Genomic DNA, 288,358 nt, shown 5'->3' with positions numbered 1-288,358 from the left:
AGCTTTTTAATGGTTACTGCGAAGTAACGGGGTTGTGCAGAAAGGATCAAGTAACTTGTCAGAATTTTCTGTGGGATGTTGTACGGAAGAACTTGTACAAGTACAGACATCCATTCATCCATCCAATTCAATAAATAATAAAAGCCTCTGCGTTTTAACTCACTAGCCGCATCCATCCAGATCTTACAATGGTTCTACCATAAACAAAGGCCCTCATACAGACCCAAATATCACTTACCATATAAGCTATCCATCCCCCTTGAGCAAGAATAACACAGGCTAGACTAGAACTTTCCATTCAACCCACACATGATGACTTGTTAAGGAAGTGGCTGCCTCCAAACACCATGTCTGCTATTCAACAGGTTAATCACTGATACTGGAAACACGTCTGGTTTAATTATGGAGACACAGTGTAGTGCTGTGAGGGGGAAAAGCATCAGATGTTCATTAACTATGCTATAAATAACAGAAAAGCATCATTTTTTTAAAGCAAAGACTTTTGAAAGCTCGTGACACTGAAGACTGGAGTAATGGCTGCTGAAAATTCAGCTTTGCCATCACAGGAATCAGATACATTTCAAAATTAGAGTTATTTAAAATTGTATTAAAAGAGTTCACTTCCAGAACAGAAATTTATAGATATAATACTCACCCCTTGTCATCCAAGATGTTCGTATCTTTCTTTCTTCAGTCGTAAAGAAATTATGTTTATTGAGGAAAACATTCCAGAATTTTTCCACATATAGTGGACTTCTATGGAGTTTTAACTTCCAAAATGCAGTTTAAATGCAGCTTTGAAGGGCTCTAAATGTTTCCAGCTGAGGAAACTCCTATCTCACCTTCTCCTCCAACTTCAAAATCATCCTACAACACTGTTTTACCTTTTTTTGTAAAGGGCATTTGATCTTCTTAGCATTTTCACTTTGTAAACTCTGGGTCGATACTTCTGCAGCAATGTAGGACCATTTTGAAGTTGGAGAAGAAAATTAGATTAGTTTTCCGACATACCCTGGGTCAATACCCGTCATACGTCTTCCTTGGCTGGGATTGTTTAGAGCCCTTTGAAGCTGCATTGAAAGTGCATTTTGGAAGTTCAAACTCACAGGCACCATAGAAGTCCACTATATGGAGAAAATTCTGGAACGTTTTCCTCAAGAAACATAATTTCTTTATGACTGAAGAAAGAAAGACACAAACATACTGGATGACAAGGGGGTGAGTAAATTACCTGTAAATTTTTGTTCTGGAAGTGGACTTCTCTTTTAACATTTCACAATAGCACTGTTTTTCTTTCAGAGACCTCTTACAAAATTAAATCCCAAACCTTTAAACTGTAGTACAAAAACTCATATCAAGAAATTTAAATGACGTAATTTACTGCACAACTGGAAACCCTGTTGGAGAAACTATCAGCAAATGTATTGAAACCACCCATTTAGTGTCAGATTGTTGAGACTAAACTGTGCTTTGTATGAATCCCTTTCAGTCAGTGCAGTCCTTCTCTTTCCTGTTTGTAATAGACTACAAATTGTCCTCATAAGTTAATCTATCATGGCCCATTAAGGGGAACCCACTGAGAACCAAAGCCACACTCTAAATCAAACATGCAACATTTGATTTACAGGAGTCTCAGTGCATCATATCACACAAACACCTTCTCTGAAAAGAAAACACACGCTGGTCATATTTGACCACACTGCGTTCCTCTCCACTTAGCTGCTTCAGCAAAAGTAATGTCAAGAAAAACAGATGAGGAACAGAGTGAGCAATGATAATAAGAGACGGATATTTCTGCGAGAACTTTTGCTAGGCACAGATTTGAGTCTTTCCTTTCTACTTATCCAATGATGCAAAATGTTGCAAGTGTTCAGGTTTTTTTCTTTTTGAAAAAGTTACACTTCATGCAAGTTTTATTGCTTACTAAACGGAAATTTTCCAGAAATTGTTATCATGAATCTGTGTGTAAAAAAATAGTGTGATTCAGAGCAATCTGAAATAAATCCCCTCTTAATCAGCCGATCTGGAGCCTTCAGGGGCCTCTGAAGTTCAAAAAGCCGCTCACCAGTTTATACTGCAAGTGCTCTGTCAACAAGCAAATTTACAAGCACCTGGGTGAGATGAAAAAATTAAAAACAAGTAAATAAAACTGAACAGCGTAGTAAAAAACCAAGGAACATATTGCACACGTTTAGAGGGTATATTAAACACCATTAGTTACTGAGAAATACACGCTGCAGACACGCAACGTTTATACACTGATGCTATAAAAGACGACTTTGGGAAAGGATAGCACGCTTTTATTCAGATATACGCCCCATGTGAATCTTACTGCCCAATTACTAGAAGCTTTTGTTCTGTTTTACTAAGTGTCTCTCCTGCACAAACTCTGAGTGAAGTGGAATTTTATATATTTTCTTTTATTCTCTGGCTGTAATGCTGTAAAGACTTTTAGCTTTATTCTACATAAAAGATACATATATTGTTTACAAACGTATAACTATCTATCTATACACTAAAAAACGCTGGGTAATTTTTTTTTTTAACCCAAATGCTGGGTTCAACTTGTTGGGTCATTTTATTGGGTTATTTTTAATATTTTATATCTAGATGCTGGGTAGTTTTTCTGTAACTAAGCTGCTGAGTCATTTTTAACACTCGGTTATTTTTTCTACCCAACCACAGGGTTGAGCCACTGAGCAGTTCTCAGCACCACCAATTTGCACTTCTTCACGAAACAAAGGTCTGTATACATTTTATTTCATTTATAAAGTCTTTACTGTGCTGTAAATTGCATTATTTTACACAACGCAACATAACGACAAGATGTCAGCTGCGTCAGCAGCGGCTGTTTGGAATGGAAACACCTTTTGCCTTGCATAAAATAAATTGATTTTATTCGTTATTGTACTGAGTTTACTCTTAAAATATGTTTTCTAATGTCAGTACTATTTGTTTAGGGGCAGTTGTTGGAGTCACTCATGGCATCTTTCAGCTAAGCATGAGAATTAGCACCATTTTGGTAAAAAGCGATTACAGAGAATGTTTGAATACCACAATTAAAATTCTACTTTTAAAATGTTACATTTTTTATGTATAAAATGTTTGTTAAATGAGTTTAAATGTATGTAACACTGTAAACTATGTTGTTTTCACCCAGACAAAGTAAATTTGTCTTTTTGAACATGTATTTTGAACATGTGTTCATGCTTAATAATTAATGTTCATCTTTTGATTATTGCTGTTGCCTCTAGTAATTCTGTGTGTTTTTATAAAAGTCAAAATAACCCAGCATGTGTTCTCTCCAATATTTACCCAGCGCTGGGTTGCCAAATAACCCAAGTTGGGTTGTTTTTAACACAGCATTTTTTAGAGTGTATGCACTACTGTCAAAAAATAGTAATGGAGTGAAATGGAATGGGATGGAATAGTAAAATGCAGTAAGGGCTGCTGAAAATTCAGCCTTATCATCACAGAAATATATATTTTTTTAATACATTATAGATAAACAGTATTTCAAATTGTAATAAATGCAGTCTTGGTGAGCATAAAAGATTTTTTCAAAAACATTAACAAATCTTACCAACCCTTAACTTAACTACCAACGGTAGTGTGTGTGTGTATATATATATATATATATATATATATATATATATATATATATATATATATATATATATATATATATATGTGCACATTTTTTTTTCTAATGAATGTTCATTCCTTACCATGTCTCAGACAGTTGAGCCATATGGAATATGAATCATTGGTTGGGGAGAAGGACCAGGTATTGATTTTGGCATAGTACCGCTCATGACTGATACCTGGGCCTGAGGAACTGACAAATGCAAACATGCCAGTACAGCAGGAGCTGGTTCAGTGCATAGTAATGCTACAAACTTGTTCACCATTTAATTACTACTTTTTTGAGAGACACACAAATTTTGTTGTCCTCTCATTCTTTGAGCTGCTAAATCTAAAAAGCACTGTTCATTTGACCATTTCTGAACTTTACTAGGAAGGGCAGAACATTCAGTACAAATTCATGTCAGCTTTCAGGAAAAAAAAAAAAAAAAAAAAAGAAGACCTGTGATCCGGTCCTGAAATCTAATAGTCCAGAATTCAGAATAATAACAATGTTATGTGGGACTGAATTTAAGATCTAAAAATAAGTGGGTGATCATTGCAAGCATCACCAGATGTTACCAAACAACTTTTAGAGGCTGATTACTTGACATGAGATGTACATGGTTAATATTCCAATTATATGACTAAAACACCAAAGTAATGTTGTTACTTTGAAGCTGTTTTGCCATCAATAAGTTATTGGTTATGTTAAATCATTTTATCTGTGGTCTCTCTTTCTTTCCACGCTTTGAACCAAATGGGCTTAAAGCTTTTTCTGTCTCTTTTATATTATCAAAGCCAATGTTTGATTTATGAACTTTTCTCATAACAGCGGGGTAGTGGTTGGTGGTTAATTTAAAGTAAGGTAGAGATACATTACTGTTTAAAACTTCTTATCCTTTCCAGTTTTTTGAAATCCTGTCCAACAGAGAGCTACTCTGGACTCCCTGGAACTGAAAGACATTTTGTTCCTTGCAAAAGCCGAGGTATGAATTGTGTGCAAGCTCTCATGCTTTATTTCTTTATCTCCTAGGAATATTCCCTCATAAAACAGTTTCATGTCAGATCACACACTGAGATGATGTTGGTTATCTGACCTTTGTATTGAACAATGCAGGGCATGCCAAAAGAAACCAGACAAAATATTCCTGCATGTTGCTGAACATCAAAAGAGGTCACAACCTTTTTGTCCACCGACTTCTGATTTGATCTTCTTTCCTGTCAGGTCTGACCTATTTCAATGGGTTCAGTATGTTCCTATTGACAGTAAAAGATAACATCAGTGTTATGACAAAATACAGGTAAATAAGTTATGCTAAGTGGAGTGTGGAGAACACTACAGTACAAGCCAGAGCAAATGCAGAACTGTACAGAATTGTGAAGAAATTACTGGTTATATTTAGGTTATATTCATTTTAAAACACTGAACACTGAGCCACGCTTAAAAAAAAAAAAAAAAAAAAAAAAGAAAGTGGTCAATTTTACTGTGAAACAATTTTCACTCAGAAATTCCTAGCAAATTTCACATACAATCACAAAGAAATGACAAGTAACACGTTGAATAAAACATGAAACAGTATTTTCTTGTAAACATACTGCGATAATCTTTTATCTTTTACTGCGAAAAACTTTTTTTTTTTTTACAGTGCATTACTATTGTGATTTGACCAAGGCACTTAACCCCAGGTTATTTCAGGAGGACTGAACCTGTAATGAGTATGTTTCAGGACACTATGGATAAAAGTGCTAAATAACATACTACAAAATTAGTATGTACGTCAGAGCTAGTCTTTATAAAGACTACATATAGCACTCTAAAAATAGCACTCCAGATCTGTGGACGACAATTTCCTGATCCCATTCCTCTGTCCTCTCCTACTGCTGTTATAATAAAATGACCAAAATATGACATTTGTAAGTAAATCTCGCTTACTATGGATAAAAGTCTCTCCTACTGCTTTCCTGCCTTAGCTTGAACTGCCCTGTCACAATAAAAAGCAAATGGCCAAAATTATGACATTGAAAAAAAAAAGTATGCACTTTGTCCTTAATTGTCTAAATACAACCATAAAATTCAAAGTGAACATTTAAATATCTGGGTTCCCTCTCTTTTTTAGTAATTATTTTCCAGAACTTCCAGGACTTTTTCCAGGACATTTTTAATTTAATTACAGTGGGAATGATCACATCCTAAAGTAATGTGTTTCTCTCTCAGAAGACAATATACACTTTATGGCCATGAGCTCTTAAAGGGGTCATCGGATGCCCATCAAGTTGATATGATTCTGTAGGGTCTTAGTCCCCGTGGCACAGCTGACACAAAATAGCATACGCCATTTGCGTTCAGGGGGATACGCTCCAAAATGGCACTACGCTGAGACAAATTGTTGAATAAACTCGTTATTTTTGTTTTCTTTGCGTATAAAAAGTATTCTCGTAGCTTCGTAAAATTACGCTTAAACGCCTTAAGTCACTTGGATTATTTTTCCGATCTCCTTGCTACGTTTCTGGACGTATGCTACTGGTTGGTTATGTTAATTACATTGCTGTCTGTGGGAGGGTCAGAGAGCTGTCAGAATGCATCAAAAATATCTTAATTTGTGTTCTGAAAACAAAGCTTTTACGGGTTTGGAACGACATGGGGATAAGTGAATAATAACAAAATTTTCATTTTGGGGTGGAGTAAACCTTTAATGCTAATAACATTAAATAAAATAATGCTTTAAGACATTAGCACGTATCCTTCAAATATCCCCTCTCGAGAATCAAAAATCTTGTCGAACAAGATTCGGCATGGATCTTACACGTCCCAATGTGAACGCAGACAAATTGGGGCCACCCCGATTAGTATCAAGCTTGTTTCAGGATTTTAAATCGGGATGATGACAGCTATATGATTACATCAGTACTTTCACAACAGCCAATGCGTGGCCACAAAGCAGCTGCTGTACAGGTGCGTTGGACAGTAGAGGAAACTGCTTCTTGAGTTTTTGTAGTAACATTGTCTGTACAATGTGTTGAAAACGTACCACAACCGTAAGAAGAAAGAGAAGCTCTGGGGTGAAATCGCCTCAGATTTGAACATATTGGGGGAGTGTAGAAAGCTGCTAGCACGCTAGCTAACATATGTAAACATTTGTTGCTGAAATGCCGCTCCGGCATAATAATCCTAATAATATCTTGTAGTGTGTGATGAGCCATGATTTTCAAATCTTGTAGTGTGTGCATGTTTAAGATTTGAGGGAAGATAATCTGCTAAGATTGTTCTTATGTGTGCGCTGCAACCAGATTTCATAATCGATTAGGTTTTTTAAGGGGTCATCGGATGCTAAGTTCACTTTTACATGTTGAAGATTAATGTGTGTTGGCTGTGTATGTACAAATCTACCCTATAATGATAAAAATCCATACAGTGGTTTTTAATTAATCTGTAAAAATAACATCCCCTTTTTCAAGAAGAATATCTCAGATTGAGCGATTGAGGTGTTGTGTTGTTGGATCTAATAATAAACGTAGTGGTTGTCATTTACTCCCGACATCTGAGCCGCTGAAGATGCAGTAGATTACGTTTGTTTGTGAATGGAATACGCCTCCCGATCTACATATGTCCGACTATGTTTGCGCGAATCATTCATGATCCAGCTTCACTTACAGCAGAAGTGAACATAAGGGGTTTTTAATGAATCTTTGCGATCGTCTTTCCTAATAATGTGCTAGTTAGCAAGTTTAGCAGCTAAACGCGGCTAAAGTAAACAGGATCGTCTCTCCACAGAGAGAAGAGAGGGGCGGAGCGAGCAGAGCTCATTTGCATTTAAAGCAGCCTCGACCAGAATGAGATGATTTTTGCAGAGCTGATTTTGGCAAGGTAAAAAGGGTGTTGTTTTACACAACCATTGAGAATTTTTAACCAAAGTATATTATAGACTTTTCATTAAAACCCTGAAGAATCATATCAAAATGGGCATCCGATGACCCCGAAAACTCCTGTAATGTCAGCCTGGCTTAAGTATTGTATTTCAAATAAGTATTTTCATTTGAAAGTGAGTGGATTCTGGGTTAAATGCCTTTGTTTAGCCACAGAGTATATGCATTAGAATTCAGCAGAAACTTTTGACGCTGTTCAAAGAGCACTTCAGTACTGAACTGAGACTGTACCTGGTACTACTGTTCCAGCATTGGAGCAAGTCTGGTCTTGTTGCGTTTTTAAAAATTTTTTTATACAGAACTAATAGCTACGTTTGACAATCAAAGTTATTATTACTGTTAACAAAGTTGCTTACCAGTCTGCCATAAACGTTCAAGTAGTTAAAGGAACAGTTCACTCAAAAATGAAAACTCTGTCATGAATTACTCACCGTCATGTCGTTCCAAATCCGTAAGACCTTAGTTAATTTTTAGAACACTAATTAAGATATTTTTGATTAAATCTTGAGAGCTTTCTGACCCTGCATAGACAGCAACACAACTACCACGTTCAAGGCCCAGAAAGGAAGGACATAGTTAACATAGTCCATGTGACATCAGTGGTTCAACCGTAATTTTATGAAGTTATGAGAATACTTTTTGCACACAAAGAATAAACACTGCATTTATGGCTGGTTGACCAGTCCATTTCTAAAAGTCAGCAACCCTGAACATGTTTTCCAGTACTAACATTAATTGTTACGGCCAGTGGTAAACGGTTCTTGGCTAAAGTAAAAACACAATTACATTTTTTAAAATTATTTTCCAGGACAACAAGAAGATTTCCCAGGAGATGTTACATTTTCTCTCATTTCCAGGGCTGGAAAAATAATGATCAATTTCCAGGTTTTCCAGGATGCGTGGGAACAAAGCATGATTGAAGCAGTCAAGTGGAGCCACTTGACATGACATTTGTAAAGTAAATCTAGCATATTTTTTTAGTGAAGAATTTGCACTATGAATAAAAAAGCTAAATAACATACTACAAAATTAGTATGCATGTCAGAGCTGTAATCTATACTGTATGTTCTTTCATTACCTAAAAACAACCACAAAAATGTAATCTTGAATTCACTGTTCATTTCGTGAACAGTGGAGTCACTTGACATGGTATTTTTCACTGTATCAAGCGCATTATTTTTCGAGTTTTAGAATGTTAAAGCGTCTCTCGCTCTTTATTTTTCTGTATGGAGGAGCGTGGTATGCGTCACCCTCGGGCTGAACTCTTCGTCAGCAGCACAGTAAGTCAGGTGTCGGGTTTAGCCCCAGGTCAGCTGCGCCTGGGAGCAATCTGCCTCTCCACGGGGGCTTGCTCTCCTGAGAGAACACCATCCTTATGTATTCAGAGATCATGTGTGAGAGCGAGCGAGGGAGAGGGAAAAGGGAAAGCAGGAGAACGAGAGCTAATATATGAAAGAGAAAAATCATGTGTGTGTGTTTTCGCCCCCCTCTCCTTTACAGACAGCTCCCAACCCCTGGTAACCCAGGCATGACTCAACTGCCATCTGGTATCCAGATGCAGGCCTACAGACTCGTTCCTTCTGGTTCCTTCTTTCGCTTACCAGCTCCCTCTCCTATACGAGTGTCAGTTTCTGCATGTGTGAGTTAATATCCCCGAGTGTTAATGTCTGCTTACATGTGTTACTCTTCCCTCTCCGATGAACTGTGACCTCTGACATGATGACCCCTGTTCCACTCTTCCCTGCTGATAGAGAAAACAGCAGGGTTGCGACCGGCACATCCCTGACCCCTTCTGTTTGTCCAGCCTCCTCTGCGTAGGTCAAGGGTTGCTGGAGTTCAAGTTCATTAAGTGATACTTTTCTCCACTTCACTCTCCAAAAGCAAAACAAGAACAGCCCACAATGATCTCGCAGAATTGCGGTCACTGTTTTGACCTTGTAGTCATGGTCATGTTTGAAACAACAAACTATAAAAAAATTATTTAACTGGCCTGAGAATGAGACCAGGTCTCTTGCGGAATGGTGCTTGGGTGATGTGGGTTTATCGATAATGGAATCTGACAAAGTCTCAGTTATCTCTGCGTGTTGCCTTCCGAAACTGCCGAGGTTCAGCGGATGTACAATTACCCCTAGCTAACTTATAATTGGCTCATTTTCCAGCAAGTACGGGCAGAATCGCACTAGTTCGTTCATGATTGAGCGGATGGGTGAGATTGAAATCATTTTTATCTGTTCACCTGTACTGAAAAGTTGTGAAAGATTTGGAGTGAAAAATAAAACATGCAATTGTGAAGTGAAGTTGGAAAACAAGTAATAAAGGTACACTGTGAGGCACAAAGAAACAATTCTGAGAAATAGGCCTAGAAAAGGGGAAAAAGTTGCAATTGTCAAAATGAAAAGTCCACAATTGTGAGACATAATGCAGCAATATATATATATATATATATATATATACACATACATATACATACATATACATACATACACACACACACACACACACACACACACATTATATAAAATAAATTGTTTAGAGAAGTCTTTGATTATTAAAAGTTAATGAAACCTTTAAAATGGAATCCAAGAAACTAATGAAAAACAGAATTTGGTAAAAAAAAAAAAAAAAAATAAAATAAAACTGAATTTGAGAAAGAAAAAAAAACGTATTGCATAGGGCCTTAAAAAGGTAATTTTGGTTTAACTTTTAATAAACTGGTGTAAAATTGTGTAGGTTTGATGTTTTCAATTAATTGGACACGCTTTGATTCATACAATTTAATTTACCCACTAAAACAGAATCTAAAAAAATTTAAATGGGAAAAAATGAAATTCAGAAAAATTAAAACGAATGAATTTGAATTTTGAATGAATTTGGACAAAAAAATAAAACAAAATTCATAACCTTACACAAATGTATAAATATACTTGTGTGATTTCAGGTCACAGTTGTGAGATATAAATTTTACAAGAAATAAAGTTTCACTTATGAGGAAGTTGTGAGATATAGTCACAATAGTGAGAAATAATATTTACTATGATAAAAATTATTCAAAAAAAGATACAAAATCGCAAATATAAGAAAATTATATTGTAAAGGGTGCATTTTGTGAACATCTTAATAATGGGAAATATATAATATTATACAAAAATACAGTGGGTACGGAAAGTATTCAGACCCCCTTAAATTTTTCACTCTTTGTTATATTGCAGCCATTTGCTAAAATCATTTAAGTTCATTTTTTTTCCTCATTAATGTACACTGTACACACAGCACCCCATATTGACAGAAAAACACAGAATTATTGACATTTTTGCAGATTTATTAAAAAAGAAAAACTGAAATATCACATGGTCCTAAGTATTCAGACCCTTTGCTCAGTATTTAGTAGAAGCACCCTTTTGATCTAATACAGCCATGAGTCTTTTTGGGAAAGATGCAACAAGTTTTTCACACCCGGATTTGGGAATCCTCTGCCATTCCTCCTTGCAGATCCTCTCCAGTTCTGTCAGGTTGGATGGTAAACGTTGGTGGACAGCCATTTTTATGTCTCTCCAGAGATGCTCAATTGGGTTTAAGTCAGGGCTCTGGCTGGGCCATTCAAGAACAGTCACGGAGTTGTTGTGAAGCCACTCCTTCGTTATTTTAGCTGTGTGCTTAGGGTCATTGTCTTGTTGGAAGGTAAACCTTCGGCCCAGTCTGAGGTCCTGAGCACTCTGGAGAAGGTTTTCGTCCAGGATATCCCTGTACTTGGCCGCATTCATCTTTCCCTCGATTGCAACCAGTTGTCCTGTCCCTGCAGCTGAAAAACACCCCCACAGCATGATGCTGCCACCACCATGCTTCACTGTTGGGACTGTATTGGACAGGTGCCTGGTTTTCTCCACACATACCGCTTAGAATTAAGGCCAAAAAGTTCTATCTTTTTCTCATCAGACCAGAGAATCTTATTTCTCACCATCTTGGAGTCCTTCAGGTGTTTTTTAGCAAACTCCATGCGGGCTTTCATGTGTCTTGCACTGAGGAGAGGATCTGTTGGGCCACTCTGCCATAAAGCCCCGACTGGTGGAGGGCTGCAGTGATGGTTGACTTTCTACAACTTTCTCCCATCTCCCGACTGCATCTCTGGAGCTCAGCCACAGTGATCTTTGGGTTCTTCTTTACCTCTCTCACCAAGGCTCTTCTCCCCTGATAGCTCAGTTTGGCCGGACGGCCAGTTCTAGGAAGGGTTCTGGTCGTCCCAAACGTCTTCCATTCAAGGATTATGGAGGCCACTGTGCTCTTAGGAACCTTAAGTGCAGCAGAAATTTTTTTGTAACCTTGGCCAGATCTGTGCCTTGCCACAGTTCTGTCTGTGAGCTCTTCAGGCAGTTTTTTTGACCTTATGATTCTCATTTTGCACTGTGAGCTGTAAGGTCTTATATAGACAGGTGTGTGGCTTTCCTAATCAAGTCCAATCAGTATAATCAAACACAGCTGGACTCAAATGAAGGTGTAGAACCATCTCAAGGATGATCAGAAGAAATGGACAGCACCTGAGTTAAATATATGAGTGTCACAGCAAAGGGCCTGAATACTTAGGATCATGTGATATTTCAGTTTTTCTTTTTTAATAAATCTGCAAAAATGTGTGTGTACATTAATGAGGGAAAAAAATGAACTTAAATGATTTTAGCAAATGGCTGCAATATAACAAAGAGTGAAAAATTTAAGGGGGTCTGAATACTTTCTGTACCCACTGTATAGTTGTTTGAAGATCATAATTTAAAAAAAAAAAGTTGCTTTTGTGTGATATTTTACAGATTTTTTTTTTTACTCTTAGAAGGAAACTGCCACTTACCCTGAAGCAACCGATCCCTCTTCATAATCTACAACATATATCTGACTGACAATTATCCAACACAAATCAGTTTCTGATTTAAAGGGAAATAATACCACATTATACGCTATCTATGTTCAGCAATAAAGATATATTTCTTTAGAAAGACTTCTGTGCTTATCAGTAGCACATGGCTCTCATCCAAACTCAGTTCTATAGAAGTCAAGCCACAAAATAACATTCTTCCCAGTACGTTGCCAATGTGCACTGCAGATGAGCTGTGTAAGAGCGGGAAACTACCCGACTGTCCTTTCTCTGACGCGGTGTTTTTACTCATGTTTTTAGCGTATCACTAAACTGGTACTCATTAGAAATCCCCTTTCCAACAGTGACAGAAAGATCCTGTGGGGTTTCCCCTTCCGTGGAGGTCAGATTGACCAAATGTCAATCTGATGCTGGTCAGGATGTTTTTCAGATGTTAGACCAACCATCTCAATGATCTAATTTTTAGTGACAGAATGACAGAAATGGAGATCGTTAATGCGGCTATGATCCACTTTTCTGGTAACTCGTCACAGGTTATGACGACACGCATACTACTCAAAAGCAGAGACCGGTCAGGTCTAGGGTTAATAGAGTATTATAAAAGTATAAGAGAGGAGATATTTTTAATGAAGTCGCTAATACATGAAGATATCCCTCCCCTGTCACACACAGCTTAGCAGAGCTGTGAGAGAAACCATCAACATTTCAAGATGCATAGCTGTTCAACAGCACGAACAAAGGAGAGGTTCTTTCAACAAACATAACCCTACAAATGCAACACACATGGAGATGTGAGAAGCAGAGCCAAGGACATATCTGTGATTCTACTCATCCTTCTCAGAGTTCACATGAAGGTTAGCACTCTCTACACTACAATCTCTCACTCTCTCTTTCTCCTATCCCAGTAAGCAGAAGCATCTGAATGATTTGAAATCAAATCCTCATGAATTTCGCTGGATGTCAGTCAGGGTTCATGTTCATTCCCACAACTCTGATGCAACTGTGATTAACAAACAACTTTTATGACAATCCGTTATGGTACTACCAAGTAAGAAATCTCAAGATCTGTTGACAATATGAAAGCGTATGACTGCCTCCTGTGACACATAACCAACACGATGACTGAGCACTGACTAAACAACCCCGGAAACCACAACATGGAATGAAGTTACTCTAACAAAGAAACTGAATCATTCCAAACCAAACTAATTAAATGATCACAGTCTATGGATACAAAAACATGACGTCCGCTCACTGCTTTGCATCGCTAACATTCTCTGGACAAGCAATGTGATATAAACGGTGAAATACCCAACTGTTGTTACTGAATAACAAAAATCTGAGTACCAATCATCCAATCATATTAGTGGACCACAACTATCTGTTACAAAAATATGATTATATAATCCTACAGGAAAACATAAGGGGATAGTTCACCCAAAAATGAAAACTCACTTCATGTCATTCCAAACCCGTAAGACTTTAATTCATCTTTGGAACACAAATTAAGATATTTTTGATGAAATCTGAGAGCTTTCTGACCCTGCATAGATGCAACTACCACATTCAAGGTAAGGACATTGTTAAAATAGTCCATGTCATGTCAGTGGTTTAACCGTTATATTATGAAGCCACAAGAATACTTTCTGTGTTCAAAGCAAACAAAAATAACTTTAGTCAAGAATTTCTTCTCTTCCATGTCAGTCTTTGATGCACGTTCACAACAGTACCACGGTGCACACGTGTGGCGCTGATGAAGCAGGAGCCGTCGCTCTCTTGTGAACGAGTGTCGTTGACTGTCACAGAAGAGAAGAAACTGTTGAATAAGGTTGTTATTTTTGTTTTCTTTGCACACAAAGGCTACATTCACACTCAGTTTTTAGGATTGACAACCGCATTTACTTACAGGTGTGAGTCTCGAAATGTCCTGTTCACACAGCAGCTTACAGTTGCTTTTCGAATACTGTCTGTATGAACGTGCAACGAGTAACCACAGAAACAGTGACCAAGTAATATGTAATATCAACGATGGCCACGTCCGTAAAAATGAAAGTGTTACCACGACAAGAGTCCAACCGAGCCGCAAGTTCATCCATCAAATCATCATTAACCGACATCAGCTTTTAAATTTGAGTGGAGAACGGAGCATTTGAGCCACATGCAGAACACAAAACTGACGGGAAGGAGCGATTCCGGTGGAGACTGCATATAAAACTTTCAGACGCACACAGCTCATTTCTCCGTCACTGTAAGTTACCAAAAACACAAATTAAAGCACACAGAATACGGTAGATGCGCGTTTGTGAGGCACAGCGGCTCTTTCGCACTGAATGACGTGATGGACAACTAGTTGTCCAGTCCTGTTCCGTTCACACAGTGCATGTGTTCCAAGAATGCGGTTCTGAGTCCTGAAAATTTACTGGTGTGAGGTCAGAATATGGTTGTCACACCTGTAAATAACTATACTGTGTGTGAACGTAACTGTATTAGGCTTGTGCCGGTATTCGGTAATGCGATAAATCGCGGTAATGAATATGCACGATATTGTTATCGCGGGCACTTCAAAATACCGTGAAAAATAATAGATCCGAATTTATATTTTTAGAACGCGCATTAGCTTATTTTCCATCAACCGCTTGAAGAAACACTGCGTATATGCTGCGCAGAACTGATGCGCACTCTGATGTAAACAATCCCCACATGTAGAAGCACTGTGTGCACGCAGTGCGCGCCGCCGCTGCCACCGCACTCTAATCCTCACACGAAGAAGAAGCATGGCGGAAGGAGGAACGCTGCCGACAATTTATCCCCCTTCAAAAAGGGTAAAGTCAGAGGTTTGGAAATATTTTGGGTTCCAAAAAAATGCAGAGGGATTGCTGATCGAAGACGGTTTCCCTTTGTGTAAAACATGTGGACGGAAAGTGGCTGCTAAACACGGGAACACGTCTAACATGTTCGCTCATATTCGCGACAACCATCCACTGCAATTCAGGGAGATAAAGGTAAGACACTTCATTTCTCATGCTGAATACCACATAAAACAACTATTTGAAAGACAGGATGGCAAAATTACGTTAACTTATTTCCATTTGCTGCATGTTGCTTGCTTCCATGTAACGTTAGTTTAAGAGTTAGCATGAACTCCACTTGCTACACTTAAGTTTGCGTCTCGTATTTTAACAACAAAATACAATACTCAGCTAAAAGTAAGTTCTGTAATTAATAATGGAAGTTAGGCAGAATAATTTGATTTTAAGTTAAAAAAGGAATGCAACACAATCATACATTTTCACACAGTGCGAGTAAACTTGATGTTTACATGTTTACAAGAGAGTACAAGTAAAGTGCAAAACTTAAGCTCATCATCGTGTGTTTTCTATTACTAAAATATAGTATGAAATGACAGATGCATTTAGTTGAAAGTTGGAACTTGGGTTATTTTTAATCTAAAAACAAAAAAAAAACGAAAATTTACTTTGCTTGTATTCTCTGTCTGAACAGCATCTTTTATTTAAATTATCAGAGGTATGAAGTAATATTTTTCATTCCTATTTTACAGAGTGGCCATGCATCTAGCAGTGCTGGTTCATCTTCAGCTGAAGCCATCGTTCAGCCAACAGTTCAAGAGGCATTCCAGCGTCAGGCTTCATATGGACCTTCATCTCATCGGGCCAAGGAAATCAATCATGCCATAGCATACTGTATTGCTAAAGACATGATCCCCATTTACACAGTAGCAAAACCAGGATTTCTGAAACTGATGAAGACAACAGTTCCACTTTACAAAGTTCCCTCACAGAAGTTTTTCTCTAAGACAGAATTACCCAAAATGTATAACAGTCTAAAAGAGGATGTTGGCAAGCGTATAGCCCAGGGAAAATGGTATGCAGCAACTACTGACCTATGGACCAGCAGTGGAGGAAGTGGTCATCCATACATCAGCTTCACCATCCACTACCTCACAGATTGGAAACTTCAATCAAACTGCCTGGAAACACACAGTTTTTCCAGAAGACCACACTGCTGACAATATCAGTGAATTTTTTGATAACATGTTGCAGGAGTGGGGCATCAACAAAGAGTTTTTTGTCAGTATTACAACTGATAATGCTACAAACATGAAAAAGGCATTTGAGACGAGTGACACCACCACCTTTCCCGGCCAGTGGTTTGGGTGTTTTGGCCACAACTTGAATCTGGCCATTTCTAAAGCTCTGAAAATCCAGAGGGTGGACACAGCTGTCCGAAGCTGTCGACATTTGGTGCAGGGATTTTCAAGAAGCTGGAAGAGAAGAAGAGAGCTCAGAAATAAACAAGAGGCCTTAAATGTCCCTCAGAGGTCACTCATCCATGACGTAGTCACTAGATGGGGATCGACACAGAAAATGCTGCAGAGGTTTATTGAACAACAGCAGGCAGTCTGTGCTGTACTGGCAACGGAGAGAGGCGCATGGCATTTGATGCCAAAGGATGCAGATATTGCAGTCATTGAACAAGTCTTGCAAATCCTTCAACCACTCAGTGCTTTTACTGATGCTTTGGCTTCAGAGAGCAGAGTAAGTCTGTCAGCCCTGAGGCCGGTGCTAAGTCACATCATCTCAGACATTCTTGAGGTAAAAAATGAAGACAGTGCCCTCACCATAGACCTGAAGAGGGTAATGAAGTCAGATCTTGAATCCAGGTACAGTGTTGATGCAAAGAAGGTGATGGACTTGACAAGCTTCGTTGATCCCCGGTTTAAAGGAAGCTTTTCTGATGACCTTGATGCCACGGTCAACTGCTGTATTGAGGAAGCCTCAAAACTGGCAGAGATGACAACACTGAGTGAGGGAGCTGCCCAGACAGAGCAAAGCAGCTGAGTGTCTATTTACACTAAGTGCAAATAGCTCACCTTGTTGGCAGAGGCTGACTCCACCCACCAACGTGTAATTGGGATAGTCAACATTACAAAAGACAGCTGTCAGTCATCAGCTTCAATGGCGCAGAGGATGGCGTGTTGTACTCTTTTCGACGCGATCGACACAGTTTCGAATCCGCCTTCTGGTGAGCTTTTTTTTTTTAAATCTCTCATCATATCGGAAAGGCATTTATTTTCAATAAAAATGAAGGAAATAATCGAAAAGTTGAAAATAACATCCATTTAATAACAGGGCTGGGGTCAATTCAGGAATGAACTCAACAATTCCAATTCAAAGAAGGAAATGGAATTGGAATTGGAATTCAACAACAATTACAGGAAACAGAGTTGGAATTGAATTGGAATTACAGGAAGTGGAATTCAATTCAGGGAAATTCCACTGAATTCCGTTTATTGCTGTTTCTGAGCATTTATTTGTGATTGCATTTAGAGACATACATTTGAACTTTATTTATGATGCTTTACAAATACCAAGTAATGTATGAAATAGAGTTGATCAAATGCAAGAAAATAAAAATGAGAACTGTGCATTATGAATTAATAATTAAATGACAGTGGTGATAAGTTTCTGGATGTACTATACATTCAATATCACAACTCACAAAAAAAAAAAAAGAATCATGTTCATTCATGTATTTCATTCACTTTTCATTGCATCGAATTATCATCATTTCCTGAAATTTGGTATCACTAAGATTGCACAAACAGTACTCACCTGTAGATGACGTTTAAAATTTGATGTAGCTCGGATGGATCCATGAACAGTTATACCACAATGATTGCAGATTGCTTTATGGTTACCTAAAGTTGTACGAGTCGGTTCACCAAAATGATCCATTATACTGGTCTTCCCAGACATTCCAGATTTCTCAGCCATTGTCAGTTTAATAGGTTAATCCAAATCTATGTGTTAATTTTGCAGTCCAGGGTTCATACACAAATCAGATTGTCAAAACAGTCCAAGATCATACACAAACAGCTATCCAAATACGATCAAATTCTTTTTACTCAGACTAACAGGAAAATCTCCAAACTTACACCCTCAAAATGGGCCCTCACTGGCTTATATTTATACTCCCAGGTTATGAACCTTCACCTTGCATGGAATTTTGGAAAAATGTAGCTTAGGAAAATCTTGTTAGGGACACGCAGTGTGACACATGCAAAAAAGAATCATATTTAATATTTTACCTCTTTAAATATGACTACAATTTGTGAAATGATCATGCTTAACATACTAAACATACAGTACTTTGTATTTCTTTTATATGTTTGTTGTTTATGTGATTTACAATATTTAATGTACTATAAACTATTAAGCAAATCAAGTCAAATTATTTTATTTAGCAACTCAAGTGGAATTTAGTGGAATTTATTTGATTTCAATTCTGTTTCCTGACATTCCAATTCAATTTCAATTCCATTTCCTGTCAGCTGCATGCAGTTCCAATTCCAATTCCATTCCAGGAAGTGAACTGGAATTTACCATTCATTCTCAATTCAATTCATGAATGGCCCCAACCCTTTAACTTAATAAACTGAATTAAAGCTATAATTTACACTCAATACGTAATTACTGCATACTGTTTTAATGTACTACAATAGTGAGGTGCAGATAATTGCATCTATTTGCAATAAGTATTATAAATAGCAGAAAATCCTACTATTTTAACAGTGTAAATAGCCTCTATTAGTTAATGTAGTAACTGCCATGAACAAACAATAGACAACACATTTATTACACAATTTATTAAATTTTGTTAAATGTTAGCTAAAGGTCCACTAACCAATTTTTAGTGTCGGACCAGGTCTCAAAACACACTTGTAGCCAATAAGCAGTAAGGGGCATGTCTTGTAATGACAGAGAGAAAAAGAGTGCTCAATTTAAGTGCGCAGGACGGATATTAGCAGATCGACTATAGACAGAGAGAATTGGAAGGTAAAGGGGAAAATTTCACAGAAATAAAACATTAAAAAGAAGGCTTACGATCAGGCAAGAGGTAGGACCCACGTAAACATCGAAACAGCTTTCCAGCGGTGGAGAGAACTCAAGGAGCGGAAAGGGCTCGAATCGGACCCATGGTTGCATTGTTTCTTTTTGATACGTGAGTAACGTTGATTTTGCATTGTTTCACACAACTTATCTGTGTTGGCTTTTGTTTGAATATGCTTATGTGTCATCTTCGCTTGTTTCCGCGATCGTTGTTATGCCAGGGTTCTGTACGTACGTGTGGGGCAGAGATATCAAAATAGGGGCGAGGTCCTGTTGGGGTATGGACGTGTTTGTTTTGGTGCTTTCAAATATCAGCATCGTTTGGCAAAAATTGCTTAGTGCACCTTTAATAAAAATACAGTCATTCAATGTTTGTTCATGATAGTTCACAGTGCATTACCTAATGTTAACAAACACAACTTGTGATTTTAATAATGAAATGAAATGAACATTAACTAACATTAATAAACGCTGTATTGCTCATTCTTAGTTCATGTTAACTAAAGTAGTTAACTAATGTTAACTAATGAACCTAACTGTAAAGTGTTACCAAATGCTGAATATATCACAGGGAGACAAAACTGAAGTTTGAAAGGCATGTAACAATTTCAGTGGCCAATACAGCACTGGCCTGAAAGTGCAAGTGGCCCAAAATTCTCTCTTACCGGCCCAGAGGTAAGCTTTGTAGTAAATGTACTGACACCATTACAAATAGTGAATTCCATTAGTTGGGAAAATACTCCAAATAGAACATGAAAAATCAAATGGGGTGCCTGGTATGTTGTAATCTAATGATATAGTTTATAAAATATTTCATACAATTATAAATAGTGAAGCACACAAAGAATTATTAGGTAACTTCTGATGGGGAACCCATTTTTTACAGATGACTGATCTGCAAATGGTTTTCAGGTCGTAAACATTTCATTTGAGATTCATCCAATAGTTTGTACCCTGTAGCTTTCATCTGTGTTTCAACTAATGTCCCAGTTGTTCAATTCATCATGTAGTGTGGAATCTGAACACACACAAGTACAAAGACACACAGGGACTTAGATTGTCCTTCATCTTCATTTGTGATGTGTAAAGCCTGTCCCATGCCTGGATTAGGATGGGAACACCAGGTCTATCCCAGTAAGCTCTCTGTAAATTCAGGAGAGTTGCACTAGCACACTTTTGATGCACTGGGCCAGCTCTCAGGTCTGGGGAATCCATAACTATCACAGATGATGACAAAAGCCAGCTAGGTCATCCAAAGGCGAAGCCTCAGCCTACATTCTGAGCTGTAAATCCAGCTCACAAAGACTTTTTTTTTTTTTTTTTTTTTTTAAATAGAAGAAGAAAACACTCTAAATCTGTTTCCTCTTTATGTATGTGTTAATATTTAGCACAGTGCTCAATAATGAACGTTCCGTTCCTCTGTTTTTATGTGACCCTCTTTCCTTGCCTATTTGTCCATTTGGAAACACAATGGCAAACAAGAAATACACAGCAAATGTCAGATTGTTAAGTCAGTCTTTCTAGTTTAATTAAGATCACAGATAGCCCAGCTGTTCGACTGTAATCTACTTTATTTGTACACATATGCAACTCATTATAAAGTTCAAAAGATATGATCTTGGATTGATAATCAGAAACAGACTGAAGTGAGGTTTTGATAATGAGTAATGTGTAGTAGTACCTTACAGGATGGACATGAATGAAGTCAGCTTACAGGAAAGGGGTGAAATACGGTGCGAGTGAAACAGACACGGAATGATTCAATCTATTTAAAAAAAAAAAAAACTTTCTTAAAGAGCAAGTCTTGTAATTTAAGAACATATCCATGACAGATATGGATAGATAGATAGATAGATAGATAGATAGATAACTATAACAGGACCTATGGTTTATAGTGATTCAACTAAACCAGTTTAATTCAGCTTTATACTATAATTAAATTTGTCAAACTATAACAATCCAGTTCAAACACATATTATAACACAGATAGTTTGCGTTCAAAACTGTTGTAAATGACTCTACAAACATACACCTTTGTTTACCACAACTGCTTCTGAGGAACTACATTGTTTGGCGGAAGAATAATGTGTTTAATATCATTACACATTATTTGCTTTGTTTTATTTTGTGAAACCTTACTACGTATATGGAATAACCATTTAATAAAAGCAAAAAGCCCTGAGAAGCTGTGATTTACAGTGAATTTTTAACGCTTGGCGTCATGCCTTTTAACTCTCCTTATCGGTTATAAATTCACTGTAAACAACTGCTTCTTAGAGCTTATTGCTTTATTTTAACACATCAAATTTGTAACTGTAACTTTACAACTTTTTAAAGTGTTTTTATTATTGGACAGGTTACTTGTTACGGTCAAAATAAATGCAAAGTCTTATATTTTGCATATTATATTTGTCACTGTGGTTGCGCTTATAAGGTTGAATCAGCATCACATAATTGTGAAATTCTGTTTGTCCTGATCCACCACAATGCATGTAAAAACAATGACATGGCAATTGTTCATCATTTTCATCCTAATTTGAATTTGAGCTCTTTTCCAGCATACCAAAAGAATCTGGATATGCTGCCAAGAAATATAATCTATAGAGAAGTAAATAACTAGTGTAACCTGGTTCTGCAGGTCAAGTTCTACAGCGCCAGCGTCTCATTCTGACAGTCAAACCAATACACTCTCCAACTGGGCATCACAGTGAGTTGTAAGTTGTCTGACTTCATACATCAGCACCACATTGTCAGCCCTGACCCCAGTTTTAACACACTAGCACCTTTATGTGAAGGGAAAACAGACCAAGGGCCAGATTCCCAACCAGACTACCATGACAAGTATCACATGAACCCCACCCATAATGAACAGGCAGTTTCCGTTTTACAATATTTTCTCAGCAAACCCATCAACACCCATCTGTGGAGACTATACCCACCCATTTCCAACCTGGTTTCGAACACCATTGGCGCACTAGTGGTTGGAAGTCGTGGTAGGGGCACCGACTCTCTAACATCTGCTGTGTCTTAACAGCTTGGGAACAATGTATACGGGGGATGCCGTATAACTTCTAAAGGCCGCCCAAACTGTTTTCCAAAGGACCTGCGGACACATATAAAATCTGTATACAAGGTGCCAGCAATGCTGACCAATGACCTCAGTGGAATGTGGATGTACATGTATGTTCTGATTCCCTACAGATTCAACAACCACGCCATGTGTTGTGTTAAAAACAGATCCCACAAACACTCCAAGAGATCATTACTACACCCTAAAGCGCTCCAGACTCTTCAACATTCAAATCTCACAGGGAAATAAAGTGGTAAATGAATAATTCCGGGAGTTCAAACAGTATAGCCTGGTGCTAGCAGCTCGACAGTCACGGATTAATTCCCAGGAAAAAAATGGACTGATACAAAAAAAAAAAAAAAAAAAACAATATAAATAAGTTAATAGTGCATCAGCTGGATTTTTACTTGATACCTAAGGCAGAAATGCTCTTTGAAGGCTCACGTGCCATGATTTACACTGCCACCAACTTGGATCAAGGCATTTTCTGATCTATTGTTTTGGACCTTCTTCTCTGAGCAACATCCAAATCTAGTCCCTCAATATAAGGCAAGAAAGAATGCAATAGCGGTGCAATTTATTTCTCCAAGGAGACATGCCTATTCCAATAACTTTCATTTTCCTACTGATGAAACCATTTTGGCTTTGCTTCATCTATTTACCCCGTGTAAAAGCCACAATCATAACCGCACGTGTCAGCGTACATGGTGCTCGGAAAGTCAGACAATTTTTAGATGCAGGAAGAAACTTTCTAGCCCTCAGCCTTACATATTTCACTCTCCGTGACTTCTATCAAATTTATGTTTGGCACAACAGAAAAAAGAAACATGTTTTCTTTGATCAAGACCCAACTTTTCTTTTCAAAGGCAACGTGTCTATTCTATAGCACTCAACCAGAGGTAAAAAGGGCACATGTATGGTTTGCAGATAATTCCAAGACCACATTTACAAGAAAGCAACAGGAGGGGTTTGTCTCAGCGTGATCTCATTCGATTTCGTAGCTGTCTGTAAATATACATGTAAGCTTATGTGTGTTAAGACATTGCATGTTATCATCTGGCTGGAACTGATTAAAAAAGTTGAATATTCAGACACTATGCCATAGTGAAACTTATCTTTTACCGGTAAATAAAGACATTTTTGGAAGGCCAATAAGCTCCATGAATGATTTCCATGAGTTCAGTATTCACAGGATTCATAAAAATGTGAATACACTGATATTGTGTCTTTCAATGTCAAAAATGTATATGTGGTATAACCACACTTCATGGTAAAATAGTTAAGAATGCGGTCACACTTTATTTTAAGGAACAATTCTCACTATTAACTACGACTTTGCCTCAATAAACTCCAGATTTGCTTTGTATTAATTAGTAAGGTAGTTGTTAAGTTTAGATATGGGGTAGGATTAAGAGATCTAAAATATGGTCATGTGGAATAACCCTTTAATATATGCTCTATAAGTACTAATACACAGCCAATATGCTAGTAATATGGATGCTAATAACCAACTTGGTCCTTTGTACACTTCATTTTACCACAGATTCGTTTACAATTACCCATAGTGTCAGCGACACAACGCCCGTTCCCTTGTCAGGGAACCGAGGTTACGTCAGTAACCAGAGCGACAGAATTCGCCACGCCTATTCAAAAAGAGCGTTCTGCTGAGGAGGTTTAAAAGCAGGGCAGAAAATAGTCTACTACTTCTAAATTATTATATTTTTGATGTAAATACCTTGATAACAATATAAATGGAGCTCAGAGGACACTACAAAAAGAAAGGCAGTTCATGACCCCATTAACTCAACTATTGCTTAAAAATTACTATAATAAACTATAAACTACTAAATTCTGATTTTGGGTTCATTTTAAGCCAGCCATACAGTAATTTTTAAACACAGTTGAGTTAAAACTACCCAGAAGGTTGACCCAACCACTGGGTCAAAACAACCCAGTCACTGGGTTGTATTTAAGTCATGAATTGAAAATTTACGTATTTTCTAAATGTATGTTATTGTGCACAATTCATCCCTGCATGCATTTAGTTTTCTAAAAATCAGCATCATTTATATAATCAATGTCAATTCTGTAATTTTTTGCTATTCAAAACAAGTCAAAGATAAATTATAAAGAGTATTTTTGGTATTGATCATTATTATGAGTTACTGTCCATAAAGAATATCATTTCTTTTTATTCACTGTTGATTTATGCTCTCTAAACCAGGCATCCATCAAACAATAGTATCAATGAAACTCTTACCATAGCTCATCACCCCTCTCATTCACATCAGCATTCTTGCAGCTGTACAAAACTCCACTCTGCCCCTCTGCCGACACCATGACCCGTGGGTAACATTCACACTGTTTTCTGCAAAAACACAAGGAAATGGCGATGCATAAAATTACTTGGCATGCCATCTCGACAACTCATACGCTCCTTCCTTCACTCACTCACTCACCCACTCAGTCTCTCTCTCAGCCCTTTCCTTCTCTGCGTTTTTGTTATTTCATCCCTTTTTCAAAACGGTGGCTAAGTAAACATGTCAGCGCCTCCGGGGGCTCATTTGGAGAGAGCCACCCGTTATGCCCTGTTCCTCTCGCCCACCGGCTGTTGATGGAGCAAGACAGAGGGACCGGGTCCTCCATACCAGGGGCTCCTGAGCTCGGGTGATAGAAGGTGTTGGGGGAGGGTGTTCGGTCGAGTGTTTTCACTGTAACCTTTCTTTAATTTGAGCAAACGTGTTTCGCTGTGGGAGGAATGTTCTCACGGCTCAAAGTACGGTAATCAGTGTCTAACTAATTCCGGTTTAGAGGAATACCTCACTCGAATTAAAATTCTGGCATTGTTTACTCACCTTCAGGTTGTTCCAAAGCTATAGGACCTTTTTTCTTCTGAGGAACATTAATGATGATATTCGGAAGAATTTTTAAACTGTTTTTCAGACAGGTTTGGAATGGCATTGGGGTGAGTAAAGGATGACAGAATTTTCATTTTCGAGCAAACTATCCCTTCAAGCACACAAAACAGCAGGACTTTTTGTGTTGACTCAAATCAATACGGCACCACTAAGGCAATGAAAAGGTCAAAAAAGGCTCTGAATTTTTTAATGTGCATTTTTTCTTCTCCCTGGTTTCTTCATAAAATAGTTTTGTCTGAGTTCTTTTATCTGAGGCAGGAAAAAGTGCCATTTATATGTTTTCCATGCCTCATTTATTCGCCTCTCTCGAAACCTTAAACTTTTTAACGAATGCTGCCATAAATGTAGTATAGCAGGGCTTCTCCTCTGATCCTCCACGGTTGGAGCCGTGCCCCGCTATTGTACTGCGACTCAACTTGAGCGTAGCAGTTCAACCATAATAACAGACTGGCCTCGGTTTCAACCCTGAGCCTCGAAGAGCGAAGTCTGCATATCTGCTCTACAGCTCCAGTGGAATTGTTTGCACAGTCCCAAAGCTCTGATTGGAAAATCAATAGATGGATTTGGGATGGCCAGGCTCCTCGGCAGCTTTAGCGTCTTTCTCCGTTTCTTGTGATCTGTGGATCTTTGAAGATCACACATCTGTCTATTGCTATCTCACTCCGATTCTAGTAGTATTGCTACATGCTTCAAACATGTATGCATCTAAATCATAGCTATTTTGAAGTGGTTTTCTATCCACCTTATACTTTAATGCCTAAGTAAGCCTATGGGCGAGACTTCGGTTCATTAGCCGCCATAGGGAAATAACGAGAAGAATAACAACGTTCAGTAAACGGCAAAACTATGTGCATTTCAAACTAATGTGTTCATAATTAAGACAATTTGCAATACCAAGCAGCAAAACGAGCGGTTTTGTACAGCTAAAAATAGCTGGACACGGATAAGACTGGAAGCCAGCAATTTTTCCCGGGAAAAATAACGTGGATAAATTAGGGGTCTTCAACAGGCAGCCTGTGCATAAACAAGACTAAACCAAACAGGGCAACCTGTTTAATTTCCTGCACATTAGGATCCAGTCCATTCAGGCAACAAACATCTCATGAGATCCTCACTCTCCTCATCTCTAGTGTGTGATTTTTCTTTCATTCATCATTTGTTTTTTACGCTTCCTGTCTCATGACATGCCCGACTTTATCATTCTGAAGGGATTAGCCAGCGATCTGATGGACGACTGGTTGACCTCGCAGTGGGGAAGAGGAGAAGAGAGGAAGTGAGTCCAGTTAGGAGGGCAGCGCTACCCCGCCGAGTTCAGGTTCAATCCTGTTACCCTTACTGCCTCTGTCACAACCCATTTCTCTCTCTTTTTCCTCTCATTTTTCACTCCACTCACTCTGAAACACAAAAATGCTGCTTTTAAGAATCATTAAGGCACCCAAAAGATGGAAAGACTGGAAAATAAAGGAAAGCGAGAATTTAGCAGAATGGAAACGGAATAAAAAGTTTATGGAGGTTTTCTCAGTGATGTGATACGTTGTTGTTAACCTTGTCAAACCAAAAAATGGGAGATGTTTATGTCTTTTTGCAACATTTTGATGTGAATGAAAACACTGGATAATTGCATGAATTGCATAAGCCACTCAGTGTTAATCTCATCAACAGAAAAAAGGTCATTACATAAGTGTTTTTTATGCCATCAACGATACAGAAGTTGAAAAATGCACATTAACCTTACTTAACATAACACTGCAAGCTATTAACAATGTACTTACAATGTTTTTGATTAAAGGAGAAGTTCACTTCTAAAACAAAAATTTACAGATGATTTACACACCCCCTTGTCATCCGAGATGTTCATGCATTTCTCTTCAGTCATAAAGAAATTATGATTTTTGAGGAAAACATTTCAGGATTTTTGAACTTCTAAAATGCAGTTTAAATGCACCTTCAGAATACACAGAGCTCACACAGAGCTAGACAAGATGAACATTTGAGGTTAAAAAGTATACAAAATGTAAATAAGACCTTGTTTTTCAGCTGGGATCGTTTAGAGCCCTTTGAAGCCGCATTTAAACTACATTTTGGAAGTTCAAACTCGCGGGCACTATAGAAGTCCACTATATGGAGAGAAATCCTAAAATGTTTTCCTCAAAAAACATAATTTCTTTATGACTGAAGAAAGAAAGACATGAACATCTTGGAAGACAAGGGGGTGAGTAAATTATCTGTACATTTTTGTTCTGGAACGAACTTCTCCTTTAAGAAAAATCTAGAAAAAACAATCCACTTGAGCACAGTGTTTTCAACAAACCCTACATACGAGATTAATCAGATACATACACAACATAAATGTGACCCTGGACCACAAAACCAGTCTTATGTAGCATGGGTTTATTTGTAGCAATAGCCAAAACTACATTGCATGAGTCAAAATATTTCTTTTATGCCAAAAATCATTAGTAAAAAACACTTATTTTGATTTTTTTGCACCCTCAGATTTCAGATTTTCAAATAGTTTAATCTTGGCCAAATACTGTCATATCCTAACAAACCATACATCAATGGAAAGCTTATTTATTCAGCTTTCATGTGATATATAAATCTTTATTTCAAAAAATTATGACTGTTTTGTGGTCCATGGCCACATATGTAATGCTACAACTTACATCTGCACAAAATTATGCAAATGCATTTGTTGTTACTGATAACAATGAAAAGTGTTCTAGTTAATTATAGGAAGCTGAAACAAAATTTAATATTAGATGAAAAATGTTGCCTTAACTAAAATAAACTTATTTGAAGTAGTAAATTAAATTACTAAACCTAAAACTGTAAAAAAAAAAAAAAAAAAAAAAAAAAAAAAAAGGTGCATAACAAAATTACTAAACTTAAAATGATTAAATGACTACAATATACAAATAAAAGCTAAATATTAATATACTATATGTAATATACAAAATACTATAACAGCACAATAGCACATTATCATAGTAATATTTTTTACTTCAGAATGTTAAGTCACATTGCGAATATGCTCTTTTCATAAAAATATACTAAAACAGACATTATATAACAAAAGAAACAAAATTACAAAATGTAAAAAAATACATTTATTGTTTTTGTTGATTAAAATGTCATTTTAGTCCAAGTAAAATTGACTAAAATGAATGAATATGACCAAATATTTACTAAATCTAAAGGGTATTTTTGCAATATAGGTTACACGGTCATGAAAGCCTGCAAAAACGAGCACTGATTTCACTTGCCAATACCTGTGAAATTAAATCAGCAGTTAGGACTGGGTAAATGGATGGAATGAAAGGATGAATCCAGATGTTTAATTGGTCAGTTGAAACAGCAGGTCCCCTGTAGGACCCAAGGGTTTGGCAACTATTCAGAGCTACAGATGGACAGCTAATTACACTTTCTAGAATAACTGTGGCCTCAGTGTAAGAACTCAGGTGGGATAACACTCAATTCCCAAAAAGACTTGTAATGAGCTTTCAACCTAGACAGAACCAAGTTCAACTGCCTTGATTTATTTTTGAATTGAATCTACAAGAGGGAGAAATTAGAAACATGAGCGTAAAAACATCTTGCCGACTGCTCCCGGAGGTGGATGAAGGACAAAGAACATTCATTTTTATGTTGTTGCGACATGTCAACCACAACAGGCTCCAAAGTGCTATTTTGAAAAGCCTCACTCAGGAGCTGGAGGGAAATACGAGGATTCCCGAAGGTGACGGGTCTTTTGTTAAGAATCTCTCTCTCTATTACACGGGCCGAGAAAAATCGTGAGGAACGCTTGGATTACAGGACGGGATCGGTTCAGTTCCCAGACCACTCAAGAGGTCAAGCTCAAAGCCAGTGGGTGAGTTCATGGAGAGGTTGTCCATTTAAATGAAGGGATGAGAGATTATTATCTGACCTTTGTTTTTACTTAAATTAGCACTACTGTCTTCTCACTTCTTTTTTTTTTGACTTCTCACTATTCAGTCATGTTCGCACACATGTTTCTATCAGGCCGTGCAGCCCATCATGTGTACCTGAGGGGGTAACAGATTTCCCGCATGCAACCTTATCGGACAGTCGTGCTATTCAGTCAGCGCATCCTCTGGCCTCATCCCAAAGAAAGAGAGGGGAAAGAAAGGACGGTTTGACATTCCTCTCTTCATCTCCTTTTTGTCTCTGGTCCTCCTTTTCAAAAAAAGAGACTATTTTTGTCTGGGATTCCCTCCAAAACGTACTCAGAGTCAGGTCTCTGGATAGCAAACTAGAGATGGGGCTTGAGGTGGGGAAAGAAGATGAGGGAAAGATGGGGTCAGGTGATTCCACATTCTGAATTAAGACTTCACAAGGCTGTTACACATAAAAGGGAAAGAAATTTCACCATTTATCACATTTCAACAGAACTGGTCATGCTTGCTTTTCTGTTTAATTAGGCCTTGACACTTACTTTGATAGAGACATTAGAGAGGAGAAAAGTGAAGAGGATTAATATCAAGATATGACGCAGACTGAATTCAAATTTGCATCGTGTCTAAAGTATGTGGGAAAACACTAGGCCATGGTTCACCAGAATGATTCCTTCTGTATTTGTCAGCTCATTGAGCATCAGGTCAAGCAGGCGTACAAATCCGCTCACAGACTCTGAAATAAGCCCCAAACACTTTCAGAAAAGAAAATTTAAATTTGTTTTTCAGCCTAGGCAAAAAAAAAAAGAAAAGTGTCAAGCCCCTAATCAAGGGTAAATAAAAAAATATTGCACACACGCTATTAATACAGTTCAGGTCAAAAGTTTACATACACCTTGCAGAATCTGCAAAATGTTAATTATTTTACCAAAATAAGAGGGATCATACAAAATGTGTGTTATTTTTTATTTAGTACTGACCTGAATGAGACATTTCAAATAAAAGACATTTACATATAGTCCACAAGAGAAAATATTCATTGATTTTATAAAAATGATTTAAGAGTTTACATACACTTGATTCTTAATAATGTGTTGTTAGCTGAATGATCCACAGTTGTGCTTTTTTGTTTAATTAGTGATAGTTGTTCATGAGTACCTTGTTTGTCCTGCCTGCTGTTTTTCAGAAAAATCCTTCAGGTCCCACACATTCTTTGGTTTTTCAGCATTTTTGTGTATTTGAACCCTTTCCAACAATGACTGTATGATTTTGAGATCCATCTTTTCACTCTGAGGACAACTGAGGCATTCATATGCAACTATTACAGAAGGTTCAAACACTCACTGATGCTCCAGAAGGAAAAAACGATGCATGAAGAGCCGGGGGTGAAAACTTTTGAACAGATTGAAGGTGTGTACATTTTTCTTATTTTACCGAAATATCAGATATTTTTTTCCATTTAGTCATTCCCTTCAGAAGTTACAGAAGATACTTACATGTCTCCCAGAAGACAAACTAAGTCAAATTTACAATGATCTTCAAAATCAAAGAGTTTTCACCCCCTGGCACTTAATACATCATTTTTCTTCCTGAAGCATGAGAGTCCCTCAGTTGTCCTCAGTGTGAAAAGATGGATCTCAAAATCATACAGTTATTGTTGGAAAGGGTTCAAATACACAAAAATGCTGAAAAAAAAATAATTTTTTGGACCTGAAGAAATTTTCTGAAAAACAGCAGGCAGTTTAACTGTTCAGGATAAACAAGCGACTGTCACGATCACTAAAAAAAAAAAAGCTGTGGATCATTCAGGTAACAACACAGTATTAGGAATCAAGCATATGTAAACTTTTGAACGGAGTCATTTTTATAAATTCAACTATTATTTTCTCTTGTGGACTATATGTAATCGCCTTTTATGTGAAATATCTTATTCAGGTCAGTACTAAAAAAATGATCCCTCTTATTTTGGTAAAGTAATTAACATTTTTGCAGATTCTGCAAGGTGTATATTTTTGATCTCAACTGAGAGAGCAAGAGAGAAGTTAATTTAATATTTTTTACTTCATATAAGTCCCCTATGCTCACCAAGCCTGCATTTCTTTGATTCAAAATACAGTAAAAACATAAATATTGTAAAAATTGAAAATAACTGTTTTCTTTTTCAGTACATTTTATTCTTGAGATGGCGAAGCTGAATTTTCATTATATTTCATTTCATTTCATTACTCGAGTCTTCAGTGTCACATCATCCTTCAGAAACCATTCTAAAATGATGATTTGGTGTATACTGGAGTAACATTTCCTATTAAAAATATTCAAAACAATTGTGCTGCTCAATATTTTTTATTCAAAAATAACAAAATATATATGAAATAGAAATCTTCTTTGATCACTTTTGATAAATGTAATGCTTCCATTCTAAACGTATTAATTTCTTTCAGCCAGACTACTCACAATGTGTGTAATAAACCTCAACAAATAGCTGCACAAAAATTACCTCTAAATTCCTGTAAAAAAGTTGACCCTCTGAAAAATTAGAGAATAATTCTTGTCATTTCTTTTGGTCTGGTAAATTTTTTTCGCTTTAAACGTACAGCACTGTGATACAGGGACATACAGGGGTTACAGAGTTTTTGGCATTGATGCTTTCTGGTATCACTTCTCTTGGGTCTCTCTTTGTGTGGTCAGGTTTGAATGCATCAACCTTTCAGTGAACCTACAGAGTCGCACCTCAGTTTCCCATGTTCAGCAGAGTGTATCACTCCCCCCCCACACACACACACACACACACACACACACACACACACTCTATCTCTATCTCTTATCCTTCTGATACGTGTATGTGTGTGCGCCTTTCTCTAATGTGAGGCAAAAGTAAGAGGTATGTCACCAGCGAGAATCCGATAGAGCCGCACAAAAGGAAAATTGAGGGACAGATAGAAGACAGGAGAGAGATACAGGGCGTGGAGTCAGGGGAGAGGCACAGAAAAGAAAGTGAGGCCTCAAAAGCACGAGGGTCAGAAAGATAGACAGAAAGAAAGAGAGGAGAGATGAATGAACAGTAGAAAGGCGTCTGGGGTCTCAACGGCCTTGAGTAGCTCTCTGTCTCCGAGCCCAATTAAGGGCACAAAGATAAACCGGTGCTTCTTTTGTAGAAAAAGAGGGAGGGCAAAAGAAGGGGGAGAGAAGAAGAAGAGGAAGGATCTTTTTACAGTCTGGAGACAGTTTTTATCTGCTAACTACCCCACTTTCTAAAACAGCCCCATTTGCTGTTGGCCTCTCCTTCCATTCAGCGTCTTTCTCTCTCTTTCACTTTTTGGGCCAGAGTGTTTGTCTCCGCATGCCCGCTGTCCTCTCGCTGGCTCTGGTTACTCTTTAAAGGGCAGTGGGAGAGAAAGGAAGAACACGGGAGCAAGGGCTTAGAGGATAATACAACCACTTAAACCCCGTGAATGAAAGAGAGAGATGTGCACAGGAGACAAAATGACCTCTGACCTGGTCCTCCCTGCTTCTTTCACTCGCTTCTTCCACAATCAACCTTGTCTTTTGAACCGTGCGATCACATTTTGCCCAAACAAACTATTCAGTGAGATTCATTCTGAAGTTTATCATCTTTTATATCTAAATCTTCAAGCGTTTCATACATCTATGAACCAAAAACAGCTTAAAATGAAAAACACCACCATCAAACCTCTCCTCTATGGTGTGACGAACGAGCTGATAATAATATGAGGAAAAAGGCCTACTAAGCAATGTTCCTAATGGAGGAATTACATCTATATTTATGAAAACAATGGACATGACAGAAGCACAAAAGACTACATTAGCGCCATCTCATGGTAATGAGGGGAACAAAGGTGTACTGCAGGAAATCCAGCAGGGTGGAGAGAAGGCGTCCTGGGAGACCAATTAATAAGAAACAGAACTTGCGGTTAATTAAGGATTTACTTAAGAATTTCCTTAAGGAAATCAGTCCGAAAGTGTGTAGATTCTATTTGATTTCAAAAACGAGTATGAAATTTGTATTATTTTATGTAATCGTTAAGAGCAACTAGGTATAAGCTTAAAAAGAAAATACTGTTTTTATCTGAAATACAACTCTATAAATAATAGGTTTTCTGCTTTCGAAACTATTTACAGGCTCAGTATAATGGCAGTTACACTCATTTATCATACTTGAGCAAATACAGTCAGTGGTTAAATTGAGGTTTATGTTTATATCCATGCTTTAGTGGGTATAATTTGTACTGTTTTAGAGGTGCATGTGTGTTGAAGAAAGTGTGGCGCCTTGTAAAGCCTAATGAAAGTCAATTAAAACATTCAGTTTGATTACATCTTAGCTGTAAAGTTTATGGGGTGGCCACTGGACAAGCTAGCTAAGTACTATAACACACCAGAGAATGGCACTAAAATATAACAGCACTGCAAACACAGTAACAGATGACATTGCATTTTTGCGTAGATAATATTTACGTAAAAACAGCCTACAGTTCATATATAAAATACTGTACATTAAGCACTTTAGGTAAGCACTTTACCAGTTAGATTACTCTGTACTAACAATTTCTTAATATATGGTAAAGTTTGCATTTACCTAAAAAGTTAAAGCTCAAAACCGTATTGTTGCCCCTTTCACACTATATTTTGGTACATGAAGATTTTAACAAAATATATTAAAAATATATATATTTTTAAGATGTGCTGTTTACAACTTTATTTATTTGCAGTAACACTTTATTTTGATTCATTTAAAGGGATAGTTCACCAAAAAAATGAAAATTCTGTCATTAATTACTCACCCTCATGTCGTTCCAAATATGTAAGACCTACGTTCATCTTAAGATATCTACGTTCAAAAAATGATATTTTTGACCCTGCATAGACAGCAATGCAACTGACATGTTCAGTACCAAAAAAGGTAGCAAGAACATCAATAAAATAGTCCATGTGACATCAGTGGTTAAACCGTAATCTTATGAAGCTACAAGAATACTTTTTGTGTGAAAAAAACAAAAAACAAAAATAACCATTTTATGGCAGAATGGTGGTGGAGACTGACATGTATAAGAAGAAATTGTTGAATAAAGTGATTATTTTTCTCTCTTTGCACACAAAAAGTCTTTTCGTAGCTTCGTAACATTACAGTTGAACAACTGATGTCACATGGACTATTTTAATGATGTTCTTACTCCTTTTCTCAAATATGTTTCAAAACCTGTCCTTGTTGCATGCAATGTCCCATGCCGCTAGCACAGAGCTCTCATTCTAGAAGATACAAAGCCTTAGCCAACTGGTGGTGAGATGCAATATGAAAGCATATGAAAGGTTACGGCACCCATCCACACATGGTCTGGTGTGACTTGTTAAATGTCCTGTGGAGTGAGCCTCTAGCTTATTTGTTTACAAGATGAGTTCAGTCAAAGCTACAGAGTACATGTTCAGGAGGGTGGCGTTCTTTGTAGTCGCCCAACATGAAATTAAAACAACATCATGTTCTTACCACACAAGAATTTTTATGCTCACCCATAAAAGGGGTCAATAAAAGAGACGCCTAATGATTCCTGCACACAAAAACACACAAACCTGCTCACGTATACACCAAAAGCCAGTGTATCTGTAGACATTCACATAAACAAATACATACTAGTTACATAATGATTAATCTCAACTCTTGAGCAATACTTAGGATGAAACAAAGGGGATGGTTAAGGTGTTAATCTTCAATTGTAACTGCTCAGATGAAGGACTGAAGGTACATTAGAGGTATAAAGGGGCTCTAATGATGTGTGTGCGCATATGTGTATTAATAAAGCTGAATAAAGTGACTCATTACTCCTTGGTACACTTGCTTGTTCGTTAATTCGTTCATACCTTCCTTCATTTGGTCGTTCACACATTGGTTCCAGGTGTGAGAGGCAGGGCAGAATGTGGGTTAAGGTATGAGAATGTACTTAGTCAAGAATGTGTCTGCATATGTGTACATGTGTGAGGAGGCAAATAAATACCATACACTGCGGGGGCCGGTTTTTGTGGGTACCAGGGTGTTTTTTAGCCTAAGAAAAGGCGTCTGTACTCAGCTTAATTGCCCCTCACGCCCTGAGGGATCCCGGTATCCAATGTGGACATAGTTTGGGGGTCTGCAGGGGGGTGTACAGTGTGGAGACACAGAGGGCGGTACTTCCGTTGGCCCCTGTGGTCCACCGAAGGGGGATCAGTGTGGGATGTCTGCTCAAGCATTGGGCCCCTGCTTCTGAACACCCCGCTGCTACACAGCCTAAGGGTTCAGCGACACCTGGCTAGTGAAAAGAAATATACGGTTAGACACGCTAGAGATCGGCTATAGATGCAGTTCAGACTGACTCGGGTACTTTGTTTCCTACCATGTTCTCCCACACCACACCTCATAAAATATATCAACAGTGATTAAACAAGGATGGGAATCATAAGGAATTTAATGATCAATTATGGTTCTGATCAGTCTTAAAGGGATAGCTCACCCAGAAATGAAAATTCGGTCATTAATTACTCACCCTCATGTCGTTCCAAACCCGTAAGACCTTCGTTCATCTTCGGAACACAAATTAAGATATTTTTTATGAAATCGAGAGCTTTTTGACCCTGCATAGACGCAACACAACTACCACATTCAAGGCCCAGAAAGGCTGTAAGCACATCGTTAAAATAGTCCATTTGACATCAGTGGTTCAACCATAATTTTATGAAGCTATGAGAATACTTTTTGTGCACAAAGAAAACAAAAGTAACAACTTTATTCAACAATTTCACAGAAACCGATGTATACCGCAGATGCGCTGAGCCTTGAAGACTGACATGGAAGAGAAGAAATTGTTAAATAAAGTTATTACTTTTGTTTAATAAAAAAAATATTCTTCGAGAAGATGAACAAAGGGCTTACGGGTTTGGAACAACATGAGGGTGAGTAATTAATGACAGAATTTTAATTTTTGGGTGAACTTACCATTTAAAATATAATTTTTTTTTTTTAAATTCCATTGGCAAGAGACTAGATCATTTATTAACTATTAGAATTAAAACAATTCTACCAAAGTGGAAAGACTTCTTAATGACTTTCCACTATCTTTTTATAGGCAGTATAAATGCAATACAATAACTGGCCTAAACAAACATACAATTGTGGTAATATGGCCTTGATTCACTAAAAAGCTCATAAGAGTCATTCATTCAGCAATCAGACCACACTTCTCGTGTGATTTTGATTCACTAAAAAGAACTAACTCAGGCAACAAAGGCCTTGTCCCAAATGGCAGACTCCTTGGGCACTTGTGGTCTTACAATGGCTGCCACATGGGTGTTAAATCCATGAGACTGTAGGGTGTTCCATTCGACAATTTAGCTTTCAGAATCCGCACCTCTGCTGAGCTCGAACGGAGGTGGGCTCCACAGCGGACTTCCACCTGACAAGTGGCATTACCTCACAAAAGTGTGGACTTAGAGGAAGATTGAGTCATTGGTTGCAGAGTATGAGTTTGATTCACTAAAAAAAACTTGTTCATAAGAGTCATTTGTTTGGTAACTTAACTACACTGGTCAAACTATATGTTTCTGACTCATTAAAAAGAAGCGGTCTGGTTATTCATTTGGGAATCAGATTACATTTGTTTCACTGTTTGTTTTGCTTTGCAGATTAAAAGAGAAGTTCACTTCTAGAACAAACATTTACAGATAATTTACTCACCCCCTTGTCATCCAAGATGTTCATATCTTTCTTTCTTCATTCATAAAGAAATTATGTTTTTTGAAGAACAAATTTTAGGAATGTTCTCCATATAGTGGTGCCCGTGAGTTTGTACTTCCAAAATGCAGCTTCAATGCAGCTTCAAAGGGCTCTAAACGATCCCAGCCAAGGAAGAAGGGTCTTATCTAGCAAAACGTTCGATTGAATTTAAAAAAAAAAAAACAACAAAAAAAAACTTGCACAGAGTTCAGGCAGAGCTAGACAAGATGAGCATTTGAGGTTAGAAAGCATACAAATTGAAATTTTTTTTTTTTGAAAATAACCAGTTCGTTTCGCTAAATTAGACCCTTCTTCTTTGGCTGGGCAAAGAGCCCTTTAAAGCTGCATTAAAACTGCATTTTGGATGTTCAAACTCACAGGCATCATAGAAAACCACTATATGGAGAAAAATCCTAAAATGTTTACCTGAACTGAAGAAAGACATTAAGAAAGAAAGACATGAACATCTTGGATGACAAGAGGTGAGTAAATTATCTGTACATTTTTGTTCTGGACTTCTCCTTTAAGTAGCAGCATTGTGGTTCTACTGAATATCAGTGTAAGAAACACATTTTTTAGTATGGCAAAATCCAGATTAGCAGAAGAAGAACTCAGGTGTGAGAACTGTTACAGAACGCCTTTCAGTTCAGCTATTTTAAAAATAAGGAGCTGATTCTGAATTCCTTTCTAGAGTGTCAAAATAAAGCAAAATCGACATTGTCAGACCTATACAAAGGACAGAACTGGCAGTGCATGTAAACCTCTACTCATGAGAAACATTAGGAACTATATGGGTTTTTCTCTCCCTTTTTATCAGTGCACAGCACACACCACGAGATCCCACACCCCTGCTTCTGCGCTCTGGATCTCAAACTTTTTCCAGCGCCGGTGGCTTAACATCCCCGGCAGCGATCGTCTCCATGGCACCATCTGAATGTTCCCTTTGTTCAAAAATCCCAGTTCCATTTACTTACAGTACACACAGACAGAGACACGCACATTCACATACAGACACACAAGAAAAATTTGAATTATGACTTTATGTCGAGGCTTAACCTGACATGGAGGAAATTAGACCTAGAGCATGAAAACATCATACTTCTTCAAGAAAAAGCCAAAGATGTTTAGGAAAACCGACCATGCACAAAAAAATAAAGTGGAGCTATGATATTTTCTCTGGCTCGGTTGGTGGAAATGCATTATGCTGAATGTGTATGATGCAGACAACAACTAGAGAGCTATTTGTCCTCAGGGAGCTTCTTACTGTAGGAGTCTGACATTCGTGCTTGGATCTGCTGCTGTTCATGGTGTGCCCACAGGTTCCTCGAGTAGTTAATGCCTGCATTTAACACAGGTGAATGTTGTAGTCAAACCCAGTGACACACAGTTCATAAAATGTATTCGCAGATAAATGATCAATATGCTTTTAACAGCACATATGTCATTGTCTGTTCTTTTTGGATGCGCTTTGAATGATGTTTCCAGGGATGCAGTCATATTCAAATTCTGGCCAATACCTATAAGACATTTTTTTTTTTGAATTCTAAATTATTTTGTCTAAATAAATTAAAAATAAAACACCAAGGGCCAAATTTACTAACAGTATGCGCCAGCACAAACCGTTTTTTGATGTTAAAAACTACTGTCAGGATTTACTAAAGACATACAGTGAAAAATTAGCAATGAAAGGGCATGGACAGTTATTTTTGTGGCTGACCTTGTTGCATATGAATTTATGGGAGTCCCTTCACATGCAAAATTTATGAGTAGATAAAAATAGGAGAAATGACCGTGCACAACACCTAATATCAACTAATACAATACTGATCAATTAACGATTCAAGACATCTGCAAAGATTTGAGGCTGCACTGATGTTGAACAGTTCTCCAATTTATGATAAGCATGATCAAAGTTGCTGCTTTGCATGGGCGACAGCCTTTTTCAAGACATTCCCACACAGAATATGAATCAATAATTGTTATTTATGTGATTTTTTTCATCAGATCTCCTAACTATTAATTTCCCAAAAGGTAGAAATAGATATTGGAATCGAGATGTTCTGCCATGAAAGCCAAGACAGGTCATTCATCTGACTGACTTAATTCATCATATCTAATTACGCGTTGCCACGACAACCTAATGGAAACAGCCAACTGGATGTACCTGGCTGCTGGATACAGTACACAGACCCTGATGATATTAATCAATGCGAAGAGAGGTATGACTGTCTCCTGGCACACGGAGGGAGAAATCACACTGCGTGCTGGTTTTATAAAAACATACTAGAGACCATCTTTTGAAAAATGATGTGCGTGCACGTCACTGTGTGTGTTCATGTGCGGTGAAATCATTTTATGAGAGAGGTGAGACACAGTGCAAAGGCATAACAGTCATTTTTAGAATAAGAAAGAGTGATAGGAAAAAACTGGCCAGACGTCGTTCTTTATGAACCAAGTACTGCTGGATCCACTCCGTTTTCTTACGTAGTCAACCTGTGATCATTTTAGCTCGGCAACAGGAAAAGATCTGAGCGTCGGCAATTTTCTGTAGTGAATTTTAGATGTAAATAGGTCTCAGCCGTTACCTCAAGTTCAATGGTCTGGATTTTAGTCGTTTTCGCACGTGAACGGCTCTGCCAAAGAGAGGGAGAGCATATGAAAATTACAGCTAAATCTTATTTCCAGGCCTGCCGTTATGTTACGCTTGGGGGGGGATTTCAAAAGAACAAATCTAACTTTCTTTATTTTTTGGACTGTGATGGTTGCGATTTACAACAAGGCAACTCCCAGTTTGTTTTCTATGTTGTTGTATTGGTTACTGGCAATGGTGAGTCAATGGGATTGAATAAAAGGACCACTTGTGAGTCTGTACAAAGAGTGTTGCTATTCAAGCTTAATTTATAGCTCCAGACCTCTAGTGTTGTCAGACAATCAGCACATTGGATATGTGTACATTTTGGTGATCTCTGTAAGATAAATTAATGCCAGTCTGTGGGGACTAAGATTAGCAAGTTTATTTCTGAATATTAAATTGTGCTGAAACACAGGCCATCATGTATTTGCAAGTTAAACTGTTTGAAAATGCAAGTCACTTCAGGTCAAAAACATCAATTACATCAATTACACCAGCCCACAACAGTAATGGTGGCTCCTTATGTAATATGTTATTGCCTTCGTTGCCAGATTAGGGTTGCCAAGTGCTGCCAGGTCTTTTCTTCAAAAATGATCTTTCATCTCTTGGGACAGCTTGGTTGGAGAAAGGTTACGTAAATAGGTTAAGTATGAATAAAATTAAGCATTAGCTTCAACAAGGCCTCTTTCAACGGTGTCAAGATTTTTTTGGAACCGACCGGGAAAAAAGTCAACAGCCTTGAGTAACATGGCAGCTCTAGGCTACACAGCAGAGAGTCCGGGCCTAGTATCCACTGGGTCAAGGTAATCACAAGCACATATGATTTTGATCTGAATTTGGCAAAAATTATGACATAAAGGGATAAGAGAAAAAGCTATTTTCTCTTGACTCAAGATGAATTCAAGGAAGCTGGCTGTCATGGTAACCGCAAGCAACAAACATGAACGCTCTACAGCTCCTAGATCTGTTATCCGTAGTGTTTCACAGTATTATACATTGTTTTATTTTCCAAATTCTGAGAGGAACAACCTCAATACAGACTTTATTTGACTTCCAATGTACTAAAGGTCCTAGTTACAGAGGGTGAGAGAAACAGATGAAACATGCATGAAATGTGTTTGAGAAAATAAACACTGACATTCAGCTATTCCCAAACTGACTCCTACATAGACAACACTTACAAAAAAAAAAAGGAGGTCACACCGAGAGGGAGGAAAATACATATATTGAAATACATATCAAATGAGTGTGATAAGTAAAACCATTTTTTAGTCTTTATATTGACTTCCTTGAAATGATATTGAAATATAAAATCTTTTCTTCCCGTTGCACAACATAATACCAATGCTTTACCACTTAAATAACCACCTCATTTTATTTAAAGGCACAGTTCACCCAAAAATGAAAAATCTGTCATTAATTACTCACCCTCATGTCTTTCCAAACCTCTAAGATCTTCGCTCATCTTCGTAACACAAATTAACATATTTTGGATGGAATCCAAGAGCTTTCAGACCCTGCATAGACAGAAACGCAACTACCACGTTCAAAGCCCAGAAAGGAAGTAAGGACATCATTAAAATAGTCCATGTGACATCAGTGGTTCAACCTTAATTTTATGAAGTTACGAGAATACTTTTTGTATGCAAAGAAAACAAAAATAATGACTTAATGCAGCAATTTCTTCTCTTCCGTGTTGGTCTTCGTTGTGCTTGTGGCGGTGCTGATGCACTAAGAGACCACTCTCGTGAACGCACAGCTGAGACTGACACGGAAGAGAAGAAATAGTTGAATAAAGTTGTTATTTTTGTTTTCTTTGCATTGAAGGTATTCTCGTAGCTTCATAAACTTAAGGCTGAACTGCTGGTGTCACATGGACTATTTTAACAATGTCCTTACTACCTTTCTGGGCCTTGAACGTGTCAGTTGCACTGCTGTCTAGGAAGGGTCAGAAAGCTCTCGGATTTCATCAAAAATATCTTAATTTGTGTTACGAAGATGAACTAAGATCAAAAATTAGATCAAAAATCTAATTTTTGGGTGAACTATCCCTTTTTAGTTTTTGCGTTTACATTATTTAAATAATACTGTGCCATACATAATATTATTTTAGTTGTCAGAAATATGTGTTTGGCAAAAAATCTTATTGAGACTTAATTTATTATTATTTTAAATGAGCAAAACCCTTTTCAAAAACATATTGATGAGTTGTCATGCAAGATCAGTTTTTAATTAAGTATTTTACCTGTTTTTTTTTACCAGTTTTAACAGTTCAAAAGTCATGCAACGTTTCATCCATAATTAGCATAACAACTGAGAGTCAACTGATGCAGGCTTGACTGACGTGACCTGCCAGAATTAACGCTACGCTTGATTGTTAATGAAATGTTCAAATCAAAATTAACATAAGATTTGCATAGTCAATTGCACAAATGAAGCTGATTGAAAAGACATTAAAAATATTGTTTATATTGTTTGCTCAATATATCAAAATATTGTTACTGTTTACTCAATATATTGTTAATTAGTCTATGTACACATGCAGACTGATGTCTTTGTTGACTGCATGCCATGAGCACTGAACAGCCCTAATAAACAATAAGCTAACATGGCTGCGACGAATCCAATGTAGCCTTACAACTGCTCAACCCGAAATACAACCAAACCACCGCACGCTGTGTTCCATGGCGTCGCACGTTCATAAACGCTTTGCGCAGCGGGGTTCACGATCGCATGTTTTCAGTGCTGATCTCATGCAGGCTGTCTGGCGGAGACGGGCAGCGTTCTCTGGGCTGTAATGTTTCAGTCTGACCAGAAACTATGTGGGAGCGGGAGCACTCGCCGCGGTTTCACTGCCATGGCACTCTACCACAAACCACTGGGCGGCTGCCCAGGGCACTAGAGCCAGAGCGCTGGCAGAGGCTTTCCCCTGTGGAGCACCTCCGTGTCATGCACGCAGGCCCACGGAAGTCCTTATGCCATTGGTGGAGCTCTGCCTCAAGCATACCACTTCAAAAACAGACCGAACAGCAGAAGGACAACCCCCTGGTAAAAAAAGGACAAAAGGACAACCTCTATGTTTTCGTGCAGGTCATTTTATTCTCCCCAATGTCTTCCCCCACTTATTCCCTGCATATCATTCCCCTCTGAGAGCTGAAGAGATTTTCCATGGCATTTGAACTGGAAAGAGTGGCCTCAGCCAATCCATCAAAAAAATGTGGTCGAATACTGAATTTGCCTACTGGGAAAAGAAGGCAGTCTGATAATTTAAATGTGTTCTAGCCGTCATATATTTATTTACCTATGCATTCAGTAAAGAGATTATAAAGAACATGGACCCGCTCTGATGTTTGTTCATGTTTCCATGGAGAATGCATAATAACCAGTAGGGTATAATGTTCAGAATCTGTTTTACTTCTCTAAACTCAGTGGTTGACTGTCTATTTATTTCCCTGTCCTGAATACTTTGACACTAGTATATATCAAAGCCTCTTTTTTGGACTTTAAATAAACTTTGGTCCATGTTGTGAAACCTCAATATGTGTCTATGTGGTAAGAGACACAAACGAGTTGAATGATGAAAAGATGGTGAATCTGAGTTAATTTATTAGAAAAATACATAAATCAATATGTAAATCACACTACAAAATGAATACTTTTAGTCAGCAAAGACACATTAAACTGACCAATAGTAATCAAAAGTGACTACAAAGACATTCATAATGTTACAGAATAAATATCCATTTTTATAAGTGTATAAAAAAATGAAAAGTCTGTCATTAATTACTCACCCTCATGTCGTTCCAAACCGTAAGATTGTCATTTATTTTTGGAAAGCATGTGTTATGGTAGTCTCATAAACACAGCTGAGACTGACACAAAAGAGAAGAGATTGTTGAATAAAGTCTTTGTGCACAAAAAGTATTGAAAAGTTGAACCACTGATGTCATATGGACTGTCCGCTTGTTAAGTGGTGATATTTCCGGATGCAAGCCTCAACTTGCTTTACTTGAGAATGCTATCTCAGCAGCCGTTTATGGGCACTGTTTATTCATATTAAACATTTAAGCTAAACGTTTTCAAACTTACGATAGTGTTGCACAATTAATCGAAGGCGATTGTCATGCACATTTTTTCAGTGAAGCCGGTTGTGTGATCAGTAGTAGCTGCTTTCAGATGGAGCAGCATTTAGTACACAGAGCCATAGTTCACTGAAAAGCTACGCTACATCGCGTCCGTGAACCGTGCTTCACTGAAAGATACGCATGACAATAGCAGCTTTTGATTAATCGCGATTGTGATTTTATTTCGATTTATCATGCAGCCCTAATTTACGGTGTACACTACAGTTTCTGTGCTCACAGCGTTCGAAACACAAATAATTTTTATATTTATATTATATTGTCTGGCTATCTGGGATTTCGGTATAGAGTTAAAGGTTAGGATTATAATTTTTTTGGTAGTATTATATCACATTGTGAGTGTATATTAGCACCTTTTGTTGTTTTCTTGTGGTATCTGAGTGTTTGGACGTCAGACTTAACAAGCGGATTTTAACAATGTCCTCACAAGCATGTCCTACCTTTCTAGGCCTTGAACGTAGTAGTTGCATTGCTGTCTATGGAATTTGAAACAACATTAGGGAAAGTAATTAATGACAGAATTTTAATTTTTTGGGTGAACTATCCCTTTAAGTACAAAAATGTAGTCAAAAGGATCCTCTAAATAAAATGTTTTAAAGCATTTACGGAAATTAATGATTTAATAAGATTACGTCAAGTCTTCATCAGGCATTTACATCATCAGGCTTTTATAAAGGCCTAGACAGAGAATAGTGGAGAATAGCCTGGAAAGTGTGACAGACGAGAGAATGAGAGACAGAGAACAACTAGAGGTAAATATAGGACATTAATGTAATAATTACACTGCAGCCAGAGCCTAATTCGATACAGTTGAGTTAATCAATATGGGTTTTGTTTTTTAAAGTCAAAGACATAAAATCTAGCATGTGCTTTTAGCTACTGGGTTCACGAGCTGCCAAGTGCATGTAACCACTTCTGGAAGGAGAACAGGGGCCTTCCCTCAACTCCACAGAGAGACAGCCTCTGATGCAATGTGGAGTCCTTAATACGACAAACCCACACAACCACTCAAACGACGGTAAACAAAACTTTGGTGACTGGTAATTTGATGGTGAGCGCAATCTTCCAAGATAGGCCCAGAGGATTCTGTCATGTATTTGGTTTGTTTTCATTTAGGGCAAACGGCAAGAAAGCAGGCAGAATGCTTAGCCCAGAAATGTAAAATTGGTTCTTCACATCACACTGGATGGAAATATTGCACTAACCAACACCGTGTCAGTTTGGGAGCGATGACGATCAAGGGAAGGCGGGTGGATGAAACTGAGCCGTGACGTAGTTTGAGGTGTTTGCGTTTTAGCTTGCTCTCGCTTTGATGGTTTTCACAGCGAAGCTGTGGCTTCGAGTTTCAGCATTATATAACAGCCGGTCAGTTTTCTGTGGGTCCTCATCTGTCTGTTGAGGAGTACAATGACATCACAGGCCGTTTCAGGGTCAGTAGAGCAAAGTTACACAGACAGCTTTCACTGTAGAGATGTTACTGGTGCACACATTATCCTGCTGTCTTTTGCAATTCAATCCTACTTATAAATAGAACATGCTTTATTTGAAACATTATGATAAATGTTGATGCATAAATGCATGTTTTTTTCAGAATAAACCCTCTTCAGAAGGCAACAAATTCTTTGGAGCATTTCACCACATTGTTTTGACTCAACCAAGGAACGTCTTTGTCGTTTCGTTTTGTTGTCAAGTGATGTGGCTGCTTGGGTTACTGTTTATTTTAACATAATTACAAGTAAAGAGGGCAGCGGGTGAAATGATGGAGAGACAGAAAGAAAGACAAAGAGAGAGAGGCTAGAGGCAGTATAAGTAAAAAGAATTGAGGAATATCACATTTCCAGCTTGCAACAATCCATGGAACACACATATTTTGCAAAAGCACAAAGACGTTGTTGACTGAAAGGGACGTTATGTGCCAAGCTACAATAAACACTATTCATCTTGGATCTTGAGCACTCAGACTTCTAACTCATGAATCCTTCTCATTTCCACAGACTATTCCAGATCTGTGTGGAAGTAAGAAAGAGATGAACATATTAAGAAATATTCAGTAGAATCCAAAAGACCACTATTGAAAACACTTCTATGTTGCCTTTGTTAGATTTAATGCCGTTTTATATTATCAGCATAACAATTTGAGTAAAAAGTGCCTTAGTATTTAGTACGTCTCCTAGCTGTCTGTACAAAGGAGTTCATGTGATAAGTGACGCATTTATTTGATTAGTGACCTAAAATAGTGCAGAATATTATATATTTCTTTTTCATTTTACAGCATAAATCTCTGTTTTAAGTATTTCCAGGTTTAAATTAGATTAGGAAGGCCAGCTTTTCAAAGTGGTCTCACGCTTCTGGATCTGTACTTCACAGTTTCAAAACAGCGATTGCGGACGTTCATTGTTTATGTCTTTGGGTAGGGATAAGCGGTCGCTCTTTTCCTCGGCCTCAGACAGGCTCTCTGCAGGGTGTCACCGAGTCAGGGGAAGCCTCTGGAAACTCGCCTCAGCTCACTGATCATTCCTGACGGCTTTTTGGAAACAATGTGGAGAAACACGCTACCCATGGCACATACTGTATGTACTCAGACATCTAAAAGGTCCACATGTTCTTTCAACTCTTTTCACTTTTTTCTTTTATATACTTCACAGAGATGTCTTTCTTCCTCTTCGAGGAGTCATGTTCGAAAGCAAATGGCACCAGTCAAAATCCTACAACATTTCAGTGAAAGCCTCAAGTGAAACAGACAAGTTGACTCATAAAAGAATCACAAGAAATATACGCTGAAGGTCGAAAGAGTTCAGAATGGTAATCTGTACTCCATGGCATAAACGCCTGAAACAAAGACTCTTTGAGTGGTATTTTATGTTATGTGCATTGGCAGCACCAAATATGATGGTTTATGGCACAGATTACTAAAGTCAGAAGATCTAAACTTCTTTTATTGAAAGAACACTTCAAAGTGATGCTTTCACATTACCAGTGCATTACGTACAGGATCTCTCCCTTTTTCGGAGGAAGCGCATAGTCCATTTGCACTAGGGCTGGGTTTTGAAACAAATTTCAAGATTCGATTTGATTTAGATTATTTTGGATATACATCAGGTACAGCACATGCCAAATATTCTCAAGAAAAAAAAAATACATGAAAGCCAGTTGATACTACATTTGTATACAATGTACGTTAAATGGTAAATGTGACGTTACATGACATTGTTTACAAGCTGTTATATTGACTTTTTTTTCTGCAGTTGAAACATGGTTTGAGCAATTACATGAGACAGGATAAGGATTTTGGTAAGTTGTATTTTTTTCTTTTAACAACAACCTTTGAACGTTTATTCATGTTTATTTTGTGCTGAAGCTGGAAATAAAGCGCAGGACATGATCAGTTCACATGCCCTTTGCACTCCCACTTCTCTTGAGGCTTAGTTTCATATGAAAAGCAACAAAGCAAAAAGCTTTTTGCAGTTTATTGGATAGGAGGTGAGCTACAATGTTCCATTCAATAACTGAAAACAGGCTAGACTAATCGATTCTTGGGATTAATAATCAATACCATTTAGTAAAAAAATGAGAATTGAATAAAATCTAAGTTGCATGCCTCAAAATCTGAAGGACTTCACAGAAGGATCTGTAAAAGTATTACTGGTTATAAATTTTCCTTCTCTGAAATAATCATCATTGCCTTTTGTGCTACTGTTACTGGCCCAAGGTTTGAGAGAACTGGGTGGCCAGGTTTATAAATTATTATTTATTATAAACTATTATTATTAATGATATTTTTAAAAATTTATAACCATTAATATTTAACCAATTGAATTCATGTAAATTCATGTTCAGTGTCATCATCAGTTGTGGATGGATGAAACACAGCAAGCATCATCCTTCTATAAACAGAAAGATTTTGTCTGACACTGAGCTCATAAGGCCAGGGAGAATTCTTTGGAGCTTATTACAGAAGCTTGTGTTTTTGGACACAGTTTTCTTGGAGACTGTCATCTCATGCAGCCTCGTCTCAACCACTGTTCTGCCCTTCCAAGGCCTCCAATACACTGGTCAAGCTCCAGGCTCAATATTTTCTCTCATATCAGTCTGAATCGGGACGCATGTCCGCCAGGCTTCTGTCTAACAGAAGAAAGATGACGTGGGTTTGAAGTCAAACACACCTCACTGTCCAAAGCACATATTCAGGAGGCTTTAGCGGCCCATGCAGTGTGAACTCAAGGGTAATGGCCGTCACCAGGGTAATGGACATTCACGGCGGTTGAGAGCTCTGATCCGGGAACTATGTGGCGAAACAAAGAGGAAACAGAGGATTGTAATCTGGAGAAACCCATGCGGAGAATATTTTGGAAACTGCTATGACATCCTAGAACTCCACTTCCAGAACAAAAATTTACAGATAATGTACTCACCCCCTTGTAATCCAAGACAGAGTAAGACAAGACAAGTGTTTGAGATTAAAAAGTATATAAATTGTATTATTTTTATGAAAATAACCGATCGTTTCGCTAGATAAAACTCTTCTTCCTCGGCTGGGATCATTTACAACCACATTTGGATCATTTGAAGCCGCATTTAAACTGCATTTTGGAAGTTCAAACTCGGGGCACCATAGAAGTCCACTATATGGAAAAAATGCTGAAATGTTTTCCTCAAAAAACAATTTCTTTACGACTGAAGAAAGAAAGACATGAACATCTTGGATGACAAGGGGGTGAGTACATTATCTGTAAATCTTTGTTCTGGAAGTGGACTTCTCCTTTAAGGCAGCAGTTCCCAAGAAATATTACATTGAATTTTGTTGCCTCTACTTGGGTAAATATGCTAATAATGCCATCAAGTATGGGTGGCCAAAATGAGGAATGTGACCTACCAGTGTCTTCCAGTTATACATAACTAATAGCGATGTCACAATACTCAATATAATATTGAACCGTTCGGTACGACCTCCACGGCTCAATACGCGCTTGTGAATTGCAGTTTTTCGGTTTTGCATTTAAATAACTTCCTTGTTTTATTTCTCTCGGAATTTGCTGTATGTGTGCCCGCGATTTCACATGCTGAAATGAGGAAACGCTTCCCCGCTTATATTTGAAAAAGCAACACGCAGAGCATCTTACATTATAATGACATGCAATGATAAACCCTTCTAAACCTGTTGACCAACAAGAGTTATAAAAACAAAAGTTATAAAAAACACTGTTTAATAACTTGTTTTTAATTCTCAGCATCAGTCGAGTGTTTGAAATAACTTCCTTATGTAATCTGATTATGAATTCTTATCACAGAATGAGGCATACGATAAATTCTATACTCATATTCTATGTATGTCGATTAGCAACGGCTTATGAAAATACACGAGATGCCTTGAAGAACACAGATAAACCATATGTTATTGCAGACAAGTGTTTATTGTCCTTACATTTTATTTCAAATGTTTAACGTTATATCTTTTTATCCAGTCATAGACTCACAGCAATAGCGATGCCTTTATCCACATTAGAGAAGCTGGAACAGAACGTAATCAGTGCTACTTCTTTGACGCATATGTGAATTTACTGCACGAGGGCCCCTCTAGCGTCCAGTATGAATGAAACCCATTCTATTTTGCATAAAAATCGAAAAAATAAAACCTCTCAAAAGAACAAATAAGCAGACATATACTAAACCACGCTTTTTTTCCAATGCACAGAGGTTTATGGGAGTATTTTGTTAATTTGTTGCAAAAAAACACACACACAAAAAAAAAAAACACATTGAAGTGGCAAGATATCAGAACCGAACCAAACCGAAAACCGAGGCTAAAAACTGAGGTACGTATTGAACTGTGGACTAACTGTATTGTTGCATCCCTAATAACTAACTAAACAAACAAAAGCTAAAAACTGATTTAAAAACTGAATAGAACTACATACACTACCGTTCAAAAGTTTGGGGTCAGTACATTTTTATTGTTTCTTTCTTTTTTTTTTTTTTTTTTTTTTAAGAAATTAATACTTTTATTCACCAAGGATGTATTAAGTTAATAATTAAAAGTTTATTAAAAGTTAATAATAAATAATTTACATTGTTATAAAATATTTATATTTTGAATAAACACTGTACTTTTTAAACTTGTTATTCATGAAAGAATCCTGGGAAAAAAAAAAAAAAAAAAAATCACAGGTTCCAAAAAATATTTGGCAGCACAACTGTTGATATTATCCAACATTGATCATTCTAATAATAAATCTGCATATTAGAATGATTTCTGAAGGATCATGTGACACTTAAGACTGGAGTAACAGCTGATAAAAATTCAGCTTTTCATCACAGGAATAAATTCTATTTTAAAGTATGTTAAAATAAAAAACATTATTTTATATTGTAAAAACATTTTGCAATATTACTGTTTTTTTTTCTATATTTTTAATCAAATAAATGCAGCCTTGATGAGCATAAGAGACTTCTTTAAAGACTATTACAAGTCTTACTGACCCCAAACTTTTGAACGGTAGTGTACATAATTTATAACTTCATATATATTCACATATACATACACACACAATTATATCAATATTAACGTAGCAATTTACATATATAAACAAACACCATATTCAACCCCCATTTGCAAATAATGCCATCTGCATATACCTCAGCTGCCCATACTTAAATACTAACTTTGTCTGCACAATTGTAACTTGATACAACATGTAACAACACTCCTAACTTTCAGTGGTTTTGCAAACATGATTGCTGACACATCTCTGGCCTAGCAGTGTAAAACTGTGGTAACTCTCAAGGCCACTCATTTCTGCATGGACCTAATACGCCACTCCTGAGACAGCTATAAGAAACTCACTGGCAGTAAGTGTGTCCCAGAAGGCCACTGAAAGCCTTGACTCTTCCACTCCCACCTCTCTTTTCCTCTCTTCCATCTCTTTCCTCCCCCTAGTCATTTTTAACAGGTCTGTAAAACTTCCTTGCAAGGGTGTGAGGTCGGTTTACTGGTCTCCTCATCAGAGTCATGAGTGTTTATTTAGGCACTGGTCACTTGAACTTACGTTTGTTACACTGAGGATATCTCTAGTGTTCGCACCTTCATTAAACTATGACAATAATACAATACATTACGGTATAAATGCAACATAATGAATTTTCAGACACCCTGCATGTGCCCTACATCCAGCATTTCATATCACCAAGGCAAATGAAAGCATCAAGCAAACTGTAAAATGTCAGAAGATGGAACTATTTACAAAATATTCAGTTTTTCAAATGACTCAGCTTGGCAGGTTAACATAGGCTTTACAGCATATTATATTATTTCATCTATAAACAAGCTAATTAAAAAAAGCAGCCAGGAATGTGGCTTACTCATTCTACCCGTGTTCTGTCCTCCACGGCTTTCCACTGATCAGGTCAAACTTGCATTTAGACACTAGCACTCTTTCACTGCAGTCAAATTAAAGTGAGCCACCAAGGACAAAATAGCACAAACATCTGTGTGGATCAGTTCATCTAAATTGTATTTAATCTACAAAGTTGCATTGGGACAATTAAGAGTTTATCCAAAACAGAGAAAGAAATATGATAGAATAAATGATTTTTCAGACCATCAGTGTATGTGTTTTTGTCTAAATGGGTTGCGTTAGCGCCTGTCAGAATTACTTAGCAACACAGACCGGCTGCTGTTGGGCCCAGCTTCTGGTTTGGACTGGTTAGGAACCGAGGGCGGATACTCAACCCGGTCAGTGGTTTCATGCAGCCTGCGGTCAGTCTTCAGTCCAATGTACTGTAGGCTGCAGTGACACACACTGCGAGAGTGTGTGTGTGTGTGTAATCCACAGAGGTCCCTGACCACCCAAGCACATCCATTCTCAAATGAGCTGAAAAATGTGTTATTGTCTGTCAAAAATGATACACGTTTGACAGATTCAAGGTTAAGGGAGGGTGAAAGCTTTAGCACGCAAGCTCCTGGAAGTGCAGTGGCTATTTCCTGTAACAGTGTAATACTTTCTCAATTCTCATGACCAAATCCGAAGAGAGACGAGCCAGGTTTAATCAGTTTAAAATGTACCTAAAATATGTAATATAAACCAATTAACAAATAAATAAAATAATTGGTAGTACTTACAGTCAAAACAGTAATTTTGTGAAATATTATTACAATTATTACAAATAACTTTAAAGGGGTGCTATTATGCCTTTTCACTTTTTGAATTTTAGTCAGTGTGTGGTGTGTATCTTTGGGCATAAAAAATATATACAAAGTTACAAATTTCAAAGTCCACTCATTAAATACCGGCTAAGGGAATTTGAACTGTTGGGGGGGTAGTGGGGGGAATTAGCCTAACTTTAGCAATGCAACACAGAGAGCCGCTTAATGCACTACTTAATGCATTATTTTAAAATAACAAATGGAATCTTATTGTAAAGTGTTAATTTTTTTATACACTCAAAAAAAAATTTCTTTAAAAAAAATTAAATTAAAATTTTTAAATTGCTTTTTAATAAATGTTCACCTTTTGATTATTGCTGACACCTCTAGTAAGAGTGTGTCTGATTTTTAATTTACAACCAATATTGGGTTCATTTTAAGCCAGCCATATAGTAATTATTAAACAATAGTTGAGTTAAAAGAAACTACCCAGAAAGTTGGGTTAAACATTTAACCAAACTGCTGGGTCAAAACAACCCAATCGCTGGATTTGTCCATATTTCACCCAGAGCTGGGTTGTACTTAACCCAGCATTTTTAGAGTGCATCTAGTGTACATGTTCTGTTACTCATTTCAATAAGTTTAAAATAAAAAGAGGCAGTAAAGTTTCAATTTGATTGATACAGAACATATGGATGGGTGCTAAAAAAAGAGGTAGAAAAGAAAAGAAAGTGGTGCACTAGCATCTTGTGTTGTCACTAATTCTCTCCTTTGCACAGAAAGTAAATGCTACTAAAGTATTTACTGTACACTGTAGGGATGTGCGATATATATCCTCTGCGATAATAGCGTAATTGTTGTTTTAACAATGTTCACTTTGACATTATCGAGTAATTTGCAAAAAACATTCAAAACACCTACAGAGTGCAGTGCAGTCTAGACTAGTGCGCATACGCATTAACAGTGCATTCTTTCACTGAATGATTAAGTCTATTAAAATACATTTAAAATGATCACAAATTTAAGACATGGAGACAGAAAATGTATGTATTTATTCCACTTCATATAGTTAATCATTATCACACGAAGAGTGCTGTTTTCTTCTCCAAAAATCAGCATGATTACAAACTAGAGCCCGACCGATTTATCGGCAGGCCGATATTATCGGCCGATATTAGGCATTTTCCAAACTATCGGTATCGGTATTTATAATGGCCGATAAATGAATATTTCAAAAATAAAATAAAAACGGACGAAACACCCTTCAACCATGTCATGAGTGTTGGCTTTGTATAGTTTGTCCACCAGAGGGCACTCTACACCGTCCCTGTTGGCAACACTCGTGTATAACGCGCCACACATCCTGCAACCTGCTGATCCAGCCAGAGTCGGGCAGAGAGAACCAGTTATCCGCGAGTGAGATCATCGGTGAAGTGTGTTCATGGTGAGTTGGTCACGAGACATACATTGCTTGAATAACAATTAAAAGAACATCCCCATCAGTTCTCTTAACTCAAATAAGCATGACAAAATTCGTGACTATCATGTCCAGTTTTGCTGCTGTTAAATAAGCCGAGAGTGAAGCGGAATTAGCTAGTAATTACGTTACGTTGTTACAGTGTAGTTGACTGACTGTCCTTTTAACTTTTGACAATGAGACTGAAGTATTTCTTTAATAGCGTGACAGTTATAGCAATGAGACGTATCATCTCTTTGGCCTGTTATACTGAAAATGTATGTTTTACAATTTGCAGTATGACGTTATCCATTGCTAAATTATGGCTCATCATAGACTAGCTAACCACAAAGCTAGCTAATGCCACTATCAGTGGAAGACCGCTAACGTTAACATTAATGAGCTTGGAAACCACAACGAACTTATTCTGCCTAAATAAAGTAATGATTACTGTATTTATAACTAGCATATCTTATAGTCCCTGCATTGTAAAATGTAAGTTAGACTTGCGAGGAGTGAACATTTAGACATAGAGAAAAAGTATCAAACGTAGCTTGTGCATAAAAGTTAGCTTTTCTTTTACATGTGTGTGAAATCCAATGACGCCAAGTGTGCGTTGCAGACTGTCGTTCAGCCGCAGCATTAACGAGTCACATAATGGATTTAGATCGCTAAATAGTAGGTTTTAGAAGGCAGGCAGCAACTGATGATTGAAAATGGTTTGATGTAGCTTGGTGGAAAGAATTTAAAAAGTGCAGGTAAAGGGATAAGCAAGCTGACATTGTAATTATAAGGTAGCTTATAACCCAGCTAACAATTTATGGTTCCCAGAACGTTCTGGGAACGTTAGTTTTTGGTTCCCGAACGTTCCCTGAAGGTTAGTTTTTGGTTCCCATGGAAAGCTTGCTTAACGTTCTGGGAACGTTAGTTTTTGGTTACACCAAACGTTCCCTAAAACATTCAGTGTTAGTGGGGAAGGCAATGTAGGGACTAATTATTACACACACACACACAAACATTTAGGAGTGACCTTTATCGTGTTTAATGATAATATAAATGATGATGATAGTAATAAATAAGTTTGTATTTTTATACATTTTATTTATCAGAACTTTAATATATTTTGATGTTCCTCTGTTCTGTTGTGACAATAAAAGAAACAAGTTTCTTTTTAAAATGCATTATCATATTATGTTAGTTAGAACTCATAAATAACTACAAATAACTAATGTTAGGGAAATCTGTTAATGTTTTGTTGCATGTTTCCTAAATTTAAAAACAAAACAAAAAAAAAAAAAAAAAAAAAAAAAAAAAAAAAAAAAATCGGCCGATATATCAGAATATTGGATTTTAAAACCAATAAATATTTGTATCGATATCGGCCTTCAAAATCCTTTATTGGTCGGGCTCTATTACAAACGTAATATTGATTTTTTTTACAACAGCTTAATAGACAAGAATTAAGAGACTTACATTTAGACACCATATTGCATGTCTTTGCTCTATTTCACCAGCGAAAATCATTCCAAAGCCACAGCACTGCTTTGCGTCTCTGAGCAACATGACGGTGTTTCGTTCCTGAACGATTCAACCATTTAAATGATTCCGTTCAATTGCAATGACTCACTTATTACCTGTGACTTCCTGCCACCTACTGGTGGTTTTAATCCCACATTTAAAGTATCTTTTTATTATTTAAATAATTTCAAATATCAGTATTTAACGTTTTATGTTTAAAATATCAAAACATTTTTTATGCATTTTTAACTGCAGTTTACATGCATTCATAACCTGCATTAAAGAGTGTGTTAATGCATCTAAATGCCACTTCAGATGCAGCTTCTGTGTTTCCTCTGCACTGCAAAGACGAATTTTGTTGATACTGATTTCATCTGCTTGGTAACAGCCCCAATGTAAGAATCTGACTCGAAAGATAATGCACACTTTAAGAAAAAAAAATTAATGTATCACTTTTTTTAAAGGTTAAAATGCCCATAAAAGGTAAAAATCTAAAAATTTAACCTTATTAGAAAAGATTCATTTCTATCAGTGTGAACTGACGCCACACAGAATATGAAGAATATCAAAAAATTTAAGAGTCAGCTGTCCACGGTAGTCCTTAAGATACCAGCACAATAACACACCCAGCAAAATATCGTCTAATTATCGTTATCGATAAAATCCCAGAAAATATCGAGATACCACACACCCCTAGTACACAGCCCTTCTGTTTCAATCCCAGAGATGACTTCAGTTCAAATTCAAAACTGATTTATTGTACTTCTTTGAAACGTACTCAATTACAGTTAATGGGAATTTAAAATGTCTTGGGAATGGGTTTGGGAATGCCTGAATAATTATATCAATTCTACTACAGTCAGGGGACAGAAGAAAAACAGGATGAAAGAACATCACGTAATCAATAGTAGCAAAAAAGCACATACCAGTGGTGAGGAAAAGGAAAGGGATATCTTTAAACATATGTCACTCTGCCCCGGACATGTGGGAGACACGAAACTTCCCACCACTGTAAAACGAGGGTCATTTTCTGTAAAATCTACGCCGGGATTAGTCAGTCTAAGAGTGCATGTTTTTGGAAGGAACACTCGGCCTTGAGGTCAGGGACCTTTTGCCCACACAACACAGTTTCATCCTGTACACAGGCTCAAAATCCCTCTGTATATTTTTCTCAGACATTTACGACCGCAGTTAACATTGCATGCAGTGAACGCTTACAAATGCCGCATTGCTTCCCATAACACCAAAGTTTATGGGCCCGGTCTATGAAAAATACACTAAACATTGGCTCTGATGGTAAAAAGTCACTTCCTATAGAGACAGCATGCTGCCCTGCAGCCTGGCACACGGATCAGAGGTCAGCTGCTCTAACCGGGATTATACAACACGATTGGTTAGACTTACCGGAGCAGTTGTTAAAAATTAACCAATTACTCCGACCCCAAAATCACGGCTGCGGGCTTCCATAAATATGACCTCCTCACCTCTCCAAACAAGCTGTTTCATCCCCTCCCTCATCTCGCTCTCGTTTTTTTCTAATGAGAACAGGGTGAAAAGTGCAAAAACGTACCACAACAGAGCTATAGCAAGTATTTACTGTGAGAACACAAGCCATTATTTTAGAGCACAGAGGCCTGTGAAATTCTGCCAGAGGACGGTGGCGATGTGTATATGCGTTTGTGTATGCGAGCGTGAGGGGGGTTGCAGATTTACAGCTCGAGTCAAACGGCCCCAGTCTCTCATTAGTCCTTATACACACAGAGAGAGAGCGTTCCTCCCCTGTGATAGTTTTAACAGACCCCGGCTGTATGAGCCTCGTGAGGGACACCCGTGGGTCAAAGGCCAAACAAATTTTCTGTCAGATTTACAGGCAGAGCAAGGTTGGTGGCAGTGCAGTAAAAATGTTCAGCACAAGTTCAGCAGAGCAACCCGACCGTGCAGCCTGCAGAGGCCGAAGGGACCGGGACAAAGGGTTTAAACTCCAAATAGATCCGCAGCGGCATTTACCATATGGATTTACTGTCGAAACGGCTATAAAGGATGTTCGGAGAGTACAACGAACATGTTGGGTTTTATAAGCACGGGTGTTCTGTACGTTAACATCATGATTATGAGTTGGTGTCTACATTAATGAGCGTCTGGTGACCTGCCTTTGACCACAGTGGACCTCTGATTTAGACACGGCCTATTGCTGACCCAGACACACACACACTCATGCACACACACAGATCTGTTAATGGAGTGCTGATGAGGACATGGGTATAGTGTTAACCTATCGCTGACCCTCACCAGATTTCTCTCATGGGAAAGAGTAAGACACATGGATACTCACACATATACAGAGAGAGAGACTTTTACAGCTGTTTTAGTGAAGACCTCTGAATAGTTTTCATACTCAGATCAACCAAAACCTAACCCTCACAGAAACCTTTTGACATTATAAAAGGGACAGTTCACCCAAAAATGAACATTCTGTCATTTACTCACCCACATATCATTCCAAACTGTTTATTTCCTCTGTGAAACACACACAAAAAGATATTTTAAAATATGTTGGGGTCCAAACAACACTGGCTGACCACTGACTTTCATTGAACGGACAAAAATTTTATGTTCCACAGAAGAAAAAAAAAAGTCTGTTTTGGAACGACACAAGAGTAAAATCCGACATTCCCGTCCGAAATTTTTGCATGTTAAAAAATAAACACAACCTCACGTTGTGTCGAACACGTTTACACACTGCTTCCAAAACTTTCGTCCATCATAAAAAAATTCAGATTAGGTTTGACTTTCTGCGTTTTCACATCCATAGCAAGCATTTTGATAGGAAAGGATGACGAAAACTCGGTGGGACTGTTCGACTCATAGCGCCAAAAGTCTGAGAGAAATTTAAAAGAAAAAAAACAGCCATTGGGGGGAAAAAAAACACATTTTTCAACGATTGCACGTTGTGCGTTTTCGCACACATGCACGATATTCGTATCATACGATAGAACTCCTCATTCCGGACAGCTTTGTCTCTAGAAACACTGCTGTCAATCAAATAGTTTGTTAAATGACTGAGAAGATGTAAAAAACCTGCTCAATCTGGAAAATAAAAAAAACACTGCAGTACAATTATAATTATCCAATATTTATTAAAAAAGTGTTGAAATTTACCCTTTGAGAAGCTATAACGAAGACATTTAGAAAAGGGGCTGTCAGATCGGACCACAGCTGGTGCTATAACAGTCATAAGCATTAAAAAAAATAATATTTCTATGGTAAATAACCTGTATTTGTCAAAAATGCTTTAAGTCATCAGTTTAGGTGGTTACAGGCTTGCTACAAAATGTCTTTTTTCATATGTGCTTAAATGCCTTAAAGCGCTTAAACCCTGGTCATCGCTGCTTGCAGCTATATTTCACATTTTTATTATTAAATTACCAATTTGAATAGAAAAATATCTATTGTCTTTATATCCATTAAGAAAAACCTGACCAATAATAACTCTGTCCCCGTATTAACAAGCTGTAATGCTTCCTTGGACAATCTATTTAACATCCTCAAAAAATACAAAAGAAAAAAAAGCTTTTGAATGCTGCCTTGGACAATCTATTTAACATCCTCTCAATAAAATACAAAAAAGAGAGTTCAATTATATCAATATTTCACCCATTATTTCAAAAGTACTGTATGCCTTAAAAAGGCCAATTTAGGCCATAAATCCCCTCTTGTTTTTCCATTTCCTGACAACAAAAACCTCTATGGTCACAAATAGTAAAGTTTGGTTTTGTACAGAAATATTTCCTTTGTTTAATGATTAAGATTGATGATGCATTGGAGATACAAAGGCTTGCAATGAACAGGAAAGCCTTTTAAGAGTAAAGCACCCAACCATCTTGGGCTAGAGTGTACATCAAAATTTCTAAATGTTTGTGCATCTGTTTATTTGCATATGTGAGCATATCAAATAATGGATGTGTGGTGAGAATCCTTTCTCTTTTTTATTGTCTTGTAGTTAAGCTCCCACCACCGTTATGCTGACTGATCTGGCCAAAGTAAAGACGGGAAACACATTTCCATTGACGTCAAAATGCGAATCCTTCCCACAAACTGTGGTTTTGTTGTGGGATTCTCAGAGACCACCATTATTAGAGGTTTCAGAAGGGTGATACATAGAAAATAAATATATAAATAATCAATCCTGCATCCAACAGCCACAACAAAAGGCTTCCATTAGAAATAGAACAAAATGATGAAGGAAAACAATGACGCCAAAGTCGTTTTTAATTAACGGTAAGAGCAGGAAGAGTTCACACGGGATGCTGAGGTCCCAAAGGACAAATGGGTGAAGCATGCTGCGCTCATCAAATACCAATAAGGGAAGGAACTTCAAATCAATATGGTATGTTAACTAGACGAGCTGAGCAGTACAAGCCAATCTGCTGTTTTGGCTCAGACCTTCGTCTTGAACAAAGTAAAAAAACATGTTAAATCACTTCCAACAACCAGTCCCAAGTTCTTTTTTTTTTTTTTTTGAGCATGGTCTATGCTGAGATTTGTGTGCGGTCTACAGACATCCACAGGGACTGTAATCACACTGTCTCCAATTGACAGACTGGCTGATAAGGAGTATTACAAAAAATACAATCTTTTTATGTCAACTGTCAAGTCCTGTGCGAGAAGGCTAATAAGAAAAGATTGACCTCTGCGCTGCTCTGCAATCCCGCGTCCTCTCCTCAAATGCCTATATCTGACGCTCACACCTGGGCAAATCATCTTTGCATCACTCATCATCTTGGCATATTTCTAACCACCTGCTGAGTCTGATCAAGACAGCTCATCACAAGGGGGTTCATTACAACCAAACTATTTCAAGTCAGATACTCCTCTTTGATCACTGGATTTTTTTGTCTTATGTCAGCACTCCAGAGATGGTGAAAGGTACATGCGAGGGGCCGTTATGAGTGTTTTGTAGGTGAGCAGGTGGAGTTGGAGCTACCACACCACACACATACTGTACCGTACACTTGCACATGGTAAAACCCCTAAAATCCTACTCCACTTACACCCTGTCAGCCTACTTCCATCCCAAAGGCCCATAAGGTCTGGATCCAGCGGATAAACTCAACAGGGTGGAGTGTTGTTTTGGATCCCAACTGATATTCAATGTATAGACTTTTTTTTTAAGAAAAGTCTCTTCTGCTCACCAAGGCTGCTCAGAAATACAGGAAAAACAGTAATATTGTGAAATATTACAATTTAAATTCATTACATTGCTCATTTGACATTTTTCCTATTTTTTGAAAATGGAATTTATTCCTGTGATGACAAAGCTGCCATTACTCCATTCTTCAGTGTCACATGATAATTCAGAAATGATTCTAATGTGCTGAAACATTTATCAATAGACTGCATAACATTTTTGTGAAAACTGTGATACCTTTTTTTTATGACTCTTTGATGACAGACAACACAACCCCATTTATGTGAAACTGATTTTTTATAAAATTATAAATGTCTTTAATGCATCCTTGCTGAACAAAACGATTAACTTCTTTAAAAAGAAAAATTCCTACTGATCCCAAACGTTAGAATAGTAATGTAACTGACATTTAAAAAAAAAAAAAAAAGTAGGAAGGGAGATCCTGTATGTACTTAATTTATAAATTAAAATCTGCCCAAGTTTTGTCTCTGGTAAACTGGATTTTTGGTAGGGGTGTGCAATATTTATCGCCTACGATAATATCAAGATTGTTTTTTTAATAATATGTGAGCTGACATTATCGAATGTGTCACTCAGTTTGCAAAATCTGGATTGCCTCCAAAAGCCTTTAATGCATGATAAAGCTGATGACCCAATAATTCAAATTATGAAAGCAAAAAATATCCCTGTATGGGTTTTTGTTTTTACTATTTATATAGTTAATATAATAATAGGTAATATCATACAAGCAATAGCCATTTTTCTAAATATTAGAATGTGAGTGCGATCACAAATGTGATATTAATATTGAGTTTCATTTCAGACAAAAATTGTCAGTTTGTCAGTTTAGCCAATGGAAATAATTCTAATAATTCTGAATGAATCTGTTTTTGAGTCAATGATCCATTAAAAAAAGAGAGTCACTTCCTTCATTTCTAAATAAATCAGCCGTTTTGAATTAATCGTTTCAATAATTGATTCAATGAATCACTCTTTAAGACAGGGACTTGCTGCCACCTACTGGCAGTTTTAGTGTCATATTTATCCATGACAGGCCTAAACCTCCCAGGTTTTATTTTTTAATTATCACTATTGAGAGAAAAAACACCCAAATAAATATAAAGTAAATTTAAAGTTCATAAATATCCAGATATAATTTTTTTATCAATATTGAACACCCCTAATTTGTGGACATGAAGTTAATTCTTTACTAATCTCTTTCCATCCTCCGTAATTATGGTTCAAGCTGATCTGTGGTTAAATGTCTGCTACAGATTTCTATTTGAAGAAAAATGGTGAAATAGGGTCAGCAGATGTGGTTTCTCAAATCAGCTGGGAAACATAATGTTCCACTGAATTTTAGATGCTGAACACAAAATTTCTCCTGCTGTTCATGGTATTTTGAGAACTAGGTAATTACAACAAATTGTAAACAAACACGCTGTAACCTGCAACAAGCAAGCCACATTATTTCAAAACTCAATTTTATCATAAAAACCAAGCACAAGCAGTCCATACTAGATAGCATGGGGCTGATGTGTTTTATGAAAATGTATTTTACTTTAAACACATTTCAGAGGGTTAGAAGAAAGGGAGAGATAGTACTTAATAATAAAACACAAGAAAAATTTCTGCAGGGTTCAATGAAACAGCTAGATAGATAGTTCACATAGGAGATAATATCAGAAAGAATAAATGAGACCAAATTCCAGCATCGCAGTGGGTCATCAGTAAATTTTTCAAGAATATTAGTGAACATAGACAATTGTGTACAATGTACTATTGAAGCCCGTTATAATGGTTAGCTTACTGTACATAACCTAAGAGTTAAATCACAGAAAATGTAAAGAACTTTCCTTTAAACATCACAGATCTAGATAAGACTTCCATTTGCTTTACTTCCCATTTTATTTTCAGTCTGATACAAGCTTTAACACACATAACCGAGATTATTACCGTGGCTATCAGTTAATGATCTTAATCTAATTTAACACAGAGAATCAAGCACTGAGGATTTACAATCCCTGTTCTGAGTGAAGCAAGGAGTGGAAGAAGACGAGTGAAGTAAACAAATGGAATGTTTTCATTATACGGCTCTGATTGGGTCGGTAATGAAACCACAACACAATATTATGGCTGGCAGCAGGTCAAAGCGCTGATGACCTAATCTTCGAGAGCTCTGACTTATTTACTTTCCTCCTCCTGTTTCAGGATTGAGGGAGATGGAAATGAGGAGAGCAATGGCGCGGCAGCCACCGGTGCTGCGGAAGCCCACCCTTTAGCTAAGGCCACAGACGGCATGTTTCAACAATATACAGTTATCCGGTCAAATGATGTCCACGAGTCCACAAACGCTGGAAAATTTCATTCAAATGCAGCTTTCTGACATTTCATTCGCTAACAGCTCTTCCTAAAGGATTCCTCATCAAAACACACTCGGGCCTCTTGATGAAGGATTGCAGCGTCACAGTTGACTTGAAGAGAACATCAGACTTGTGGTCCTGGTTCTTCTCAGCGACCACTCCACAGAACAAATCAGAGATCAGAGAGGAAGGAAATGAGTTTAAAAGGCAGATTCAAAAAGAGGACGGGTTCAGAAATAGCCAGGGGAGTCTGATGGAAAAATCAACAGAAGTGGTCTACCAGAACTCATCTACAATTAGTGCTTGAACAAAGGTGAGAGAGGGTTGAGAAATTCTGGAAAAAGGAACCTTGGTTCAGATAACAAAATGGTATTTAAAACAGTTATACACTGAAAAACTGGTGTATGATTTACTCCATTTAACGTTCGATCGGAACCGCTAGTAAATTGTGGACCACTGGTGCTCAGGCCCCAATTAAATATATTAATTTAACATTTTAAATACATTTTTTTTTTAAAAAATGTAATTGTCAAATATCATATTGTTAATGTGTACAGAATTTTCCTGCATTTGAAGAAAAAGTAAAAAAAGTAAAAAAAAAAAAAAATCTTATAAACCAGTTATTTTTAATAAATGTGTCAAATTTCAAAAGATACATTTTCATAACAGTTTTTTTTTTTTTTTTTTTTGATGTATACAATTAATTACAGCATTTTATAATAAATTAATAAAGGTATTCCTTCATTCACATTTTTACAGAAATATAGATAAACAACTTTTCAGTAAGCCATGAAGGATATGAAGAGATAGCGCAATGAGGGCAGACACTGGACAGTACCACAACCCAAATGTAAACCAGTTCTCTATCTTCAGGGGATGAAGGTTCCTTGCTGGAGCCTTTCTCCCTCCCTCTCTCTCTCTCTCTCTCTCTCTCTCTCTCTCTCTCTCTCTCTCTCTTTCTGCGTCCTCTCTTCCTGCAGGGTTCTGGAAAGTTCAGGTTTAATGCTTCATTGACTGCAGATGTTGCAACCATTGCGAAATCTGGAGTCTCCTTTCTCTCAACGCCAGCTCATCTCCATTCTTAGTCTGGTTTGGTCTCCTCTCAAAGCTCCTCTGAAGGCTGATTGAGCTCAGCCGCTCAAATCGATTCTCAGCTCGTAGGATATGTTGTTGTGGTAATGATGAAACAGCATGTTTGCTGTTTCAAGTCTTCACTAGCTAATGTGATTCTGGTAAATGAAGCCACAGGCCTAATTAGGTTCCTTAGTCTGTATAGGGTCATCTTGAAGTAATTTGTGGACATTTTGAGGAAAATGTATTTAAAAAAAAGAGGGAAAAAAGGAAGGGTTGAACAAAGCGATGCTAATGCTTATTAAAAGAACGTTTGAGTTAAAAGGGCAGTTCACCCAAAAATGACATTTCTGTCATTAATTACGTGTCGTTCCAAACCCGTAAGACCTTCGTTCATCTTCGGAACACGAATTAGGATATTTTTCTGATGAAATCTGAGAGTTTTCTGACCCTGCATAGACAGCAATGTAATCCCCACATTCAAGGGCCAAAAAGTTAGTAAGAAAAAAATGATAAAACAGTGGCATGGAGGTGGGGAATGACACAGAAGAGTAGAATTGTTGCATAAGGTAATTATTTTTATTTTCTTTGCACACAACATGTGTTCTCACAGCTTCGTAACATTACAGTTGAACCACTGATGTCACATCGACTATTTTATTGATGTTCTTAATAATTTTGCAGGGCCTTTAACATGGTAGTACCATTGCTGTCTATGTAGGGTCTGAAAACTCTCGGATTTCACCAAAAATACCTTAATTTGTGTTCTGAAGACAAACAAAGATCTTACGGTTTGGAACGACATGAGGATGAGGGGAGCTATCCCTGTAACTTGATTTAAAAATAATGGATAAGCAATTGGATAATTATTCGAATACATTTTTTTTAAATTGGTTTTGAATCAATTTAATTAAAGGTAACTTTGAATTTTACAAAGAATAAATCCACACAACTATATAGTGTATAAGTAATCAACGACTCAAATCTTTTCAATCTGTTCACCAAAGAGATTGATTTAACTGAGTGAGCTGTTCAATCACCTGAATCATTCAACATTTCACCTATTTCTTGCAAATCATTAAGTCATTCATGACTGAAGTATTATCATCCTTGTTAAAAAGTGCATGTCTACAAATCTACTAAGAATGAGCAGGTTCAGAAACAAGCTGCCTCAGTATTTTATGTATGTGCATTTCGAAATATCACATCAAAAACAAGTGACAGAAACACTTTTCAGAAAAAAATCCCTTAATTTGCAAAAAAGTTCTTACGTTCACTTGAGGTGGTTTTTGACTTGTTGCAAAAAGGGGTTCATGCTAATAACAGGAGATGGAAACACATTTCCTGAATAAATTCCTCCATGTGCATCAAAAAAGTCATGTGACTTTGGAATGGGGTGACATAACCTCACTTAGAAGTAGACCGATCTTGTTGTACAGCATCTGAAATGTTGTTATGGTCATTTTTAAATGCCAGAGCAAAGATTGTCATCAAAGTATTTCTGTATAATTGCCTCCCAGAACCCTATTACACGACTGCTTTCCCAAACAGCAGGCATCCACCTCCACTCACTCGGAGTAATTTATATGAAAAATATTATATTCAGTAGCTTTTCCTACTCTTTTTAGTGATATATATTGCCAGTTTATCAGGGAGTGATAATTTTGTTCTCTTTGACTCGTTGGATGGAATCTGTGCTTATTTGCAAATGTTTTATGCGATATTCGAAATTTTGCACGTAGGTTAAATTTGTACCTTTGGATGGAAACCCAGCTACTGACATGTTCCATAAATGCCGTAAAGTGCACATGAAATCAGTTGCTGGTCTATTATAAAGTTTAGTGCCACATATTTGACCACTGAATTCCGTGACTGACCAATCGGAATCAACTCCTCCAGAGAGCCATGTAATTACAATATTTATTGTAAAGAAGACTTGACTTATGATGACATCCATCTGGTTCATGACTCCTTAGCAGTTTGTGTGAGAGTCACGGAGAAAAAGCCATACCTCAAACCTCTCTGTGCTCACTTAAATGATTCGATAAACTTTCTTTGACTCAATCTGGACTTGATCTAATCTCACTTTCAACCCTCAACAGCTTTTGTAAATTCCGCAGTACCCCCTTCATCGATGCCACCCTGCACTGAATCCGTTCACTGGCAAAATGCCTCTCTCCTCTCTCTCTCCTTTCTTCTCGGCTCCCTTGGCCTTCTGGTTGTTGTTTTGAACTCAACGGGGAATGCCTAGAAAAAATGTTTTTTTACTGCAGAACATGCCTTGAGCACATTGTTAGCGAGCAAGATTTAAAGGACCCTTTTAATCAAACCCAGATAGCGGTTCACGGCAGGGTCAGCGGCCCGTCTCTGCAGGGCACCCAGCACTAAACCACGCCTACACGTCTCTCAGAATACAAAAATCTGTCCTTCGGTTGGACATCCAGGTGCGAGGATGAGATTTTAGGTCGTAAAAGCTGTCGTGCTCCTCCCCGCCCAACAGTCCTATGAACTGAACACAAACCCTGAAATTATATAGCTCCACTAAATACTGCCTACTGGCGTAGTATTTTATCAGATGCATTTTACTAACCATATTAACAAGAGGTGAATAAAAAGGAAGAACGATAAAAAAACAGAAAAAAAAGTGCTGACGGGCTCCAGCCACTAATGAAGGTACGATTTGTTCTGGACTGTTTGTGGGAATTTTGAGGGTGTCAAGAAGTTAACATCCAGATGGACTGCAACTACAGTACAAGTAATAAGTAATAATTAATTGTTATTTTTTTTGTCCGTGCATTAGATACATATTGTAAATAACCCACATTAACACATTTCAAATTACTTAATAGTATTTAGTAACTAGATTGAGGGTAAGTGTCTGCTAAATGAACAAACTGAGGAGCACAAGTAACATCAATAGGTATTATAATAGATAAACAGCTCCATAAATATACTGGGTCCCAAGTGAGTGAATAAATAACTGCAAATGTTCTCCTAGTGTCACATTCCTCACCTCCAGCCCCTCCTGAGTGAAGGCGTGAGATACAGAGCCCATGTACCAATAAAGAGTAAATGAGATCAAGCCCCTCAAGCTGGCCACTTTTCCTGACTGACCTATGTGAGAACCAGATGCCTGGAAAGCCCTCAAATCGAGATGATCATTCAGAGCACAACTTTTGAACTGCTGGGTTGTGACCCAAAAACACGTCACAGGTCTGTTCTGATAGGGTTGTGCAAAAAATAATGAATAAATAATGCTAAATGCAATGAATAAAATCCACACGTATTAAGGTAGCAAAATAAATATGCTTATCAACTTCTAAAAGGGAGGAAAAAATCTTCATATCAGTCAATATACTGATTTATGATTTATAGTCATATATGTAGACAGCACTCCATTGTACTTGAAATAGTACTGTAGTATTATCTTGCTACATATAAAACATACACAGCACAAGAGTGAGTTCTAGTAACCTAAAATTGCCCTCTTGATTACCATCCTGATCCATAACATATGGCACACCTTGAGTAGGGTAAAACTAGTAGACTGAAGATGTCTGAGAGGTACAAAAAATAAAAAAGAACAAGAAATGGAAAAACATTGAAACAAAGTTCTCTTTCTAAATCTGCTGCATTCAATCGAGAACAGGCGCCTGTGTCTCAGGTATCTTGGACAGTACAGTGGAAATTGAATACCTTGCTGTACTATAGTATGAACATGAATAAGAGATGTGGGTTTGAGGGCTGCATGTGCAGCTAGAGTGATGACAGGTGGAACAGAAAAGAGGCATATGGATCCACATAGGAAAGCCTGCAAACCTCTCAACACAGAGAGAAAATCCAGCAGGGTAACTTTCCTTGAACTTAAGAGGAAAACAGATTCAACAACATTTCCAAATGCTAATAAATATCCTCTAATAAAACAGGTCTAGACTGAGGAGCCATCATTGAGGGACGTAAAACTGGCACAATATTATGTAAAATACAGACACAACAATTATAAATTTCGCAGAATATGTTTATACCATTAGATCGAATTCTATGTATGATTTACGATTGCTATCAGCACACACAGCACATCCTTCAGTCTCCGATATATCTAACACACAGATGTGAGGGTGCGCAATGTCGCATTTTGCCAGTCAGTTGTGGGCCGACAAATTTTAATATAAACAAAGTCCAAAACAATCCAAACCCATCTTACCGCACGCGCAACAACAGCAGGTTTCTGATAAACGCTTAAATCACCCATTATAAACAAATTAAACAGCTTGCTAAAAATGTAGTCGTAGTCGTAAATAAACCAATAAACCGCATAACCTACCTCTAAAACCGTTGAAGTCTCCATATTCGAACATATTCGGTCCTCCATTACTTCCTTTCGGTTGTTTGTTTTCATGTTAGGTCCTTCTCTACGTCCAGCCTAACTAAAATGGCCTCGTTTGTGAGTAATTTCACATTTCGGGCACAAACAATTTCTTAAAGGTGCACCAGAATTAGAGAACATGATGTAACGAACCTGCACGATACACCAGTAGGTGGCGGCAAGTGAACGTATTTCAGTTTTATGAATGAATCATTGATAGAACCCGTTAATGAGTCATTCACTCAAACGATTCTTTAAAAACAGAATCGTTTACGACTGAAACGAGTGAATGAAAACGATTCGTTGATTCTTTCTGATTCGTTACAAACAAAATACCGCGCAAACTCAGTGAGTTCTAGTCTCTCGTGAATGTTGAAATTATAATCACTCAAAATGTCAAATAAATCGTATTTAATATACACCTTGATTATAATGGGAGCGTATTTGCGAGAGTGTCGAACTCAGTCAGCGAGCGCTGAAACCGCTAGCATTTCGAATTATGTGGAATGGATTTCTTCCGGGTTACTTTAAGGTAGGTTTTCCTTCAGAGTGGGGCCTGTTTTTTAAAGGAGTAGTTCACTTCCAGAACAAAAATGTACTGATAATTTACTCACCCCCTTGTCATCCAAGATGTTCATGTCTTTCTTTTTTTCAATCAAAAAGAAATGATGTTTTTTGAGGAAAACATTTCAGGAATGTTGTCCATATAGTGGACACCTCCTGTTCAAGACAGTTAGGGTAGGTCAAAAAAACTCCCATGTCATTTTCTCCTCCAACTTCAAAATCGTCCTACATCACTGCAGAAGCACCGACCCAGTGTTTACAAAGTGAATGTACAAAGAAAGTTAAATGCCTTTTACGAAAAAAAAAAAAAAAAAAGGTAAAACAGCAATGTAGGACGATTTTGAAGTTGGAGGAGAAAATGACATGAGAGTTTTTGAACATAATCTAACTGTTTTGAACCGGAGGTGCACAGAGAATGCATGCACATCGCAGAGCTAGACAAGACAAGCATTTGAGGTTAAGAAGTATATAAGATGTGAAACTTTTTTAGAAAATCGTTTTGCTAAATAAGACCCTTCTTCCTCAGCTGGGATCGTTTACAAGCCCTTTTAAGCTGCATTTGAACTCCATTTTGGAAGTTCCAACTCGCAGGTACCATGGAAGTCCACTATATGGAGAACATTCCTGAAATATTTTCCTCAAAAATCTATTTCTTTATGACTGAAGAAAGAAAGACACGAACATCTTGGATGACAATGGGTTGGGTAAATTATCTGTAAATTTTTGTTCTGGATGTGAACTTCTCCTTTAAGCACTGATTTTCATTGGGCAAACGTACATGAAATATCATAAAACAGTATGGCTGCGTGCCTGTGTCTGAAATCCTCTACTAGTATTTTTTAATAAGTAATTATTCCAGGACCGCAAAAAATAGAGTATAAAATGTAGCATATATAACATTCTCTATAGCATGGATGTAATCTGGACATACAGCATTTGCCATGTTGTCATTCTCACATGACCTACCAGGGTCAGTTGCGTTGCATCACTTCCATTCATAAATCCTCTCTAATGGCCTCATGGGATAGTGAAGTGTCCATCACTTCAGAATTAGATGGACTGTCTAATTTGAAAATAGTTGATGGCATAAGTTTAACAAGCCTGAGAATGTGGACGTGCTGACACTTGTATCCCTTTGTAAAATGGAGCGCTTTTTCCTCTCAGACAGCCATAATCACTTCATTAGAGCTCCAAACATTTTCCTTGTCTGTAAAAACATGCATTTAGCTAAAAGAACATCACATTGCTTTAAATAGATTGTAAACCTTTCAGAGAGATACAGTACTGAACAGTACCAGTGCCTTACCTGGTGAACTAAAGTTTGCAGTGATGTCCATCTTATGTGAATTTTTCATTTATGAGTTTTTCCAAGCGCAGAAGGAGTTGAAGGGGAGGACACATTTAGCCCATAGGGTAAAGGATGGGGACAAAATCCAAATCACCAGACCAAATGGGTTCAACCACTGGGATGCACAACGTCTCGGAACATTTAAAGAAGCAAGAAATCAAACAAAGCCACATCTGACTGGGAGAAGGCTTTTACAGGGCCCTCAGGAGGAGTTTGAATCCACACAACAGTGTGGTCTGGAAGAGTGACCATCCGAGAGAAGAATTCTGTCATTGGTGGAGAGAGAACCGAGAATGTGAAAGAAAAGGAAAAGCCATAAATCATCCTTACAGGGACAGCCTTTGTGGTTCAAACCTGATGGGAGACTGTAATTTATCAAAGATTTTATAGCAGAATGATGGACCTGTGGTGGGCTGAAGAGTTTTAATGACTGATTTTACTTTATACATTATAGGTGTGGTTTCAACCTGCAAAGATGAAGACAATTGAGTGAAATAAATGGAAGCCATTGTAGACCTACAAAAGTCTTGGCATTATATCTGTTGAGGATGTCGGATTAGTTATAAATACAGACTTCAATCTCTGCGTGTCAGCAGAGAAACCATAATAAATGTCAGCTGAGGGTCAACCACTGTATTATTTATCACATGAAGCCATCATTGTTACTGTCCTTGTTTACACTCTAAAAAATGCTGGGTTAAATACAACCCAGTGCTGGGTAAAACATGTACAAACCCAGCAACTGGGTTGTTTTGGTTTTAAATGTTTAACCCAACATTCTGGGTAGTTTTATTTAATTTAACTATTCAACTAAAATTACTATATGGCTCGTTTAAAATGAACCCAAAATAGGTTGTAAATTAAAAATCGGACACATAATTACTAGAGGCATCAGCAATAATCAAAAAGTAGGCCTAAACATTTATTAATAAGCAGTTTAAAAATGTTTATTATTTAATTATTGTTTATTCCACTTATTAATAAATGTTAATTTATTGAAAATAATAATATATGTTAATTTCCAACCTTATTATTTAATTATTTATTTATAACTTATTAAGTTATAAGCAATAGTTGGAACCAAAAGAAAAACTGCCTAGAAATCTGGGTCAAAACAACCCAGTCACTTGTTTGTGGATATTTCATCCAGTTTTTAACCCAAAACTAACCCTAATTTTTTTTTTTCAGAATGTATCATCTGACTGAAAGATGATGAACAGAAAGAGAGAGATGATGACCATATACATATATGCACTGTTGCGCTGAGTACATAATTGAAAATAAAAATAAAAAATGAATTTATTGACCGTTTTCTTCAAAACCTGTCCAACTTTCTGAATTGAGTCATCTGAACAAACAATTTTACTGAATAATATTTTGCAATTCCCAGCTTGAAATAATTATGTGGTAACTATTTTACTGTTTTACATTGTACTGCCTCTGTTGTTGATTATGCTTTACTTGGTTCAGAGGTAATATTTGTATTGAATTAAAATGAGTTGATCTCATCATTTTTGAGATTTAAGGTATATAATATGTTATTATAATTCTTATTAAATTTACATCTTATTATAATTCTGTTTACCTGTTAGAGTAATATGTTTTCCTTTAGCTTTGTCATTTTCTTTTGTTTTACAATGCCCACAGCTTTGAAAATCATACACAATGATGAAAAATGGCTAAATATTAAGCAATCTTTAAATGCCTTGACAAGATCTTTTAAGTTCATTAGATAAACAAAAGTTTTCAGCTGTTAACTTTTAAGCATACCTGGGCATCACGATTATTGAAGATGACAAGTGAAAGAAAATAGAGGGAGAAACACTGAGAGAATGAAATATAAAAACGTAAAAAAAAGAAGGGATTAAGGGGGAAAAAAATAGAAAAAAAGAACTTAAAGTTCAAGTCTTGCGCAGACAGAGAGGCGGTCAACCACTTGCAGAGATGGTAGATTTTTCCGTTCTAATTTGTCTGTGAGAATGACAGCTAATAACTTTTGAACTGAAGCTGTGTGCATTCACTTATATACACAGACACAGGGCCAGTTTGTTAAAAAAGACTCGTCTCTAATGGAACTGGCTGATGCGTGGTCATAACCTGCTCCAGCTCTTGTGTTTTTCCTCTCTGCAATTATCATCCTCAATTCAAATCCACTCTCCCTCTCTCTCTTCTTCTGCTTCTTTACGGGCCAGTGCCGCAGCAGCCGCAACAGTCCATGTCTGGTTACCATATGGAACAGTGACCTGGGGTAATATTATAGTTCAGCCAAATACAGATCGCTTCTCAAACTGTGTTAAATATCCCCTCGTATTCCTTTAGCCAAGCGCTGTGGCTGATATTGTTGTAAATCTTCCTAAATGACAGATATTGTTCCTGAATCTTCATTTTATTTTATCTGGGAATCAAAAGTACGATGAGGAGACACTTGGGTCACCTTTCGTTACTTGCTTTGAATATGGCATGTGATCAGAGTTGATTAAATGCCTAATATCTTGCACCTAAAAATATTCTGTGACACGCAAAGGTAGAAGCTTTTACATAGTCATGACTAGCCATTCCTAAAAAGAAGGCATGGCTTCTATAGGAATACAATTCATTAATTATTTTCAAGTTTCCGTTAAAAAAAAAAAAAAAAAAAAAAAAAAAAAAAAAGGAAAGATCAACTTTTCCTCTTCTGTGAATAAAAAGAATTACAGACCTGTTTTACAAATGACGTGGAAATAAAACATCAAACAGTTAAGAGGTAGTTTGGAAACAGCATGACTTCATGGGTGTGTAGGTACTGTCCTGGGTCCACTAACTTCACCAAGAATGGCATGGCCTATAGAGAAAGACATAAAGAAGGAACGGAACTGAGTGTAATGTAGACCTTGTCTAGGGAGGAGGTGAATTGCGCACGACTGTATGGAGCATTGTGACTGGCTTTTATAAGAATATATTGAAGTCTTACTGACTGGCTTGAGATGAATAATGACACTGTTGTCTTTGGATTTGTTATATATTTAATGAAGTTTGCATCACTGATTTTTTTTTTACTTCCCTGATTAATAGTGTAAAGCCGCTTTGAAACAATCTGTATTGTATAAAGCGCTCTATAAAATGATAGAAACTTGACTTGACATGACTTTTAGTTTGACAGAAGGCTGAAGGAAGGAAAGACACCGGGCGCATTTGTGGAAAAATGACTGTCCGTTGATTAGAACCAGTTTTGAACATGCTTCTGCAGCCACCTTACAAGAACAACATGAGTTCAAAAAAAGAACAGAATACCAAGCAAAATGTCTATGGGGGGAAAATCATTACCGTAACGGTGCGGCTTTAGCTGGAGGAGGCTATATGGGGTCAGTACGTGGGCGATGAGTGTAGTTACAAATCGAAAGGGACAGGCACAAAATAGAGTGACTATTATAACAATTATATTATTTATTGCACATAAGGGTTCTAAGGCTTTATTTATACTGCCGGGAAAATATTTTTTCTTGAATCTGTTTTTTGTTTAATTTATACATGGCCAGATTTTCTGTTTTTCCTGTACAGAGTTATTTTCTTGTTCAAGTTATTTTAGCATCACTGAGTTAATATTATAGTTTTTAGCATTATTTTCAGTTAGTTTTTATTTTTATATTTGCATGTTCATTTTAGTCAAGTTTTTTTTTTTCCAGTTTTAGTTGTTTGAGTACATGAAGTTAAACTAAATGAAAATGAGAAATGCTGCCTTATTTTAGTTTAGTTTAGTTTAGCTTAGTTAACATTTCATTTCATGTGCCAACATACAGTGCCTATGTGCTCTGGGTGTCCCGAGTTCGAATCCCAGCTTGTGGACCTTTCCTGATCCTGGCCCAGAAAGCTGGTGTTGTTCTATCAGCAGCTGTTAATGTCCTCAACACTAATTCTGTGTTTTGTGACAGCAGTATACACATTTGACTACAATCGTGACAGACAACGATGCAGATGTACTGTATGTTGCTGCTCTCACAGTCTTTTACACCAAAGGTTTACCCATAAAGACACAAGGAACCATTAACATAAAAAAAACAATGCATGGCAGTGAAGTGGGAAAAAAAAGGTATAGGATGCAGTTTTTTAAAGCTGAACTTATTTTAACTTGATTGCTGCGCTTTTAGAATGCTGTGTCTTGCACAAGACAAAATCAGTGAAACATCTGTCTAGTGCATGTTTACATTAAAATGAATGAAAAAGCAGCACTGTAAAATGAGGAACTTAATACTTACACGATCCATGTGTAATTCTCGCTGTCCTCACAACACCTGAATTAAAAGAGCTTTTAAGAATAACTGAAAAACTACAAAACACATTTTTTGTGGAAATCGTGCGTAAAGCCATTCTGACATAAATTTTCGAATTCATGTAAATGTTCGTATTTTCAAAATGTTAGTTGGTACGAACGAAATACACACCCGCTCCCTACTACGTGTGACACAGAATTTTGATGCACTGCCATAATAATTACAAGTTTATTTGCTCTTGCCCTCTTACCCAGCAGTAAATAGAGGACAGGCGGGACAACTACCAACCAACCATCCTACTTGTACAATGACTGCCTACAACAATGAAGAAGTAAATATTACTGGTTACTGTTTTTTTATATTAAGTAAATTTCTTTAAAATGAGATACTATTAATACGTTGCCATCGTGCATAGCCTATTCCAAATCATAACAACTAAAGCGTCTCAGCTGGAAAAAACGCTGTCACCAAGGCGTTTTCAAGTGCCACCAGCTGGTCATTTTAAGAAGAGCCCCTGACATTTTTTCAACTGTCTAAACAACTCCTTGGTGGACATGTTATTGAATATTTATTGTTAGGCATGTGGCCTATTAGTCTTTTTTTGCATTTATGCAATATACTGGATACAAACCGGAGAAACTAGCATTAACATACACGTTTAACTATCAAATCGGACGTTTACGAAGCATTTGTGAATCCAGAGGAGAGTTTTGGGGAAGGTCTGTTTTACAGTTGTGGCTAGAAGGGATACAGCTATACCGCAAACTAACAATGAAATGTTGTAAATGAGAGGTTGCGGGTTCGAGTCCCAGGTCTGGCAGGAATTGAAGGTGGGGGGGAGTGAATAACCAGCGCTCTCTCCACCCTCAATACCACGACTAAGGTGAGTCCCTTGAGCAAGGCACCGATCCCCCAACTGCTCCCCAGGCGACCCAGCAATAGCAATATGGCTGCCCACTGCTCCGGGTGTGTGTTTACTGTGTGTGTGTGTGTGCATGTTTGTTCACTACTCACTACTGTGTGTGTGCACTTGGATAGGTTAAATGCAGAGCACACGTCTTGGCCACACATCACGTCCTTTCCTTTCCAAAAATAACATTAGATTGATGTGCGCATGCCTAGTAGCTAGAGCTGTATTCCTTCTAGCCTTAACCCTGTTTTACGCGCAAATTACTCAGAATTTACTAATATATTTATGCAAATTTCATGAATGAGGCCCATTGATTTGCCCTGCACTTTCTGAACAAGTGCTATCTGAACTAAATCTACATAAACTATATGTATCTGCTTTAAGATGACCCACCAGTACAAAGAAAAACGTGTAATAAACGGCACGTCATTAATGCACAAGAAAAAAAAGATGACATATGCCAGTAATTATGAGAGCTGTATGTTGGCAATGTATGTCATTAGTCTTGCCTTAATTTTTTCCCCAATTGTTCTTAAGTACAGGCATACAGTCTGCTGGCTGAATAAAGAAAGTCTTGTTCTGCTGAATGTGGGTGGCTAACAGGGACTTCTACACCCTCATTGCCTTCACTTCCCCAGAAAATGTAAAAAACAATATTGGAGACTTGGCAAAATGTGAAAAAAAAGAGAAAACGAGGGAGAAGAATGAAAACAGACACCCAGTCGTATAGCGTCAGAATGACACGTTTCGGGCTCCATACTGAAGCAAAGTAGCCTGTAAAAATGTCAAGTCAGGTTTTCTTCACCTCCTGGTTTTATTTCTGTAGAAAATTTTGGGAGTGTATTGTGATGAATGAAGGAGCAAGTGGCAAGATCTAACATCATGTATAAAGCTGGCAACAAGCAAGCTAATTTTCCACAAATTTTTATCTTCAATTCATGAGAGAGAATTTTTATATATTTGGGGAAAAAATAAATATTCAGTAAAGCAATAAGGCCTGGCTTATTGCTTTCATAAAACAGCATACGTTTAGCCCACCCATTAAGTCAAAATTCACAACAAAATCTGATATTTTAAAACAATTTCTTTGGAGCTGTAATTAGGTCACAGGTTGTCACAGGTTTATGTTTCTGGAGTAACAGAAAAAGAAAAAAAGGGCACTTTCATAAAGTACTTTTCACAGTACCACTGTGAAGATGAAGGGGATGCAGGATAAATGTCTTTGGAAAACACGCGTAGCAAATCAAATAGAGAAAACACTGGAAAAGGCATCAAGGGACAGACTGCACTATAAGTACTAACGTAAACGAGGGTAAATAACAAGACACACCTGAACCAAATGACACGATCAAACAAAAGGAAAAAACTAGGTCATGGAGAGAACATGGGGACAGAAAACACAACAAAACAGGTCCAGAGGTGTGACAGAAGGGCTGATGATTCCAAGGGGCCGACCGACAGTGGAGGAAGTGGAGGAAGGATGAGGAAGATCCAGGAGGGCCAAGGCGGAACAGATGGCTCAGGCGACCAAGGTGGAGGTGGGATTCCCGAAGGCCGCGGTGGAGCCGGAGCAACAGAGGACAGAGGTGGAAAGGTGGAAGGAGGAGCCTGACAGAGCCGGAGGGACAAGGCGCAACCAGAGGAGTGTAGTCCCAAGGTGACGGATGGTTGACAACAGACCAAGGCGGAGCCGGAGGGACAAGGGAGCCCGGCTGAGCCAGTGGACTGTCGGGCCACGGCGGAGGTGAGGGAGCCAGAAGCCATAATGGAGCTGCTGGATCGACAGTGCAAGGTGGAGTCTGGGACTCAGAGGCTGGAGGCAGAGACAGGAGATCCTCCAGCCATGACGCCGATGGATCCCACTGCACAGATGGTGGGATGAGGGTAAGCAGAGGGCCTGCCAGACAACAGTGGAGGAAGAGGCAGAAGCAGGAGGGTGGGTGAGAATTTGTGAGCCTCTGGGATCTCAGAGCTGGCAGACATCTCAGGATAGATAGGAAGTCCCCCAACAGCCTCCAATCAGGACTGACAGGGAACTCGGACGAAGTCGGAAAAAGAGGTGGCAGGTCAGCACATATATCTATTTCGGGATCCCCTTTAACATCCCACAGTCCCAGATCCTTAATAAGCTCACACTCAGTAATGGTGCAGTGGCGGAGCCTCTGTCCGTGCTCTCGCTGTCCACAACCTTCTTCCTCATGGCGAGCACTGTAGCCGGCTCTCGCACTTGGTCTGACATCACTAGCAGCTCCAGCTCTGCGGCGATCCTCAACTTTGTCGCTCCATACGGTGATGGCTCTCGGGCTATTAGTCATCGGTGGGCTTGTGCTTGGGCTCCACACAGCGGGGTGGTGGTGGGCTGGGCTCTGGATCGGGGCCGGACACTCTCCAGACACCAAATAATAGCCTCCCTCCAGCTTAGTCCAGTCGTATCTGGGAGGTCGACCAGGTGGTGGTAATTTGCCCCGATCAAAAATAGTGAGTTCAGTACAGCGTCAAACGCCGTTAAAATGGAGGGGCAGGTCTTTTCGGGCTAGGGAGGTGAACATAGCAGCGAGGGGATCCATGGGGGAAAAAAACTGAAATTAACACTGAAAAAAACGCGGAAACAAAAACGGAGCGGAAACACTCGATTAAGTTTTTTTGTTGGTCCGGTGTTCTTTCACAGTACCACTGTGTCAAGGCAAGAAGAACAAAGACAAAGGAGATGCAGGATAACAGTCTTTAATATTTGAGACAGAGGGTAACACCTTTGCAGGCTGGACACACGTAGCACATCAAATAGAGACAACACTGGACAAAGGAATCAAGGGACAGACTACACTATAAGTACTAAAGTAAACAAGGGTAATTAACAAGACACACCTAAACCAAATGACACGATCAAACAAGAGGGAAAAACTAGTGCTGCGTCCCAGTGTGCCTACTTATACTACACCCTTAAAATATGTACTCTTTTGGTGAAGAAAAAGTACACACATTTGAGTGTGTAGTAGAAAAGTAGGCAAGCTTTGGGACATACTATCACGTCACACAACTGCGTCTTTACCCTTGTCAATCATCTTGTCACAGTTAACATCCTCCACATTTAATTTAATTTAATTTCCTACCGTACTGGAGAGAAAGAAGTAGCACGTTGATCTGCCAGTCACGGGTCTTTCGTGCCGAAAACTCTGCTCATATTTTCTGCATAATGATGCACAGTGCTTGAAGTGGAAAAAAAGAAGTGCCCATACTCCACGCCCCAATTAACACGCTGACTCTTTGACTCTGCGTACTGGCAACATGTCAGAAGTGCCTAAAATACAGAAGTACCGGCCCACTTCACACACTGATAATGCTTTTAAAATTAACAACCAAACGGATGTTTATAAAACTTCACATTGCTGTTGCAGATGAAATATAACACAGATAACATTAAAGAAATATTTTAACAGGTTAAATGTTGATTATTAGTAACTCAAACACTTTTTTCGAAACATCTCTACCTAACCACTGGTCACGTACATCCACCATGTTTGTAGTTTTTTCAACCCGTTTTATTCGTGTTTGTAGTTCTGAACCGAATCCTTTGCAAAGCGCAATGAATTGTGGGCAATATTAGCCGGGGACTTTTGGCATACTCTTTTCGGCATACTATGCTTTGAGACACACTTATTCTTTAGTACTTCTTAAGACAATCTTAAGAACATCTAAGTGTACCCAACTGTGCTATTTTGAGACAACATGTATATGAACAAATATGTGCTATTTAAAAAATAATTAAGTTACCACTTGTAGCACACTTGAACCCATCTTTCATTCACTAGTGGGTTCAAGTGTACTACAAAAGTTAACTAAATACATTTCTTAATACTGAGATAGTATGTTAAAAGCACATTTTAGTTTATATTCATGGTGTCCCAAAATAGCACATTTGAGTACACTTAGATGTTCCCAATTATAATTTTTAGTATAGTATATTATACTGTATATATATATTAGTATCACTTTAATTACGTCATGAAAGTGCACTTTTTTTTTCCCTGGGAATATATAATAGCTGTGAATATGACTCATCCAATCATAATCAATGTCCGTAACTTTATGTTTTATGATTGTTTTTTAATAATCATAAATTATATTCAGTAGTATCTTTTTGACATTTCTGCTTATATAGTTATAAATGCACATAGATTTTCTGCCTATATACGGTATTAAAATTTTTCTTACTGTTTTAAAAAAATAACTTTTCTTCTCAACTTATCTATTCATAGCTTCTTCATATATTGCGTGGGAGGCGAAGGGTTGTGTCTTCTATTGCACTGCTGTTGTTTCTTTGATTTATACTAGTCTTGCATCAGCACAGCTTTTTTGAAATACCACATCGCAATCAATCATATAATCTCAGACACTCTGTGTTAAAACAAAATAAGGCTCCCTATTGGTTATTGTAAAGTTATAAATACAAAGTTTGACTTGATGGCTTGCCATATTAAAATTAAAAAACGGTGAGTATGACGAATGTTCTGCACTTGTTTTGACCTTGAAAATACATGCAATCGGAGGCCCAGGACACAGTTAGGAAAACAACACTTCATTACCCAGACATCCTCAGGGTATCATCATTCACTACACGACCAATCGATCACCTGCTTTTGGCCCGAGTGCCTTCCCCTCTCCACAAACACCCACACACATGCACACCTGTGTGCTGTATGTATGTAAGTGCACTGTACACATAAGCACATACACACACTGGCAGCAGGACTAATCAATTGTTGGGCTTTAGCACATAAAGTCGTCTCCCTGGTTTATACGCACACTACTTACACACACTCAGACACACACACACACCCTGAGTAATATCTCAGCATTAATTTTCCTCCTGAGACACGACCTTTCTAAGTGGAATAGAAAACAAAGGCAGCGCTTATGTGCGCTCTCTTTTCCAAGTTTCACATGTGATTTATTGTGATAACAGCAAAAACGTTCCACTTGGCAGTCTTCGTTTTACATTTTTACAAAGGTGATTTTTTCCCTCCGCTGTTTGTTTTGGTCGTAAGCTAATAGCAGGGCCTCCGACCAGGGTGCTTTGAATTTCCAGCTACTGAGAACATGCATTCAAGTATTTTCCTAGCTACACTGGTTTCTATCAAATAAACGATTATTTTTAATAGCCATTGTATGAATTTAATTATTTTGGGGGGCAAATTTTCGTAATATTTTACTTTTTTGTTTTTTCACCTACTACGCGAAATCAGATACTCTACATCTCAAAGATCAAACAAGAAGATGTTTTCTACTGCCACACATGTTTGATTTGAGGTTAGAACAGAAATAGTTCTGACGCTGAAGATATTTATGTGAAAACCTCTCTATGGCCTGAAATATGAATACTTTATAACTATATAAACCTGGAGTTCAGACAAGCCTGTGGTTTATTTCTACAAATTTACAGCCATGCTAATATTTCATCATTTCTAAGGAGCTAAGGCATTCAGGGAAAGACTGGGAGGTCCTGCAAATATAACTATTCTTAGACAGGAAAGGAATGACAGGAGGGATGAAACTGAGGTTAGGCCTCTGGGATGAAGAGCTGGTGTAATCTAATGCACTTTTTTCACACCTTTTTTAGTTTTCTTTTTCAAATCATAGAAATCAATAGCTGCATATCCACTAAAAAAACTCACAAATGTGAGTTAATATTCAAACAGAATTGATTCAGCTAGCATAAGCAGCTACTGCAAAGGCCCTGGAGCGCTGCTTCTTCCACTCAGTGTGTTCTGGCCAAGCATGAGAGCATTTCAACAGGCCTGATTGAACGGGGATTGGTTTTGAAGATTGGTTTTGTTTATGCTGGCTTTCCATTCATCGTGCTAATGGTCCATAGTGAAATAGCTGAAGAGACGAGGGCATGTTCCAGACATACTGTAAGACTAAAATGAAGAGAAATATGGTCTGAAATAATGATTTTCTAAGCCAAATGCTCTGTTGCCCTGACCTGTGGCATTTCCAAAGACTCTCAGTGATATCTGTCATGTCACTCACTTTTTGTGGTGGTACGTCTTGGTGGTATATTCTTATATGTTATATATTTCACTGAAAAAAAAATAGGTACTCTTTCAACACGTGATTATTGATGATCACAGACATGGAAAACTTTGAAATTAAGCAACAGTTAACCCGAACGTGAAAAGAGACGTCTTGTTTCAAACCTGTGTGACTTTGCTTTTGTGGTTCTGTGGTATAAAAAAAAAACTTAAATGATGTACTGATAGCTCATTTACCCAAAATTATATTAATAGAGCTTTCAGGTTTTAAGAAAGGACCCAAACATACAATAAAAGTACTATTAAAGTGATTCACATGATCTATATTTCTAGTCTTCTGAAATATAAAAACAAGATGTTTTTTATACATTTGAGTTTTTTATGACAAACGAAGCAAAAGTCATTATTCAGCGATGATCAGCCCTTCCGAAGAACCGAATTAGTCTGATTCATGAACAACTCATTTGTATTATAGTTGTGAAAAAATGATTTATTGGTAAAATGTGACTTGAAAGAACAATTTGTTCACAAATCAGACACTGCATACTTTTATAATACTTTTAATGGTGCTTTTTTGTTTACTTGACAGCTCATTTCTCATTCACTTCCATTATATTGAAAACAGCGATAGTTTTTTAAAAAAAACACCTTTGGGATTTACAGAAGAAAGAAAGTCATACATGTTTGGAACGACATGAAGGTGAGACTATTGACAGAAATATTGATCGAATTTTCCTTTTTGGTTGACTATCCCTTTATGCGCTGCATAGTTCTCACGCACAATAAATAATACAAATACTAATGTCAAATAGACCTCTCATTATTTGTAGAATTTATAGCCTAAACCACAAAACAACTGAAAATGTGAGCATGCTACATTTTTTTAAGAAAGACATGGTCCAAATCAAACATACAGTAAAAACTAAAAATATTTCCTTTTTCATTCTTTGTAATGATCATGCTAATCTTTATGTGTCTAGCATATAATGTGAATATTATGACTCGACTGTAAAAAGTCCACACCCAAGTCCAAACTATAGCAGAGCTGTAACAGATTAACTAAGATTTGGCTTAGCACTGAACTCTAATAAATGCCTGCCTTATTAAGAAATTGCTATTTGTGCATGGTTCCAGAAATCCACGAGTACCACCCTGTGAGAGGGCAGTTGCTGGGACTATGAACACAACTGTGAACCTTGACCTTGGCACCCACATTGATTGGTTCTCTGGGTTGATTATTGGGTCTCTGCCAGACTGTAAAGGACCATATTCTGCACATTACCGAGACTTCTAACGTCTTAACCCAGCATGCAATGAAATGTTTTGTGGCCTTTTGGGAACGACTTATGGAAAATCAGAGGAGGCGAGTGGCCATTAGGCCCGCTTTGCAACCAACTGGTGCCAGAATCGCAGCTTTAGAAAGACCAACTCGAAATGAGAAAAAAGGAGCGAGACAGTAAAGAGATTTTGCTGGTGTTCTTGGGAGCTGTTTTCCAACCCCACCGGGACCAAGACTGGGAGCTGATTCTCTCTCTTTCTGGATTCGTTTCTTGGTGAAAAGTTGTCTGTCATTCTACATTTGGCATTAAAGGTTCCCCATCCCTCATGTTTTAACATGCGGTAAAAGAGATGCTGTTGTCATGAAGGATTCTTGCGGATTTTTCCATTTCAAAAGCCCATGGCGTCATCGTAACCACACGGATTCCTGAAAACATAATGTGAACGCTAGCACGCTGTTCGAGTTGGTGGGGTCAACGTTGCTGGAGGATGATGGGCTTTGTTTTAGATTAAATGGGACAAGACAGTGTTGAACAGTGGTTTGAGTCCATAACATCAGCCCCAGGAGAGTTGTGAGTAGGATTGGAAACCGAGAACCGGTTATTCAAAACCGCGGTTCCATTTAAAAAAAAAACAAAACAAAAACACCAGAACTGAATGATTTTCAAGACATTCCAGGCCAATAATAGTTTTCGTGCTTGCGTTCTTTTGCCAGTGTGGATGAAGCACCATATTATAAAACTTAGAAAGATGCATTCTAGAGCAAATAAGAGACGGTTTTTTTAATTAAATGAAAAACATATAGCATTACCAGTGAAGCCAGTTCTTATGGGTTCCAAAGTTGCGAACTTGGAAATATGGCATAAAACATTTGCGAAAAAGCACCGTTTCCATCCAACAAGTCAAAGAGAACAAAATCATCACTTCCTGATAAACTTGCACTAAATATCACTAAGAAAAGCAGAAGCCACTGAATATAATATTTTTCAAATACAATAAATTGACCAAGCAGACGAAACACAATAAATGCGGTCATTGCTTTCGGAGATGTATGCCTGCTGTTTGAGAACGTAGTCGTGTAAGACAGTTCTGGGAGGCAATTATACAGAAATAGGCTTACTTTAATGACAGACTTTGCTCAGCCATTTAAAAATTACCATAGCAACATTTCAGATGCTATGTAGAGATTGGAGATTGTCAAGTTATCCCGTTCCATAGCGCAAAGATACTTTTTTGATGCGCATGGAAGGATATACTCCAAAAAAATGCATTTCCATCTCCCATTAACCCTTTAAAAAAACAAAACACCTCAAAAGCAAGCGTAAAAACTTTTTTTGTGTTTCTGTCACTCGTTCATACTTCAAAATGCTCCTACAGAGTGATGGAAACATATAGCGTGCTTATGAATTAGTTTGAGCAGTTTCTCAGTTGATCCGACTGAATTACTAGACTGTAAGGCCACATTCACACTGTTAGTTTTTGGGATCGACAACCGCATTGACTTAACAGGCGTGAGTCTCGAAATGTCCTGTTCACACAGCAGCTTCCAGTCGCTTTTTCGAATACTGTCTGTATGAACGTGCAACAGGAGTCAAGCCCGTATTCTTTACGAGAATCCATAGCGACAGTGACCAAAACAATATCAAAGAGGGCGACATCCGTAAAACGGAAAGTATTAACACTTTCATTAATGACAGCAGCTTTTACATTTGAGTGGAGAGTGGACCATTTGAGCCATGTGTAGAAAACAAAACTGACGGGAGGGAGCGCCTCCGGTGGAGACTAGATATAAAACTTTCAGATGACACACAGCTCATTTCTCCGTAATCATGAACGCCGTAACCTGCTGCTGTGTGAATGTGGCCCAAGTTATTAATTTTCTCATGCCCAACTCTATGAAACAACATAAAAATACAGGAATTAATAAAATTTTACTTCAAAGTTTTACATTTATCAGGCTATTGGTATGATCACAACATTTGGTGAATTGCACTTTTTTTTAAATAAAACATTCTTCCCCAAAGGTTCATAATGTATAACCAGAATCATTTTTTTAACAAGCAGATTTCCAACTGATACCAAAATTGTCATCACTTACCTGCTTTGATAGACAACAAAAAAACCTTTGTGACTTTTTGATTTTAGATGTGGGATTGTATTTGTATTATGTGCTCATATGGCTAGCATTAAAGAAATGTCTGTAAGGTACAGTTGGCACATAGAATATTGCTACTTAGCTTTTTTATGAGTGTAATTGACAAGAGCAATTACAGGGTGCTTTATAAGGCCTAAGTCTGTAGGGCACAGCTCACACATATAAAAATGACTTTCATTCAATAATTATAATTTGGAAACACTCACTGTAAAACCTTATTAGTGAATGATGGTTTTGCAATAAAAACACAATGGCGCTGTTTTGGAGCACCAGCACTATACGCGTATTCCTTCTGGTTTAGTTTATATACATGGGGTGTTCAACAAAGATGCAAACCAAAGTCAATCTAAAGTGCTTGGCTGATAAACTGCAGTGTGAATTGGTGTTAGCAAGATGCTGAAAAGGTTGCAAAATAAATAAATAAAAAAAGTGATATAAACATCTGGTGCAACATGGAGCAAGAAATACAAGCAAATTAATTTAGACAGTATTGTGCAAGATAATGACGGTGTGTTGAGGGCTGTATAGCTGAAGGGTGGTGCTGTGTCTTCGCTTCTAAACATGCAAACAAGTGTAATCCCATTATGGTTTTAACGGAATTTAATTTGATTCTAAAGACATTGCTTGATTATGAAGAAAAGGGTGACTGAGCGGGCAGCAGAGGTCATTATGATTTTATGGTACTGCATAGAGCTACGATTAGCTGACACTCTCCTTTTGAGCTCGACGCTCATAGAGCTCATACTTTTGATGTTTGAAGCCTGGAAAAAAGCACTCCTGGTTATGATTTAATAACCTCTGACACGTAAGGTGTTAGTCTTTTTCATTATGGAAGCACTGGCTCAAGGCGAATTCCTTTACTCTGGATTCAAAGGCATTCTTTACAGGTCACACACTAACTGTTGTGGAAGAGTGACAGATTTTGCTGCCATTATGGAATCAATACCTCGTTTTTGATCGTTTTCATCTTGAGTAGCATGTCTTGAAAGTCTTCTTTGAAAGTCAGAAAATTTTAACTTTACAAGCTCTACATACCAGGCCCTAATGATTCTGAACAGGGAATAATACCAAAAGATTTTCCCCCTCTAAAATGAGGGGAAATGAAGTAGTGGGCTCACTGGTTGGCAGATGTAGCACACAAATCCTAAATTAATTTATTTTATGAAACATAATAATCACCACTATAAAATCCAGAAATATTGTTTTTGACATTTTTTTCACTGATACCATTCCCCTCGGTTTTATAGAGGTGAATGAAAGGTTGAGGAAATTTGGAGGGAACTGCATTTTGCAGAACTGGAAACAAATGTGAAACAAAAAAAAAAAAGAACATCAAACAGCAACAGGATATTATATCACAAAGTAATGTGAGTTGCCAGTCATTTGATCTATTAAAGTGTTTTGCAATGCTATGATTCATAAAGTTCACAGGTCATCTCTTTTTGGAGGCAGCATGCAAGAAGAAAGAGTCACAGAAACTGTAATAAATTGATTAGAAAAATAAAAAGTGAAATTAACATGACTCACAAACTTTTCCAAGCCACATTTTCAGACTGGACAGCATTCCAGCGGATTCCAGTATTTCTCTGAATGGTAATAAAGATGTTAACCACTTTATTACTTGAAAAAACAGTTCCTTCGCCACACTGTATCATTTTCCTTGTTTTGCATCAGTAAAATGGAATGATTAAAATGTCCTGTCCAGAAATGATTGCAGAAATTGCTAGTAAAACACCACTGATGCCATAGTCTTCTGTCTATGGTTTAAGAAAGCTTCTGAGAAAATTGTTGTGGTGGATTTGGAAGTGTCATGATGATCAAACTTCAGGTCATGCAGAAAGCCAATGGTGTATTGAGTTATCAATATGTACACATATGTTTGCGTTCAACTCATTATTACAAGTGGACATAGTCAAGAACTGAATGCTTCAAGTTCAAGTTCTATTTTTTATCAATAATTTCAGTTCCTCAGTGGTTCTCTTCTAAAGAATAAATATTTGAAAAATGTGAAATTTATGAAAAATGATTATGTAATATTCATAGTAAATCCATTTAAAAGGCCTTTCACTAAATGGCCTTTAGTAGTAGAAAACTCAACAAAGCTACTGTGGAAGATTTTTATTAATCAGAATAGGAACTAATCAAGAATATGTAGCCATATACATAGCTGAAGCTATGTGTTTTATTAACTAAGGCCACAGATTTTAAGGCTGATTTTAAGCCTGATTTGCACCCCTGAACAATTGGGGTGATATGGCCCAATTCGAGGCTTGTCACAGCGTTTTTTTTTTTCCGCATAAAATCCTCTATTGTGTGGTGTCATTACGATTATTTAACCACTCCTGATCAAAACAGAGCATCCCCAAACTCAAATCACAATATTAAACATGTTTTCAAACTCGGGTCTCCAGAGGTGCAGTTGCATTATATGTCAGTGCGCTAACCGCTAGGCTATTAGCACTGACATGACTTTCAAATCTTAACCGATTTTAAAACCATAGGAGACCACAGACATGAAGACAGTTTCAGCCAATTTTCAGCCTTATAATCGTCTGAATGCACACACTAGATAATTCGACCAGACTGTGAGATCACACACTTGTTGATTGTAGGAATGATTTCACAGTAGGCGCATTTCCATTACATATTTGCACAAAACTTTGGCAATATTTTATAAATATCAATACAAAAAATTATTACAAAATAACGGTGTTTCCATTAATTGATGTTATGCGACTAAAACATAATATTTTTCTTCTCGTGATAAGTCATGGCAATGGATTTTGCACTAGCCAGTATATTTAAATGAAGGAAATGTGTGTATCTTGGTAGAAGCAGCACGGAGAGACACTTCTGGGGCGCTTATGAAATGTGCCGTGGCACGGCTGGTATAAACACAAGCATTGACTACAGTGGCTGCAATTAGCTTCGTTGGCCGTTTCGGAGCCATAATGTGCCACAGACATGTGCAGTGTAAATTATCTAAGCATTAATGGCAGGAAAGGCCCTACCATTGCAGTTTTGCAAAATATCCCTTTTTTCGAATTGCCTGAAAAACCACCTCAAGCAAGCGTAAAAACTTTTTGCAATATATGGGTGTTTTTGCAAAAGTGACGTGTTTCCATTAGGCATATTTTAAATTTGCAATTTCAATTTGCGCAATTTGAAAGGTAATGGAAACACACCTAATGACACGTGTTCTCATATATATCAAAATCCATATAAGATGGAAGAATTCTTACGAAAATTAACCATGGTTTTACTAAAAATAAAACCAAAAAAAGGTTACTATAGTTAAACAATGGTAACCACAAATGAACCATGGTCTTGCTACACTAACCATAGTTTAACCATGGTATTTGTAGTAAAACTATGGTTATACAAATGGTAATCAACACACATAATAATAATAAAAGCATGATTAATTTTCATAAGGGAACTGAGCATTCATAATGGGATTTGCATGGAGAGGATAAGAAGTAGATTAAAAGTAGACACTGGAGGTAATTTTTATGATCTGTCTGTGGAAATACAACAATGGCAACAACATACTTAAATGACACTTTCTGCCTCCCAGCTGATCGGAAACCACCAGAATGTGGTGTTTATGAAGGTTTGGTCAGCTGCTCAGATGTTTCTCTAATTAAAATGGAAATCTCTTTAAGTGTAATAAAGGGATTTCAGCTGTAATTGTAAATGAGAACATTGTACACTACTGATGCTAACTGTTATTTAGCGCCCTGTTTTGCTGGAAATAAAAGAATTGTGGGCACATCTGAAGCAAGGGTAAAATAAAGTGGTAAAACCAAATACCACTAGGGACAACAATGCAATTTTCCACAACAAAGGAACACATTGTTCTGGCTGAAAAAGACAACCCAAAGAACTACATGCTCAAAGCTAGGGTTTACTCTCCCACATTAGAACTTCAAAGAAACGGGCATTTTTCACTTCCTGTTAGCTGACCTTTAATGCTTCCTCCTGCTGCAATGACAGGAAAGAGGCCGTCTATGTGGAGTTTGGTTCCCAGGCGTCATAATGTGAGACTGATGCCTTACATCTGAAATACAGCCAGTAACAACCGAGTGGCCGCAAGCCACACACTTGTCTTCCATCACTAAAGGTCCTGTAAGGACTCATCTAAGCTTGTCTTTCCTGTTGTCGCTCAACAACCTCGGCCCGTTTTTCCTTCATAAACTTGTAAGCACAAACGGTTTAATTCAATGTCCTAATAATCAACATCCTTCGCGTTCCTCAGATTGCGCTTTGGTGACTGCAGGCATCATTTCCCAGCTTTTTTCCTCCTCTCCCCCCTTCCTTTCTTCTCATCATGTTCTCTGCCGCTTACTGTCAAGCACTGTGGTAGGTCGAGCTAATAGCCGGTTTTGGAAGTTTTGTGGAGGAGAAATAGGCAGACCTGTAGCGGGAGCTTTTATTGTCATGGTCCAAACTCAAGGATAGGCTCGGAGCCAAACATGTCTGTAAGAGGTACTCAGTAGGGCATTACGTGCGTACCACCCTGCTGCTTGCAGAATGCATGAAGCAGGCAAACAATTATGCACACTGCTCCATAAAAACCACCTCCATTGTAGTTCCCATGTGTGCACAAGGGTGAGAGGGCACCGTAAGGCCACCAGGCCTGTTGGAATAACTTTGAATACAGAATACAATGGCAGTGGCTTTTGCTTTGGATTTGAGTGCCAAATATTAATCAACATGTGAAGATCCAGCCCTGTCTCATTAGTACTTGTAGGTATTGATATTATGTTTTGATAAGTTGAAATGTACAATATGAACCTACTAACAGCATCTATATTTACAAAGTTAAAAGTATGTTCATAAGCACAGAAACGTGAAATATATTTGCACATTATAATATTATACAAATATTTACTATGCATTATACAGATATTTATTGTATAATGATACATACAGGTATTTATTTTGATTAATATGATTAAAAATATAATAATTCAAGTTACAGTATGATACACAGATATTTGTAAGCAAGCGTTTTGTGAATGATTTAATGAACATTGAACATAATTATTCTTATTGAGTAAATACAATCAAATCAAGCAATTAACGGTGTTATTTTAGTGTCATTGAGATGCTATTATAGTTTTTATTAATGCATAGAATGATTTACGTATTCCCTTTTCATATTAAGATTTAGTAATTTAGTTAGTGTAGTTTTTGCTTTTGTTTTGTTTTGTTTTTTAGACATAGTTTTTGTTTATTTCAATTAACATTTTTTTTTTTATTGTTCAGTTTTAATTAACTATAATAACCCTGTCTATTCATTTCCTGAATTTAGTATTATATGAACCTAAAAGAATTTAACATGATAACTAATAAGGTTTGTTTGATATTTTTATATTAAAAAACATGATTTCATTAAAAGTAAATGATTTGAATGTTTCGAAAGAGCATCATTTCACTTTTCAGAGAGTGCAAACATGCTAAATCTCAGGCATTGTCAAAACAAAGGCTAGAGAAACAAAGGTGACTCAACACATCAAAAATCTAGTGATTGCTCTGCTTGTAAAATTATATAGCTTTTTCCATTTCGCAGTTCAAAATTCCACCTTGTTTATTCAGTTGATAATTAAGTGTAAAATGAGATAATACATATGTATATGCTTGCAAAATGCACTTTAAGAGGCCACTTAGCGAGACTATTATGCAGTTAGCTGCCATAAAGGCAGAGAATAAGCATGCAACAAATGCAAATCCAAAGATGGCTAATTATCGAGAACCCACGATATTAATCCATTAATTCTGCCTACATGGATTCGGTGAGATAGCGGCTGGGGGCGATCTTGGCAAGGTCAGACCAGTCAATGCAGATGTGGTTTTATAGGAAAGGCTTTTGATGTTGACTGTCTGGATTTTTCCATGTTCTCACTCAAGAAACATTAAAAATAAGTTCTGTTAAGCCCAGTGATCCTTTTCCATGTGGAGAACAAGTCACGCCTTTGCCTCAAACATAGTAAAACCCATTAAAACTCAAAAACAAAGGACATTTGAAAAGGACTTTCACTCAAAGGCCTATTTTAAACTAGGCCAAGATGTATTTAGTATTGATATCATTGTCAATTTAAGCAATATTTCCTTTGCATCAGGGGCCTAAGTTATAAGAACCCCTCAGCTGGTGACATCTGATATTTCCCCAAAACAAAGGAGAGACCAAAAGTGGTGACAAGGGTCTGGCTCTTGCCTCCCACCCATGCAGAATGTGGACAGCGGTCATGGAGCACAGGAAGTTCAGCAAGGCTGAAATAACACACCCAAACCAAGCCCAACATTCACGTGCCTGTTATCTACACCGAGCGAAGTAAAGAAACGGAGAAAGCGGGAGAAAGGCAACAACAATTAAGGAACACTATAAGACTGTTGTTACAGTCAACGTTTTGCAGACTTCACAAGTTCACACACAGGTTAGCGAACAGAGTGCATTTCATTTCTTAGGCTGTTCAAAAGCTCTTGTACATTTGACATAACTATGATGTCACTTCTTTTACAGAAAGCTGGACACAAATCAGTACCTGAGCAAGACTGAGTTGATTTTGTACATGAAGAAATTTCTGTACAAGCCTTTTTTTCACTCTTATCCACCTTTTTCCTGAACGTGGAAGTCTAGCCCAACTTAAAACGATCTTGCTTTATTTCCAGTCTCTGGTGTTTCTAAAGAGGGTTTGCACTTACGTCACAATTTGGTCAGTTACCCGGATGCGCAGCCATATCGTCCATATTTAGAGGTAAACAACAGCACTAATGGTAAATATACTACTGAATACGTTGTTCTGCTAGTTTATGCTGTCTAAACCACAGAAAAAAACTTGTGGAAGCTGCTAAATCATATAGAGAAGGACTTAGTAAGCAGGAAAGGGTGCAATATTTTGACAAACTAAAGTTAATAAGACACGTACGAGCAGTATTAATAAAGATATTAGCCTAATATTTCACCTACCTGACCGGAAATAAGAACAAACTCGAATGTTGTCAAGATTCTTGCCCTGGATATCCTGGTTCAGTCTGGCCAACCACAAACGCCTCATTTTCTTAAGACAGTTTTTTTGCACTCTTCTTCTTGATTTGTTGTAACTTTTGGCAGTCTATAGTACTCCAAATGTTTTTCCGGGTCTGACTGATTAGTACAGCCCAAAACATGACAATAATTGATTGTAGCAACAATCATCTAAATATGCGAGTTCCGTTCAGTGGCATTGTTTACGTTCTGTCCCGCCAATATGGCAGATTGATGACGGATCTAACTATTAATTATTTTCGGAGCCCATAATTTAACGTTAAATCTATTAAAACATAGCTACCAGCATATGCTGTTTTTTTCACCAGGGAAGATGACATGAAGCGACGTGAGGTTAGCCGCATTGAAAACAGATGAGGGCACATATATACAACTCACGATTGGGGTGAACTTCAAGAAATTTTGTCCACAAAATGATTTTAACTTAAGCGCTGCAAGCAATGCTCATGTTCTTTAGTCATCATTCATGTAAGGCATACATCATTTATGTAGGACAGATTTGCTGCTACGCAAACAAGTGCTTCCCTGGTGAAAAAAACAGCATATGCTGGTAGGTATATTTTGATGCTGGGATGCTGGTTAGGTATGTTTTGATGCTGGTTTAAGCTGGTCCTTAGCTGGTCCTTTGCTGGTTTATGCTGGTCATGTTGCTAGTCAAGGACCAGCATAAACCAGCTAAGGACCAGCATAAACCAGCAAAGGACCAGCTTAAACCAGCATCAAAACATACCTACCAGCATATGCTGGTTTTTTCATCAGGGTTTACAAGAATTCCTTAAGCTTATTGCTGTTACTGTGGCAGCAAACAACAGCACAGCTTAACCCTGCACACGTTTTTTATATTGTGATTAAAAAACTTTCAATTTAATTAATTTAGTCCATTTTTTACCCTGTTTGGTTTTCTATGGAGACTGGAACACGAGAGCATCCAAACGTAAGTTAAAATCCATCATAGCGGCGTTATGGATGCAAACATGGTCACTCCTTACATTTACATGAACTGGTGTCCATGGCCTCATTCGTGTTGGGCTGGAGCAATGCACAGAGGTATAGTGAGGATGTGGTTTCACTTGGTGCCAAATCTATCACTCTGTCATAACTTGCACTGGATACTACGATATGGCCATTTCTGTATTTTGAAACCTTGTTACAATGAGTGAGAGTGTGAGAGACTTCAAAACGGTGTCATACTCACCAGATTTACAACGTTATAACATTTAACATTTCCTCCCTACACCGTTAAGAGTTAACAAGACCCCTGTACTGTAAGAGTATGCTACAGCAGAAGAAAAGTGAGCTCAGAACATTGTATCGGAAATATACTGTATCATATTTTAAATCACTCACTTTCCAGAACAGCTGGTAGAAATGCAAGATTAAGTTGCCCTTGGCTCCATGAAACCCTGGCTAGGCGCTGGAGTGCTTCTAATTTGCTCTCAAGTCAAAAGCCCTGACTAGTCTGTTGTGGTTTGCCTTTAAGAGTTAAATCTGCACATAAGGTGGTCTGTGGATCTGGTGAAAAAATTCAAATGAAAGCAACAGTTCTTTAGAAGAAACTTCAATTACATCCGACTCAAAATGAAAAGATAAATATATACAGAATTGTATATATAGGTATATATTTGACCATAGCATATTACACAGTGAGATACAAATGCAGTCAATTTAACACAGTGAATTCAGCAGAAGCTTTAAGGCAATTAGACGACGTGCATCATTACAGTAAAGAGTGCAAAAACCATTCAGAAGTTCAAAAACAGAAATACCCATTTTGATTGTCAAATTAAGAAACTTGTATATGGATGACAATAGAGTCACAGATACTCAGCATTGGGATTTGTGTTTTGCATAAATCCAGTTATTCAGCTAGATACTGTACAATATTTGGCAAGAGATCGCTTAGGCAAGGCTTTTTGGTTTTTCTCATATTCACTTTCCTTTCATAAATCAGTGATATTGTAGATCCATGCACAGATGTGCAGAAAATAGCAACAATGAAACAAAAACATAATCACTCATATTTTTCTTTCTGTAACAGAGATAGGAATGCATCCTTTTAACTGTCAAATCAGTTACTTTATGCAAACATCAAATCCCTTTTTACTACTTTTGCCCTCATTTTTTAAAACTAAAATGTAAACACTTTTGGATATCCTGCAGATTAGGTCAGATTAACTCAGATCTCTTGACATTTCTTGTTCATAGAGAAGCTCCATCAGATAAATGTATTGTGAGCATACAGAGTGAACAACAGATGATTCCAGTTTCTCTAAATGCGACTCCAGAATAGTTTTCACTCACTGAACTAGGTAAAAGAGGAACTAGGTAATAACCTAGTCATGGACAGAAAACAAGTAATTGTGTATTTTATCATGTAACAGCTCTTTCACAGGCATGTTTAGAAGTCTGGCAAATTCTTCCAGATGCGCCTGTTCATTTTCATACTTTACAAGTCAAATGCAAAAAGGCACAAAGGCACCAGGGCGTAAGTGTAACATTTACACAAATAAACAAGTCTTTTATCTCTCATTCTCATTTCGCAGCCCACATTCCACAGACATACATACATTCACACACATTGCCAACCCACAGTTGACCCCGAATCCATTTAGTGGGGATTTCGCAAAAGCAAAATAACAGAGTGTGATAGTAATCAGAGAGGTGGGCTTGCTGACAGCGGGGGCTCAGCTAATAACCGGCCTGTCTCGGATCTTACAGCCTTACGGTACAAATCAGGGTTTAACCTAAAGAGCCAGTGCTGTTGAAAGGAGAGGAACGAATGGATGGGAGGTGGTGCGACGCGGCTCGGTCTCCCTCTCTCTGCGTGAAGGAAGAAGAAAGAAGCATCTGGCTGTGAAGAAAGAACCCAGTTTTACAGGAGACATGAAAAAGGATTAAACGGGCAGGGAGATGAAAGTGTAAGTGGGAGTTAAAGAGAATACTGAGAGAGTTCAGGACCGGGTCAGATACGGGGCAGCGAGCTCGGCGTGTAATACATGTACAAACACACACAGACGTTATGCAACTTTCATGCATATAGGACTAGAACAGGCTAACGCACACATAAAGACTTCAAATACTCTCAGCCTGTCTTCGGTTTTCTCTTAGCTTGTTAGCTACAAGGACATGTGCACAAGCAACGCAGATGTCTCCAGTAGGATGGACAGAGATGTGTGGATGGAGTTTTGGTGTGGTTGGTCATGGATGTGAGGGTTTATGTCCTTTTTCTCATAAGAGTCTCACTGTGTTCCTTTTCCCACTCCACTGAAGGGTCCAACCATCTTCATAGCAGCATAGTTCTGTAAAAATAAGAATGGTTGAAAACGCTAAATTCTAGCATATTCTATAGCATTTTGTAATCTATTAATATTTGTATCTATCTACAGTGGGTACGGAAAGTATTCAGACCCCCTTAAATTTTTCACTCTTTGTTATATTGCAGCCATTTGCTAAAATCATTTAAGTTCTTTTTTTTTCCTCATTAATGTACACACAGCACCCCATATTGACAGAAAAACCAGAATTGTTGACATTTTTGCAGATTTATTAAAAAAGAAAAACTGAAGTATTCAGACCCTTTGCTATGACACTCATATATTTAACTCAGGTTCTGTCGATTTCTTCTGATCATCCTTGAGATGGTTCTACACCTTCATTTGAGTCCAGCTGTGTTTGATTATACTGACTGGACTTGATTATGAAAGCCACACACCTGTCTATATAAGACCTTACAGCTCACAGTGCATGTCAGAGCAAATGAGAATCATGAGGTCAAAAAAACTGCCTGAAGAGCTCAGAGACAGAATTGTGGCAAGCCACAGATCTGGCCAAGGTTACAAAAAAATTTCTGCTGCACTTAAGGTTCCTAAGAGCACAGTGGCCTCCATAATCCTTAAATGGAAGACATTTGGGACGACCAGAACCCTTCCTAGAGCTGGCTGTCTGGCCAAACTGAGCTATCAGGGGAGAAGAGCCTTGGTGAGAGAGGTAAAGAAGAACCCAAAGATCACTGTGGCTGAGCTCCAGAGATGCAGTCGGGAGATGGGAGAAAGTTGTAGAAAGTCAACCATCACTGCAGCCCTCCACCAGTCGGGGCTTTATGGCAGAGTGGCCCAACAGATCCTCTCCTCAGTGCAAGACACATGAAAGCCTGCATGGAGTTTGCTAAAAAAACACCTGAAGGACTCCAAGATGGTGAGAAATAAGATTCTCTGGTCTGATGAGACCAAGATAGAACTTTTTGGCCTTAATTCTAAGCGGTATGTGTGGAGCAGAGTATGTGAGCGGAGTGGAGCGGGAGCGGAGCGCGGAGTGGAGCGGTGTGATTTTTAATGGAGTGAGGAGCGGAAATTTTACAAGTCGGAGCGTTGTGGTTTTTACTCGCTCCAAGAACGCTCCACTACCGCTCCATCATGAGTACAATTCATGACAACGACCCATAATATAACTGCATATATAGCAAGAATTCAGGTGTTAAACATAGCATATTTAGCTAGCTTGATGGAGATGGATCACTCAAATCAGAAAGAATGTGAAAACTAGGATCACGGCAATGGACATGAGCAGAAAGTTATAGTTTTCAATGAATTAGTTTGTTCTTTCAAGATACTGAATATTTTCAAGTGAAAGCGTGATTTAAACAAGTACAACACTTATTCACATGCAGTCGCTCTCTCAATAATGCATTCAAACAAATGTAAACTTACTGTGGTACTTCATCTGTATATCCAATTTCGAATCAGATTTTTGAATCGTATTGTTATTATTATTATTATTATTATTACTATTATTATTATCACAAACATTTGCACTGCAAAAAGCAGCAATTATACCTTTTAATGCTGACTGACAACCATGTTAGCTTGGCATGAGGAAAAAAGCTTGCGCACTAGTGTTCCAATAAGCCACTTTAAAACTACACTTTCGTTTTATTTCTGTTATTTTCGTCTTTTAATATTCGTTATGAATAGAACTGTGGTATTTCAAACATACTGATATAGTTTAGACGCGGAGCGAAGGCGGAGCGGTGTTTCTGGTATCGGTGAGCGAGGAGCGGAGCGGGAGCGGGAAACTATGAACCCGGAGCGGAGCTGGAGTGGAGTGGTTATAAAATGCACGGAGCGCGGAGGGGAAATTGTTGTCGCTCCACTCCGCTCACATACTCTGGTGTGGAGAAAACCAGGCACTGCTCATCACCTGTCCAATACAGTCCCAAAGGTGAAGCATGGTGGTGGCAGCATCATGCTGTGGGGGTGTTTTTCAGCTGCAGGGACAGGACAACTGGTTGCAATTGAGGGAAAGATGAATGCGGCCAAGTACAGGGATATCCTGCACGAAAACCTTCTCCAGAGTGCTCAGGACCTCAGACTGGGCCGAAGGTTTACCTTCCAACAAGACAATGACCCTAAGCACACAGCTAAAATAATGAAGGAGTGGCTTCACAACAACTCCGTGACACTTCTTGAATGGCCCAGCCAGAGCCCTGACTTAAACCCAATTGAGCATCTCTGGAGAGACCTAAAAATGGCTGTCCACCAACGTTTACCATCCAACCTGACAGAACTGGAGAGGATCTGCAAGAAGGAATGGCAGAGGATCCTCAAATCCAGGTATGAAAAACTTGTTGCATCTTTCCCAAAAAGACTCATGGCTGTATTAGATCAAAAGGGTGCTTCTACTAAATACTGAGCAAAGGGTCTGAATACTTAGGGCCATGTGATATTTTAGTTTTTCTTTTTTAATAAATCTGCAAAAATGTCAACAATTCTGTGTTTTTCTGTCAATATGGGGTGCTGTGTGTACATTAATGAGGAAAAAAATGAACTTAAATGATTTTAGCAAATGGCTGCAATATAACAAAGAGTGAAAAATTTAAGGGGGTCTGAATACTTTCCGTACCCACTGTATATATCCATATCCATATCTTTATATAAAGTAGTCAACATTTGAAGTGGATCAACGAAGTTCATCAAAGTTGTCCTAAGACAAGAACGGGCACTGTTTTGGTTTTAGGACAACTCTGATGAAAGGTTTTGATCCATTTATCTATCTATCTATCTATCTATCTATCTATCTATCTACCTATCTATACACACAACAGTTCTTTCTGGTCCTCGAGTCTGACTGGCCTGAGAGGTGTGTGATATTCTAGCAATAACATAACTGCAACTGTTTCACCGCTTGCGGTATTTCTCATAGCAAGTGTCATGGCGGACTAGAATTTTACAAATATTACTGTTTTTGTGTCATGTAAAGAGTTTTTTAGGCATACATGTAATTTTTTAGACTTCAAATATGTGGTTTGTTAACAAAGATAACGTCTATTTGAAAATTTGCTTCAGTGTTTACGGAGATGTGAGCTCCAGGGCATCAGCGGCTGTTCAGCGCTCATGAACCCGCTGAGAGCAGCCTCACCTCAGCCAGTTCTTTTGGAATTTGCAGATATACAGCCATATCGCTTGCCTACGAGTGTGATATTGCATTTATGCACCAGTTCGACGGCACAAATGTCTACGTACAACACTTTTTCAATCCCAATTCATCACATATTGATGCTTGGTCAGCACCCTATGGCGTCGCATTTTTTGAAAACTTTTCGATGTGCAGGATCCTCAGTTGTTTGCCTTAATGGTTTGCATGCATTTGTAAAAATAGAAATCATTTTATATAACTTAATACTTTCACTGGATCACCTAACCGCACCCCTACCCTAAACCTTCCCACTTCTGAACAATATAAAGCATGTAATAGGCAAATAAAAGTATAGTCACAGGTATTTATTGCACAAACTGACCATAAAAAGCTGTATAAAAGCATTACAAACAAGTCATGTTTCATTCCAGGTCTTCTGAAGCCATATGATATCTTCATGCGAAGAAGAGCGTAAAACGTAAGTTTTTAATCACTGAAAATGATCCCGCTCTGTTAAACATGCTCACATCTCATTCAAAAAGATCATGGTTGCCAGGTTTTCACAACAAAACCTGCCCAATTGCTACTCAAAACTAGCCTAAAAGTAGCCCAATCATTTTCGATAGGGGTCCCCCAGTAAAAATTGTGTTCTATGGAGTAAAATACACGTTTTGTGGTGGGGTTTCTCTGGTAAAATTAGCGGCAACAGTAAGAAAGTAGCCCAATTCAGGACTTGGCAACACTAAAAAAATAAAGATACTCCCAAACATTAGCATGACGCATTCAGTCATGAGACACACAAGAACCAATGGCTTCTTATCGAGCCAATTTTTGCATGCAGTGTCTGAGCTTAACAGTGGATGGAGATAGTGATCGTGTCTATTCCTCTCACAAATCAATTGTTTTGCATCGAAAGACTTGGAATATTACTATTTTTTTTATAAATTATGACTCATGATTATGACTTATGATGACCCTGCACATAGAAAAATTATGCTAAAATGGGGTACTCTGTGCGTCAAAAAGTGACGCTAAAGGGTCCAAACCAACCATCAATATGTGACAAGTTGGGGCCGAGAATGTGTTGGTATGTACATAAAAAACAACAACGAAGAAAACCTTCTTTTGTGCAAACTACTTCCTTCTGTCATGGAATCAGATTCAGAAGTTGACAATTTAACAGCTCAGCCCAAGCCTCCGATACTAATTCGAAAATGTCACTTCCAAACAGAATATCTGGCCCAGGATGAGACCGCTCTCGGTGGGTTCATGATCACTGAATGGCCGTTGACACCCTGGAGCTCACATCTCCGAAAACAATAAAGGCAATTTTAAAGTAGATGTTATCTTTATTAACAAACTACATATTTGAGGTCTAAAAAACTAAACTTTCACCAAAAGTACATTCTGTGACACAAAAACAGTATTATTTATAATACTGTGGTGGATTTAGGCATACACCATGGCACTCGCTGTAAAAAATTATACAAGCGGAGTGATACAAAGAGTAAAACGTTTTGTACAAACTGTGAAGTTTGAAGAGTTCCGATATCACTAGAATTTCACACACCTCTCAGCCAATCAGATTTGAGGACCAGAAAGAACTGTTGTAAACTAAACTAATATAATATAATATAATATAATGAAAACGGTACTATATGCACATATGGTTGGTTTTAATGATCCTGTGTGTTAAACATTTTGAAAATGTTTTTTTGTTGAAAATTTCAACATATGTGTTACACAGAACAGTATGAATTGTCTTCACTGTGCATGACTGTGTGTATGAGTGTGTGCGCATTACTGAATAACACATGCCACATTCCTGAACTACGATCAGAGACACGCATCTTTGATCAAACACTTCATGATCACAGAAACCCCCATTTAAACTTTAATCCTCTTCTTTTATCAACACAATTACTACCATCCACACACATCCACACAGATACTTACAGGGAAGGCGTAGAGAAAGACTCCAAGGAAGAGAATAATGAAAAAGAGTACAAAGAAGCCCAGAATAAGCCACTTAAACCTTCTCCACACAATGAACTTAAACGTCTTATATGGGGATGAGAACCATAAGAATGAGGTCTCAGGACGCCTAGAGAGAGAGAAAGAAAGTATATTAGCAACCTTATATTAAATCCTGTAATTCCCACCTTGAGGTTTTCTGGTAACTTGGTGAAAGGAATGATTGTGATGGGTGTGTTTGACTCACTGTGGCTCATCTAGATGGGGATTCATGTTGGGTTCATCTCTGCCGAGTCCTGCAGGCCTCTCATCCTGCTCCTGCTCAGAGATGATTTCCAGTGACATTTCCACCTTTCCCTGAGTGACAAAGAGCAGCTCAGTTTCCTCTAGCTTAAACAGTAAAGCATGGCACTAGCAAAACCAAAGTCATAGGTTCGATTCTTAGGGAATGCATGAACTGATAAATTGTAAACCTGCAATGCCATGTAAGTCACTTTGGATAAATGATTTGATCCAAAGTGACTTGCAATTACATTTACGCATCTGCCAAATGCATTCCTGTAATTGTAACGTAAAAGAGACATACAGGCTTGTAGTTGGAAAATGCATATTGTAATATTTAAAAATGTGATTAATAATAATTTAATATTATTTCATTTTAATTTTTAATATTAGAAATTTTATATTAAAAAAATACTTAATTATTTAACTTTCATAATATTTAACTAAATATTTAAATAGAAAACTAACCTGAAACTATAAATAAATATTAAAAAAAGACTGAAAATTTCTTCAGTTTTCATATTTTTAACAAATGCAGGAGAGATTGGTTTAATTATTGTGCCATAAATAACTGTCTAAATAGATAAGAGAGGGTTAAAACAATATTATACCAGCCATTTGATTTTAGTTATGAAAGATGTGTGTACGTGTCACCACAGAAAAAATAGAACAATTTGTGATGCTGTTGAAATGAAATCTAGAACTATGCTGAAACCAAACCAAACCAAAACAAACCAAAATCGAATGAAATTAAAAAGTTAACTGAAACCAAAAAAACAAACAAAACACACACATACCCCAAAACAAACTAAAACAATAAAATAAAATAATGAAAATTAAAAATAAAATAAAATAGTGGATTTCTCAACACAACAATAACCCTGGTTTGTGTGTAGCTCTTACTGCAAGTATCTTTTCATTTTCTCTGTCACACACGCAAGGCCACCAGCCTTTCACTGTCTTCTGCTCAAACAAAGACACCAGTTTGTCCTGGGACTGAGAAAACATCTCAAGACCGCACTTCTCTGGAGACTTTGCTGGACTCAGCATATGGTTCAGATCCATCTCCAAAGAGCCTTAAAAAGAGAGAGAAAAACTGAGTAAAACGTTCAACAATCACACAGTGATATACTACAGCACTGAAACACATTAAATATAAGAAAAGAGAATATATGTAAATGTAGATTATCTACGCAAACAAAATAAGAATATAATCACAAGCCAAGTGTCTTGTTTTTCTCAATCATTTCATATAATATCAGTAAAAAAGTCTGTGACCTTCAGATTTTACTGCTGGCAGTCTGTCATTTTCTTTTGGTTTTCCCAATGTGGTCGGATGCTAATTATTTTACAAATGTACATATATCAGTGTATTTTATAGAGGTCTTTAAGGAGTCCGGTCATAACTTATTTCTCTTCCAGTTGTGCTGACATGTTGGAAATTAGGTTCAGCTGATAATAATAACATTAGCAGTAAAGATGTTATAGAGGGCTCATGTGGTCTGAATGATGTATTTGCGTTAAGATTGTTAAGCGCATTTATGCTGACGGTCACGCTACGCAACAGTGCGGTGGGTAACCTCACACAGGTTAAGGAGTTTCAGGTTTTAGTAACCATCTCCCTGTACGCACATATCCGTATAGACCAAGGTACAGGTTAATGACAATAAACCACACACATGCTCCTATCAGTGTGGTCCAGTTCCACAGAACGTTTTTCTTCTGTCATGTCAAGGCTGAGAAATATGCTTGAAAAACAGCTTTGTGGTGCTTCGCAAGGTTAACACGACTGAATTTGCTGAGGGTGGCCAAGCTGTGGAGGAGAGCTGAGGAGTGATCTGGCACGAGGGACGGCTACTGGATTTTGGTCTTACCGAGGAAATCATCAAAGGAGAACTTGTCATTGTCCCAGATCTGGATAGTAAGTTTAGGAGACAGTTTTGTTTCAACTTTATCCAGACTCCAAAAATGCTCCTGCAGAGAAAGAAACATGGTGAGGTTGACAGAGGTACAAAAAGAAGAACTACTTACTAATTTCTCTAGCAAAAAGATTTAAAATGCATTTATTTTATACTAAGTATAGTTCAAGTCTATTAGAAACTGACGTATTGTTTGAGACTTGCTGATATAAAATTGTAGTTACTACTTGTGCACAATGCACATTTCTTAATATTAAGCCTAAAATATGTTTTAATGTCACTATTGATGAGGATTGTATGATCTTTAAATATTATCGGTCTTTAAATGCAAAATATTTAAAGTGTACCTAAAGTATACTTGCAGTAGTTTCACTTCAGCACAATCGAATATAGTTAAGTATATCTTTAGTTGGACTTCAGCACTACTTCCACAAAATTAAAGTGCATTAAGTCCAAAATGAGTTGTTACAATTTAGCAGACTTAGCAGATTATCAGATTAGTTCACTTCCAGAATAAAAATTTCCTGATAATTTACTCTCCCCAATGTCATCCAGGATGTTCATGTCTTTCTTTCTTCAGTCGAAACCACTTCAGTGGGGTTCAACAGTTTGATGCTAATTGCTGTTTTAATGCATCTTCAAAGGGCTCTACATGATCCCAGATGAGGAATAAGGGTGTTATCTAGGTAAATGATCAGTCATTTTCTAAAAAAAAATTAAAAATATATACTTTTTAAACCACAAATGTGCATCTTGCACTAGCTCTGTGATGCGCGTCTGTGACTTCACACATTATGTAATCAGGTCACGTGCAGTTAGTTCTTCATCTGTGTACTCCGGTTCAAAAAGGTATCGTAAGGTTTCTCCTTCAACTTCAAAATCATCTGACATCATCGTTTTAGGTTTTTTTGTAAAGGGTGTCTGACTTTCTTTGCATGTTTGCTTTCTTAAAGGGGCTATCAGATGCCCATTTTTCACAGTTGATATGATTCTTTAGGGTCTTAATGAAAAGTCTATAATATACTTTGGTTAAAAATTCTCAATGGTTGTTTAAAACAACACCCTTTTTACCTTGCCAAAATCAGCTCTGCAAAAATATCGGGAGCCGATAAATATGTAGATCGGGAGCCGCATTCCCTTCACAAACAAACGTAATCTATTGCATCTTCAGCAGTTCAGATGTCGGGAGTAAATGACGACCACTATGTTTATTATTACATCCAGCAACACAATTCTTGTCTAACTTACATCCCTGCTCCGGCATCAAAACATGGGGTTGGACTGTTACAACTGATCGTAGGTAAGACGCAATCAACTATCGTGGGAGCGGCCTCTGTTGGTGTGATGCAACAACGACAGGCATCTGAGAATGGCTCGATTTGAAAAAGGGGATATTATTTTTACAGATTAATTAAAAACCACTGCATGGATTTTTATCATTATAGGGTAGATTTGTACATACACTGCCAACACACATTAATGTACAAACAGCATGTAAAAGTGAACTTAGCATCTGATGACCCTTTTAAACACTGGGTTGGTACTTCTGCCTACTTCACTCATGACCTTTCCAACATGACTACGTAATATTTGAAGTCAAGCTAGTGCAATACTAGCATTTGTGTTTGTTTTATAAAATGCTTGGTTCACTGATTTTCAGCGTTTCGAAAATCGTTTCGCTGGACCCTTAGTCCTCGGCTGGGATCGTGTAGAGCCCTTTGAACCTGCATTGAAACTGCAATTTGGACCTTCAACCCGCTGATCCCCACTGAAGTCCACTATATGGAGAAAAATCTTTGAATGTTTTCCTCAAAAACCTTAATTTGTTTTCAACTGAAGAAAGAAAGACATGGACATCTTGGATGACATGGGAGTGAGTATATTATCAGGACATTTTTATTCTGAAAATAAAAAAAGTGGTAGTCCACTTTATGAGGAATTTTTGGGTGTAATATGTTACAGTTTACGTTATTTTGCTATCCTCACTTATATAACTGAACTATAGTGTCCTGCACCCACTAGTAAATTGTATTGACTGTATACCAATAAAATCAATTAATCACAAATATCAGCCAATAATCAATATATTATGCATTACTAATAAGTGCCTTGCTTGTGAAATTAGACCCAACAACCTATTAGTACCAAGCCCTACAAATGATCTACACCGCTTCTAGGAGAAACAGAGAGGCAGAAATAAACTGACAGACCAAGACAGCGACTGAGAAAGACAGAGTGAGGAGATGATAGCGTGAATGTGCGAAGCAGAATTAGAAAGAGGGTGAGAGACAGAGAGTGAGTGAGAGCCACCGAGAGCGACAGAAACATCCCAGTCAGAAAAGAGTGTCAGCGACTCCCACTACAGCCCCGATTCTGCACCCCACCGCCAGACAGGATTCCATCTGCGTGACAGCATTCCCACCGTACTGTACCCGTGATAGATGCGCGGACAAACACGGCGTGGATAATGAACTCACGCTTCACAGAGCTGCACTGCTGCCGTTCACCGGTAAACAGGCCGCGTCGGTTTGCACTTCCTGCCTGACAACCGCATACAGCTCCATCAAAACAAACACTGCAAACAAGAACTCACTTCTAATTTATCACAGAGGGCCGCGCTTCATGCGAGAGAATCCGTTTCGCTATGTATCGGTTCTATTGTGTGTTGCGTCCAACAAACTTCAGCCAAAGTGGATCTATCTTTTGACAGCTGTTGCGGGCCGCTCTCAGTTTAATGGGTGGAACCGCTATCTTCAATCTTACCATAACTGATCTCTTGCCTGCCAAAACCTCACTTTAAGTGCCTTGTCCATCACAACTGTTTTCGCTGAGATTGCTTGGCTGAAGTCTGGACTGTCTTGCAGTTACAAGATGTTCACGTACCACGTTCGCTAAGTGGAAGCCTGCCAGATGCAGCCTGCAACATATCTGGGTTTGAAACATCGCATTAAAAACCTGCCAACTGCAGTGATATCTTTCATAATGTGGCGTTAGACTAAACCTCTGCAAATCATGCAGGATGACCTGCGGATCACCTATTCAGATTCAATCAAGGCCGGAGATTTTCATTTCAGCAACATAGCTGAAACGCAGCGGGTGGATATACATGTCGACAGGCTTAGCGTCACCAGCTAACCACTAAACAAATCTGGTTTGAGTCTTTCTCAATTGACATATTTCCACTAAACTAATAAATGCAGATTATGTCTCGCCTTCTTATCATCGGTTCGTTTTGAGTTTTCCTTCACGTCTTTCTCAAGTGACATGTTGTTCGTTTCCACTTCATTTACAAATCTCACCTTTTTATCAATGGTGCAGAGCTGTTCTGCAGGTAAATAGTGGAAGGGGAAGAGGAACCGCCAATTAAAGTTGCCTTCACCGCCCAGTGATCGATAATGCACGTCTGTTTTCTGCTTGTTCTCTTCGTGGCCTTGCATCCAGCTAGGATTGAAAAATAACATTCACAATTACCCGACACATCATTTCTAACACATTAGAAGACAATGCTGCTGTAATTGACCTACAGCTTGGGTCTACGGTTGCCTTGCAACTGTGTGTTTGTTGCTACTGATCGATAATTTTTGCAAGCCGTCGTTACTATTGGTCACAGTGGCAACAGACAAGCAACAGCCCCATGACATGGGAAACAAGAACAACTTCATTTAACCAGAGCTCGTACACACAAACCCAACAACCCGTTTATGACACCCAGATGTACCCTTTCACATAAATGTCACTCATCTTCTCCCCAGTAACGCTGACATCATCCAAGATAACATCTCTTGTGTTCCATATTATACAGCGCAGGAAGAACCTATGGGAGCAGAAAACATGGACATGTTATGCTTCTAGATCTGTTTTGTTAACAAATTGACAGATATTAAACCATAGCAGTGGTCTTACTTTTTAGCTTTGCGTGGCGTGATGTTAAACGGAGGTCCTGGTGGGCCTAAAGATTTTGGGAAAATGTCCACCCACATCTGCAACCGCCCCTGGGTTTTGGTAAATAAAACAACTCAGTAAAGAGTGACAGGGCATGTCATGAAAAACATGAGACAAGCGTAGAGAAAGCTGTATGAGATAACGTGGCCCTGCAACAAAAAAAAAAAAGTGACCCTGGACCACAAAACCAGTCATAAGTATTTATGTATATTTGTAGCAATAACCAACATTGTTTTAATACTGACCTGCATAAGATATTTCACATAAAATACGTTTACATATAGTCCATAATAGAAAATAATAGTCGAATGTATAAAAATGACTCGGTTTAAAACTTTACATCCCCTTGATTCTTAATACTGTGTTCTCACCTGAATGATCCACAGCTGTGTTTTTTTTTTGGTTAAGTGATAGTTGTTCAGGAGTACTTTCACCCCCCGGATCTTAATGTGTTGTGTTTCCTTCTAAAGCATCAGTGAGCGTTTGAACCTTCTGTAATAGTTGCATATGAGTTGCTCAGTTGTCCTCGGTGTGGAAAGATGGATCTCAAAATCATACAGTCATTGTTGGGAAGGGTTTCAAATACACAAAAATGCTGGAAACCCAAAGTATTTGTTGGACCTGAAGGATGTTTCTAAAGAACAGCAAGCAGTTTAACTGTTCAGGACAAACAAGGGACTCATGAACAACTATCACTAAACAAAAAAACACAGCTGTGGATCATTCAGGTAACAACACAGTATTAAGAATCAAAGGCCAATCCAATGCGAAATATCTTATTCAGGTCAGTACTAACTAAACAATAATTAACTTTTTAATCATTCTGAAAAGGGGATGTAAACTTTTGACCTCAACTGTACATTATATGAGTCAAAATGATCGATTTTTCTTTTATGCCAAAAATCATTAGGATTTTAAGTAAAGATCATGTTCCATGAAGATATTTAGTATATTTTCTACTGTAAAATATCAAAACTTAATTTTGATTTGTAATATGCATTGCTACAAACTTTTTTTCTCAATATTTTTATATTTTTTTGCACCCTCAGATTCCAGATTTTCAGTAGTTTGATAGTTGCATCTCGGCCAAATACTGTCCTATCCTAACAAACCATACCTCAATGGAAAGCTTATTTATTCAGCTTTCAGATAATGTATAAATCTCAATTTCAAAAAATCTACCCTTATGACTGGTTTTGTGGTCAGGGTCACAAAAAATAAATAAAATAATATAAAATAGTACAAAAAAAAAGTTAAAATAACATAGAATTAGATAAAATGCATAATAATTACATAATCAAAATAAAATAAAAAATAAAACAAACCATTTATATTTTTAATTTAGTATTAGTATTACAATAAAATAAAACAAAATAAACTGTATTACATTTTTAAATTAAAACAGAATAAAAAATATATAGCATTTTTTTTACAATAAGATAAAATTGTATTAAATTTTTTAATTAATATGCAATGAAATATGCAATCCTGCATTAAAAAAAAATCATTTTAATAGTAAATATAAAATATTAAAAAATACATATTTTTTGGGAATAAGAAGTTGAGACTATGTAACCTGTTCTATATCTGGCTGTAGGGGGCTGTAGAGGGGTCGCGTCTCTACATGTTCAGGTATCAGTTCCTGCCTCCTCAACACCAACAGAGCTAGACGCTCCATCACTGGTCCCAGGTGAGGATTAAGAGGTTTCCCTTCATCTGAGGGCCAAATGTGGTCAACAATAAGGTCACTGTAGTTTAAATTCATACTGACACAAAATAGCCAAAATGTTGAGGTACTTCAAACTTCTGTTTTTTTAAGCTTAAAATTGTTTAACAGTTATAAGGAAGGTTCATCATAATGTTATTTTCCGCTAAAAACCGTGAAATGGAACCACTCTGTAACCTCTGATTTGATATGAAGAACATTTGGGCATTAAGTTTTATTAAGTCCTAACCGAGAGCAGAAAAAAGCCAACATTCATGAAGCATTCCACTTAAATAGTCGGAAATGTTTATCTTTCCCCATTCCTCAGATGATGCGTTGATTTCATTGCTGTTGATCTAAGAAGAGAGTTTCCCCTTGTCAAAAAGCAAAAAGAGAGCGAGGGAAGAAAAAAAATAAACGCCCACTGTTGAGTTTATGGATTGAAACTCTGTGTCACATCCCTGAGGGAAACACGGTTGGAGTGGGGAGAAAAGAGGAAAAAGATTGAAGTGGAGGAAGACAATTTCTGCCACGAAGTTGGATGCCCGAAAAGGCCACCTGATAATTGCTTTGACGCGCGGGTTGCCGCAGTTACGTGAGCCAAACAAAGAGATGTAGTATTCCTCCGCGGCGAGACACGGGAGCAGGAGGCTGAGGAGCCCGCCACACTGTTGACCTTGGCTGAACATGCCTGTATGCTAGTTCGCCATAAATCTGAAGCCGACCTCGTCCCAAAGCATCATGGAAGGGAAAACGGCTGGAGAGCTTGGCTTTCCGCAGGCCCTGTGTGACATCTGACTGGATGGAAGACTTAGAGGTCAAACAAGAAGTGCTGGGAGGATCTGATGGAGGTTACACATGAGTAAGATCGACATAATACACACCTAACAGTGAACTAGCATTAGTTAGCATTATCGTCCCAAGGGCACACTTTAAAACAGGAGGGGACGTCAGGTTGCTGTGGCAAGGAGTGATATATTTGCTGTGAATGAATGACTATGTCAGAGGTGCTGTATGTTTACACAGGTCCTTCGTCTTTACAATATCGCACTTGTTTTTCTTCACACAGAGGAACAACTCATTCTTTCCGCTCAAGAACAGCCAAGCGGCCTCCCCGACAGCTCTGTGATCCCACACACACAGATATGATGTATGGCACAAGCCGAGACATATATCGTTATTCTTTTTCTGTCAGTGTTTTCACAGAACCGCAGCCGATCTAATGCTCGACTCGCTTTTTTTAATGACGGAAGATGTGATGGAGTCAGGCTGCTGCTTTGATTAGCTCTTACTCGTGACTAATGCTTTCAGCAGCTCCAAAGAAAAGACTTCCACTTTCTTTTTTCGTCGTCCAGCCTGTAGGTTTGATAGGTCGTGATGCCTGTGTTTATTCGTACGTACGAGCTCACGTACACGCTTCTCCAAGAAGCCGCTCTTGGTAGCGACAATCGCAGAATTAATGATCAAATACCATGAAGGTTAAATCCAGCGGACTAGTTGGGGTGTGTGTTTAGGACACTGACCAAGGTCTGCAACTGTGTACTCCTGTCCTCTGAAGTAGATTCTATCCTGCTTGTAGACGGGAAGTTTGTAGTTTCGCCTCTCGCACAGACGATGAAGTAGCTGGGATGGTTTCAGCTGATCTCTCCATTGGTTAACTCCAGACCTAGAGTCAACAAAAAGAGGGTAACAGGGTGCAACTGAGCAGAATGTGTTATCACAGTTATTGGGACTGCCAACAGTTAATCAAAACTTAGGGGACTGGCAAAACCAGCTAAAACCAGGACTAAAAAGAGCACATAGGCTGTTTTCAGTTGTTTTTAAGCAGGGATCTCTTTCAGGATTTTAACAACACTGGATTTAAGTGAAAAACTGCTTAAAAGGGTTGGTTCACCCACAAATGAAAATTCTGTCATTAATTACTCGCCTTCATGTCGTTCCAAACCCATAAGACCTTCGTTCATCTTCGGAACACAAATTAAAATATTTTCGATGAAATCCGAGAGCTTTTTTACCCTGCATAGACAGCAACACAGCTACCATGTTTAAGGCCCAGAAATAGGGTGGCCACCTGGCAATAGATCTGTTGCGGGACAGCTGATGTGATTTTGAGGGACACGTGTGAGACAGATACATTTACTACTGTTATGCTATGTAAATACTGATTTACATCCATTGTCATATGCGTACTTATTGATGTTTCTGAGCACACACATGTAAGCGAGAGAAAGCACGTTTTGTGAGAAGAGATTTGTGCTTAAGCATTTTGTCATTAAAATAACACCATAGAAACCGCCGCAAACAAACTATTAAATTAAGAAGAAAGTTGTGTCTAAAAGCTGCATCGATTTTTTAACTGGTTAAAAATTAATGGAGAATATCATGTTTTTCCGTGTGCGTGCAACCTTTTCCGTCGGTGGTGCTAGATCACTTGATAAGATCCGCAAATCCTTTGTGCAGAAACTACGCAGCAAAAATAATAAATAAAAAGCTTTCTCAAAAACGGCAAAAGAATGTATGTACATTTTCTTAATATGCCTATTAAAAACCAACAGACTTATGAAAATGCGAGACATTTTCTCAATATGCGACATGCGGGACAAGGGGTGAAAAAGCTGTGCGGTACAACGCAAAGCGGGACGGGTGGTCACCCTACCCAGAAAGGTAGTAAGAACAAACATTAAAATGTCCATGTGACATCAATGGTTCAACCTTAATTTTATGAAGCTAGAATACTTTTTTTTTGCACAAAGAAAACAAAAATAACAACTTTTTCAACAATTTGTCATGGTACTCTTGTGAAAGCACATCCAAAACCGACATGGAAGAGAAAAAACTGTCGCCAACTGTTGCCATTTTTGTTTTCTTTGCGCACAAAAACTATTCTCGAAGCTTTATAACATTACGGTTGAACCACTGATGGGCTATTTTAATGATTTTCTTACTACTTTTCTGGGCCTTGAACGTTTTATTTGTGTTGCAGGGTCAGAAGGCTCTCGGATTTAAAAAAAAATATATCTTAATGTCTTAATGTCTTTGGGGTTTGGAATGACATAAGGGTGAGTAATTAATGACAGAATTTTCATTTTTGGGTGAACTTTCTCATTATAACCCCTAATAATACCTGATAGATGGAAGAAAATACAATGAGAGACAGAGGCATTTCTTACAAACAGTAGGACTGTGGCAGGCCACAGCGAGCACCGTGACGCGACAAGAAGCGATTCTCCAAATCAATGATGGTCTCTCCAATTTTCTCATCTTTAGTGATCATGTCATAATCATACAGCATGATCTTTAGGTCCTTCTCAAGAGGCAGGGAGCATGTCAGCTCAAACATCCTAAATGAGAAGCAAAAGACACATTTCAGTCTCTGAATACTTCCTTTGGTCTTTCCTTAAATGTTTTCAGTCATCATTTAGCCACCAGATCAAACCTTCCTTCTCGCACGTATTCAATACCAAAACTCTCAGAATTAGGGGTGTCATCATTATTATGAGTGTGGCGACCCCTGCTGGTATAACTTGCAATGACGTGTTTCTATATCTGTATGTGTGTGTGTGTGTGTGTGTGTGTGTGTGTGTGTGTGTGTGTGTGTGTGTGTGTGTGTGCGCGTGTGTGCGTGTGCGTGAGTGTATTAGAGAGAAAAAGAGAGAATCTGTTCAGGGACAGAAAGAAAGAAAAAAACTTACTTTCCAAAGACGGGGTCCAAAGTACAGGGTATGTAACTGTCGTGGTCATCGACTGATTTCTTGCCAAGTGTGATCTTAACATAGGGGTCACACTACGAAAGAACAAGCAGTGCTTGTTAGTATGTGTTAACATAGCCACACACTCGCACATATAGACTATAAGCGACAATATCCAAAACAGCACGCCCTCTTTTTGTACTTGAAACAAACGCTCTTTGCTCTTTCGGTGGAAAAAAGCATCAAATCTCTCTGATCAGTGTGTGTTTCATAGGCAGCGAGTACATGTGTGAAATGTTCCATATCATAACTCCTGGCCTGAGTAGGTGATGAAAGGACGTCATCTTAGCATATTCGCAACTAATGAAGGGAAAGCCCATCTGACGCAGGGCCAGCGGTGGTGGCGCGTTGGCCAGGTCTCGGGCAGCGATTGAGAGTTTATGGTTGTGGGTAAAAGGGTGGCTCCATGTTTTCATAAAGCAGTTTCTCAGCTCTCATATGACTCTGGCACTGCAGAGGCTTCGCAAAGGACCCGTCTGGCTGATGAAAAAACTAGATTTGTGAATGCGTCTAGTGAAAATACAAGGGCTGTTGTAACTCTCCCAACCCAGAGCCATATACAAGGTCACTGAAAAGCAAACTGCTTGTTAGCATGTTCCTTTCTGTTTTTGTTGTACCTACCTTGCCATTGGCATCTTTGGGCTGTAAGCCATAGGCCTGAATGATGTAGACGCGTACCAGGCACTCCTCTATACCGTTCGGGGGCAGTTTGCGGAACTGGCGTGGGGGTACGGGCATCGAGGGATCGTCAGGCAGTGGATAGATCTTAAACGAGCCCTGAAGGAGGACAGGAGTCAGTGTAACTCATGGTGCAATTTAGTTTTACTTTTTACTGGAGACCTGCTGTCTGGGGCCTCCAGACAAACCTCAAATTACACTTTAATCCCTCAAATTTAGTTCCCTCAAATCCTACTAGAACTAAACCAGTTGTAATCCAAATAAACCAAGAAAAAGCATCTAGACTCTACAAATTAAAGGTATCAATTAGAACCAAAATGGGTTTTACAGCCATATGCCGGATGCCATGGAGGGTATTTTTAAAAGTTCCAACCCCACATTACGGTCATTCTTTCATTATCTAAATAGGTACATATTCAAATAATAATAATAATAATAAAACTGACAGAATCGCATAACAAAATTAATAAAACTTTAAATACATACATACTTGCATACATAAAAGCTATTCAAAGTATCCCAAAATACTACAATAGCATATAAATAATGCTAAAACAACACTGGTCTGAAATGCTGCAAAATGTCACCATATGAGTAGTTATTTTACATTTAGGTTTACAAAGCGAACATGCAAAGAAGGTCAAATGTCCTTTACAAAAAAAGGTAAAACAGCGATGTAGGGTGATTTTTAAGTTGGAGGAGAAAATGAGACATACCCTAACTGTCTTGAACCAGAAAAAAACGCACAGCTAGACAAGACGAGTATTTGAGATTAAAAATAATATAAATTGTACATTTTTTTAAGAAAATAACCGATCGTTTTGCTAGATAAGACCCTTATTCCTTAGCTGGGATCATTAAGAGCCATTTGAAGCGGCATTTAAACTGCATTTTAGAAGTTCAAACTCAGGGGCACCATATAAATCCATTATATGGAGAGGAATCCTGAAATGTTTTCCTCAAAAAACAATTTCATTACGACTGAAGACAGAAAGACATGAACATCTTGGATGACAAGGGGGTGAGCACATTATCTGTAAATTTTTGTTCTGAAAGTGAACTGCTTTTTTAAAGAACACAGAAACAGGAAAATAGAGCTTCCAAAATGTTCTGAAAATTTACGAAAATCCTGGAAAGTTTCCAGAAATATTCAGCCACTTTGTAAACCTACCCACAAACTAGTACAATGACTTGAAGAACTCGCAATGTACCTTAAAGGACACTTTAATCTCCAATAAAACTGTATAGCAACCTCAAGAATTAAGAAATCATTAAAGTTCCACCATAAAGAACTCATTTTTAAGAGACTGTGTCTGTAAGGGCGGCAAGGAGGCACATTTTTGGAGTTTTAGACAGTTTTAAAGCAAAAAAAAATGGCATGAGACTCTGGACCTACTGCAAAACGCTCTAAAATAACAAATTGTTGAATAGTAAATTTGACAAAGTACAGGCTGAACCTGCCAGAGGCAAGTATGTGATGAATTTAAATAGAAGGCCTAATTCAAATGACTTTTCATTAGCTTAGCTAATAAGCAACGACACCCATCCATTGCTTCATCTGGCACCGTCTGAATGTTTTTCCTCTTGGAGACTGAATGAGAGCACATGTGACAGCAGTTGATAGTAGCTGAGAGGTTATGAATGACCCTACCTTGAACTCTCCAACAACAGAAGGGTCTTCACTCTCGTTCTGGGCTCTTCCACGGAGAAGTTTAAACGTTTGGCAGAAATCAGCCAACTGCTCAAAGTCTTCAACCTTCTCCAGTTCCTTGTCATACACCTGAGAAAGTAAGCACAGGAGAGCGTGTGTTTTGTGATATATGATTTGCATGCAGATCTAGTTCTTAAAAAATGTGCTCTAATCAACGCGAAGGGCTGCAAGGACACATGCTATGGACAAGACATCCATTGTTTGTCTTGCCAAAGCAGTTTTCTTTAAGAATCTTGGACTCTGAGATCTTTAATTGTGGGTTTAACATTTCAGGCGCAAGTCAAACAACCTCAAATGCATCATTAATGCAAAAAGATCTGGAAATTCCTGATTATGAGAATGTTTAAAAACGGCAATAAAATGCGAAAAAACGACTTGTGCCCGAGGAAAATATGCTTCGCCATGACATTACACAACTTTTAACTAGCAGCGTACAAGTCTCCAACCAAATGGCCACCCAGGAGACAACTTAGTGACAAAAGTATGAAGGAATCCTCGTAAGCGAGTCGCTCTGTTTTTCTAGTTGACTCACTCAGGCTTGGTCCCTGAACGTGTGACACGGCACACATCACATGAAACTCTCTCCCAGTCACTTTTGCTCTTTCCCTGCCTTAAATCTCTCCCTCAGGCACCATTAGCCCAAAATAACAGCTCATCTCAGCAGTTTTAGGGAGAGTGTTTCTGTCTGCTGCTCCTCCCGGTGCGTGGGACACTCTCACACGGTGGCAGCCAACAATCGAACCCCGGGCCTCGCAGGTAGCCCTGAGACCCGAGCCCCTGCCAAATGACTAACAGACACGTTTAGATCGTAAAGGTTGGAAAGAGTGGCTAAGCAAAGTCGAGAGAGAACGTGGTGACAGGGGAGATCGCTGACAAACCGGCCAGAGATCGAGGGATGATAGGGAGGTGTGGGCTGGGGGGAAAACGGGCCGATGACGTCAGTAACGGAGCCCTTGTCTGCACTTGGTTATCCCCCTGCGGCAACCCCGACATGAATTCATCGGAAAAGTTGGGAATCTGGCAGCCGCGGGCTCTATTATAAATGGATAAGCTTGTGGGAAGTGGGCTGGAGTGGACTGGAGTCGGGGTGAGTGAGCGTTTGAAAGTAGGCATGCGCGCTCCCGAGAGAGACCACAGCCCTTTGAAGTTCTGGCATCCTTATGTTTGGTTTTCTTTGGGCACTGATAATGTCACTATAGTTATGGTTAACGTTTGCTGTTAATCTCCATGTACAGATTTCATACCGCTGGGATTGCGTTAGACTTGCCACTGGGGAGACATGAGGATAAATAAACAATGACAAAATGTCCATTTTTGGTTCATTATTCCTTTTCACTTTCTAGTTCTGTTCACTCATGTTCTCCCAAACCACTATGACTTTCGTCTGTTGAACACAAAAAATAAAATGTCTTAAAGGTTTAGTTGACCAAAAAATGAAAATTCTGTCATTTATTACTCACCCTCATGTCGTTCCAAACCTGTAAGACTTTTATCTTCAGAACACAAATTAAGATATTTTTGATGAAATCCAAGAGCTTTCTGACAGTGCATAGACAGCAACGCAATTGACACGTTCAAGGCCCAGAAAGGTAGTAAGGATATTGTTAGAATATCTGTGTGCAATGAAAACAAAAGTAATGACTTTATTCAACAATTTCTTCTTAGTGTCAGTCTTCGCCGCCATTCACGAGAGTACCATGACACATACGTGTAGTGCTGCTGACGCAGGAGTCAGCATTCTGTATATTTTCTGCATATTTTGGTTCAAATAAATAAGGCTGGGCAATAATTACAGGTTATCCTCTCTGTTGAAATCTTTGGACATGTTTACTAAGTCTGTTTTATGTACAGCGTGCATCTTCTTCTGCAGTGCTATGTCAGAATGCCAGCTCCTGCGTCAGCAGTACCACACGCATATGTTGTGGTACTCTGGTAACTGGCGGCTGACACGAAAGAGAAGAAATTGTTGAAGAAATTGGTTATTTTTGTTTTCTTTGTGCACATTCTCATAACTTCATAACATTATGGTTGAACCACTGATGTCACATGGACTATTTTAAGAATGTCCTTACTACACTGACCAAAATTATAAACACCAACACTTTTGTTTTTGCCCTCATTTTTCATGAGCTGAACTCAAAGATCTAAGACTTTTTCTATGTACACAAAAGGCATATTTCTCTCCTATATTGTTCACAAATCTGTCTAAATCTGTGTTAGTGAACACTTCTCCTTCTCCTGCCGAGATAATCCATCCACCTCACAGGTATGGTATATCAAGATGCTGATTAGACAGCATGATTATAGCACAGGTGTGCCTTAGGCTGGCCACAATAAAAGGCCACTCTAAAATGTGCAGTTTTATCACACAGCACAATGCCACAGATGTCGCAAGTTTTGAGGGAGCATGCAATTGCTGTGCAAATGCTGACTGCAGGAATGTCCACCAGAGCTGTTGCCTGTGAATTGAATGTTTATTTCTCTACTATAAGCCATCTCCAAAGGCGTTTCAGAGAATTTGGCACATGCTCACATTCGATGGCATCTGGCACTTTGGAGAGGTGATCTCTTCACGGATGAATCCCGGTTTTCACTGTACAGGGCAGATGGCAGACAGTGTGTATGGCGTCGTGCAGGTGAGCGGTTTGCTGATGTCAACGTTGTGGATCGAGTGGCCCATGGTGGCGGCGGGGTTATGGTATGGGCAGGCGTATGTTATGGACAACGAACACAGGTGCATTTTATTGATGGCATTTTGAATGCAGAGATACCGTGACGAGATTCTGAGGCCCATTGTTGTGCCATTCATCCACGAACATCACCTCATGTTGCAGCAAGATAATGCACGGCTCCATGTTGCAAGGGATCTGTACACAATTCCTGGAAGCTGAAAACATCCCAGTTCTTGCATAGCCAGCATACTCACTGGATATGTCACCCACTGAGCATGTTTGGGATGCTCTGGATCAGCTCATGACAAATGGGGGCAAAAACAAAGGTGTTGCATTCATAATTTTGGTCAGTGTACCTTTCTGGGCCTGGGAATGTTTCAGTTGCAATTCTGCCTATGCAGGATCAGAAAGCTCTCAGTTTTCATCAAAATTATTGTAATTTGTGTTTAGAAGATGTACGACATGTAATTAATGTAATTAATGACAGAATTGTCATTTTTGGGTGAACTATCCCTTTAAAGGTCCACTGAAGTGCCTTGAAACATGCAACGTTATTCTGTGTGGTGACGTAAACTCAACTGAAACAGAAAGACAGGCCGGGACATGTCGAGCAGCCCCGCCCCCTTTTTAAAATAGCCAATAGCGTTTCATCTATATCTAACAGCTTATGACAGCCACACTCTAACAGATTACCCCTGGATTCAGTATGAAACTCTTACTAAAACAAAATAGTAATCATGCTGAGGCTGTGTAGTTTTAAAATAAGCTGACTCGCGCATATGATCCGCTTCGTCCTATCATGTCTCTGGACCGAAGCCAATGCCCGGAGTACACTGTGTCGCAGTTTGTGTGATACAATCCAAAACCAGACCTCATTTGCTCCAATCGAAAGTATATTTACACTGTCTGAATTGTTCCCTATCACCTACACTGTGCACTACATGCCATTCACCATACAGAAAATACTAGCACTACGAACAAGTGACCGATCTCAGCTGCAGCTTTAACGTCTATTTATAGTGTAGTGGGCGGGACGCTATGGATTCTAGAGAGCATTTGATTGGATAGAAAGTTGAAAAGCTGAAGTGCAGGGTAATGTCATCAAAATCGCTGATTCATACTTATGGAAGTGAAACAATGTAAGTTTTGAATGCTTATATCTTTTGGAGCACACTAGCTTATAGATAACCTTAAGGCTAACATATTCATAGTAAAAGCCAAAAAAACTTTCATTTTGATTTCATGGGGACTTTAAGGGCTGTCAGTGTCATTGATTGGACAAATGCACCATACATCTTGTTTACACAGAAGCTCTAGCGTTGCATATCCTTGTCAGGTACTATCAAGTTTTTCACAAATGGAGCTTTCAGACTATACAAGTAAGAATAAAACAGTTTCTTCTTCCAGCTCATGCTTTCTGTCAGCGTTTTTTTCCTCAAATGTTGAATTCAGTGTTTATAGAATGCTTGGTGTTTCTGTAACTGTCCAAGGCATGTAAATATGTGACCCTGGACCACAAAACCAGTCATAAGTGTCATTTTTTTTTTTTTTTTTTTTTGAGATTTATACATCACCTGAAAGCTGAATAAATAAGCTTTCCGTTGATGCATGGTTTGTTATATGACAATATTTGGCAGAGATACAACTATTTCAACATCTGGAATCTGAGGGTGCAAGAAAAAAAAAAAATACTGAGAAAATCGCCTTTAAAGTTGTCCAAATGAAGTTCTTAGCAATGCATATTGCTAATCAAAAATTAAGCTTTAAAATATATACAGTAAGAAATTTACAAAATATCTTAATGAAACATGATCTTTACTTAATATCCTACTGATTTTTGGCATAAAAGAAAAATTGATAATTTTGACCCCAACAATGTATTTTTGGCTATTGCTACAAATATACCCGTGCTACTTAAGACTGGTTTTGTGGTCCAGGGTCACATATGAGGTATGCGACTGAGAAATAAAACATCTAGCCATCACACTCTGACACTGCATTGTTTCACACTGCACAAATCTGGCACCGTAATGTGGGGTTAACACCACAAAAGCTGCTCTGGGACAGTGTTTCATAACCTTAGGTATAAAGCATTGTTAATGAAGTTTATAAGCTACAAGCATGAAACATTCCTTAATCTGGAGTTAAAAGTGGAGTTTATAATGAAAATGACCCGGGGTCAAATGTTGTTTTGGACCCCATTGATTTTAATCGTAAGGACATAAACAGTTCTTTAAAATATCTTTTGTGCTTATGTACAAGTTTATATGAAAGAAACTCAGTCATACTCATTTGGAACATCATGAGGACCTTACCTGCAGAGTATCGAAGCCCTTCTCCAGATAACTGCCACACTTGTTCCTCTCACCCGTGGAGGCATAAAACTTGCTCCACCAGTCCATAAATTCATCCTGCTGTAGACACAGAACAAGAAAACAAGAGAATGGAAAGAAACATTAAAAGCAAGGAAGGTACATATCTGACACCACATCCCTCATTGATTAGTCCTTCATGAGCAAGAACATCTAGTCTGAAAGCAATAAAAGCCTTAACTTACCCATTGCCTCAACTAAGCGTGTATCAGACAAATTCAATACAAACAAGAAGACAAGGTTAGAAAAAGCGAAGAAAGAAAAAATTCAAGAGAAAATATGCTCAAGTGTCAAAACATATTAAGCACATGCATGCATGAGTGACAGTGACACCATCCCCAGACCAAACGACCAGTGGAAAAAACTCTTTCCATAACTTAATCGTTTCCATAAGTGACTGATAAATCATCCCTCCGCTGTTATCCCCGTAACTATAAGCATATCAACCGAAACTAGAAAGAACGCATTCAAATTGTCATTTTCCTGGTACTTTCACGGGTATGATTCAGGAGCGCTGATGTTCTGCTGCAATTTGATGTGTTAATCGCCACTGATACAGTAAGCCTCGCCAACGCTCACTCATTCCATGTGGAAAGTGTGGGAATTTTTCAAAAAGGTACAAATCAGGCAGTTCCCACCTAAGCCAGCAGCACATTCCCATCCAACCAAAAGACAAAAGAGTGTTGTTAATGTGAAACACTCTGCAAGTGACACTGCTTCAAAACGAGAAACAAAAATGTAGTGCGATTATGCTGAGTATTGTGCAAATACATGCCTGTGTGTGTGTGTGTTTGACAGATGGATGAAAGACAGACTGAGCCACCATGGCATAAAACAGTACATTTGTGAAAGAGACGAGATCCCTCCGCTGGCTGGACCCACACACACTGCTCTCTCTTCCAGAAGGCCAGTTTCGACTCACCCCGAGGAGAGACTTTGAGTTTCGCTTCCATCGTTCTTTTAACTTTTACGATGAGGGAGGAAAAACAGTAGTGATGGAGCAATGCCGGGCTCCACTGGGTTTTTTTTCCCTGTCTTAGTGGTTAGCGAGTGTGGTGGTGTGGCATGCGTTTTGGTGGCCAGGCAGGGGGCCGACAGTGTTGTTTAAGTGGCCTACATGCCACTGCCGTGCCAAGGAATGTGTGTGTACTCGTGTCAGAGTGTGTCATATACCACTACACTAGAAGACTTTGTGTGTTTATGTCTGTATGCGAGGGCAATATCCTGTTTACGGTCACAGACCAACAAACTGTGTACATGTGTGCTGCACAGTAAACTTAACATAGGAAAAAAACAAACATATATACAGTAAATTCTCTATAAAACTGATATTGGAGCCTTGGCCTATAGCGGTTAGTGCACATCTTACAGTTAATTACTCAAGATAAACTAACATCTGTTTTTTTTTTTTTTTTGTAGTGCTGAAGAGTGTTAAACTTTTTTCTTCTGCATTCTACTGTACAGACGTGAATTAACTTTACCTTCAGCCTGAGGCTTTTGGTGTGAAAGGGATTTTACATTTGCCAAAAATAGATCTTTTTATATTAAAAACAAACAAGCAAGCCCTGCCCAGATTTAAGAAGTAACGCGAAAGTAATGTAATGCATTACTTTCTATAAAAAGTAACTAAGTAACATAATTAGTTACTTTTTTAAGGAGTAACACAATATTGTAATGCATTAATTTTGAAAACTTATTGAAAACTTTTCCTAACACTGGTTTGAATATAGTTTGCTTTGGAAAAGGCCAAAAAATACATTTTACCAAGACAAAATTTGAATGAAGTCATTCATGAGTCTTTCATAATCTAAAATAACAAGCAATAAATAAGAAGAAATAAAAAGTTTGCGGTCAGTACAATTTATTAAATACGTCTCTCATGGTCACCCAGACTGATTGAGGCTGATAAAAATAGAGTAAAACAGTAATATTCTGAAATATTATTACAATTTAAAATAACTTTTTCCTATTTTCCAGTGATTGCAAAACTATATTTTCAGCAGCCATTACACTACTGTTTAAGTGTCACATAATCCTTCAAAAATCATTGTAATATGCTGATTTGGTGGTCAAATAACATTTCTTCTCGTTATTAATGTTGAAAACAGTGCTGTTTAATGTTCCTGTGGAAATCGCAATACATCTAAGGTTTTTTTTTTTTTTGGATCAACAAAATATATTCAAAAGAACTGCATTTATTTGAAATAGTAATCTTTTGTAACATTATAAATGTCTTTATTGACACTTATGATTAACTCTATGTTCTTGCAGAGTAAAAGTATTAATTTCTCTCTCTCTCTCAAAAAAAAAAAAAAAAAAAAAAAAAAAAATACTGACCCCAAACTATTTAATGATAGTGTACATTACTTTTAATACCGTAGAAGTTGGTGTTATTCAAAACTACTTACAAATAAACAAATCAATTTTGAAGTCGGAGGAGAAAATTAGATTGTTTGAGAGTTTTTCGCCCTACCCCACCTTTTTGAACCGGAGTACACAGATGAAGAACTAACCACGTGTGACCTTTCCAATGTGATTACGTCATGCAAAGCCGTAGACATGCATTGCAGAGCTAGTGCAAGACGAGTATAGAAAATGACCAATCAGTTTGCTAGATAAAACCCTTATTCCTCAGCTGTAATCATGTACAGCTCTTTGAAGCTGCATTGAAACTGCAAATAGAACACTACCACTTGTTGATCCCCACTGAAGTCCACTATATGGAGAAATATCCTGGAAGTTTTCCTCAAAATTTCTTTGAACATCTTGGATGACATGGGGGTGAATAAAATACTAGGAAATTTTAATTCTGGAGTGAAGTAATCTTTTAAGAAATGTCACAATATAAAGCTCCAGAATTGCTAAGAAAACATGAAACTCTGTAAGGATCCAAACAGCAAAAACAGTAGATTTTTTTTTCTAAAGAGTAATTGCATTAGGAGTCAAGATCTTACTGAAGAGATGTGTACCAGATGTGTGACCAGAAATCAGAACAGGTTAAAGACTGCCAAGTTAGGTGGACACAGATTGAAAACTTTCGAAACTCACAACTCTTGGAGGAATTACAGTCAAAAAGTTTTAAAAACAGTAAATCCAATCATTTACCATAGACATAACACATTTAGACAAGTGGCTGCAACAAGCTCTAGAAGTTAGAGTCAAGTCAGAGATATCTGCAAAGAACGCAAGCATATATTTACACACTAACTTCCTCAAGCCAATGTAATAAAGAAGAGAAATTAATGACTTAACAAATGGCACTGGAATTCCACAAAGACAAAAGAAATGAGCAGTAGGTATGAGGTGAAGGTAACATGAAGTTGTATGTTTTTAGGAGATGGCTCCCCAGTCTACCCAAAGGCGACAAACGGGGTAAATGGGACTGGGTGTGCAGCAAGAATTTGCAAAGTATTGTGAAGTTGCCTTCAGAATCACTTAAGCTGAGTTGGCCTGGCTGTGCGGCAGTCTAACCGGCCTTGAATGGTGCTTTTCATAGTACTGCCACATGTCTCCTCTCTTTGTCTGACAGAGCTATTAAAGCGGAGCCTAAGGACGCCGTGACAGCCATGTTTCCATACTAGCTACTATGTGTGTGCGCCTTAGGTGTTTGTGCGCAAGTTTGTGTTAATCTTGCGAGTAAGGAAATAATGTTCCATTTTGCCTCTGAAATGATGTGTAATGAGTGCGTCTGGTCACCCAGACACTTTGAGTGCACCAGATGTATGCGTTTAGTTATTCTATACTCTGCCCAAAGGTTTTAGGACTTAGGGGTATTATTAAAATAAGTACTGCACCAGAGAAGACTGCACCATATAAACCTGGGTGTATATGTGCCTGCAAAAAGGGAAACACACCGTCAAAAGTGATGTTATACAGATGAAAAGATAATGTTATGAGTATGATACGATTTCAGACATCGGGAACCTAGAAATTTCTAAAAATGAACGGATTTATAATGGCTGCTATGCCCCTGGGCGGCTGGTATTGGAACAGGGTGGTCGGGAAGGCTGAGGGAAAACAGTGAACTTCACTGCTCCTCCAAAAATTCATTCATGCAAAACCTGTTAAAATGGTTGCAAACATTCTCAGTTCCTGAGGTAAAGGTTACTGTAGGGCACTGGTGGTGTTAGCTTTGGGTCTGAAAGAGCTTGTGTGCACTACTTATGAAAAATAACCAAACAGAGTTGGTAATAATTGGGCACTGAATAGACTTTTAATGTAAGTTATGTTTAGAATATACCGTACAGACATTCCATGTGGTTTGATTGACGGTTCATTCAGAAATATAAACAATATCCAAAATGACCTCAGGAATTTGTGACATGGACTTGTTGGAAAACCTGTAGGTTTTAAAGCAGCTTAAATTTCGTCTGCGACTTTACAATTCAGTCCTTCATTTTTCATGAACGCCGTGATGGAGTGCAGTAGAGGCTGTCGGCATATACATATAGCACATATACTGTACAATATATATAGTACTTTTGAAATATGCTGGTTTGGTACCGTTCTACCTTGTTGAACAGTATAGATATGCTTAAGCGTATTTCACAGTGACAGTCCCTGCATCTATATATGCCTACTATACAGTAGGAAACGGGTTGTGCCAGAATAGTGAATCCGTACTCGGAAAGGCATGGAAAATTGTGTGTAAAATGATGTGTACTACGGAGCCACTAAGGGGATATGGTTAGTTTTGCTAGCGGTAGCCTGTTACATTAGAGTACATAAAATTTCCCTTACCACATAAACAGAGTAGGGAAAGAGATGAACGATAGGATGATGGCGAATGATTTGCAGATGCTGAGCACCACTGACAAACATCTAATCTTGTAAAATGTGCGGTAAGTACTGCCGCTCCACAGTAAACACAGAGTACATGTGTTTGCGAATCTTGAAAGTGAAAGTAAAGTAGCGAGCGAACATTCAAAAGCAATTTCAATGCCCAATATATTGTCAAATATACAGTATAATTACCCAACTCTGTCATTGCGAGAGAAAGTATTGAAATTAATTTTTATTCTACAATCTCATATTTATTCCCTTCGGGCGTTTCATAGTAAATGTCATTTCTTTTCCGAACACAGTATTCAGATTTGGGCACATCCCTACATTATATGTACTATCCCAAGTTCTTAATGTAGTGCCTACTCAGTATGAAAATTCATACTGTGGATGCAGCAAATGACTAGTAAATATAAAAAATGGCAATGTACAGTATATCACATTGTGAAGTCTCATTACAGTTGACACAACTATATTTCATAAGTGTGATGTAGGTTCAAGTGTCACAACCTTTGATGCACATGATGCTCACTTATTATTTATTTTTTTTTTTAGCTTTTGATTATAAAACCATTAGAATGGATTCCACAAAATTAACGGAAAACACACAATTTGGTTAAAAATTAAACTGAATTTTGGAATAAAAAAAAAAAAACTTATTTCATAGGGCCTTATAAATGTAATTTTTTGTTAAACTATTAATAAATTGCTGTTAAATGGTAAGTAATTAGACATGCTTTTTGATTAATATTTTTTAATTTAACCATTAGAACAGAATCTAGATAAACAGAAAAAAACAGAATACAGAAAAATTAAACAACAACAACAAAAAAAACTGATTAAAAAAAATAAAATGGAAAGACAGCAACTGGATCTGAAACCTTAGGATGACACATTATCACAAACACACACACACACACACAAATGAGGTTGTGCATCCTGAAAATTTAAGAGAGTAAGTTCTATTACAAAATTCCTATTCCTATTGCTGGTACACTATAAATATTTTTGGCACAGTGACATTCGCTTATGTTCCTCTGTAAGTCACTTTGGATAAAAGCCTCCATAATATCACAATATCATAAAGCCAGTGCTGGCCTTCCAAAGCAGAATGTTGGATAAAAGCTAAAAAGGCTTTTGAATGTAGGTATACATTTATAACTGGATTTATTTTGGTTTAGGGCAGCTCTTGTTCACTAAGACGTGTGCTGTACTGCTTCACTGTCTGCACATTTCAGCAGAGTCAAGGCATTCTTTCAAATAACCTTCAGCATAGTTTCATGGTCTGAAGAAAATTAAGCCACCAACCAATATTCCATTTTATGAGCAACCACAGTTCTGCATGTTTCTTTTTTCCTCCTCTCAAAACTACTGATGCGTTTTGGATGTCAAGTACTACGACTGGCAAAACTGTTGAAATACTATTTGTCCTCTGGAGTGTCTGAAAGCTTGGCAAAGACTTCATCAAACACTGCATCACCACACAGCAGGCCTATGTGCATCGCAGTTCTCACATAGTATAGAATAGAATAGAACAGAATAGAATAGAATAGTTATTGCCCTGCTTTAGGCCATTCGAAATAAAGATGATCACTTGTGTGGAACCCCATCTGAAAATAGGTAACACTTTACAATAAGGTGTCATTTATTAACATTAGGTAACGTATTAACTAACATGAACAAACAACATATTTATTACACTGTTTATTAATCTTTGTAAATGTTAGTATACAGTGCATTAACTAATGTTAACAAACACAACTTGTGATTTTAATAATTTCTTTACTTTTCATTTTAAAAGGGACAAAGCACATTAATTAACATAAGTAAATGTGCCAGATTTAGCCATTCAGGCTAATTTTCATCTGCATATGCAATAATGCATTAGTAAATGCTGAAATTAACATTAAGATTAATAAATGCTGTAGAAGTACTGTTCATTCTTAGACTGTAATATTGTCGTACGCAATATGCAAAGAAAAGTTTTATTTGCAAAAATAACTAATTTTAAGTTGAAATTGTTACTGTACTGAAGCTAATTATTAAGCAAGTTATTAAAATATTATCTGGAATATATATATATATAACTAATTTACCGTTAACACTGACAGCCCATTTTGTTAAATATTTCCAATTTATTTCCTGCCCTTCTAGCACCCTCTTGTGGATCCTAGACCCCAGTTTAAGAATCCCTATATTAGAACACCTTTCATTAAAAATGAAGCACATTTCATTAAAATTATATATATAAATAATATATTACAATATAATACATCTCTCTCCTCTCCATTTTTTTTCTCTCCCTCCTGAAAGCAACAGGACAGCACCGTGCCTTATAGAAAGTATCTTCAAAATTTAATTAGTGGAAAACTGATTGAACACACATTTTTGTTTCACTCTTCCTTTCACTCTTCTTTTTCTTTCTGTTCTTGACATTTGGCTATGAGGGGAAATGCACTGGGAATCTTTTTAACAGCCCTATTTACTTTGGCTCTGGTGAGAGAGAAAATTTGGGTTTTTGATCATCTGGTTTGAATGTTTTCTAATAAAATAAATATCTTTGTTTGCAAAAAAAAAAAGAGAGAGAGAGAGAAAACTCTATGTTTTGGCAGAAGAAGGGAGAAAGTACTACATTTAGAGTGTGATATAAACAAGAAGTTATATCAAAGCACTCTGCTTGGTCCAAGTCTGGTCTAAGATCTAGAACCAAAGCCCTAAATTTGTGGAGATCATGCAACCAGGACCAAATTGGACCATGCATGACATCCAAGAGTAGATGGGCCTAAAAAGACGACAGAACACACACAACTCGTGTATGCTTGCTTTTCTTTTCTCTGTCCCTCATTCACGACCTTGACTTTTTCTTGTTAGAAATAAAATTCCTGTAACTAACAAAAAAAAATGCAGAAAGAAGGATAGTTTGAATCCATTAAGTCTCCTTGATCTTAACACAAAACAGGATTCATCTCCTGGAGGAACTGTGTTCTGCAACCAATCAGAAGCATAACAGAGAACTTTACAGAGTCAGAGACAAATATGAGAGCAAATTAGCTTTGCCTCGTAAATAAAAACTAAAATAAAAATGTAAAAAATGCCTCTCACCCAAAGTTCCTACAGTCAGTCACATGCACAAATCCTTCCTTGAGTTAGAAACATTTGCGTAAGCGCTCACAAATCCAGCTAGGTCCTACTGGCCTATATCTGCCTGATTAGAGGCATCCGTTAACCTAATTAGATTGGTGTAAATATCATTTGGAAATAGTCTTTATGGTCAGAAGTATGTGGATTTCCAAACACACCACACCCATATGAGCTTATTTGAGCATTTAATTTTAAAACCACGGGTATTGACAGAGAGTTGGTCCTCCCTTTGCAGCTATAATAGTTTTCAATCTTCTGAAAAGGCTTGGAACATGTTGTGGGGATGTTGTGGATATGCAAGATGTTGTAACATGGCTGCAGGGATTTACTCTCATTCAGAAACAACAGCATAAGGGAGGTCAGGCGCTGATATTAGGAAATGGGGACTGACTGGAGGCTGGCATTCCGAATTATCCCAAAACAAGTTCAGGTCTGGACTTTGTGTAGCCCAGTCAGCTTTTTCCACAACAGACTCAGTAAACCATTTGTATATTATCATGAGACATTTTCATGCTTGAGAAGACAAGGGCCTCACACAGTTCAACGATTCATTTTATGCACCTAATAGCCAAAACCACTCATATATACATATTAAATGTTAATACACAATTACTTACAGTAAGCAATATTGTGTAATTGTGAGGGACAGTTAACACAAAAATGTTGTCATCAATTAATGATCCTCAAGCCATCCTAAATCTGTAAGACCTCCTTTTTTATCTGGAACCGGTGTTAAAACTATTAAAAATCATGTAATTTTTGGTAACTGAAATAAGGCTGAAAGGAAATGAAATAAAATTGTTAAAATTACCAAAACTAAAACTGAAATAAATAAATTAAAGCTATAGTAATACAAAAATAACTATAAATAGTAACACTTTACAATCAGGTGTCATTTGTTAACATTAGCTATTTGTATTAACTAACAAACAATGAACAATACATTTATTACACTAGTTATTAATCTTTGTTAAAGTTCGTTAATAAAAAATACAGTCTTTCATTGTTAGCAAAAATAGTAGTTTGCACACAGTGCATTCACTAATAATTCAAACTCAACTTAATAAGTCATTAGTAAATGATGAAATTAACATTAACTAAGATTAATAAATTGTGTAAAAGTATTATTCATTAATTCCCATTAACTAATGTAGTTAACTAATGTTAACTAATGACCTTATTGTAAAGTGTTACCCAATAAAAAAATAATAAAAAATATTAATAATAAAAATGACAAAAATACATAAAAATCATAAAAACTTAAAGGAGAAGTCCACTTCCAAAACAAACATTCACATATAATGTACTCACCCCCTTGTCAACCAAGATGTTCATGTCTTTCTTTCTTTAGTCATAAAGAAATTATGTTTTTTGAGGAAAACATTTCAGCATTTTTTCTTCATATAAAGGACTGGTATGGTGCCCCGATTTTGAACTTCCAAAATGCAGTTTAAATAAGGCTTCAAACGATCCCAAATGCAGTTGTAAACTGCAGCCCAGAGAAAAGGGTCTTATCTAGCGAAACGATCGTCTATTTTCATTTAAATAATACAATTTATATACTTTTTAATGTCAAACGCTCATCTTGTCTTACTCTGCCTGGACTGTTTTTCTCCGTTTCAAGACAGTTAGGGTATGTCGAAAAACTCCCATCTCATGTTCTCCCTCAACTTCAAAATCGCCCTATATCACTGTTTTTTTCTCTTTTTTTGTTGAGGGTGTTTGATCTTTGCATGCTTACTTCTTTGCATGACTGTGTCGGTACTTCTACAGTGATGTAGGATGATTTTGAAATGATTTTGAAGTTGAGGGAGAAAATACGATCTTTTTCGACATACCCTAACTGTCTTGAGCCAGAATACACAGAGTTCAAGGAGAGCAAGGCAAGATGAGCGTTTGAGAATGTAAAGTATATAAATTGCATTATTTTTATGAAAAGAACCGATCATTTCACTAGATAAGACCCTTCTTCCTCGGCTTGGATCGTTTGTGACTGCATTTGGGATCGTTTGAAGCCGCATTTAAACTGCATTTTGGAAGTTCAAACTTGGGGCACCATATCAGTCCATTATATGGAGAAAAATGCTGAAATTTTTTCCTCAAGAAACATAATTTCTTTACGACTGAAGACATGAACATCTTGGATGACAAGGGGCTGAGGACATTATATGTGAATCTTTGTTTTGGAAGTGGACTTCTCCTTTAAAACCATAATAAAAAATTGTTTTAATATAGAAATAAATAAAATTAATAAAAGCATGCCATACATTTATGAAAACTATAATAGTATATAAAAGTATACTATAACAGCCCAAATAACACTAAAACAACACTGTGTGGAACACAAAAGATAATATTTTGAAGAAAGTTTTCGTCCATTCAGTGAAATTCAGTGGGGACCAAAACAACATGGATTCCATATTTAGAATATGGAATCCATCTTCTCTTGTTTTCCACAAAAAACACTAAGTCTTGCATGTTCGAAACAATATGAAGGACAGAAATTACATAGTTTTTCAATGAAGTACTGAAAAATCATCTTGTTTAGAAGAAAAAAAAATGTAACATCCTTAAAATAAACTACTAAGTCAACTTTGTAAAAATGCATCTTGACGTCTTTTTCTTTTTAATCTGCGTTTTGTTTTAAAGCTAAATAACGTGTTTAATTTTTTATTTATTAATTTCCTTAATTTTGAGTTCACTCAAGGAGTTGTGGCTAGAAGAGATACAGCTACAGCCACAAGTGACAAAATCCCACCTTAAAATAACACTAAATTAAATTCGCTACCCTTCATTGTGCATTTTTAACGTCTACACCTACCTCAACCCTAAACCTACCCTTACAATAATGCAAATACAGTAATTATTGTTTTTCAGCATGACAAAAATGCCGCAATATTGATGTGCACATGCCCAGTAAGCCCTGATGGTTGTAGCTGTATCCTTTTATAAATATTCATGTAAATTTCAGACACTGATGTGGTTCAGAGGTGCCCAAACTCGGTCCTAGAGGGCCGGTGTCCAGCACAGTTTAGCTCCAACTTGCCTCAACACACCTGGGAAGTTTCTAGTATGTTTAGTAATAGCTTGATTAGCTGGTTCAGGTGTGCCTAATTGGGGTTGGAGCTAAAATCCACAGGACACCACAGTTTGGGCACCTTCTGGTCTGGGTGACATCACTTGTCCATGCATCATAATACACCAAGAGCATGCAGCACAAAACACAAGTGATTCTGACTGAATAAAGGTGACGTGTTATGGGCCACAAACACCAAAAGGACACAAATTAAAGAAAAAAAAAAACATTCTTACTTATTGAGGGCAGACCCATAGCATTATCATTCAGTGAGCTCTAGTCAGGATGAAATGAAGGTTGCAGAGAAAAGTGGTGATGGTGAAATGAGTGATGAGGTCATACATACGTACATGGAGGCTGGACTGAGAAGGCGAGATGTTAATAATGGCAGAGCTGGTGCCGTCTGCCTGTTATAAACCAGAAGCATTGGTTAGTTGGTTAACGTTAGTAAAAACCCATTATTTGCCAATCAACACACTTTCAAAATGCATCAATGTAAGAGGAGCAATCGTTTCAATTCCACTATTCAAAGTCTAAAGCAAAACAGTGTAAATGTTCGAGGTTGTAATTGGAATGTTTAATATTAAATATTCTATAAAATTGAACTGAAGTACACGTTATACTATACTCTACCAGTCAACAGTTCAATCCTGGCCCCAGTTATAATTTTTTGGTAGCAACACGATATGAAAATAGAGCAACACATTAGATCAGCTGGATATATGGATGAAGTAATTTGACAGCATTCATTACAGAACAAACAGTGGACAGGTCTCCAGGTCTGGAACTTCCAGACTAAGATGCAACAGAGTGTGTCAATGAGGTACAGATGGCAACCCTACCGAATACTCCGACTCGAACCTGCGGTTTGTAAACTCAGACAGAACTGTTTCTAGCTGATAGATAAATCATTACCAAGGTCAGGACCATGAAATGTGATTCCCCGATGAAGAATGACACCCCGAGATTGTTGTTTTTCCTGGACGGGACTCAAAAGTGGGTTTTCACCAATAATAGCTCTAACAGATGAAGAGAGGGTCTCTACAGTAGGATGAGTTCATGCGGCAATGCAAGCGCTAACGCTAATTAGCTGCAGACATAACACACATTCACATTCCGTAACGCTGCACCTCCCGATGCTAAATCAAACCATTGTTTTCTATGGGAACGTGTCGCAGAGAAAGTACCACGCCAGCCATAAAACAATACTGGTGAAAATGCATTGAACAATGGAATAAAATAATTAAAGAGAGCTCTCCCAGGAGTACAAATAATTTAGCGGAACCGTATATGTTTCATTTTAAAGACGCTGTTGCTTTACGCATTATGAAACGTGTTGTAATAAATAACATGCTCAGGGCAAACATCTAATATAATTCAAACACAAATCTTATTATATCTATGTCAACAAACGCTCCCCTCAAAAGGATAATATATCATGCAAAAACACAACAACAATTCTGCTGTTACATGGAGAATAAAAAGTTTTTTTTTTTAAGTTTGTTGAAGTCTAAAAGAAAGTAGCATTAATTTTAAATAATAATAGTAATAATAAATAATAAATAATAATAATAATAATAATATTCGGTTTCTATTATTTTAGTTTAACATCTACGTATTAATTTTAATATTTATTCAGTTACTATGTAAAAAGGTATATACTGCAAGTAAAAAAAAAAGGTAATATATATAAGCTGTACTTTTCTTGTAAAAGTCCATTTTTGAAGAAGAAATGCATGTATTTATGTAGTGTGAAGTCTGATCTTTGGGATATAAAGGGTCACTAACTTCATCAATTCTTTCATTGTTTTATATATATATATAGTTTTGTTTTTTTTTGACTGAACTGTACCATAAATTTGTCCTATGGTGTGACATAGCAAAAATGAAGAAAAAAAACTCCTGATAATATACAAATAGCATCTTCATTGTTAGACACTTATTTTTAAATAGTGTTATTTATTTAATATGAAATTATAATTAACATATTTTTTTCCCCATGACTTGTTAGACAATTTCAAGACAAACTTTGCTGAAAATTATACTATTTTAAGATGAGTGATATTTCTATCTCCCTTATTGCAATACTTTTTTTTTTTCAAATATTTTGAGATAAAAGCAAATCTGTGGTTCTTTTATGTGTGTCGCACCATATGACATTACGTCACACTAAAGGACAGAAATAGTAGTTATGAAAGTATTTCTATTTAATTTTGAACATGTCAAAGGAGAAAGAAAGATTAATTTTGATACAAACAATATCTACATGTTTTTTTAATCGAAACAAAATATTTTTTTATCAACAAAATCAGTCTCCTAGTCAATCACTGTGTTACTGAAACTTTTCTAACCTCTCTGCTGCATGTGCGGCACAGCTAAATATGATTGATATTCAAACTATATTCATTAAGATGTGAATTTATTTTTTACAACTATATGGCTACTCTTTTAAGGCATCATTTTGATTCTATTTACTTTCAGTATCGTTCTCTTACTTTCAGGATCTCCTCCCTTCTGGTGGATCCTTGTTAATTTTCTGTCTATATTTCTGTGGCCTCTCTCTTCCACTAACGTCTCTCCCTCAATTCTTTCTGTTTCAAAAACAAGGTATCACATTTTATACTTATTTTCATGACACTTTACAAGTACACTTTAGAGTTCGCTCCAAAACACATCATAAAATAGTTTAATGTTATTATTGCATTTAAGAACACTGAAAATTACCAAAAAAGAATAAAAAGGAGTAAAAACAAATCTTATTTAATTATTTAAAACATCTTTGTCTTGTGGTATGACAGTACGGACGTCACGCCGGAGGACATTATCTGTCACACCATAGGACGTTTCTGTCTTTTGTGCCAATTAATGACTTTGCTATTCTGAGCTAACCTGTCATTAGCAGTTAGCCAGACACATTTGCATAATATTACATGATTATGCAGTTTAAAATACAGTTTTTAATAAAAATATATATATAGAATTTAGGGGTGTCACACCAAAGGACAACAAAACGTAACACTGCAAATATATCAAAACATAATTTTTGATTAGTAATTTGCATTGCTAAGAACTTTTGGACAACATTAAAGGTGATTTTCTCAATATTTCGATTTTTGGGCACCCTCAGATTCCAGATTTTCAAATAGTTATATGGAAAGCTTGCTTATACAGCTTTCAGTTAATATATAAATCTCAATTTAAAAAAAAAAATTAACCTTGTGACTGGTTTTGTGATCTACAGTCATCAATAATAACTGATTGATATGACAACTGTGTTTTTTAATTTTCTGGAAAATTCTTAATTTTCTGGAAGTTATTTTCCTTATAACTGTCAAATAAAGCTAATTCTTAAGAAAGAATGAATAACGTACAGAGGAATTTAATTCAAAATCAATTTCTCCGCATAATACCACATGCTCACCACATTTAATATTTTATGCATATCAATTCATTTAAATAAAGTTAAAATATAAATATAAGATGAAAAATAAAACATAAATTAGAAGTGTTGCACTGGCAACTAACTGAAATGAAAGTTAAAGTTACTAACTGGAAAGGAATAAAAACTAAAACTGAAATAACAATAAATTAAACCTAAACAGCAACAACAAAAAATATTAAATAAAACATAAATTGAAAAATGCACATATAACATTAAACTAAAATTAAAACAAAAATTAAAAATCTAAAAATATGAATAAAAACTATAATAACATAAATATTAAAATAACAGTGGTCTCTATCTTGCATGAAAAAGTATAAACTCGTTTACGAACATGCAAGCTGAGAAGTAATCCAAATTCAAAAATGGCTTGCGATAGCAGCTTCAGCCAAAAACACATTTTTATGCAGCACAATTTTACACATCCCACCCTGATGAGCCTGGAAGACTGCATTCCCACACCGCATCTGTCACAAGCTAATCATGCCGAACCAGTCCTGATTCCTCCGTATTATGATGCACATGGTGTGGGTGATTACAATGCTATGGTAGGCTGGTGTTACAAACAGCAGAGCCGTGCCAGAGCTGCGTCTTCTCATGCAGCAACCACATCCTGCTGAAATTATGTGAAATCAAGCTTAGTCTTTTACACCGCAATCTAAATACAATCAAGAATGCTGGACGCAGCATTAAACAACTGTTCTAATAAGCGCAAGACGGGAAAAATAACCATCTTCTGCACCGACACAAGGACGGTCTCTCAGCGTCGTATGAGAAACCGGGCTCACAAGCCATCAGACTGGCTGCTCATAAACCGGGACCTGGTCGCGAAGGCCTGTCATCGAGCGCACTCATTCCCCCAGAGTCGACCCCTAGCAGGGGAGGTGTGGGGGTAGGGGGTGGCAGTTATTGTGGCGCCGGTGGTGAGCAGCCAGGAACGGGGGGGAAGCAGTTGCCCAAGACGAGGACTTACCACATCAGAGGGAGGACTGAACCCTCACAGCGCCTTCTGCTGTGTAGTGCCAGGGCATAATAAATACAACAAGAGAGAGGACTCCACACAGCCACTCAGTAGAACAGCTAATTAGGACCAGGCTGCTTTGTTTGCTGTTGTCCTCCAACTAGAGGAGTTGCATTACAGAACATTTTGAAGTACACACATTAGTGGGGCCGTTCGCCTCGCTCGCTGTCTAAAGGCCTTTGGGCGACATAGGATCAAAATCAAACCTTTTCAGTAGTTCTCCCTCGAGTCTGACCTCAGAAACCTCTTCAAAGCTCCTCTACATGGGTACTTGCTTTTAGCGCCGCGTTTCAGAAGTATATCATTTAACCCGCTCAAAACCGTAGCAAATCCACAAAGCCACCGGATTGGTGTTACTTTCCCCTATGAGGTTGTGTTTGGCCTCATCAAAAACCTGCTTTAAGTGACGAACCTGATCCAGGGAGCGTTTTTTTATGAGACCGCCAGGGAATTGTATTGGGGTCTGGGCCAAGCCAAAGCAAAGGCTTTGGAGAGATGATGGGGATCGAGTTTCATTTAATGCACAGGGGAGTTCGGACCGGTTTGCTCTACTGCTCTGAACACCAAACACAAGACATTAGAGGTGAAGATATAATAAGTTTGAATCCTTAAGAGGGAATACGCAAAAACAAATTGCGCACACTGCTACCGCAGTTCACTGGCACGCGCTGTCTGTTGAACGCAAATTGCATGCCGCAATTCCCAATCTTTGGTCGGTTCTGAGTGCTGGCGGCTGTGGAGGATGGGACCTCTGGGACTACACAACATCAATTTAATGCTGCGATCCAGGCTGCGATTTTTTTTTAAGAAAATTTGTTTATTGCTTGCTTTCTCTCAGAGTAAATAGCACAACAGTAACTGTGCAAGGGCAACAGTGCTAAATTTGTGAATAAGACATCTATTATGAGCTTCATTTACATAGAAAGCGTTCATGGAAGTTCAAATGAAGTGACTAAACTGAAATGCAGTGTTGGGGAGTAGCTAGTTACATGTAACAGTGTTATGTAATTTAATTACAAAATAAACATTAACTGTAATCTGTTACAGTTACTGAGAAAAAATGTGTAATTAAAGTACTTATGAAAATGTTTACGATTACAAACGGAGTTATATTTGGAATAATATTCACTATTTCTTGTAATGATTTTAAATCTTTATTTCAGAACGACCTCAAAGTAAAAAGAGGTGCTAAAGTCTGATTTTGTAGTAACTGTGCTTTAAAATTCAATTATAGAAGTCCACTTCCAGAACAAAAATTTACAGATAATGTACTCACCCCTTGCCATCCAAGATGTTCATGTCTTTCTTTATTCAGCCATACAGAAATTATGTTTTTTTGAGGGAAACATTTCAGGATTTTTCTCTATATACTGGACTTCAACGGTGACCCTGATTTTGAACGTCCAAAATGCAGTTTAAATGCAGCTTCAAAGGGCTCTAAATGATCCCAGCCAAGAAAGAAGGGTCTTGTCTAGTGAATAGATTGGTTATTTACTAAAAAAAATTGCACTTTACATACTTTTTAACTGCAAAAACTCGTCTTGTCTTGTCTGCTTTGTCATGTTTCAGGCTGTTGTTAAGTGGTAGTGGCAAATCTAGGGGGTTCCTGTCCTGCTTTACAGCTTTTGTACTCTCGATACCAGTGGTTCTCAACCTTTTTGATTCCAAAACCCACAACAACATAAAGTTTCAGGATTCTAGAAGTTTTAAGAGCTGAATGTTCTTTGAGGTTCCCAAATATTTAAACCAATGATTTTTTAATGACTTTTCCCATCAATTTACTGGATAAGGATTTAAGGAGAAGTCCACTTCCAAAGCAAACATTCACACATAATGTACTCACCCCCTTGTCATCCAAGATGTTCATGTCTTTCTTTCTTCAGTCATAAAAGAAATTATGTTTTTTGAGGAAAACATTTCAGCATTTTTCTCCATATAACGGACTGATATGGTGCCCTGATTTTGAACTTCCAAAATGCAGTTTAAATGCGGCTTCAAACGACCCCAAATGTGGTTGTAAACAATCCCAACTGAAGAAGAAGTGTCTTATCTAGCGAAACTATCATTTATTTTCATTAAAAAAATACAATTTAAATACTTTTTATCTTGTCTTTCTCTCCCTGAAGTCTGTGTATTCTGGCTCAAAGACAGTTAGGGTATGTCGAAAAACTCCAATAAAATTTTCTCCCTCAATTTCAAAAATCATTTTTAAAATCATCCTACAGAAGTACCGACCCAGTCTTTGCAAAGTGAACATGCAAAGAAGATCAAACAACCTTAACAAAAAAGGTAAAACAGCGATATAGGGCGATTTTGAAGTTGAGGGAGAACATGAGATGAGAGTTTTTTGACATACCCTGAACTGTCAAGAACTGGAAAAAACAGAGTTCAGGCAGAGCGCGATAAGACGAGCGTCTGACAGCAAAAAGTATAGAAATTGTATTATTTTTATGAAACCGATAGTTTCGCTAGATAAGACCAGTCTTCCTCAGCTGGGGTCATTTACAACCACATTTGGGATCATTTGAAGCTGCATTTGAACGTTCAAAATCGGGAGCACCATAGAAGTCCACTATATGGAAAAAAATCCTGAAATGTTTTTTTTTTTCAAAAAACTATTTCTTTATGACTGAAGAAATAAAGACATGAACATCTTGGATGACAAGGGGGTGAGTACATTATCTGTAAATGTTTGCTCTGGAAGTGAACTTCTCCTTTAATTCAAGAGGTCAAGGATTGTGAAAGTTGGTTTGATTGCTTCTGTTGTTCTCATATGTAAGTTGCGTCTGCAATTATTGGGACACTTTTTGTAGTTTAAATGACTTGGAAAAAAGTGTGAGAATCAACCTGAATTCACCCTTCTCTTTTAAATCATGATTGCTTTACAATATGTTGTTCTAAACCCCACATATCTTACTTATAATGAAATTATAAGTAAAATATAATAAAGTTATAATTCATTATGAACAATTATTCAGCCTATTTGCAATGTTAATTGTAAAAAAAAAAAGTAGTTTCAATGTAGCTAGCTACTTTTTGATAGTAACTTGTACTGTAGCTAGCTACTTGTTCAGAAAGGTAGCTTGAATGTAAACCTAATAATACTACTAAACTACTAATTACACAATAATACTACTTAATTTATGAGTAGCTTGTAGCTGATCAAGCTGCAGTTTCAGAGTAGCTTCCCCAACACTGCATTAAAGACGGAAGATTAGAGTAATGGCAGATTAAATTTAAAATTACAATACATTACAATAGAAAACAATTTTAACTTGTAATAATATTTCACAATATTTACTCAAAAGCAATGCACAAGTAGCATTTAGCTGAAGTGTTTTGTGCCTTCTGCACTCCTGGAAACTATCTGAGTTTGATTTTTTTGGCCAACTGTGTTACTGTAATCATTCTCCAAAAATGTTTCAAGACAAGAAAGCAGATACGGTCTTTTCAGTTGAGCTTGGGCATGCAGGTTTGCCATTTGCTGCTGTGTAGTTGTGTTTTAAATATTCAAAAGCTACTGTGCACGTTGTTAAAAAGAAGTTTTGATTGGAGATATTGAGTTTCTTCTTTCCAGATCTTACAGAGAAAGAATTGGACCTTTTCGCTGCCAGCAGGTTTCAAACAGTGGCCACATGGAGATGAACAAATTTTCCTCTTTACCTTTCCTCGCTTTGCCTGGTTTCCAAAGTGGATCACAGCAGCCTCAGGCTCCCACTGGAAGGCTAGAAGCCATGCGGGATTGTGAGCCAGGGATCAAATTCCTGTTACTTCTAATGTGAAAGACACCAGAAACTTTATTCTGAACCAGTGCAGCTGACCTTGCTACTGTATGTCAAAACCACCTGAGATGTTGTCAATGGTAAAAAAAAAAAAAACACAAAAGCATACGCTAAAATGTAGATGAGCTGCCAAAACTCGAATCAAATGCATGTTCTACATGTGCAAAAGAAAATAACACCCTCAAGCAAAACTAAAATGATGAGCATGCAACAAAAGCCCTTCTTTACAAAAAACTAACAATTTGCATACCCTTTTCCCACATTTCCTTCACTTCCTACATTCCATCAAACGTTTCTGATTGACAAAAATGAGGGTCACTGGGGATCCTACCACAGATGACTGTGGTTGTGGTCCCTCTTTTATTTATGTTAGCCAGAAAGAGCCATTTGATGGCAGTCCTCATACAAATGCACATTATAAATAAAGCCCATAGTGCCGTGGTCACCAGACATCTGAAATCAGGAGCAGAACTGGAGGGGATGTTTACTGTGTATTCAGCAATACATTTTCAGAGTCAAACATGCGGTTATTTTCAAGTGATTTCAGTCAGACCGCAAATGGTGTGCCCATCGAGCGGCCTTGAGCGTTTGGACCGACATCCAGGCCAGTGTGCACTGTGTTACGTGATATTTCGGGTTAATCATCAGGTTACTAATAGACAAATGCAAGCTGACTGTGTCACATACCGTTGCGTGGAATACACGAAATTCAATCTTGTCGGCGGATTAGATCAACGGAAAAGGTGGCAAGTACAGAAGAGCCCCATTAATGGCCCTTAACTAGAGCTGGGCGTGGGCTTATAAAACAGAGCTCAAAAGGGCAAGTGTGAAGTATGCCTCTTTCCACTCTGCAAACGACAGAACACCTCACATCCACAGGGAAGCCCTGCCAGCCGGTCTGGAAGGTCGAAAAACTAAATAAACTGGCATTTGTGAGTATGATCCATTTCCAAGGAAACCAAGTGGGCCATGCGGTCCCGAATCCGATATTCTAGTCTCGTTTTCTTCCAGCGACTGAACGAATAAAGGCTGAGAGGTTAAAGCTGAGACATGGAAACAATTTTTCAATTTTCCTAATCCCCCTTGATCATTTTTTATGTTGTTTTTATTTATTTTTTGGGAGTATTTTTAGGTCGTAGTTATGAGAGGGAATTGATGACAGCTCGAGGAGGCGTCATTAAAGCTGGCCTTCTTTTCTCAGAAAGCGAAGCGTGTCATTGTCTCAAGATGGTGTGAGCCTTCATCATACATGCAAGCGCCAAACAGTATTCCATCATGTTAGCGAATTCATGATTTCATCAAACACCCACCCCCAATTATGCCTTAAGTTGACTAACATGGCACCATAGCAACATTACAAGGCTAGTTTAGCCAAAATCTTACATCTCATATTGAATTCATGGCCTAAAAGTAAATTTAAGTAATAGGTTTGTAGCCTTCCTCTGGTCACTGACTACAAAGCACTGCTTTCTTAGTACCACAGATTAACACAGACATTATAATGGACAGGATGTGATTGCCATGTTTCACAGCTAGAAATCACACTTAAATTCCACCAATAAATGCATGGAGAAAACTACCCCTAGAAGACCTTATAAAGTGGTGTGTATACCCAGAAGTGCTTAACCTTGCCATGGCAGCATACATCATACTCTAACAAGGCTCTAAAGAAACCTGGAGAAACCCAAGCTATGTGACCAACGAGCTACTGAATAGCAGCCAAGAGGACTAACATCATCACCGTCAACAAAAAAAGAGTGTATCCATGGCTATAAAGCAGTGGTTCTCATCTTTTTCCATCTTCTCTTTCTCCACTGTCCACAACTGTCTTGTTTTAACTTATCTCATATAAATGCTTGTTTTTCTTATTTTAAAATCCTCTTGAGGTCTCCCAATGGGCCCTGGCCCTCTGGGAGAGAATGATTACTAAAAAGCCATTTTTCCAAAGAGCATTTCTGGGGAAATTTCAGAAAAGGTCTAGATATAGCACTACGTAGCACCTTGTCAATTAGTTAAAAGAAAGAATAAGACATTAAACATTATAAGTAAAAATGATAACAAGACTGATCATACCTGTCCAGGAATGAGAGGCTCCTTATCATCAATGTCAACAAGAACTTCATCTCTAGGTGTGTGAGCAATTGCCTCTGTTGATGGAAATATACCATAATTACTGTAAGTATAAAGTATAACGTTTCATCCACATAGAAAAGAACTGACTTCATTGAATAACTGAATTGTCCTAAATTAGAACAGATTATTATATCTTTTTAAAAGCACAAAATAAATATAATTTTCTCCAGCATTCTTTAACTTTTTTTTTTGTCTGTATTTCCTTGTTTCCCTAGGCAGAACAAGCACATTTTCAAATGTATACTGTAAAAACATACTTCTTTAATCTTTCTACTTAAAATTTCATGTTTACTCCATACTTCTATGGGAAACCTGTTTCAAAGCCAATTCTTGTCAGTGTGTCTGTTGTGTTTACAATATCTCAAATATATTTTGATTTGCAGTTAGAAACAGTACGTTTAAAATGGTATTAAGTCATTCCCTTATTCAGTGTTGGGGAACAGAGTTACATAATTTAATTACATATAAATGTAACTAATCTGTTACAGAGAAAGTGTAATTTAATTACAGTTGCTTATCAAAATGTTAACGATTACAAAGGATGATTCGCACACACACACACACAGATTTCATTGAATTCTTTCCCAAATTGCACTGACTGCTCTAAAATATGAGACACCAATGTTTCAGGTGTTTAGGACACAGTATAGGACAAGTTTATTTGATAACTGTTTTATTTCCTATGTGGGTTTATGTATATGTTTTACTCTTTAAGATTAACGTTTTTTTTAAGGCATTGTTAGATGCCAGTGTTTCCTGTCATAACTAAGCAAAGATTTGATTTCAAAAACAGTAACATCTATTAGGGAAGCACAGGGCACAAACTAATGCTGGGTTAATTGTTAAATATTTCCACACATATAGTGTAACTAAATTTACGTTATTTACTAGTTGCCATATCAACACTATACAGACAAAAAAGTGCACCAAAATTCAAAAATCTTTTGAAGATATCAATGAATATTTATTTTACCATATTTTATGGGAGCACTGAAGACAGTCCAGTCTGGACTGAAATGTTTGTTTGTTTGTGTAAGCACAGTCACTTTTTTGTTTGTGCACTTTAGTTTTTGTTGTCACCTTTATGTAAATCTTCAGTAATAAATTCTTGTTCAAAGAACCTTGAACTTTGCATTTTGTTTTGGTGTGTGGATCTTTTTTTGATTTTTGTATTTTTCACCATATTTATTTGACCATTTTACCATTTATTTCTGGCTCAAGTAAATTTTTCATCTCAGTTTGGCAACGCTTTATTTTAAGGTGGCCTTGTTACACATGTAAGATGTATTTACTATTATAATAACAATTATTTATGCATAATTACATGCAAGTAACCCTAAGCCAAACCCTAATCCTAACCATATAGTAAGTACTAGGGATGTCACAATACTTAATATAATATCGAACCATTCGGTACAATATCCACGGTTCAATACGCGCTTGTGAATTGCGTTTTTTCAGTTTTGCATTTAAATAATTTCCTTGTTTTATTTCTCTCTAAATTTGTTGTATGTGTGCCCGTGATTTCACGTACTAAGATGAGGAAACGCCTCCCCGTTTATATTTGAAAAAGCAACACTTGCAGAGCATCTTCCTTTCTAATGAAATGCAATGATAAGCCTTTCTAAACTTGTCCAACAAAAGAGAACATTATAACTTATTTTTAGTTCACATCATCAGTCGAGTGTTTGAAATAACTTCTTTGCGTGATCTGATGTGGCTTCTTATCATAGAATGAGGCAGACAATATATTCCATACTGTATGTCGATTAGCAACGGCTTACAAATATACTTAATTATCATGAAAATACCCGAGATGGCTTGAAGAACACAGATAAACCATATATTATTGCAGACGAGTGTTTATTGTCTTTACATTTCATTATTCAAAATGTTTAATGTTATATCTTGTTCTTTTTTTTCAGTTACAGCAATAGCGATGCCTTTATCCATATTAGAGAAGCTGGAATGGAACGTAATCAGTGCTACTTCTTTGACCCACATGTGGATTTTCTGCACAAAGGCGCCCCTGGCATCCAGTATGAATAACACCCATCCTATTTTGCGTAAACATCAGAAAAATAATACCTCTCTCAAAAGAAATATTAAGCAGACATATAATAATCCACACTTTTTTTCCAGTGTACTGAGGTTTACTGGAGTATTTTGTTGTTAATTAGATGGCAAAAAAACAAACAAACAAACACACATTGATGTGGCAAGCTATCAGAACTGAACCGAATCGAAAACCGTGGTTAAAAACCGAGGTATGTATTGAACCATGGACTAACTGTATTGTTGCATACCTAGTAAGTACATGTAGTTAATTAATATAACTCAGTACTTAACTGTATAATTGCACTGTAACAAGGACACCTTAAAATAAAGTGTAACCCTCAGTTTTTAGTATTCATTTAAAATAAGATAGATCTGCTATTATTTAATCTCCAATCTGTTATTTATCAGACTTAGGTTTAGGTTTTTTTTTTTTTTTGCTTTGCTAACTAGCAGATAACACTAACCAGTTTTAAATTCCAGCTGCACAGATGGGGAACGTTGTAACACTGCATTACAATGTACCCTGGTACTATTAAAATATGCTATTCTATGACATTAGTGGTGTAATTAACACCATTTACTTTTATGAGTTTTAATGAGAAACCACAAGAAACAAGTGAATAAAGACTGACAATCGATGTTTAATGTACAGAAATTATTATTTCAAGAAAATGTAAAGCATTTTGGCTCGTTTACGTGTCTCGTGTTCCATGAGAGCTGTGTGTGGAGGGAGTGGAGTGTATCTTTTTGTTTTTCTGAATGTCTGTCTGTGTTTCTTCATCTATTCGCCCACATTGTTTTTAACTATACTGTATAGCTGTGTCTTGCGATCAGGGCCATCCTAAGCATGGTTGCAATGTGTTCTCTGTCAAACTCAAAATTATTTTTAATTCTTAAAAAATGCCATTATTTCATTTGAAAAAGTTAATAATTTTACTTTATTGACAAAATATTTTAGTTAGTCTCGTATATTTTTTTTTGATTAGATCAGAAAACATTTCAAGCTGCCATATGGTCATGTTACAACGTACCCCACAAATGGGGCATGTTGTCACATTTCACTTCCATTCTTTTGAGGTAAATAATGAAAACATAAACAAAGCAACATATTTGTAATAGACAGCTGTGAAATTAATGTGGATAAAAAATTATACTCTGAACCCCACATGGATTTACACAAAGATAAAGTGATAAAGTCAAAAACTGTTAGGTTGTGCCCTGTACTCCCCTAAACTATATCTAACGATTTTAAATCTGTATTTAACCTCAGAACGATCTTAAAGTAAAAAGAGGTGTTAAAGTCGGCGAAGGATTTAGAAAGTCTGCCAGTAATCAGTTTTGAGTCCTACTGAAAAGTTAACCTTGCCTGGTTTAAATGTTTAAAAATGATTAACAGTTGAAAACATTCATTAGAAATTTGGAAAAGTATCAAATGTAATCAGTTACATTACTTTAATAAATAAAGTAATTCAAATAGTTACACTACTTATTATATTTTAAATAGGGTAACATGTAATCTGTAATCTATGACATCTCCAAAGTAACCTTCCCAACACCGCCCTTATTTCCTCTGTCTCACCAAATTCTTCTTCTGCTGGGTCTCTGTCCAGGCTCTCTGTCTGGCAGCGGAACTCATTCAGTGAGTGGACTGTGCACTGGCCCACTACAGGCTTCCTGCCAAACTGACGGTTGTCTATGACCTTAATCACCAACGGGGGCATGTAGAGCTCTTCCTTGGGCAGTCGCTAGAGTGAAGAAGAGATTACGAACAGCAAATATGTAACATACTGTAACCTCTAACATAATGACTTGTTTATTTCTACATTTCAGTTGTTATTCCACAGAGCCTTCCTTTCTCTCTTCTCTCACCCTCTGAGAAAGTACTTCACACCCTTAACTGAGGCAAACATGACACGGTATGGAATAGGGCTGGCCACGACTGACAGTGCAAATAATTTTGCTAGTCATTCAGCATTCTTTCCATGCGATGCCCTTCCAGTCTTAGATGAGTATTGGAATGGAATCCAGACTATCTTACATTTTGGAATTAAGAACTGACGCTTACTGCAGGGGAACATTGTTACTGTGCCAGTCATCACTCATGAACCATCCACCATGTGAAGGACACCATGACCACATTGTATATAAGTCTGTCTCAACTGGTTAGCAGCATGCTGTAACACAACATTTGATATTTTAACCGGATTGCAGCATGAAGAATCTGCAAGAAATCTCTGAAGAGGGCTCAGCCAAAGGTCAACTGTATTGTGTTATTTTCATATTCAGCCTTGATGAATGCACATAAAGGTTAAAGAAATTGTTCACCCAAAAATTGTATTAAAAATTTACTCACTCTCAGGCCATGAAAGATGTAGATGAGTTTGTTTGTTTCAATGATTTTGAAGATTTGCATTTCATCACTTGCTCACAAATGGATCCTCTGCAGTGAATGGGCGCCATCAGAACAAGAGTCCAAACAGCTGCTAAAAGCATCACAACAACCTACAAATAATGTAAGTAATCCACAGGCTGCTGTTTGTAATAAAAATCCACACTGAGATTTTCAATTTCAAACCGTTGTTTCAAGACAAAATAGGAGTCGTCTAATATTGTTTTCTCCAGGGAAAAAGTTGTCTCTTCTGAATCAGGAGAGAAATGTGAATGGCTCAAGCAATGTTTACAAACAAAACAGTCCAAAGTAGTTCTAAACAAATGGATTTTGATGTTAGAGGACAACAGTGTATTTCACTGGAGGAAGCATTAAAGAAGTAGTTCACTTCCAGAACAAAAATCAATGTCATCCAAGATGTTCATGTCTTTCTTTCTTCAGTCGTAAAGAAATTATGTTTTTTGAGGAAAACATTTCTGCATTTTTCTCCAAATAATGGACTGATATGGTGCCCCGATTTTGAACTTCCAAAATGCAGTTTAAATGCGGCTTCAAACGATCCCAAATGTGGTTGTAAATGATCCCAGCCGAGGAAGAAGGGTCTTACCTAGCAAAACGATCAGTTATTTTAATAAAAAAAAAAAGACAATTTAAATACTTTTTAATCTCAAACGCTTGTGTTGTCTTGTCTTGCTCTCCCTGAACTCTGTGTAATCTGCTTCAGCCAGTTAGGGTATATCGAAAAACTCCAATCCTACATCACTGCAGAAGTACCGACCCAGTATTTGCAAAGTGAACATGCAAAGAAGATCAAACACCCTTAACAAAAAAGGTAAAACAGCAATATAGGGCGATTCTGAAGTTGAGGGAGAACATGAGATGGGAGTTTTTCGACATACCCTAACTGTCATGAACCAAAAAAAAAAAACAGTTCAGGCAGAGTAAGACAAGATGAGCGTTTGACATTAAAAAGTATATAAATTGTATTATTTGTATGAAAATAATGATCGTTTTGCTAGATAAGACCCTTCTTCCTCAGCTGGGACTGTTCACAACCACATTTGGGATTGTTTGAAGCTGCATTAAAACTGCATTTTGGAAGTTCAAAATCGGGGCACCATATCAGTCCATTATTTGGAGAAAAATGCTGAAATGTTTCCCTCAAAAAACAATTTCTTTACGACTGAAGAAAGAAAGACATGGACATCTTGGATGACAAGGGGGTGAGTACATTATATGTGAATCTTTGTTCTGGAAGTGGACTTCACCTTTAATATTTCTAGCCTTTTGTCCAGAAAACATCTTAATGATGGATTTGTTTCTTACAAACACACATTTTTTTTTATTTCACAAAATGTTAATTGAGGGATTGGAGTTGTGTGGATTGCTTGTGGATTATTGTGATGTTTTTATCAGCTGTTTGGACTCATTCTGACGGCACCCATATACTGTGGAGGATAAATTAATGAGCAAGTGATGAAATGCTAAATTTCCCCAAATCTGTTATGATGAAGAAACAATCTTGTGCATTAATCTTTGATGGTCTGAGGTTGAGTATGTTTTCATTTTTGGGTGAAGTCGAACTTTATTCAACATAAATATGTAGATAAAACAAAATCCCAATCTTACGACATCAATGAACAGGGTGTTGACGTCAAAGTTGGGGTTCTTCTTAGCATTTCTGATGACACACGACTGAACCACATGTCCGCCACATTCCACCTGAAGACTGGGAGATGTCACGCTGGCCAGCTGGAAACTTTTCAGGTTACGCAAACCCCACGCCAGTATCTAGGAGTTCAAAAGTTAAGTCACATGAGGTGCAACTTCTTAAAGTAATCACGAATGGTAACATAGATAAGTAAAAAGAATGGTAAAAAAGCAATGTCAGTACTTTTTGTTAGCTTCAAATAGTCTATACTGTGCTAGAAGCTTTTTAAACTATTGGATAACCTGAGGATAGGTTTTGGGCCTACCTCAATAGCAGTGCGTTGTAGGACAGGTTTTATCCCCTGCGGCACCATGTAGACGTTAGGTTCCCTCTGCGGAGGTGGATAAGGCAAATCAGAGTCCTCTGGCTAAGAATGAAGAACAAAGCATAAAATGAAAAGCAAATAAGGATCAGGGTTATTATCATTAAATTAAACTAAAACTATTAAAATATGAATTCAAATAACATATATAATATTCAAATAACATTTTTATATACATAAAAACTTCAATTAAGCAAAAATTGTAATTGTTGCCTTGGCAGCTGAACTGAATTAAGTGTAAGTTGAAGCACAAAAATTGCCAAAAAATAAACAACAATGTATTCGAATTGAAATAAATATAAATAAATTAGGCAGTATTCATAACAACAACAATAAAAGCACATAACAAAAATAGTATAAAAAAAAAAAAAGTTAACTAAAATCTAAAAACTAACAAGCGAGTAAAGATAGCTGAAAATGCATTCACACTTTTAAAAACCATGCAAAATGTTATCTTCACATAATTAAAGGAGACAAAGAGTACACTTTGTCTCAACTTCACAAGCACTATGTTTCCATTCTTCTATAAGTACATTTGCATGACGTACCCACATTCAAAAATGGGTGTGAAAACAAACAAGGAATTGGTTACTAATAGCAGCAACAAAAAGTCAAACATCATGACTTCACATGCCAATCAAAGTTAGCAATCACGCCACATCACACGCACACAACGATTAGCCAGGACTGTGTTATGCCAGTGCAATTGTTTGATGAATACTACTACTGTTGAATACAATGGTGCTCTGTGCAAGGGGACCTTTGGATATACGCTTCAGTCATGGAGAATTAGACTATGTAATGTCTAACTTCATTAAGTTAAGGCAAGGATTTAAAAGAACGTCATTAAGACAGACACACCTTTAAGGAAGCATGGCTAATCTACTTGATAAATGAGAACATTTTCCGACTTTCCGGTTATACAAACTAGAGACTCATAATGCTCAAGTCTTTAGATACAAACAAATTATTTTGGAAAGGCCACTTTATTTAAAGGTCAAACTAAATTAATCACACCTTAGTATTGCAATTATGTTTACAATTATGCATTTGGCAAATGCTTTTATCCAAAGCCACTTACTTTACATTGCATTCATTGGAATTGATCAGTTTATGCATTCCCTAGGAATCGAACCTATGATCCTATGAATAATAATAATAATAATAATTTACACTATAAAAAATTTTCAGTAACCCTAGTGAAAAATAAATATACTAAAATGTTTTTGAAATACATTTATTTTATGCTAAGTATACTACAAATATATTTACTATTTATGTACTTATTAAACATACCTTGCAGTTGTACTTTTAGCGTACTAAACTGGTATATTTAAAGTCTGCTAAATTGGAACAACTAATTTTGTACTTAATGTACTTTAATTGTGTGGAAGTGGTGCTGAAGTACAACTAAAGATATACTTTAGTATATTTGATCGTGCTAAAGTGGAACAATTGCAAGTATACTGTCGATACACTTTAAATATCTTGCATTTAAAGACGAGCAAATGTCAGTAAATATGTTAATAAAATAAATATTTTTTAATATATTACTTTTTTATACCCCCCATATCAACCAATTTTAACTTTATTTTTTACGTTACACAAGATTCAGCTTGATTTTTTGAATCAGTTTAATATTTCAGTTGAAATGACTGGTACACTGTACATTTTATATTAAATTTGCTGTCATCTAACGCTCACTTAAGGTTCATTTCTAATAATTTAATAACTATGTTCAATGTAAAACATACTAAATTGTATATTCATTAAAAATATTATTTTATCTCATACTGTATATTATAATGCTTTGAAGCCTAAATTCACTTGTAGCATTTAAAACAAATGATTTTTGTTTTTAGAGCTTGCTTTTTTAATTTTAGTCAACATAGTAAAGAATTTTATTCAAGACAAGTCACCAATATTTATATAATGATTTATACAATACAGATTATGTCAAGATTTACTGTTTTAAACAGAGAAATAAAACCGTTTCAATGATGCAAACAAAATTTAATTCAGCTGTAAAGCAGCTCTAACAAGAGGACAACAGTAAACAGTCAATTTTTCAGTTCGTTATTGATTGAGTTCAGTTTAATAACCGTTTAAAGATCCAGCTCAGTTCATCCAACAGTGCCTGTGCAAGTCAATAATATTGCCAAATATTTAAGTATTTAAATATTAATTTTTTTTTAGCTTTTAGTATGAATATGTTAGCCTAAAGTTTATCTTTAAGCTAGCATGCTCCAAAACAATAACAAAATTTGCATTTACAAGATATAAAAGCATTTAAAACGTACAGTCTCTAACATCCGCCAATATAGATCAATGATTTTGATGACATCACCCTGCACTTAAGCTTCTCATCAAACTTTCTGTCCAATCGAACGCGCTTTAGAATCTGAAGTGCTCCACCCCCTACTCTATAAATAGACGCTGAAGCTGCGGCTGAGATCAGTCACTTGTTCACATTATTAGCATTTACTCTGCAGTGAATGGCACGTACTGCACTATATAGGGGATAGGGGACAATTTTGACAGTGTAAATAGTCTTTCCACTGGGGCGAAAGACGTCACAGTTTTGCACTGTGTCACACAAACCGCAGCGGCACATAAACAGTCTGCTCCGGTCCAGAGATAGCGAGAGCAGATCATATGAGCGAGTCGGCACAGACTAGAAAACGTATCGGACCCATCTGAATTCTACACAGAATTATATATTTTATAGCAATATAGATGAGATTGTGGCTGTCATATGCTGTTAAATGCAGGTTTGCTGATCTCAACAGCTTTGGCCCAAGCTGTGATAAAAACGTAATGCTACTGGTTATTTAAAAAAGGAAGCGTATTAAAAAGGAAGAATATAATGTTATTTTATTATTGGTCATTATCAATGCATCTCTAAATCTTAATTATATCATGTTGTTATTTCCAGTGAAACAAAGACTGAAAAAAAAGTAATGTGGAGTACAGAGGAAAAGGGAAAGTGCAAGACTGTGAACCATGTATTGCCAGTGTTTTCATTTACTATTGGCGACACGCAAATGTTTATGTCCCTAGTGTGTCTGTATCTAATGAAGAGCAGCTATTATGCAGTCTAACAACAGCATGTTAGTTCCACCATTAGTCTATCACTGTGTCTTTTTGAAATGCCACTGCAGAACAATACAAATCTTTGTGCAGATGAAGCAGAATCCAGTAGATAGGAGAGCTGGGAATACAGCCGGATCAGAAAGGCCTCTTAATTTCCAAGCCATCTCCCACAAGATCTTGTCCTTGGCAGGACTCATAAAAATCAAGGAGGTGCGTAGAAGTACACAGAGTTCTGGAGGAATCTACCCACCAGCGATAAAACAAAAATCTAGATCTCAACACTCCATATCCACAGCCTAATGAAAACCAGTGGGAGTAGAGCTAACTATACTGGGTTCCAGCTCAGTATCTTCCACACTGAGTTGTGTTGTAACATTTGCAGAAATTCCTGGCCAATATAAAGGTCTAAATGACCTTTGTAATCATTAGTTCTTCATTTTAAATTATGGAACCACATGCTCTTTGTGTGGGGTTTTTTTTTCACTGTGTTTTACGAAAAGTTTCTGCTAAATGTGTTCGTGCATGTGCATGCATGCTGATCTGTACCCATTGCTGATGACTGTCTGAGAGGAACCCTGGAAGCACAAGCTTGAAGATGCCCAAAATAAACAGAGAGGGAAAAATGAAAGAGAGAACAGGAAAGAGATTGCAAATAAGAATCATTGTCTATTCACAGAATCCTCTACCAACACTTACCTCATCCATGATATGTGAGGGTGGTATAATATCCCCCTGGAAAAAGAAAACGAAGAAGAAGAAGAAAAAAGAACTTTAAAATCAAATAAATAAAGTGTTACTGTGTGGACATTTGTTTGTGTGTGTGCGTGGGTGGGTGGTTTGACTGTTCTCTAAGGGTTCACTTTAATTCAATTTCCCTGTGATTATCCCACTCTAAATGATGCCAGCTGGACAGGCCTGGACTGGGTGGGGCCTCTGGCACTTTTAAACTCCACTGGCATCTCCAATCAGTCTCCTGGCTGTCTGCATTGCCCAGACAGGGCCGCTTGCCTGAACTGAGAGTTACTGAGCGATGCCAGTCTCCAAACAGACAGGGCTAGTGAAACCGGTTCAGATACAGTGATGTTTATGTCATTTACAGCAGCTCTATCCAATTACCTTGTTCTCTCAGTCGTGCTTGACTGAGAGAACAGGGAGTAACGACGAGGAGAGGACGTTTGTGTGTGTTTGTGCATTTTTTAAAGAGAGCAAAGGGAAAAAAAGATGGGCAACTTAAAGAAATATGACTAACCTCTTGACCGGGGATGTGATGAACTGCAGGCTGTGAAGAAAGAAAGAAAGAAAGAAAGAAAGAAAGAATGAAGAGCAAGGACCAAATTATTTCGTACTGTAAAAACTAAGAGTGGTTTTGCATTTTAAATCATATGTTGTCAGACGCTATGCATACAAATACAACTGCGTGGGTGAAGGAGCCACTAAACTTCCTCTGCGGTGCTTGAGAAGCTGTGATATGTGCCATGTAAACACTTGTGGGTTAAACTCATCATAAAAGCATTTCTTTCAACAGAGATGCTGCAGACAACAGCTGGGCTAGATGTGTCTAGAAGATGCAAAGAATCCCACAAAATCATCATTGAGGTCATCGTAATTGAGAAGGACGGTGACCTTTATAACCCTGTGTCATGTGTCAATCACAAGCAGCCTGGAAATTGGAAAATTAAGGCCACGGATGCCAGTTACAATATTGAAAATGATGATAATGACTGTGAGGATGATAATTCATGTAACTCTCACTTTATCTCTGCGGATCAGCTCGAAAGCAGCAAGCAGTTCTCCAGCAGGCTTTCCAGATTTCTGGATGGGATACCAGGCGAGGCGAGGGGACGACACCATTGAGGGTTGGCAAACACAACGGCCCATAAATTCATCAGCACCCTGCAGGGGTCAAATAATTTATCAAGCATTTTTTGTTTCATAGAGTTTAATCTGACATCAGTCTAAGCCTCCAACAGCACGTCATTCAGAATTGTTTTTTCTCTTTTGAGATGTTTAGTAGCAAGCAAACTTGATATTCGTAGTCTTTCTGTCTGTGAAATAATAGTTTAACACTGCTTCACTACTACTTTATTTGATTTTACTTCACTTCTTTATTGGAATTAGGGTTTCCAATGTTAGTCTTTACTTGTGGTATCACCAGTTTCCTGTAAATGGAATATAAAAACAAAACTTTACACAAAAACAAACTTTACAAACTGGCAAACATATTTACATATATATATATATATATATATATATATAATATTTTAATATTGTCTAATACTTCAGTAGAATTACAAGTTTATTGTAATACTAATACAAGTTAGTAGTAGTATGAAATAGTTTATTTATTTATTATATAGGCTATTTATACCAACTACCAATGTGTGGTTAGACTAGACAACATTACAAAAGACACCTGCTAAAAAACAGCACCAGTGATCGAACTGAGTTTTGCTGAACGCATTCTTTTCCCTTTTCATATCACATATCAGATCGGAAAGGCATTTATTTTTTTAATAAAATGAAGAAAATAATTGAAAAGTTGAAAATAAAGTGCCTCACAGGTGTTTATCGGTTAGAGAGGGCTTTATTGTTTCAATAAGGCACCATCCATTTAATACTTTTAAAGGAGTGCTATTATGCTTTTTCACTTTTTGAACTTTATTCAGTGTGTGGTGTGTATCTTCAGACATAAAAAAGATCTACAACATCTACAAATCTTAAAGTCCACTCCAAAACAATTTAATTTGTTAATAATTTGTTTTTTAAAAAAATCCCTTTTCAAGAACTACATTGAATGGCTCCTTTGGACTACAACGTTTTTTTTTCTGGAATGCAATGATGGCCCATTAGTTTTAGGCTGCTTTTAGCCTTTTGCTGCATGCAGCTGGTTTCAGGCAATGAAACTAAGTATGTAAATAATTAAATACATTTGCACGATAATATCATTGGCCATGATATGTATTGGTCCAATAATACGCATCCCGGAGCTATGTGATTATGGATTATAATGGGTCATAATAATCCATAATCACATGGCTCCAGGGGGTTAATAAAGGTCTCCTGTAGTGAATCGATGCGTTTTTGTAAGAAAAATATCCATATTTAAAATGTACGAATCACTTTAATCTAGCTTGCACTAACAGTTGTACACAAAACTTGCTTCTTTGACAAGGGGCGTGGCAGTACTGAAACACCGTCTAAGCTGTTCGCCAATCACAACGCAGTGGGACAGCTAACCAACCACAACACATTTACTTTTTCGGAAAGTAGGCCTTCATTAAACCCCGAACTAATGGAGCCTTTTGTGCCTGGCTGGGAGAAATGTATTGTAATAATGTAAATTATGTTAAAAATAATGCGTTTTTCGAACCACCAAGCATGAAAGCATGTTCTAGTACACCCCCAAAACAAAATCAAGACTTTGTAAAAAAGCATAATAGGACCCCTTTAAATTCACAGTGCTCCAGCAGAAGTAATGATTCTAAATGTGTCAGGGAAAACAGTAAGGAGGCTGCATTAACATTTTAATAATGCGTTGATAAACTAGTGCTTTCTTTGTTTTCGGCTTACGAGATGAAGTCAGCGACACTGACTCGTCATCTCCGCAGTAGTGATGCACCTGTCTGCATGTTTCATACAGATTACATAATCTGAGAATATTTGTTTTCCATTTGAATGGGTTCATTTGAAAGTAAACATTTAGCTCTCTATAGATATATTTTTAATGTCTAGGCAAGTATACACAGAGTTTCGGTTTTACAAAAGCGCAATGTTTTGTTGTTATTGTGAGTGCAAACAAATAAACGTAGAGTCAAAAGATGTATTGCTCTTATCTGTATGGCCAAGAATGACAGAGTATTTAAAAAGCAAGTGACGGCACCGGCGCCTACATCTGTCATGCAGGGAGCGCACTACTGTTCAGCTTCCACACTCCGCACAGACACTTCAATAGTGCACATTTTTCTATGTTAACATTAGATTGAGTGGCCAAGTAAAGTTGCTACTATTTAAATATTTCAGATGATAAGCCACATTTGAGGTCGATGAATGATAGACGAGCGTTGTCCTGCCCAAATCACACAGACCAACTGTTAACGATCTGTCCTTCACAGACTGCGTGACTTCGTCACTTCCTGTGAATTTTAATTTGTAAAATTTAAAAATTAAAATTTACTAATAAAATTTTGGTCAACCAAGCCTCTTCCTGTTCAACTGGCGTTTAGTCGACTATTAGGGGGAAGCCCTAGAATCTATTGCTATTTGCATTCAATGTAAATAGTATATCGCTAAGAAAATATGCTATTTTCACTTAGTGTAAAAAGCTGCTGGCTTTTTAAACCCATTATTTGAACTCTGTCAAACTGTTTCACAGACTTCAGTCTTTCCTCATTCAATAAATATGAGATGTACATGCATGGTGTAATGACTTCTGAGCAAGCTGACTTGGATATTTGTCAGATCATTTCTGCCTGACTAAGCTTTAAACTAGACTAGACTTCATTTTGCTGGTGAAAAGTCTAATTTGACCATTAACACTTAAAAAAATTATAAAATAACACATACTAACACAATAAAAACTCACATAGGTGTCCTGATCGTACAGTTCCACCACAATTTGTGGAGGGTTCCTCTCCGTCACAAGATGGTCTCCAAATATTTCCACTTCATAAAAGATGAGGGTCTGATCCCAGGTGGGATTGAGCGTGTTCCGAACAGTCACTGTCTTCTGGCTCTGATGCAGGAAGGACACGATGGCATAGGGATCTAATCAAAGAGTCAAAGAGTCAGAGGTTAATTTTCACATCAGAATGAGTGAAGTATGGCATGAGTTGCAAGTTCACATACACAGGGAATAGCATGGGTAATGAGCATTTGTATCCTGTCAAAAATGAGATCTAAACTGGAGTCAAATGGAGGTTATTGCCACATGGATGGATAAATGAAATGGAAAGAACTGCATCAAGAGTTAGGAAAGATGTGCAGCCATCCACTCATTGAAGTCTGTTTGCCATCAAGACTGAGGCAGTGATTCAGTACATTCTCCTCAGAACAAGACTTTCAATGCATCAGTAAACACAATAAACACAAGCATTTCTGTTTTTATTTGGTTCTGTAATGAGGGTGACTTTGCCAAGAATATAACATCAATTATAGAAGTGAAAAGAACCAGAGATACCCTGAATTATGGTGTAGGGAGGGTGAGACCATTTTTGAACTTTAGTAGGTCTATGTAATGTCTGAAAGATGATGTGTGGTTGTGAGACAGAGAAAGGGGGGAAAGAGATGAGTGAGTTAGCCAATGCATGTGCATGTGTGAGTGTTTATGTATTTAAGTGAGGGTTTTAAAGAGATTAAAAATGAAAATTCTGTCATTGCCATTCCAAATCTGTTTGTAATAAATAAATAAAAAAATCATTTAAAATTAAATTAAAGAGAAATGATAAAAATGTGTGTGCTTATCTTCTATAAAATTATAAAAGTTAATATAAGCTGATAGTGTGACAGCCCCAATAAGGCAATATTACTGATGTGCTGTATTCCAAGACTTTGTGTGAGGTACAGACTGAAAGATGTTATTGTAACTCTTAAATTACACTTTTTCTAAAATAGGCATGTGAGACTGTCTAAAGAAGCCAAATTTAAATGCAAGCACAAATTCACATTTGTGAGCACTATCAAAATGAATTTGAACAAAGCTTCAATACGACCAGAACACTAGGAACAAATAATATGGATTACTTTTTTTGTCCTTTTAGAACTATGAACTGTCACTAAAAATAGAAATGTGTGCTTTCCAAATTTCTATGCAAGTAATATACTCTAAAAAAAAAAAAAAAGCTGGGTTAAAAATAGGGCTGCCGCCTAACAGTCGACTAACCGACGAGAAGAGGCTTGGTTGACCATAATTTTATTAGTCGCTTCCTCGCAGAAAAAAAAATATGTCAGCGACGGACAGATCGTTAACAGCTGGTCTCATCGACCTCAAATATGGCTTTTCATCTGAAAGATGTACAGTATGTAGTAGCAACTTTACATGATGTTAACCTAAAATGTGTGCTGTTGAAGTGTCTGTGCAGAGTGTGGAAGCTGAATAGTAGCGCACTCACTGCATGACAGATGGAGGCGCTGGTGCGGACACTTGCTATTAAAACACTGTCATTTTTGGTCATATAGATAAAAGTAATACATCTCCCGAATCTGTAAAGACTCTACATTTATTTGTGTGCACTCAGAATAACAACGAAACGTTGTGCTTTTGTAAAATAATTCAAGCAAACAGAAAGCGCTTTCAGCCGTCTCTGTCTCTGTGAATTTGAGCATGTCACTTCGAAACTCTGTGTTTACTTGCCTAGCAGACATGAAAAACATCTATAGAGATTGAAATGTCTACTTTTAAAAGAACCAATTCAAATAAAAAACAAATATTCTCAGATTATGTAATCCATATGAAACATGCATACAGGTGCATCACTACTGCGGAGATGATCTCTTAAACCGAAAACAAAGAAAACACTAGTTTATCAATGAATTATTAAAACGTTAATGCAGTCTACTTGCTGTTTTTCCCTGACACATTCATAATTATTATATCTGCCAGTGCACTGTTACAAGCTTTTTTTGCGTGCACCTGAGCGCTTATTAGGTTATGTAGGCAATTAAAAGCTCATTATTATGATTCATATGTTTTTTTTAATAAACGTGCGACTAACAGTCAACTAATGCTTAAAATGAACGACCACTAGTCAACCAGAAAAATCAGGGCAGCCCTTGTTAAAAATAACCCAGCACTGATTGAAAAATGGACAAACCTAGTGACTGGGTTGTTTTAACCCAGCAGCTGGGTTGAATGTTTAAAAATAGGTGGAAAATTAACATTTATTAATATGCTCAAAAATGTATTAATAAGTTGAATAAATAAAAAGTAAATAAACATTGTTTTAATTGTGTTAGTTTAAATAAAACTACCCAGATGGTTGAGTTAAACATTTAACCCAAATGCTGGGTCAAAACAGGCCAGTTGCTGGGTTTGTCCATATTTAAACCAGAGCTGGGTTGTATTTAACCCAGCATTTTTTAGAGTGTAACAGCATATGAGTTTTTAACGAGGGTGAGTAAATAAATAACAATTTTTATTTTTATCCAACTATTCCTTTTAAAATACACAACATGCAAACATTTAAATAAACATATGCACTTAAGGTGCTGAAAAATAAGAGAGTGACATCAACTTCATAGGAATGCCAGAAATTGGAAGGACAGTCAAAGTTTATTATTTCAGTCGACGTAAAGCAGCCTCAGTGGGATAGTTTCACTTGGGAGGGAGAAACAGACACTTTTCCCAGCTCTTATTATACTAGCCTAGTTACACACACACACACATACGACTTCCTACTTCCCACAAACACAGTGGCTCAAATAAACAAAGGGATAAACAAGCTATGGGGAGCGTGCACTGTTACCCAGGAGCCAATGGGAAATAAACACAGGCAGTGTCTAATCTGGCTGCTTACAGTGAACAGTAAATAAACTGTCTTCCCCAAGGGCATTGTGGGACTGGACATGTCGACGGCTGCCCACGTGTACGATTCAAACATGATGCATGACCCTTGGGAACAATGACATGCTCAAGGAAAACATGGAAAGGCAACCAAGAAATTTGGCTCTGGATCATTTCCCATATATCAATACTATACAGTGCAAAAATCGTATTTAGATGCATGTCAAGAAACGTACAGTGAATGATACATAAAAAGACAGTAAGAGACAGTGAGCCTGAGTGACTGACAGACTAACAGATCGCATTTGCTGATATCTGATTTTAACACAGAGAGGCCTACAGCCATGTAGCATCTGGCCCAAACCTCTGACTTCCTCTAATCCCCCTCCAGTAGCCAAAGTACTGATGCAGCCCTACATTTTTCCCTCCTTTATAAATATTGCGGTCCATCGATCATTTCCCTTTACCAAACTCCGTCTCAAGCGCACCAAGGACAAGTGATTTCTGCCTCCAGTTTGATTTATTCATTTTCCTCAGAGCTCAGAACCCTTTAAAAGATCTAGGCTGGGTTTTGTGCATCAGGAGACCGACCCAAAACTATTTGTAGATTTGTAATCAGAGCGCCAGACTGGCCTGATTTATACCAGGCCTGTATTTTTAAAAGGATCCTCAATGTTTTTTCATCTGTGCTTGCGGGTTTAGAACAAACCTTAAATGCACAGCCCGGGTAGCTACATTTCCAAGATTTCACAAAAAACAAAAAACAATATACTTCAGATCTTTCTCCACCTTAATGTCCCTTTTCTTTTTTCCCCCTTTTCATCCTTGTCCGCTTTGTTCCCATTTTTAGACTATGGTTTTTCCATGCTTAGGAGATTTATACCAGACATGTCTAATGGGTGATAACCAGCGGGCGTATTTTGCCTGCATTTTAATGATGTGGAGCATTCTGGGTTAAAAATTTCACTACCACAACTTAGAGCTTTAGACCATGGCAACAGACTCGCTACGGTTTAAAGGGGGTGAAATACTGCTCCGGCATTGCCAAGAAAGTTCCATTACATTTGACTTTTTAAGTGACTGTTTTTTTGCCAACATCAATAATCAGTGTCACATTTTGAATGAAAACTCACTTCATGTTTATTAATATGTAATATTAATATAAGGTAATAACAAGGCCCACACGAAATCCGCACATTTATGAGGGGAATTCTGTGCAATGGATTTGAATATGGTAAAATGGCTTAAACAGAGCTGAGAACACTACCGTTATTGGTAGCTGAAATACATTTATGAATAACTCTTTCAAATTAACATTTTAAAAAGGAAAAACAACTAACAAACTAGTGTGGTCAAAAGCTGTCAAAAGTTCCAATTCTCGGCACTGACATTAAAAAATGACACGATACCAGCATTTCCCGCACATTTTGAGCACTGTTGAGTGGATTCTTAAACATCTCTGATTGGCCGTTATGTTCACACGCTCAACAGACAACAATGATCATTAACTACAATGATCATCGCTTCACGCTTATTACAGAGCGCTTATACAGATACACACGGGAGCGTCTGAAAGCCACGTCTGTCATAGGATCCATCTATGAGCAGATATATTAGGGATCCGCCGACAGATCAGCTGACATACGTGGTTAAGTTCAAAAGTTGGCATCCCCTTTTCAGAATCATTAATAATGTTAATTATTTTACCAAAATAAGAGGGATCATACAATATGCATGTTATTGTTTATTTAGTACCGACCTGAATGTTTACATATAGTCCACAAGAGAAAACAATAGTTGAAATTATAAAAATTACCTGGTTCAAAAGTTTACATCTCCTTGATTCTTAATACTGTGTTACCTGGATGACCCACAGCTGTGTTTTTTTGTTTGTTCTGGACAGTTAAACTGCCTGCTGTTCTTCAGAAAAATCCTTCAGGTCCCACAAATTCTTTAGTTTTCCAGCATTTTTGTGTATTTGAACCCTTTCCAACAATGACTGTATGATTTTGAGATCCATCTTTTCACACTGAGGACAACTGAGGGACTCATATGTAACTATTACAGAACGCTACAGAAGGAAAAACCATGCATTAAGAGTCGGGGGTGAAAACTTTTGAACAAAATGGAGATACGTACATTTTTCTTATTTTGCCTAAATATCATATTTTTTTCTTTTAGTACTGCCCTTCAGAGACTACAGAAGATACTTAAATGTTTCCTAGAAGACAAATTAAGTTAATTTTACCCTGATCTTCAAATTCAAAAAGTTTTCACCCCCAGAACTTTTCTGACTAGCAACAACTGCAAAACCAGAGAAGGTTTTACCCGATGTGTGTTTAGACCATTTACATCAGCATCCGCTGCTCTAACCTCAATCCCACAATTAAATCACTTCCTCTGACCCAACAAAACTTTACATGTATGTCTGGAATAAAAAGTACATGCAGTGCACGTGATTAATGTGCACTTGTTTTGCTACTTTTCAAGGACACAAGTCATGAATTTCTTATGAAAAATTAGCTTGGCAAAAAAGTAACTAGCGCCAGTAAATCAAAAAGAAAAACTGCGGCGCAAAGCCACAAATTCAGCATATAATGTCTCATTTTGATCAGCTTTGTTTCTGGGCTTTTTACTTTTTAAAGTTGAGAAAGGCCTAGGGAGACAAAGCAGGGTAGCGGGACGTGTTGCAAGCTAGATTCAAACTTGCCTCTACTATGAATGCAACGGCACCAGAGCTCATGCACTAACCGTTAGACCACGGCTCTGACTTGATTAGTTTTACTCTATATGCTGCCAATGTCTTCTCTCTTGGACACTATTGTAAATCTACTTCATTTCGCTTCTCTCTGGGCTACACTTGACCCGAACCGCCTCGGTCCAGTCCGTGCCAGGCATAATATTTCACCCCCTCTGACGTAAGCTCAGTTACGGTTCCTCTACCATTACATCTCAAAAGACTTAATTTTTATGATTTTGTTATTTATAAAATGCCCTATTATTCTAGGCAATACTGACCTTTTTCCTTTTTTAGAGAAATTCATAAAATCGCTGTTCTGTCGTGTTACGCTATTGCTCTCAATATGCTTCACATTAGGACTACCCATTGACCTCAATTTGTGTCACCGCATGACCTGGAAATATGTAACTTATTGTATGCTAACTTGTGCAAAATGTCATTGCAGCTGGCAGAGCGCACTTCACGCCATGTGGTATTATAGTAAATCTCTTAAAAAGCAGATTTTGCCGATGCCTGCTGTGTGTCTGAATGTCACGCTAGTCCTGCGTTCAAAAGGGAATGTTACTCAGAATCCATGCAAATAACCACAAGTTTAAGATCTGAGAGGTCACAGTGCAAGACGTGTAGATTCTGCCAAAATAAATGCAGCTGCTTTACAAAATGAATGAGTGGTGCATACATTTCTTGGTACTATGAATAGCTTTGATCAAATTTTAAGCAACAAGACTGAGTAGCCTACACTGCTTTTGTTTGTTTTTCAAGGTTTTGACCTTGGAAAACATGATTTATATAAGGGTTGGTCAAAATTCAGAATTGAAGAAATGGTAACACTTCATTTTGATAGTCCACTTTAGACATTCTACTAACAGTAAGTAACTTTTACTAGTTGACAACTACATCAACTAGTCATTAGAGTATTAGTAGACTGTCTGCTTAAAATCGTCTAACACTCTTCTAAACTTTGCAAGTATATGTCAACTTATTCTACTAACCCTAAACCTAACCTAACAGTCTGCTCTGAGAGTTAGTAGACATGTAGTTGCAAATTACTGTGAATTAGTTGCAAAGTTCCAAATTAAATTGACCAAAAGTGTCTGTAACATCATTAAAAAAATTATAAAAATATAAAAAAAATAATAAATTGCACTGGAATTTATAAGAGGATTCTTCATTCAGTTCTGAATTGTATACAACCCTTCATATGTCTGTAATACCTATGTCTGGGTAACGCATCTACCTTTTCCATTGGCCCACAGTGAAGCTGGTATATGCTCACCTGAGAAACTGTCCTTATCCATTGCCAGCAGGTCTCTGGCCTGATACAAGTAACATCGCAAATGATACAGGGTCCCATCTGAAGAATCAAGCAGAAGAACATCAGTGTAGTTCCAGCCATCATTATTTTAAATGAAGTGAGAAAACTGGCACGTCTGACTCACTATCGAAGAAACAGGAGACGGTTGGGCGGTTGACACCAAAGGTTGTTGTAACTGACTTATCGTCATTTTTTTCATCAGTAACACTGCTCTGTTGACAAAGAAGGAAAAAAAAAAAAAAAAAAAAAACACTGTGAGAGACATCATGCTCTTTCAACCTAAACAGACTCACATATTTTGGAGATGGGACAAGACAAGGCATTCATGTTGGATCAGATATCACAATATTCCGACCAAAAGGGTAAACAGAGTATGTGTTAATGATGACTCTGCTGTCAGTTGTGGAAAGGGCAACCGTATATGAACCACAAACCACTGGCATGAAGTGATTACATGTCATGGCCCCGAGACACTCAAATATCATTTTGACACATACAGAAATTCTGACCTTCTCTGAATAATATGCCTGATTATGTCTCTTAACCAGACAGAAACTGCTATGTCATTTGTGGCTTACTATATTTACATAACCCAATACCCTTGTACGGTTTTGGAGAAAAAAGAAAAGAAAAACACCCTCCAATGTGCCCTCTAAAACAAGAAAAGAATTTGGAATTCAATTCCAGCAAGTAGCTGTATCGTGCAACCAAACGCTGAATCGCTATTTTAAATGTCACATAGTTTGCACACTCAGCTTTTAGCACCAAGCAAGCAAGCTGAGGTATAATGAAATCTGCTGACATATTAGTCTGAAATTAGTTTGACTCATTTTGGTGAGCTGGTTCATCCTGCTCTCTATCTCATATGTACCAGTGGAAAGTCTGATTCATTCTAAATCAGGTTGTTCTAAACAACTCCCTTTCATATAAAAAACTGATTCATTCCAGTGAACCTGTTAATCCTAAAAGTCTCTTTTTTATATGTGGAGGTGGAAGGTCTGATTTTTTTTTTTTTATTGAATCGATTTGTTTTAAACTGCTCTCTATCGCATATCAGCAGTGAAAAGTCTGATTCATTCAAGTGAACTGAATAATCTTAAATGGCTCTTTCTTATATGTAGTAAGTGGAAAGCCAGATTCATTCTGGTTTATCAATTGATCCTAAACGGCTCTCTCTCATATGTAGCAGTTGAAAGTCAAATTCATTCTAAACTACTCATATGAAGATTTGCAAAGTCTGATACATTTTTGTGACGCATTTGTCTTAAACTGCACTTCCTTTCTCACATGTAGCACTGGAACGTCTGATTTATTTTGGTGACACAATTCATGTCAAACAACTCTCTCTTACATTAAGCAGGAAAAGTCTGATTCATTCTAGTAAACTGATTAATCCTAAATGGTTCTCTTTTACTTGTAGAGGTGGAAAGTCTGATTTTTTTCTATTGAATTGGTTCATCTTAAACTGCTCTCTATCTCATATGTACCAGTGCAAAGTCTGATTCATTATGAATCATTTTGTCCTAAAAAAAACTCTCTTTAAGCAGTAAAAAGTCTGATTCATTCTAGTGAATGAATTCTTTATAAATGGCTCTCCTTCATATGTAGATTTCAAAAGTCTGATTCATTGAAGTGAATCATTTGTCTTAAACTGCACTCCATCTCTCATACGTAGCACTGGCAAGTATGAGTCATTTTAGTGAAACAATTCATGCTAAACCGCCCTTTCATATATTATGTAGTGAAAGTCTGATTCATTCTGAATCAGTTTGTCCTAAAAACTCTCTTTACTATGTAGCAGTGAAAAGTCTGATTCATTCTAATGAATCAGTGAATTCCAAATGGCTCTTCTTCATATGTAGATTTACTAAACAAATCTCTCTTATATTAAGTAGTGAAAAGTCCGATTCATTCTAGTGAATCAGTTACTTCTAAATGGCACTCCTTCTTATGTAGATTTGAAAGCCTGATTCATTTTAGTGAATCATTTGTTTTAAACTGCACTCTATTTCTCATACGTAGCACTGGAAAAGTCTTATTTATTTTAGTGAAACAATTTGTGCTAAACAGCACTGTCTTATATTAAGCAGTGAAAAATCTGATTCATTCTAGTGGACTGGTTGGTCATAAAAAACTCTCTCTCATATGTAGAGGTGGAACGTCAGATTTCGTTTTTTTTAATTAATCGATTCATCTTAAACTGCCCTCTATCTCATATGTAGCAGTGGAAAGTCTAATTTATTCTGAATCAGTTTGTCCTAAAAAACTCTTTCATGTGTAGCAGTGAAAAGTCTGATTTATTATAGTGAATCAGTTGATTCTAAATGGCTCTCCTTAATATGTAGATTTGCAAAGTCTGATTCATTTAAGTAAATAATTTGTTTTAAACTGCACTCTATCTTTCATACGTAGCAACGGAAAGTCTGATAAAGTCTGATTCATTCTAGTGAATGAATGAACAACTCTCTCTCATACGTAGAGGTGGAAAGTCTGTTGAATCGGTTCGTCTTAAATTGCTGTCACAGGTAGCAGTTGAAAGTCGGTTTCATTCCGAATCAGTTTGTCCTAAAAAAAAAAAAAACTCTCTTTCAGCAGTGAAAAGTCTGATTAATTCTAGTGAATCATTTGCCCTAAACTGCACTCTATCTCTCATATGTAGCATTAGAAAGTCTGATTTATTTTAGTAAAACACTCCACATCATATGGAAATAACTGAAAATGATTAATTAAGTATTTGATGCTTATAATTGATGTCTCAGGGTCTGAGTTTTCAGGTTCACCTTTGCCTTTGCACCATGGATCCTTTCCAGGCCCATCAACTCAAGTTCTCAAGCCAGCCAAGCCCACACGACATCTCGTGCCAAAGCTGCCTGGAATAGATCCGTAACAATGGACCCAGCGGACCAGGCTATGAGTAAAAGAATAAGCACACTAACTAGGCTTTATGCATACACCGTCTTTCACACTCACTGTTCCATCTCTGTCTCCCTGTAAATGATATCCCATGATGCCCTTATTTTACCAGGCTGATTCCACTTTGCTTGCCCAGTCCCTCTCAGCACCTCCGATTCGGCCAAGCTCAAAGCCCTCCACACCCATTCTCGCCTTTGCCTCGTCTAAATTGCATCTCAACCTCGTTTGATTCTCTCCAATCACTTTCCTTTCCTTCCATGACTGTCTCTCTTTCTAAATCTCAACCCAATTCCAGCTCTACATCAGTCAAACAGTCAACCCTCATTACCAGCGAACACTCCAAGGAAAAGATGGCCGCCGGCCCCGTCTTTTCTAACGGCTCCATACGACACCTCCAGCGCCGGCGACGGAAGGAGTCAGTCTTCCTCTGTTTAAGATGAAACTTCCAGCCAAATAAAGAGGCATATTCCCAGCCCTCACGCTCCGACTCGTCCGGACGCTGCTGTGGAAGAGCGATCACACACAGAAAAATACCAATTTATATAATTGAATTTGATTATATTCTCATATGCATGTTCTGTATGATCCTAACCAGCGGTGCAGAGTGCAATGAAAATAAAAAAGACAAATAACAGACATCAGGATCTTTAGGTTAGTGAGGAAAGGATTTGTGAGGAATTAGAGTTATCTAATAGAGATGGAAGGAACAACTAGACAAATGTTTTTAAATCTGTGCTTGAAGAGTGCCACCATGAGGACAACTGATTTAACTGTCAGTGACTCTAAAATGTACATGCACACAAAAATATTTAGTGATCTAAATATCTAAAGTACAATTTTCAAGCAAAACATTTGTGATCCTGGACCACAAAGCTTAAGTATCACAGGCATATTTGGATCAAAAACCAACAATACATTGTATGGGTCAAAATGATCGATTTTTCTTTTATGCCAAAAACAATTAGGATGTTAAGTAAAGATCATGTTCCATGAAGATCTTTTGTAAATTTCCTACCGTGAATATATCAAAACTTAATGTTTAATTAGTAATATGCATTGCTAAGAACTTCATTTGGAAACTTTAAAGGCGATTTTCTCAATATTTAGCTTTTTTTTTTTTTTTTTTTTTTTTTTTTTTTGCACCCAGATTCCAGATTTTCAAATAGTTGTATCTGGGCCACATGTAGTCCTATCCTAACAAACCCTACATCAAAAACTGACCCTTATGATGATAAAAACTGCTTAAAATTAAGCTAAAATACCCTATATTAATGTGAACGTGTCAGCTATAATTTTTTTTATTAACCCTCTGGGGTCTGAGGGTGTTTTGGGGCCCTGGAGAAGTTTTGACATGTCCTGACATTTGTGCCTTTTTCAGTATATTAAGAACATATAAATGCCAAGGATACATTATATTGCTCAAGAGTGATAGTAAAGACATTTGCAATGTCAAATCGATAAGAACAAAAACATGATTATTGCAGAATCATGTGAGCTTTGCCTTCAGAGAAATCATCAAAATACATTTTAAAATGTATTTAAAAACAGGTATTTTAAATTGCAATAACATTTCAATGTTAAAATTTAACCCCCAAACTTTTAAATAACAGTGTATCAATACATTTTTGTTCGTCATTTAGTTAATTTAAATAAATACTTCATTTTAAGTAAATTATATAATCTAAACCACCTTCTGAACCCAAACCCCTTTCTCAGAAACTCCTGAACGCAGTCCTACTTGTTTCTTGCACAGAACCAAATATAAACACACTGAGCCTCATTCATGAAACACGAGTAGAATAAATGTGTGTGTAAATCGTTCGTAAATCCATTCTTATGTAAACTGTCGCATTGAATTGAATGTGACAATTTATGTAAGAATGGATTTACGAATGATTTAACAACATTTCTTCTGCTCGTGTTTCATAAATGAGGCCCAGCTCTGCGACGTTAATGTTCTTCAGTCTAACATCATTATTATTATCAAAAACAGTGATCTAAAAAATGTATTTTTAGATCTTTATTAACAAAGTGTGTTTTACCCAAGCTTTTTTGCTTATTGGATAAAGACTTTGACAGAATGAAACAAAAACTCTTTATCTCGGTGTCTGTTACACACCCTCACACAGATGATGAACATTAGGCATATTTGCGGCGGGACTTTAAAGTTGGACCCAGGTTTTCCTGCCAAGTGGATTATAGGTGTGGGATTCATTTCAGATTATTCTCAGATGGCATGATTAATTAGGTGTCCTCTCAAGCTCCATCTGCCTCTCACCAGATGCGTTCAGGGACAGGGGAAGACCTCCTGAGACTACACAGAGCTCTTTATGTCACGCCACCCTGAGCTTTACCAGAATCCTCCACAATTCAAAGAGAGCGAAATGAACTTGGGCCAAAACTCTTCTTTTGTTTGTAAGTCGCTCTCAATACGAAACTTTGTTATTTCTCTGACTGAAAACAAACCGAGCGGCAACGCTTCGCTAATGACTGATGATGTACTTTTCTGAGCGCCTCCATTTTCTGCATATCTCTACGGCGGAGCCGGATCCAGCGTCTCCGGCGGTTGGTGTGGTACATCTTCTCGGATGGAACCCAGGACTTTGGTCGGCGGTCTGGAGGGAGGGTTATTCCATATTCCCACCCTACCAGGTAGAAGAAGATTTATTGTAAAGACACATTGCTTTTGCAAATCTTCAATATAAGAGCAGAAGTCAGAGGCGTATGTGTGCAGGAAAGACTTTTCTCAAAGTTTCCATACCTTGATCATCCACTGCACGCTTCAGATCCTCGCTCCACTCAATATCCTCCCACACCCAGCCAGGGGGACACTCGATCTCGTCTTTAGGCACGGCCTTTTCTCCATTCTGCCCCCCAGTGGACACATAAAGAACAAAAAGGTCAGTTCCTGCCAACTGATTTTAATGGAGAACATATTAGTCCATTTTTTAAATACCTTTTGAATAACTATTCCTCTGTGCCTCATGAATAACACTAATAACTCTTACTGTACGTCAAAAGAACTAAAGGTACAACTACACACTGACCACATCTGTGTACCCCTCCGGCATGCCAATCCACTGTCCTCCTGGCAAACGCAACTGATTTTCAAACACCTCTTCCAAAAACGTCATATGACCCGCATCAGTGTCATACAGCAGTCTGAGCATAATGGGCATAAAGACAGATCCAAGTTTTCCAGTTTAAAAGGGTGTTTAATGATGTAGATATCACGGATGATGATAAGATGGTACTCACGTTTTCTCTGGGCTGACGTACCACTCTCCCGCCCAGCTCCATCCTGGAGCAGGTTTAAAGCTCTCTTTTGGGAGTTTGATTCTGCCAGTCACATCACTGAACTTGGGGAATGTCAAACCCGTCGTACCCCAGCTCCCCACCAGGGCCAATTTAGTCTGGTTTTCATACTGTATATCAAAATAAATCACAGTAGGTTTTTGGGAAAAAAAAGTACAATATGCTCACCAAGACTGCATTTATTTAAAAATACAATAAAATATTAATATTGTGAAATATTTTGTAGAAACTGTGATATTATAATTATGTGAAATGCATTTTAAAGGAATAGTTCACGCAAGAATTTAAATTCTGCAATTAATTACTCACCCTCATGTCGTTCCAAATCCGTAAGACCATTGTTCATCTTCAGAACACAAATTAAGATATTTTTATTGAAATCTGAGAGCTTTCTGACCCTGTATAGACAGCAACACAAATACCACTTTCAAGGCCTAGAAAAATAGTAAGGACACTGTTAAAATAGTCCATGTGACATCAGTGGTTCAACCTTAATTTTATGAAGCTACAAAAATACTTTTTGTGCACAAAGAAAACAAAAATAACGACTTTATTTAACTATTTATTTTCTTCTGAGTCAGTCTTCGACGTGCGTTCACGAGAGTTGAACCACTGACTATTTTAACAATGTCCTTACTATCTTTCTGGGTCTTGAATGTGTCAGTTGTGTTGCTCTATAATCAGGGTCAGAAAGCTCTCGGATTTTACTTAAAAAATCTTAATTTGTGTTCCAAAGATGAACGAAGGTCTTGCGGGTTTGGGACAACATGAGGGCGAGTAATTAATGTCAGAATTTTCATTTTTGGGAAACACACACAAAAAAATATATATAATATTTAACCCACTCACCGTTTCTGCAAACACAGAGAGTTTGCCCTCAGCAAACTGGTTAAAAGATTTGACATCAGCAGTCAGTCCGAACCACACCTTGACCCTGAGCTGAGCTGGGATTTTACTATATCCCCCGTCTTCCTGCGGATACTGAGTACAACATTACACAGCGAGATAGAAAGATTTATCAATGCCCCTACGGTTCCATTCATCATGTGTACTGTAGTTAGTATGTGCTTTGCCTCCAAATATTGTGTTTACCTTCATGAAAACGGTCTGAAGTTGGCCACAATGCTTTCCACAGTAACCGTGGGAAAAGAGAACTTGATGGGCAGGGATCCTGTGGTAGGCCACTCGTCTGTCTCCCTGAAGCATCCAGATTATTATATCTGGCAGACTGTTTTGGGGCTGAAAGTAAATTTTCATTTCAAGATTTTCATTTTTTTTAATTCATGGAGTTATTATTTGAACCAGGTGTAAGCAGCAGAAAATCATCATAAATAAAATCTAATAAAATAAGAAATTTAGGCTCTGTTTACACCTGGTATAAAGATATTTTTTGCAGATCCGATCTCAAATGAAGAACACTAAATACAATTGTAAACGGGATCTAAAATGTTTTGAACTCATTATTGACCACTTCCAGAAGCAGGCAAAAATGTATTTGACTGCATTGCTGTCATAGTGTAGATGTTCATATGTGACCGTGGACTACAAAACCAGTCATAAAGGTCAATTTTTTTAAATTGAGATTTATACATCAATGGAAAGCTTATTTATTCAGCTTTCAGATGATGTATGATTTGTACTGTTAGGATAGGACAATATTTGGCCAAGATACAACTGTTTGAAAATCTGGAATCTGAGGGTGCCAAAAAAAATAAAAAATAAAAAGATTAAGAAAATCGCCTTTAAAGTTGTTCTTAGCAATGCGTATTACAAATCAGAAATTATATTGATATATTTATGGTAGGAAATTTACAAAATATCTTCATGGAACTGGATCTTTACTTAATATCTTAATGATTTTTGGCCTAAAATAAAAATGTATAATTTTGACCTATACAATGTATGACTGGCTATAAATATACCCATGCTACTTATGGTTTTGTGGTCCAGGATCACATACGGTCAAATGTGTTCAACACCCACAAAAGACAGATGCCTATTAACCTAACTGTAAACACTTAATGGTAGCCATCAACTTCCATAATATGAAAAAAAAAATACTATGGAAGTCAAAGATTACCGTCAACTGTTTGTTTACATTCTTCAAATGATCTTCTTTTGTGTTCAACACAAGAAAGAAATTCTTACAGGTTTGGAAGACAACTTGAAGGTAAGCAAATTATGACAGAGTTTTCATTTTTTGGTTCTCAACACTAGGTGTAAATGCCTCTTGGCCACTTGTGATTGGATCAGTGAAAATGCATCTTTAGGTGGAAACAGAGCTTTAGACATTAAGGCCACATCTCTTTCACCTCCTCAGAGAGCTGGCGTAGTCTCTGGATCCAGTCTTCCGCCTGCTCCAGCACTGCACTCAGTTCAGTCTCTGGTCCATGTTTGAGCGCAAGGGCGGCCTGCACTATCTGCTGCATGTTAATCTTGCGCAGATTCCTCAGAGCTTTATCCAGTGCAGTCACACAGGGCCATTTATTTAACTCAGGGAGCTCCTCACTACAGCACACACACATGGACACTTTAGTTTGTTATAGTGAACGTGCTACAGCTTCATAAAACACTAGAGAACATCTGCACCTGCAGTCAGCTATGACATCATCAAGCAGCTGGATAACATTCTGCTCCAAATCCTGTTCGTCACTACTTGCTTTGAGCGTCAGCTGAACCTGCTCCAGGTTTGACTCCTATAATGAACAGCAAAAACAATATTAGGTTGCAGTTATAACTGATTGTGCTTTGATATATTTTGGAGTCGTATCTTAAATGTTTATGTTCCTCACCAGTCGGTCGACTATGCTGAGTAGCATGTTTAGGGCTTCTATGCGAGGGCCGATATCCTCCCACTCTGAAGATAAGACCACCACAGGTTTCACATTTCCCCATGGCAGGTAGTAGTAATGGCAACCTAAAAAACCATGTAAAACCGTGGAAGTCATGTTAGATACAGCTTAGGTCATAATACTGTGTTTTTTTTAAATGTGTTTTTTTTTTTTAAATGATCCACAGCTGTGCTTTTTTGTTTAGTGATAGTTGTTCATGAGTCCCTTGTTTGTCCTGGACATTTAAACTGCCTGCTGTTCTTCAGAAAAATCCTTCAGGTCCCAAACATTCTTTGGTTTTTCAGCATTTTTGTGTATCTGAACCCTTTCCAACAATGACTATGATTTTGAGATCCATCTTCCCACACTGAGGACAACTGAGGGACTCATATGCAACTATTACAGAAGGTTCAAACACTCACCGATACTCCAGAAGGAAAAACATGCATTAAGAGCCAGGGGTGTAAACATTTGAACAGAATGAAGATGTGTACATTTTGACTAAATTAGAAATTATTTTAATTATTATTATTTTTTTGTTGTTGTTTGTTTATTCAGTATTGCCCTTCAGAAGCTACAGAAGATACCCTGATCTTCAAATTCTAAATGTTTTCACCCCCAGGTTCTTAATGCACTGGGTTTCCTTTTGGAGCATCAGTGAACCTTCTGTAATAGTTGCATACGAGTCCCTCAGTTGTCTTCAGTGTGAAAATCCCCAAATCATAATCATACACTCATTGGTGGAAACAAAAAATAAATAAATAAAAACACACAGGTGTGGATCATTCAGGTAACAACACAGTATTAAGAATCAAGTGTATGTAAACTTTTGAACAGGGTCATTTTTATAAATTCAACAATTATTTTCTATTGTGGACTATATGTAAACGTCGTTTATGTGAAATATCTTATTCAGGTCAGTACTAAATAAAAAAATGCATTTTGTGTGATCCCTCTTATTTTGGTAAAATAATTAACATTTTGCAGATTCTGCAAGGTGTATGTAAACTTTTGACCTCAACTGTACTTGAGTGAATGTCACTCATTGGCTCATAGTTGTTGAGATCCAAATAATATCTAAAATAAAACATTTTCGTCATTTCATGTAATAAAATGCTTCAATCTTTTTATTTTCTAAAATAGTATTCACAACCGTTAAAAAGTTTGTTTTTGATAAATGTTTCTCAAATGCTTGACAAAAAAAATACAGTAAAAACATAAAAAATATATAATTATAATATAAAATAACTTTGTTCTATTTTCATATATTTTAAAATAATTTAATTCTATGATGGTGAGGCTGAATTTGAAATACAAATCTTATGTAACACTATAAAAGTTTTGAACATTATAAAATGTTAAAGTTTAATGTGTTTTTGCCTAATAAGCGTTTCTTAAAAACCTATATATGAAAAAACGAATAATATATGTTCATCTATTAAAGTTACCAGGTCTAATTTCTCTTAAAGGATGTTTATTAAAAAAATACAAGAAATATTACACATTTTAACAGACAACCAGTTATTCATATCCACCTGTATGTAAAATGTTTAGCCAAAATTAGTATAAATCATTAGGTGGTTTCTCACCATCAAACACGGCCCTGCTGAACTGAGTGGTGGAGGCCAAAGGCAGACAGGTGTTGTCAAACTTGTTGCCGTAGTTACCAATACTGACTTCAAACTGAACTGCATCATCCACATCCTGAAGAAGAGTGGCCGAGTAGAAGGCAGCAAACAGGGAGAACTTCCTCTTCCGCATGAATTTCTGTTTGACAAAATACAACCAAGTCCTTCACTTCTATAAAATGATCCATCCTGTGTCACATGATCCCATGTCTGGTGCTAAACCCAGCCAGAATAACTGTGATCTCACCTCAACCACCAGCAGGTCATCAGGGTGTATGTCGTCAGTCTTTTGATCCACCTGATCAGACAGCTTTGTAATGACCTCCAAAAGTAGACGTCCACGATAGGCCACACCCTCTCCCTAGATCAAAAACACACACATAGCAACTTCATTTCTAAAACAGCTAAAAAATACTAAGTCAATAATCAAACATAACTAACTAAGAGTCTGTAGTCAGCTATAAGTATAGATAAATATCAAAAAGGGGAGTGTGGAGTATGCTATGCCACTTTATTTGCCAAGCTAGATTTGAGGAATATGTATACAAGATTTTAAAATTAAAATATGAAAATGAGCTGTTTATACAAAAAACGAACTGTAATTCAGTAAAACTATTATGATGTTTAAAAGCATAAAAGTATGAATAAAATAAAAAAAAATAAATAAATAATTTTAGATATTGTTTTCTTGTTTTTCCTATAATATTTAGAAAACAGGAATATGAAACAATTTTGATGTTTAGAAGCCAAAAATTTGAATATAAATAAGTTGTTTAAACAAAAAAATATTTAAAAAAAAATGTAGTAAAACAAAAAATACGAAGATAAAAAAACATTAACAAACAAGCTCTAAGAAACTGTTTACACACACGCACATACATACATATGCTTTATATTATATATCAATGTTTAAAGGAGAAGTCCACTTCCAAAATAAAGATTCACATATAATGTACTCACCCCCTTGTCTTTCAAGATCGTAAAGAATCGTAAAGAAATTATGTTTATTATTTATTTAAGAATTATTTTAAAATCTTGCTAATTACTTATGAAGCCCTGAACGGTTTAGCTCCTCAGTACCTGAGTGAGCTCTTATCGCATTATAGTCCCTCACGTCCGCTGCGTTCTCAAAACTCTGGCAATTTGATAATACCTAGAATATCCAAATCAACCGCGGGTGGCAGATCATTTTCTTATTTAGCACCCAAACTCTGGAACAGAAATCTACCCAACACTGTTCGGGACGCAGACACACTCAGCCAGTTTAAATCTAGATTAAAGACCCATCTCTTTAACCTTGCTTACACATAACACATTAACACATTTCTATTATTCAAATCCATTAAAGGATTGTTAGGCTGCACTAATTAGGTCAACCGGAACCGGGAACACTTCCCATAACACCCGATGTACTCAGTGCATCGTCAGAAGAATGGCATCTACGCTAATATTAGTCTGTCTCTTTCTTATGCCGAGGTCACCTTAACCACCAGATCCAGATTAGATGGTCATTACAGTCCTCTGGATCCAGTCTGTACCCAGCCCAGACGGTGGATCAGCACCTAGAGATGACCTCTACAGCACTGAATGTCAGCGGAGACCACATCGACTAGATGAGCCCCAGAGACGGATCCCCAGTGAAGATCGCACAGGACCACGGGACCTGGCGAGTCCTCTGTGTCTGGCCAGAGGAGAACTGGCCCCCCAACTGAGCCTGGTTTCTCCCAAGGTTTTTTTTCTCCATTTGTCACCGATGGAGTTTTGGTTCCTTGCCGCTGTCGCCTCTGGTTTGCTTAGTTGGGGACACTTTATCTTCACACAATATTGTATTTTATTTTGTTGTATTTGATTAACTACCTTTACCTGAAAATTGAGTGTTTACTGTTGCCTTTTGCATTGTTGACGTACTATTTCCTATTTAATACTGTACAGTCGCCTTGTCACAATTCTGTATTGTTAAAGGCGGTATATAAATAAAGGTGATTTGATTTGATTTTTGATTTTTTTGAGGAAAACATTTCAGGATTTTTCGCCATATAATGGACTGATATGGTGCCCCGATTTTGAACTTCCAAAATGCAGTTTAAATGATTCAAATGATCCCAAATGCAGTTGTAAACGATCCCAGCCAAAGAAGAAGGGTCTTATCTAGCGAAACGATCAGTTATTTTTATAAAAATAATACAATTTATATACTTTATATTCTCAAACGCTCGTCTTGCCTTGCTCTCCTTGAACTCTGTATTCTGGCTCAAGACAGTTAGGGTATGTCGAAAAACTCCAATAGTATTTTCTCCGTCAACTTCAAAAATTGTTTCAAAATTATTCTACATCGCTGCAGAAGTAACGACCCAGTCTTTGCAAAGTGAACATGCAAAGAGGATCAAACACCCTTAACAAAAAAGGTAAAACAGCGATATAGGACAATTTCGAAGTTGAGGGAGAACATGAGATGGGAGTTTTTCGACATATCCTGTCACGAACTGGAACAAAAACAGTCCAGGCAGAGTAAGACAAGATGAGCGTTTGCCATTAAAATGTATATAAACTGTATTATTTTCATTAAAATAACCAGTCATTACACTAGATAAGACCCTTCTTTCTTGGCTGGTATCATTTACAACCGCATTTGGGATCGTTTGAAGTCGCATTTAAACTGCATTTTGGAAGTTCAAAATCGGGCACCATAGCAGTTCATTATATGGAGAAAAATGCTGAAATGTTTTCCTCAAAAAACAATTTCTTTACAACTGAAGAAAGAAAGACATGAACATCTTGGATGACAAGGGGGTGAGTACATTATATGTGAATCTTTGTTTCGGAAGTGGACTTCACCTTTAAATATATATATACATTTAGTAAATATAGTAAAATTATAGTAAATCTCACCTTTCCAAAGTTTAGTGCTTCATGTGGGTCTGAGAAAGCTGTGAACTCTCGGGGGCTCCCATACATGTTGACATAGCAGGGGCCAAAGGTCGGAAGAAAACCTATACTGTCATCCACTTAAAATGAAGAAAATCAAGAATTAGACACACAGCGGTCACATCGAACTTTAGGAGCAGTAAAAATACATAGCAAATTGTACATTTAAATGAACCACCATACTGCCATATTGCTTCTTGAGAAAGCAAATAAATTTTCATTTAGTCATAGAAGACAACTTCTATAAATGTCAGCATAATAAAGCCACAGGCAAAAAAGCACTACAGCCCAAAGTAACACTAATCCTGACATGGGTGTGATATATGGGAAGGGTAGCACACAGACTTGAGATCAGAGAGACATACTGATGCCATGGAAGGTCCGGGGAGGAAACTCATCTGAGAGCATAAAGAAATAAAAATTGAGACACAATAAGGATAGGATAACTGAAAAATAAATGATGCTATACAAGCTGAATCATGCACAGGTCTTTATTAAATCAACTCTGCACCAGGCATAGACTTAGATTTGCATACCAAACTCACTCTACAAAAGATGGTGAATCCAACATCCAACTGCCAACACACTGAAACCAATGCAATGCAACAATACTACAATTTTGTCAACCAAGCTGGATAATAATCTTGAACTGTTATGCTTCCTTTGGCACTCAAATAAATGCTAAACTTAAAAAAAAAAAAAAAAAATTGAAAATTGTAGTTTGTGTCATCCTCGCCTCTAATTCAGATTAGAACACACAAGCCAATTTTACACCACATTTCCCAAAAAGCAGTGTTAATTTAATTCTCTAGTTTCAATTCACAGCCAATTCATTACCAGTATGCAAAAATCAAGACATCAAAACAGCAAGCAAACAAAAATTAGAGTCACACTGGAACCAGCACAACATTGAACCAATGTGATGTCTTTGAAACTCATCGATGCACTTAGAGCTGAATCATTTTTTTCTGATGCCAAGTTACTTTCACCTATAATAGCTAAATAGATTACAAATTAATTACTTGTTAAACTTCCCACAGAGTGTGGCAATCACTGTGGCACAAACACTGCTGTTCGCTTGAAAGAACCAATGTGTCAAGTTCTGGCTCAACTAATGATGCATGTTTTGGGAAGGACTGATTACAATAAGCTTTTGCTCTGGGAACTGACAACTGTTGTATCTACCATTGTTCAGCAGCTATGTTTAATGATTTTAGTTCATCATAAATTCTTTAAATGGTAGAGCAGTGGTTCTCAACCAGGAGGAAGCCGGGGCCCATTAGGGTCTTCAACAAACTTCCAAAGGTATGTAAAGATGACTTAAAATGATTTGAAATAAGCATGAAAATAAACTAAAACTAGTAAAAATGAAGATTAGTAAAAATGAAGGTTCATGACAGTTAGGGTATGTCAAAAAACTCCCATCTCATGTTCCCCCTCAACCTCAAAATCGCCCTATATCGCTGTTTTACCTTTTTTGTTAAGGGTGTTTGATCTTCTTTGCATGTTCAATTTGCATAGACTGGGTCGGAACTTCTGCAATGATGTAGGACGATTTTGAAACAATTTTTGAAGTTGAGGGGAAAAAATACAATTGGAGTTTTTCGACATATCCTAACTGTCTTGAGCCAGAATACAGAGTTCAAGCAGAACAAGACAAGACGAGCGTTTGAGATAAAGTATTAAATTGTATTTTTTTTAATGAAAATAACCGATCGTTTCCCTAGATAAGACCCTTCTTCCTCAGCTGGGATCATTTACAACTGCATTGGGATCGTTTGACGCCACATTTTAACATTTTGGAAGATCAAAATCGGGGCACCATATCAATCCATTATATGGAGAAAAATGCTGAAATGTTTTCCTCAAAAAACATAATTTCTTTACGACTGAAGAAAGAAAGACATGAACATCTTGGATGACAAAGGGGTGAGTACATTATGTGTGAATCTTTGTTTTGGAAGTGAACTTCTCCTTCAATCCTTATCCAGTAATTTAACAGTAAAAGTCATTAAAGGGTCATGAAACCCCAGACTACTTTTTCTGAGATTTGAGCAGAGGTATTTGTGTTGCACATCATATATGACAATGTTAGCATCCATTAATTTTAACTGTTGGAGAAAACTGGTTAATTTTGAGCTTTTTGATCTATTTTCATCTTCCGGGTTTAAAATCTACATTGTGCTGACGTCACAGTTTGTGACGTGGCAATGGATTATAGTACATCGGTGACACGTTGGTGACACGTGTTCTTATCCTAATTATTCATGACAGCGCGTGTTGATTTGCTATGACAGATGCTTCAGACTGTGAGACTGGATACAATAACTGAGAGAAACGTTAATGGATCAAAGGAGACTGTTTTTGTTTGCTTTGTAAGTAGAGTTCGGCACAAACGCGATTCATTCATAAGGTGAGTGTAATAGCGTTTTTTACAACTCCTTAACGCAACCTATCAAAAGGATTATAAATGCCACAAAATAAGCCTTAAAAGTTAATAGAGGTGCAACAGCACGTTCATATATATGTTTTCGATGCAGAGTGCAAATGCCTGTGCATTTATTTGTGTTGTTAACTCAATAGGAGCGAAATGAAACAGTTTAAACCCGAAGTTGACTCTCTCCCATCTTCCCCTCTGCTCCACAGCGCACCACGCCCACTTTTGCAGCATTTTTCAAAACTATGGTGAGAACTAACCAGTGCTGAAAAAGGGGGGTTTCATGACCCTTTAAAAAATCATATTAAAATCTTTGGGAACCTCAAAGAACATACAGCTCTTAAAACTTCTAGAATCCTGAAACTTAATGTTTTTGTGGGTTTTGGAGTCAAAAAGGTTGAGAACCACTGGTATCGAGCGTACAAAAGCTCTAAAGCAGGACAGGAACCCCCTAGATTTGCCACTACCACTTAGCAACGGCCTTAAACCAACAATTTGTACACTACACAGCCTACCTTCAATTTCTCCACCAGGGGCTGAGATTTTGGAAATACATAAGTGAGTAGTGCCAATGACATCATTGTGACTGGCTCTATCCCTAAGAGAATAAGAATGAGAATGCATTTAAGTTAACACTTTTTTTTTCCAGAAATGAAGCAATCGATACTGATATATGGTGGTTAGTTTTTTAAATACAAGGAAGAGAACTTTAACTCACCAATCTAAAATACGTAACCTCAGCTTTTCACACATGGATGGGAACTGGAGTGAAAAACAGACTGTTAATAAATCTATTAAAGGACATGTTATGTTGCTCTGTGAGGTGAGTGTATGTCCCTTACCCTGATAGGCAGAGTGAGGCTCTGGTTCCACTGAGGGTTGGCGTTTTTCTCCAGAATCTTGCTATTGATCTACAGAAATGAAAATATAATATCAGTACCTCTTCCGCAACCCATTAAAACCTCATGATTAAACTAATTACAAAAACAGATGTACCGTTTTTCCCGCGAAACTGATCTCCACAAATGGATCGACCAGGTTCTTTCGATTAGTTTCAAATCCAAACAAGTGCTTGACACCATCCATAAAAGCATCATCCACTGTCCAAGGGGAAGAGCAGATTAACATGTAAAACAGAAAACACACACGTACACACAGACGTGTTTGATACTCACTCTGAGGCAGGTCTTCTGCCCTGTACACTCTGAGAGTAAACGTGGCTCCTGTCAGTGTAAGACCAGCCGGTCTCAACAGGTTCCCCTCTATATCCTCCTTTTCTTCCAGACCCTCTTTCTTATCCATCTGACACACAGCATACATGTTTTCAAAACAATGAGAGAAATCTATACAACAAGGTTCGATTTGTTAACATGCTCAGTCTACCTCTCACTTACCGGAGGTTCATCACCTGCAGCCAGCACACACATGCTGACCTTTAAATAACCTCTGGCCCCTGAAGAAAGATCATCAGGATCTGCCAGCAACAACCATTTCCTGAGAATAGCATGTCCTGTTCAGCGGAATAGGAAAAAAGAATGATAAATGTAAATATAGGTTCAATTTTAAAGGCTACAAGCTTAATTGAATTTCACTTCGACTCGAGACTCATAACAGTGTCAGGTCCAGAGGTTTGTTTGTTCTGAGACACAATCAAATGGTGCTTTTGAAAAGAGCAATTAACATCACATTATGACTACGTGGTACTTACGGTGTTCATTATACACCATGCCAACATCCAGCTGAAAGACAAAAAAGGAAACAAAATTAGCACTATTATTAACAAAGTCTGAAATAACACACGCATGTGCTCTGAAAATGAGAGATCAGAGGGAGAAAAACATGCCTATGACCAGTAAAGAAAATAAAAATACAGAAATCCTGGAACTCATTGGAAATGAGAAGAAACCACTAAATGAGGACAATGATTAGGAGAAGAATGATTGAGAGAGAATAAAAATAAGACATAGGAGCAAATCTACCTTGAATTCTCCAATGACAGAATCTTTCCGTAGGGACTTGGAGTCAAATACCTTGGGACAGACATACAGAAGATAACTAAAGGTTTGTGTTAAATGAAAAATCGTCAACAACATTAATTATGATCATAGTATAACTTACGGTTATAAATATAGGCTCATCAAAAAGGTCTGAAGGTTTCTCAAAGAAGTTTAGAAAGAAAGTCTGAAAGTGAAGAATATATGCACATATTTATTAAGCATTTACTTATTTACATAATTTTTATTCCCCCAGTATCAAAACTGTGAAAAAAAATTGTTACCTCATCAAAAAAGGGATTATTGCCCTTCCTGATGCGCGTTCTCTTTGTCTGTCCTCCAACCGTGACCTTGACAACTGGTTTAATGTTGACACCAGGGAGCTGCCTTCCCTCAATGATGCGCAGCCGTACCTAATATTAATATATTCCGAATTAATGTTTTCAAAAATGCAGTCGCTGACAATGACATTATCAAAGCTATTTTTTAACTTATCTTTGGATATAACCATCTATTATTCATCTAAAACGTTACTACAATTGAAGAGCTCAGATGCAAAAGCCTCTAAGTCCATCTGACATTTTTCCTTAAAATAAGCATTTTGATCAGATTCCTATGTATAGGTTTCTAAGTATCAGTACGTCTGATTGGGCTGAGGCTGGGATTAGCGAGATGGATGTATACTGTGTCGAGAACATTCACTCAGTATCATTATCTCATTTTTGACTGAAGTGGCTTTTAGAGGTTTTTGCATCTGAACTCTTCAATTGTTCGTATTATTATTATACTTATACTACCATTGAAAAGATTGGGATCACTGAGATTTTTAATGTTTTTAAAGAGGTCTCTTATGCCCATCAGAGTTCCATTAATGTAATCAAAAATGAATATAAAAAAAGTAATACTATGAAATATTATTGCTATTTAAAATAACAGTTTTCTATTTTAATATACTTTAAAATATAATTTATTTATGTGATGCAAAGCTGAATTTTCATTAGCATCATTACTTCAGAATTCAGTGTCACACGATACTTCAGAAATCATTCTAATATGCTGATTTTATTAATGTTGGACACAGTTGTGCTGCCAAATATTTTTTTGGAACCTGTGATACTTTTTTCAGGATTCTTTGATTCATAAAAAGTTAAAAAGAACAGCATTTACTCAAAATAGAAATCTTTTCTAATAATATAAGTCTTTACTATTACATTTTATCAATTTAACACATCCTTGCTGAATAAAAGTATTAAGTTCTTTCAAAGAAAGTAAGAAAGAAAAAATTTACTGACTCCAAACTTTGAATTGTAGTGCATATTGTTACAAAAGATTTCTATTTTATTTTCTATTCTTTTTATATATATGCTGGTCTTTTTAACGTTTTATACATCAGAGAATCTTGAGAAAAAAGTATTACAGGTTCCAAAAAATATTAAGCAGCACAACTGTTGCCAATATAATATATTATTAGAAAAATATTAGAATGATTTCTACGTGAGTAATGATGCTGAAAATTCAGCTTTGCATCACAGGAATAAATTATTTTTTTGAAGTATATTAAAATAGAAAACCACTATTTTAAATTGCAATAATATTTCACAATATTGCTGTCTATTTCTGTATTTTTAATTAATAAAATACAGCCTTTATTAGCAGAAAAGACTTCTAAAACATTAAAAATCTTAGTGATCCCAAACTTTTGAATGGCAGCGTATATAAACTAATAAAAAAATATAAATACAAATATAAATTGTCAAGGACATGTCATCTCCATGTAAGAATCTGCCTAATTTAGCAAGCCTGTACCAAATGACAAATTAATTTAAACCAAGAGCCTGATTAGATGCACAGCCTTTAGCATCAATAAAAGAAAATAAAGGAAGAGTTTTCTCCTTCCGTCTGAAGGTATTTATTTACTATAAACTAAATTAACTATAGATTGTTTTGTTAGTTGGATTTTATTTATTTATTTAGCTATCTATTTTATTTATGTCCACAAATATTTTACCTGAGATGAAAACCAGTGGTTTAAATATACTTCCATTTTTTATTTTTATTTTATTTTTTATTTATTTATTTATTTATTTATTTTATTTGTGGTCGTATTGTCAAGCCAAAATGAAACTTTCTGCTATCCTTGGATCCATTTTTAAAAAAATATACTCAGTTGTTTATTTTATTAACACACAGAACACATTGTCTTGCCTAAAGCAAATAAACGAGTTCAAAGCCAAAATAAATTTTTGATCTTAACACACCTGCTTTGTATTACCACAAGGTGGCACTATTTTAAAGCAGAAGCATATGAAAATAAAAGAACATCTAAATTAATAGAATGGACAGGGCCTGATATTTAATACAGATAAATATAATTAGGGAGTCCTGTACTGATCAATAAAAAACACCATTAATTGGATTATTACAATTTGTAAATCCATTTTTCATAATGGTTCATAATGACAGACTGACACAGAAATACAAAACATGTTAAGGAAATAAGGTTAAGGAATATTTACATTTTGCTACACATGACAAAGCAAATTGCGGATTTAATGACACATATACAGAGATACACATATACACACCTGGAGGTCCTGGGCTTTGTCGGACAGGGGGGATTTGTTGCTCTGCCGTTTCTTTTTTTTAAGGCCATGGTTAAAGTTTGGCGGAGCCTTTTTGGGTGGTGCCGTAGGGGCCCCAGTGTCCTGACCCTGGGGCCCTGGAACAGGTTCAGGCTCTTCCACCACCTCCATCATCAGCATGCTCTCAGTGTCCTCCTCACCCATAGTGTCCAATGAGAAAACTACACATATACACAAGTCAAATTCATCACATCCCACGAATGTAATGTAATATTGACGCAGCCCTCAGTTGACAAATATATAATTTAAGCATCCTTTAACAAGGAACTCACTGTGGGAGGTTTAGTCTATGTTAGCAGACTGACCTGTAACTGTGTCCAGCTCCACTGGAGTGTGCACAGCCTCTGGCTGTGGAGGAGGCTGGAAGATAGGAGCCATCCCTGGAGGAGGTATGTAAGAAACCTGCAGGGTTACTGTGGCCTGGAAAAGGGAACACAGATTGAAGGTCTGCAATGATGCAACTACAATGTAAAAATGCAACAAAAAATAATTATTTGCTGTCATAAAACTCACATTGCACAGCTGTTCTTAAAGGGATCATCGGATACTAAGTTCACTTTTCCATGTTGTTTGAACATTAATGTGTGTTGGCAGTGTATGTAAAAATCCATGCAGTGGTTTTTAATTAATCTGTAAAAATAATATTCCCTTTTTCAAATCAAGCCATTCTCAGATGCCTGTCATTGTGGCGTCACACCCACAGAGGCTGCTCCCACGATAGTTGATTGACATGAGCATTTTACCTAAGATCAGTTATAACAGTCCAACCTCCATGTTTTGATGCCGGAGCAGGGATGTAAGTTAGACAAGAATTGAGTGATTGAGGTGTTGTGTTGCTGGATGTAATAATGAACGTAATGGTCGTCATTTACTCCCGACATCTGAACTGCTGAAGATGCAGTGGATTACATTTGTTTGTAAAGGGAATGCGCCTCCCAATCTACATATAATCTATTTTTGCGCAAACTATTCATGATCCAGCTTTACCTACAGCAGAAGTGAGTTTAAGGGTGTTGTTTTACACTACCATTGAGAATTTTTAACCAAAGTATATATTATAGACTTCTCATTAAGACCCTAAAAAATCATATCAACTTGTGGAAAATAGGCATCCAATGACCCCTTTAACATGGATAATAATAAGAAATATTTCTTGAGGAGCAAATCGGCATATTAGAATGATTTCTGTACGATCATGTGCGACGTTAGCTACGTTAAAAACAAATAGGTGCTATTTGAATGAGTTCCTATGAAGACTGGAACAGAAGAGAACAGAGATCAGAAGCTGGCGGCGCTCATCGTTTAAATAACCAATCTATTCACTAGATAAGACCCTTCTTCCTTGGCTGGGATCGTTTAGAGCCCTTGGAAGCTGCATTTAAACTGCATTTTGGACGTTCAAAATCGGAGGGACCATTGAAGTCCAGTGAAAAATCCTGAAATGTTTTCCTTAAAAAACACAATTTCTTTTCAACTGAAAAAAGAAAGACATTAACATTTTGGATGACAAAGGGGTGAGTAAATTATCAGTACATTTTTGTTCTGGAAGTGAACTTCTCCTTTAAGCACCTAATTACGTTTCTTTCTGTTGCAAATCTACCTGTTTTTTCCCCTCTTTGTTCATTATTTTTGTAGATGTTTTGTATTTGTGTATCATTGCAAATGTCAAATTGATTTGTTTTGAAATTCTTATCAAAGTTCTGAGTGAAGATGTATTTGTTTTGGGAAGTGTGGGAAAGAAAAGCAGCATGCTGGAGTTGTTTTTAAGATTAGACCGGCGTCAGGGTGATACCTTATAATGTACTTTCCTGAAATTATTTCCGGAATCAGCTATTTCAAGAGCACACGGATGCAAAGGAGCTAAGAAAACCAACTCCACCTTTCCCTCTCCTTCTTTCCACTCTCCATCACCCAACGTCAACCTCCACGCATACTGCACATACCCACACACAATGCCAGGAAGTGGCACTCTGTTGTGTAAGACATAGCCTTGTAGTATTTCTTCAGAAACTTCTTTCTTAAATTGCAGGAAAATTTAATATGGAAAATATTCTCTTTTTTAGGGAGAGGGGAGGTTCAGACCTCAGAAAAACATGAACACCAACAGAGAAGGTCCAGGCTTGTTCAATCAGTCAGTGTAAAAGTAATTTTACAGACGTTTAGGTTAGTGACAAAGAGAGAAACGCACCCCTGTGCTGTTCCTTTTGGTGTCAACCAGGGACACAGTGAAAGAAGCAGCCAGGTTGGGAGAGTGGAGGACATCTCGAAGAGCTATTCGACACTCACCCAGAAACCTGTAAAGATACACAAAGGGCTATTTAACATCTGTCATTCTATTTAAAGATAGGGATTAATGCCAAGAAATAAAAATAAACACAGACATACAGTTACTAAGCTAAACAATGATGACACGTGTCTATGCATCTGACCCTGGATGACAGATTTTTCACTGTCTGGCCAGCGTTTTTTCTAAAAATTGCTGTTCTTCTGTTTCATTCTTAGGCTCAGATAAGGTATGAAAGGAAAGAGGAGACATGGCAAACCGCCCTGACTCACTTCCTGTGGGCATTCCCCTCTTCCTTCCTTTTCTTTCCCTCCTCTCCTGTTGCTTTCATTTCATCTGGCCAGTGGAGAACGATTTGGTTTTGGTTCCTTTGACACACTATATACCTGTTTAATACTGTAAAGCTGCTTTGACACAGTCTGTACTATAAAAAGCGCTATATAAATAATGGTGATTTGACTTGATTTAATTCCTTCATTATACTGATAATATACACTATATTGCCAAAAGTATTCGCTCACCTGCCTTGACTCACATATGAACTTAAGTGACATCCCATTCCTAATCTATACGGTTCAATATGACGTCGGTCCACCCTTTGCAGCTATAACAGCTACAACTCTTCTGGGAAGGCTGTCCACAAGTTTAGGAGTGTGTTTATGGGAATTTTTGACCATTCTTCCAGAAGCGCATTTGTGAGGTCACACACTGCTGTTGGACGAGAAGGCCTGGCTCTCAGTCTCCGCTCTAATTCATCCCAAAGGTGTTCTATCAGGTTGAGGTCAGGACTCTGTGCAGGCCGGTCAAGTTCATCCACACCAGACTCTGTCATCCATGTCTTTATGGACCTTGCTTTGTGCACTGGTGCACAGTCATGTTGGAAGAGGAAGGGGCCAGCTCCAAACTGTTCCCACAAAGTTGGGAGCATGGAATTGTCCAAAATGTCTTGGTATGCTGAAGCATTCAGAGTTCCTTTCACTGGAACTAAGGGGCCAAGTCCAGCTCCTGAAAAACAGCCAACCTCGATAATCCCCCCTCCACTAAACTTTACACTTGGCACAATGCAGTCAGACAAGTACCGTTCTCCTGGCAACCGCCAAACCCAGACTCGTCCATCAGATTGCCAGATGGAGAAGCGCAATTCATCACTCCAGAGAATGCGTCTCCACTGCTCTGGAGTCCAGTGGCGGCGTGCTTTACACCACTGCATCCGACGCTTTGCATTGCACTTGGTGATGTATGGCTTGGATGCAGCTGCTCGGCCATGGAAACCCATTCCATGATGCTCTCTGCGCACTGTTCTTGAGCTAATCTGAAGGCCACATGAAGTTTGGAGGTCTGTAGCGATTGACTCTGCAGAAAGTTGACAACCTCTTCGCACTATGCGCCTCAGCATCCGCTGACCCCGCTCCGTCAGTTTACGTGGCGGAGTTGCTGTCGTTCCCAAATGCTTCCACGTTCTTATAATACAGCTGACAGTTGTCTGTGGAATATTTAGGAGTGAGGAAATTTCATGACTGGACTTGTTGCACAGGTGGCATCCTATCACAGTTCCACGCTGGAATTCACTGAGCTCCTGAGAGCGACCCATTCTTTCACAAATGTTTGTAAAAACAGTCTGCATGCCTAGGTGCTTCATTTTATACACCTGTGGAACATCTGATTCTGATTATTTGGATGGGTGAGCGAATACTTTTGCCAATATAGTGTATTTTACCCAATATTCAAGTGTGGTATGCTAAAATAGCATTAATTAAGTATAGTGTATTTAGATGAGAATCAAACAGATAAAATGCAAATAATGTTAACAGATCAATGTTTTGCCATGTAGATTATCGGCACTGATGTAAAAGTTTCAATTGTAAAATAAACTGTCCACTACATAAATGTAGACTTCATTACACTTCAGTGTGACAGCATTTTCAGAGCAAGAAGGTCATTTTAATACATTTTATTGGCTTCCCGGTTTTAAAGGCAACAATAGCCTCGAAACAATAGTAAAAGCAGTGCATGCTGGGAAATGTTTGGCGTCAGTAAGAATTTTTTTTAAAGAAATGAATACTTTTGTTAAACAATGACCAAAAGTGATAGTAAACAAGCTTATATCAAATTATATTAAAATAGAATAGAATTATATTAAATGGCCATTTGTAAATATTATGGCCTGACTTCTAGTCTCCAGTTATTTTTAGCTGTACAAAACAGCTTGTTTTGCTGCTTGATATTGATATTGGTGTGTCTTACCATATTATTCTAATGTATTAACTTAATTATGAACACACTGCTTTGCAGCACAAACAGTTTTACTGTTTCACCCATAAGCTTATTTCCGTGTTGAAGAAAAAGAAGGATATTGCAAGAATATTTCACAATATTACTGGTATTACTGTTACTTTTTTAATCAAATGAAATGCAGCCTAGAAGAGCATAATCCTACTAAAAATAATTTAAAAAATCTATGCTATGATTTATTTAAAATACATTTATTTCATATTAAGTATTCTTCAAATCCATTACCATATCTACTGACATATCACTTAAGACTTACTGATATAAAATTCTAATGAAACTTTATCTGGAGTATTTCATTGCACAATGCACATTTCTTAATATTACGCTTAAAATGTGTTTAATAGCACTATTAATAAGGATTGTATGATCTTTGAATAATATCAGTCTTTAAATGCAAGATATTTAAAGTGTACCTGAAGTATTCTTGACTTGCAATAGTGTAATTTTAGCACAATCAAATATACTTAAGTATACATTTAGGACCTCAACACAACTTCAACACAATTAAAGTGCATCAAGCACAAAAATAGCTGTTCCAGTTTAAGCACATATATGTAAACATATTTGTAGTATACAGTGCCTTGCAAAAGTATTCATACCCCTTTTTTCCAAGTTTTGTTGCAGCCTTATGTTAAGCTGCTTTAAATTAGTTTTTTTTTCCATGCATAAATTTACACTCCATACACCATAATGGCAATGCGAAAAACAGATTTGTGGCAACTTTGCAGATCTATTAAAAATAACACACTGAAATATGTACATTGTATAAGTATTCATACCTTTAACTCAGTACTTAGTTGAAGCACCTTTACATCCTCAAGTCTTTTTGGGTATGAGTATTCCACATTTGCATTTGCCAATTATCTGCCATTCTTCACTTCACCTTTTCACCTCTCAAGTTTTGTCAGCTTGGATGGGAGCTGGCAGACATGTTTAGATTTCTTCAGAAATATTTGATTGCGTTCAAGCCAGGGCTCTGGCTGGGTCACTCAAGGACATTCACAGAGTTGTTTATAAGCCACTCCTGCTGTGTGCTTAGGCACATTGTCCTGTTGGAAGGTGAACCTTCTGACCAGTCTGAGGTTCTGAATGTTCTGGACTGGATTTTCATTAAGGCTATCTCAATATTTTGGTGCACAGAGCTTTTCTTCTATTCTGACGAGGCCCTAAGTCTCTGGTGCTGAAAAACAGCCCCACAGCATGAGGCTGCTACCAGCACACTTTACTTTTAGGATGGTACTCTGCATGTAATGAGCAGTGCATGGTTTAGTTCAAACATGGAAGGTTCATCAGAGAATCTGGTTTCTCACAGTCTCAGGGTCCTTTAGGTGCTTTTTGAAAATGTATCTTCACTGAGGAGAGGATTGAGTTTGGCCATACCGCCATGTTTGTCCTTCAGTGAGTTTCTTCCCACTGCATATACGATCATGGAGCTCAACTAAAGTGACCATCAGCTTCTTGGTCACCAGTATAACCAGTATAACCCCTTCTCCATCAATTGCTCAGTTTGGCCAGAGGCCAGCTCAGTTTATTTCTGAACTCTTCCCCAGATCTGTGCCTTGACGTAAGCCTGTTTCTGAGCTTTGAGGGCTTGGTTTTTGCTCTGATATGCATTTTTTCAGCTGTTAGACCATTTCTGAGAGGTATGTGCCTTTCCAAATCATACTCATTCAAATGAATTTGCCACAGTTTAACTCCACTCAAAGTGTAGTAACATCTACAAGTGATATGAGTGCTTCTAAGCTAAATTTCAAGTGTCCCAGAATAGGGATATAAGTGCATGAATACAACAGATTCATTTCAGTTTTTTTATTTCTAATAAATTTGCAGACTTGTTAAAAACCTGTTTTGTGCTTTGTCATTATAGTGTATGGAGTGTAGATTGATGTGGGAAAAAAGCAATTTGAAGCAGTTTAACATAAGGCTGCAACATAACAAAATGTGAAAAAAATTAAGGGGTATGAATACTTCTGCAAGGCACTGTGTGTTCAAAACATTTCACTTTATTAAAATCACTGGACTATAAAATAATCAAAAAGACGTTTCGGTGTCTATCCAAAAACCTTCTTCAGTTGTAAAAACAGGAACCAGCTCTTGCAAATATATCCAAAGCAATCACATGAACAACAGAACTGTAAAGGCCATGTGACTACTGGGTTAAACGTGTAATATGTGCCAGAGTAGATGGTGTTGCTACTCATGATGGTGCCCCTTCTCCTCTCCGGGTGGAGCACCCAATCTCCATGCAGCGTTGTGGCATTGTATTGAAGCAATTTAACATAAATACTAATGTGACAACAATAATAATGTGATAATGGATTTAAAAACTATTTAAATTTAAAAACCTAATTTAAATAAGGTTGACACTGACTACCGTTATAGGTAAACAAAGGGCTGGTTTCACATACAGGGCTTAGACTAAGTCAGGATTAGGCCTTAGCTCAATTAGGACATTAAAGTAATTTTTATAAACATGCCTTAGAAAAAAACATTACTGGTGTGCATCTTGAGACAAATCAAGAGCACTGGCATATTTCAAGACCAATCAGTGCAAATTTATTTCAGTTTAAGCAGCTCAGACTTACATTTAAGTCTGGGAAACTGGGGGTTACCTAAAAGTTACCTAAAAATTAACAATTAGTATGTTTTATATGAGCTTAATTTCAAAATTAAATAAAGCAAAAGGCCAGTAAGAAAGCACTTTTGGTCATATTGAGAATATGGGAACGCACAGCAAATTAAGTGGATGTTTACCACGTTCCACACTAATGCCACTAGTCATTTAAACAATGGTGCATTCCATAAATTCTACAGCTCTCCCAGCTGAATTGTTGAGTAATTGTTTTATGTCGGTAAAGGAGCTGCATTTGCGTAATATACTGAGGGACGCATTTATACACTTGTATGAACAGAAAGAGGAACAGAGGTGAGGACATGAGAGCGAAAGAGAGACCTTACCTATTCCTGCCCATTTTCTCATGGTCCTTGACCACAACATGAAGCTCTGCTCCAGAATCTAAAGGAACACCCTTTAAGTCCCACTCAAAACCCTGGAATAAAGAAAAGGAAATGATGAAACAGGAACAGAATAATGATTTGGCAAACATTTATAAATCCAATTATAGTTACAGCAATTGTTAATCAATATTTGTGAGTTAGATGTAAGAAGCAATTAACCAACCTCATTCCAGACAGGATTGACATTATTTTTGATGACTTTGGTCTTCTTTTTTGTCCCTACAAGAACAAGAAAAGAAAGAATATGCAGTAGTTAGTGTATTTGTCATTGAGTTTTCCATGAGATATACACTAAAGTTTACAAGTTTTTTACATTTACATAAAGTAACATTTAAATGCAATCCTGACATATTCAAAAGCATATCTAGATGCAAGGTTGTAAGCAATGAAAATAAATATTTACTTAATCAAAAGCCTCATTATTCAAATTTGGAGAAATGAAAAGATGAAGGGAAACATATTATCAGAACAGGGCATATGAGGACAGTGTATCTGACGTAATATTCTGCAGTGGCTGGCCTCCAGCACATCCATGATGAAAATGTTTTCAGTGAGAGGAAGATGGACAATGGGTACTAACTTCCACCTGACAAATACAGATGAAAGATTTCCACAGGGACACATATTAGGCTTGAAACTGAGCCTGTATTAGTGAAGGACAATTTAGAGCTGATCTAATGAGCAGACACACATTTTTCAAGGTGTTTTGAGACCTGTGAACAGTAGTCACATGCACAAACAAGTAAGCTACCGATAGCACGATGTATAGCGTTCTACCCATGCAAATCACCACTGTCACGCTATGAAGTGTCTCAGGAAAGGGCTCTGTTTATCTTCCTGTTTTGGTTGTACATGTCAAGAGGCGTGAATAAAGCAAAAACAAGCTCCTCTGGCAGATATACAATCAGTGGCATTGTGGGAAAACCCTTGTTGCCTGCCTGAAATAGACCTGGAGCCTGAAAACCTTTGCACAAGCCAGAAGAGGACAACAAAACACTGGCATGCCATGACATCCTCCACCAGAAAGTGACGGAAACTGGCTGGAACGTTCTTAACCGTGAACCTCAAAGTCCTGGGCTTTATTTAGTGTGTGTTTTAAAACACATCAGATTGTAGGCGATGGGTGGATACAATCTGAGAAATAGCCAGGAAACCGTAGCATTGATAAGTATGTGTTAAAAATAACAAGACTGAGATTTTAGCTTCATTTTTAGTTTCAGATTTTAGTGATGATACTTTTATTCAGTTTGTATTAAACATAAACTAGATCTGTTTCTAATCTCTAAATACAGATACAGATACAGTTTCAGCTTTTCAGCTGTTTCATTTTGTCAGCAGCAACAAAGCAAACTGAGCTATGCTAACAGTTCACTTTTCTCTGTCAATAGCTTTCATTTTATAAACACTTGCCTTCTGCACAAAGTCAGTCAAATTCTCATGCTGTCTTTCTCTCTTTTGCACAGTCTGCATGTATTGTTGCTTACTCAGAGCTCAAACTAAGGACTTTGGCAGTTGGACCGGGAGGATAATTTGCTTCTGTGATGTCTATAAATGGAGATGGTATTTGATACTGTGCCTAAGGAAAAAAAAAACACTTAGTGCAACTAATTTTATGTCTTCAAGCCTCATTCCCTCTCCCTAAAATTCACATACAACGGAAGACACACATGTACACACAAAGAAACACGAGATCCCTCAGATTAGAATGGAATCAGACTAATTGCAAGCGCCTCTTCACAAGGACTGCCCCTTTGTTACTGTTGCTATGTCCGGCAAGCCATGGCGCAAGACAGAGCAGGTTACTTTAGGTATGAAACAAAGTCTCAGCTTTTAAGTGTTGTCATTTTTAAAAAACATTTAAATGATAAACCCAGTGGCTCTTTAATGAATTGTGATCATTGTAGCGCCTCAGTTGAAACAGCACGTTAACCGATCCTTTCACCCGCTTTACTAAATGGCAGATTCTGCCGGCGTTGTGATTGGTCAGAACGCCTGTCAATCAAACTCCCTGCGAGCTGTCTGAAACTAAAACCAAAAAAGCATATCTAACGAATTATGGCAACTAAATGGGAAAACAAATAAGAAAAATAAGTGACCTCCAGATGTGACACAATAACAAGCCCTAATGCAGTGACCTACTCTTTGTTCGACTCAGAATAAAGGCCAGAACACCTGATTTTCCTTCAATTGTTTGGTGTAATTGTTTATAGAGTGGATAGAGTGACTCAGTATCTGTTTCTGTCAGAATGAGGGGAAGCCTTTTCATCACATGACAAAGAGGTGGAAAAAGAGATGACCCTCAGTAATGATACAGTACAAAGAGGATATGACATAACATGAACAGATAAGGCGGTTTAAGGAATCTTTCCAAAATGTAAACAAATGTAATGAACAAAATTAAGTAAATGTGAATTAATGAACAGATGAACAACTTAATGGTGTTATTGTTAAAGGGATAGTTTACCCAAAAAATGAAAATTCTGTCATTAATTACTCACCCTCATGTCGTTCCAAACCTTTAAGACCTTTGTTCATTTTCAGAGCACAAATTAGGATATTTTGGATGAAACCCAAGAGATTTTTGACCCTGCATAGACAACAACGCAACTGACACGTTCAAGGCCCAGAAAGGTAGTAAGGACATTGTTAAAATAGTCCATGTGACATCAGTGGTTCAACTGTAATGTTATGAAGCAACGCAAATACTTTTTGTGCGCAAAGAAAATGCAAATAACAACTGGGTTGATGTCATTTGTGTTGCTTTTTCTTGGATTTCATCAAAAATATCTTAATTTGTGTTACGAAGATGAACGAAAGTCTTGCGGGTTTGGAATGACATGAGGGTGAGTAATTAATGACAGAATTTTCTTTTTTTGGGTGAACTATCCATTTAACCTAAACAATTGTTAACTGGAATAAAACTGAAATATAATAAAATATAAATATTAGATGAACAGAAATTACAAAGGTTCAACTGAAATTAATATAAAGCTAAATAGAAATATATTAAAAAAAAAACAGTAATTACAACTGAAAACTTCAAATATATTGGAAAAAGCTAATTCAAAATATTAATAAATGCTATGGTAATATATACAAAATATTAAAATAACACTGAAGCTAATGAATGAATGAATCAACTATACTGTGGTATAACTATATAGCATACTATACTCTCTTATGTGTCACAAAAGAAGTATCCAAATTAAATTTAGAAAATCTGTTCTCCTTGATATTTTCCAGCAGTTTGGCAGGACAATGATCACTAGTGATCTGCTAAATAACACAGGACAGGAACTACATTGTTTCTCTCAGCATCCTGCTAAATGAAGTCATACTAAAAACAAACCTCATCTTTATTAACTTAATATTAACTTAAAATCGTAATGTTTTCTTGTTTTGTGATCATTTAGATAACCAAATAGGAGCATGATTAAAGAAAGAAATGGATTTTGTTGCCATGGAAACTCGGCATACAAAAACACATCAAGCTCATCAATCCCACATGCTCACAAACGCATGTTCCTGTACATCCCTGCGCTGGAACAGGAAACATGGAACAATGAGAGGAACTGCCACTCAGTTTGCGAGGTAATCTAAAACGAGTGTCCGTCACATTCATTCATTCAATGCTAGAACTAATAAAAATAAAATAAAAATCAAGCTTAGATCTATGCAAAAATCTTGCAGTGATATGATCCCTCTAAATTGAAAGAGAAATTATTCATTTTGTTGTGTAAACAAATGCAATTTTACTAGTTCGAGGTGAAAATGACCCATAATTAGCATTCACTAGCCTAACAGTCTTAATGACTGAAATCTGCATCTGACCCTACATTTTCATGCCTACAGCTGGATAGACAATCATGTTTTTGATGTCATCTCTTACCTCTGAAAGTGATGCTAGCAAGTGGGTCGCTATGCCTCTCCCCTTTTTCTACATTTCTCAGGTTGGTCGCCCTCTGTAGCAAACACCTCAACATGCTGCCTTGATGCCCAAACTCTCCAACAAGAAGCAGGCCAAACTACCATCAGACCACAAAAGAAGAACAGATCCCAAGAGGACCCTCACAAAGGTTACTCTGAAGATAAAGACGTCTTGTGATCTTAAAGTCCAAAGATGAATGTGACGTCCAGAATGGAATGTATTGGGGGGTTGTATAAGCCCAGCACAATCCTGAAATCAGTTTCTGTTTGCGTCCTTGATAAGCCGTTCAAATTGATAAATCTGTTTCACAATCTTCCCTCACATGCGTACACAGAGACTGTCATGTAGGAACTTACGGAGGCAGACTTACTGTGGACCACACTCTCCAGTGACCCAGCCCATAACTCAAGAGGAAATTTAAACATTTCCTGCAGCTTGTTCTTCTCTTTTGACTCCTCATCCATCTTTTCTCTAAGTATCTCCATTAGAATATAAAAAATTAATGAATATGACATCTCTTTACGTTTACGTTAAAAACTTGTATAATGCAGTGGACGTTGCAAGAACAACATCTTGTAACAGATATTTTGGGATTTAAATCTCACCTTTAATTGCCTACATCAACACTAAAATCCACTCATTCACACACTTAAAAACATTAGTTATCGTACAGATTTGTTTTTTATATCAGTATACTGTACTACTGTCTGTCACTAGTATCAGTATACTGTACTAGTGTCTGTGGTCTCTGTGTAGGCTTGTTACTTGTTAGCTGACATTTTCAGGCAAGGAGCACCACCTACTGCCTGAATGCACATCTCCCTGACCTCTAAAGTTAATTTTGTTTTTATGTTACAACTACAGTTGAGGTCAAAAGTTTATATACACCTTGCAGAATCTGCAAAATGTTAATTATTTTACCAAAATTTGAGGGATCATACAAAATGCATATTTTTATTTAGTATTGACCTGAAAAAGATATTTAAAAAATACTGCATTAAAAAATGGTTTACATATAGTCCACAAGAGAAAATAATAGCTGAATTTATAAAAAAAAATGACCCCGTTCAAAGTTTACACACACTTGATTCTTAATACTGTGTTGTTACCTGAATGATTCACAGCCGTGTTTTCTTGTTTGTTTTTGTTTTGTTTGGTTTAGTGATTTTGTCCCTTGTTTGTCCTGAACAGTTAAACTGCCCGCTTTTCTTCAGAAAAATCCTTCAGGTCCCACAATTTCTTTGGTTTTTCAGCATTGTTGTGTATTTGAACCCTTTCCAACAATGACTGTATGGTTTTGAAATCCATCTTTTCACATCGAGAACAACTGAGGGACTCATATGCAACTATTACAGAAGGATCAAACACTCACTGATGCTTCAGAAGGAAAAAACATGCATTAAGAGCTGGGGGTGAAAACTTTTGGAATTTGAAGATCAGGGTAATTTTAACTTATTTTGTCTTCTGGGAAACATGCAAGTATCTTCTGTAGCTTCCAAAGGGCAGTACTAAATGAAAAAAAAAGATATTTAGACATCTTCATTCTGTTAAAGTTAACACCCCTGGTTCTTAATGCATTGTTTTTCCTTCTGAAGCATCAGTGAGTGTTTGAACCTTCTGTAGTAGTTTTATATGAGTTCCTCAGTTGTTCTCAATGTGAAAAGATGGATCTCAAAATCATACAGTCATTGTTAGAAAGGTTTCAAATACACAACAATGCTGAAAAACCAAAGAATTTGAGGGACCTGAAGGATTTTTCTGAAGAAAAGCAGGAAGTTTAACTGTTCAGGACAAACAAGGGACTCATGAACAACTATCACTAAACAAACAAAAAGAAAGCTGTGGATCATTCAGGTAACAACACAGTATTAGGAAATAGGTATATGTAAACATCTTTTATGTGAAATATCTTATTTAGGTCAGTACTAAATAAAAATTAACATGCATTTTGTATGATCCCTCTTATTTTGATAAAATAATTAAGATTTTGCAGATTCTGCAAGGTTTAAGTCAACTTTTGACCTTGATTGTATAAGCCGATTTAGCTGATAAGATACAACACTTTGGGACAAAATATTGAGCCTCCTAACCAGCCTGACACAGCAGCTGTGGCTCAATGGTCTGCGTTTGGAGCGAGACTCTTCAGTTTATTCACCAGCAGCAGATAGAAGGAATGTTCACATAAACGATGCAATCCTGCACTCTTGACCTTTGAGGTCGCATCATCCTTTTGTAAAAAAATCCTGACGTGGATTGAAATGAGATGATGTATAGTCAAATTTACACAGCAAATAAAGGCACATAAGTGCACATTTAACACATTTAGGTGTCCTTCCACAGACTGTTCAATGCTGCTAAAGGTAGCATAAATGCACTTACACCGCAATAAACAGATCTACTATATTTAAATGAAGCATTTTAGGCAAAGAAATACATGACTGTGTATTACAGACTATTGTGCGTTTTGTTAGATTTTCCAAAGCTTTAGCAATAAAAGACTGCAACAAAACAGTACAAAGCAACCCAGTAAACCTGAGAACACAAGACGCTCTCATAATAGTTTAAGTTATTCTAAAATGCAACACTGAATGGATGTAATGGAAGGTAGTGCTCTATTGTATTGATCTCATATCATGATTTACTGTAGCACTGTAATATAGCCAACTCTGCTTGTGTCTGGAATATGATTGCCTCATGACTACAGCAATGACAAGCCCTCCATTGAGCAAACAAACTGCATTCCCCAACAAACACAGACGGTTTCAACCCTGGGGGTGACAGTGCTCCTACGCATCTCTGTGGGGAAGAGAGAAAAACATTCTGCAAAATTCAGGTCAATGTACTCAAGTACTTGAATAGGAAAAAATAAATAAAACAGCTGTTTGAGCAACCAGGATCAGACATATACTACTTTCCCTTTCTCTTAAAGGGATAGTTCACCCATAAATGAAGATCACCCCATGATTTACTCACCCTCAAGCCATTTTAGGTGTATATGACTTTCTTCTTTCAGATGAATACAGTCGGACTTATAGTAAATAATGTCCTGACTCTTCCAAGCTTTATAATGGCAGTAAATAGCTCCTGAGATTCAGTAGTCCAAATTAAGTCAAATAAAGTGCATCCATCCATCATCCAAAATAGATGCACTTGTTTAAGAAAAATATATATTGAAGACTTTATAAACCGCAATCTCTAGCTTCCGTTAACTGTTGTACACGTTCACAAGAACGTGTTGTTCCAGTGGATGACGTAGGATGTAGGCGTAGCATAAGCTCCGGTGAGAAGTGATGAAAGCGGAAATGCAAAGAAGAGAGCAAAACAAAACGCCAGTCACAAATTAAAAGTACAAAATGTGGATTTGTAAAGATAAATGTTGAAGGACTTCGATATAAGCCAAGAGGAGACTAATTTTCCTTTGCTAAACAAAGAAAACTTTGCTTCCTTTGCTCCTGTAAACAAAACTTGGTTCTTGCAAGACTAGCATATTCTCACCGGATCTTACTTTACTCCTTTTCTACTTTTATATATTCTAAAATGTAATTTATTTCTGTGATGCGGTCTTCTTTTTAAAAATCTGTTTTTTGTCTTAATATTTAATAGTAAGAAAAGAATATTTAACACACTTGGTTTCTCAGGCAGAAACAACAGAATGCCTGGTTGACACAGAGGAGCCCTTCTTATACATCTCACATGAATTTTGGGTGCCTAAAAGCTTTGAATGTAAAGCAAACAAGAGATCCAGGCTGAACCAAACTGTGATGACATAGCATCTCTTAGAAACACAGGGCAGATCTGCAGCACTCGTTCACACACACATATTCCAAGTGCAACAGGACACCCATAAATATACACGAGAGAGAGAGAGACTGCAACTGCTTTTCCAATAATAGCCCGCTTGATGGAATGTGGAAAGTAGGAAGACTGACACAAGGCAGTGAGAGAATAGAATGAATGTGATTGTGCAGAAAAGAAAATGGCATTCTAGCAAATTCTCTACAACATACTCTACATAAAATTCCTTATGCATTCACCCTGGTCTGGCCCCTACCTTCATAAGTGACGGTGCAGTAGGCATCGCTAATGTCCTCATCATGCGTCAGCACATTCTGGGCGCATAGAATAAACACACGCAACATGGGTGACAGTGGTTATGGCAGGATCTGTCACTAGTAAGTCACAAAGCGCACTGTGGTCCTAGATAGAGATGGACCACTGGGGGCTGTGCCTGGATCCCAAATAAGTCCCAAAGAATCAGTCTGGTTTTCACTCCAAAACTAGAAAAATAAAAGAGATGACAGGAAGAAGAGAGTCAAGAGGAGTAGAAAGAAAAATAAAAAAAGCTTTGCCACAGACTGCGCATAGGGCAGCAGTCTGATGGGACTATAGCTGGTGTGGTCGCTGCCCAACTTCCTGGCAGCCTGCACACACACGCATACTGAGCTGGCTCTAAAGCCCCTGACTCATGTACACACTGCCCTTTCAATCACAGACTGCAGCTCCTCTTAAAGGGACAGGAGACTCTTGTTCAGCACCTGTTAAAGCAACCATGACTCACAGATTTTGGGAAGTTCACTCCTGCTGCTATCTATGTCTATGGCAAAAAAGTAAGGAAGATTTAGGTACAGCTGGCATTGTACAACACTGGATAGATGTATGAAAGAGGTATAGATCAGAGATTTGGAAAAGAGACCCTTTCTCATAACACTTCTAAGAATAAGATTCAAACCGAAAATAATCAAATTAAACACACCTAAACTCAAAACCATCCTCATTATTTATGTAGTCTACTTTATGACCTTATTAAAGGAGAAGATCACTTCCAAAACAAAAACATACAGATAATGTACTCACCCTGATGTCATACAAGATGTCGTCAAGAAATTCTGTTTCTTGAAGAAAACATTTCAAAATTTTTCTCCATATACAGGGGTTGGACAATGAAACTGAAACACTGGCCAATATAGTGTTGGAGGTTTCATGGCTATATTTATGCAGCCTGGTGGCCAGTCTTTACTGATCGCACATTCCACCAATAAGAGCAGAGTGTGAAGGTTGACTTTGTGCACCCAATAGCTCAAACATTGTACCCTGAAGGTGGTGCCGTGTATTAGGATGATAATGCACCAATACACACAGCAAGACTAGTGACAAGAGTGATTGAATGAACATGAAAGTAAAGTTAAACATCTCCCATGGCCTGCACAGTCACCAGATCTGAATATTATTGAGCCACTTTGGGGTGTTTTGGAGGAGCGAGTCAGGAAATGTTTTCATACACCAACATCACATAGTGACCTGGCCACTGTTCTGCGAAAGGAATGGCTCAAAATCCTTCTGGCTACTGTGCAGGACTTGTATTTGTAATTCCCAAGATGAAATAATGCTGTATTGGCTGCAAAAGGAGGCCAAACGGCATACTAATTGTGGTCTAAACCCAGGTGTTTCAGTTTCACTGTCCAACCCCTGTAGTTGACTTCTATGGTGCCCGCGAGTTTAAACTTCCAAAATGCAGTTTCAATGCAGCTTCAAAGGGCTCTAGGAAGAAGGGTCTTATCTAACGAAAAAAAAAAAGACTATTTATATACTTTTTAACTTCAAATTGTCGTCTTGTCTAGCTTTGTGTGTACTCTGTGCATTCCAGTTCAACACAGTTAGGGTAGGTCGAAAAACTCTCATCTCATTTTCTCCTACATCGCTGCAGAAGTTCCGACCCAGTGTTTACAAAGTGAACGTGCAAAGAAGATCAAATGGCTTTTATACAAAATAAAAATAATAAAAACAAAGAAAAACTGTTTTTCGACCTACCCTAACTGTATTGACCCGGATTACACAGAGTGGGCATCGCAGAGAATAGACAAGATGAGCGTTTGAGGTTAAAAAGTGTATAAATTTAACTTTTTTTAAAAAAAAATAACTAATCGTTTCACTAGATAAGACCCTTCTTCCTCAGCTGGGAGCCCTTTGAAGCTGGATTGAAACTGTATTTTGGGAGTTTAAACTCACAAGAGAAAAATTCTGGATTTCTTTATGACTGAAGAAAGACAGACATGAACATTTTGGATGACAAGGGGGTGAGTAAATTATACATTTTTGTTCTGGAAGTTAACTACTCCTTTAGGAATGTGTGGTTCCAATTTAAAAAAAAATTAATTTGAGTATATTAACATTCCTCTTCATGAATCCATTATTTCTAAAACAATGATACATTAATATTCTCAGTTGTCAAGTAGTTTAGCATTCACTTTTTCAAATTTTATTGATAGTAAACTGATGATTCTGCTAGATGACCATCCTGCAACTCTGGAACACAAAGCATATGGTCACCTCAAAACACATGGTACTGAAATGATTTCATTTCAATTCATTTCTTATTTTATCATTAACATTGATTCAAAATTGGAGAGTAAACAAAGAGGACAGTTCAATAAATGGAAATCTGCACTCACCTGTCACAGAACGTGGTTGTAACAACAGCGCACGATGAAGGAGTAAACTTCATCAACACACATATTCCATTCAAATAACATCAATCCAGGACAAAGACTAAGGGAGAACTGAGGATTTATAAGCAAGAACCAAAAAAAGGGAACTAATGAGATGATTAATACAAGACAGTTGAACACAATGAAGGTGATCAAATAAGAATTAGAACAGGAACCAAACCAAATAAGGACAAATAGGAACATATACTTGACAGCACCTTTAAAGAAACGAAACTTAACTGGGGTGCGGCCTAAATACTTGAAATAGCCTATAAAGTTTGAAGACAGGAACTACTACTGTACAGTAACCCCACCTTACTTACACAGCGTCTGTCATAAATGGCAACAAGATTTGAACATATTTTTAGTTATTTAAACTTAACATTTTTATTTTTATTTTTGTTAAAGAGCATTGTAATTTAGCAGAACACCTAAAACAAACTATATGGACATTATTTGTATATAATCAGTCACACAAGGTTATCCTGTCATATTGCCTAATAATGTTCCCAATATGAAAAATATAAATAACAATAAAAGGATATATATATTGGTCCAGTCTCAAACTATTCTTAAAGAGCGACAACCTAATTATAGTCATTAAAAACAAAACTTAGCAAACTAGAAAGTGTGTTAGCAGTATTGTGTAAGATTTTACAGTGAAGTGAAACTGAAACAAACCTCACTTCATCATAAAACCTGGTCCTGAATAAATAAGGTGCTCAAATCTGCTGTGCTGTATTTTTCTCCTGAGCCAGAGACAACATCAATAGGCAGGTGAGATTTCATATACTAAATCTTAAAGTAATGTATTGTAAAGTAATTAACTAAAATTAATAAATGCTATAAAAGTATTGTTAATTCATGTTAACTAATGTACTTAACTAATGTTAACTAATGAACCTTATTGTAAAGTGTTACCAGTTAGACTATATAGATCTTAGAAAGAACAGACAAAAAACTATGCTATAGAATATAGGCTATTGTTAGAACAATTTTTAATTAAATAATACTGAGCATGTGACATTTCACATGTAAATCAATCATGTAAATGCATTATTTTTCATAGAATTACAGAATTATTTCATAGTGTTACTACTGATAATCAAAAAGATTATTTATTTTTCAATGGTATTTTATATGTAAATCAAATTAGATTGATGCTGAAGATTGTGTGAAGAATTGCAAAATCATACTGTAAATATTTTTACATAAGCACTGTGTTAGTGCTTAAACTATTTGTTAGTTATGCTGCCTAAATGGCAACACAGCCAGTGCTCACTGCCTGAAAATAAAGTTTTAGATCGCAACGTAATGTTATTTCTGTTAAAAACTTTCCTTCTTGTTATACAACATATTGCATTTCGATCACTTCTATGCAGAGCCTCATGGTGTCCCTGTTTCTCCACTTACAGTCATGACTTCCTTCAGTTGCCATGTATGTCTGTTGGTGCTCAATGACCCAATCACCACTTCATGTGGACACAACTTTTGTAACACCTGTATCGAGGCATGCTGGGAGAGTGGACAGCTCTATCTATGCCCTCTCTGTAAGGAAGAAGAAAATGCAAAGAAAATGCAAAACCAAACAAAAACTTTTCATCACATTTTATGTAATGTCTGCTCTGAAAAAAAGGAAAGGGCAGTAAAATCTTGTTTGCAGTGTGTAACATCTTTCTGTGAGACTCACCTCGACCATCACAAAACTGCACCGAAGCTCATAAAGCACAAACTGATTGGCCCCGTGGACAACCTAGAAGATTATATCTGCGGGAAACATGATAAACCACTGGAAATGTTCTGCAGAGATGATCAGACCTCTCTGTGTCTGTTTTGCACTGAAACAGATCATAAGGTTCATAACGCGGTTCCTATTGAGGAAGAGAGTGGTCACAAGAGGGTAAGACAAGAGACATGAGAGGTCAGAAGATATTTTAGTATATTTATTCAGCTCACTTAATGGAACCGTTCACACAAAATTAATTAACTTATCTCCATGTCATTCCTACAACTTCTGTGAAACAAAGAACAGCTCTTTTTCAATATGTCCATATGACTCTCTTTCTAAAAGAATTAACAGTTCACAATTTAAAGGAGAAGTCCACTTCCAAAACAAAGATTCATATATAATGTACTCACCCCCTTGTCATCCAAGATGTTCATATCTTTTTTTTCTTCAGTCGTAAAGAAATTATGTTTTTTTTGAGGAAAGCATGTCAGCATTTTTCTCCATATAATGGATTGATATGGTGCCCCGATTTTGAACTTCCAAAATGCAGTTTACAACTGAAGAAAGAAAGATATGAACATCTTGGATGACAAGAGGGTGAGTACATTATATGTGAATCTTTGTTATGGAAGTGGACTCCTTCAAGTTACTGGCTGATAATTTTCATTGACGCGAAGCACTAAAATAAACAACATAAACTGCACATTAAACCATTTACATTTTGGTTTATTTTTTACAAAATGATACACACACAACAGTATGAGTGTATGTATAAATGATGACAATTAGACAATGATGACAAAGGTTAGGAAGATCTATTCCTTTAAAATTGAATTGCCAACATACGAACTGAATAATGTAATTTAACTGGTGAAATCCACCAAAATGACTGCAAGAATATTTTTAATATTGTAAGAGAGCATGTTCACTTGATGTATTTGCTTTAAAAAATATTGCTTTCTGTCCTCAGCTTCAACTAGAAAAAACACATGAAGAAATAAAGGTTATGATCCAGGACAGATGTAAGAAGATCGAGGAGATTAAAAACTTAGCAAAGTCCAACAAGGTGTGTTGTTAGTGACAACTCGACAATTATCTACTTAATTATCTTTAAACACAATCATCTATTGCATGGGTGTCAAACTCCGGTCCTGGAGGGCGCAGGCCTGCAGAGTTTAGATGCAACCCTAATTAAACACACATGATCCAACTAATTAAGTCCTTCAGGCTTAATTGAAAATTGCATTGTATGTGTGTTGGAGCAGGGTTGGACCAAAACTCTGCAGGGCTGCGGTCCTCCAGGAACTGAGTTTGACACCCCTGATCTATTGTACAGAGCTGGTGGAAAGAAGGTTTTGGAATATGACTTTGATTCAGTGTCTGTTATTCTTCTCAACTAGAGCACCAGTGAGAGAAATAAAGCAAATAAAGTTCAGCTGTTCACTGATCTGATCCGCTCCATTGAGAGATGTCAGTCTGAGCTGCTGGAGGTGATAGAGCAGAAGCAGAAAGCAGCAGAGAATCAGGCTGAAGAGCTAATTAAAGAGCTGGAGCAGGAAATTACTGAGCTTGAAAGGAGAGACAGCGAGCTGGAGAAGCTCTCACAAACTGAGGATCACCTGCACCTCCTACAGGTCAGTGTCTCTCTTACTGAGAGGGTGCTCGCACCTAACCACACCTTAACCTTACCTCTTACCCTATCCTAAACATAACTCCACCCATTAGTTCACACAGAGGTGGAGCTGGACATCAAAAGAGGGGGAGCTGGAGGCCATTCGGCTCTGCAGTGAGCAGCACTTGGCTCTTACTGCTCACATCTCAGGACAACACTCCTTATTCTTAAGTATTTCTCTGTTCTCCTACATTAGGTCTACTCATCTGTGTGCAGCCCCCCAGAAGTCAAGACCTGGACAAACATCAACATTAACACTGATCTACCCAACACAGAAACTCTGGAGAAAGCTCTTACTCGCTTCAAGGAAAAAGTCAACAATGAACTGGAAAAAATCCATGAGATCAGTAAGCAGTATAGAAGTGTATATATATATATAAACTAGAGCTTAACTTAATTAGTTATGAAAAAATAACGCGATTAAAATATTTTAACGCAGTTAACGCACTTGTTAATTGTTAACGTTAATTTGTGATTAATTAGATTAATTAACTGACAGCCCTAATATAAACTGAAGTATACATTTTCTAGGCAAAAATGTCAAGTTTTTCAGGATATTTTATCTACGACAGTAATTTAAAGGGATGGTTCACCCAAAAACGAACATTTTATCAACACTTTTTGTTACTCCAAACCTGTATCCATTTTTCCCAAAATTTCCATCTGTTAAACACAAAAAAAGATATTTTGAAGAATGTTGGTTACCAACAGCTCTTTGGTTTATTTACCTGAGAACTGAGGTTGAATGCACAGTTTTTACTACCAGCAACATTTGTAAATTGCAGCTGTCTAAATACAGTTTTCTGCTCAGTTCTTGATCCCGTGATTAAATAAGGCTTGCATAAGTTATGCTGTATGCTGCATAGGTAAACACTTAAGTGAATTTTCACATTTACTTTCACAGCTCAGCCTTCTGTTGTTCAAGGACTGAACTTCATTCCACCAACATCACAACCTTTAGCCAATAGCATATTCATATATGGCAGCACTAGCACAGATTCTGCTTCCTCCCTTCCTTCACTGGTACCTAAACATTCTTCAGATATGGAGAAAATGGATGCATCTAGTACTTTGAGAACACAGCAGGGCACAAGCAATGATCAGACAGAGGGCAAAATCTACTTTACCCTGGGTAAAACAGACTGCGGCACTCGCTCAAAGAAGAAAGCAGAGAATATTACTAAGCAACTGAAGGTCTCATGGTTCGGTCTGGGGCTAAGTAAAATACAGCAATGTTACACAGGTAAGATAAATATGATTAATATTAACCTGATCTTAAGGGCTGCTTCTTATGCATTCATCAATTTACTTGTGTTTCACTTGCAGTGTATGTAATTTTGGATCCTAACACAGCTCATCCTAAGCTCAGGTTGTCTAAAGACAGGAAACAAGTGAGTCACTGTGGACTCTGGAGTGATGTTCCCAATAACCCTGAGAGATTTGACTCCTCTCTTTGCGTCCTGGGAATGGATGGCTTTTCCTGTGGGAGATTTTACTTTGAGGTCCAAGTTGGTGATAAGACTGATTGGGATTTGGGTATGGCTCAAAAGTCCATCAAAAGAAAGAGGAGAATAACAGTGTGCCCAGAGAAAGGATTTTGGTGTATTTGGCTAAGAAATGGGAGTGAATATGTGGCTAATGAATCTCGTCCTGTTCCTCTTTCTCTAAAAGACAAGCCCCAGAAAGTGGGGGTGTTTGTGGATTATGAGGAGGGGCTGGTCTCCTTCTACAATGTGGAGACCAAGGCTCTTATCTACTCCTTCACTGGTCAGTCTTTCTCTGAGAAAATATATCCTTTTTTCAGCCCTTGCAACAGAAGAGGGGGTATTAACTCAAAGCCTCTGATTATCCATACTGTTAGTTAGCCTAATTACAATCGAGTCTATGGTCTTTTAAATAAATAATTAATGCAATAGCATATATTGCTTAGTGGACATATACACCCTAAGATTGAACTTAGGACTTAAAGTGTTCGATTTCTTAAAAAAAAAAATAATAGGTGATCATATTAGCTGGATAAGTGTTTTTGTTGTCATTTGTTTGCTAGGTAAATGTGAGTCTCAGTGAAGTATATCTAAAGTCTTGTTTCTTACTCTTACACTGAAATTTCAGGGAATAGCAAGTATGTATCGCTGCAGTTCAGAGTAATAGGTGTTTGTTATATCACAATCTACTTGCATAGACAAAATATGAATAATTTTCTTGCTGATTGTACGTTGTAAATTGAATGAATTTCCTCTTTTTCTATATTTGTATTTATTTATTTTTGGAAAGTAAATAAATTGCTTATTGAATGCATATGTGTGTTTGCTAATTAACAGAACTGTACTAAGTAGCTCTAATTAATTTAGAAGCGTCAATCTACTTTTTAATAATTCTGTTGGTAATTGATCAGTGCTTGCAGTAATTTTCCATATCTTTTTCTCCTTCTTAGGCGAAACATTAAGTTTACATACACTTGATCTATGATTTTTTATTTATTTATTTATTTTGTGATGGTTGTTAACGAGTCTCTTGTTTGTAATAAACAGTTAAACTCAAACACAACTATTAAAGGGGTCATCGGATGCCCATTTTCCACAAGTTGATATGATTCTTTAGGGTCTTAATGAAAAGTCTATAATATACTTTGGTTAGAAATTCTCAATGGTTGTGTAAAACAGCATCCTTTTTTACCTTGTCAAAATGAGCTCTGCAAAAATCATCTCATTCTAAGGGGTTGTTCCTTTAAATGCAAATGAGCTCTGCAAATGAAACATCCCTGCTCCCGCATCGAAACAATGGAGGTCGATGATGAACAGCATGAGGATGTCCAGTTTTTCTTATTTTGTTGAAACATTATTTTTTTCCATTTAGTACTGCCCTTCAGAAGCAACAGAAGATACTTGCATGTTTACCAGAAGACAAATTAAGTACAATTTACCTTGATCTTTAAATTCAAAAAGTTTTCACCCCCGGCTCACATCAGTGAATGCTTGAACCTTTTTTAATAGTTGCGTTCGAGTCGCTCAATTGTCCTCATTGTGAAAAAATGGATCTCAAAATCATACAGTCACTGCTGGAAAGGGGTTAAAATATGCAAAAGATGCTGGAAAACTGGAGAATCTGCAGGAGCTGGATGATTTTTCTGAAGAACAGTGCTCAGTTTAACTTTTCAGAACAAACAAGGGACTCATGAACAACGATCACAAAACAAAAAACAAAAAAAAAACAGATCATCCAGGTAACCACACACAGTATTATTAATTTTAATGATTTCAGCTATTTTTTTGTCTTGTGGACTATATGTAAACATATTTTATGTAAAACATCCTACTCAGGAAAGTACTAAATAAAAAATAACATGCATTTTATATGATCTCTCTTATTCTGTTAAAATTATTCACATTTTCACAGATTCTGGAAGGGTTTCCCAAACTTTCGCATACCATTGTAGATATAGACAGACAGACATATAGATAATATATCGTTGGTCAGAACAGTCTGAAGGTCTGACCCAAGTTTGGTGGTTGTACTTTGAAAGCTCTAGGATGAGTTAGAGTCAGAAATTTTAGTCTCAGAATAATAATAAGGAGGAGCAGAAGTAGCTTGAATAACAGGGGTGATACTAGGAGTGGTGACTATACACACCTCTTGTTTATGTCTCTTTCTGCTCATTTGTAAGCTAATAGCATATGCTTTTACACAGAACAGGCCGCCTTTGCAACCAATTGTAAAGACCTTTCAACACACCCATTTCTACAACCTGCAGGTATCCCTGAAAAAAAAAATACAGTGACCTCAAAATAATTTTCCACTGACAATATGTCAGCAATCATGTTCTGTCATTTATGATTAACCTACCTTTAAAGTAAAGACATGGTCTTTTTTATCCACAACATTCTGTGACAGTTCACGACAGTGATTTAAAATAGCCACGCAAACACTTCCAATTGTAGATCAAGAGTTTGACTCATGACTAAAGCCTCCAGTACCTTCAGCGTGTTTAGAAAGACACAACAAAAGAGTAGTTAAAGGTATATTGACATTTGGGCTACTAGCCTATGGAGTAATGCTTACAGTGGATTTAGGCCACACCTTTACAATAAAGTAAAAATGAAACTACACCACCTTATATCCTTATCTTTGCAGAACAGGTTCTTCAATCTTTGGCTTTGAAAAACAGAGACAATCAGTTCTGCTGTGCATTTTGTCCTGAAAGTCTGAGGCAAAACTAATAGACAGGTGAGAGGAATGATTTTTCATTCGAGAAAGTGTGCACTACTGCAGTGTTTAGAATTATGTTGTTGTTATCTGTTGGTAGATACACAAATTTTACTGAAACTCATTTAGAAGTAATTCTGAATAGTATATAGCGTAATGCAGTATGGTGTATTATTAAATTAGGATATTATGTAATGCATATCCTACAAAACAAGACTCATAGCCAAAGGCATGATAAAATGTGATAAAAGTGAAACTGAAATGAATTGCTTTGTCTGGGGAAAATAACATCTTTACAATAGAATCTTGAATGAAAGTGACAGGAGAAAGTATTTTAAAGGGGTGATGAACTGATAAACCAAAATTGCCTTGATCTTTTGACATATCAAGAGGTCATTGTACTATAAAAACATCCTGTAAGTTTCGAACTCAAAGCTTTGTCATTAGTCTAAAATCAGCTTATATTAAAGGCATTCTGCCAAAACGACAGATTTTGGAATGTTCCCATGTGTGATGTAATAGGTAGATTAAGTGGTGCCTCTACAGAAGATCAACATCGCTGGCTATTTAACCCTGCCACCGATCTGTGCACGTCGTGTTTACGAGAGAGACAAATGCAGGTTCATGCAGAAACCAAACAATAAAGATGGCTCTAAAAACAAGACGCTCTACAGTGCCAATTTATTTGCATTGCCTTCCTTCTAACCACAACATTAGGAAAGAGTGGATTAACCTTATTTTTAAAGGAGTAGTTCACTTTCAGAACAAAAATTTACAGATAATGCACTTATCCCCTGGTCATCCAAGATGTTCATGTCTTTCTTTCTTCAATCGTAAAGAAATTGTTTTTTGAGGAAAACATTTCAGGATGCCCCAGAGTTTAAACTTCTAAATAGCAGTTTAAATGCTACGCTCGCTCCCTTATCTCAGGAAACCGATGTTACATCAGTAACCGAAGTGACACAAGTTGATGTGGGATTTTCAAAAAGATTGAAACTAAAAGACGATGTTGTGCTGCCTATTTTGGATCTGACAGTGATGTTGCAACAAAAGTGTGAGTAACTGTTTTCATTACGTGGTCACTATTGCTTTGTCTCTTCTTACAGATAGTTTGATATGTACTCAGTTATTTACATGTTTTAAACCTAAATCACAGCGGCATCCATCTATAAGGAATGAATGTACACTGTTAGCCAATCATAGTAGTGGGCATTTACTTCTGAGTCTGCAATCCACCACGCCTTTTCAAACAAAGCGTTTTGATGAGGGGATAAAAGCAGGACAGAAAATAGGCTTCAAATAATCACTTCTAAATTATATTTTTTGATGTAAAAATCTTGATAACATTATAAGTGGACCTACAAAATAAAACATAACCAAGGCAGTTCATGACCCCTTTAAAAGAAAAGTACACACTTTTAAAACAGATCATGTGACTTGCAAATCAAATTACACTGAACAACCTGATGTTGTCACTATTTCTTCACTAACTGCCTTGACTTCCTGTAGAAGTTGACAAGCCACTTCAGTGCCATATCAGGAGGTGTGCACCGACCCAGTCATCACTTCATGTAGACAAAGTTTCTGTAGTGCCTATACTAAAACGGCCTCTTCAGATTCATTAGAGATGGCTGATCACACAAAGATGCAAGAAAGCCTAAACAAATCTAATGTTCTCTGTGACGTCTGCCATGGAAATCAAAAACTCAGTGCAGTAAAATCATGCTTGCAGTGTATAACATCTTTCTGTGAGACTCACTTGGAAAATCACAAAACAGCAGCAAGGCTCATAAAGCACAAACTGATCAACGCTGTGGACAACCTGGAAGATTATGTCTGTACTAAACATGAAAAACCGCTGGAGCTATTCTGCCGAGATGACAGGTCATTTCTCTGTCTGATCTGCATTGAAATAGGACACAAAACTCACAACACTGTTCCTATAGAACAAGAAAGTGAAGATCGGAGGGTGAGGAATACATACACACAAATATCCGAGGACATTTAAGCACATAAAATTTGCGTAAATCAAACCAAATTAAATCTACAAAACCAATAAATAAAGATTTTTTCTACTTTTCATCCTCAGGCTCAGGTGGAAAAGACACAAGCGGAAGTTAAGATGATAATACAGGATAGAATGAAGAAGACTGAGGAAATAAAAAGCTCAGTAAAAACCAACGAGGTGCACTTTCAGTGATTCAAAGCCATAAAAACTACTCACCTTGTGTTATAGAATACTTAATCTTAACTCTAATGTTTTTCCTGACCTCACCAGAACAACAGTGTCAAAATTCTCACTGGTCTGATCCACTGCATTGAGAGATGTCAGTCTGAGCTGTTGGAGGTGATGGAGCAGAAGCAGAAAATAGCAGAAAAGCAGGCTGAAGAGCTGATTAAAGAGGTGGAGCAGGAAATCACTGAACTCAAGAGGAGAGACACTGAGCTGGAGCAGCTCAAACACACTGAGGATCACCTGCACCTCCTACAGGCCAGTGTTCTTTACTCACCAATACCTCTTAGAATTCTTTAATCAGATCAAAACGCACATTTAGGGATCTCCTCTGTCTTGCAATACTGCAGACGTTTTCAACTGTGTGCGGCCCTCCACAAGTCAAGTCCTGCAGCAGCAACATTACTGTTATGAACATAGATCTGAACACAGAAACCTTGAACAAAGCTCTCCAGAGCCTTCAAGAAAACATCCAAATGGAACTGAAGAAATTCTTTGAAATCAGTAAGTATTAATAAATTATTAAAGGAGAAGTCCACTTCCAGAACAAATAAGTACAGATAATTTACTCACCCCCTTGTTCATGTCTTTCTTTCTTCAGTCGATAAGAAATTATGTTTCTTGAGGAAAACATTCCCGAATTTTTCTTCATATAGTGGATTTCAATGGTGCTCCCAAGTTTGAACTTCCAAAATGCAGTTTAAATGCAGCTTCAAATAGCTCTTAACAATCCCAGCCGAGGAAGAAGGGTCTTATCTAGCGATGTTTGAAACAAATTGACAATTTATTTACTTTTTAACCTCAAACGCTCGTCTTGTCTCGTCTCGTCTCTGCGATGCGCATGCGTAGTCTGTGTAATCTGGGTCAATACTGCTAGGGTGGGTCGAAAAACTCCTGTCTCGTTTTTGGGAGTTTTTCAACACAACCTAACTGTATTTACCATATTGAACCTGAAAAAACAGTGTTCATGCAGACTTACACAAAACATGTGTTTGAGGTTAAAAAGTATATTAATTGTACATTTGTTTCGAAAATGACCAATCGTTTTGCTAGATAAGACCCTTCTTCCTCAGGTGGGATCGTTTAGAGCCATTTGAAGCTGAATTTAAACTGCATTTTGGAAGTTCAAACTTGGGGGCACCATTGAAGTCCACTATATGGATAAAAATTTGGGAATGTTTTCCTCAAGAAACATAATTTCTTATCGACTGAAGAAAGAAAGACATGAACATCTTGGATGACAAGGGGGTGAGTACTTTATCTGTAAATTTCTGTTCTGGAAATGGACTTCTCCTTTCAGAAATGTAGAAATATTTATTATGAATGCATTTATTATGAAAAGTTACTTTGACTGTCCAATGAGAAAATTGGGATTTTATGGGGATTTCCCATGATAAAGCTGGTCAGTGCATTTGTTGGTTGTGTCTTACAGTGTGTTGTTGAAAGTTCTCTTTCCCTTTCAGTATAAATTCTTTGCTACTGACTCACTCAAAGACTCTTGTTAAAGGAGTAGTTCACTTCCAGAACAAAAATGTACAGATAACGTACTCACCCCCTTGTCATCCAAGATTTTCATGTCTTTCTTTCTTCAGTCGTAAAGAAATTATGTTTTTTTGAGGAAAACATTTCAGGATTTCTCTCCATATTGTGGACTTCTATGGTGCCCCCAAATTTGAACTTCCAAAATGCAGTTCAAATGCAGCTTCAAAGGGCTCTAAAAAATCCCAGCCTAGGAGGAAGGGTCTTATCTAGCTCTTATCTTATTCTTGTCTTTCCCTGCAATGGAGTCGAAACAATGGCGGTCGGAGTCAAACTGTTCACAGCTCAATCAGGGCGGCTTGTTGTTTACTCGTACTCACTCTCGACCTTTGTCTCTTCTTGCTTTCCTCTCGTCCCTTCTCCTTTGGCTGAGTTCAGATCTGTCTGTGTCTTAGCCTGGCTGGTTGTGTTTTAACACGGCAGGTAGCATGTAATGCTACTTCAACCTTTGCCTCCATGTCCTAGACAAAAAAAAAACATAACTGAAAACATTCTGGGATGTTAAAAGAACAGTTATCGATTTGTGATTATCATTAAGAGATTTATGAGCTGAATGGTATGAAGTATTGTTTTCTCCAGCGCTTTGGGAAGTGTGGAACACTTTGCATGTGTGTCCCCCTCCCATTAAAGCTGACTGTCTCTTATTTTGGTGTCGAATCTTGTCTCTTTTCTTCTTGTTTTCTAGCGGCTGCCTATTATCCTGCTACACAGCAGTACCCAACATCAGTGTCTGCCACGCCTGTCATGATGAACCCTGCTCAGCAGCAACCACCTCCACCTCCACAGCAAGCTCCACCTCAGCAGTCAGGACCAGTCAAACAAAGAGAGCGCAAACAGGTGGGTGGGAACAGCATTTGGTGTGTTTTTATTTTGAACGATTTCTTTGTGACTTACTAGTTGGTTTCCTCACAGATCAGAATACTTGACCCCAACCAGGGTGGGCGTGACATCACAGAAGAGATCATGTTTGGTAGAAGAATGACCTCCACACCCACTTCTCTACAGGTTTGATGATAGCCTCATGCGTTTATAATGACATGAGTAAGGCAAATAGACATGCTACTTTTAACGGATTGTTGTTTTTACTCAGACTGCTGGTCCAGAGGTGGAAGGTCCTGTCCAGACCAGTGGTGAAAGCGTTCCACCAGTTGCTGCCATGATTAGAGCTGGTGAGTGGGCTTTCTTGAAACAGATTTTTGACGTGGTGTCCGTGACGTCACCCGTAGGTTTCTGAAGAGCATTTTTGAAGCTCATAGTGGGCGGGAGCCGGCCGTTGCCATCTTGGAATCGCGTCATTGCACGTCACTCCCAGATAATCGAAAATGGGCAAAGAGGTGGGACGTGGGTGGAGCTGGTTGCTGAAACCACGCCAGCCTAGCGCTATGGTGGTGACAGCAGCGACAATCCACCTGTCACTCAAGTGGCCACTCCCCAAATTATGCAGAACTTTAAGGCTTAATGTAATTTAAACAGATGAGTTATAAAACAATTCACCCCCCTCACATGACATGAAGGGCGAAATTAGCTATATAGACCAAAACCGCTTTTTGTACCAGGCTGTAAACATATTTTTTTCTGCTGTAAAGTTGGGCATTTTAACATGGGGAGTCAATGGGATTGACTCCCTTTTGTAGCCAGTCTCTAGCATCCAGTCGATGAATTGCAGTTTTAGTCACTTCCGTGTTGGCTTCAAGAGGGAGACCGGGAGGTTGCCGCTTGGTTCCCATCATCCTGCAAAATGTGGAAATAATCAGGGAGTTTCAAAAGTGATTTGCATGGCTCAAATTGTCAATGGAAAAAAGTTTTCATGGCACCAAATGTATGTACTGTAGTCAACATTTGAAGTGGATCAAAACCTTTCATCAAAGTTGTCCTAAAATCAAAACAATACCTCTTCTTATCGTAGGACAACTTTGATGAACTTTTTTGATTCACTTCAAATGTTGACTACCGTATATGTATCTATGTATGTATGTGTATATATACTCTGTTCTTCCACTAGTTTATGTTTCTGTTAACAGCAAATCACTTTTTTCATAGTCCTCTGTCCACACAGACCTTCAGTTATTCAAAAGTCTTTTGCATCAGATTGTGGAAGTACAGATTCTGTTCCCTCTCATCATTTACTGGTGTCTGAAGGTTCCTCAGTGATGGAGAAAAAAGATGTATCTGCTACCCTGAGCACACAGCAGGGCATCCTGACAGAAGTTTCAAATACTAGAGCAAGGAATGTTCAGACAGAAGACAAAATCTACTTCAACAAGAGCAGCACTGCCTCACCAAAAAGAGTGGAAAAGAACAATAAAAAAGGTTTTGGCACTGGTAAGACAGATATAGGACTGGGGTTGGTTTTGTGCTTTTTTTGTGCTGACATAAAACATTGCCTTAAAGTAATTAAAGTAATTGAAGTTTTGAAATCTAGAACTTTGCTAAGCTGTGTAAATTGATTAATTTAAATTAATTTGTTAAGTAAAACTGATTTGAGTTCATTATCATATGCCTTCAAATCTGTTCAGTCTTCCAGCCTTTAGTTGATGATGAAGGTTAATAGCAGTGTATACTAACATTCAGTATCTCTCCATCAGCAGATCTGAGTACACTAAAGAGACTTTACACAGGTAACGTTCACATGGTTATGATTAACATAAGCTCAGATTCCTCTCAGATGGAGTCTTTAAATTGGCTGTTTGTATTGTATTTGTCACTGTGCATGTGTTTCTTTTGCAGTGAATGTGATTTTGGATCCTAAAACAGCTTACCCTAAACTCATCCTGTCTAAAGATGGAAAACAAGTGAAGCATAGTGGATCCTGGAGAGATGTTCCCAATAACCCTGAGAGATTTGACTCCTCTGCTTGCGTCCTGGGAAGGGATGGCTTTTCCGGTGGGAAATTTTATTATGAGGTTGAAGTTGGTGAAAAAACTGAATGGGATTTAGGTGTGGCTAGAGAGTCCATTGACAGAAAGGGGAAAGTAACTGTGTGCCCAGAGAATGGGTTTTGGTGTATTTGGCTAAGAAATGGGGATGAATATGTCGCTAATGAATCTTGTCCTGTTCCTCTTTCCCTAAAAGATAAACCCCAGAAGGTGGGGGTGTTTGTGGATTATGAGGAGGGACTGGTCTCTTTCTACAATGTAGGGACCAAGGCTCTTATCTACTCCTTCACTGGTCAGGCTTTCACTGAGAAAATCTACCCATTTTTCAGCCCTTGCAACAAGCGAGGAGATGTGAACACAAAGCCTCTGATTATCTACTAGTTAGTTAGTCTACTACTAGTTAAAAAGTTAATAATTCTCTAACCTTCCTCAGAGAGTGCAGATTGCAATATCCACATATGTGAATGTTTGATAGATTAGGCTTACTATACGTGTTTTATGTTACACAGTATAGTTCTGTGGTAGCATAACTATTAATAAATTATTACATACAGTACTTTTACAGAACAGATGTTTTATGAAATGCACTAAATTAATATGGGGATTTATTGTGATGTTTATTGTGATTTAGATGTGGCTGATGTTCTGTCACTTACTACACCCTGATCATTTAACGCACCTGGCACACAGAACTGATACAAAACAAAACAGTAGTTTCTTGTCATTCAGTAGAGCAAAGCTCACAAGTAATACTTTGCTTAAATAAACAGTGCTCAAAAAGTTTTTTAAACACATGCAACCTTTAGACATCATTATGACACCAACTAGGTTTATCAAAAGCACATGATTAACTTGTTTTGAGACTTAAAGGAGAAGTTCACTTCCAGAACAAAAATGTGCAGATAATGTACTCACCCCCTTGTCATCCCGGATGTTGGTGCCTTTCTTTTTTCAGTCATAAAGAAATTATGTTTCTTGAGGCAAACATTCCAGAATATTTCCCCATATAGTTGACTTCTATGGTGCCCATGAGTCTGAAATCCCAAAATCAATGCCATTTCAATGCAGCTTCAAAGGGCTCTAAATTATCCCAGTGAGGAAGAAGGGTCTTATCTAGCGAAACGACTGGTTATTATACCAAAAAAAAAAGAAAAAAAAGTACAATTTATATACTTTTTCACCCTAAATGCTTGTCTTGTCTAGCTCTGCGATGCGCATGTGCATGCAAACTCTGTGTAATCCTGGTCAATACAGTTAGGGTAGGTCGAAAAACTTCCATCTCATTTTCTACTCCAACTTTACAATCATCCTACATCTCTGCAGAAGTACCGACCCAGTGTTTACAAAGTGAACGTGCTAAGGAGGGTTAAACACAAAAAATGAGAAAATGTGAGTTTCTCGATGTACCTTAACTGTATTGACCCGGATTACACAGACTACGCATGTGCATCGCACAGCTAGACAAGATGAGCATTTGAGGTTAAAAAGTATATAAACTGTACTTTTTTTCTTCGGCTGGGATCATTTAGAGCCCTTTGAAGCTGCATTTAAACTGCATTTGGAAGTTCAAACTCACAGGCACCATAAGTCCGCTATATGGACAACATTCCTAAAATGTTTTCCTATGACTGAGAAAAGAAAGATGTGAACATCTTGGATGACAAGGCGGTGAGTAAATTATCTGTAAATTTTGTTATGGAAGTGAACTTCACCTTTACAGTATGACACTTATGGGTTTCTCAAGTAGATTTTAATGTAAACATCATTTGGGAATAGTGTATGTAAATATAAAAAGTAAGCAAAATTTAAATATTTAACAATTATTAATCCTTTTAACAAAACATCAATCTTTAGGACACTTCATTTCAAATGAGGTACTCAAACAAACAAGTAAATAAGTAGCCTATGTAAGCTACTCAGTATGTATCTAAGTAAGAAAGTATGTTATTTATCCACCAAAGCTGCAATGCAAATACACACACCATCTCAAATAAAACCAGTTCAAAGCTGTATAATGGGACATGTACATGTAGACGCTGGTTGTTAGTGAACCACTGAACACGAAATATTTAGATTTGCTTAGGCAAATATTACCTTACCTCGGCTAGGTAGTCTTCACTGGGTTGAGCTGACTTTCTGTGCACTGCCGTCTGTCGTTTCGGAGAATAGTGCCCGAATTACGTGTTGGCAAATAGTAGTGTTTTGCATATGGAGCCACGCAACATGAAATGTCGAAAAAGTTGATATCATGGCCACGACTTATTAATTCGTTCTCTCGATTTGTTTTATATAAACAGCTACTGCCTTGAAAAGTAGTCTTGAGGTAAAGTCAAAGGCGAGTGATATTTAATCGTGGTCCTGGGGACCCAGTAGCACCTGCTCATTTTGTATTATATCTAACAATCCCAGTTAGGTTCACAAACACTTCTTTAAACGTGTTGGTTATATATGGTCATGTGTATTAATAAAGAAGACAACACAGAATGTACAGTAGGATTACCTTTAATCGTTTAATAGTTGACCTTTAATAGTTCACATAAACGCTTACAAGCTTTACAGTTGTATTTCGGATTATTTACCATCAACTTCCTTTACAATCTTATTTCACAAACAAGCCACTAGATGGTGGACTACTACTGTGTAAACTGTTTATCGCGCTTGTAAAAACCTGTGCTGTGATTAAATGAAATAAATAAAATGAAATGAAAAATAAACTCCCTGCACAAAGGACCTTTCTTGTAATTCGGAGAACGTCGGAACAACCGCTTATTAAGAAGATTAATATTTATCATCCATATGACTATATATCTTTTAAATTGTTTTAAAACAGTAAGCTAGTCCGAATAATGTGCAAGAAATAACATGATATTTCTATATAGTCACACATGATGACTCAAGCTGACTCTAACAGTGGATTTGTGACATTATATAAGAAGCAATTAATTAACAGTAGTTCTTGAATTCCACGAATACAGGAGCATTTTTAATTACTCGTAAACAGCCCTGTTTCATTCCTCTCAACACCTTGTACGACTACAGAATGTTAGAACATCCCATCACACCCCGCCCTCTTCTTTTTCTGCTTTTCCCTCCCTCCCTGTTCCCTGTTCTTTTCCTTCCCTTTTCCTGAGCTGAATGAATGGAAGGTCCCCCGCAGCACAATGGAAGCGGGTCTCGTAGGAATGCCAGAAATGTCTGGAGTCAGCAGGAGACTGGTGGCCATGGGCAACACGCCCCCCATGACATCACAGACGGTTCATTCCGCCCACCTCCCGATTCCACTCCACTTCTCTCCCCCGTCCCTCAGTTTTTCCAAAGTAAAGCGGGACATTTGAGGACTGAGACAAAGGTTTCGTTACATTTGTTTAGAATAGATTTTTTTCGTAAGTGTGCATATGTGTGTTACATTCAAATTATGTGTATTTAACATAATTTTGGATTAACGTTCAGCTCAATGAAGCCAAGTCTCCAATCCGAACAGTGAATATGGTTCTAGGTCAAATAAACAAAGCACTGACCATGTTTCCACACAGTCTTTCACTATGAGACACTAACCCGGGGCTGGGGTTCAGTTCTATTCTCTTGACAGAGCAGAGTGTGTCAAGAAAAAGATCCCTGGTGTGCTCGTCATATGGAGGACTCTCCATAAATGGAAAAGCACGGCAACAATCTGCACCGTTTGATTCATGTGATATTGGATTTCTCTCTTAGCTTTGTGCGGATTCTTTTTTCCCATTCTTTTTCTCTGTTTCCCCCACTCTGCCTCTCTCTTTCTGTCTCACTCTCTCTATTCCTTCTTCCCTCATTCTTTCTGGCAGGCATTCAATTTCACACTTGGGGGAGCAGAATGAGGGGAAGGTCAGGGCTGTGTCAACAGAGGCCAGCATTTTTTTTTTTTTTTTCATTTTCTTTTTTTCTGCTGATACAGGGAGAATGAAGGGAGAAAGAGAGACCTAAGTGTCCCTTTTCTTCTCTCCTTTGCACATACACGTACTTCTCCCTGCTCTCTCGCACACTAGCAGACACTGATTCCTTCCCTCGGGTGTTCTCGCTGCAGTTGTCTTGTCTATCCAAGCAACAAGAGTTACTAGAGAAAATGACCTTTCATTTATAACACTTCAACCTCTCAGGGATGAACACCGTGAAAAAATTGGCACGCAGGTTAACAGCTTGTCCATTTATTGGCTTTTACACAAGGTTTAGTACTATTAAAACCAACATGAAATTGGCACTACTTGCTTATGTTTCAGTGGATCCCAAAGGGGCACACGGTGATAGAAAAAACATAAGATGCAAGGAAAAATTCAGAGCTTCTGCATTTACTTACAAAACTTTTTACAATCGCTCACTGAAATACAAATTTCTATATTCAGGTGAACGCAATTTTTTGTGTAAGATTTTTTTGCTAACAAATGGAAAATTTTTGTTTAGAGAAAGTTTTATAAGAGAATGCAAATGCAAAATGTAACACACTGCCAGTAAGATTTTTATTTTTTTTTTAAAGAAGTCTCTTCTGCTCACCAAGCCTGCGTTTATTTGAAGTACAGCAAAAACAGTGAAATTTTGAAATACTTTTACTATTTAAAATAACTGTTTTTATTTGAATATATTTTAAAATGTAATTTATTCCTGTGGTTTCAAAGCTGATTTTTTTAGCATCATTACTCCAGTCACATGATCCTTCAAAAATCATTTTAATATTCTGATTTGCTGCTCAAAAAACATTTATTATTATTAACATTATTATTATATTGAAAACAGCTAAATAAAGATTTTTTTTCAGGTTTCTTTGATGAATAGAAAGTTCATGAGAACAGCATTTATCTGAAATAGAAATCTTTTGTGACATTATAAATGTCTTTATCATCATTTTAATCAGTTTAAACGTCCTTGCTAAATAAAAGTATTCATTTCTATAATTTCTTAAAAAACAATCGCTTTTTATTTCATGTAAATGCTGATCTTCGGATATTTCTATTAATCAAAAAATCCTGAAAAAATGTACTCAACTGTTTTAAATATTGATGATAATAATAATAATAATAATAATAATAAAACACAGTTTCTTTAAGAGCAAATCAGCATATTAGAATGATTTCTGAAGGATCATGTGACACTGAAGACTGGAGTAATGATGCTGAAAATTTAGTTTGATCACAAGAATAAATTACATTTTAAAATATATTTGAATAGAAAGCAGTTATTTTAAATAGTAATATATTTAGAAATTTTACTTTTTTTGCGTCTTTTTTGTACTTTTTCTGTATTTTGGATCAAATGAATGCAGGCTTGTTGAGCAGAAGAGACTTCTTTAAAAAAAAACATAAAAAATCTTACTGTTCAAAAACTTCTGACTGGTAGTGTATGTTTTATCTCTTTTTTTTTTGGCTATGTCCCAACTCTGTAATTGTTAATGATTTATTGTTATTACAAATAAAATGTAAAAAGTCATATGTTATATAACATCATCTATATAAACAACATTCGATTCCATTAACAGATGAAGACAGAACACCATACTAAAATACTCTGGCAGAGTTTCCCGCACTACTTAAGGGCCATTCCATTGCACTGCTTTTCCACTGTTTTTCAATGTAAACATGCACTAGTTAGACGTCTTATTATGACCATTACATTCAGATCTCACATCTTTTGCTGTGTCTTGTGCATGACATGCAATTCTAAAAACATGGCGCTCAAGTTAAAAGACTTTCGGATCTATGCAGTAAATCAAGTGTAGTCAAGAGTGTAGTCCATTTCTCAAACAAATGACTGCTATGTTCTTTTTAGTGAATCAAAAACAAACAGTGTAGTTTTATTTTATTTTATCATTTATTATTTTATGTTTCCATTCTGGTATCCCCAATCCAATCAGTTCCCAATAATGCATTTTTTCCTTGTTAAATATGAGATGTATATTACATAACAGAATTACAGTGGGTTGTGTAACTCCACATGTTGACTTAAAATGAGTAAATGCAAAATTCAGACCTATTAACTGATGTATATATGTGTTTGCGTGCACTAGCGCATGTACATGAGCAAAGTTCATGCTGTGATTTCTGACACACCCTACTGACTGACTCACATTGGCTAATGAGTGCAAAAGCAAACAAGGTGAGGCAGTTCAGCAGATTTAGTTACAAGTCTCATTCTACCATACAGTGTCTTTCCTCTCTTTCTCACTCTCTCTTTCTCTCTAATTACTCAGTTGTTGGCAGTGAGTTTTGTAGTGTGGCAGTGCCAGCTTTGCCAGCAGGGCACAAAGGATTTACTGACCTATTGCTAACACTGGGAGCTTCCTCTAGTAAGCTCATAAAACACTGCACACACTTACACTTCAAAATCACACCATGCATCTCCAGTCCCCAGCATATGCCACTTAATACAGATGAAACTTTGTGCACAGAAATATTAGATATGTATATTATAGAAGTGCTGTTCTAGGCCTCAGCTGAAATAAGATATTGTAGTACTACATGTTCTTCTTCTGTACTGCTGACTATGCTTGCTTCTGTTCATATTGTTCTTTTTTCTAAGTCATTTTTGATAAAAGCATCTACTAAACAAATGTACAAGTATATTTTCACTAATATGGATCCAGTTAAGAGTGTAACCCTAATCGCTGACAGTTATCTAAACCCTAACAATTAAAATATAGTTAAAACTAATCATACTTTCTCTACTTTCAAGTGCTAATATTGCTGAAAGTTGTTTGTTAACAAACAACAAAGCTCATTTGCATTTAAAGCAGCCTCGACCAGAACAGGATGATTTTTGCAGAGCTGATTTTGGCAAAGTAAAAAGGGTGCTGTTTTACACAACCATTGAGAATTTTTAACCAAAGTATATTATAGACCCTTCATTAAGACCCTTAAGAATCATATCAACTAGTGGAAAACGGGCATCCGATGACCCATTTAAAAGTGCTGTCAGTCTCTCTCTCTCTCTTTTCTGTTACAGAGGCAGGTGATTTGTTATTGTAAATGTTACTAATAGTGCTTTGTTGAATTTGATTCTTATAAAAAAAATAGAATGCTTAAAAAGCTTTTAAAGCACTTCAAAACACCACATTAAACAATACAGGATCCAGATAAAGAGTTGAAAACCCATGTGTCACAAGTCAATGGTCAATTGTACTTCAAGAAAAGTCATTAGTCATTAAGTCAGAAAAAACTCCAGACTTCGCAAGAAGCCAAGAGATTAAGCAGGATATATTACAGGTGACTTGTCAAATAGAACAAAGAACAGGTGCAAACAAAGAACAGAAACCATGACAACACAAATAACATTACGCAGACAAGGACCTCTGGTGGTGAACTTCTGTGCCAATGGATCTGATAAAATACTACAGATACACTACCTTTCAAACAATTGAAAAAAAAATAATATTTTTATCTAGAAAGATGCATTGATCAAAAATGACAGCAAAGACTTTTACATTGTTAAAGATCATTTATATTTACATTTGCCATGAAAGCAAAGAATCCTGGCAGGAAAAAAATTATCCTGGTTTTCACAAAAAATTGAAGTAGCACTGTTTTCAACATTGATAACAAGAAGAGATGTTTCTTGAGCACCAAATCAGCATATTAGAATTTTGCCATCACAGAAATAAATTGCATTTTAAAACGGAAAAGTTATTTTAATTAGTAATAATATTTCACAGCATTTTCACTGTATTTTGATTAAATACACTCTAAAAAATGCTGGGTTAAGAACAACCCAGACCTGGATGAAATATGAACAAACTCAATGAGTGGGTTAAATATTAAACCCAGCCTTCTAGGCAGTTTTAACTCAACTATTGCTTAAACATTACTATATTTTTGCTTAAAATGAACCAAAAATAGCTTGGAAATGATCAGTTATTAATATGTTCAATAAATGAACAAATTGAATAAATAATAATCAAATAATAATTAAATAAAAACCTTTTTGTTTTGTTTTTAATCATAAATGTTCACCTTTTGATTATTGCTGATGCCTCTAGCAATTATGTGTCTGATTTTTAATTTATAACCTATTTTGGGTTCATTTTAAGACAGCCATACAGTCATTTTAAAACAATAGTTATATTAGAGTTAAATAAAACTATAATAGATATAATACTATAAAACTATAATGGAGTTAAATAAAACTACCCAGATGATTGGGTTAAACATTTTGTCCATATTTCACTGTAAGCGCAGTACTTGTGAACAAGAGACTTTTTTTCGAAAACATTTTTAAAAATCTTACCAACCCCAACTTTTGAACAGCAGTGTAGCTCCTGCTGAGAATTTCTTACCATATCCCATTTCTTCCCATTTCTATCCCTAGGAAGCACCATCAAGCAAAACCTCTACACCTACAAAGGCAAAACACAGTCACAACACATTTTGAGCTCTTAGATTATGAATTATTTTCTGACTGACATATCTGGCTCAACTGTGCTGAGATTCAGAGAACATGAAAACTGTCATCAAATCAATCAAAAACAAACAAACAAAAAAACACATTTCATACTTGTAAAGGCAGGGTAGGCAATTTGGTTCAAAAACATTTTTTTTATGAGGGCTGTTCACATCGAAGTGGTCTAAATGTATTGATCTATGGAAAGCATAGGACCATAAAATGTTCGACCAATCAGATTGTTCGGTCCGAACATTACAATAGGCTATGGTACCTGCCTGTAAACAAATGTTTTTGCATACCTCCGCGCACCCTGTTTGCGCAGACATGATACGTCATCAGTGTGTTCCATTACGCTATAGAGAATATGCATGTGACGAAAGTTTTTACTCCAGCCACGAATGTTTTTTTTTTTTTTTTTTTTTTTTTTTTGTATGACCCTATGATTTCCACGGAATTTGACAAAGTTTGAATAATTTAATCAAAAGTTGGTCATTAAACGTAAATCAAATCGCGATATGGACCGGTATTTGTAAATATCATGTCGCAAAAGACTATTTAAATATGAATCCTGCATGTTCTGCGTGTCTTTTTATGAATGAACGGCGCGGATGCGCGGTTTCGTTTTCTACACATGTAATACTGACACGCGCAGTGATTTCAGCGTCTGCCGTTTCACTAAACGAGGGCATAAATACACTAACAACATCTCCAGAACTGCTCTGAGAGTCACTTCATGAGCATTTCACTGTTTCATTTGAGTAAAACAAGCGTCAAATATATATAGAAATTTAAAGGTATTCACGGCAAGTCGGCAACCCCTCAAAATAAAAGTTCGGTTTAACTTTATTAATCATTCAGTATAATGTACGTGCCTACTACTACTATTATTAATTAATAAAAATGTATACATTTCACACAATATTTCTTCCATGTTTTACATTTTAATAGTAAATCCCATTTATTTATTTTATTTTATAATTTTCATTAAAAGATCAATTAAATCAATATTTTATACCTTCATCTGATAACCAGAAAAAATACACAACACAAAATTCCATAAGGCTATTGTAAAAATAAATAAAAGTTGTTTTTATGCATTCAAATAAACAGACATGCTAAAACATATTTGGTAACAATAAAACGTAAAGTGAGAAAAAATAAACATTTCATAGGGTCCTAAACATGTAATTTTTCTTAACTTTTGATAAATTGACGGTAATTTGTGTAAGATTCATGGTTTTAATTAATTACACATGATTAAATACATTTTGATAAAATTAAATTTAACCATTAATAAGAAGACCAGAAAAATGAAAACAAAACAGAATTTGAAAAATAAATAAATAAAACGGAATTTGGGAAAAAATTAGGGCCCTATTTTTGCATGCAACTATATATTTTGTTATAGTTATAAATACATTTTCAAATGCATTATTTTATTTGTCTAACATATTTTTGTAATGTTATAATTTTGTTATAATACTTTGATATGTTTGCTATTTGCAGTGATTACTATTTACTATTGTTAATAGTGTGACAAGGTCTTTAACACCCAGTTTAACGCCCCCGGACCCACCTAGAAGGATCCAGGTTCAACCACTTGTGTCTAACAAAATCTTATGTGAGCATGATGTGAGCTCCCACCAACTACCACAAGCCCCTGATGTTTTGGCACCAGCCCGGGATGTTTTAAATCCTAGAAACACCCCTGGTCTCCAGGCAGTGAAACACAGATTTGCATTTGTCATTTCATTTTAATATGTTGAATTGTGCAGTAAAATCATATCCTATATATTGTATTATAGTATATCGTATTGACAGTTCATCAACTAAATATTTACCATCTTGAATGTTTTTAAATAAACACTGACAAAAACTATATACGTTTTTCAGCTGGACGATATGACGATATATATAACATTGATATAAGTGATCACCGGGTTTATACCAAACTATTTTGTATTTAAAAAAAAAAATGAGTTCACAGGCAAATTTGCCTTATTTATTTTCCCTGACGTCAAAATCAGACACATGTAAGTGTTAGAAAACACGATTCCTGGCTGCATCAATATCCATTGACCACTGGATATTTGTTAAGTTGTTAGGAACATTATATCGAGCTCAGCAACCTTTAGTTTAAACTGATTATCGTTTGTTTTACACTCGTTTTCGCATCTTCCCTATTAACTCCATTCACGCTGAAGGCTCTTTTGCCACTCAGTCCGGCTGAGGGGGCGTGTCCCGGTGGGAAAGTGACGTCAATGCAGACCGAGCAAGAGTGGAAAACGCTATTATTGTAATATTATGCGCTATGTACTGTAATGTTTTCTCACTGCTGAATGAGACATGAGGTAATCTGACAGCGTTGTGTTCAATCCTTCACCAACACCGTCTCTCATCGTGTCGCTGATTGTGCTCGTTCGTGTGTTTTGGAGGAGGCGTGGCTTTGCAGCGTGATTATGCAGGGAAGGTGGGATCTTGCTTTCAAAACTATCTTGCTATTGCCAGGCTCTGGCTATTGCTATCCTCTCCGAAATCTCCTGGTCCATTTAATGTTGGTGTAGTTACAAGACAGTGTTCTGCCTGTCTATGAAGGTACTGGGCTCCAGGAAGGTGTTTATAACATAAACTGGGTTTTACCTATCTGGTTTGGTCAGTGTGGAACAGCATTCTTTGTTATTGGTTACAATGGACTACTTGCACAACTACTTCCGCGTTCTACTTGTTACGGCTCGGTAGTTTCCGATTAGCGTTCAGCGCACCTACATACAGACAGTTTCTAATGAAAACGCAGATTATTACTACATTTTAGGGCTGGCATTTCTTAAAAAAAAAATAATTAATCATATTCAACCTGCTGAAAGGTTACTATAAATATATTTCCCTTTGGTATGTGCATTCTGAATAATAAATAAATATATTTCCCCACTAACCTGCCGCATTCTCACGAACGGTATTTATCTTTTACTGATCATATTTAATATCTGATGAATACAGTTTTAAATGAGTTTGACTAATAAACACCCTTACGAAAATTAATTGTGGTTTTACTATAGTAAAAGTGCCATGTTTTCCCTATTTGTATAACAACACTTTTACTACAAATAGCCTACCATCGTTAAACTATGGACAGTGTAGTAAAACCCGAGTTAATTTTTGGTTATATGGTTTAACTACAATTGCAATTTTTGGTTTTATTTATAGTACAACCATTTGTTTGTATACGTTGGAGCTCTTATTTGGAGCCCCTACTCCTTATTCCATTGTTTAAATGGCTGAATGTTAAACATAATTAACGATGTTAAACATTTAAATCATTTTAACAGTAACATGCTGACAGTGCGACTATTGGATATTCATATTTTGGCATTAGACTACATACAGTGAAATGATGAATATGACACAGAATAATGACTAACATATTTAATACACATAAATAAAGGTTCATTATGATCTTATTCATCAGATCTCACAAACTGCAGCTTTGCCACTTTAGAGCACTGACACCCTGTGATGAACAATCACGTATGATTACCAGCCACTGCTTTCTCAGATCGGTTTATGTTGGATTAAAACTTCGGGTTCCGTTGAGTTTGAAAAATTCTGTACACAGTAATTATCAGAATATGTCTTCTCCTGTCTCTGAAAATTTCAGAATTTGAAATCTTCCCGCGAAATCTCATTTTATTAGACGTTTAAGTCAACTAGATGATTACAGCACATTGAAAATATACTTTCAAAACGGAAGTGCGTCACGAGGCCCAGTGCAAGTAGTCCATTGGAGCTCTAGCTGAGTGTGCTTTAGATTAGCATAAAGCATGCATATATTTATATGTGTATGGCAATAATGTTGAACATGAAAATGAGAAACAAAAGAAAGAAGTTCTCTAAGTTGTAGTTCTGCATACCACATTTATTTTAGTTTAAGCGCTGCCTTGTAGCAGGGGGTCTTTATAATCACTAATCTCTCTTTGGTTTAAGAGAAAAGTTCTACGTTGTGAGTGTGTCTGAATGTGTGTTTGGGGAAGATGGAAATTACAATTCAATAATGGGAGGCCTAAGAGTAGAGCTGAATGCAGTGGCAGACTGGTGGCTTGGAAAGTTCAGTTCTTGTTCTTTTGTCAGTTCTTTTGGTTTTGTGCTAATGATGGTTTTAGGGGGTGTTCTACCCTGCTGTTCAAAGAACAAAACCGAGAGAGGAGGAGAGAGAGAGGGAGAGAGCTGACCTTGGCGAGTGAGAGGAGAGGTGGGTAAATAGATTGTATTGAGGTTACCTTGACAACTGGCTATGCTGATTTTGGCCATCTCTGGGCCTATGGGAAAAGGAAAGAGGGGGAAGTAGAGTGAGAGAGAGAGAGAGAGATGGTGAGGAGTCAGTTATTTTATGTGTGGAGTGTGTGAGTGTGTTTGTATGAGGGAGAGAGAGAGAGAGAGAGGCTGCCAGGCATGAACTTCATATTAATCATTAACACAATGTTCCCGAAAGTTCCTGCCAAACTAATACGGAAGATATTCATGATGCACTTTTTTTTCCCTAAAAATTCTCTCTCTCTTACATGCTCTGTGTCTCTCTTCCTCGTTCCTTTTTCTTGTTGCTAGACTATGATAATTTTAGTGGAATTTACTTGCTATTCTTTTCCTAATATAACAAGGGAAAATGGAAGCACTGACTTTGGCCAAGCAATAATGATTTATCCCATTACACGTATAAAGATAAACACACATATAAACGTGCACACATTACTTTTTCTATTATGGTGGGGTTTTCCACTGACTGTTATTTTAATATTGAGCTAATGATATTTTATAGCCCATAACCCTTAACCCACCCTCACTCAAACATTTCTACATTTAAACAGTTTTATTGTGACTTATTTTTTTTAATTAAGACTATTATTTAAGATGTTTATTAAGCTATTATCTTTGGATGGTCACCATAATGTAGGTGATTTCAGCTTAAACATCAGTAGGCAGTAACATTTTTTTAAAAGAAAATTAATACTTTTGTTCAGCAAGGACACATTAATTTGATCAAGAGTGACAGTAAATTTGTTACATGTTACATTTTTATTTTTTTTAAAAAAAGCTGTTCTTGAAATTGCATAACCAGAACTTTTGATTCATTAAAAAAAATATTATGCGCACAACTGGTTTTAGCATTGCTAGTAATATCAAATGTTTACTTAGAACCAAATTAGCACATTAAAATGATTCCTGATGGCTTCTAAAAATTCAACTTCATTATCACAGGAATAAATTATATTTTAAATATTTAAATGTTTAAACAGTTAAACTGTATATATATATATATATATATATATATATATATATACATAGTATAGGTCAAAATTATCTATTTTACTTTTATACCAAAAATTATTAGGATATTAAATAAAGATCATGTTCCATAAAGATATTTTGTAAATTTCCTACCGTAAATATATCAAAACCTAATTTTTGATTAGTAGTATGCATTGCTAAGAACTCCATTCGGCAATTTCCTCAATATTTTGATTTTTTGCACCCTCAGATTCCAGAAGGTTGTATCTCAGACAAATATTATCCTATCCTTACAAACCATACATCTGTGGAAAGCTGATTTATTTAGCTTTCATATGAACTATCAATTTCAATATAAAAAAATTGACCCTTATAACTGGTTTTGTGGTCCAGGGTCACAACTGGAATAATATTTCACAGTATTAAAAAACAGTAGTAAAGAAAAACGTTAGTGTTTTGTGTATACATATAAAAATTAATTTTTAAATTACAAATTAATTATTATTATTATTTTTTTTTTTCACATTTTTGTTTAATGCTTACCTAGGTATTTAATAATCTGTGGAATATTACCATGGTATTACCATGGCACCATATCCTAAAAACCATGGTAATACCATAATTCTTTTTGGAACACTGTGCTTCAGAGGTGCTGTGGTGCTTGTCTGCATTCATGTGCATTGTGTGTGACTGCGCTAAAGTGTTACTTCGGCCCTCCAAGACTCCACTCAGCAATCATCAGCTTAATTGAATTCGCAAGGCATCGAACGGAGAAAATGTAACCGGCATTTTGCCTGTATCAGCTGTCCAGATGATGAATGAGACAGAAAGAACGGAAGAAAGAGAGTCAGCGTATGTGTGTACACTGTACATCCATTCGACACACACTGCACGTGCAGAGGAAAGACAAAGAAATGAAGGGCGGAAAAACCTGGAGAACTCCCTAACACATAAACCAGCGAGGCCTTAACCTTCATGTCAGCCTAACTGGAATGAGTGACATCACTGCATAAACACCAAGTCGATAGAAGGAGCGTTCTTGTTTAGACTACTCACGTTGAGCAGCACCCTCTCCCTCTCTCTCTCTCTCTCCCTCTGGCTGTGTACGACATTGTGATAGCCTTAGTATGTATGAGTTGGAACACTCAACAATGCAGTTGGACACAGGAAGAAAAAAGGGGGTGGGTTAGAGGGTGAAGAAGAGGTTTAGCACATTTGTAACCTGATGCGTATGAAGGAGTTGCAGGGAGTGTCTGAATGCTTGAGATTGCTATCACTGTGGGATTGCGCTTTTTGTGTATGTTTGTGTGTTTGTCTAACCATATGTACTGCCATGCGAGCTGTGGCATTATATCTGAAGCACAAACACAGAACGGCGATAAAGACGAGCATATACAATTGAAACTGTTTTGAACTGATATCGAACCCTCACGCTCTAGGGGCCATATCTTCCCAATGCTTGTCAAAACATGAAAAGTGATTAACTTTGTATTGTAGGCTTGTATTTGAATGAGCAGGGCGGGGGGCTCCTCTCTGTGTGCGCATTGTGTGTGAAAGAGCTTGGGAGAGGGGGTGCCTCTATGTGTGTGTGCGTGTGTGTTTGTGTGTGAGAAGCGCTCTGTAACCTAAACTCTCCTGACTCCAGGTGCAAGTAAAGGATTAGAGCACTCTTTCTCTCTTTCTGTTTGTGCCAGCATTGATATGAGACTGTTTTGTAGGTTATATGTAAATATGTTCACCTATCTGACTCTCTTTAAATGTGAGCTGGTGCAACGAGTAATTTTGGATTTAGTTTTTTGTACTTTCTTAACGATTCTTCACTTTTGGTCAAAGAAAAGCCCATTAGAATAGTGTTGAAAACTATATCTGTGTTTAGAGATCAGCTATTAGCTATTGTCAGATGTGTGGTTCATAATGATGATGATCATGTAGATATCCAAATTAGCAGAAAATAATGTCATAATGGGAAAAGGCCATTATTGGACTGTTTTTCCATTCAGCCTGTTAGGAAACAAAGTTGTGTGTACAAAATAGCAAGTTGATATGATCAAAAGTAATTCCTGGAATTGTCCACATTTTCCACATTTGTGGCTTTAAATCTTTGAAAGATACTCATAGTTTTGTTTGAGCCACTTAGAACCAATTAAACCAGTTCTTCATGGAAAGGATGGTATATTCCACTTGTTTTCTGCATTTTTTATTTCCTGTGAAATAATCAGCACTTAATTACTTTGAGACACACAAAAAGTCTAACAACAAAGTGCACAGGTGATTTTTTTTTTATGATTTTTTATTATTAAAAATATTGTGTTCATTTATTTTCCCTATGGTCTACAATAAACTGAATAAATAAGCTTTTCATTGATGTATGGTTTGTTAGAATAGGACGATATTTGACCGAGATATAACTATTTGAAAATCTGGAAACTGAGGTTGCAAAAAAAAACAAATATTGATCCAAATGAAGTTCTTAGCAATGCATATTATTCAAATTACATTTACTAATCAAAAATATTTATGTTAAGAAATTTACAAAATATCTTAATGGAGCATGATCTTTACTTAATATCCTAATGATTTTTCGAATAAAAGAAAAATTGATAATTTCGACCGATACAATGTATTGTTGGCTATTGTTACAAACATACCTGTGCTACTTACGATTTGTGGTCCAGGTTCACAGATGGTAATCAGTTTACCAAAAAAAAAACATAATTATTATTATTCTAAATACTGTATTTATGTTTATCATTCATGACATTACCAGTGACAAGTGAATTTACAGCAAAAGTAGTAGCAAGTTAAAGTTAAAGTCCACCAGTTGAGACTATTGAGGACCAGTGTTGGGAGTAACGTATTTGAAGTAACATGAGTTACGTAATCAGATCACTTTTTTTGCAAGTAACTAATATAGTAAAGCATTACTTTTCAATTTACAAGAAAATATCTTTTACTTTTTCAAATAATTAACACGTTACTTTGTTTTCCCATTTATTCACTGACACCTCTCCTGTCCTGTGTTGAGAAAAACCGATAGTGAGGTGCAGACCAAAGGCACTTCCTTCAGCCTGAGGTTTATTAATTTCACTTTTGGTGTGAAAGGGTCTTTACTAGGGGTGTAACAGTTCACAAATGTCATGGTTCAGTACGTACCTCGGTTTGAGGGTCACGGTTTGATACGATTTCGGTACAACAGAAAAAAATCTAATATGCTAGGTTTCTTTTTATTTATTTTAAACAGACCAATTAAATTGTTTTCCACCTACGTGTGAAAATACTAAATATTATATAAAATTAATGTCATATATAGGCTATACATTCTGCAGTACATATATACATACAAGGAATAAATACTTTATATATATTATATAAATAGATTTAATAATATAATATATTTAATTTAGTCTGATAGACAAGGGAAAAAGTTGTGCGATGCTTAATGTAGCCTATATTTGCTGGGTTTCAGTTTAGTTTTGTGACAGAAAGGAAACTCAAATGGCAGAAAGCGACATTCTATTTGTTTTTTGTTTAAGTTGCTGGTATGAGGAAAGTTGAAGTAATCGTGCCAGCACACAGCCTTTAAAGTAACATTATACTCCTTTGTCAGTGAGAGACGCGTTGCGAATCAGCACATGGTCACTGTCCAGTGGGCTTTGTTTTCAAGTGCGCAACTCCTGGCATTCGCTGTTCTTCTGTCGGTGGTTATCAAACAGTTGCATTACTGCAGGCGCCTTCTGGATTGAGGGTGAATTGCCTGTATTCTTTGTTAGGCCTGATGCACCGAACCAAGATGCAGGTACCATGATGGTTCGGTACGAATACATGTATTGTTACACCCCTAGTCTTTACAGTTGCCAAAAATATAACTTCTGAGTTTTCTGTTATTAAAGGAGAAAATCGCCCTACGACGCTGTTTTACCTTTTTTTGTAAAGGGCATTTGATCTTATTTGGGCTTTCACTTTGTAAACACTGGGTCGGTACTTCTGCAGCAGTACAGGATGATTGAAGTTGGAGAAGAAAATGAGATGGGAGTTTTTCGACATACCCTGTCTTGAACCAGAATTCACAGAGTTCATGGAAAATCAAGACAAGACGAGCATTTGAAGCTAAAAAGTACATAAATTGTCAATTTTTCAGAAAAGAACCGATCGTTTCTCTGGATAAGACCCTTCTTCCTTGGCTGGGCTCATTTAGAGCCCTTTGAAGCTGCACATGAACATCTTGGATGACAAGGGGGTGAGTAAATTATCTGTTAATTTTTGTTCTGGAAGTGAACTTCTCCTTTAAAAATAAATGAGCAAGCCCATCCAAGGTGACAAAAAGTAGCGCAAAAGTAACGTAATGCATTACTTTTCACAAGAAGTAACTAAGTAACACAATTGGTTAATTTTTTATGAAGTAATGCAATATTGTAATGCACTACATTTAAAAGTAACTTTCCCCAACACTGTTGAGAATCACTGCAATACATAATTGTAAAATGTTTGCATATAACTGTATGTGTGTTTGTGTGTGCACTTGTATAGCTATATCTTTGTGAGGCCCAGTTTGAGTTTTACACCATGGGAGTGAGGACATATAGAGTAAAGTGATGATATTTTGGACAGTCCTCACTTTTTGAGACCCCTTTAAAGGCCTGTTTGAGGGTTAAGACTTGGTTTTAGGATCAGTTTATAAATGGGTAACAGTAAGGTTTAGGGTAAGGGTTTGGGTGAGGCACTTAGTCCTGATGGGTAGGGTTAGGGTAAGGAGCTAGAGATTGCATTGTGTCAATGAATGATGTACAGGTTGCGTGTGTGTATGTGTGTGTGTGTGTGTGCAGTTCTATGCTCTTGTTTATAATTGGAGTGAGTAAATTGTTCAGTGACTCATTCATAACACACAAAAAGAAAAGACCCTGGCTACAACCTACATAAAACGGATTTAAACGATTCGAGTCACAGGGATGAAGCAAAATCCCCAGCACTACTGTGAAAAGCCCATACGCGTGTAAACTAGAGCAGAGCGACGTAATGTCCCTTTAAGCGCAGACGGAGAGTGGAACATCTGCGTCTCCTCCTCTGTGACATCGCTCAGAGGAGCGTCCTATGGACGGCCTGACTCCGCCCACCAGTCAGGAAGATACAGAGCTCTCTGATCGTAAGTGGCCGTGTAGAGCGAGAGCTGATACAGACGTTTGTGTTATTAGTCCCTGTTCAAGAGAATCAACATGACTGGCGCTTGAACGGAATGTCAGATTAGCTTTCATTCGGACGCAATCGTCATTCCTAGTTGGCTGTCGCGCGCACAACTGGGCGATAGCGCAATTTCCAGACTTCTAGTAACCATATTTTATTAGATTCCCAATCAGGCTTTTCTTTGTAAGACAGTTTACACATACTGAAACAAAGTGGATTTAACAGTGGCTACGTGGTTTACCCGCACTCCAAGATGCTTCTGGTCTCCCAGCGGCTAGACTCACCTCGCATGGACCCATTAGTGAGTTTATGAGTTTCATATTATTGGATTGCTTTGAATGGTGGCTCGCTCCAATGTTACGATCATTCGGTGTTTACAACTAAACCCCGCTTATGTATTTCACTTTGTCAGTACGCGCACCTCATACACCTCCACACTGGCTTTTACGCAGCAGTTGCTTTTTAAACTGTAACACTCCTACTGTTATGCTTTAGCTCCACAGTGAAGTTTGGAAACTTGAGCGGAGAAATCCCAGGGTTTTGTGTGTGTTAGATAAGGCAGACAGAGATTAGATGACAAGCTTGAAGACTGCATCAAAGATTAACTGGCGCTGTCCCACGCATTTACACACACATTCCGAGGAAGTTCCATTTACTATATTGATTTTGCTAGGATTTTTTTTTTACTGAATTATGAAGTAGTCATTTTGACTAGCCATATGACAAGTAAGACGGCTATTTCAACATGACTGGTAGCAGTTGAGCTAGATAGGAGATAAAGTACTAGTATCTTATAAAGATGCAATGTAAACTAATAACCATCAGTCTCGAATCCCTGTAGAATTCAGTGATAAATGTACAGTTTGTTACTATTAGTAATAGAGTGGTTATTTGTCACTGCTGGGATAGTGACTAGTAGCAGAGGAAGTGCTGGTGACTAATTGAATAGATTATATTCACTACTGGAATAAGTAGCTGATGAATATAAGTGTGATTTCTTGCAATTATGAAAAAAATGTGCTAGTAACATGAATAATAAATGCTAGTTATTTAAAAGCCTTGCCATTACACTCACAGTCTGCGATGACAAACTCTGATTCAGAGAGAATAGCAGGTTGAAAGAGACTGGAGATCCTATCAGCGCAGTCATTTAAACCGGTAGCATGGATTGCTTCATCGATGCATGTAACGCAACTTGACGATTGATAAAACCTTTGTTTTCATACATACGGCTGAAGGCAATGTAGAGTCAGAGAGGTAAAACCCCACACTGTTAAAGCAGCATGTGGTCTGCTTGTTGGAATGAAATGGCATTTATCAGACACTCAGCGGGGCTGCGCTCGCTAACAAAAGACTGAAAACTGGGGACTTGGACGGGAGCGCGGCTCTGGGGCTGCGGGCGCTGTGTAAATCATCTCGCAATGAACGATAATGTGAGTTTTCACTGTCGGAATTGCGGCTGCGTTTAAGCCTAGTGTTTAACAGTTAATGTGGATTGCTGAGAGATAAGAGAGACAGACGGTGGCTGAAATGCGGGACAGGACTGTCAGTGTGTCCAGGATTAAACCGAGCTATAGCACAATACGTAATGGGATTATAAAGGTGGCGGAGGGCTCGTTCACTATCAGAATAAGAAAGACTAGAGTGCTTCTTGCATCACTGATTTTCATATAAGCAAGCGGAGAGTGTCTATGTGTCTGTCTGTTTTAGAGCACGCTTGAGATCCCATGTTATTCAGTTTCTTGTAGATCAATAAACTGAAGGGGAACGTTCAATGACGAGCCTTATTTACGCACTGCCCCCTTCGCCTTCGCTTTGTCATGGATTTGCCCAAACACATTTCCGAAAGCTATTATTGTATTTCCACAGATACAGCATGTTTACCCCCAATGGACAGTCCCATATTCTCAGTATTCATAAGTTTCCCTTTAGTTCAAGAGGGAGTTTCCTCGGATCGTTTTCTGTAACATTTGACGAGCAGTAACAGATGAGACTAGTGAGGGATAAGAATAAAGCAAGACGTGCCTTTGTCACAAGGAATAAAATCGCTTATGATTGTGAACTACAATGCAATTGTGGATTACACAAGGCGTATATCAATCATTTTCGAGAGACTGTTTGTTGACATGACGGTCACTCGTGTATTATTAATATTCATTTTAGCGGGTCCCGCCCTCCAACCCCCTTTGACCTCTTTAACACAGGTTAAGGGTTTCGATCTTTTGAAGTAGGTCATTAAGAACAGGCAGCTCAGTAAATGAATGTTATTTTAGGCAAGCCAGAGGCGTAATAAAAGTATTATCGTATTAAGTTTATTTTTCTAATTCGCATGTATTATATATGTTCAACGACAATTATATTTATGTCAATAAATAAATAATTTACAATTCTGAGTTCCTCCTGTGTTGAGCGTGTTGTTTCTCTGAAATCCAGTATCACAGTTGTAGATTTCCCGCACCGGATCTTTCTGCTCCACTCGATTTGAACTGATCTGTGGCCAAATGAGTCAGTGCGCTTTGAAGCTGCTGTTGACGGATGAATAAAAGGGCCGAAGTGGAATGCGCGCGCTAGTCTTCAGATCTCGTGCACGCACAGAGCGGTTCACTGTAATGCGAGCAGCGCTCGTGAATACACTTGGATCTCACCTCAAAGTTAGGTGAAAGTTTAAAACAACACATCCAACTTTTATCTTACCGACGTTTCTAGGATGAGATCACTGAGTCAGGGCTTGTGCGAAGGAATTTAACTCTGAGGCTTTTTTTTTTCTTTGTAGAGAGACGGTGTTTGCGAGTTCAAAAGCGGTCTTCAAAGAGAGAGACTCAGCACACCCTCATACCGCAAACAATCGCTCTGTCATTTTCCCGCGCTAACTAAGAATCGTTTTCAGTGCATCACCTTGAGTGACTCGCTGTTCCTTCGTGAGGAGACAAGGATGAAATTGTGCTGATTTGCAAGAGGAGCCATATGGTGGATCGAGGAGAAAGATAAGGATGGGTGGGAGGGAGAGATGAAGATAGCAGGGTGTTGAAGTGATTCCGATATAGACAAAGAAAAAGAGAGAAAGGTTGGGCTGGCCCAGGCCAGATGTTTTGTTGTGGTGGGTGATGGACATTTCTTTCTCAATGTCATGAGTGTTTATGCTCAGGATGAGCATGAAGTTAGTAATAAGTCATAAAATTGCATTAATTGCGTGATTCCAACCAGGTCTTGTCAGAAAATCTAACTATTTTATGAGGTGGTGAATTTATGAATGCGTATGATGTGATTTGTACGGCAACATAGTTTTTAGGAAAAATGTAAGCATAGTGACCCCTAAAGTGAAACCATGAAATGTCTACCTGATCTCATGACAAAAAATGTACCTGTGAGAAATTTTTCACAAGATGCGAAATACGTACTAGTACATATCACTGCAGTTTCAGAAGTTAGCACTAGAGGCGGTAAAACAGAGAGCACTTCGTAATCGTTGTCATACACAGTTATGATTACAGCTCCATATGCTTCGCTTTCCGGACGTAACACACTTGCTCGGTGGCACAGCCAGCATGGAACTGGACACCAAAGCATTTTTTCCCAAGGCTAGCGTATTTTTTCAATTGTTCTCAATGGCAGCGCCGCATTTTACTATGACTGAACAACAATGGAAAATTTAATATTGCTTGTCTCTGAGTATTTATGTCTTTACCAGATGGAATTGCCGGACTACCATATTATTCCTATGGAATCGTTGATTTGAAAGATGAGAGATCGAAAAGCTAAAAGGGCATGCTTGCGATCACGTTATTATGTCACATTCGCTTTTGTTCATACTATCGGGTAGGTTTAGGTGTAGTGCAGATGGGATGTTATTTTAAAACATCACGGAGCATTAGAGTTATAGCGCCACTCAATGGACATTGCAAGTCAGAACTGTGGTAACATACAAAACCAACGTCACACAAAACATACCATATGTGTGTTCATCTGTTCCAGGGACAAAAATCAAATGCTCTTTTAGTGCCACTCAGTGGATATTTCACATCGAATATGTCACGAAACGTACATGGCGGTATGTATTTGACGTCTTGCGAAAACCCCAGCTACATTTTCATCATGAGATCAAGTTGGAAAATGAATAAATGAGATTGTATGAATTCTTAGAAATTAGCCACTAATTAGCCAAATTGTAAAACTGTTACGGATTGCCACGAGAATGTGTTTGTGATTCTTTTTCTAAGCTTCAAAGCATCTGATCAAAATCCAGTAGCATTTTCTTTCGTGATACATCTAGCCACTATGGATGCACACATACTTTGTGGTCTATAAGTGCACAACTTTTCATAAGTGCATCCATATCTAATCAATCATAGTTTCCACATTAGTCATAAATAAAACGACGAACATCTTTTCAGACGTATTCTGAGGAGCCCTGACAGTTCCAAAGCAGTTCTTTGGTACTGACTCTTTTCAAAGAAAGGGAACTGAGAAAACGAAAGGGTGAACGAGAGGAAAAACGCATGGGCCGTCGGCCCGTGGAGGGAAACCCTCATGTGTTTCTGCTATCGCTCTGACTTCCTGATGTAACGTCAGTTGGCCAGAAGGACAGAGAGAGCAAACTAAGGTGAGGAACGGAGAGAAAAACTGCGTTACTGTGATCAGGCAAGACCTCACCAGGAAATAACAGTGTTGCCTAGGGATGAAAAACAAACAGGAGCCCGGACAGAATATTGGGTTGAGTAATTTCTTTTCCTGTCTCCAACACTTTGCACAAAAACTCAGTCAGAGGTACTAGACTGGAGAACACTCACCACAGAGCTTTGCCAGCTTTAAGTGACTCTCACCGGAAACCCCTGCGTCTCTCTGAATCACGGAAGAAAGTTTACAAGCACCTGATTTTTGTCAGAAGTGAAAGTGAAATCAGTGGCGCAGCAGTGAATGAGAAAATGAAGTCTAAATGCACAAACCCAAATTATTGAATGAACCAGAAAAGCGGAGCTTAGCAACGAGGAAACATATGCTGCCTCTGGAGAAAACCTCAGAGGACGTGAGGGCTACATAGATAGAGACTGCTTACTTTACCTCTGACAATCAACTACTGTAAAGCCCCCTGTGAACTCGGCATCTGTTATGTCTCAAGAGCCCAAAGGAACATCATTCATTTGAAGCATCATTTTAGCTGCATCAGCAACTAAAATGCTTTAAAAAGTTGCTTACTCTCCACACACCGATTTGGGAACAACCGCAGCCAAGTTTCTGTTTCTGTGCAGATATGTGGGAAATTTATGACTGGTTCTAAGCCTCTGAGTGGAGTTGTTCTTCTTTCTCTAGATATTGCTTATACACTGACGCTGAATTAGGCTAAAATGTTTTAAATATTAAAAATGAAGGGTTTCCAAATTCAGTTCTTGCGCTAGTTGTGCTAGTACTTGACACTGGGAAGAGGGGCCATTTGAGATCAGAGATTGATGTTAGGATGTACACTGTACCATACCCTAAAAACAACAAGAACAACATCTGAAATCAGATGAAATTGCTGGTCTCTCAGTCTGGTTTTAGTTTGGTTTAGAACAGAAATGTTTAGATGGGAGTCCAGCTAAGCACCAGTTTAAAACCAGATAAGAATAGCATACCATTTTAGGTTGGTACAAATGTTTTGTTTTTCAGCATTGTGCAGCTAATTGGGTTTCATCATTGCTTTAAGTTCTGTAGTGTTTAGTCTGTACAGCACACAACACATTCTCCAGAGTGAAGGATTTAAATGAAAAAGGGAAGATTGCATGTGAAAAAAAAAAAGTCAGGGGGAAAAAGCGAAGCAAAACAAAACAATGAGAAATGGAAATCTCCACGTACCCACTCAATGACATCATGCCTACAAATTTGCTCGGACACAGTGTGTTCTGATTATTCGTTTTGCTCTGGGGAAACAGTGCAGTTGCTGTGGTTAAGTAGCTGTTTTGGTGTTTGTGTATGTGTTTAGCGTTCTGTTTTGTCTCATTTGCATGATTAATTCAACAGTTTACATGTAGAAGATCATTCAAGATCATCTGAGTCCCTCTCCTCTCTTCTCATTATTGGACCGTGTTGCAACACTGTCTGTCTATAGTCTCACCGCACGGAATACAGGTCTTTGTTCGGCACCAGCAGTGGCTTCCCGCTTGCATCATCATTACACGCTCAGACTGTAATGAACCTGTGGCTCCTTTTGGAGAACGTAGGCATGTGCTGAGGGTAGATGAGATACAGTTTGTTTTACCTTCCAATATAACCCCTATAAGTCGCTAGCAGTGATGAAATTAACTGCAACCGGTCTTTGATCAGACAGACATAAAGTGAGAATATCGAACAGTCCAGAAAGCATTCCCAGAACATCATCGCAAAAAGCGTGTGCGTGGTTATAAGGCAATGAGAGGGTGATTGAATAACTGACTTACAGAGCAGCCTCAGATTTTTGTATTGTATTTGAGTACTGCTTAGCACTTGATCAGTTAGCCAATAATCGATTAGCCAGAAGGTTTCAATTCTGTGCTGATCTGTTCTTATAGCGATGTGAACAACTATCCCTTTACTGGTATTGGTATAAACTATCCCTTTATACCAATTTTTAAAAATTCCAGACAGCCAATATCACATAGTGTGCATTGGGCTTAAGGGGACAGTTCACCCAAAAAACAAAAATTCTGTCTTTAATTTCTAGGGCTGCCCCTAATAGTTGACTAACCATTAATCGACGAGAAGAGGCTTGATTGATCAAAATGTTATTAGTCACTTAGTCGCAAAAAAAAAATTCCACATGGAGTGGAGAAGCCATGCAGTCTGTGACGGACAGATTGTTAACGGCTGGTCTGTGAGTTAATACAGTACATCGGGCAGGACATCCATACGCTCACCTACCATTCATCGACCTAAAATATGGCTTTTAATGTGAAAGACGTATGTAGCAACTTTACATGGCAGCTTAATCTAGTGCTAAACTAGAAAAATGTGCGCTATTGAAGTGTCTGTGCAGAGGGTGGAATCTGAATAGTAGCGCGCTCACTGCATGACAGATGGAGGTGCCGGTGCGGTCACTTGCTTTTAAAATACTCCATTTTTGGTCATACAGATAAAAGTAATACATCTTTTGAATCTGTAAATCCTCTAAATTTATTTGTGCGAACTCAGAATAACAACGAAACGTTGTACTTTTGTAAAATAAAAAAGCTTTCTGCTGTCTCGGTCTCTGTGAACTTGAGCGCGAAACTTCTAAACACTGTGTATACTTGCCTTAAAGACTTAAAAATATATATAGAGAAAGAGTGAAATGTTTACTTTTAAATGAACCAATTCAAATGGAAAACAATATCCTCAGATTATGTAACCCTTATGAAACATGCATACAGGCACACCACTACTGTGAAGATGAGTTAATTTCTTAATCGAAAACAAAGAAAGCACTAGTTTATCAAAAAATTATTAAAACGTTAATGCAGTCTACTTGCGTTTTTTTCCTGACACGTTCATAATTATTATATCCGCTGGTGCACTGTGGCGAGCTTTTTTACGTGCGTTTGAGTGCTTATTAGGCTATGTAGGCAATTAAAGACTCATTATTATGATTTATATTGTTTATTAATAAACATGCGAGTAATAGTCAACTAATGCTTAAAACTAACGACTATTGGTCGACCAGAAAAATCTTTAATCGAGGGCAGCCCTATTTATTACTCACCCTCATGTCATTCCAAACCTGTAAGACCTTCGTTCATCTTCAGAACACTAACTAAGATCAAGAAGTTTTAATGAAATCCGAGAGCTTTTTTGACCCTGCATAGACAGCAATGCAACTACCACGTTCAAGGCCCACAAAGGTAGTAAGGACATCATTAAAATAGTCAAAGGCACTCTTGTGAACGCGCGTCGAAGACTGACACAGAAGAGAAGAAATTATTGAATAAAGTCATTATTTGTGTTTTCTTCGTGCACAAAAAGTATTCTTGCTGCTTCTTAAAATTAAGGTTGAACCACTGATGTCACATGGACTATTTTAATAATGTCGTTATTACCTTTCTAAGCCTTGAACATGTCAGTTGCATTGCTGTCTAAGCAAGGTCAGAAAGCTCTCAGATTTCATCAAAAATATCTTAATTTGTGTTCTGAAGATGAATGAAGGTCTTATGGGTTCGGAATGACATGAGGTTGAGTAATTAATAACAGAATTTTCATTTTTGGGTGAACTATCCCTTTAAGTCAACATGACACTACAAACAATTTGTGTTACCTGACGTAATAAGACGTATTTCTGAGTTTACAGTGAGACGAATGCAGTAATTTAAGTGTTCTGAGGAGTTGAAATGTTCAAGGGTTCAGTATTGTCATCTAAAAAGAAAGACCACAAACGTGTAAAGAATGTAAACAGGGTCAGTTTTGATTTAATGTTGACTTTTAGAGAAATGTAACACTTGAACAACCTCAACGGGTGTTCTTCCAAGAGTGCAGCTGAACACAGATGCGACTGAAGATTAATCAGTACCGCAACCCGCTCGAGACTTCAAAGAACCCATGTTGCAACAAAAGAACAAGTAAATGTTTCTCGTTTGAACGTGTCACTACGATACACCATGATGTATGCTCCTGCAAAACAGCGATCATGCCCACTAGAACGCACACGCATGTGAACGGCCGCGCTTTCATCTGCGGTCCAAAGTAAAAATACCCAGAATTCCTGGCACTTCGTAATGCACTCATTCCCAGAAGCAGTTGTCGTAGTAACCTTGGCAGCTTTTCACAAGTGCGATCTTTTTCTTACTTCTTTCTAAGGGATACAAATGGAATAGGGTGTAAATTATTAATTAGTGGAGATGGTAGGGGAAGGATTTTATTTATTCATACACAAAGACATTTTTATCTATGTGTGTACTGAAAGAAACAAAGTAATATATGTGGAATTAAAATGATCTATGACCGGGCGCATAGGTGATTGCGGTAACGATCTATCTGGTAATGCTGTTGAATTAGTATTATGGGCTGTCTTCTGCATTGTTTCGTTGTTGTCTTGTGTGCGAGTGGTATTCTAGGTCACTCCCTCCTCCTCCCTCCTCCCTTGTGTCATCCATTAACAGAGCCTCTGTGTGTGTATATGTGCATATGTGTGTCTACCTTTGATCACAAGTGTGTGCTTGCCACTTTCATGTACTTTCTTTGCCGTCAAGATAGATAGACACCTATTTTTCTAGGTTTTTTCATTGTTCCTCTAATGTTCATCAAATACACCCACATATATTTTCCTTTTCTTTTCATTGCCTTCCTTTCATTCTTTTATCCATTTTTTTGTCTCCATGTGTGCGTGTAAATGGTGAGGTCAGTGAGAGTGCCACTATGGGAGTAATAGGCCTGTGCTTGAACACAGGTGTCCGTTTGCAAGCCCATAGTAACAGATTGTGACTCATGGTTCATTGAGTAACTTGATCCAGACATAATGTTTTACCATGGTTGGCCTAGTGATTCGGGTTACATACACATACAGGCATCTCCAGCCATCTCCATCCACAGAGCATGGTCTTCTTGACCCCGGTGACCCCAGCCAGTAGAAGGGTGGGGTCTCCGTAATTGATATAAGTGATTAATAGCTCTCCATCCGTTCTGTTCAATTTAAACATAATTGCCTTTTCATTTTAGTGTCAGCTTGAAGCCTCTCAGAAGGCTAAACTTAATGATAAGGGCCTGTCCTGTCCGTGTCACACCTTTTCATCGCATCTCGGTGTAATTAAGTAAACAGGTGTGATGAGAATGCAGAATAGACTATTAGTGCTTCAGCATATGTAAACGTTTTTTTGTTTTGTGACTGCCATAAGAAGTGTAGCAATGAGACTATAAGATGAAGTAGTAAGTGCAAGATCCAGATGGAATCTGCTGAATTTTGGGGGTGAAATTGCTTCTGAATTATACTACAGTTCAAAAAGTTGAGGTCAGTAAGATTTTTAAGGAAATTAATACTTTTATTCAGTAAGGATTCATTCAATTGATCAGAAGTGACAGTAAAGACATTTATTATTGCTACAAAGATTTCCATTTCAAATAAATGTTGTTCTTTTGAATATTCTATTGATCTAAAAATCCTGAAAAGTTTCAACATTACGTAGTTGTAATAATAAGAAATATATTTACTTATACTTAAACGCCAAATCGGAATATACAGTTGAGGTCAAAAGTTTACATCCCCCTTTCCTAATCTGCAAAATGTTAGAGAGGGATCATACAAAATGCATGCTATTGTTTATTTAGTACTGACATAAAAAGGAAAGAAGGAAAACCATGCACTGTGTTCAAATAACCAAAGAATATGTGGGACCTGAAGGATTTTTCTGAAGAACAGCAGGCAGTTTAACTGTTCAGGACAAACAAGAGACTCATGAACAACTATCAGTAAACAAAAAAACACAGCTGTGGATCATTCTGGTAAGAACACAGTATTAAGAATCAAGGGGATGTAAACTTTTGACCTCAACTGTATGCAAAAATTTCTGAAGGATCATGAGACACTGAAGACTGGAGTAATGGCTGCTAAAAATTCAGCTTTTCAATCAGTGGAATAAATTACATTGTAAATAAAATAAAACCGTTATTTTAAATCGCAAAAATTAATTATGGACCCAAACCTTTTGAAATGCAATGTATGTTAAATAGATTTTAAAATAGATTTTAAAAATGAAAACGTTATCACAGAAATCGGGGAAGAACATTAGCCTTATGAAGTGTGCGAACAGTCCACATTATAATCACAGAAAATATATTTTTTCTAAGTTCTAATATAAACTATTTAAAAGAACACACACATTGAGATTGAAATAAAATTTTGTGAATGATAGCATTCTTGTGGAAATCTGTAAAAATGTGATTGTTGTTTCAAGAAACCAAACAAGAATACAGACAAGACAATTAACTTGGAGCCAGATTATACTTACACTATTTGATTGAATTGGCTACAAATGTGCCTAGACAATCCTAGATAAAGAATGCACTGTCATTGGAAATCCTAGATATAGACAGCAAGAGCAATTGTAGATGAACTGTTTATTGTTTAAGTCATTTATGTTTGAGAACACATCACTGTCTCTGTGGTTCTTGTGTGAGTAAGTGTGTGTGTGTGTGTGTGTGTGTGTGTTTTTCCTCCACTGTTTAGTTATTTTTAGAGAACATGGGAACTGAGAGCGTGAGATGCTCATTTTGGTGGAGGGGCAAGCTCGTGTCGCACTGTGATTGCATGCCAGCGACAGAGTCTCTGACAGGAAAGTCAGAGCGAGGCAGAGAAAGAAAGAGTGCGTGTGTGAGAATGGGAGAGATAATGAATCATTCACTACAAAAGCCATTTAAAAATCAGTCATACTTGTCTGACTCTCTTCCCTCTTCTGCATCCTTCAGCCATTGCCAGAATATTAAAACATTTGTTTCCAGAAGCAAACTGAGAATTCCTGCTTGGGCTGGTAAAATGACTGCAAATCTGATTGCGTGTGTAGAAGTGTCTGTATATACTGCAGGTGGCGGTTAGAGGGGTTTTATAAGTATCTTAACCTCTTGTCCCATGAGCCCTACAAACAGATGATGATGTAACTGAGAGCCGGGTCATTAGGTAAAGCTGGGTTTGCCAAAGCTCTGGTGTGGATTTCCACAGCACCAGACATGCGTAACTCTTAATACACTCGTTAGCCAAAGGAGTTCATCAGTGTAGACAGTCCAAATAAACGCCTAGCAATTCACCTTTTGATTGAAGGGGTCAGACTGTTATGAATAGAGGACAGTAATTCAGTCATGCCCCCCCCCCCCCCCCAACAACCCCAACCCCCCCACCTTTATTTTTCCATCCCTTACTTCATCTCATTTTATCATGCACACCCTAAAGTATTTTTGAAGGGGTTGCTCTAATGGCTTCAATCACTGTTTGGCCCAGATTTCCTAAACCCCGGAGAGCTCTGAGATGAATTAAATCGCTAAAGACCCTGCCGAAACCACAAAATAGGGCGAGACATCAAAGTGGAGGATTTCTTGTGCGTTTGTTATCACGCTCACTTCAGAAATTAGTGTATCTAAAAGTCTGTTGGTGATGTTTTGCAAGTTTTTAGGAATGAGGCATCACTCGGTTTTATCTGCTATCAATTTGACGTGTTGCTCATAAAGAGTTTATCATTTGCCTTACGGTAAACAATTCCCATAATTTGTGTCAAAACGCTGCGTACGAAGAACCCGGGAAGACGACCGCAGACGAGTTTCACTTCAGCTACTTAGCTGTCAAATGTAAGATCAATATCTGTCTTGATACAGGTGAAATTTCCTCGTTCGAAACGAAAAGCTTATCTTGCACTTATCTCCTCAGAGTCGGCTTTATTCTCCGCGTGTAATTGGCTTTGAGTCGAGCCATATCCGCGCTAACAGCGTGTCTGAGAAAACGCGCCGCTGGAACGCGAGGCGACGCTCTCTGAAGTGGCGTAGCGGCTGTCTCGCGGTGCGTTTCAGTGTGCCGCGCGGGGTTGTTTGCTGTTGCGACAGAGCTGTGGGTGGAAAGGAGGAACATATTTCTACCTCGCTCAGAGGTCCAAAACAAACAGCGCTATGAAGACTGGAGCTACTCTCCGTTAGGACCAAAATTCCACAGCTACCACGCAGCCAGGGAATCTTATTACTCTCTTTCTCTCTCTCTCTCCGTCTCACTGAGATTTAAATATTTTTTCCAAGGGGCTTTGAGGGGATTCTGCGGCCAACATCAACAGCTGTGCACCTTGTTCTGGTGCAATAGCAATAGATATTGTAGTATCTGTTCAATAGGCACAACGCTAATAGTCGTCGGTCAGTGAAAGGACAGCATGGGGAAAGAATGATGGGGAGGGGGAAGGTGGTAAATAATATTAGCTCTGTAAAGCTCCCACTACATCTGCTTGACAGGACATCCACTAATCCTAACTAAACAGCTGTCTGAACTGAGGTGACATAGGGATGGGAGCCTTATTGACAGCTTTTTTCCAGAGGCTCAGTCAAGGTACGGAAAGATTCTGAAAGAAATTAAGGGATAGAAAGTTTAAGGTGAATGTTCGAGTAGAAAGTCAGGTCTGTGCTGTCTACCACAACTTGAATAGGCATGATAAACACGTGTTTAAAGGGATAGTTCATCCAAAAATGAAAATTCTGTCATTTATTTCTGACCCTTATGGTGTTCCAAATCCATAAGACCACAAATTAAGACATTTTTGATGAAATCCGAGAGCTCTCTGATCCTCCATAGACAGCAAGGGAACTACCACGTTCCAGGCCCAGAAAGGTACCAAGAACATCGATAAAATAGTTCATGTGACATCAGTGGTTCAGTCGTAATTCTAATGAAGCTACAAAAATACTTTTTGTGCACAAAGAAAACAAAAATAATGACTTTTTCATCAATTTTTGATACCACTGGGTATCACGACGCATGTATGCTCTTTCCTCTAAATGTAGACAAAACGCGGCGCTCGCATGTTCTACGTTAGCAGCATGTGTTGTTTACATGCGAGGAAACCGCGCGCATGCGTCGTCATGTCACATGGACTATTTTGTCGATGTTCTTGCTACCTTTCTGAGCCCTGAACGTGGCGGTACCCTTGGTGTCAGTGAAGGGTGAGAAAGCTCTTGGATTTCATCAAAAATATCTTAATTTGTGTTCCGAAGACGAACAAAGGTCTTATGGGTTTGGAACAACAGAGCGTGAGTAATTAATGACAGAATTATCATTTTTGGGTGAAGTGATCCTTTAAGTTTGCGTAATTTAGATTAGACTAATATATTTGCTGAATAAATGGACAGACTTTTGGACAGAATATACTGCATATACACTACCGTTCAGAAGTTTGTCTTTTCTGCTCACCAAATCTGTGCTTATTTGATCAGAAATACAGTAAAATATTAATTATTATGTTATTAAAATGTAAAATGACTAAAATGAAGGAATGAACTATGCATTATATATATATATATAATGCATAGTTCATTCCTTCATTTTCAGATTAAATCAGATTATTGAAGGAAATCAAATTTATGAAGGAATGAACTGCTTTATATGCATATATATATATATATATATATATAATGCATAGTTCATTCCTTCATTTTAGTCATATATATACATATATATATATATATACATATAAAGCAGTTCATTCCTTCATAAATTTGATTTCCTTCAATAATCTGATTTGGTGCTCAATTAACATTTATTATGAATGTTGAAAACTGATTCACTGCTTAATATTTTAATGGAAACTCTGATGCACTTTTAAGGATTCTTGATGAATAGAATATTTTCAAAAAAAAAATTTAAATAGAATTCTTTTGTAACATTTTGAATGTCTTTAATGTTTCTTTTAATCAGTTCAATACATCCACAGTTTAAATTTCTTTAAAAACATAATTCTTACTGACCCCTGTATATGTGTGTATGTATGTGTGTATATCTATACCTATCTATCTGTGAAATACAAAGAAATTTCACTGAGCTGAAAACCAATACCCTGCTTTCTAGATACTGGCATCTTCCACTGAAAACCAAATTGGCTGACCACAAATTTGTGTCTACTCAAGGTTGCCAGGTTAGACTTTGGCAAGATTACATAAGCCTGTTTATGATCAGGATTGTTTTACATTGTAGTTAAGTGTTCTGCCACTGGACGAGTCCTCTAATCCACTCTGTTTGGTAATTTCTGCTGAACGTCTTTAAATATTTTCTGCTAATAGTATGTCTTCTAACAGTTTAATCGAGTTTCTTGCCCAAGGCCGTCTGAGAACACAGCTCTAGGACTAGCTTGCTGAGGGTATTTATTTCTCCTCTTCACCATGTCTTGTTAGGTTAGATCTTTCTAGATTTCTCTCTCTCACTCACACTGCTTTCTATTATAACAGCCGGGCTGGGCATTTCTATGCGGCCACATCAGGACCTAATAAATGTGCCATACGCTCATTGATTTCCCAGTGCGTGTTTGTGCAGCTGCTGGTAATGACATCACTTTCTGAGTACATGTGGTTGTGTAGGAGTCAATGAGTGAGACAGCTACATGTGTTGTTCTCTAGCAGGATGTAGATGCCATCTTTGGGCCTTCAACCACCCAGTAAGCAGTAACGGTAGCATCATCTCTCTCCGTCTCTGTTATACAACAAGACTAAATGCCACTCAAGCAACAGAGGCACTTTCCCCCATAATGCTCCCTGTTCTCTGACCTACTGACACAACAAAATATTGGCAGCAGCGCTGTGGCGCGGTCGGTGTGTGCGTTTGTGCTGATACAAAGCATTTTTGTTTTTCGCCATCCCCCTTTAAAGAGTTGCTGGCTGCAGGAATACATTCCTCCTCTTTTTATCTGTCAGAACTCCCCTCCTCCCTCTCTTTACCTCCTCCTTTTCCCCACGATGTTAAATTGTTGTGACACTGTAGCACTTGAGCGTCTGGTGTTAAAATATTCCTTCTTAATGACAAATGAACATGTGGATAGATTCCTCTCCCTGGCAGGTCATTAACATTTGACACATTGGAAGCGGCGCTGATGCCGCGGCGCGGGCACAGTTCTCTCTGCATTGCAATGGGGTGATTGCGACGCTAAGCGCCTCGAGTATTAATGCATTTATTCATTCCATCAAATCCCTCTTCATACAGATTATCAGACCTCTCTTTAACCAAGAAGATGATTTTATTTTATCCCACTAGTTAACAACTGTGTGTGACTGTCTCAAGTATGTTTGAGAGGGTCTTTTGCTCTTGCCTTATTGCTGTGATTTTTCGATGTGTTTCAGGCTTTTAAACATAAATGTCAACCAATCTGTGCTGACAAGTAAGTGCATAGATATTCCAACATATGGAAATAAGGTCATTGTGAGTAGCTATGAGCTTTATCATAAGACATTTTCCAGACATATCAGCCTAGGCGATTAACTGGCCAATATTTTGGCCTAATAATGTCTGCTTGTATATAGATATGAGCATTTTTATCAGCCACTGTGCTATACAGATATTAGCATCAAGATTGTTTAATGAAAGAAACCAATATTGATTGACCACTAATGCTGACATTTTGATATTTGGCCGTTTTGACATTGCTGTTATTGGCATTGGCTTGTTAAAGGAGAAGTCCACTTCCAAAACAAAGACGTACTCACCCCCTTGTCATAGCCTTGTCATCATGTCTTTCTTTCTTCACTCTTAAAGAAATTAGGTTTTTTGAAGAAAACATTTCAGGATTTTTCTCCATATAATGGACTGATATGGTGCCCCGATTTTGAACTTCCAAAATACAGTTTAAATGCGGCTTCAAACGATCCCAAGTGCGGTTGTAAACGATCCCAGCTGAGGAAGAAGGGTCTTATCAGTCCATTATATGGAGAAAAAATGCTGAAATGTTTTCTCAAAAAACATATTTTCTTTACGACTGAAAAAAGAAAGACATGAACATCTTGGATGACAAGGGGGTGAGTACATTATATGTGAATCTTTGTTTTAGAAGTGGACTTATCTTTTAATGGCTATTTTCTATATTCAGATTTTTTGGCGAATTTTTAATAAATATTTTAGCGTATGTGTACATAAACCTATATTCGTCGACCCATAATAGGAACCATCTTTTGATACCTGTTTGACACAAGGATGTTTTAAATGCTGCATGATGAAAGCTCATTCTTTATTGCTGTTTTAATAAGCGTGGGCCTCACACTACATCTGGTGTGAGACATATGTACATCCTGGCTGGCTGCTGTAACGGAAAGAAGTCTTTTGGCAGCTTTTATTAACAAATGTTACTTCCAGTAGACATATGTGGCATAATACGAACATTTAACTTTACCTGCTTTGCTCCCAAACAATGTTTGCACAATTAAAGCAAACTTAAAAATACTTCAAAGTGAATGTCCTTAAATTTTATATCATATAATCAAGTGACGTTTATTTTAAAGTTGGCTATGTTGGAAATGCATGTTATTGATTGTGACAAATTCAATCATGCATGTTTAAATTTTTTATTGTTTTTTGACTTTGTAATGTTTATTCAAAATGTCATTACTCAATATTCTGGTGAAAAAGACCACTTAGACGACTTAAACTCCACAATCAACTGCAAGCTCGCATTCATTGTGCAATGCCAACACAAGTCCAAACAACAACTGATGGATTGAACCAAATCTTCACCTCACTTTATTTTTTTGAGTCACAGTCCATTTCATCATGACTACATTGTGACTTTCATCACACTTTTTGAATTAAATGCCATGGTAAAGGACTTTTGGCGGCAAAAGCTGATGTCACAAAGGCTGACATCATACTATGAGCTAGTAGATCATAGACATAAACATTGCTACAGAAATTAAATAAGCAGGTCTGATGTGTAAGTATTGACTGAAAACTACACTCAGACCTTTATATAGCTGGTCCTTTGACCAGTTTTGTGATGTATTAAAGCGTTTTTTTCCCACACACTCTAATCTGACTATAGAAACCATCAAGAGTGTGTCGTTTTGACCGTATAGGTGAACATCAGTCAATAGTCGACTCTATTTGACTTCTTAGAATACTGTTGGGAGGACAAGGCAGAGGCAGTGCTCTACAAGAGAAATCAAAAGCCTATGTGTCGTACAGGGACCTCCAATCAATAACCAGCTCTTCTCTTGCCCCCTCAAGGACGTTATCTCACACACAAACACGCACACACATACGCAGGGTCTTGGTCTATATGGCGCCGTTTTACGAGTGCTGTAATTGCTGTGACGCGTTTAAGGGAGAGCTACTGAGAGAGAACCATTCATGAGATTTATTAGAAAAGGGGGTCCACCAAACGAGAGAGAGTGAGATGGAAAGGTGGAGGACAGGAGGTAGAAAGAACAGATGACCGCATTCAGTGCAAAGGAAAGAGATAAAGAAAGGAGGGATGGAGCATTAGAGAAAGAGAGAGAGCGGTGGACTCTGTTTGGGTTGGCGGACATTGATCTGAGTGATCTCTGCTCTAGAGCAGGCAGACCCAACTAATGCCGGTCCATTATTTAGCCGGCAGAGATAAAGAGACAGGAGGCTTCTGAGGTAGATGGCTAAGTGAGGAATGGAGGGATACAGCTTAACCGCAGAGGACAAGTGTCCACTCAAGTGTGTGTGTGTTGAATGAGAAAGAACGAGCTTTGTGCAACTGTCACTCTCTGTGTGGACTGTTATCCATTTAGAGACGGTTTCGGTGGTTCATGGCTCACACATATACACAGTGGGGTTTTCCAATGATTGCATTTGTTTTAATAGTGAGCTGACACTATTTTCTCACTATAACTAACCTTTTACTCAAACCTTTCTGCTTTTTAAATGAATGCACACATTTTATTTTATTATTTAACATATTTCCCTCAAGGGAACTGTTTGCTGGTTCCCATGATTGTTTTAGAAGCTTTTGGTTTTCACAATTTAGGCAAAACCTGACCCAGAAATCCATAACAGTGTAGCCTGTCACTTTTTCAAAGCGGCAAATCTACAAGTTAATCATACTTGGAATTAATTCAGTTAGAGTCAAGCTACACTACCATTCAAAAGTTACGTTTAACATTTAGAATGTTACAAAAGATTTCAAATTTAAATGCTGTTCTTATGAATTATTTTAAATATGAATATTTTCCTCAAAAACCACTGCGGTTTCCTCAGAAATATTAAGCAGCACGTCTGTTTTCAACATTGATAATAATAAGAAATGTTTCTTGAGCTCCAAATCAGTATATTAGAATGATTTCTAAAGGATCATGTGACACTGAAGACAAAACCCCAAATTTGCTCATAATTGATCCCAGAGGTACAGTTGAAGTCAAAAGTTTACATATACCTTGCAGAATCTGCAAAATGTTAATTATTTTGCCAAAACAGAAGGAGAACCTCCTTTTTACACTGAAAACAACTAAGGGACTCATATGCAACTATTACACAAGGTTCAAACACTCACTTATGCTCCGGAAGGAAAAATGATGCATTAAGAGCCGGGGGGGGGTGAAAACTTTTTGAATTTGAAGATCCGGATAAATTTAACTTATTTTGTTTTCTGGGGAACATGTAAGTATCTTCTTTAGCTTCTGAAGGGCAGTACTAAATGAAAAAAAATATTATATTTAGGCAAAATAAGACAAATGCACACATCGTCATTTCGTTCAAAAGTTTTCACCCCCCCGGCTCTTAATGCATCGTTTTTCCTTTTGGAGCATCAGTGAGTGTTTGAACCTTCTGTAATAGTTGCATATGAGTTTCTCAGTTGTCCTCAGTGTGAAAAGATGGATCTCAAAATCAGTCATTCTTGGAAAGGGTTCAAATACACAAAAATGCTGAAAAACCAAAGAAGCTGTGGGACCTGAAGGACTTTTCAGAAGAACAGCGAGCAGTTTAACTGTTCAGGACAAACAAGGGACTCATGAACAGCTATCACTAAACAAACAAACAAAGATAAACACAGCTGTGGATCATTTAGGTAACAACACAGTATTAAGAATGAAGTGTATGTAAACTTTTGAACAGGGTCATTTTTATAAATTCAGCTATTATTTACTGTTGTCGACTATATGTAAATAAGTTATTCAGGTCAGTACTAAATAAAAAATAACATGCATTTTGTATGATCTCTTATTTTGGTAAAATAATTAACATTTTTGGCGATTCTGCAAGGTGTATGTAAACTTTTGACTTCAACTGTAGCATATATAACAAAAATAATAACTGTGCTAGAATTGATCCTTGGGGTGCACCACTGAGGATAAATGGACACCTGGCAGGAAAACTTTTAAATCTTAACAATATTCACAATTGTTCATAAAAATTTCAGTGTTACTGTTTTTACTAAATTTTTTGATCAAATAAATACAACCTGAGAATAAGAGGTTAAACAAATCTTACCAACCCCAAACTTTTGAAAGGCAGTGTAAAAGTAGCTAAGTATATTTTAGCATTTTGTCTCAATATATGACAACTTGCTAAAAATTGAGCTTGTAGCTAACTTAAGTAAGTTAAGTTATTCTAACATTGGAACAAACGCCTTTCATTATCCTTAAGCATACTTCTCTTACTGTTGCTGCCATAAAGATATGCATGGCTGTTCTGGATTTAGCCATACTCTACATAAGAGTGTGAAAACAGACGCTTCCAGCTATGCAAGATTGATTTCATGTGTTGTTGCTTTCCATGTCAGAGCGTAATTCATAGTACAAGTATGTGTTGCATTCTCAGCGTCGCCAGCAATAGTGTAAACTGTCTGCTTGCACGGTCAAGTTTCTTTACTGTCATTGCAAAGAGAGCCTAGTTGAGTAAGTTAGATCTTACGAAACATGATTAGATCGAGCTACATCAAAAAACATAATGAAACAGATATTCCCAGTCAAGTGTGTATTTGTATGTCGCTGTTCACATATAGGTTGTTCAGATTCGTCTCACTACAGAACTCAGGGTTTTTGTTCTTCTTTCTCAATATCAGGTTTAAAAAATGTATCACACCCACCTCATCAACCAAAACCGAGAAGGAGAAAGAAACTGAGAGAGAGAGATCAAGGTAATCTGAATCCCTCTGTGGCTCTTTCTGAACAGCCATCTTTATCAAGGCAGATCCATTCTTGTCTGTGAGCAAAATCAAACAGAGATTGGAGACACACACGCACCAGCTCCAAGTCTGCATAATCAGGAAAGAAGGGGTGAAAGGGGGAGAGGTTAGGAGAGGGAAAAATGAAGGAAAAGTGTGTGTTGAGAGAGAGAAAAAGAGCAAGAGAGAGAGAGAGGGAGGCCTTGAAGTCACATTCTTGTATTGGATAAGGAGAGACCCCATGGATTGGATCAAGGTCGGAGTGTTCATTTAAAACTGCCTCACTGACAGCAGCAGCCCTCGACATGAATATTAATACTGCTTTAACAACCAGCACAGGATGGCTGAGACCAGCAAGACAGCCAGTGCTTCTGAGTGTGTGTGTGTGTGTGTGTGTGTGTGTGTGTGTGTGTTCCAGTACTAACTCAGGCAATTTGCACTGCTTTTATTCCCTCTGCTCTCTCGTCGGCTGGACTAGGATTTGGTGAACCTTGGGTGCAGAATTCCTCCTCGTAGTTCTTTCTTCTCTCTAACTCACTCATGCACACAAACATCCACTCTCTTTGGTAGTTTTCATTTGTTTGTTCATATGTATGTGGGCGAGTTTTGCAGGGTTTTTTTCTGCCGGAATCTTTTGAAAAGCATCCTCCTGGACTAAAAAGGAAACTTATTTGTCTAATAAGCTTGTTTGGTTGCAGCAGTGTAACAGAATATTTTCTTCTTCAGATCGCACCCCACAGTCTGTTATGACTTTCTCCTTTATTGCAAAAATTAAGACATTTTGCAGAAACCCACACTTCAATGCAAAGTACACTACCTGCCACAATTTTTTGAACAGTAAGATTTTTAATGTTTTTTAGTCTCTTCTGCTCACCAAGCCTGCATTTATTTGATCCAAAGTACAGCAAAAACAGTAACATATTTTTACTATTTAAAATAACTGTTTTCTATTTGAATATATTTTAAAAATGTAATTTATTTCTGTGATTTCAAAGCTGATTTTTTAGCATCATTACCCCAGTCACATGATCCTTCAGAAATCATTCATATATTTTGATTTGCTGCTCAAAAAAACATTTATTATTATTATGTTGAAAACAGCTATAGAGTATTTTTTTTTTTTTTTCATATTTCTTTGATGAATAGAAAGTTTAAAAGAACAGCATTTAGAAAACAGATTATTTTAGAGTAGAATAGAATAGAAAACAGTTATTTTAAATAGTTTTTTGTTTTTTTAATTAATTTTTTGCTGTTTGGATCTAATAAATACACGCTTGGTGGGCAGAAGAGACTTTAAAAACATTAAAAATCTTACTGTTCAAAAACTTTTGACTGGTCGTGTAAATGGGGAAGAAGTTGTCAACAGAGGCACAAATTTAATTTTATTATTTTGTTTTATTGAATCCTGGCTCCCTTGGTAACTTAACGAACTCTAATATATATAAGATATTGAAAGTAGGGATGTGCCTGAATAACGAATCTGTATTCGGAAAGCGAAAAAACGAATAACGCGCTCTACAGAGCCACTAAAGGGACATGGTTAGCCGCTTGCTAGCAGTAACTGTTAGCCTGTTACATTACAGTACATAAAATTTTACTTACCGCATGAACAGAGTAAGGAGAGATGAGGGATAGGACGATGGCGAATGATTTGCAGATCCTGAGCACCACTGACAATCTTTAAAAATGTGTGGTAATTACTGCCACTCCTATACACAGAGTAGGTGTGATTGCGAATCTCGAAAGTGAAAGTAAATCAAGCTCATTCAAAAGCAATTTCAGTAGCCCACATATTAATAGCAGCTCCCTGATGTCCGCAGTTTATATACAGTATAATTGCCCAACGATATAATTGCGAGAAAAACAATTTAAATATTTTTCCCCTCACGTCTCGTATTTATTCCTTTTTGGGGTTCCGTAGTGTGCGTCATTTCATTTCCAATCACGGTATTCGGATTCGACACATCCCTAATTAAAAATGTATAAAAAAAACATTCAAACATCAAAAAAGCAGCATTTTGAGCATCTGTTCTCATACTGAAGAGAGCAGAGTCAACATTCTTCAAAACATCTCTATCGTGACATACAGGTTTGGAAGTACATTTGGGTGAGTAAATGATTCATTTTGAAGTGAACTATCCTTTTATGTGGTTTCGTTTACATAAAAGAGCTTTTCTTCCAGAAGAAAGGGATGTATATGTGTGATGTACTTTGGTTACCAAACCTCACACCCACCTTTTTTTTCTCTCTCTGTCTTTCTTTCACTCGTTGTTCCTGTTGTCCTTTGTTTGACTCTGAGTGTGTGTGAGTGTGTCCGTTGGGAGATCCCCTTAGTAATGGTCTAAGGGCAGCCGGTACAACAGACACAAGCACTTCCTCTTTTTTTCTCCATCCTTCACTACTTCCCTTCATTTATCATCTCACTATCTGTTCATCTGCTCCTCTCTTTACATTCTATCCTCACAGTCTAAAGCTCTCTCGCGGACACTTTTAAAAGGCACTCGCACGCAGTGTGTTTTCATCTTCGGATTATATGTGGTTACTTAGGTTAATGTTTGTAGGAATAAAGATTTATGATGTTTAGCATGTGTGAGAGAGAGAGAGAGAGAGAGAGAGAGAGAGAGTGAGCGCTAATGCATTTTATGATTGTCTGTGTAACCATCCTGTTGATTTATAGGTGTGTGTTTATGAGTTATGAGCACAAGCGTGTGTGATGGCAGATAGCAGGTTGTGTTAATGTCACAGTGAGGTGAAGCTCATTAGTGTTATTTTCCTCACATTCAGAAGACTGACCATGCACTGGTAATTAGAGAGCTTGTGTGTTTGTGTGGATTTTGTGAACCATCACAGTGTAACCAAGCTCGTAGCTGCTCCCGTGGTCAATAATATAGACGTTATAATTAAGTAATCTTTATAATTAAACAGCCTTTTTTATGTTTTACAGTTGTTTTTTCTTTTGATGAAAATCTCTTTTAAATGCAGTCAATGTTTTGTCATGACATTCATTATCATTTGAATTTTGTGAAATTTTACTCTATTTAAATAAAAAAAAATCATCTTCAAGGGTTAGTTCACCCAAAAATGAAAATTCTGTCATTAACTATTCACTCTCATGTTGTTCCAAACCCGTAAGACCTTCATTCATCTTCAGAAGACAAATTAAGATATTTATGATGAAATCCGAGAGGTCTCTGACTCTCCCATAGACAGCAAGGGTAAGGCTACTACCACATTCAAGGCTCAGAAATATACCAAGATGATCGACAAAGTAGTCCACGTGACAGTGGTTCAACTGTAATTTTAAGAAGCTACGAGAATACTTTTTGTGCGCAAAGAAAACAAAAATAACGACTTTATTCCACATTTCCGCCTATACTGCGTCACTTGTGGGCGCCGTGCCTTGTTTACACACAGAGAAAGACGCAACTCTTGTGAACGCGCATCCACAGGTGACGCAGTAGAGGTGAAAATGTGAAATAAAGTCATTATTTTTGTTTTCTTTGCGCAATAAAGCATTCTCGTAACTTTGTAAAAAGGGAGGGTCAGCAACCTCTCGGGTTTCATCAAAAATATCTTCAACCATGTTCCGAAGATGAACGAAGGTCTTACAGGTTTGGAACAACATGAGGGTGAGTAATTAATGAAGGGTGAACTAACCCTTGTTTTGTTTCGTTATCATTGACTAAACGTAAAACAACGTTTTTTCTCCATCTGTAACTTTAATTGGCGAGATTAACACTGAACAGCCTTCAGCATGTAAAATCCATTATTTCTTTGTGTGTATATGTTGGATCTGCATTTCCTTTTGAATTCTTTTGTGTAGATTGGTGGAATATGCCTGTAAGTCTTTGTCTTTGCTGGCAGGGAGGTGTGTGTGTGTGTGTGTGAGTGTGTTTGAGCCCCAGGGCTCTTCTCTGCTTGAGCTGGGCCTAGTGCCACTAAACCCAGCCTAAGCTGACCTATTTCCAAAGCGCCACACACACACATACATATGTGCACATGGTTGCCACTTCTCATCTCTCCTGCCTGTCGGAAACAATCAGACATGCACACACACTCACAGTGCTGCTGCATCTCACTGATCAGGACACATGTGCGTTTGTTTAGCGGGTGTGTTCTCTTTGTATGTGCTCGTGAATCTGTTAATGTATATCCAGGTTCCTGTAAGAGGCATTGAGTGGCCGCGTGTTTGTGTTTGATCTGTCTGCCAGTGAAAGTGCCGCCCGAGCCAAGTTTTCACCCCTTGCACCTGTGTTTCAACACTCCTGGGATTTGGAAATCTTTTAAAAGTCTGAAGTGAGTGTGAATGTGTATTTGTGATGAATATACGTGTCAGAATTTATCATTATCTGCTGATACTGGATATTTGTTGGCTCGATATTGATTTTTTTTCTTGCTGTTTTAATATTTAAACTACTTCTGCCACCATCTAGCTCTAATTTAAAGGTAGTTTGATCAATTATGGCAAAGATTTAAACTATTATTAATGTTTTCCCTGTAAGAGCGCTTGTTTCAATCGTAGCATACAAACTTTTCGTTAAAAATGTTACATGGTTATCAAATTTCAGTATTGACGCATCCCTATTGCAGCTGTATTCATTGTTGATTTGTAAGATACAGTATTACAGCAATATTTGGATATAGCCATATCAAAACAGGTGGTATTTGTCAGTTTCAATTAATCTCTCTCAAATATAAACTAAGGCTGACTAAGAAGGCTTACGTTGGAAGCTATGAGCCTGTGACATCATGAATGACGAGAATTCAGTGAAGGTCGGAACAGACGGGAACAGTGTGTGTGTGTGTGTGTGTGTGTGTGTTTTGTGTGTGCATTTGACAGTCTCTGTAAGTGAGGTCAGGACAGTGCGCCTGCTATTACAGTGACGTTTCTCTCTCACTCACTCACTTTCTCTCTCTCTCTGTCATTCTTTTTATATACACACAGAGACATATGCAGAGAACAGCATAATCCATCGAAAACTGACTCCAGGGATTCATGGTAAAGAGGTGAAGGAGTCTGCTGATAGTCCTGGCACACTTGACGCGCAAGCAAGCCGGTTTGCGTCAGTGTTGTGACAGTCTAGTCTACCGATCCAAACCGGTCAGCAAGTAACCTCAGGTTACTTCTGTTCAACATCTGTCAAATCTTATTATAGATGAAAAAACCAAAAGGTTTTTTGCATGTTCATTACTCAGGGATTCAGTTGCTTTTTGGAGGAGTGAATTTAGAAAAATATTTAAATCATGATTTAGAAAAAGCTACTGACTTTCTTAGTTAACAAAAAATGGAAGGCAATTTCCTCCACAGAATAAAAAATAAAACCTGTAAGATAAAGTTTAAAATAGTAAAGAGGCATAATTATTAGATAGAAAGTTGTGTAAGATTAAAATGTCAAAATTATGAGAAATTCACAGTTGCTAGAAACAAAGACACAACAGCAAGAAGTCACAGTCATGAGAAAGGCACGATTGCAAGAAATAAAGTTGCAGTAATGAGGGACAAAGTCACACTTATGAGAAATAAAGGCACAATTGTGAGAATGAAGTTGGCATTACAAGGAGCAATGCTGCAGTTATAAGAAATAAATGCACAATTGCAAGAAATAAATTTGCTATAATGAGACGCAAAGTTACAGTTATGAGAAATTAACACACAATTGCAAGAAATAAAGTTGCAGTTGTGAAGAAAAAAGATGCAGTTATGAGAAATAAACAATTGCAAGAAAAAAAGTTGCAATTACAAGGAATAAAGTTGCAGTTATGAGAAATAAATCCACAATTGCAAGAAATAAAGTTGCAATTACAAGGAATAAAGTTGCTATTATAAGAAAAAAAATGCACAGTTGCAGGAAATGAAGTTGCAATTACAAAGAAAAAAGACACAGTTGTGGAAAATAATCACACAATTACAAGAAATAGTTGCAGTTACGAAGAAAAAAATATGCAGTTATGAGAAGAAATATGCATAATTACAAGAAATAGTTGCAATTACAAGGAATAAAGTTACAGTTATGAGAAGTAAACGCACAATTGCAAGAAGTAAAATTGCAGTTATGAACGAAGTCGCAATTATAAGAAATAAGCCCACAATTGCAAGACAAAGTTACAATTACGAAGAAAAAAATACAGTCATGAGAAAAAAAATGCATAATTACAAGAAATAGTTGCAATTACAATGAATAAAGTTACAGTTATGAGAAATAAACACAGTTGCAAGAAATAAAGTTGCAGTTACAAGGAATAAAGATGCAGTTATGAGAAATAAATGCACAGCTGCGAGAAATAATGTTGCAATCACGAGGAACAAAGTCACAGTTATGAGAAATAAATGCACAGTTGCAAGAAATAAAGTTGCAATTACAAGGAATACATGGAATAAATTCGCAAGTATGAGAAAAAAAAAGAACAATTGCAAGAAATAAAGTTTCAGTTGCAAAGAAAAAAGACGCAGTTATCAGAAATGCACAATTGCATGAAATAAAGCTGCAATTATAAGGAATTAAGTTGCAGTTATGAGAAATAAATGCACAACTGCAAGAATTAAAGTTGGAATTACGAGGAACAAAGTTGCAGTTATGAGAAATAAACGCACAATTGCAAGACATAAAGCTGCAATTACAAAGAATAAAGTTGCAGTTATGAGAAATAAAAGCACAATTGCATAAAGTTGCAATTACAAGGAGTAAAGTCGCAATTATGGGAAATAAAGGCACAATTGCTAGAAATAAAGTCGCAATTACAAGAAGCAAAGTTACAGTTGTGAGAAATAGTCACAATTGTAACATGAAGTTGCAAGTACAAGAAAGTTTCAATTGCAAAAAATGAAGTGAGTTTATTTCATGGTACTGCAAATGTATTTCTCGTAATTATGAAAAATAAACTCACAATTGTGAGATGTATATTTGCAATTACCTTTTAAAATTGTAATGTTTTAAATTACTCTGAAGCAGAACCAAGCGTACATTAAAAAATCTGCTTAGGGCTGCAATTCCAAAAACTGAAAACCATAAGAATAGGGGTTGCACAAGGGATCAGTAAGCAGAGGAAGAGCCTGGGATGATGGACAGAAACAAAGAGAGGAAGGGGAAAAGGAGAGCAGCTGCGTCTCGGTGGCCGTAGAGCTGCAGGTGGGACTTCATCAAACAAAAGACACTCAGTCTCAGCGTCTCTGTCTTTTTCGCTCACCCCTGCCTTTTCACTTCTTGGCAATATCGCCGTCCGTTTTCCAGCCATGCAGCAAATGAGTTTGTGCTCAAGCTTGTCTGAGGGAGAGATAGAGAAAGTCTTTTTACCCTTATTTCAATGCTGTCTTTTGATCATGGCGTGACACTGGCTTCAACCGCACAGGAGATTAAGCCAGATGTACACCTGTTCTGGACACACACACACTGCACACTGACGCATACAGGCTACTATAATTGGCTCAGTGCAGGTTAGTTCAGGTTGGTGTGTTTATGCAACATTAGACAGGAGTGTCTGCATTGTTCTACCTAGATGCCGTTAGCCACTAAAGACGGGACACATGTGATACATCTCTTCCTGTCCCAGATCACGCAGACAGTGGTAATGCTGATTAGCAGCTTGACACCTGTTGGGTGAACTCAATGTGAGAGTAGATCAAAAGACAGGTGAATGGTAGATTGAGCTTTTAGCAATGAAAACGGAAATGGTATTAAAGTGATTGTATAAGTCACCTGTCTCGCTCATTTTTATTACATCCTTTTGTTGTTTTTCCCCCTGAAGGTGACTCATGGTTGGGTTAAAGTGTGAATATGCATCTGTGTTCAGTGTCTGTATGTGTTTACATGCTAATGTTTGTGTATGTGTGCACTTTTGTTTGCACTTTGTTGGCTGTGAATGATATAACACACACACGCAACCACCCTACCCTATAGTGTTTCAGGGGCATGAATGAGGTCTTTATGAAAGGGAGTTTCCTCCGGTCAAGTCGATCCGCCCTGCTAATATCCTGACATCTGGAATAAACCGTGTGAGATTTCTAAACAGACATTCACTTTTCCCCATTCTACCCATAGGTGAGAAAATAATGAGTCAATGACAAATAATGTCCAAAGTAAAGACGAAGAAAAATTGACTTTGTTTGATTTGGTGGGCAAACAACAACTGTTTCAACACTTGTTTTTTAAAGGAATAATTCACACAAAAATTAAAATTCTGTCATTAATTACTCACCCTTGTGTCGTTCCAAACTCATAAGACCTTTGTTTGTAGATATTTCTTCTCTTCTATGCCAGTTTTTGCGCACTTTTGAGTGTATGACGTCGAAGTATGACACTGAAGAGAAGAAATTGTTGAATAATGTTGTTATTTTTGTTTTCTTGGCACACAAAAAGTATTCTCATAGCTTCATAAAATTACGGTTGAACCACTGATGTCACATATACTATTTTAACAATGTCCTTACTACCTTTCTGGGCCTTGAATGTGTCAGTTGCATTGCTGTCTATGCAGGGTCAGAAAGCTCTCGCATTTCATCAGAAACATTTTAATTTGTGTTCTGAAGATGAACGAAGTTCTTACAGGTTTGTATTATTGTAGTGTCATGGTATCTTGTCAAAAAACATGGTAATAAAATGATACGCTTTAGTACGTTTCTAAAAGGATTGAGGCTGAATTGAATTTCTAAGGCTGAGACTTGGTGGACAGTTGGCGGATTATGAAAATGGATCCAGAAGTGCAATATGAACTGATAAATGAGACACAAAAGATAGTAAGTCTATCCATTTGAACAAGTTCAAAGAAAAAGAGAAAGAGACATATGCATTTGTGTCCTTATCTCCGCAGGTTTGTAGATATTGGGTAGTCCTGCAGGGATCCTCTAGACTGTAGAGTTCAGCGGTGGTCTGCTCTCTGTGGGGGAAGGGCCCTTACAAAGCCATTTATTTTATTACTCTTCCATTCAGCCCTCAGAGGCTCTGTAATCTGCCATTAAACCATTACTGCAGGAAGAGAGAGAGAGGGAGAGGGATAGAGGGATAAAGATGGAGGTAGGGGTGGGCAGTCACACTCAAGGGGCCTTCCCTGAGGGCCGGGCTTACAGTAAAGCAGCTGGGCATAGACACACATAGACACACTCACTAAAAATGCTCTGTTGTATGCCTGAATACACTTACTACCATTTGTGAATGAGAGCATTTGGTGTAGTAGCTCATTATGTAGTTCAAAAGGTCATGACCTTTGACGTTTGACATTTTTACTGTTTGGTTTCACATACGTTCCTGTGTTCACGTATTTGCTGAATAAGTAGAACAGTAGTACCATTTTTTCCACTCTGTTTCACATACACTGCCGTTTATAAGTTTTGGGATCAAATTTTAATCATATTTTCGATCTCAAAAATGCAGCCTTAGTAAAGAATTAAAAGGGACATGCAAACATTAAAAATCTTAATGACCCAAAACTCCCCATTTTGCAGCATAATTACTGTGCGTAGTGTTCAGTGATGCGAAATTACAACGATATAAATAAACAGCGTTACTTTTTCAGTAACAGTAATCAAACAATTACTGTTTCCCTGTTACAATGCCGTTACCGTTACTGACAATAAAATGTGGTGTTACTATAATTTTACTCACTCTTAAAAATAAAGATGCTTCATGATGCCATAGAAGAACCTTTCTTGTTTAAATGGTTACATAAAGAACCTTTGACATCTGAAGAACCTTTCTGTTTCACAAAAGGTTCTCTGTGGCAAAAGAAGGTTCCTCTGATTATAAAAAGGTAAGAAAGAGATGGTTCTTTAAAGAACATTTGACTGAATGGTTCTTTGTGGATCCAAAAATGGTTCTTCCATGGCATTGATGTGAATTTTATTTTTAAGAGTGTAGGCTCTCTCAGCCATAGGACCTGCAAAGCTGTGCATCGTGTCTTGTTGCGTTCTTCTTCTGAGGTAAATTCTGACTTATTCCTCTCAGCTCGTCTTTTTCCCAGAAACAACAAGTAGCTGAGATGAACTTGATGAATGTTCAAGTTTGTTTACGCAGGTGATGTGGATGTTTACCTACATGTCCGTGCATCTCATGTGGATGTTTAAAGCATTTGAACATTTGAAAAGCCACTTATGGGCGTGATTACATTCTAGAGTTTAGAAGGGAACAACTGGAGCTTGCGTTGATATCATACGGATTACATTGTGATAGAAAATTTGTTTTTGACGTGACTTACTTCATTTAAAAGCAGACATTTCAAGCTTTCTTTACATATATACATATATGTGCAGGTATTCGCTGAGATTCAGGTTGTTTTGTTTAAGAGAGATGACGGAGACCAAGACGACAGAGAGCGCACCCTGTTTTTTTTTTCCCTTTATTTTACAAAAGCACTTTATTTTGATATTATTATGACACATATAAAAGTAGACCCTTTGAAGTTTCAAACGATAGCTTTTTCTTATCTGTACAATTAAAAATAGTTCTTTTCTTGGTCATCAAGAAAAAAATAGATGTTTTTCATGTCCGTGGGTTGAAGCGACCCCAATACATGATATTTAGCCCCTGGAAGGTCTCTCTCACATTCTCCCACTGCAACATTAAAATAGTGTAGATTAGTGTACAATGTTTTATTCGTGTAACATATTTAATATTGGGGGCATCCAATTAAGTTATTTGACATACTTGAACTTTTTTTTTGTTGTTTTTTTTGAAGTAACACAATAGTTACTTTCCTTGGTAACTAGTTACTTTTATAATGTAATTGAGTTACTATTTGTGAGAAGTAACTAGTAACTATAACTAATTACTTTTTTCAAGTAACATGCCCAACACTGGTAGTGTTACATAGGGATGTGCCTGGATAGTGAATCCGTATTCAGAAAGGCACGGAAAAGGAATAACGCATTCTGCAGAGTCACTAAAGGGACTTGGTTAGCCACTTGCTAGCAGTAGCCTGTAACACTGCAGTACATAAAATTTCACTTACCAGTAATGCCGTTAGTAACGCTGTTTATTTATAATGTTATTTCTTCACATCACTGAACGCTACGCACAGTAATTGTGCTGCAAAATGGGAAGTTTTGGGTCATTTAGATTTTTAATGTTTGCATCTACCTTTTAATTCCTTACTAAGGCTGCATTTTTGAGATGGAAAATATGATTGAAATTTGATCCCAACTGACTGATAGGACGATGGCAAATGATTTGCAGATTCTGAGCACCACTGACAAACACCTAATCTTGTAAAATGTCTGGTAAGTACTGCCGCTCCGTAGTACACACAGAGTACGTGTGATCGCGAATCTGGAAAGTGAAAGTAAAAAGCATGCGCGCATTCAAAAGTGATTTCAATGCCGCACATATTAATAGCAGCTCCCTGATACCCACAATTTATATACAGTATAGCTACCCAACAATGTAATTGCAAGAGAAAGAATTTAAATATATTCTTCCATCCAGTTTGTATTTATTCCCTTTAGTGGTTCCGTAGTACACGTCATTTCCTTTTCAAACACACTATTCGAATTTGGGCACATGTTCGTTTTGAGACAGCATGACCCTTCTAAAATATTGTGTAGGTTTGTATAAAGTTGTATAAGCAACTTTGGTTATTTTATTGAAACTTATACAGATTCGTCAAAACATGCCCACATTAAGATGTCAACAATGTTCATTCTCTGCTTAAAAACATGACCCACCCAGTCACTGTAAAGTAAAAAGGAAACTGCAAAGAACTAATGGTAAGAACAGTATGTGGGAAAAACTATGTTTTATTTATTTTTAAGGATATTATTTCTTTTTCTTATTCCTAAAATTTCATTTTACAAGCAGTGATTGTGTTTATATAGAAGTCTTGAAGGCACAGCAGCCAAACAAAAAATAGAGCCAAAAAAAGGTTTATACGAACTTGATTAGCATTCTGTGGTGGACCTCGGGAAAAACATAAAATGATAAAAATGGGAAACTATGAAAGTATGGCTTTGGTTACCTGCTAAATATGAATGGTAGGTTGCTTATTATTTTGGAAGAGTGTGTTCCTTTTTTTTCGCCGGCAGGATCAGCATTTTCCCCTCCCTTTCCATCATCTCTGTCTCTCTCTCTCTCTCTTTCTTACTGCTTTCAGATTGTCTGTCATTCTTCATTCAGCCTTGTATTCATTTTGATTCTGTTCTCGCAGCTGACAAGTGTGAAATGAATACAGTATCTGTTCACTCCCTCTGTTCCTCCCTCTCTCTCTCTCTCTCTCTCTCTCTCTCTCTCTGTCTCCGTCTTTCTCTCCTTTGTGTGTTTTGGAGACTAGATTCTGAAGATTTGGCGAGTTGATTCTCTCTAAGCCTTTTCTTATCTGAGGAAGACATACAAAACTGAGTATCTTTCTTTAAGTCTATTTGCTCTTTCTCTCCTGCTCAGGGGGATAAACTCTGTGTGTGTGAGTCAGAGGATGAAACGCTACTGTAGAGGCAGAGAGAGAGGAGATTGGTGGAAATTTCTGGATTACAGGGTCATGAGGTCAAAGTGTCAGAGGGTTAACGCTGGTACACAGCCTTTTAGCAGTGTGAACGATTGAGAAAAAATAGATTGATATTTTCGTTTTAACTATTGATCTCTTCGTGTTAACTGTACTTATATGTTGTGTGCCGGTGGCGAATGCAATTGAACTGATTACAGAAACACAGTCTGTCTGGCCACCCACAATTATGTATAAAAAACTGAATCGCTGCTGAAACTCCAGTGCTGCAACAAAAGAAATCATATTTTATCCGACTTGTGAAGACAAGTGTCTGTTGAAATTGTGTAACATGGCAAGCATTGCTATTGAGAGTTGTCCAATTTATGAGCAAATGACTCTGAGTCAGTTCTTTTTAGTGAATCAAAAACTTGTAGCACGACCAGTGTAGTCTGAATCTTGATTTTAGTGAATCATGGAGCTTGACCAGAGTAGAACACTTTCAGAATAGCTCAAAAGGTGAATTTTCTGTTTGAATTTACACTGTCGTAGACACTAGGGATGTGCAGATCTAGTCGACTAAATGGTACAGCTTCTACTAGTCGACACTGAAAACAATAGTCGACTACACGACAGAAAAAAAACATGATTTTATCATTGAAACTGCCATAATTTTAACGTTACATTTAAAACATTTAAATAAGTTCAAATTAAACGTTTAAATTATAAGTCCCTTATAGAGACCTTATGGCTACACAAAAGACTAGCAAGGTGTGGGATTATTTTTAATTAACGTTAGAAGGAATCAGAAAAGTTTTGAGTAAATTGTAATATCAAATTGGCTTACAATAACTCTACTGGAGCAATGTATAACAAGCACGTCGTAGGCGTTCGCTTAGAGGCTAGCCAAGGCTAGCAAATGTCAATTACGGCATTCACTACAACCCGTCACCACTGCAATCCTGTCCGCGCCATCTATTCCTCTAAACGAAGACCCAGTTCGGTGGTGGGGTGGGATGTCCAGGCGCTTTTTCAAACTCTGTCGGCTTGCTTTTTGTTTATCTCTGCTGAACGCGTTTTTTCGTAGAACACCAGGCCATGTTGATAATTTGCTGAACAAAAACGCATGGTCTTGAGTCAGTAAAATGGGCATTGTTGCATTGTTTTTTTTTTAAACAACAAGTTTTTAAAAGCTGTTTTAATGCTTTTCCTTGATAAACGTTCCTTTTGTTTTTGACTTGTGTTTTAATATGTTGAATAATGTTATATGAAGAATTGTCAGGCTGGTTTTAATAAATAAGCTATGCATTGTCTGATGTTGAGTGTATGCTCTTCCTTTTTTTCCTTTTTAACGACCGCCTAAAATTAAAAATGATGATAACGCGAGGTAAGCGGAATTCATCGAAGAATTTGACAATGTGATTTATAGATAAGTATTTCAAATGAAGGCTATTATATACACGCACACACATAGGTTGTTTCTTACCATATTTCGGGGGTATCTTGCTTTTAGACTAGTCGACTAGTCGGATACAAAACTTTCGTTTAAACGACTAACAAATTAGTCGTTGCGCACATTCCTGGTAGACACTTTCATTCAAAACTACTTAAAGGAATAGTTCACCTAAAAATTAAAGTTCTGTGATTAAATACTCACCCACGTTGTTCCAAATCTGTAAGACCTTCGTTCATCTTCGGAACGCAAATTAGGATATACGCCACTGAATAAAACATGTAAAAAAAAAAAAAAAAAAATAAAAAAAAAGGTTATTGCAACTTCTCACAATTCTGACTTTTTTTTCTCAGAATTGTGTGATAAAATCTGAATTGCAAGTTTGTTTTTCGAATAATTGTGAGATATAAACTCACAATTGTGAGTTATAAGAGAAATAAAGTCATAATTGCGTGATATGAACTCGCAATTGCGAGTTATAACGTCAGAATTCCAAGATATAAAGTTGAAATTCTGAGAAATAAAGTCAGAATTGCGCGATATGAACTCGCTGGACTTTATAACTTGCAATTGCGAGTTTGTATCTCATAATTCTGAGGAAAAAAGTCAGAATTGCGAGATGTAAACTCGAAATTGTGAGGAAAAAGTCAAAATCGTGAGATAAGTTGCAATAACCTTTTTTTTTTTTCTTTTTATTCAGTGGCGGAAATGGGCTTCCATAGCTTTCTGATAATGCATAGACAGCAACACGATGTTCAGGGCCCAGAAAGGTAGTAAGGACCGTAATTTTATGAAGCTACGAGAATACGTTTTATGCGCAAAGAAAACAAAAATAACAACTTTATTCAAGAGTACGATGACACATGAGGGTGAGTAATTGACAGAATTTTCATTTTTGAGTGAACTATTCCTTTAAATTGCATTCAAGGTTTGTATTTTAGCAGTTTATGCATTCCCAGGGCTGGGATTTGAACCCATGACCTTGGCGTTGCTAGCACTATGGTCTGCTGTTTGACTTATAGGAACTGAATCAGTCTGAAACGCTGCGATGCATGATTTATAGCATTACCAGTACACAAATGAACATTATACCTAAAATATACCTAAATGAATCACAATTGAATCAAACTGAATCTAATTCTAACTGGGAAAATGATTCTGATTGCCTTCATATGTTTGTAAACTGCCTGGAATGTTTCAGCTTTCGCAGTTTATACGTAGTTTAAACGTAGTTTAAACGTATCTAATAGTTTATGTTTGTAGTTGTGTTAGGTTTCATCTTCATGTGTGGTCAATGTCAGACTCCTCGGTCTCAGGAAAAAGACAAGAATCTGAGTTGCTTGTGTGTGCGAGTGTGTCTCGTTGCTTTGACGCAGCTGGAATGTCCAGTGAGACTAGCAGAGCTGCTAAATTAGCCCTACCCTGCAGCTGCTCTTATATATAGCCCCTCACAAACACACACTTTCTCACACACTCACTCTTATCTCTCTCCTGTTTTATTAATAAAAGTGCTCGGATGGACGTTAAAACGGGCTGAGGAAGACAACTGGGATCGCTGCGCGTCTGGTCAAGATGACTAACAAATGCATAAAAAAAAGCACTGAATGAACACTTCCTATCTGTGCGAACACAGATGTGCCTACACGCATGCATATCCAAACAAAGACGGGCTGTCTTGCATTTCTTTTCTCTCCGTTTCCTTTTGTCTTTGTCCTGCGTTTATCTTTCGCTATGAAAAGGCTGTGCATCTGTCTCTCTCCTCTCACTCGCTCGCTCACTCCTCGCAAGTTCATTGACATTCATTGAACACAGCACCGAGCGCTCAGACCTTCCGGCACTCTGCGCTCAGAGACTGTTTGTGTGTGTGTTCATCGCTCTAGCTCTGTGATTAGGATTGTTATTCTGTATCAATAAGTGAATTAAATCACAGTCACGCTTTTCTTAGAGAAAAATAACAGATGGAACCGCGTGGTTTGGTGTCAATGTGTTTGAACTGGAAAATGTTCAGGTTTTAATGAGTATTTTTGTCTTGTTATTCAGTAAAACATCTTTTTACATCATAAACAAGATTATTCACCTAATGAACACAACTGTGCAAGACATTAAGACTTGTTATAAATTGCATTACTTGAACTAGCCAGTTGTTTTTCACTTGCTTATGCTTAAAACAATTTTTAGAAGTTGTTTTAAGCTAAAAATCTGCTAGTACCACAAAACAAGCTTTAAAATATTAAGGCCTAAAAGATCAATTTTCAAGTGAATTTGATTTGTTTCAATCTTGTAAAAAGATGATTTTACTTGAACACATGTCAGGGTTAGTTTACTTACTAACACTCTAAAAAATGCTGAGTTAAGTACAACCCAGCACTGGGTGAAATATGGACAAACCCAGCGGCTGGGTTGTTTTGAACAAGCCGTTGGGTTGTTTAACCCTTCTGGGTAGTTTTATTTAACTTTAACTTTACTTTTTAACTTTAGTTCTATTTAATGAACCCAAAATAGGTTGTAAATTAAAAATCAGACACATAATTACTAGATGTATCAGTAATAATTAAAAGGTGACCCTTTATTAATAAGCAGTTTAAAAAATGTTTATTTGATTACTATTTATTCAACTTATTAATATATGTTCATCTATTAAATATATAAGTAAATGTTAATTTTCGAACAGTTTTGGGTTTATTTTAAGCAAGAAATATAGTGATTTATAAGGAATAGTTTCAAAACTACCCAGAAGACTGGGTAAAACATTTAACCAACCGCTGGGTCAAAACAACCCATTCGCTACGTTCGTCTATATTTAACCCAGCATTTTTTAGAGTGTACTTTAATATTTTTGCATGTTATTTGGCAATTTTTATATCTTATGAAGTGTTCCTAATCAGGTGAATATAACTTTTTAACATGTTTTTATTGGAAAATGTTGAGATATTAAAAAACAATGCATAGTTTTTATTTATATCTTATGTAGTGTTGCTTATCAGGTGAATTCATCTGTAATAATATTTTTTTAAAAACTATGTTTTTGTTCGGAAAAGATGTTCAAACATGTATTAGTCCCTTTTTACTATATAACTACTATGTACTTGTATATAAAAAAAATAAATAAAATGTACTTATTGTGTTCATATTGCATTCCAAAACACTTTTGCTGCTACACTGAAAAAAAGAAAAGATTCATTGAATTTACTATTTTTTTTAAGGTAAGTGGTTGCAATCATTTTTTTTGCTACATTTAAATAAATTTAGCTGACTAACGTTCAACATTTTTTTTTTTTAAATGCAGCTAAAATAAATTGTTTGCAACCACTTACCTTAAAACAATTTAGTAAATTAAATTAATCTTTTTTTTTTTTTTCAGTGTATTAAGGTGGGACAGGTTTGGTGGTATGGGTAGGTTTAAGGGTGGGTTAAGTTGTAAGCAACAGTGTAACTATAAATGTAACTGCAGAAATTAATTGCAGATGCAGGTATTTTTTAAATATAAGTACAATGTAAAAACATGTATGTACACAGTACGTGCATTGTATCAAATTATTAATTAACTGTAAGTACACAGAACTGTATCTTTTGCAGTCTCACTTATCAGGTGAATGAATCTTGTTTTACGAATGTTTAGATATTATTACTGGAAGTCACAACAAAGATGCGCGTTAAAACAGTGTGGAGAAAGTGAGCGGAAAGAGCGTTTGGGGTATTCCCTCAGTCTGATCTCTCTGTTGCTAGTTGCTCGTCATTTACTGAAATCAAAACCGGAAAAACATCCTAAAGTCACACAAACAAACATTTGCATGTCGTATGAGCGTGATTATCAAGAAAGGAAAGAAAAACAAGCAGTGACTCAGAATAAAAGTGCCCCAGTTATCTAAATCTCACTCTCTCTTCCTTCTGATGAGAATTCAAGGACTCCTTCTCACACATGATGAGCTTGTATGTATAGCTGCACGCTCATTTCAAGTCTGTAATATGTAGACATTGGCTTTTTTCCTCATTGGTGGAAGTGAACGGCAGATGAACCCAATGAGCAGAACGTGATTTGGTCATACAGTCAATATGACCTGTAGACCAACCGTTGTCTTGAATAATCAATATCAAGGATGTACGATTGTATTATTTGAAGAGGTTTTCTAAGTGTGAGAGAGGTGAAGATGTCTTTATTCGGGACGATTAGTTCACATTTTCTTGGATTTGATCTACACAGTTGACAGATTAAAAAATAATTACTGTTTGTCTTTCTTTGTTTTAGCTGTGATTTCCTCTCTATCTCTGTCTCTCTTGCTCTTGCTCTCTGGGGTGTTGGGGAAGGGCTCACTCCCCGCTATCCTAATCCTCTTTATCCTGTCTGAAACCTACCCCACCTGTCGTTACACATCTGGACACACACATACACACATATTATATATGACTGTGTTAACATACATTTAAGGTCTCAAGCTTATAATATATGCTATTTGTATAGATATACATGCACTTATAAATGATGTATGAGCAAACCTGTTTGTACAAAACATGGTTTGTTTGTACATATAGATTACAGACTGTCGTATATAGGTAAGATTTAAGAACATAATGTACATAGTTGACATATGGCAGTGGGAATTTCAAATGGGCTACAAATGCATGAAATGCATGAGACAGTTATCATAATATAGTGTAATATTCAATCATATGGTGAGACAGTTGCTAAATCAGTCACACTTTAGTGTTTAGATTATATTCAAGATAAATGACGGCACAGAAATTGTAATCAGTTCATCTCCTTATTCAATTATCCACACAATTATTGCTTCCTAATTAAGATTTGAATAGCAGTGTGGGTTTATGTGTGTTATGGGGATGGTGGTGGCTTTAAGATTAAAGATCTGAGCTAGTAATCTGTCGCTTAGCAGTTCATGAAGTGCAGAATTATTGGGATCCCCCATCGCCAGCATGCCCTTGAGCGAAGAGCTTAACCCTGGGCAGCTCCAGAGGGAAGAATCCCTGCAGAAAATGTACTGTTAGCCACTTTGGGTAAGAAAATGTCTGCTTAAATTACAATATTAATACGTAGTTGTAAGGCAAGATTTCCTTTTAGAAGTGAACTTACAGTATGGTTCATGTACATTATTATTTTTAATTTTTATGTTTTTAAAAAAAAAAAAAAAAAAAAAAAAACAGTTTGTTGAGTCAACTTAAAATAATTTGTTACTCCGCAGCCTTTAGAAATTTTAAGTTCAGTCAACTCAAATAAGTTTAGTCAACTTGAAAATTTAGATATTTGAGTTGACTAAACAAACAGTTTGGTTTGTTAAACCTAAAAGCTGGGCTTGTTACCCAGCTGCCTTAAAATTTTAAGTTGAATGAACTCAAATATCTAAGTTGTCACTAAGTACAACTTAATATTTCAAGTTGACTAAACTTTTTTGAGTTGACTGAACTTAAAATCGTAAGGTAGCCAGGTAAAAAAAATTTTTAAGTTGAATCAACAAATTGTTTTTTACAGTGTACCATTCAAAGTTTTTGGTCAGTAAGATATATTGTATAATACGTTTAATCAGCAAGAAAGAATTAAATTGATCATTTCTAATGTAACAGATGATTTATATTCGAATAAATGCTGTTTTATTCATCAAAGAATTCTGAAAAAGTAAGTTCCACAAAAATATTAAACAACAGAACTGTTTTTAACATTGATAATAATAGTCATGATTTTTTTTAATCACTAAATCATTTCTAAAGAATCATGTGACACTGAAGACAGGAGTAATGATGCTGAAAATTCAGCTTTGCCATCGCAGGAATAAATGTAATTTTTAATTATATTTACAAATAAAAAAGTTATTTTAAATTGCAATAATATTTCACAATATTGTTGTTTTTTACTGTTTTTTTATCAAATAAATAGAGCTTTGGTGAGCACACAAACTTTGTAAACAATAAAAAATCTTACTGACCCCAAAACATTTATCCTCCTACCACATTTTTATAGAATATATGTTGTTTCAATACAGATAGTTTGAGGATTTAGACTATAATAATAAAATACAAAAGCACAATAATATGATTTTCAAATTGTTTTTGCTGAGATTTATTATCCCCAGTTATTCTACATTGAACAATTTTGCCTCTATTTAAAAATATTCAACAAAATCACTATGATCCTTTTAACCACAGCTTATTTGCAGAGAGTTGGCGAATAGTTCCATTTCTCTTTGTTTAGATGAATTACTAATCAAGCTACATTATATTTCCAGCGTCATGTGGACGTATGACGCTGGAAATACAATAGAGAAAATCAGCTTTTCATTACGTCTGTCGTTGTTGACTAGTATGTGATAGTATTTCTACCCAGATAGCACACGTACGTCTGCAAGATGTCTGTTAAAGATCACTGCTGTGTACAAACATCTGACAGATGTCTGTAAGATGTCAGTTTTATATACATTCTAAATCATAAACATCTTAAAGACATCTATTAGATGTCTATCTGACATCTGATAGGAAACATCCAATAGACGTATTGCAGATGAGCAAACACTCTAAAAAATACATCTTGCAGATGTCAAACAGACATCTCCGTGATATGTGCTATCAGGGTAGACTATGGCTTAGCAACACCAACATCACAAGTTGAGTTTTGATCAAACATACACCTTGATTGCTATGCAAGTCGCTCTATACAAAAGCATCTGCTGAATGCATATATAAATGACCGGAACAATACACTTCACTTGACAAGCTATCATTACTATACTAACAAAAAATCTCAAATAATTACTTTTCTTAGTTAAAATGTATGTATCTAGACAGGTCACGTCTGAACAAATGCTTATCTGCAAGGTCATCCTGTTTGTGCATGCAAGATGAGTGTTTGTATTTGTGCCGTAAAAGACAGAGTTTGAGGCAGAAAGCATCACCAGAGCCGAGCAGAAGACACCGGTGCACGCTCGCACTAGCGCAGTGGCGCATGGCTGGCGGGCTATTCTTTGTTTATTAGCATATCTAGATGACAGTGGCATCGCAGAGGCAGCGGTAATTAAGGGCACAACAATGGAAACAGTAATGATGATTGGCATACCATTACATGCCACAGGGAAGGAGGGAGGGAGAGAGGAAAAGAGAAAAAGAGTGCAGTGGGAAAAGAGATAAATGAAGAAAGCTTGCTCTTTTTAATCTCAGCAGGGCTACTACCTCAGTGTGCATGCGGGTCTGTGCGTGGGTGTGCACGCGTGTGTTTGCTCTCTTGTTCGCCTGTGTGTAAATACGCACCAGCTCGTTTACTTTCGCTGGGAAGTCGCTTGTTTTCCTTTCCCCTCCCTGTCACACAAGCACACTGATTTCTTTGAGATGGCTTATTCAGAAAGGAGGGGTTTTCTTTCACCCTGTCTCACCTCTCTTCACTTTTACTGCTTTAAAATACTCTATCCTCTAAGTGTCTCATCATATTTCATGCTGAAAGTCTACTTTTGCTTCCTGAGTATTTGGGACTTTTACATTTCATGCTAGCACTGTTCTGCGCTTAAAGGAAAAGTTCATCCCAAATAAAAAAAGAATCTGTCATTATTTGCTAAAACGCTAAAATGGAATCAGTACTTTTTAAATTAATAGTTTTATGCATTAAGGACACATTAAATTAAATCAAACATCATAGTTAAATTGAATTTTTTTTTTTTTTTTTTTTTTTTTAACGCTCACTGATGCTTCAGAAGGAAAAACTATGCATTAAGAGCTGGGGGGTGAAAACTTTTGAATTCGAAGATCAGGGTAAATTTAACTTATTTTGTCTTCTGGGGAAGTATCTTTTGTAGCTTCTGAAGGGCAGTACTAAACGAAAAAATATGATATTTAAGCAAAATAAGAAAAATTTACACATCCTCATTCTTTTCAAAAGTTTTCACCCCTGGCTCTTAAAGCACTTTTTTTTTCTTCTGGAGCATCAGTGAGCATTTGAACCTTCTGTAATAGTTGCATATGAGTCCCTCATTTGTCCTCAGTGTGAAAAGATGAATCTCAAAATCATACAGTCATTGTTGGAAAGGGTTCAAATACACAAAAATGCTGAAAAACCAAGGAATTTGTGGAACCTGAAGGATTTTTCTGAAGAACAGCGGGCAGTTTAATTGTTTAGGACAAACAAGGGATTCATTAACAACTATCACTAAAAAAACAAGACAAAAAAATCTGTGGATCATTCAGGTAACAATGAAGTGTATGTAAACTTTTGAACAGGGTCGTTTTTTGTAAATTTTATAAACTATTTTCTCTTGTGGACTATATGTAAACATCTTTTATGTGAAATGTCATATTCAGGTTAGTACTAATTAAAAAATAACATGCATTTTGTACAATCCCTCTTATTTTGGTAAAATAATTTACATTTTACAGATTCTGCAAGATGTATGTAAACTTTTGACTTCTTACAGGCCCCAAACTTTTAAAACAGTAGTATGTATATTGGAAGTGAATGAGAACTGGGGCTACAAGGTACAAAATGACTAAAAAACATATCAGAGTTTCCTTAAAGTGATCCAAATGGCACACTCCCTATATTCCAAGTCATGTGATAGCAGTTATGTGAGGAACAGTCAGAAATTTAAGTCATTATTCACAAGTCCTCTCCAATGAGATGTTAACCACTATGGTCGGAGTCAGTGATTCAAACCCAGGAAGTAGATTTACCAATTTATAAACATCTTATTCAGACCAGCTTATTCAACTGGACCAAATAATTAACTGAAAACATCTGACTCAAAAGAGCAAATCAGACATTATTCTCTAAGGACTTTCTTAAAGCACCAAGGAGTACAGATAACAAGATTTTCAGTGAATCACAACTTATATTAAAAGGATTTAAATACAGCACATAAGTTGTATGGACTATTTCTATGATGCTTTTATGGTGCTTTTTTGACCTTTTAGAGCTTGGCAGTCCCAGTCCTCATTAACTTTCATTATATTGAAAAGAGAGTGGCCAAGATATTAATCAAAAATTAGTCTTTTGTGTTCCACAGAAGACATTTTGACATTTTGGGGTTTAATTGTCCCACAGGGATCAGTAAAGTACCTCTATCTCAGCACCTCTTTGAGGGTGTTTGTCTTTGTGAGCGTATGAGAGGTTGACTTGTGTGTTTTCCAGCACACATACGCATTAGGCGTGTTTATGTTGGTCTATGAGACGAAACTCTGTTTATATGCGCAGAAAGTGTGTCCAGACCCCTCCCATTCTGTTTCTCTTGGCACAGACCCTCTCCCTGCCCTACTCTGTATCTCTATCTTTCTTTCTCTCGCACACAAACTCCTCATCCTGTTTCTGTGTTCTCTAACAAGAGGGACTGTCCTTAATTACCCTCTTTGTAGAGCGAAACATACGGGTTGAAGTAGCTTTCTTCAAAATCTTCCTCTTATTCATTACTCAGATAACCTTCTGCTCTCCTCATGCCAAAAGTGGATATATATTTTTGGATCTTCTGAGCTGAGTTGAATTAATGTTTTTCTAATTAGTCACTGCACATTCAGTAATGATAGTACAGTGAACATTACTTCAATTATTTAGAGCTTTGGTACTGTGTGAAATCCGGTTAGTTGATTAATGGTGGTTGAAGTTAAACAAACTTTTTATGAATAGTCACTTTGCCAGTCATTTGAATTCCTCAGTGAATCATTTAAGATGATAACATGTCAAAGATTCAATAACTTTGTCTTGGCATCTGTGAAGAGTCCAAAAGCTTCTGAATCATTGATTCGTTTCAGATGACTGCACAGACAGGGACACAGCGGTTGAATAATCAGCCGTTGCAGAGGTGGATCGATAGCAGCCGTCATGGAAAGCTGTGAGTGTGGACATGACAGCCAGGCCCAGACGCAAAGGGAATGATGGGTGAAGAAACGAATATTACAGCACAGAAATAGCCCTGTTATTACAATAGCCAATGAATGATTTGAACACACAAAACCAGGTATGAGTGGTTGGGGTACAAGAACAGTTAATGGTCTCACTGTAGGTTCTGTAGTGGTGTTGCTGTGCTGCTAAATAATGCAAAGAACTTTATGAGAATATTTCAGTATAGTATGCATTTCAGGTGCGAGCACTGCTAACAGAACCGAATGTCATTCATGCCATCAATGTGTGCATTTTTCTGGTTTTTGTTGGTTTTAATTGGTTATTAAGGTAGTAGTCGTGGTGGTCCAATTTGTGTATACCAAAAACGTAAATTTTCTTATTATCTACCTTGAGTATCCAGTGAGCGCCACCATGATGGATTATAACTTTCCGTTCGTTCCCATCTCTATAGAAGTCCATGTTAAAATGAGATACAAAAGATCGACTGAATTAATTAAACTAAAACTTTTTCAATATAACTAATATAAAAATGTGTGCAGGGTTAAGCTGTGCTGTTGTTGAGACCGCAATAGAGGGTTTCCACTTGTGCAGCCATATTGGCGATACTCGGATGTAAACAACAGCAAGGATTGGATGGTTAATGTACTACTGCGTACGTTGATCTGATAATTTATGCTGTCTAAACCACGGAAAAAACGTGGAAGCTGCTAAGTCTTATAGAGAAAGACTTAGTAAGCAGGAAAGGGCGCAATATTTTGACAAACTAAAGTTAATAGTGGTAAAGATAGTGTACTTACGAGCAGTGTTAATTAAAATATTAGCCTAATATTTCACCTACCTGAATGGAAAAGATAAGAACAAACACAAATGTTGTAAAGATTCTTGCCCTGGAAATCCTGGTTCAGTTCGCCAACCACAAATGCCTTTTGTGGCAGTTTTTAGCACCCTTCTTCTTGATTTATTTTAACGTTTGACCGTCTATAGTACTCCAAAAAAATTTCGTTGGTCCGAACGATTAGTACAACCCCAAACGTGACAATAATTGACCATTTTCAGCAAAATATTCAAGTTTCATTCGGTTCAGTGGCATTGCTGCCAATATGGCTGATTGATTGACGCATCGTGAAAAACTACGGCTGGTGAGTTACTGCAAAAAGACGGTGATTGTGACACTGTAAAGTGATGAAACTATGGTGCTATGTGCTGTTTAAAACCACTTTCAGTGGTTTAACCTTATATTATCAGCTCGGAAAATATGTTAATTTGACTAGAATCAGAAAATGTAAAACATTGTTCCATTCGGTCGAGATTTCCGCATTCAGAAAAAAGGTGTATTGGTGATGGTGGCTGTAGTATTTTAACTAGACATTGTGCTAATTGACACTTTGGTCCTGGGTACTATTTGATGCTTTTTATTTTAATCTCAATACCCACCAAATCCATCAACCCAATTATTGAAATCTACCATTACACACACTCAGACTGCACTAATTTACTAATCCCCTCTCATCACTGTACCACTCTGTTTGTTTAGCATTCTCTGTGTGTGTATATGTGTGTGATTGTGTGTGTGTGTGTATTCAGTGCAGCTTTAATGAGAATCAGAACAATGCAATCAGATGTATGCCTTACCAGCCATAATTATGAGGAATATGCACAGCAGTGTGGATGATAGGTCTGCTCCCTCTCTCTCTCTCTTGCCAGCGCTCTGCGCTGACAGATGGTTGTGTCAGTCATAATGGGACAAATCCGATCGCTACCGAATGAAAGGCGTCCCTCCAGCAGAGAGAGAGAGGGAGAGAGACAGTCGATGTGTCTGTATTGATGTGTTTACTCAGGGTGAAATTGGCATCCATTAGAGAGAGGATTGTGTGTGCGTGTGTGTCAGTGAGAATACAGGCTCTAAAATGAAGGCTGCATTAATTCATATTCTGTTACACATGCACAGACACTCTTCCTTTTCGTCACGTGTTCACACTGTCTCTTTTTCAAACACAATCGCACACACACATGCACGGCAGGGTGGACTGCGCAGACAGCTTGGCGATGCCGGGGAAGGTGTGTCTCCAGAGTTCCATTGTTCTAGTCAGAGAGGAATCTATGTGGAAAACCTCCTGGATAAAAAGGGGGTGGGGAATGGGGGGATGAAGGAAGAGAGAGGAGGAAAGAGAGCTTTTGTAGGATGTGGACTAGCAGTGTCCACAAGCCAGCTTCTTGGGAAGGGTGTGAGGTGTAGCGTTTATATATTCCTGCGTCGTATCTAGGCGGATACAATGTAGGGAGCTGTCAAGACTGTTTTTTCTATATGATATGTACAAGGCAATATTCTGTAATGGTTTTCCCAATGGCTTTTACAAGTCTGAGAAAGCGCTTAAAAATGGATAATGGTGTCAGGATCCTCATAAAATAGAGAGAATGCAGAGAAGAAACAAGAATGAAAAAATACTGCACATTCTTCTGCAGCTGGAATGTTACAGTAAATTATTCATCCCGTCAAGAATCCATTTCTTAGGAGGTCTCTCTTCATTCGTCTCTCTATCTCTGTCTTTCTCAATTTTTCGATAAGGTTAAAAGTGCCATGGAACACACAGGATTTCTGGCTGCACTGGGACTAAATCCACCAAGACACTGTCTTCCCAGCCATCTACTCTATCGTACTCTCTCTGTCTTTTTGTACCTTTCATTTGGGAGTCCACTAGTTTTTTTAAAAAGCTTAAGAAAAAAAGGCTAAAATGTGTTAATCTCATGAACAGACACTGCTAATAACTGATTTTTCTAGTTTATTTTGTTCAATCTAGAATGAACAGTTACTACTTGAGTTTACCAGCATTCTGTTTTAACGTTCATTCAAAGCTTTGCTTTGATAATAGGAGTTCCTTGGAGGCCGCACATCTAAAAAAAATGTCCAAGCTCTGTCTTTTATATTAGTGATTTGCAAGTTTGCAAACATCTTCATTCTGAATGTGAATAAGGCGCTTTTGATTGGCGGCTCTTTAGTCTTAATCCGCTAAGAGGGCTCTCCAGAGGGCCAGAATTGGGGAGGATGGGGTAAGAGAGAAGGCGGTCAGGGTGCTGACCCACGCACTAATGGAAACGGTCTGCTGATTGATCCCACTTCTGGCACCATTGGACAACAGCTGGGCCCTTGGAAGGCTCAGGCCCATTTTGGAAACAGGCATTCATACTGGTAGTGTTTGAAAGATAGAGCCTTGAGATCCCTACAGACCATTTGTGGGCAGCAACAGACCAGTCGGCTTGTGGTAGCAATCAACTTGTTGCCAAAAAACCTAAATATATATTTGAGAAATGTGAACGAATGTCCAGATTTGGACACTTACTAAAGGTTGTCACATAGTTCTGGTTAGCAGTCTTTTGTGTGTTTTCTTTTCACCATTCTGTTTTTCCTTGAAGCAACTTGCTGTGATAATAAGGCTTTGTCTTTCTGTGTCTCCACAGCTGCCAGGATCCCTGAAGAGGAAATTGACTGGGGCCGTCGAGAGTTCTGCATCACTAAACGGGGTCTCTGACACGTCTATGACCCAAGGAGGTGGCAAACGACTATCTCTGGAAGATGTCACCCTGGCCATGGGCCCCAGCTACCCTCAGCCCCCGTTCCCTTCTGGGATGGGCAACCAGGGGGGTGTTCTGGAAGCTAATCGACTGAACAGCAACAACAACAATTTGGGCTCTCCGTATTCAGTACCCCCAAATGCCAGTCCTGGATCAACACCAGGCACTGGAGGAGGCTCGGGGGGCTTGACAAGTAACTTCAACCCAAATGGGAGTTCGGCCACTCCTTCGGTGGAACAAGAACTGCAGGAGATTTTGGATGAACTTACAAAGAACCCTGATCCGTCTTTACCAGAGCTTGACATCGAGAAGATCTTAGGAAAAGACAGTGATGACCAAGCAAGTGGTGCTGGAGGTTTTGTCCATCCGGAGGGTAACGGCACCCCAAAAAGATCACCACAGAGACAGTCGCACCTGGAAGCCCACCTCACTCAGTCCCCTGGTTTCTCTCAAGCTGGTTCCCCTCAAGTGGGTCCAAGTCCTGCTGGGGCACCCTATACCCTACCACACCCTTCCAAACCAGTTCCGTCTCCACTCTCAGCATCACCCCTGTCCTCTTCTTCTTCACAAGGGCAAAATCAAGCACGGTCACCCATGCTTTCTGCCGCCCTGTCAAGCCGGCCCGGATCCAACTGGCATGAGGTGTCCCGGGCTCAACAGCTTCAGCAGATGGCGTCGAATAGTAAGCACCATTCTAACAACAATGCAGGTCCTCCACCTGCACAGTCGGGGTTGTCTGGATTGGGCCAGCAGAGTACTTCCTGGGCTGGTCCCTCCCCACCTTACCGACCAGGGGATAAGCTGCCTAACTCATCACCCCATCAGCAGCCCTTCAGCCCAGCAGGTAATATCCAGAGCCCCCAGAGTTCTTTAATCTCTAGCATGGCTCCAGCCCCATCCACCGGACCTTCACCACCCTACAGGCCAGAAAAGCTAGCCAGCCCAGCAATTGCTCAGCCCCCGTTCAGTCCCCAAAACAGCATTCTGTCTGGAAATGCTCCACCAGGAGTTTCAGGCACTGCAATTCAGGGCTCCCAGGCAAGTTATCTTCCTGGTGTGGCCCCAACGTCAAACAACACTCGTCCATCACCTCCATACCGACCAGATAAACATCCAAGTCCAGCTGGGCAATGCCAACCAGGAACGCAACCTCCGACACAAGGACATCTTTTCAACTCGCAAAATAATCAAGCACCTGCAATGTCTAGTCAGCTGTTCAAGGCCATCACTTCCAACCAGCCACCCAGCAGCCTCAAGCTCCTAATGCAGGCGCAGGGAAAACCCTCACAGCTGCAACTAAACAAGACCACCACAGCTAGTATGGGACCAGAACCGTACTCTTTCAGCAACACCAAGCCATTACGACATTTCGACCCCGATCCCTCTGTGGCCAAACTGGGTCCTCTGGCTGTGGGAGGATACCGCAATTCTAGCATGCAACCCACGGCGCCCACATCAGCCACAGGACATGGACATCTTCTGCCACAGCGCATGCAAAGGGGGATGCCTGCTGGTGGTATCGTGCCTCACTGCAGAGATGTGAGTACCGCTACTTGCTTGCTAAACTTGTGTGTAAAATGTAATTTGATATACGCTTTAGGATTTACATAACCTTCAGGACTAGTGTTTTTTTCATGTCTAACTTGATGTGATTTATACATTTAGAAAGTAGAGCTGAATACTGAATAGTCTCTGTCAGTTTTTACAAGTTTCACTATAGTTTATAGGTTAGGCATGTACTTTTTACTTTCTCCTATCCCAGGTTAATTTTCAGCGACGAATTAAGCCAATTTAAATGTCAATTTTGTGGTTCTTAGATGATTTTAAAACATTACTCATTTTGTATGATATGCGCCATGTCATTTTCTGGCAAATTGTGTGAATTTTGGGCAGGACTACCCATCTGGTCAAACAGTGGAAGATGGAGGCGGGTGAAAGTAGACTGTTTTTGTGATTCTGTTTGGTGCCACTAGTACGAAACTGACACTTTACTTTTAAGTACAGGGAATAGATGACTTATGTAGTTGTTATTTCCTCAGACTGTGATGCATCTGTCTTCATAATTCTTGTTTTATAGAGTCGACAGATGATTTAGCGCATTGAAATATAGACAAAAGAGTTACATTTAGACAGGGCTTCTAGAATTACTCAATTAAAAATCCAAAGATACAAGAAGAGGGAATTACAGCCCTGGTTTTTCCATTAGCTTGTGGAGCTTTGGGTACGCTTCATACAGGGGGAGACTGTTTCTGATGGAGTGGGCACCCTGTGGTGTGTACCATGGGAAGGGAGGGGAGTGGGTGTTCCGACTCTGATGTGTGTCTAAGGGGGGCAGTTAGGAAGCTCCAAAGGTTAATTGAATGGACAGCTGAACAGAGAGTGAAGGAATGTAAGTCTTTGTATGTGATTAGCATTCGTGCTAAGAGGCTGAACATGCTCGGTCCATCTCTGTTAATAAGGACAGGGCCAAAATTACTGTTGTTTTGAGAAAGAGAGGAAGAAAAAGTTGCACGTTTTAAGTTATTTGCTTTGCGCAACCTTAGAGTAAACTTGAGTTTATTCATTTTTTGCTCTGAAGTGAGAGTATGTGTGTTTGTTTACGCAGTAAAGAGCAAAAGCTTTGTGACTGTGTGTGTGTGTGTGTGAGAGAGAGAGAGAGAAAGAGAGAGAGAGAGAGAGAGAGAGAGCGAGAGAGAGCCAGTCAGTTTGGGGGATAGAAGTTTTGAGTCCCTCTTTAGTTTGCAACCATGCATGCCAAGACACTAAAGAAACTGGCCCCCTTTTCTCTTTCTTCCTCAATCTCAGTCTCCTCTAAAATTCATTATCTTTTATTGGTGTGATGAAAGAGGACTACTGGGCTGAAAGAGGGGGACTCAGTCTTCAAACAGACCGCCACGCAGGGAGACAGAATGCACAGCGGTACTTTGAAACTCTATAGGCACACACATTTACACACACTGCCTTTCTCTCTTTAGCACGGATATACAAAAACACACACACACACACACACACACACACACACACACACAGACACACACACATATATACAAAGATGAACTAAATCATTTTTATTCAAATCCACATTTAGCTACACTACCAGTCAAAAGTTTTTGAACAGTAAGACTTTTAATAATTTTTAAAGTCCCTTCTGCTCACCAAGCCTGCATTTATTTGATCCGAAATACAGCAAAATCAGTAATATTGTAAAATATTTTTACTATTTAAAGTAACTGCTTTCTATTTGAATATATTTTAAAATGTAATTTATTCCTGTGATCAAATCTGAATTTTCAATTGATGATCAATAGATAATGACATTTATAATGTTACAAAATATTTCTATTTCCGATAAATGTGGTTCTTCTGAACTTTCTATTCATCAAAGAAACCTCACCTTTTACTCAGCTGTTTTCAACATAACAATAATAATATTAATAATACTAATAATAAATGTTTTATGAGCAGCAAATCAGAATATTAGAGTGATTTCTGAAGGATCATGTGACTGGAGTAATAATGCTAAAATTCAGCATTGAAATCACAGGAATAAATTACATTTTAAAATATATTCAAATAGAAACAGTTATTTTAAATAATAAAAAAAAAATCTAAATTTTACTGTTTTTGCTGAATTTTGAATCAAATAAATACAGGCTTGGTGAGCAGAAGAGACTTCTTAAAACAATAAAAATCTTACTGTTCAAAAACTCAATCATTTTTGTATTTGAACTGATATTAGATTTTTGTCTATCTTTTAGTAATTGAACATTCTGAATTAAACATTATTAGTATTAGTTAATTGCATTGTTTGAGCTTACCATTTAAATAGGAGCAAACCATGTAATAGAAAAGTGTAATTGTTCTGGTAAAACTGTGTGACGCTACTTATAATAAACACACCATGTACGTGTACTTCCTTGAGGAGGACAAACGGGTAGAAAACAAAAGTTCGATTGTTATCAAGACACACGATTCACAAGAACTCTACAGCAACACAGGTATTTTCCCAGCAGGAGCAGCTTTCTCGTAGTCGTTGACTCAAGTGGGGTTTCCCTCCTCCTACTGAACACCTCTCTCTGCTCTCTCTGTCATGCTTACAGTTTGTGGAGGAAGTTTGTTTGCCTGTGAGCTCAGAAGCAGAAGTGAGATTGCCTTTTTTTATCTTTGTAACCTCTCTGACACTCCTCAATTAGGGAAAGTAAGAAAAAACCTTCAGAGTGATTAATTTGTTGTAAAAAGCCCTGAACTAATGATTGTAAATGAGAAAAAATGAAAAAAAATAGGAGAGGATGGGTCAGGGGTTGTTCAATGTAGAGAAAGTAAATTTCTACGTGGGATTTTAGAACAAGCATCTTAACGTCTGTTTGTAGTCAGTTCCAGAAAAAAAGAAACTTCTATCCTTTTCTCTACTTGCCTTTTTGACATAAGTGACAAATTCTTTGTTTCACACTCACATCTCTGTGCTTCTATTCTCCCCCTTTTTGCTGTCTTCTCTGCCTTGGTGTGACAGATTGGATAACCCTAGAGGTGCGTGCGTGTGTGTGTGTGTGTGTGTGAGAGAGAGAGAGAGAGAGAGAGAGAGAGGAAAGGAGATGTTTAATTGCCCTCACAGCAGCAGTGAACATTTGACCACATGTACTGAATATACACACTCTCTCACATACAGCCTACAGGCTATAAACATGCCTGATTTGTGTCTGTGGTGTGTGTTGTCATGTTACAAGCGTAGCTAGCATAGCTGCTTCTATCCACCTCTCTGTGTTTTTAAGTGTTTGCTGGAGAACCCCAGGTGTGGCTTTAGTGAGTGGTTTATGTGACTGGAGATGTTTTTGATGTCATTTCTCTAGTGCTAAATTGATGTTTAAATGACTCAGTGAATCAGAGGTCAGAAGGAAAGCGTTTGAGATGCCAAAATGCGGTGGAGACGTGGTTTTCTGGAAGGAGCTGAATTAGGGGTTCAGTTGGGAACTGCTGCCTCTGCTGTTACAGTATCAAATGAGATTGAGCTTCCAGTTCCAGAACAACAATTTACAAATAATTTACTCACCCCCTTGTCATCCAAGACGTTCATGTCTTTCTGTCTTCAGTCGTGAAGAAAATATGGTTTTTGAGGAAATTTTTTAGGATTTTTCTCCATATAATGGACTTCATTGGTGCCCTGATTTTGAACTTCCAAAATGTAGTTTAAATACAGCTTCAAAGGGCTCTAAACAATCCCAGCCAAGGAAGAAGGGTCTTATCTAGCAAAACAATCAGTCATTTTTTCCAGAAAATAAAAATTTGTATACTTTTTAAGCACAAAAGCTAGTGTAGCACTAGCTCTGGGATGCGCGTCCACGTACTATTGAATCACGTTGAACGTAGGCGGAACTACAAACCCAGTGTTTACGAACGCGCAAAGACTAAGGAAGTGCAAGTAAGTCAAACGCTGTTTACAAACAAAAAGGTACAACGATGTCGGACGATTCTAAAGTTGTAGGAGAAAATAAGATGGAGTTTTTCGCCATACCCTACCTTTTTGAACCGGATTTGCATACCAGAACCTGTGCTACACTAGCTTTTGTGCTTAAAAAGTATACAAAATATTTATTTTTTGAAAACAATGACAGATTGTTTCGCTAGATACGGCTAGGATCGTTTAGAGCCCTTTGAAGCTGCATTTACACTGCATTTTGGAAGTTCAAAATCGGGGACCAATGAAGTCCATTATATGGAGAAAAATCCTGAAATGTTTTTCTCAAAAACCATAATTTCTTTACAACTGAAGACAGAAAGACATGAACATCTTGGATGACAAGAGTGTGAGTAAATTATTTGTAAATTGTTCTGCAAGTGGAGTTCTCCTCTAATGAGAAATGTTGATACTTTGGTTTATGAAAACTTTTTGGAGAGCTGAAGACTGCAGCTTGATTAGGTATACATGACACAAAGTATAACTGAACATCTGAAGGATTAAACATACATCTTTCTTAGCAAGCGCCAGCACTGAAGTGAACTGTAGTTTGATTGTTGTGTATGCATACTGGACGACGTGCAATTATGTTATCTGGGTCTGTTAGTAAGAATTTGTGAATTTTAGTCAGACTAGAGTGTGTACTGTATGATGAATTGCTGTTTAGTCTGACTGAAACTTTAAAGTGCATGTAAATGAACTTATTGCTGATATATGAATTTTCTTTCCAGAGCAAGGGGAATATGTCTTCATTTGTTCTCCATTTAATTTCATTGTTATCTGAGAGAAGCAGTTAGAATGAGTTTTGTATGAAGTGGATTTCATAGGTTTTGTTAGAACTGGGTATTGATTGCAGCCTCTTTACAGCATGTATTCATACACATAGACAGTCTCTCTTCAATCATTAACAATCTCCGTCAGTGTTACTGTAGTATTGTTTAAATACTACAATACACCAGTGATGGGAATAATGGCGTTATAAATAAACAACGTTACTAATGGCATTACTATTTTCATTAATGAGTAATCAAACAACTTACTGTTTATTCAGAGAATATTTGTTTTTGACGTGACTTTCGACGTGACATTTTTCAAGCTTCCTATGCATATATTTCTCATGTCTATGATGCAGGTATTCGCTGAGATTCAGGTTGTTTTATTTACGTGTCTGTGAAGAGAGGTGACAGAGACAGAGATGGCAAAGAGCGCTCCCTGTTTATTTTCTTTACAAAAGCACATTGTTTTGTTGTTATTATGACTATACAATAAAAGTAGACTTTGCTGTTTCAAACAATATAATGTGATATTTAGCCCATGTAAGGTGTCTCTCACATTGTCCCACAGCAACATTAAAAGAGTGTAGATTAGTGTAAAATGTTTTATTAATTTAACATATTTATTATTGGGGGCATTCAAGTTATTTGACACATTTAAACATTTTTTGAATAAAATAATAGTTAGATTTATAATATATGTAATTCATTAACTAGCTAGTTATAGTAACTATAACTAATTACTTTTTTAAAGTAACGTGCCCATTACTGCTATACACTCTTCAAAATAAAGGTTTCACAATGATGCCATAGAAGAATCATTTTTGGTTCCCAAAAGAACCTTTCAGTTTCTAAAATAACTATTTTGAAGAACATTTTAAAATCTAAAGAACCCTTTTTGACTATAAAGAACCTTTTCTGCATTTGGTTCCATGGATGTTCACGGTTCCTCATAGCGCCATTGATGCCAACAAAGAACTATAATAAAGAACTGCACTATTTTTAAAGTGCATTATTTGTTAATGTAGCTTAAAATAGCTTTTATTTTTATATTTTCAGTTTTTATTTTAGTTTTGTAAGTTATAAATGTTGCTGGTGATTTAACTAATGAATTACAGCTTTATTTCATTAAATAAAAATAATTTTTCTAGTTTTACTTTTAGTTAACAATAGCAACACTGATCTGTGTTCAGCC

The 288,358-nt window shown here is 37.3% G+C and overlaps 4 protein-coding genes across 15 annotated transcripts in view; 3 read left to right on the top strand and 1 right to left on the bottom strand.

The window, feature by feature from the left end:
- Positions 1 to 93,021: 93,021 nt before the first annotated feature.
- On the bottom strand, positions 93,022 to 201,594 carry dysf (dysferlin, limb girdle muscular dystrophy 2B (autosomal recessive)). Of its 11 annotated transcripts, XM_051114083.1 has the most exons (59): positions 201,466 to 201,594; positions 200,017 to 200,124; positions 197,619 to 197,844; positions 189,803 to 189,858; positions 189,580 to 189,671; positions 184,234 to 184,339; positions 182,351 to 182,465; positions 181,989 to 182,206; positions 179,688 to 179,816; positions 179,528 to 179,590; positions 179,389 to 179,439; positions 179,118 to 179,148; positions 178,804 to 178,919; positions 178,585 to 178,711; positions 178,406 to 178,509; positions 178,252 to 178,320; positions 178,128 to 178,171; positions 177,925 to 178,007; positions 175,338 to 175,370; positions 174,937 to 175,052; positions 172,295 to 172,408; positions 172,009 to 172,186; positions 170,381 to 170,505; positions 170,178 to 170,284; positions 169,901 to 170,096; positions 168,681 to 168,827; positions 168,438 to 168,569; positions 167,532 to 167,698; positions 167,321 to 167,435; positions 167,035 to 167,140; positions 166,776 to 166,918; positions 164,602 to 164,775; positions 161,485 to 161,572; positions 161,322 to 161,399; positions 154,390 to 154,571; positions 151,560 to 151,700; positions 151,057 to 151,086; positions 150,504 to 150,539; positions 150,354 to 150,395; positions 146,658 to 146,759; positions 146,311 to 146,472; positions 143,872 to 144,037; positions 140,175 to 140,248; positions 130,207 to 130,263; positions 118,801 to 118,899; positions 113,754 to 113,882; positions 112,046 to 112,201; positions 111,368 to 111,459; positions 110,846 to 111,016; positions 109,199 to 109,341; positions 107,547 to 107,686; positions 105,932 to 106,020; positions 105,747 to 105,842; positions 105,328 to 105,469; positions 101,984 to 102,083; positions 101,013 to 101,185; positions 100,075 to 100,184; positions 99,810 to 99,957; positions 93,022 to 94,741 (listed from the first exon to the last, which is right to left on the bottom strand). In XM_051114083.1, exons 3-59 carry the CDS (start codon positions 197,704 to 197,706, stop codon positions 94,682 to 94,684), a joined length of 6,351 nt encoding a protein of 2,116 aa, XP_050970040.1. In that variant the 5' UTR covers positions 197,707 to 197,844; positions 200,017 to 200,124; positions 201,466 to 201,594; the 3' UTR covers positions 93,022 to 94,681. The 11 variants fall into 11 exon arrangements, with proteins under 11 accessions (XP_050970040.1, XP_050970044.1, XP_050970046.1 ...); XM_051114087.1 differs by lacking the exon at positions 130,207 to 130,263; XM_051114089.1 differs by lacking the exon at positions 175,338 to 175,370.
- LOC127167829 (nuclear factor 7, ovary) lies at positions 200,718 to 205,396 on the top strand. Its single transcript, XM_051114104.1, has 7 exons — positions 200,718 to 200,829; positions 201,468 to 201,952; positions 202,752 to 202,847; positions 203,182 to 203,415; positions 203,650 to 203,800; positions 204,358 to 204,696; positions 204,780 to 205,396. Exons 2-7 carry the CDS (start codon positions 201,470 to 201,472, stop codon positions 205,316 to 205,318), a joined length of 1,842 nt encoding a protein of 613 aa, XP_050970061.1. The 5' UTR covers positions 200,718 to 200,829; positions 201,468 to 201,469; the 3' UTR covers positions 205,319 to 205,396.
- Positions 205,397 to 207,505: 2,109 nt separating this feature from the next.
- On the top strand, positions 207,506 to 215,324 carry LOC127167828 (E3 ubiquitin/ISG15 ligase TRIM25-like). 2 transcript variants are annotated; one of them, XM_051114103.1, is made up of 11 exons: positions 207,506 to 207,677; positions 209,166 to 209,625; positions 209,746 to 209,841; positions 209,935 to 210,147; positions 210,240 to 210,393; positions 212,114 to 212,265; positions 212,341 to 212,433; positions 212,519 to 212,597; positions 213,568 to 213,750; positions 214,017 to 214,046; positions 214,156 to 215,324. In XM_051114103.1, the coding sequence occupies exons 2-11, from the start codon at positions 209,284 to 209,286 to the stop codon at positions 214,683 to 214,685; spliced, it is 1,872 nt and encodes a 623-aa protein (XP_050970060.1). In that variant the 5' UTR covers positions 207,506 to 207,677; positions 209,166 to 209,283; the 3' UTR covers positions 214,686 to 215,324. The 2 variants fall into 2 exon arrangements, with proteins under 2 accessions (XP_050970060.1, XP_050970059.1); XM_051114102.1 differs by having other exon boundaries at positions 214,014 to 214,046.
- A 17,790-nt stretch (positions 215,325 to 233,114) lies between these two features.
- Positions 233,115 to 288,358, top strand: part of si:ch73-211e3.1 (mastermind-like protein 2) — an 85,881-nt gene continuing 30,637 nt past the window's right edge. The window contains exons 1-2 of the mRNA XM_051114091.1: positions 233,115 to 233,460; positions 280,825 to 282,477. Coding sequence (XP_050970048.1) covers positions 233,413 to 233,460; positions 280,825 to 282,477 — 1,701 coding nt within the window. The 5' untranslated portion in view covers positions 233,115 to 233,412. The remainder of the gene's footprint in view (positions 233,461 to 280,824; positions 282,478 to 288,358) is intronic.

Source organism: Labeo rohita, chromosome 7 (genome assembly GCF_022985175.1).
Source record: "Labeo rohita strain BAU-BD-2019 chromosome 7, IGBB_LRoh.1.0, whole genome shotgun sequence".
Taxonomy (NCBI): Eukaryota; Metazoa; Chordata; class Actinopteri; order Cypriniformes; family Cyprinidae; genus Labeo; species Labeo rohita.
This window is presented reverse-complemented; position numbering and strand designations above follow the sequence as displayed.

Excerpts from the sequence above, each read along its gene's own strand:
- dysf (XM_051114079.1), bottom strand. The coding sequence starts at position 193,622 with ATGTTGAGGTGTTTGCTACAGAGGGCGACCAACCTGAGAAATGTAGAA. Across the intron at positions 189,859-193,528 it reads TGCTAGCATCACTTTCAGAG|GGACAAAAAAGAAGACCAAA; the intron begins GTAAGAGATGAC and ends TTGTTCTTGTAG. Across the intron at positions 144,038-146,310 it reads ACACCCTGTTCATTGATGTC|CGACTGCCCAAGGAAGAGCT; the intron begins GTAAGATTGGGA and ends TCTTCACTCTAG.
- LOC127167829 (XM_051114104.1), top strand. The coding sequence starts at position 201,470 with ATGACTTCCTTCAGTTGCCATGTATGTCTGTTGGTGCTCAATGACCCA. Across the intron at positions 201,953-202,751 it reads AAGAGAGTGGTCACAAGAGG|CTTCAACTAGAAAAAACACA; the intron begins GTAAGACAAGAG and ends TTCTGTCCTCAG. Across the intron at positions 203,801-204,357 it reads GGAAAAAATCCATGAGATCA|CTCAGCCTTCTGTTGTTCAA; the intron begins GTAAGCAGTATA and ends TTACTTTCACAG.
- LOC127167828 (XM_051114102.1), top strand. The coding sequence starts at position 209,284 with ATGGCTGATCACACAAAGATGCAAGAAAGCCTAAACAAATCTAATGTT. Across the intron at positions 209,842-209,934 it reads GCTCAGTAAAAACCAACGAG|AACAACAGTGTCAAAATTCT; the intron begins GTGCACTTTCAG and ends TGACCTCACCAG. Across the intron at positions 210,394-212,113 it reads GAAGAAATTCTTTGAAATCA|CGGCTGCCTATTATCCTGCT; the intron begins GTAAGTATTAAT and ends CTTGTTTTCTAG.